The 236,738-nt window shown below is 46.1% G+C and overlaps 5 protein-coding genes across 8 annotated transcripts; 2 read left to right on the top strand and 3 right to left on the bottom strand.

The window, feature by feature from the left end:
• Window positions 1–2,292: 2,292 nt before the first annotated feature.
• Window positions 2,293–11,467, bottom strand: LOC311533225 (uncharacterized protein). The gene is made up of 5 exons (XM_084652465.1): window positions 11,417–11,467; window positions 7,827–8,024; window positions 4,829–4,879; window positions 3,720–3,881; window positions 2,293–2,624 (listed from the first exon to the last, which is right to left on the bottom strand). Exons 2-5 carry the CDS (start codon window positions 8,014–8,016, stop codon window positions 2,539–2,541), a joined length of 489 nt encoding a protein of 162 aa, XP_084508591.1. The 5' UTR covers window positions 8,017–8,024; window positions 11,417–11,467; the 3' UTR covers window positions 2,293–2,538.
• A 24,932-nt stretch (window positions 11,468–36,399) lies between these two features.
• On the bottom strand, window positions 36,400–89,338 carry KIAA0319L (KIAA0319 like). The gene is made up of 21 exons (XM_084652176.1): window positions 89,062–89,338; window positions 86,383–86,528; window positions 68,697–69,421; window positions 62,282–62,576; window positions 59,033–59,134; window positions 57,640–57,737; window positions 56,360–56,447; window positions 54,297–54,389; window positions 53,399–53,531; window positions 52,060–52,288; window positions 51,450–51,573; window positions 51,022–51,154; window positions 49,853–50,001; window positions 48,158–48,309; window positions 47,790–47,928; window positions 46,706–46,865; window positions 44,976–45,118; window positions 43,989–44,111; window positions 43,120–43,210; window positions 42,596–42,687; window positions 36,400–40,222 (listed from the first exon to the last, which is right to left on the bottom strand). The coding sequence occupies exons 2-21, from the start codon at window positions 86,501–86,503 to the stop codon at window positions 40,035–40,037; spliced, it is 3,378 nt and encodes a 1,125-aa protein (XP_084508302.1). The 5' UTR covers window positions 86,504–86,528; window positions 89,062–89,338; the 3' UTR covers window positions 36,400–40,034.
• Window positions 89,339–89,392: 54 nt separating this feature from the next.
• NCDN (neurochondrin) lies at window positions 89,393–100,269 on the top strand. Its single transcript, XM_084652177.1, has 7 exons — window positions 89,393–89,676; window positions 93,018–93,157; window positions 93,642–94,634; window positions 95,524–95,765; window positions 96,969–97,193; window positions 98,062–98,204; window positions 98,527–100,269. The coding sequence occupies exons 2-7, from the start codon at window positions 93,032–93,034 to the stop codon at window positions 98,961–98,963; spliced, it is 2,166 nt and encodes a 721-aa protein (XP_084508303.1). The 5' UTR covers window positions 89,393–89,676; window positions 93,018–93,031; the 3' UTR covers window positions 98,964–100,269.
• A 9,226-nt stretch (window positions 100,270–109,495) lies between these two features.
• On the top strand, window positions 109,496–162,235 carry TFAP2E (transcription factor AP-2 epsilon). Of its 4 annotated transcripts, none has more exons than XM_084652568.1 (8): window positions 109,496–109,580; window positions 114,216–114,662; window positions 116,811–116,862; window positions 148,943–149,041; window positions 150,602–150,830; window positions 152,055–152,173; window positions 157,199–157,340; window positions 158,254–162,235. In XM_084652568.1, the coding sequence occupies exons 1-8, from the start codon at window positions 109,533–109,535 to the stop codon at window positions 158,540–158,542; spliced, it is 1,425 nt and encodes a 474-aa protein (XP_084508694.1). In that variant the 5' UTR covers window positions 109,496–109,532; the 3' UTR covers window positions 158,543–162,235. The 4 variants fall into 4 exon arrangements, with proteins under 4 accessions (XP_084508694.1, XP_084508696.1, XP_084508695.1 ...); XM_084652569.1 differs by lacking the exon at window positions 109,496–109,580 and adding an exon at window positions 113,511–113,757; XM_084652570.1 differs by lacking the exon at window positions 148,943–149,041.
• A 15,219-nt stretch (window positions 162,236–177,454) lies between these two features.
• On the bottom strand, window positions 177,455–201,103 carry PSMB2 (proteasome 20S subunit beta 2). The gene is made up of 6 exons (XM_084609718.1): window positions 200,884–201,103; window positions 196,342–196,464; window positions 193,880–193,950; window positions 181,996–182,158; window positions 180,131–180,180; window positions 177,455–177,692 (listed from the first exon to the last, which is right to left on the bottom strand). Exons 1-6 carry the CDS (start codon window positions 200,972–200,974, stop codon window positions 177,585–177,587), a joined length of 606 nt encoding a protein of 201 aa, XP_084465844.1. The 5' UTR covers window positions 200,975–201,103; the 3' UTR covers window positions 177,455–177,584.
• Between the last annotated feature and the right edge of the window lie 35,635 nt (window positions 201,104–236,738).

Below are 236,738 nucleotides of genomic sequence, written 5' to 3'. Positions count from 1 at the left end.
TTGTTTTGGTGGGGAGGGGGGTTTGAGGTTTTTTGAAATATGAACACACCTACTGACTAGGGCTGGCCAGAAAACATTTCCACTTCATAACTAGCATAAGACCCTTCCTGAGCATGTGTGTGTTCCCGAACAACCCTGGGGTCAGGGCGCTCACCTGTTTGTCTGCTCGGAATGAGGCACGGCAGGACCTGGAAGCCAGGACTCCCACAGCCCAGGGGAGGTGTCAAACCAGCGGGCTATCGGCAATCCCAAGAGCGTTCTCTTTGGCAGAGCAGAAGTTCCCCCCTGAACTGAGTAACCTGCCCAGCAGGAGGTTTGTTTTTGACCAACCGGCATTTTTCAATTGGAAACCATTTTGTTGAAAGTTTCCGGTCCTGCTCTACTGCTCATGGGTCTGCCTGCCTGACAAACGTTATCCAAAGGAGGCCCAGAGCAAACCCCATTCCGGTTCTGCCTCTTTATTTATTTTTGCTGCTTCCTGATGGATAACCAAGGGCCTGAAACCCTTTTCAAAAGATTATTCTATGTTGGTGTGACTCCTCCCCGGCCTCACGGGGAGAGGTTTGATGAGATTTCCTTCGTTGGTTTGCAAGTTGACTGGAGATCCTCAAGAGAAATGCAGCAGAATTAAAACAGAAACTTTCCCGAGTTTCCCTGAATAGTTGTGTTCCCCACCCCCCTTCCCCTGACAGGAAAAGGGGCTCTTTGTAAAAAGGCAGGTTAGTGGCTTGGCAGCTCTGGATTGGAAGCTGTCCTCACATAGCAGGCCCTCTGCCCACAGGGCTGGGCTGGAGGGAGAGGGAAGCTCAGTCTGAGGTCCAGTCAGCCCTTTGTTTCTCTGCTGCAACTACCCCCAAAGGGTAGGGATAGGAGCAAGTTAAACGAGGTTGCGGGATGCAGGGAATTGTCCACTGGGATCTACACTGAAACCAAAACTCACTGTATATTGGGCACTAAAGCCAGCCAAAGGCAAGGCACTAGCATTGAGAGGCTGAGCCAGGCGCTTCTTCCTCGGGAGTTACAGCACAGACAGCTGCTTTACTCGCAGCAACGTGCCAGTGTAGACAGGGCCCCACCAGCGTAACAGCATTCGCTCCTCACCGGCTTTGGATGGGATGCCTTGGGCATCCTCACCAGCAGCTGCTGCCGCGGGCGGCATTCTGCCCTCAGTGGCACTGGGCAGCCGTCTGTCTTCAGCGGGTTTCCTATAGGCAACTGTTTGGAGCTCAGTAAGCAAGCCTGTGGATGATGCACAAGGTGGAAATGGAATCTAGCTCCTTCTCCCATTGCTGCATGGGGCTGTCGGACAAGTGGGAATGAAGCCAAAACGAAGCAAGCGGCGGTGGCTGGTCATTGACACCACTTCCCCGTGTGCAAGGATCCACTTCCACGTCGTTCAGCACTGAACTCATTGTAACTATACCATTTCTTTTGCCAAGTTGGGCAGCTGCAGGAGGGAACCCACAGTTTGTGCTTCCGAGGAAGGGTTCTCTCGTCAGCCAAGATAAACGCAGCTGGCAAGGGCTGCTTACATCGCAGAACTAACTTCTGCCTTCGAATCAGATCTCTTCTCCACGGGGCTAGTGCGTCTCTTCTCTCATGCCAATGCCCAAGAAGCTAGAGGCTTCTGGCTCAGCCAGTTAGGGTGCCCAGACAGCAAGTGTGAAAAATCAGGACGGGGTTGTGGGGTAATAGGTGCCTATATCAGACAAAGCCTCAAATATCGGGACTGTCCCTATAAAATCAGGACATCTACAGCCAGTCCAACAGGGGCTGGGAGCAGGTTTCAGGCACTCAGATTGATTTGATCTTCGCAGGCTACTGACAAGAACAGTGTTATCAGCATTTCAGAAGGAGGGTTAAATAGCTGACTCAATTGCAGCCAGAGAGTAAAATTGATAGCAAGTCCTAAACCCAGGAGGGCGACTGAAGGCCTGGCTGAGAGCGAGGCATAGGGCTAGCTAGAGATTGCGTTGTCACTTAGCCTGGGCAGGTGGGATTGGCAGCATCCACACTCAGGAGCAGACAATGCGTCTGGTGTGAGATTTCTCTATTCAGCCTATTGTGTCTTCTCAAAAACCCCACAGGGGACAGGCATATGTGTGCTTCAGGGAAAAGATACAGGGAGGATCAGCTGATACAGCAACCTGCCACCCAGGCAGGATTGGACACAGAATTCACTCCATAAGCATCTCGCTTGGAGAGGCTTTCACAACCTCTGATGCTCCCAAGGGTTTTGACTCTCCCCACATCAATTTCAAACCAACAAGTCTGTCCATTTAAAACCAGCTTTATTGTTTTCACACCCCCCTCCCGCACCATAATCAGAGCAGCTCAACAACGGTCAAAGAGAAGGCAGAACAAGTGACACCTTTGCAGTAGCTTTTCCCAGGCAACAACAAAGTAACTGCCACACCCCACATGCTGTTCTGGCCCAGCTTTGCAGTTTAAGGGTTTCCAGGACTGGTCAGTGTCTACTTCTGAGGTGGGATTGGGGGTGCAGGGCTTGCACGGCTTTCATTCATTTCATTCATTGGCTCAGAACCAGGAGCCAACAGCTGCACCTACAGATCCGAGTGCAGTGCCCAGCCCAACTTTAGCACCTACTGAGAGTCCTACAGCGCCTGCAAAGAATCAGAGGAACAGCTAGTCAGTATCACTACATTGCACTAGTCCGTTGACTCTCTTAGAGGAGTGACGTCTGCTCTTAGTAGTGTAAATCCAGAGAGACTCCAGAGATCAGTGGAGTCACTCTGGACTTGCACGAGCATAACTGAGAATAGAATCTAGCCCAGAGCCACTAGCTAACCCCTGCCGCTGGCCTCTGCGGATAAGGGATAGACTGCCAGTGAAATCTGAGAATTAACCCTTAATGCTTTCTGCACTGACATAATGGACTCTGCTATTTTAAGGCTGCTGGCTGCAGTCTTCTTTCTTACCAAGAGCTGCAAGACACTTGTGGGTTGAACACCTGTTGATCTGTGCACCTCTGCCTTGGCTCACTTGCATCATCCATTATTGGATGAGTCCCTGATCAGAGGTACGGTGAACCCAGTACTGTATTTATTCCTAACCTGCCAGGGTTTTAGCTCTCATCTCTCCCCCTCACAACTCCTTCCTAGAGGAAATAAATCCTTTGAGCGTCTAAACCCAAACATGTGGGTTAGTTCTTGTTCCTGCAGTGAGCTGAGCATGCACCCCAGTGCAATAGCTCATGTAATGTTGGGACACGTACAGCATCCTTGCCTCAATTTCTGATGGCTTAAGCTGTGGATTCAAGGAAGCACCTCCCTCCCATCCCACCCCCATGGTAATCGGGACCTCCACCTTTAGATGCAAATGCTGGAAGGCACAGAGCACCAGGGACTGGCCTGACAGTTTAACCGAAGTTAAAAAGCTATACTTGGTAAGATACTGAATACACAACATGATTAATGCTACTTATTTCGATGAGGTCAGGCCCAAGCTAGCCAGACCACCACCATCACCAGCATACTGTTGAATGTTTGCAGCGCTGCCCCTGCAGGTCACGTTTGCAAGGTCAGTTAGCAACACATTTGGTCAAACAATATAGAGACATTGCTCTTCCTTCTAAAGGAAAATCAGAGCTTGTCTGGAAGTGGCAGGATCACTTTTCCATGGTGAGTTCTTCGCAAGGCAGGAGAGCACTGGACATGTGTCTGAATGAGGCATCACCTCCTGATGCCCCGTAGGCTTACCAGCTGATTGCAGGGCTGCCACAAGACTCCCAGCAGCCACTCCTCCTCCATTGGCTATGGCCGCTGCTGACATCATATTGGCAGCAAGGGACCCAGCTGCAATGCCTGCTCCAGTAAAGCCTGCTGCCCAGATTGCTACTGGGGCCCCAATGACCGCAACTCCTGCATTAGAGACACTGCAGTGTTAAGCACAGCATCGGCTGTTAGGCCAGGTCTATGCTACATACGCTTACAATCAGTGTAACTACATCCCCTAGGGGTGTGAAAAATTCACACCCTGAGCAACGTAGTTCTACTGACCTAGCCCCCCAGTGTAGACAGCCAGGGCCGCATTAGACTTGCTAGGGCCCCAGGCAGAAGCGAAGGAGCTGAAGCCCGAGTTCTGCCATGTGGGGATGAAGTTACCCGATCACGTAACTTAGCTTTGCGGGGGCCCCTGTGGCGTGGGGCCCCAGGCAACTGCCCTGCTTGCTGCCCCCTAACGCCAGCTCTGCAGACAGCACTATGTCAAGAGGGGAGCGTCTCCCATCGACACAGCTCCTGCCTCTGGCAGAGGCGGATGAACTACGGCGATGGGAGCAGCTCTCCCGTCGGTGTAGTAGCACCTTCACGAAAGTGCTACAGCAGCACCGGTGTACGTGTCGACAAGCCCTTCGACTGGCTCCAGCCAGAAGAACGTCCGTGAACCAGCTCCCACCCACAGCTCCCACAGAGCTGCATGCCTTGACCTAGACTGCCAGGAAGGGCTACAGGGAGAGTCATCCCAGGCAAGGCAGATCATTGGAACAACCAGGGCTAGGACACCCCATGCCTGGAGGGCCGTCCAGTTCTGCAAAATAGGCTCAGCCCCCCATGGGCACACACATGAGTTCAAATGCAGATTTCTGCTCCCCAGGCCAGTGACCCCATTCTTCCTCTGGAGCCGCTGCCGACTCACTGGGACACAGTCAAGCAGCCAATGAGGTGTCCCTGCTCCCTACAGGCCAGCATGTTCACTCATCTGGAGTCTCTTTGCCACCACTCAGCATGACACCTGCACTGTCTGCAGGGGGAGAAGCTGTGCCACAAAAAACTCTGGATGAATTAAGTGCTTTGAATTAGCCCCTTACCTATTCCGACAGTTGCCCCGATTGCTGCTTTCATGGCTTTGCTGCTGGACTCTAGGGAAGGAGAAGATTGGCATCACTACAATGAGATCAGCAAATTTTAAACACATAGACATGGAGGAGGAAGCCAGCTCCTGGTGCAGACACCTCCATGGTCCAGGCTTGTTTCTAAATCGCTGTCTAAATTTGCTGGATTTTGCTCTGCTGCAATGATCAGTAAGTACTTCCACACAAAGGAGGCACTTGCCAACAGGACACATTTACCCAGCAGATCCACTTTCTGAAGGGTTCCTTTGTCCTCTTCGTTCAGGAAGGTCTCTGACCAGCCCAGAGGAGGAGACTGGAGCAGCAGGAGTGAGAAGATTGTACTGCACTGGCATTCCAGAAATGGTGGTCCAGGTAAGAGCAGCAGAGAGAAGAGGCAGAGCGTTTCAGATGCTACAGAAAATACATTACCAGTAGCACTGGATACTAACCCACACTGAGCACACGCTTCATGAACTTCACTCGGAGCGGAGGCCCTCTGTCCTTACACATGTAAAGCAGATTTGCCTCAGTATTGTTTGCCCTGAGGGGTGAAGTAATCATCCACTTAGACCAGCTTAGAATGTTTTTATTTCCAGCTGTCCCAACAAATTTGGGGGGCGGGATAGCTCAGTGGTTTGAGCATTGGCCTGCTAAACCCAGGGTTGTGAGTTCAAGCCTTGAGGGGGCCATTTAGGGATCTGGGTCAAAAATTGGGGATTGGTCCTGCTTTGAGTAGGGGGTTGGACTAGATGACCTCCTGAGGTCCCTTCCAACCCTGATAGTCTATGATTCTATGACATTCACCCCACCACTGGTTTCTGCTGTGGAAGTGTGTCTACTCTACAGAGCTGCCTTGATTGACCCTATCTCAGCAAACTTCTCCTGATTCAGGCTAACATGCGACAGCATGACCTTGCCATAAGTCAACAAGTGTGTGCTGCTGCGGTGGGCTGTGACTCCCTGTGTCCGCACTAACACTGCATCCGGTTGTGTTACACTAAGGCTTCTGGGAACGTGTCCCAGGGTTCACAGCATCACTACAAACTGCACCACTCTCCCTAGGCATCATGGGAGAACTCTGCTCCCTGCCAGGGCGGATCTGAGACTGCAAAGATCTAAAACCTGGAAACTCCCACAGTCCACCTCGTTCCAGGAAGCCAGCAGGTGTGGTGGCATGGAGCCCGCACACAGCAGTGACACACTGTTGCTAGTAGCCGTTTCTATAGAGCTACTGATGTCTTGGCAAGAGAAGCAGGTACAGCAGAAAGCAGCAGTAAGTGTCCCAGCAGCAGCCTTGCCCAGAGAATGGCAAGGTGTGATGTTGACAGGAGAATGTGTCAGCCACATGCAGAGCTTTAGGAGACAACTAAGAAGATAAAGGGGAATGTTTTAGACTGAGTGGTTTCAAGAATCTGAATCTTTACAGGCTACTTTCTACTAGACCTCCAGACCCTGGCAACAAGAGGTGACCTATACTCTCAAATGTTTGCTTTGTATGATGGAGACAATAGTGATTTATAGGTGCTGGGGCAAACGGCTCTGTTTTGGTGCATCTTGTGAACAAACCAGCATAAGAAAGCTCATTAATTGAATACATGCAAAAGCCAATTCCACCCCCCATAAAATGTGAGGTCTTCCCAGAGAGGGATGTTTCAAAACCCTTTCTAGTGAGGATTAGCAGCCGGATTGTCATCATCAGTACGCAACAGCACTTGAAACATGCCAGGTAGTTCAGCATGACCAGATGAAAGGGAAGGAGCAGTTTAAATGTTAGTGGTGGTTACTCACTGACAGCAGCCATACGAATGCTCTTGCTGAATTCTGCAAGTCAAGCTCTAGACAGGCACTGGTGAACTAAATGCAGCTGGCAGACGTTTCAGCCCAAGATTATTTATTTTACAAAATTTTTTAAAAAGCAGCAGATTTGGCATTGCTAAAATGCTGTGCAGATTTGTGTGGCTTTCACAGAATTGTGTGTGTCAAAATTTCAAGAGTCAAAGGTGTTTTGACTTTTTAGTTCCACACAATTTTGTTTGGACATTTCCTTCAAAATTTATTGTTTAAAAATATAAAGAAAACTCAATCAGAACAAAGTGTCCCGTTCACCCCCAAAACAAAAATTTTGCAAATGTTAAATTCACTGATATTTTAAAAACCTCACACTACCTGGATTTTGGCTCAAATCCTTCCCCAAAGCAAAAAAAAAAAAGTTTTTGAATTGCCAGGATACTGAGAAACCCACATGGCTTTCAACACCAAGTGGCATGGAGCATGTAACAGAAACTAGGTGTTTTAATCAGATACAGGTAGTGAAATTGCACATCAGAATAAGTTCTCTCTTTCCCTCCCCTGCACTGGGCTTGAATGCGCAGGGTACCGCTGTTGTGACATTAACACATATGCCTTCCTCATAGCAGAGAGGGGATGTCATAGGTGCAGGAAAAAGGTGTTGTGCACCAGGGAGGTGTTGCCTCATTCCTGACCTTTGGGCATGCTCCCTTCTGCTGCCTGCGTGGCTAACCTTGGATGCCCACAGTGACATGTGGATACATGATGGGTGCCTGGTTTATGAGCAGAGATTAAATAACTAGCTGTGCACTTTTGAACATGCAAAAATCCTGCACTGCTTTGCTTAGTGTGCTATAAAGAGACAACCCAACTGTGTCTTGCTTATGAGGGGGGCTCATTTCACAACAAGGTACTGTGGTTGAACCGGAGCTCCTTTGCCCTCTGCAGTCTGACTGTTAATGGTTTCTCACCGCACCCCACCCTAACCTACTTCAAATCCATCTGGGGACATGCATGGTCTAGGGGGAGAGGGTGAAAGCTGGAAGTTACTGCCCACCAGGGAAGCTGTATCAGTCCTTAGTCATTATTGCCACCTCACTGTTCATAGTGTCGCCCCCCACCCCCACCCCATAACAAGTAATGCCAGTGTACATCACCCATAGGCATGGTCAGCAAGTGGATTTACTGGATTCTGATTCCGGTTTCTCCTCTGTGTCCGTCTCACCCGGTTCCTCTTGGTCCGGCGCCTGGTCAAACAGCTCCTCTGGCTCCTGGGAAGGATCTCCAGCCGGAGGTGACCTCATCTCAGGCCAAGGCAGGGCCAAAGCAGCAGGTGCTAGTTCAGAACATGGTGATTCACCCGCCTTGGCCTCCATCTCTGGATCTGAAATCAGAACTGGCAGCTGAGGGTCGAGGACCTACATGGCCAGCATGACATGGCTGTGAACGTCAGGGCAGGGTCACTGCGTGCAAAAGGGGAGTCAGTGGAAGCCAGTGGGGAGATTCCAGCGGGATTGTGGGAAGGCATGGGAGGACTGCTTTGCATCAATGGTTCAGTTGTGGTGATAACCTTTGGCAACACTCCTGCTCTGCTGGGCCCACGGGCGTCCTGGCCGCCTACAAACTACAGTAATTCCTCGCTTGATGTTGTAGATACCTTCCTGAGAAATGCTACTTTTAGGGAAACAATGTTAAGCGAATCCAATTTCCCCATAAGAATTCATGTAAATAGCAGGGGTTAGGTTCCAGGGAAAATTTTTTCACCAGACAAAAGACATTATATATACACACACACACTGTATATGTTTTAAACAAACAATTGAACACTGTACACAGCAACGATGATTGTGAAGCTCGGTTGAGGTGGTGGAGTCAGAGGGTGGAAGAGGGTGGGATATTTCCCAGGGAATGCCTTCCTGCTAAATGATGAACTAGCATTCAGCTGGGCCCTCAAGGGTTAACACACTGTTGTTACTGTAGCCTCACACTCTACAAGGCAGCACAAATGGAGGGAGGAGACACAACGGACGCATGGCCGTGGCTGCAAACATTCCCTGCGGAAACTGAACGTGATGATGAACCCAGGCTATCCCACTGGAGCGCACCACTCCCTCCACTTTCCAAAGTGACAAGGGGTGCATGTGTGTGTGAGACAGAGACACACACACCGCGTGTGTGTATGTGAGAGAGATGCACATTGCCCCTTTAAGTACGCTGACCCCACTCTAAGTACACTGCCTTTTTAAGTAGATCAGCAAGTTGAGACAGCAGCTGCTGCCAGCAAGCTCCCTCCCTCCTGAGCCCTGTTGTGTCCCCTCTGCTCTGTAGAGATGGAGTCCAGGGGGAGAGGGCACCCTGACATCGGCACCCCTCTTTCCCCCCACTCCCTGCACAGCAAGCAGGAGGATCCAAGGCAGAGGGCAGGAGCAGCAGATGGCAGTGGGCGGAGGGACAGATGAACTGCCGGTAATTGGTAGCCTGCTGGGCGGCTGCCCTCCAGGGAACTTAGGGGAGCGGGGAGCTGAGAGGGGGGCTGCTGGCCCACCCTGGTTCCGAGACCCCCCATCCCAGCCAGCTCGCTCCAGGGGGCTGCTCTTCCTGCAAGCAGTGGGCAAAGCCGGTGGCCGCCAAACAACGTTCTACGGGAGCATTGCGCAACGTTAAACGAGCATGTTCCCGAATGGATCGGCGAGGTAACAACGTTCACCGGGACGCGGTTAAGTGAGGAGTTACCGTACAAACATTCTACAGCTTGCCTCGGAGGCCAGGGGTGGAAGTAGAAATAGGGACTTACCGGTACGGGGCTGAGTTGGGGCTGGCTCTGGCCCCCGGAAGGGGCGGGGATGGGGCGGATCAGAGCCAAGGTAAGTGCCCTTCCCCGTCCCCGCCGGGGTAGCAGCCGGCAGCCACTACCGCCCTGGGCCCTTTAAACCGCTGCCGGAGCCCCGGGCTGCCACTGCGACCCCAGGGCTCTGGGGGCTATTTAAAGGGCCTTGGGCTCCAGCCACTGCTGGGAGCCCCAGGCCCTTTAAGTGGCCACCTGGGGAAGCCGGGCCGCCCCAGTACGGCGCAATGGCTCTTGCTGGTACCCCGTACCGGGGCGCACTGGCTTACTTGCACCTCTGTGTGAGGGTCACAATTCGTGGTGCGCGTTCCCCTTAGCGAAAGGGACGTGGAGACAGTTACGACCCATGGCTGAGGGGGGGTCCTGGATCCACACCAGCTTTCTCAGCCCTGAGCAGGAGGAGACTGACACGCAGCCAGGCCAACTTCTGAGTCCCCCGCTCTCACCTGGGGCCCGAGGGGCAGGGGCAGGGTGTGGGAGAGACGAGGAAAGCCGAGGCTAAGGACTGGCACTCTCAGGATCCAGCTCCGTCAGTTCCCACGGAGCGAGGGCGTGATTTCCGGGGCGCACATGCACGCCAGAGCTATTCTCTCAACAGGGCATCAGCACGGCTACGCTGCCCGCTCGGGCTGCAGGTTGCTAGGGCAGCTCACCTGCACCCCACACCTCCGCCCGCGCGACTCCCTCCCCCAGCTCATTGTCACCATAGTCCTGCCACAAGAGCCATCCGGTTGCAAGGAACCAGGGCTCCATTGGAAGGGGGCTCTGATCACGCCCCCCAGCCCCGCTCCTTTCTGCTCTTTTCTCTCCCCACTAAGCGTAGAAAAACATGCCAGGAGCAACCGACGCCTTACGGTTTGACGCCTCAGCGGGACGGCCCAAGAGGAAGGAATGGGCCCCGCTCCCATCCACGGGCGCAAGCAGCTCCGCCTCTGTAGCAGCAGATCTGGGAACAAGCCGCGTTGCTCGTGAGATCGCAACTGCGCAACCATGGCGGCACTTGGCCCCCTCCCAGCCCTGGGCTCCTGACGCAGCTGGCCTTGGGCCAGGCAGGAACAAGGAGCTTTACGGTGGCTGCAGAATCTTTTCTCTTCTTTTTCTTTTTTTAATTGCATCGGTTTGACTTCTGCTGCCATTGCGGCCACGGGGAGCTCTCAGCCCCTTCGTGGAGTGACTCCATGTAGGCTTCCTAAGATGAAAAGCTGTGGGTAGATGGCTAGAGACAGGACACCTGCTTCTGGCCCTTTAAAGGGACAGCACGAAGCCATGCCTTTAAGATGAAATTTGCTACCTGCCTGCAGTGCAATCCACATGGAGTAGAAATAACCCTAGACAACCCAGTTACCTCAGGGCAAGTGAAACCCGGACAGCCAGTCCACGCCAAACGCCAGAGGTGGACGGGTGGGTGTAGGAGACAGACGTGGTAACAGCACAAGGATCCGCCAGAGATGTCAGGTTTGGCCTCAAGGGTAGACACCTGAGTCTGCTGCAAAACCCAAGCCCACTGGAGAAGTCTGCACAGACCCTACAGCCTTGTGACTGCATTAGCTCCTGCTTCCCAGCCCATCACGGGGGAGAACGCACAGAGGAAGTGGCCCAGCCAGTGCAAGGCAGAACTGGATTCGAACAGCTGTCTCAGGTTTAATAATTAAAGGCAGCATTAGTAGCTTGGGATAAGGAAATCTGCCTGCTTAAAATAAGGGTTAAGAGGTTCCCTTTCACACAAGACAAAAAAAAAACCTCGTACAGATACAGACATAAATTTGTTAGTCTCTAAAGTGCCACAAGTCCTCCTGTTCTTTTTACAAGACAGTTAGTTCTCCTTCCATTTCTGTTTAAAATAGTCTCCCTTCCAAACAGACCTGCTCGGAAGATTCCCCAGCCCCAGACAGAATTAGCTAGGCCACTTGATCATTGCAAATTTCACTTACTCACAGAGCAGCCGGGCAGTAAAGAGAAAACACTCCAGCTATAGACAGGGAGCCCAGCACCCAGCTCCAGGGAGTCGGCTTTTATGTGGTTGTCTATGGATAGAGGAATACGCAACCCATCCCAAAGGCAAAGTAACTCATTAGGGAACCCTGCCCGTTTAACCTCTCCCATACTTTGCACAGAATTAGCAGGACTTATTTATCATTAATGTCCTTAGCACATAAACCCTCCCATACCCACTTCAAACTTCTCCCCCCTGTGACCAGATGGTATAGTCCATATATTTTCTGATCGGGTGTTTAATTCCAAGGCTGGGCACTAGAAAGTGAGTGATTGAGGCGGTAGCTGTCTGCCCCATAAACATGGTGCAAAGGTGGCCTGCAAAGCGAAAAGGACCACGGTGCTTTGTTTTAGTTCTTTATGGTGGATAAAAAGGGCTAAGAGGATTACAAATTCTGCATGGGTTTTTTTAACGTTAGAAATTAAGGTCTTGTTTAGCCTACGTGCAACTGGAGAATGAGTGAAATGGTGACAGTGCAAGAGGGCAACCGTTTAGCAATCAAGAGAGGAAAAGATTTTGAGTCAGAGTGCTTAAGACTTTGTTTGACGTTAATGCTTTATTTAACTCTATTGCCCATCTTTAAAGATCAGCACCCCCACCTCTTCAGTTAAATGTAGGCTCCAACCCAAGGTCCATCTCGTCCAGTATCTCGTCCAACAGTAACCAGCCCCAGATTCCTCAGAGAAAGGGACAAGAAGCCCTGTAGCAGGCTTCTGTGGGATACTCTGCCCCACAGAAAGTTCTCATCCTAACCCCTAATAGTTAGAGACTGGCTTGAGCCCTGAAGCAGGAGGTTTTTTTATCAAAACTCTCTGTTTTAGCATTATCTATGTTAGCTCTGTAGATTTCTGTTATCGATATAAATGTCCAGTCCTCCTTTGTGAGGGTTCTGGTCTCAACAATCTCCTGTGGCAGTGAGTTCCACAGTCCAATTAAGTGTTGAACGAAAGACACGAGGCAGTTGCCAGCATATATCCCTGAGAGCCACGGGGAGTCCTCCAGTGATATCATCACAGCCAATCTTGACACGGCTGATATTTCTAAGGTTAAAAATAAAAAGCGGGCAGACGTGGTACGGGAGAACCCTTTCAGGCCATCTCTATCCACCATCAAGAACTGAAAAAGCGACATAAACCAAACTTTGAAACTCCCTTTGCAGGTCACAATTAAATTCCTTTAGAGCTTTCCCTGTTTGAGATCCTGGGTAGACCAAGCTCCCAGGTCAAAAGCTGAAGCTAGCCACTAACCCTGATCCTGCACATGCCCCTCAACATAGGTTTAGCTTTTGTAAGGAGTCCCAGAGGAGGGGTCCCTGGGCAAAAGGAGAGATCTTACCACAAACCACTGTCCTCCAATGACTCTGGGAACTCCTGTCTTCTTGCCCCAGGGGACGGCGAACAAGCTGGATCCTATTAAAATACCCTGGTGCCTCCAAGCCGCCCCATTCTCCCACGTCTCGTTCTTCCCAAGCATAGCAGGCATATAAGACACACGTACACAGCATGCCGCACAGGTGCTGTCCATCGCCTGGTGAGGCTGGCATATGCGCCACTGCAGCTGGTTGAAGGGGACCAAATCCAGTTCCAAGTTGATCTGGTTCCTTTTTACCAGCCCCAGGGACACACTCTCTCCAGGGCCCAGTCCCACGTCGGGGCTTCCGTCCCCCCAGACAAGTATGAGCCTGTGGTCTTCTTCCAGTGGCTGGGGTGCAGACCCTGTCCTGAGCCAGTGTCTGCAGGACGTGAGGACCCCAGCCCAAAGATACATACTTCTTAACATTCCATAACGCCGGCTGACTCCCTATGGGCATATGAAGAAGTATGTAGGGTTGGGAGGGAGGGGCTGCTCCTCCAGGCCGTGCACCTGGCAGCCCCCATTGGTGCTTGGTTTGTTGCTGTCATCCCCTAAGCTGCGCGAGTCGGGCTTCTAGCTGTGCGGGCAGGATGGGGTGTGTGTATGAAAATAATTTTCTGAGCCCTTGCTGGGGTGCTGAGGCCCTGAGGGGCAAGCCCCCGCATGTACCAGCTCCCTGCAGCATGCACAGGGCTCGCCAGCCAGGATCAGCACCTACCACCATCTCAAGGCTGCCTTCCAGTAATCCTCCTGGACTGGACAAACCCCATCTCCTGGAGACTCCGAGGCAGCTGGTCCCAGTTCCCCCCTGCTCCAGCTCCTTCCCTGGGAGGCCCGTTCTGGACCCTGAAAAGAGAATGCAATGAAACAGCAGCTTTAGAGACTGTGGGGCAGGGGGAGCTCTGTCCCCTTGCCCTGTGTTGAGAGCATCCCCTGGGCAGGAGGGAGGTGGGAGCGCCTGATGGCGGGGCCACCCCCCACCCTGAAATGGCAAGTGCCCTTGGGGAGTTCAGCTCTGGCTCATGCTGGAGGTGGGGGGAGTTGGGGCTGTTGTATCCCCCACTGGAGCGCAAAGCTCTCAGCAAAGCCACATGGGAGACTGAGGGGCAAACCCAGGGCCTGTGCCCCTCAGGTCTGGCTCTTGCACGTCTCTGGCTGCAGGCTGATCATGCTCCAGCCTGTGGTGCTGATTCACTCTGCCAGGCTGCCAGCCTCTGGGCTGCACTAGGGAGGTTGGGTGAGCTGCAGAGGGTCCAGGTCTATGAAACAGTACAAATAACTAAGGGAATCGGCCCTGGAGACCCTGCTCCAAACTCCTCCCAAAGTACTTGTGGTTAGGGAGCCTCGCTGCGCTGATTTTGCCCATCCCTTGTTCCCATTCTCTATCCCATGCTCCTTTCTGTCTGCCCACCGGGCCAGCCCCTTCGCCCCTCTGTGCCTCAGTTTCTCTATCTGTAAAATGAGGCTCACGGGTTTCGCTCTATCTGTCAGGCTTCATTCAATGTTTGCAAAGCACTATGGGATCCTCTGCCAGCAGGTGCTAAACAAATGCAAAGTAATTCTACAGCCCGGCTGCTGTCGTGGGTGTGGGTGTTTCTGTGCACACACACACGTGTGCGTGCATATGTATAAAATGTACACCGCTGTCCTCCGTTGAATCGAATCAGACTGCTGCAGTGTGCTTCATTGTCCCTATAGCGCTAACGCTGAAAGATGTTTAGGCCTGCGGTTGCAGAGCAAGATTGAGTTCTATCCCCAACACGGAGAACGGCTGCAATGCACAGGATGGCGCCAAAGGTCCCGAACCGGTCAGAGATCCGTTGCCGCGTGTATTACCTGCCCCCCACCATCTCCATTAACAGTAACTTCCCCACAGTGATCCGGCTACATTAAAACCCTTCTCCGAACCAGCTTCATTTTTCATGGGACGACGACATGTTTTTACCAACCACGCTAAAAGCTCCACGTCCCCACCTCCTCTCCGCTCAGGAACGTTTTTCATTTGTCAGCTCTAAACGCTATCGATTCCCTCCGTGTAGCAGGGTCGGGGGAGAGGGGGGCAAGTGAGTCGGGCTGTAAAGGCAGAGAAAGAGGGACTGTCTCCTGCGTAACCTCTCCGTGCTGCCAGGGCACCTCTGGCCCGAGCGGCACTGACTGGGACTGGAACTACATCAAGGAGATTACGTTACCCACCTGGGGACAAGGGGGGCAGGATGGGCCTGGCTGAAACAACGGCGGTGAGACGTGCTTGGAGTCTGACATTTGCCTGTGGGTGAGACTGGGGGTGGCTCCTTGTCCTTTATTGAAAGGCTTGGGGGCGGGGAATGACTGGCTCCAGAGACCCTCTCGGTCATGAGTTCAAATGCAGCAGTGGGCTGCAGCTTGGAAAATCGTGCCACTCCAAGGAGCATGAAAAATGAAGCACTTACCGGAGACGGGAGGGTGCTCCTGACTGGGCTCCGGGCAGGTGGCTTATGCTAGTGTTACAAGCGTGCTCCATGTCTGCACAGCTGTAAATCGACATGGTGCCAGCAGATGGTGCTCTGGAACATGCAGTCTGGTCCCCGGGTTTCGGGGGCCAAGCAGACTTGCCGTCGGGTCTATTAGGCGCTGATATAAAGAGCGAGGACTCCCAATAGACACCTGCTTACTGTTTCACTGTCATTGATGCTAATTCTCTGCCTTTCATGGGAGCAGCTCGAAGCACTTTGCCTGTGTCATTAACTAATATAAATCTCCCCACTGTATTTTCCACGGTATGCATCCGATGAAGTGAGCTGTAGCTCACGAAAGCTCATGCTCTAATAAATTGATTAGTCTCGAAGGTGCCACAAGTCCTCCTTTTCTTTTTGCGGATACAGACTAACACGGCTGCTCCTCTGAAACGAATTAAGCTTTGCAGCACACCTGCCAGGGAGATATAGGCCTCACCCAGCACTGCAGTGCAGCCACCTCTGGGGCAGAACACGGCAGCAGCTTGGCAATACAGGGCACCCCCTCTCAGTGGTTTAGAACAGAAGTAAAGAAACGGACTTTCTAAAAACTGCAGGGGAGCGGGGAGCTGTTTGGCTGACTGCAGTGGCTCTGTGAGCTGAGCTGGAGGTGCTGAACCCAGTTTGTAGTGGCCCACCCCACCTGTTGGCTGCCACAGCAGAGAGGCTGTGAATTTACTGAGCCAGAGACTGGACTTCCCGCCAGACATAAAGGGGCTGCCTCCTGGCTCAGGGGCAAGTGGCCTGCACTGTCCCTGCCACGACTGCACCTGCAGGCTGGGGTTGCAGGGCTCATCGGCATGAAAAACAAACCTCGTCCATTTCTGTCCAGCCCCAAATTCCAGGGCCAGGGGCAGCCGAGGGGCCTTGGCTGCGTTTGACTCAAATGGCAGATGAACAGCTTGGGCAGCCAAAAAGACTCCTCATTTTGCAGCTCCCACGAAAGCATGTGTGGGGGCTCGAGGGCTCAGGGTTGCCACTGGGCTGGCTGAGGGTCAAAGCAAATTGTCTCTCCCCACAGCAGGAGAAGGAGCTGCTTCCCCAAGCCAGGGAGAGGAGGGGGAGTCCTGCCCCTGCTGTTAGCTGGGCTCCTCCCGTTCCAGGCCTTGTTCTCTCTTCATGGCTCCTTACAGAATGCAGGGGCAGGCCAGGGTTAAGGGGCAGCAGATATATTCAGGGTAGGATGAGCCAAGGGCTGGCAGCAGCTTGCCGGGAATACTGGAGCAGGGACTAGTGTGACACCCGGGAAAGCAAAGGGGTGAATTCAGTCCTCCCGAAAGCAAGGGATAGAGCCAGCTACAGAGCAGGGGTGTGCTGGCAAGCATCCCACACATGGCTCTGCCGCTGCCCCTCAATCCCAACCCACAGTCCCCGTCTATTCCAGCCCCTGGGCTCCCTTCACCGCCAGTTCTGCCAATGCCCCTCAACCCTGAGCCACAGTGCCCCTGCTACCCCAGTCCTGTGCACCCGCCCAGCTCTGCTGATACCCCTCAGTCCTGACCTACAACCCCCTGCTATTCCAATCCGGAGTAGCACCTCTCAGGGCACCTCTTGAATCCTGCTGAACTTTATAGTTTTGCAGGGGTGGGAGAAACCCACCACTAGGCCTTGGCTAAGTCCAGCAAATGCCATCTGCTATCATACACGGCTGCAGATAACTTTGCCCCCTGCATGGCCTAATCCCCACATGAGACTGCCTTTCCCTGAGGCAAAGGAGAGCAGGATGAAAACGTCTACTCAGCAGAACTGCTCCCTCCTTTCCCTAATGCACAGAGCAAGCGAAATCCATGCCTGCGCTCAGCCCCCGGCTGGGGAGGGTGAGCGAGGGAGCACGGACCTAGAAAGACCTGGCCAGCGCTAAACTTCAGAGAAACAGGCTCTGTTTCAACCAGAAGCCGGAGGTGACTTGGGGGCTCCTGTCACGCAGTGGAGGTGGGGGGTCGGGGCGGGGGAGACTTTTCCCTGGTTCCAGCAATGAGCCAGTTTACACCTGTTTGACTGGACCCCAAATTCTCTCTGAGCCCAGCTCGGAGCTGACAAGCTCCTCCAGGTTCCCCTCCTGGCTCAGGAATCTTTTGTACCACGTGCCAGCCCTGGGCCAGGAACCTTTGACCGAAGCAGAGCTGAGGCTAGACCCTGTAGCGAGATCCCCAGCCTGGTGGCAGGGCCACCACGTTTCTCCTTGATGCTTTCACTCAGGATTCGTCCAGTCTCACTGCTGCTTATTCATAAAGGGGAAGGCCAGTCTGGTGCTTAAAATACAGATCTGGGAGCTAGGACTCCTGGGTTCTTTTTTCAGGCTTAGGGAAGGAGGGAGGTTTAATAGCTGGAGCAGGGAACTGGGTTCTCCTGTGTGGATCAGAGACCTTCGGATAACAAATGGATATAAACTGGCCATCAGGAAGTTTAGACTTGAAATTAGATGAAGGTTTCTAACCATCAGAGGAGTAAAGTTCTGGAACAGCCTTCCAAGGGGAGCAGTGGGGGCAAAAGACATATCTGGCTTCAAGACTAAGCTTGATAAGTTTATGGAGGGGATGGTATGATGGGATAGTCTAATTTTGGCAATTAATTGATCTTTGACTATTAGTGGTAAATATGCCCAATGGCCTGTGATGGGATATTAGATGGGGTGGGATCTGAGTTACTACTGAGAATTATTTCCTGGGTGTCTGGCTGGTGAGTCTTGCCCACATGCTCAGGGTTTAGCTGATCGCCATATTTGGGGTCGGGAAGGAATTTTCCTCCAGGGCAGATTGGCAGAGACCCTGGGGGTTTTCTGCCTTCCTCTGCAGCATGGGGCATGGGTCACTTGCTGGAGGATTCTCTGCACCTTGAAGTCTTTAAACCATGATCTGAGGACTTCAATAGCTCAGTCATAGGTTAGGGGTTCGTTACAGGAGTGGATGTGTGAGATTCTGTGGCCTGCATCGTGCAGGAGGTCAGACTAGACGATCATAATGTTCCCTTCTGACCTTAAAGTCTATGACTCTATATTTAGCACCATAGAGTTACCTAGTTGTAACCCAGAGGTTGAGATGACCAGTGGACAATGTCACACATCAGCCCAGGGGAAGGTTCAGGTGAGCAAATCCCACCCCTCCAGGAGCCACCTCAGTCTTTGTCTCGCTGTCTGCTCAAACATGACAACGATGAAGCCCCCTGGCTGACTCTCTAAGCGTTATAGACAGATTTATGGACTGGATCCTCAGCAGGGGTGAATCAGCCGAGTTCCGTCATGGCCGGTGGAGCTCCGCTGCTTTACGTTAGCTGAGCGTCTCTTCCTCTGGGCCGAGTTTTGACGCCCCCAGCAGCCAGACGCTCCTGTCGTGACGCGTTGGGGCAGATTTTCAGGAGAGCCCCATGCCCGGCGTGAACCCAACGTGCTGGCTCTTTGGGAAATCTGGCCCGCATGCTGCTGCGCTGGGTAGGGTTAGTGTTCCACTGAACAAGGACCCCAGATCTATCCACTGCTTGCATTGCAGACTGAAGAAGGAAAATATGGGTACGCCTAGACTGGGGTCACAGGGTGGGACTGCAGCTCCGGCAGACATACCTGAGCCAGCTTTAATCTAACTAGCTCAGAGCCTGGAGCAGTGATGCTGCAGCAGCAGGAGATTCATCGCCGGCTGTGCAAACCTGCCCGGAACCCTGGCTAATAACTCGTGGGGGCTGGCCCGCGCCGCTGGGGCTTCACTGCTCCAGTACCTGAGCTAGCTGGATTAATGCTAGCACGGGCCTGTCAGCCTGCACTGCAGTCACACCCTGTATCTGCAGTCTAGACACAGCCGAAGGTTTACTCCATGGGCTAGGAGTACCATACTCCTGGCATGTTGCATACCGGAAGGCTTCTATGTTAACTGAAATTTGCACCTCCTTATAAGGTTGTTTCAGATGCATGCATCATACTGGAAAGCAACCCCGCCTCCCCCCCTTTCTGCTCTCAACACCGAGCAGAAGAGTGGTTTCCCAAAACGGCACCAACAACCCAGGTTTATCTCTTGTTGGCTAGGCAGGATGGGCTAGTCGTGAAAGCACCAGAGGAGCCTTCAAGAAATGTGGCCCCAGTTCCTAACTCCGCCACAGACTCTTGTGTGTGACCTTGCGCAAGTCATTTCACCTCTCTGTGCCGTGGTTCCCCGCCTGCAAATGGGGAGGATGCTGCTAGGAGGCTGAAAGCTGGCCATGATTGGGAGGCACTCAGATACTACGGTGGTGAGGGTCAGATCCATTCTCTGGCCTGGGTTATGCAGGAGATTAGATGAGCTCTAATGATCTCTGATGGCCTTAAATCCAAGCCCAGTTAGATAGAAATCTACGGTCTGAGCCGTGCAAATCATCGAGACTCCTGAACAGCTAGAAACCCAAGACTCGTGTGTTAAACCAGCTCTTCTTGCTTCCACAGCCTAGGAAGGTTTGAAATACTGAGCTTGAATTCCCCTTTTGACATCACACTCAGGCGGGACATAGGGAGTGGGGAGAGTCATTTACCTTCTTTCTTTCACTGCTTGAAAGGTTAAAAGTAAAAAAACAAAAACAAGAACCACCCTCCATTCCCCACGATGCTGTTTTATTCAGGATGTGAGTGCAGGAAATATTTCATATTTCTTAAGGCTGCTTTAGTGAGGTGAAAGGCACAAGTTTAACAGGGCTGAGGACCTATTTCTAGCTTCCCCTACCCCTGAGATTATAAAAATCAACCCCCCAATAACTGTGTATTTATTATCCTAACACAGACCTCAGGCCAGGAGAACAGAATTCGAAGCCCAAAACATTTCCTCTTTCTTTGCACAATTAACTCCTAGCGCAGGTCATTTTTTCTGCTGCAGTTTGTAACTGTGTGAGCTCCTGCCTCAGTCTGGCCAAGTACTGTCTGCAGGGAGCACAACAAATGTACTTGTGAGTCACATGGCTCAGACACAGAGCTGTGTTAGCTCAGAGGTTGGGCTTGCGGCTAAGGCACTAGCTGGGGACTCAGCAGATCAAGGCTCACTTCCCAGCCCTGACACTGCCTCTCTGTATCACCCTGGGCCAGTCACTTAGTCTCTCCGTGCCTCAGTTTCTCCCATCATTAAATGGGGATACTAGTTTTTCCTTTGTCTTCTCGGCACTTCAGGGCAGGGGCTGTCTCTGTGTCTGTACAGCACCTGGCACAATGGGGCCCTGATCGCAGCTGTAATACAAACAACAGCTGGAGGCTTTTGCAATCCCTGTGGCTCCCCCCACCACCCCAAAGTGTACAGGCCTTTTCACAAAAATCTGTGCTGAGCCTTGGGAACGAGGCGTGAAACCCACAGCGCCCTGTGACCCTCCAGACAGACAAATCGAGAGACTCGCTGCTCCAGGGGAAACCAGCCGCGCCATTTCCCCCTCACGTTTGTGCCGACCTCCCTGGCTTGCCATAGACTCGACCCCCCAGACCTTGGTGTCACGCTGTCACACCCACTCCTCATTTGTAAAAATCGGCCAGGTTCACAACAGCCTTTTCTAGCTCCATCCCTTGCCTCCGCTCGCTGTGTCCCCCAGCCACTGCCCTGTTCTGTGCCTCAGTTTCCCCAGCTGTAAAATGCAGGGATGGGGTGGAATGGTACTTACACACCTACCTCAGGGATGACTTGAGGCTTCGGTTCCAATGCACTCTGGGATCCTCTTACGGCTGGAGCGAGAGCACAGTGGACCCACTCCCTCAGCCTCTTGAGTGTTCTCCCTGTCAAAGCAACATTTGGAGTTCAGTACTGAGGCTGGGGACGGCACCGGGGGCTCATGTTCCCCCCACATCCCCCTCTAGCTAAGATCCCAATGTGGCGCCCATCACCGTAGTATCTGAGCACCTCACAGCCTTTCACGGACTTAGCCTCCCTGCCCCCCCACTCTCCCCCTGCGAGGCTGGGAAGTGCTATTACCCCATTGTACAGGCCGGAGCAGGGACCTGACTACTGGGCTGCCCCGTGCAGGCTAGAGTCCTAACCACCAGGCCCTCCTGCCTCTGCAGACTCAGTGCTGCGATTTGGGGCTCAGCAGCGAGGACAATCAGGCGCTGGAAGATCCCGGGGATTCACGCAGAGCCTCCTTCTCCCTAAGGGCCAGAACCTCAGTGGGTGTAAATCTGCATTGCTGCACTGATTTACACCAGTCAAGGATCAGGCCCGGGGCCACTTGGTGGATTTGTTTTAGCCCCCACGAGCTCATGAAACTCCTGGAGGGAGAGCTGCCGCCTCGGGGGAAGGGGGAATTCAGAGCCACAGAGCAGGGTCAAGGGGGCAGGGGACTCATGCAACTTGCTGGAAATCACTGCTCCTTGTCTCCAATTCTGTTCCCACCCTGGTGTAAATCAGGAATAACGCTGCTGGAGCCAATGAGGTTGTACTGGTTGCAGGGGAGATTTGGGCCCATTGGGCTGGGAATGTTTGGACCTAGAGAATGGATGGCTGGGATGGACCCCCTACCCCAGTGCTCACTCCTTGCAAGTAATCCCTGGCTCCAAGGCACGATGGGTGATGTTAGCCCCCGCGCAGAGGCTAAGGTGCCATTGACGACGTCACACAGCGCATTGCCCCGAGCCAGTCCCCCAAGGCCCCTGCCGGCGCTGAGCAAAGGGCACAGAGGACTTTGGAGCAAGGGAAAGTCAGAGCAGACTGTACTTGCCTCTGCGGAGCTCTGTGAGTGTCTCTCTGTCTCTGTCTCTCTCTCTCTCTGCAAGGGGTTGCTGTAGCTGGGCCCACTGCCCCCCTGCTTTCCCCTTGGCACCCCATCCCACCTGTGCAAAGTGGGTGCGGAGGGCTCCTGGCTCCGTGGTCCCCGCTCAGGGCAGCGGTTTGCCCTGGCTGGCACAAGGTACAAGGCTGTGCAGTGCGCTCCCTCAAGCCTGGCCCAGAGCTGCCTGCGCTCCCCCCTGCAAGAACCCCCATCCCCCAGCCTGGGCAGGTCAGGGATGGGGGGAGGGGTTGCTGGGGCAGTCCTGCCCCTCCATTATTCCCCACGGGCCAGGAGGGGCTGGATGCCACGGCAGTAAGAGATACACAGGGAATGGGCGGGGGCGGGGGGGGTAAGTGCAGGGGTGAATTTGGCCTGCTGATTGCAGGCCCCACCTGCCCGAACAGAGCCCGTAGCCCTGGTCTGCGGCACTCTGGGGACAGGGATGCTGGAAGGGCCAAAGTTAGCGGAGAGGCTGGGAGAGCTGCGGAGCCATTCTAGGCTGGAGGGACGGCTTGCCACCCTCAGCGCTGGCCATGCGGCCCGAGGGCACTGGGCAAGGGCCGCCTCCCGCCCCACCCCAGTTCCTGCTCTCAGCTGTGGTGCACATTAGCTGAGCAGAAGCTGGCTCTTTGCAGAGGCCAGGCAGAGGGAAGCTCCTGGCAATACCAGCTGCTGGGCCAGGGCCTGGGCCCTCTGTCAGGTGGCAGGTCACCCCAGGCCCCTCTTTGGCCATTGTATCTCCCAAGGATGGGAAGTGACTTGCCCAAGGTCACGTATCAAATTGGTGCTAGAGCTGGGAGTCCGCCCTCCCACCCCCGCCCCGCTCTAACCACTAGACCCCACTCCCTTCCAGAGCCAAGGATAGAACCCAGGCATCCTGATTCCCAGCCCCCACCCTCGGAGCACGAGGAGCTGGGCTCTCCGGCTGCTGCTGAGAGCCCCAGTGGTGGAGTCGGGCCCCTGGGGATTGAAGTCTGAGCCCCAGCCTGGAGGGGCCGAGCAGGGGGTGGTCAGGTCTGGTTGAGGCTGCAGAGGGGGGGTCCAGGGTCAAGGCAGAATTGGGGCGAGAAGAGATTGATTCAATGGCACTAAAACGGGGGAGCTTTCCCCCAAACACCCATTCTCCTGAGCTGCACTGAACCAGAGCTGGAGAACGGACCCTTGGAGCGCTGGGTGCAAGCCAGGGGCCGTCTCGGAGGCTGAAACACAGCCCCCTCCCCTCCCCCTGCAAAAAGGCCTGGCCGTGCCCATGCCCGATGGGGCTGGTTTTCAAGCGGGCCATGAGGAGCAGCAGTGGCTCTGGCTGAGGAAGCTGGGCAGAGCCCCCCGGGCCCAGAGCCAGGGTCGTAGCCCTCTGGGCTCCAGGGACGGGGCAGGCTGGGCCCAGGAGGCACATTCCCCGGAGCAGGCGGTGCGGCCTCAGGCGAGCAGTGACTCAGCACCGGGCGGACAGCGACCACACGTGCTGCCTGTCTCTGCAAGGAGCTGCCGGGTGCCAAATATGCACTTACTGCGCGGCTGACCCGGCTTCTGGGAGCCTGGGAGAGCAGCAGCTTCTGGCAGACGAGATGCTGCTCGGCCTCTGGAGCCAAGGCCATCCCTACAGCGCACCCCGAGCGGCTGGAGTCACCCCAGGGAGGGATCTGGCTCCCTCTGGCTGCAGCCCAGCCTGTGGTCCTTGGGCTCCCGGCTCCCAGGACTGAAATCTGGACCTGGCCCAAGCCCCAGCAGCAGAGGGGTTGGGGCAGCTTCTCCTGCGCCAGGCAAGGGGCCGGTGTGCCCAGCACACTCCGGGGTCCCCCTCTCCTGCCCTCACAGGAGGGTGACCATATTTCCCAAAGGGAAAACAGGACACCATCGTGGGGCTGGCCCGAGCCTCCCCTCCCCCCATGGGGCTGGCCTGAGGCCCCGCCCCGACTCCCATGGAGCTGGCCCGAGCCTTGCCCCACTCCACAGGGCTGGCCCGAGCCCTCCTTCCTGTGCGGGATTGGCGTTGCTGCTCACCAAAGCTCTGCCTGCCTGCCCCCCACGCGAAACAGGGGCTGATATTGCTGCTTGCTGGAGCCCTACGTGCCCCACCCCCCCAAGCCTCGTCTCCCCGCCCCGCACGGGGCTGGCATCGCCGCTCCCTCGCCCCCCACTCCTCAGCCCCACTGTGCTGAGCTCTCAGCCTGCAGCGATCTCCTTGGAGTTTGATACCAGACCCTCCCCTCCACCCAGGGAGCGCCCCCCACCTCACTGCAGCCATTCACACCACCACAGCAAACCGGATCAGGCCCTCAGCTCGCCCCAGAGCTCATCGTCCTTCCCCCAGGAGAGAAGAGCTGCAAAGGCTGAGGAAGAGGAGGGCGTGACCCCAAAACGTCTAGGACAGGGCACGGGCAAGTGAGCAGCAGGTCTCTGCGCTATTATCTCCCCGGATGCGAGTGCGAGGGGAACCAGCCTGGGGCGTTCAAGGGCACTAGTGAATATCCCCGTGGCTAACTGATGCTAGTGGGTGCAGGTGGTCGTGCATTTGAGACACTGCCGTGAGTGGCCAGGTCTGTGTACCCGCGTGCCTGTGACATGGCAGGGAACTCTGTGCATGTCTCTGTGTCTGCAAAATGCCCCTGCGCACAACAGCGCCCCCCACCAGAAACGCTCTGAAATGGCCCAGCCGGCACAGGAAATGGTCCTGGCAGCCCAGAGCTGGTCTGGGGAGCTCTGCTCTTTCTTTGCCTTTGTCTACAGCTCCGTTCCCCCAGCTGATCATGGCTGTTTTGCTAAAGGGATGGCTGCCCCCCCACCCTCCCCCCCGCCCCGGGAGTCTCTGCCATGACCCTGCCCCGAGGGGGCTCTGGCTAGAGAGGTAGCGGGTGCCTAGGGGCACTGCGACACCACAATCAGGTGCCAGGAACAAGGGTTAGGGGCTGAGCTGGGACTTGGGAGCCCTGGATTCAAGGCCCAGTTCTGGCACCGGCTTCCTGCGAGCCTGGGCCCTTCGACCCAGCTCTGTTAGGGGCCTAGGCCTTGCTCTGCTCGGCCCTGCGAAGCCACAGGGACACAGACGCCTGTGTGTCACCGACAGGCACTGGGGCTGAACCCTGTCCCCCGCCTGATTTGTTACATGGGAAGCAGCCAGAGCTGGGGGAGCCAGGCACGCTTTGGGCAGGGCCAGCCTGAGCTTCCTCCCCTCCCTCCTGCCCCACAGCCCTCCCTCCCCACACAGTCTGCAGGCAAGACCTCCATAGCCCCCCTCACTCCTGACCCACAGCATCCCCGCTCATTCCAGTCATGCCCCCCAGCCCCATCTCTGCTAGCACATTTCAGCCCTGACCCACGCCCCGTGGCTCTGCCATTGCCTCTGACCCACAGCCGCCTGCTGCCCCAGCCCTCACACCCCCGCCTTGCCGCTGTCCCTCGGAGCCCAGCACCGGCCATGCAGAGGAATCCTGCTCTGACCTTGGCTGTGGTGGTGCAGGGGTGAGACCTGGTGACCTTGGAGGGGACAGGAGCCCGGCTCCCGGCAGCATGAGCTGAGTGGCTTAGGAGCGCTGGGATGGGAAGCCAGCGCTGCTGAGGAGCAGCCTGGGCTCTTTGCTTCCTTTCAGGGATGTGGCGTCCTTTGCACGGGGCTGGCCCCAAGGCAGGTGTTGCACGGACTTAAGTACAGCACTCACCCACCCTGCAAAGCCAGATGTTTGCATCTGGCAGCCTTCAACTGCCCCTCTAATGCCCCAGCCCCTCCCCTCTCCCTCTGGTCAGGGCTCTTTCCAGAGCCCCTCTGGAGTGGCATTCTGCCCCCAATCCCCCTGCCCGCAGGAGCTGCCATGCTCCCCCATCCCAGCTACACAGCCCGGCATGCTGCAGCAGGCCCCCGGTGAAGCTGAGGTGCCAGGCAGCGTAGGCTGAGCTGGCTACTGGTTCAGATCCCTGGGGTTGTCCGACCCCGCAACTTGTCCAAACCTAACTGGGCCCAGGCCCGAGATTTCTTCTGGGCTGGAGCTGCCCTTGACGGGTGCCGACGAGTGTCTGAGCCAGCAGCTGCTCAGCTCTTGCACTGTGCCAGGGGAGCCGGGGCTGTGGTTGGAAACTCGCAGGAAGCTGGAGAGGAGGGCTGCAGCCCCATGGCAAGATTTCAACCCTCCTCCGATAAACCAGGAGGCCGGGGCCAGGTCCACTGCTCCAAAGTGCCTTTTATTTGACCCTCTGAACATACCTGGCCACTCATTGCAGGGGGAAGCTGGCACGTCTGAGTGCCCAGGCTGTGATTCTGGGCCGGGGGAGCCATCGCCGAGTGACCCCAACCCCCATATGTGGGCCAGATCTTCAGCCCCTGTCAGCTGCTGCCCCTCCATGGAGCTCCACCCATGTGCCCAGCTCACAGCCAGCCCCTGGCGATTCCTGAGGCTTCCATTGCAGAGGGAGAGCAACAACAAGCCCGAGTAATGGAGGGCCCGGGGAGGCTGCCAAGAGAGGCTTTGATGTGGGGATTTGCAGGCATCCAGCCACCCTCCCTGCCAGGCCAGCACAGCCCCAGCCGGCCTATAAAAGGAAGTGTCTTTTTTCTGCTTTCTCCCCAGTGCTGCCCGGTGCTCGGCAAGCGCTCGCTAACACAGCCGTTTCCAAGTTGTACTGTTCACTGCTCCGGCTTGGCCCTGCTCCCTGCCTCCCCCGGCCATTGATCCATTGGAAACCAACTGCATTAGCCACTTCATCAGACCAAGCGGCAGAAAAAAGAGAGACACACAACCAGGCACAGAGCTGGGCGCAGGGTGAGAGGGCTAGCTCCTTTCAGTGCGCCCCCCACACCCCCCTCTGCCCCCTCCCCGAAGAAACCAGCTAGGCTAGGAAATTGTGAAGTGACCTGCCAATGGCAGGAGAAACCCCTCCTCCCCCTGCTTCAAACCAACATGACAATGCAACGGTGGGGCCTGATAGACGGCTAGACCAGAGGAGCCCCATCCTGCCACGCTGATCCTCCGTGGGCATGTGCAGAATATGGGGATCAGGAGCCCAGAAGTTAGAGTTGGGATCCCTTTGCCCCTCCCCGCCCTACACACACACACACACTAATGTAGGGGATGCTCCTCCTTGTCCTGGCCCCCAAAGGATTTGCCCAGCAGCGAGGGAGCCCTGCACCCTATTCTGGGGGACCCCTGCCATGTTGCTGACTGTAGGCAGGTGATTTACAGCTCAGGCTTTCTCCCCCACAGCAGACATAGGGTCTCTAAAGAGAGAGACCCTGCCAGGCTGCTGGCCCCACAGCAGCATCGCCCAGAGCACCGTTATCCCCCGCTCCGTGCAGACACCGGGGGGGGGCCAGCACACATACCCCGAGCACCGGGGTGATGCAGAGCCGGCTTTGTGCTGCCCTGCAGCCCCCCATGCCTGCGGAGAGTTTGCCTATGACCCTGCTTCTTTGCTTTCGCCAATCCCAGGGCACCTCCACTGGGCCCAAGCAAATTAGGGGATAGGGGAGCAAGAGGACCGCAGCCATCCCTAACCCTGCAGGACATTTGCTGAGACTACAAGCCCCTTCTCCTCCCACGCATGGCTGAGACTGAGCCCCCCACCCCCTCCACACACACACTCTGCAAAGCTGCTGCAAAGCCCAAGTAAAATGCTGATTACGGTTCTGATTATCAGTGTCTGGTGCAGAGGCTGCAAATAACAAAAGGCATCTCCGGCGTGGGAGCTGGGAGTGCAGGCACCAGCCTTGTACTAGTGAAGGTTAAACGCTCAGCCCAGGGAAACCCAGCTCCCCCGCCCTGCAGTCCCCAGCATCCCGATTTCTGGCCCCCTCCCCAGTGCTGAGCCACTTACTGTCCTGAAGGTGAGTCCACTTCTGCCTGGGGCTGGAGCGTCGGCACCCGGGGGCGGTGGTGTCGCCTGCCAGTTCCCGGCACTTGCCTGCTCATCTTGACTTTGCCACAGAACTCCTTCAGCTTGTCTGCATCCTGTTCCCGAGGAGCATGCAGCATCCTCACAGCTCAGCTTGAGAAGTTCCTTGCGAGGGAGGGGAGGGGAGAGAGGAGATTTAAAGGCAGACCCTGCCTGGCTTGCAGACACCTTCAGGTGCACGTAGGTAAAGATGCTCCCCTCTTCTTTATAAAGGAGCCTCGTTCATTGCTGGGGCTTCCCCCCTCCCCTGCAGGCAGAATTCACCTCCCCATCCCAAGACGAGTCCCACCCCTTCCACACACACACACAACCATGCCCGGCTGCCAGGCGGACGGCGAGGGAGCCGCACAGATCTATGCGAATGAATCCTCCGGCCTCTGTATTTGCCAGTAAATATTGTCGCGGGTCCGCAAATTGCAAGAGGCCCCGTCTCTCCCCTTTCGCCAGCAGACGCGAAGTCCAGTCTGGACAGTTCTGAGCCACCCCCAGCCCTCGTGCGGCTGCTGCAGCAGTGACTTCGCCCCCCCTCCCACGGGGAGCTGCAAAATGGTGGAAGCAGGCCAGGAAGCAGCTCTAGGAGACCCTGGCCACAAGCAGCCAAAGGGGCCCAGAGATGCTGCCATCAAACCAACCCGAGTCATGAAAGGCAAAAAGCAGCCAGGGCAAGTCAGAGGGCTCCCCAGGCAGGGGAGCCCAGGAGGTCGCTTGCCTTAGGACGTCCAAACCCTTTGGCTGGCTGATCAGTGCTGGGGAGTTTGGGCGTTTGGGGTTTGGGGGACTTGTCCGGGTCCAGCGGTGTAGACGTGCTCTCTGTCAGCACGCTAGCAGGCAAGGCCCAGGAGGGAACCCGCTGGGCGCTGCCGTCTCCTGACCCTGCTGCAAGGAGCATTTCGCCTCTCGCCAGCGGCTCTGGACTTCAGTTTGGCTTTTCCAAGTTGACGTGTGCAGCAATGTGTCGGCAGGTTCGGGTCCCCTGCTGTCCCCTCTGCCGGCGCTCCCAGGGGCTGCCTGCTCGCCTGGGGCTGGGGTGACTTTTGGAGCCCCTGACACCCAGACTCTGGAGATGGGGGGAGGCCAAACACCCCTCATTTGTGACATGCCAAAGCCCCACTGATCAGTGCTCCATCGGCCTTCGGTGGAAGAGCAGTGGGGAGAAGGGGGAGTGGGGAGGGGCTATGGAAAGGACTCGACCCCCCCATCTCAAAGAAGGCCCAGGCAATGCAGGTTGCTCTTAGTATATTGAACCGCTCCCCTCCACCCCCCTTCCTGAAAGCCTCACGCCTGCAAAGTGATGAGAGAGACTTGAAAGCCAAGCTCCTACCTCCCAGCTCTCCCTCCACCGGGTCCTTTCGCCAGCAGCATCCTCTGGGCTTTGAGCCTGGCTCCTCGGAGCTGCAGAACATCCCAAACGCAAGAGGAGGCTTTGCAGTCCCCTGGAGGTGCGAGGTGGAGAATTGGGGCGGTCGGCAGGGAACATACAACTCCTTGTTCTAGTGACCAACTGGAAAAGGAGAAAACCAAGGAGTCCCCCCATGTCTCCCCCTGGCAGAATGCACTTTCTTGGCAGGGCCTTTCACTCCAGTCCCTCAGCACTAATGTCCCTCTTCCCGGCCGGCCGCACAGCGTTTGCCTGCTATTTTTGGCAGGCTCCTCAGAACTCCTCGCAGGCTATTAATAATGAGAGTGAGAAATTCGTTTGGCCTCTGCTATATAAGGAAAGGTAGCAGGCTAGAGGCAGCTAAATATACTGGAGCGTGCGGGAGCCGGGGAAAGCGGGAAAACTTTGGCAGCAAGTGTGGAAAAGAGATTGTTTTCAACAATGGAAAGACGGACTCACAGCTAGCTAGCGCGGGGCCTTGGCACGTGGGAAGGGCACACTGCTCAGGGGCTGTGTAGGCCCTGGTGGGCCCCTGGGCTGCTCACCGTGCTGCGGGCACGCATGTGGCTTGGGAGGGCTTAATGGGAGATTATGCTCAGCCCTGATCTCTGCCTCAAAGCCTCAGAGGCCAGATTTTCCAGATCGCCTGGCTCCCCTTCAGGAACCCAAACAAGGGCTGGATTCCCCTATGTGCGCTCTGCACCCAATGGGCTGCGGAATCAGACCCCAGCTCTGGCCTTAATTCCTAGACCCAAACCTCACCCGCTAATTAACACCCTGTTTGGTTTCCATAGTGGTGGCTGCTAGCCAAGTAGCCAGGGCAAAGGCAGATGTGCACACCCCTGGCAGACTCCCGGATGAGAGCATTCAAAGCAAACAGCAATGTTTACCCATGTCCTGCCTGCACCTGGATGTACAAGGATTCAAGCAGGTGCTCGCTCACACACACACACACACACACACACAGTGCTTGTGTATACAAGCAGTGGGGGAAGCGGGGCCCTGGGCTTGAAAACTAGGCCCTAAACCAGCTAAAGCTGTGGTGTGAAGAACTGTCTTGGAATTGCAAGCTCACTTTAAGACGTATGTGTGTGTTCCTGGTCCTGCTTGCAAACAAGGGGACACTGTAGGGAAATCTGTGATCCGAGTAGTTGGGCCTCTGCCTAGGGAGCAGCCTGCTTTGTCTCTCTCTGTTTTTGGGTTCCTGAGTATAATCATTCTGAATTCTAAGAAATCCAGTGGGGTGCTGCAACCTTCCAGCCAGTGTGTGTAGGCCTTTATCTAATTTCTCTGTGTGTGGGCTGTGAACATAACAAAAGTCACCTGAAACACCAGATTAAACTACAGCAAAGACGCCAGGAAATTAAAAAGCCTTGAAACCTACTATAGGGTTAATTCCAGGGTCCGCATTAGCCCAGGAGATAGGGAAGGTTTCACAGCCCTTGGTCCCCAGCCCCCGTGTGCTATCCCTTGAGCCAGCAGTCCCAGCTCAGGTCTTTAAGGAGTCAGGGGCTCACACAGAATGGGGGACCCAGGGCTGTACTGATCAACAGCGTTATCTGCACCTGCCCAGGCAGCCAGTGAAATGTCCCCAGCAGCAGGATGCCTCCACCCAGCCCCAATGCCCTACTTGGCCTCCCCCTCTGCACGGCAAAGCATCTGCATGTGAAGCATGTCCCACGCTCACAGCCAACCTCATGTTCCCCTAGGACATGACCTGTATTGCACATCACGACTGCTCAGGACATCACAGCAACAGAGAGCAGGGTGGAGAGACCTCAGATCCTCCTGTCCCTAAAGGAGGTGTGACACATCCAGTACGTCTGGGGCTGGGGATGCTGGCAGAGGGGTCCTGGCTTTGAAGCAGCGATGGGAAGGCTTCTTTGAGAAGCAGCAGGCAGAGGGAGGGTCAGAGCTACTGCAAGCCAAGGGGCAGAAGCAGGGGCATGGTGCTGCATTGGTGACACCCCGGGCATGCTCCTGGGAGCAGGGACTGAGCTGTGAGGGTCTCAGCACCTGTCAGGCTGAGTGAGGAGGGGAGCAGATAATGGACAACTTGAGCTGGAGCTCTAATTAATGAATGAATTACAGTTAAATACCAAGATGCACCTTTCCCACCCCCACATTTCTCAGGACCTCTCCCTTCCTGCTACCCTGCTCAGCAGGAATCTAAGGGGAGCCTCTCCCGGCACTGGAATCTGCACCCAGGGGAGCCCTGTGCATGTGAGCCCAGCCCCGCCTCAGTGCAGGCCTCGCTGCTGCAGAACACAGGGCAGGTCATTGAGAGCCATGCTGCCAGGAGGACCCGAGGGGAAAAGCTTCACTGGGCAGCAGAATCTCCCCAAGCAAGGGGTGAATCTCGTGGGTACTGCAGGGGGCATCCTGGCTTGAGCGGGCAGCAACATCCAAATCTCTCCACTTCGGAGCCTTGCTACAAACGCAGACTCCTAGCCAGGGTGGCCAGGAAGGGCTGCAGGGGGTTGGAAGGAGATGGGACCTGGCCTGGCCTGCATTCGTGGCTGGTTGATCGTTTTGCATTGAAACTAGGAGGGACTCATAACTCCAGCCCTGGGCTCCAAGCAGAACCTGGGGCTGGAACTGACAGGGGGGCACTAGCCCCGGGGAAGCTGTGTCTCTCTGGGCCTCGGGTCCCATGCATGCAGTGGGGATAACAGCACTTCCTGTCTCCCACCTTTGCACCATTCAGTTGTACACTCTTTGGAGGATGAGCTGCCTCTTACTAGAGGCCGCTCTGTGCAGGGCCCCACATCTCAGGCAGGGCTGCATGCATGACTGGGGGGCCCCGGTCTCAGCTGCGGACTCTTGTTGCTACCGTAATGCAAACAACAGTAATCGGCCTGAGGTGTCCTGGAGTGACCGGGCAGGCGGCTCTGCCCCTTAAGAGACGGGGTCTCCTTAAATAAAGGCCAATAAAAGCAAGCAGCGTAAAGTCTGACCTTTATCCATGCCGAGTATCTACCCAGCACCTGCCTAGATGCCCTTCCCAGTGGCAAATGGGCTCAGTACAGCCAGATCTGCCGAGCAGCTTCAAGACCCCCATACTCAGCACCCCAGCTGGCCCCACCCTCACAGGCTGCTCCCCCTGCACCAGGCCTGCGTCCCACTCTGCCCCCACCTGCAGAGCCGTGCGTCTCTCAACAGCGCCCTGCGCCTCTCAACAGCACCATCCCTGAGCGTGGCTGTTTCCCACGAATCCTGTGGCCCCTGCAGAACAGACATGGCAGCAACCATCCCCTGGATCTGATGAGCGCGGGAAGCAGCTGGCAGCGCTGGTGTTACCCTGCTGCTAATGTAACATGCAGTGCAACAGGGGCCGTGTCATTCACAGGTATTGGCTACGACAATTGACAATTATTAGAATAAATTTCCCCTTCAAAGCCGTCTTCTCTTGTTAACGAGCAGGTCGTTAACCTTAATGGTGTCAATGCAAACACATTAGCAAGTGCAGCTAAATCACCACCTAGCGTCCAAGGTAATAGCAAGGCAACTCCTGGACTGTGGAAACCAGGGTGAGTCTTAAATGCAGCTGGGCACCCCCAGACTGGGCAGGGGGAGATGGCACATCGAACCCTGCCAATAGGGGGACCACTGCAGCTCCTCTAGGTACAAAGATTATAGACCAAAATTTTAAACTTTCCCTTAGGGAAAAAAAAAATCTTTGGGCCTGCTTCATTGCTAGGCCTTTGGCTTTCTCCTGCCCTGGCCTCCCTGCCAAACTGGAAGGGGCTGCTAGCAGACCTTACCCTAAACACAGGGCTCTCAGCACCACGCACATCCCTAGAGGCAGAGCAAGGGACCCCTGGACTGGCCCCCGACGGACAGGCTGGTTTTTGTTTTGGTGACGGAAGAGTGGTGCAAACCCCCAGGGATATTGTCAGTTTGGGCCTTGTAGAACTCCACCCCCGCCACCCCCCACCTTGGCTGGTACATCAGGAGACGTGGCAGGGTCTCTGGAGGACTTGGTGAGCGGCATCCCCTCTGCCTCCACCTGAGCTGCAGCTGCCTCGCAAGGGAGGGGAGAGCAAGTGCTGAGTTGAATGTCCTGTCTATGATAGGAGGGGGGTTGGGGCCAGTGCAGACCCCTTGTGCAATGGTGCTGCCTTGGGGCAAAAAACCCCCTGCAATTTGCAGCTTACCCCTGTACCGAGGGTTTGCACAGGGTGCAGCTCGATCAATAGGGCCGCACTGGTGCAACAAACAGTCCAGCAGAGAAGGCGTCGGAGCCTCGGAGTTAGTCATTCTTCTTTTGTGTTGAGGTTGCATGTAGGGACCCCCATCGGAGATCCACGCCCCGTTGCGCTAGGCGCTGTACAAACACAGAACAGAGCGTCAGTCCCTGCCCTAACGCACACCACAGGCTAATACTGCTAATACTAGCTCTTCTCATCAGCAGGAGACACCTGCTGTCTCATCGGACGCTTAGATTAGGGAGAGGCAGAGTGGCCTAGTGCACAGAGGACAAGACTGGGACTTGGCCAGCAGGCCAGCACTAAACCCCACCTGTGATCTCACTGATGAATCTCCCCGAGGGGCAGTGCTGGCTGCAAAGCTTTAGCCCCAGAGCTAGGTGGTGGTTTGTTCCCCATCTAAGGTAAAAAGCCAAGACCCCACTTGGGGGTTGAGTAAGAACACGAATTCATAGCCTCGGGGTCACGGCCGTCCCATGGGGCTAAGTGGGTGGGGGATCCTGGCTAGGTGGGCAGGGAGGATCCTGGAGTGGAAAAAGTTGAAATGTGGCCATTTGAGGAAGCTGTAACTTAAAAATGATTAGAAAGTGGTAGGGCCGCTCTCAGGTGGCCAGATCCTGCCCAAAACCAACAGGCACAAGGGGCTAGAAGATGTGGAGAGCGAAGGGGGCCTGGGGCAGATGGTGCCATTTGGAGCCATTAGACCATCTGAGAAATTTAAGGTTGATTTTTTTTTATACTTATTTTTTTTGGAGCCAATTGATAATTGAGCCTAAGGCAGAAAAGGGAGGGAAGAGGCTGCCCTCAGCAGCGGGGGCTGGGCCCAGGTAACAGCGCACAGCCGGGTCATCTCCTGGAGTGACCGCTAGCGGCAGCAGGGGTGTATACTCCAGGGCACCGTTTCTAAGTCGTACAGTAACCTAGACGGCGTGGGCTGGTGAGGGGGAAAGAGGGGCAGCTCTGAAGGTGAATTCCCTCCACTTGTTGAAATAAACCAGCCCCCTAATGTTACACAGGCTCCTTTTGGCCGCTGCAATGCTAATGTGCAATCTCTACAGCAACTTGTTCAACTGACAGCAGGGCAGCCCCTGTTAATCTCTTTCAAGGACTGCACTAATTAATAAACTTTCCTCGGCTTCATCAGGAGGTACAGACAGCGGGGCACGTTGCTGAAGCTCAATCCCTGAAGCTTCATCCCTGAAGCTTCAGCAATTTCGCTTTCCAGTGAAATCAATAGTCCACATTTGCATCTCCTCCTGCTTCCGTAAGAGCAGCCCTCAGCGGATGCACATGAAGCTCCCTCCCTCCACGCCCAGCCTCGGAAATATTAGTTGTCAGGGCTTTTTTGCCAGGGACTGCGGCAGCCTTTGCACTTAGGGCTGGTTCTGCGGCTAAAGCACACGGCTGGAAGTCAGAGACGGGAGTGGGGGGGTTTCCTAGGGCTGGCACCTGTGTGCCACTTGCACCAAGTCCCACGGTATCAGCACAGAGGCTGCCTTTGGGGTATATGTATATCAGGGATGTCCTCCAACAGCCAAGGCACACAGCAGAGGGCCGACCAGTCACAGGGGCTGGAAGGGACCTTGAGAGGTAGGCAAAGTCCAGCCCCCTGCGCTGTGGCAGGACCAAGTAAACCTAGACCAGCCCTGATACGTTTGTCCAGCTTGTTCATAACAACCTGCAATGACAGGGACTCCACAACCTCCCTTGGAAGCCTGTTCCAGAGCCAAACTACCCCTCGAGTTAGAAAGTTTGTCCTAATATCTAACCTAAAGCTCCCTGGCTGCAGATTAAGCCCAATACTTCTTGTCCTACCTCCCATGGACAGGGAGAATGATTAATCACTGTCCTCTTTATAACAGCCCTTAACAGGTCACCCCTCCACCTTCTTTTCTCAAGACCAAACTTTTTCTAAACACTCTCCTCCTAGGTCAAGTTTTATAAACCTTTTATCAGGGCAGTTGCTGTCCTCTGGACTCTTTCCAAATTGTCCACATCCTTCCTAAAAAGCGTAGCACTAGAATTGGACAAAGTACTCCAGCTAGGGCCTCCCCAGTGCCGAGTAGAGCGGGACCATTACCTCCTACGTCTTACCTACAACACTCCCGTTAATACACCGCAGAATAATATTCTTTTTTTTTTGCAGCTGCATCACACTGACAACTCTCACTCCGTTTATGATCCATTATAACCCCCCAGCTCCCTGCCAGCAGTTCTACCACTTAGACAGTTATTCCCCATTTTGTAGCTGTGCATTTGATTTTTCCTTCCTAAGTGAAGTAGCTCGCATTTGTCTTGATTGAATTTCCTCTTCAGTCCTAGCCTGAAAAGCAAGAAGTCAGGCCAAGAGCAGTTAGTGGGGTTGTCTCTCAAGGTAATCACCATGAAACAGACGGAAAGTGAGCACAGGAGGTGGAAGTTGAAGAGATCATTCGCAGCAGCTCTGTCAAGCTCATGACCAGATAATAGCTATTGGCATTAAAGCAAGGGCACCCAGTCAAAGCATCTTTGGTGGGTCTGAAAACCCATGAAGTTTTATATTGCGGACTCTGGGCCATCTCTCAGAGAGCCGTGTCTAGGCAAGATCTACAAGATCCAACCCAGGATGCTCCAGCTAGTCTCGAGCAGCCTCCGAGTTCTAGGTAAAGCATGTTTCAGCCATCTACAAATTTAGAATATTGCACTCCAGCTCCTGACAAGTTGAAAATACAACACTCAGCTAGGCAGGAGAGTGGCCGCACCATTGTTAATGGTACCAAAGTGGCTTGCAGACGTCGAGGATAGGGAAAAGGGAACAAAAGGATATTTGATGGACTGTAGACAGCATATTTTTCAAGTGGAAGAGCCTCACATTTGGGATGCTTGCTTTAGACCCCCCATCAAAGTCTATTTAGAGAGAAAGAGCTGGAAGTAAGATAAGCAGCAACAAAACAACTTCCCCTTTTATTTGAAAGAAATGTGGTTTTAAAAAAATCATTTTCCGGTCTTGATCCAAGTAACGCTGCAATCAAACAAACAGCATGACATTAAATTAAAGTTCAGACAGGTTGGGCCGCCCCAGTGTACAGAACTAGTGAAAAATTAAGAACTAACTAACTATTTAAAACTGGATCTCAACATTGCAAGAGATTCTGGCTTCTGATTCAAACATCTTTACTAAACACAAGTGTGTGTCTGAAGTACATTTACACTGAAGAGTGAGGAAAACAAAATCAAATTGGGCTGATGGTTCATCTAACAGATGTCTCAGCTTTTAACTTCCACACATGGGTAACTTGTAGCCATAGAGTCTCTAATTGTGACATTATAACGCACAGCCATGCAGAAAACTTCTTATTGCAAGGTCAAACTAGGATCAGGGTACTTAGGTAACAAATGAGCAATGATATTAATAATACCCTGGGGAGGAGGAAAGGGAGTTATAGGATTTTAAACTAATGCTTTCATTGTACACACTCCTACATCAGAGGATCTTCTCTAACATGGGCTGTTGTCTTTTTCCAAGCAATCTGCCCACACTGTCTTCCACCCTAACGGAGATTTTTACACCAAGGCACCTAATGCTTCCACCTTCTGTTTGTCAGGGTTTTTCACTGACCTCTTGTCCCTTGATTAAGATTAGATTTTCCTAGATTCCGAATTCATTTACGAAAAGCTTCTCACATTTATCAGTGCATAGGGAGGGCATGTGTATATACATACTTCTTAGTAACCTCTGTCAGGGTGAAACAATTTAGAGGCACAAAGGGTTAATATTTGAAGTGTAGAACAGGGTTTTTTGGGGGTGGCTGAGGGGGTGTTTCATGCAGAGGGGGAATGTTGCACAATAAAAGAATACTAATGGCAAGCAGGAAATCTAACTTTCGGGACTTGTGATCTGCAGTCATAAGCCTGCATTTTGAGATGACAAATGACTAAGGACAGGAAGCTCTCCTACCAAAACTGGTTAGCAAGGAGTCTGTAGCAGGCCTGTCGCCTTCTGCAAAATGCAAGTCGTCTCCATGCCAGGCAGGAAACAACTATTCTATCGACATCGCTGCCGTCAGCCAACTAAAGCACTTCATTGTAAGTGGTCAGGCCCCACGTTGAAATGGGAGGAAGGAAAAAAAAACCTCAGCTAAACAAAGGTGCCATCGAGTAATAGCTGGACAGGTTTTAATGCTTCCCCCTTCCTTAACAGGAAGGCAGAGGGCCAGTGTAAAGGCACGCCACGCATCTCCGGTGAGGGGTACTGATCGCTGCAGCAAAAGAATCCCTGGAAGCTTCGCTGCTGTAAACAGGCTGAGAATTCCCTGCAGGGAGGACCTCCCCAGAAGGAAAGGGGAGTGACAGGCTTTAAGTATGTGCCTAAGGGAGGAGCGGATTAAAGGGATATTTACCATCAGTTTAAAGGAGTTTCATGGATGACACCCTGCCCACAGGTTTCAGTGCTACTCACAAACAACAGTACATTTCAGACAGAAGTGTGATTTTTAACTTGACTGCGTCCCTTTAAATGGACAATTCTGGTGTTCCCTTTACCCTACGTAGTGGGGGAAAGGCAGGAATGGATGTGGGATTCTGGCAACGCATTGGGGGTCCCATCACCTAGGGGGAGAACAGCCAGGCTGAGTCCACCACACGAGTATGGAGAGATGAACAGGAGCACACGCATGCGGGATGGTAGAAGCTACAGAGCACTATCAAGTGAGGTCAAGAACTACAGCTGGCTTAAGCCATTTGGGCAAAATGCCCATGTCTTATTAGCCAAGTAGAAATAAACACAGAATCCAACACTTGTGCCTAAGGAAGACATGTGATTGCACGGAAACATTAAATTAGCAGCAGCCATGACAACATTCAACGGGGGGACACTCCCTCAAATTAAATAGTGTCTTTAATCTTCATCTGGTTCAACACAAGTCAGTAGTGCAGTACTATAAATACAATTTAGGAGTTTAAAGCCTTTTGTCTTTCAGTATCCAAAGAAGAAAGCCAGTGACACAAGTTACCAGTTTAATTAAACACAAAGAAAGGCCAAGAACTAAGTACTCATCCCAGCAGGGCATAGGCATCTGACACCCCAATGAAAAGGGCAAACGCTTGCCAAGGATGGAGCTTTGGCTCAAGAAAGCAGCATGTTGAGACAGAAATGGCATTGGGGAGGGAGTGCCCCACACAATCATTCAACTCCATGTTGTCCTCAACCAAATGGGGCATGTACTTCAGAACCAAGCTCCCCAGCGAGGACACACTCCATACCTCTAGAGCCACCTGCAGGTATTCGGGCAAAGAGGATTTGAATGGTCCCAGTTTCAGTCACTTAATGATTTTGAAGTGTGCATGCCAGCCACCAGTCAAAACAATTCAATGCTAAGAGCATACACAGGGCTCAATGCTACTCAATTACAGCACAAAAAAAAGGCTACCGAAGTGCCAGCTGGAAGGGAATGTCTAGCCATCGGGGAGTGAAGGTATCCACCCATGTTTGTCTTTGACGTGTGTAAGTGTTTGAAGAAAGGACAGCATCATGGCTTCTGACAGTATGGAGGGCAGTACTGATATTCAACAGTGTTACTGAGCATACGCTGAAGTGTTTCAGAATCTACACAGTGTGCCATGGATCTGAATAAACATTGCAGGGCTTTGGAATTAAGCTATTAGTCGCAGATACCAGAAAGGCAGGCACTCTCCTTCCCATTAGCAAACGATCCCCTGGTCTGGTCCAAACCAGGAAGGGCTGGCTGAAGGAATGGGGGCGCCCCATTCAGCTGGCTACCACAGACTCTGGAGCTGGGCCGTTCACTCCAGCTAAGCTTTCGGCATCAGATTAGGTGCCATTTAATCTCCATTCCCAGTGACAAGACTAACAATTTAAAACAATTACAACCTACTCATAGCCGTGCACGGAGGCAGCCCATTCTGAGTGAGCGCGGTATTTTGAATGCCCCCCCACCCCATGTGGTCAGCTGGTGTGAAAGGACAAGGTTAATTTTTTAGAAAATGGTGCTTAATCAGTGGAGGGGTTGGGGTAGAGAAAAAAGCTGTTTCTGCAGCTGAAGTACATGTGAGCTAGGTTTGTTTTTCTTTTTAAAAAACGTCAGTCAGTGTGCCATCACCATGGGAGGCTGCGGTGGTCTGACGGGAGCCCAAAGCCTGGCTCTTACAAGCCCGACCCTGACCCTCCTTCAGAGGGAAGAAACCTCCAGTGGGGAGTAGATTGAAGGTCCATGGGAACTTTGCCTCCATTGCAGTATGAGGTGGGTGCGTCTGTGCTTTCACAGCTGTGGTAAGTGGTTCTGTCCTGTTACATTCCAGATGCCAGGTAGTCTGTATTTCACAGTTTCCTTTTCCTCCCTTTGATTTCCCTTGAAGTCAGGATTCAAGTACAACCAGTTCCCATCGAACGAAAAGAAACCCACAAAAACAAAGGTAGTTTCCGTGAAATAAGTTAGCAGCTTTGTCCTAACACGATCCAGCTGGTCTCCAAGGGCCCCCCCGTGACAGGGGAATGGAGTTGCCCCCCGTTTTTCTCTGTCCCCTAGCTAAAGGTGACCTAGGGCTTGGCTATAAGATCTCTTCTCTCTGGTTCTTCGGTTTGGGAAGCACCTGTCCATTGCGCAGGGAGCCATTCTGACTCCGGAGTAGTTTCCCTTTCTCTCGGTCCGGCCACGTGAAGATGGCTTCGTCGCTGTCCAGTTCAGATTCGGAGTGCATCAGGCTGGTGTTAAGGACCTGAGCTTTCTGTCTGCTGCCTTTAAAAGAAGCCAAAGAGAATCCCACATTAGAAACACTTTCAACGTTCTCAGTAACATACACAAGAGCGAACAGGAGAAGGGATCGCAGGCTCACTCACTGCTGCTATTAGGCGCACATCATCCGTTGAGAACTCAGCTGAGTCTCATGGAGCTATCCCCCAACTCCCTCCAAGAGCCACCAAGCTCGCAGGACAACAAACCACCCCTGAATTTGTTTCAGGCATCGTGACATGATCAGGGTCACACATTCATGTTGAGATGCTCCAGGACACAACCTATAGAGAAACTGGTGAGGTTGTCAGGGTGGATGAGAGGTGTTTGGGGCTTTCACACCTCACTGCCCTTGGGAGAGGGCACTGCCTAGATATAGTTCTATTGGGATTAGAGGCTGTAGTAAAGAGTAGACAGGGGTGTGACAGAATATCACTGCATACTCTTACTATTTTCCCTTCTCTAGCATCACTGCTTCTCCTCTGGCCTGCAAGGGAAGGAAGGTAAATTAACGGGCTGAATTAAGATTAAATTCACAAGGGCAGAGGAGAGACATGTATACTGATGCTGTCAACAGAGGAAATATTTAAATTTCAGCTTTTACTTTATGGTGAAATGCAACATTTGCTCTGAAAGCGGGAACATTCTCATGTGTAACTGGGCAAAGAGACACACTGCTTAGCAGACAACATCTGAAGCATCAAGGAGGGAATTTAGTTACCAGTGAAAAGTGAGAGTTTGAGGTACATTTGCCACAGGGTGATGGTGACACAATAAGCCCTTTGTTTGGTGGTCAGGCTCTTTGGTGCTAGTTGCCAGATGGTCAGACTTAACTGGAGTGGGCATGCTGTGGGAGGGGGAAGCATCCCCTTTCTTCAATGGCATTTGAACTTGAGCTATCAGGATGCACTGCTCCCAAAGGAATTATTTGATCAGCACAGTTATGGCAATGCCCTCCACTGCTGTCATTAGGTACTGTTCACTTTGCTGGAATGCCATTAAGTAGGATAATACTAGGATGAGCAATTATTTTCAGCTAGCGAACAAAGATTAAGGACTATTTTCCATGAACTGTTAACACAACCTCTCCCTTTCATACAAACAGTAGGGGAAGAGTCTCATTAGTAAGAATTATTTTAAGAGCTGAAATATCTCTCACTCTCTGGAGGGTGTGTGTAACTTCTACACATGCTTCGCAACTTCTTCCTCCTACCCTCAGCAGCAATGATTTGGTGCAGGTGTTCTACAGATACAAACATACCATTTCTAGATCACCTGCACAACAAATGCAGCCATCTCTGGGGTGGAGGGTGACAACCAGCACGATGCACCAGGTGAGAGGTGGGGAGGGAAATACTGGCCCAGGACAGAGGGACACACCCTGTCCTGGTGGAAAAGGCCAATGGATTCTGTATTTACACAGAGCATGCACAACCTGGGTTTTTAAAAGGTCTTGTTCCCGAGGGGGACATCAGCCTTCCTAGCCAGCATGGCACGCTTTCAAACTTGTGATCCCAAGGAATCTAGATGTTTCAGAAATCTTTGCTTAGGTTCCTGCCCCCACACCCACTCCAGGTCATACTCACACTACAGTTATGAGAACTTCTCAGCACAAAGCCCCATTGCCTAGTTGTCCCGTGACAAGTGACAGGGCAGTGACAAGAGAGAATAATTAACTTTGACATAGACTCTTGGGATATTTTTATATGGACATTTTAGGCTGGAGGATTTGGGGGGAAGAGAGAAAATCACAGAGCATGTTGACAGAAGAACAGACCAGGCTGTGCAGGAGCATGGTCCCCAGTGCCTTTTGAGAAGTCAAACTCTACTTCTTGCTGTTCATTGGCCAGTCCAAACCCACTATGCCGCTCCATTTCTCAGCTGCAACACGGATATGTCAGGGTCTCAGCTCTGGGATCCAGCCAAGACATTTAATGAGGGCAATGAGTTTTTATCCTGCTAGAGATGAGTAAACATTCAAATAAGGCCCAAGAATTGAGCCCCAAACTTTACAGAAATAGCTTTTGGTTATATTTTTGCGCATCTCTCTCACTGCTTGGATCCAGCTGGGTTCAGAACTGGAAGTACCACAATACAAGGAGTGGCTGTTCATGTATTTTTTGTAATGGGACAGAACCTGGAAATACCAGGACAGAGACTAGTTCTTAGGCAGTTTCCAGCCTCTCTTCTAGACCAAAGAGGTTTCGATGCTTTGACTAAGTGACCAGTCTTTAGATCTGAAGCAAGAGCCCAGGACTTCTTAGCATCGTCATCATCACTCAATACCATGCTAGTTTCACACTGTGATTTTACATCGGCAGGAGAGGGATTTTCTGTGTCAGCATTCTGCAACCGTTAAGCTCTTCTGTCATGTTTTACCTGCTTTGAGGTTTGGTTTTAACTCCAGACTCTCTTGATCCGTGGCATCCAAAATCTTGTATTTGCTCTTCCTTTTGGGTTTTCCTTTCCGCCTGGAGGGGGAGGGGAGAAGGGAAAAAGTTAGGCTGAAGTTCATATTTAGACAAACCCTGACAGGAAAAGATCTAAGCGTAAGAGCTGCGTAACTCGTTTCCAGTTTTATCCATAGGAGAGGACACTATATTAAAAACATTACTTTGGTCACACAATTTTATGCTAATCAACATCTTGCATCCAAATTGAACCTGGAGTTCTAGGCCCTTTGTGTTTCACCTGTACCCCTCTGCCCTACTCTCTCCTCATTACACCATTGTTCACACCCCATTCTTTCTGAATTGGCAACGAATGACACACTTTTAGATATGGGAATAACAGAGGCCTATGTAAGATGACCTGCTTAGACTATCGTTTGGATGACATGTCTCAAGAGGCAGCTACACGTATTGAAGCATTAGAGATGAGGATTTAAAGGCTCAGGTTATTACCTCTTACAACAGCAGACCACAGTCCAGGATAAGATTCCAAAGGCAACCACAATGACAAAGGACGCAATGATCACATACAGCACGCTCCATTCTGTGACCAAAAAAACCCCAAGAGATACACAATTTAGCATCTCGCACAGTTCGTGGCTGGGACTTCAGGTGACCCTCCTGTAGACGGTCAATCATAACAATCACTTAATAGCATTCAAGAGACCAGCACTCTATTGCCAGCTCCACCACTAACTTCTCTAGGGAGCCTACACATTTCAGACCTGATTTTCGAGGCCCTCTCTTTGCTCGGGTCTCTGTTGTCCATGCCACTTGCAAGACACTTTTCACACTATGTATTAACTTATTAAAAAGTTAGTCCTCCATGACAGGGGAGCAACAGTCTGGTTTAACAGTGAATTCCGCTTCTGTAGCATAATCGCACAAAAGGTTAGCATTAGACTTTCTTTAATGGAAGCAGAAGCATGGGCAGCGAGTCCACTTTGCTGTGTGAGCCAGGGAAAGGACCGGGGTGCTAGCCGTATGCTGAAAAGGGACTCAACTCTTTTTTTATCAGAGTTTATCATCTGAGGGCTCTGGAGATCAGTTTCCCTACCAAATATTCACTGACCAGGATAGGGACGCTGCTCCTGCTCCCATTAAAATCAATGAGAGTTTTGCCATTAACCACATTGGGCCCCAAATCCGGGTAACTGGATGTTAGGAAAAACCCAGCTGAATTAACTTTGGCAGACAACAGCTCTTCAGCATGGCAATGAGCTTCATGCACCATCTGTTCAACTAGGCAGCACTCAGCTCCTTCCACGCAGCCCTCTTCAAGAAGGGAAATCACTCTCCCCCGCACCCCAGATTGCACTTACCGCAGTTACTCTCGCCCTCCCCCATCTGCACTTTGATGAAGTTCTCCATCCAGAACGGGTCGCAGATGCAGCGCTTGGTGAAGGAGTCACAGCGCCCATGCTCAGAGCAATTCAGCTGGCATGCTGTGGACAGGAATGGCTGAGAGTGAGGTTAAGTTGAGACTTAAGCAACAGATACCACATGATTTAGAACTGGTACAGTACGAAAGAAAAAAACAGCAAATATAATAAAGTTCCTGAGCTGCCCAATCCCACAGGGATCAAACTTGAATCCACTCACCCAATAAGTATCTTTTTCCTTTTCTCGACGGCCTGTGAAACCAACCTGATTTCTCATTTCTTGGTTTTCGTTTCTTAAGAAAACGGAGCTAAATTTCTCTCTAGATCAGAGAGCTAGAGCTGCAAACAGATCAGCTGTGTCTGAGCTGCTCCAGACCCACTGAGAAAGTTAAGGATAATTAACCTTCTCCGTAGGTGGCTTTAGCGGAGATGGATGCCTAGTGCGTCTTTTTCAAGCACGTTAAGCAGACAGCAAAGCTGACCTGTGGTGGGCAGTGCTCTCCCATAAACAGGACAAAAGGGAAGGGGCAGGTTCCTAGCATAGCTTACCTGTAGTAGGAATGGGGATGCATTTGTGATGATCACCCTCTTGATCAACACTGGGGATTGAACCTGGCAGCTCCAGATCTAAAAGCACCAGTGCCTACAAACTTCAGCTAAAAAGCCAGGCTCTCAAGCTGAGAACTGTAATAGGCTCTGTGGAGCAGACACGTGGGGGGGGGAGGTGAGGGGGGGAATGGAGGTTGGACATAACATTCACTGCCCAGTGGGTTACACTTTGATTTCCTATTGGTGCTAGACCTAGGATATTTTCTTGGGGGAGGGGTGATAGAGGGGCTAACAGCCTGTGCAGGCCCCCTGGTCCCGCAAGCATCCGAAGAGGGAGAGGAACAGATGTTAGCTCCTTCCACCATTATTCCTACTTACTGACTGTATTAATTTCTAGTGCTCGGAAGATGAGGAAGTCCGACTGCTGTTTCCGGAGTTCACTTTTGAGTGTCCACGCTACATGGTGCCCTTTGAAGATCTGATGGGGCGGTTGGTTCTGCACAAAGAACACCATCTTTGTGCTGCAAATCAGACATGAGAAAATGTTACCAAGAGAATCTGGCCAGAATTACATGTCAACTGGTCATCACTACATTCCAGAAAGAGAGAGTAAACAGACATTCCTCTGTGTCACAGAACACAAAGCAAGATCATGCATATCTTGCTCTGGGGAAACTCTCATTTTACCTCAAACTGAATATGATCGATAGCCATGGAGGCAAACACAGGACCTCACAAAGCCATGTTCTGAGTCATCTGGTATAAAAGAACTGCACCTTTTTAGAGTACTTTGCACACTGTCCGTTTACTTAATTAATGATTTACTTGTAACAGCCAAATATAAATTGATTAGAAGAAACTCCTTACTCCCCGGCTCAGAGGAAGAATGGTGGCAACCAGGTTCAAGGCAGAGATGGAAAAAATACTGTTAGAACTAAAAGCATTAGCTTATCCATTTCTTGGCTCATTTAATATTTGTTTAAGTTTGCCAGGGACAATGAATTGCTCTGCTTTTACAGTTGCCACAGGTAAGTGTGGGTGTGCAGGAATTAACAGAAGGCTGGAAGTCAAAAAAGTGCAAAGTCTAATCCTATATCTGACTTGTGGTGTGACCTTGAGTGTTTAACTCTGTCTTAGTCTCCTCTGAGCCTTGAGAGGTGTTTGTAAAGATTAAACATTTGTACAGAACACTGACCATGACAAAGCTTTGTAAACCGCGAAGTGTAACCAGGTGGATCTATAGTTTAGATTCTACTGGTGCTCAGCTTAATGCACTGTCTCATGTTCTTTAAATCACTAATTTAAGAGTGAAAGCTTGTGTCTCTCACCAAAGGAAGTTTGTCCAATAAAGATATTACCTCACCTACCTTCTCCCTCTAATTTAAAAAAAGAGGAGTCATGTCACACACATCCAGGTTAGTTTGAAAACTTGTTGAAATAACCTACTTCTGTTACCACACCCCTTTTTATTCGGTCATCTTTACATATACTTCTAGTAATGACACTGGAATACTGTTATTAGGAATTATTTGGTAGTTCTGGCTTTGATAACAGTATAAAATATTCATTGTAGTCCTCTCTAAAACAATCACCTTCCCCGTGTCTTAGTGCACAGAAGCATCATCTCTATGCTCCAAGGATGGAGTGCTGAAGTCAAGCTGGTATTTTAAGGCCAAGGCAGGTTAGTCAGGTTACACAAGCTGCCAATAAGCTTCAGAGAATTCACCCAGTTAGCGATGTATTGAGCCCAACAGCTTGTGTTCGACCAAAGCATCTCTTTAGAATGTATCTTAGAAATTCTTCCTAACCTTCAAACACATCAAGTTACTTTCCAATCTGCACCTTGTAACAGACTCCCCCATCAATCTGTAGAATGAAGAACCAAACACAGCAGCAAGCAGGAATTGGCTTTTGGAAAGTAACTGGTAATCTCCAGAGCTGCATGAACACTGATACTTATCCGACCACTCACATTCACAAATTCTAGTCAACCAAGAACATACACTTTGAGCAGCATTTCAGCATGCCATCATCATCCATTCTGATTCCCACTGGAGTGTGAATCTTGCTTTAGTACCCCCTCGTGCAGCCCGCTCCATCGCTCCTACCTCTGCTCTGTGTACGGCTGGATCTTTTGTACGGTAATGTCCGAGTCCAGGACCCCCAGCAGAACGCCTATCTGACGGATTAACATACCCTTCTGCCTTTCCGTCAGCTGGCTGACATTAACATCAAGTATCATCTCCACAAGATTGTTTTTCCTTGGATCTAGGGAGAACACAGAACAAGATCATGCAGATCCTTAAGGGCTTCCAAATGACAGTGTGGGTGAAAAAATCTTAATTTTTAGTAGCTTCCTCAAATACTTTTATTTGGGACACAAAGTGCAGCATCTAATAGCGAGAGGATAATAGAGATGACATGATCTCTATACATAATGGCAAGCAGTAAGGCTCTGCAGTGGGGCTCTCCACATGGAGAATGGACCAACACCTTTAAAGACTATAGGAAAACATAATGGTTCTCCCCCCCCCAACAATTTATGACACCTGTACTTTCCCTAGCTGAGTCAAGAGCTCATGTACTAAAACATCAGAAAATCCCATATTCAGAAGGATGAGCATAGAAGACCAGTTAATTTTCCCTCAGATGTCCACTACATTACAGAACGCAATTGAATACAACTCCTCAACGCAGGATAGATGGATGGTTGGATAGATAAGAAAAAAAAAAAGCTGGCTATAGGAGTTTATTTTTAAAAAAGACAACACAGGTCATTCAACTATATGGCAGTAGCAATTATCTACTTCCCGAAAATTACACTTATTTTACAGATTGACAGACTAGAGACTAAGCTGAAATAGCTTGTCTAGAGTCTAATGTTCATCAGGTATAATGTTCCACATCATTTAATCAGCTAGCTCTAATTTCATGTTCTGACTTTTCCTGCTCTTGATGGATTTTGGAGCATTCCAGATACAGAAACACAACTTTCCTGCAGTCGATTCTGTCATATGAGAGCATGCATCAGGGTACAAAGTCCCTAAACACAATCTACAAAGAGAATCCTTCACTTTTACTAAGATCCTGGGTATTGCAACCAGCTTTTGCCATTGCCAGGAAAGGTGCATTCATGGCAGGATACTCCAGTTTAGAAAAAATCTCCAAGGTGCAAAGAGCAAGAGGACTCACCAGCTTTGACTTCCACAGTGGTCCTATCTGCATCACTCTCTCCTTTGGCATCTGTCACTTTCAGATGGAACGTGTATGTCCCTTCCACCAGGTTGGAGAGGAAAAGCACAGGGTGATGGTCTGAATTATTTAACACCTCCTGGGAATTTAAGCAAAACTAATATTAAGAAACAAACAAGGCCCTGCAGATTTGACCCCTATACAACATACTGAGCTGCATCACTCCACACAGCAATCAATGTGCAGGAACCAATGTCGTACTCTCCCAGGAGCTATTTGCCAAAAAGTCTAGCTAAACCTCACTACATTTTTCATACTCGTGCAATGCTGCATATTCCCATTACAGAGACCATGTTTGCAGGACTCACCCCAGCCGCAGGACTCCCCTCGTCCCGGGTCCACAGGTAGCTGACAATTCCCTTATCATCCCAGGATTTGGATCCATCCAGGGCTGCTGTATTTGTAGGCAGGGTGATGACAACATTCCCAGCAATCTTTGCAACTGGTGGCTTGTTCATCTCTAAACAAGTAGATGAAAAACTGTTACAAGAATTTGTAAGAGCTTAAGTATAGCACTGGGGGCTGCGCTGTAGTCTAGGCATCCATAACTTGCAGGGTCTGGTTGGACCCAGGCTTAAATGGGGGTTAACCCAGATACTGCAGGATTCAGTGCAGTTTGTTCTTCCTTCAGTCACATCTGAACCTGTACCCCAGTATGGTGCTGGGAGGGAGCACTGTGCTGCTCAGATGACACACAGGAGTTCCTGAGTATGCTCATATTAAAGATCCCATGGCAATTTTTGTAAGAATAAGTGGTAACTGCAAGGTCCTGGCCAAATTCTGAACCAGATGCAACAATGGACCCTCGCTAGAATGCGCATTTATATAGCGCGAATTTGCATATAACGCGGTCGCGGCCATGGATCCCAAATTTAATTACTTTAATCGCAATTCATTTTAACATGGTCCCCCCCGTTAACACAGTACCGTGCATGGATCCCAAATCCCGCGTTCTAGCGAGGGTCCAGTGTATGTCTTGCGGAAGTGAATTCCGTTAAATAGTAGCAAGAGAAACTGATATTGATTTACAAGAACAGGAATTACCAAACTGGATCAGATCCATGGTCCATTTAGCACAGTATCCTGTCTCTGACTGGTGCCAGTACGAGGTGCTTACGAGGAAGGTGCTGGAAACCCCCCAGTAGACAGGTGACAATCTGCCCCACAAAGGTCTCATCCTAACAAGTACAGACTGGCTTAAGACCAAGCATGAGACTTCATTACCCTTCCAAACCTTTCATTATAGCATTAACTATTATAACGGGATATTCTTGCTATCTGTATAAATCCCTCTTTGACTCTTACTAAGTTTTTGGCCTCAATGACATCCCATGACAATGAATTCCAGTCTCATTATGCCTTGTGTGAAAACAACATTTTATCAGGCTTCAATTCGAGTCCTTTTCATTTCAGTTCAAGTCCCTTCATTCTTGTATTAGGAGACAGGGAGAACAAAAGCTCCTGATCTCCCTTTCTCTAGGCCATTCATTATTTTGTAGGCTTGTATCATGTCCCCTTATAGTCCTCTCTAAACTGAACACTCCCATGGTTTCAATCTCTCTTCAAATGAGAGATTTTCAAGGACCCTAGCCTTTTCTTCTTCTTACTATTTTTATTTATTTGTATCATCATAGTGCCTAAGATGGACCAGGACCCCAGTGTGCTAGGTGCTGTACAAACAGAACAAAAAAAGTTCTTGCCCTTCTCTGAATCCCCTCCAACGCCAAATATCCTTTTTGACATGGGGTAACCATGTATGGCATAACCTACAGTATGCCAGGTGAGGGCAAACCACTGCTTTGTATAATGACATTAGAACAGTTCCCGTATTATTCTCCATCCCGTTCCTTAGGCATTTTGTTTGCGCGCCCCCCCCATCCTTTTTTTTTTTTTTTTTGAAGAACAGCTGCACACTGGGCAGTGGCCTTCACTGATTGCTCTCAGTGATTGCACAGGTCTTTCTTCTCAGACGTTAACTGTAACATCAGCACAACTGGACACACCTTCTTTGACTATGACATTAACTGAGCTTTCGCTTTGCAAGCTCCTTTCATCTTTGACAGTCAGTGTGAATTCGTATGTTCCAACCTGAAGCCCAGTTACAGTAGCAATGCTGCTGTTGACATTCTCCAGTTTTACACCATCCGGGCCCCTAGCCAAAACAAAAGAGCATTAGTCTGTGCCTGTGGACCTGAGATCGGATCTCACACTGATGAACAGGGGAGTTACACTAACAACGGTAAGTGTAGTTACCAGGTAATATCCCTGCTCCTCAGCAGGAGACAAGATACCTGAGCATATAAAGAAAATTTATTTCTTCCAACCTCAGGCAATAAGACACTAAAATGGGTAAATCCTACATACAGTATATTCTGAACAGTCTCTGGGGGTCTAGTGCAAATTAAATGTTGTGCCAAACACTCCCCAGGGCAAAAGTGCTTTATTAGTATTTACCGAATGCAGATGACTGCTAGAAAAAACAGCTTCGTGGTAATTGCACAATGAGCAAATAACAGTGAAAATACTATAGCAATTACAGCTCTTTTTACAGTAGAAACTTCGCACATAGCTTGCGCTGTTGGGCTAACACAAAACCAAAAGTTACATTTAAAAGTTGTCCATAGGCTTTGCCCTAAATTCCAAAAAATAATCAGAGCCTCTTAGGGGAAGCCTGACACAATGATCAAAATTAACAGGGCTGCAGGAGAAGAAGTGCTATCTCTGCTCACGCTTGTGTTGCAAGAGGACCCCATTTAAAACAAAAAGGAGCTTCTGTTATCCCAGATTCTCATTTACACTGTTGGTGTAAAGGGGCTTTTTAAAGTGGGTGAGGTCCCTTTACACTACCAGAACCGTAGTATAAATGAGCTTAGAATGGAATTGGGCTTAAAGAGTTTAATGCTAAGGCCAGGATATTTCCAGCGTTTAAACAAAACTGGGCACAGGCCTTGCTGGAGCCCTTTGGTTCATATGTTACTTATGCTTAGGGCTCCAGCAAGGCCTATATTGGGGCTCTCCTCCAATTAATAGCCAAATCCTGGTTCCACTGTAGTTATTGGCAAAACTCCCATTGAATTCAATGGGACCAAGATTTTGACCCTGGTATTTTTTTAAAACTAAAGTTTAAAGTCACAGATACTCCCAACAGAAGGATCTGGGATGTGATACAGACCGTGTTTTTTCCCAGAGGAAGGAGACTATTTTCTGGTCGTCTGAGCTCTTGCTGCCATCTAGCGTGGTGCTGTCCACAGGGAGGGTCAGTTCTTTATCTGGGCCAGCATCTGCTTTGGGGGGCTTATTATTCTCTGGAAAAGAATTTGGGGACAACAAAAGAAGAGGAGATGGAATTAAACATGCTGCTTGTTCTGTGAGGCAAAGTTTAGGATTGTTTCCCCATAAATACCCAATTGAATAGAAGCCTCAGACAAGATAGCTGGGTAGATTGTATTAATCCCATCTTACACTGCGAGAAAGTGCAGCACAGAGCGGTGGTGAAGTGACAGTCAAATCAGAAGTATGTTGGGAGAAGTGAGAGTTAGCAACAGCAATCTTGCCTGCCATGCCTTGCAACAGCACTGCTTAGTAATAAGGGGAACTTACCAGGCTGGACTATCACAGTGACCTCAGCGGTGGACTGGTGGCCTGCAGAATCAGTCACCATTAGCTGGTAGGTGTAATCACCTTCTTGCATTGCAGAGAGCTGTAATATTGGTGTCCTCACGCCCTTTGAGAAAACAAGCTAATGCATTACAATGGCTCCTTACACTGAAGGGATCAGAGATATGAAGGGCCAGAACCAGTATTAACTATCCTCGGTAGAAACTGGCTGCTTATTATCATTAATCACATATATGGAGCCATAGGTATGCATGGCATCAAACAGATATGTAGTTTCCAAGGAGCTTACAACCCAACTTGCAAGTGAACATAACCTCAACACCTCAGAGCATGATGGGATAGTGGAGCGACATACCGAGAGGAAAGGGAGAAGACTTGATTAAACTTGGCTGTTAGTTCAACCACCGAACCTGACGTGATCTTAAAATGTATTTAGGTTTAGACATATATTAATATTTAATCAACACATAGGCTTGCCCAGATTATGAGAGATATTTCTGCATATAAACTGGACCTTTAAATGACTACTAGCAAACATCACAGCGCAATGGATAAGCATCATGTAGGGTATTAGTGGGAAACCTCTACTTACCTGCATCTCCATCACCTTTCCTTTGCTATTGGGGCTGAGTAACCATTCGTAGCTGACAATGCTATGATCATCAGTGCTCTGGTTCCCGTACAAGGTGATAGAATTTTGGGGAAGCGTGATCACTTGGTTTGGGCCTGCGTTTGCCACTGGAGGATAATCCACTTCTTTATTCACAGTCAAGCTGGCAGTGGTAGAGTTGCTGGCACCATCTGAATCCTCTACTGTTAGGCTAAAGACCAAAAAGGAAAAACGGAAAGGTTAGGGCTATGAGCGAAGAGCTCAAATGCAAAGGGATAAAACAGTCTGGATTTAACTGAGGGGTTAGAAATATAGAACTAGCTTGGTATGGGATTGAAGTGTTTGCCTTTGAGGGGGAGGGGGAGCAAACACAGTTTAAGTCAACTGTGCACTTGCAAAATGAGTATCACAGAAACGTGTAATTATAAGGGCAGAGCAAGGCATTCCACAACCAAATCCACCCCCTCCTAATATCTATCAGCTAGTTACAAATGCAAAGAAATCCCCACGAAACAAGATTTTTCCAACACGCTGTTAAAGTCACACCCATTGTACTGAAAATCCAGAGCTCCTGCCAGTTTTAAAAGCATATGTTCATTTCAGGTATTTATCATTACACCCCACCATTAATCGTGTGGTGATAGCATTCCTTCTTAAGCAGAAAAAAGGCACAAAGTGGAACAGTCTTCTACTAAACCTTCAACCCCAGCGTGTACCAGGTAACACACATTACGCCACCGTATATAAAAGGTATTGTTCTGTTCATGTGTGTATGAGTTATATCAGGTGTCATTTTATTAATTAGATCCACTGCTGTGTTTAGCACTGATGCCACAGCAAATTATAGATCAAAGGAAATAAATATACCCTCCTTTTTCCAAGCAGATGTCAAAATAAAGTCAACTGCTACATAACTATCCAGAGATTTGTATAAATACGTAAGTCTAAAAACAATTTTTCACTAGTGAACACATTACATTTAGAGAGAATACTGTATTTAACTAATCAATTTCCTCCTGAATGTAGAATAATCTATTTTTGTATTTTAAGACATTTTAGTAGCTCTGTTATACTAAATTCTCCTTTTCCTGCCATGGTCTTATATGAATTCTACAAGTTAAAAAAAAAAAGAAAAAAGTCAGCCAGCTATTTTTTAATCTTTACTCAAGTGAAATATAGTATAAACCTCTATTTGCAACTGACCAGAAAGTTCCTGGATTTGTTCTGCTATCTTTTGCAACCCAGACTGATGTAATCAGGTATAAAACTAAAGAGATTCATATGGAACCTGGACTAATGAACTGCTATATGTAAAACTTACCTGAATGTGTAATTCCCAGGTACCAAGTTGGTCAGTTTCAATATGGCAGTGTCAGTCGATACCTTCTCTTCCCGTAGTGGCCCCTTCAATTCTTCCCAATGGAAACTGACAATTTTATCATCATCAGTGCTTTCTAATTCAATTAAAAAAACATGAGTTAGGAATCTGGCTTTATGAGGGCACATTTCAAATAAAGAGCTTTAATTTGTTCTTTACACACAAGTTTGGAGAGTAGAGTTTCTTGTCCCAGTCTCTAGTTGTAGATCTTTCTCTATTATACTGGTTTGGTCAAATTGCATATGCCATACACTGTTTTTGTAGACACACACATCCCACATTTCCCAGGAAAAAGATACTGGTTTTTGGCAGGCAATGAGACAAAACTGAACAAGTTTAAAAGGAAAGCTTGGCAGAGCTTCAACAACAACAACAAAATCAATAGCGCTTATGCTGGTTAATTGATATGCTTGCAGCTTAACACACAAGGCCACCAATTTTGAATAGACTCATTTGATTCTTTGTACTTCAGTTGAAACCAGGAAATATAGTTGGGCTGTAACTCTTCTGCGTCGTCCTGTTTCAGTGGACTCCCCGGGGCAAGTGCCCCCAGGAGGGGGACCTTGTATTTAAGCCAGTGTGTGCAGAATGGAGAGAGAAATTGGCAATAACGACCAGTAGCTGTGCTGTCCTTGCCTCAAGCTAACAGGAATTATAGGGAAAGCCTAAAAAATAATTAGGATGAGTTAACCAAGTCCCCAGGTTACGAACTGGTTCTTTCCACAGAAATGTGGCACAAAGGGACACATCTATTCCATCTTAACGTGACACAGAGTCTGCTCATTGCCAGAGTGGACAGCCAGCCTCAGCTTGCTGGATTACATGTGATTAGGGTACTCACGGCTGCCATCGATGACAGTAGAGGTGGTCGGCAGTGAAATCTCTTGGGATTGTGGTGACACAATAGCCACAGGAGGCTGATTCACACGAGGCTCTGCAACAACAACAGCGCTGTGACAATGTTGTTTACAGGCAGATCAATGGTACAAACATAAAACAAGGAACTCTGCAAAACTGTTCAGATTGTCCACTAGGGGCTGCTAAAGTAAGACATGCAACACACTCCTTCCACTCTTTGCAACCCTATGCCCACTCAGTTTGCTGATAGAATTGCCTCGATGATCCAGCCTCAGAAAGTCCAAGAGAAGAGAGGTCCAAAGTACAGTTGCGAGGCATGGTCACTCCCCTAGACTGCTGATAACAACAACAGGTCTGTGATAATCCTGCAATGATTACAGCTCCCAGCCCTGATCTTCCTTGGGATTGGACACTGCACAATCCAGTTATTTACACATCAACCTGAGGTGGTGTGCTACAGATGGTGGGTTCTAAAATAAAGAAGGGAACAAGCAGGCTATGACATGAAGCCAGGGCTCACATAGGGATTATGATATCGTCTTGTCACGTCACCTCTAGAGCATCCGGCATTCAGAATGTGGTGTTTTCTAACAGGCTGGCACCTGTGATCACTTAAATGAGTTCAGCCACTACTCTGAAAAAGGAGCAATTTAACAAATCTGCTAGGTGAGCTACAGGTTCACTGTTTACACTCAAATTGACCTGAGAAAATACGTAGTCTAAGGCAGTGGTTCTCAACCAGGAGTCCACAAGCAGGTTTCAGGGGGTCCGCCAAGCAGGACCAATGTTAGACTTGCTGGGGCCCAGGGCAGAAAGCTGGAGTCGCACTGAATAGGGCTGGAGCCTGGGGCCCTGAGCCAGCCACCTGGGGCTGAAGCAGAAGCCTGAGCAACTTAGCTTCACGGTGCTCCCTGTGGCATAGGGCCATGGACAATTGCCATGGACAATTGCTTGCTACCCCTTAACGCCAGCTCTGGCTTTTATAGGCAGAAAACCAGTTACTGTGGCATCGGTGGGCCGTGGAGTTTTTAGAGCATGTTTGGGGGGGGTGGTGTCTCCGAAAGAAAAAGGTTGACAACCCCTGGTCTAAGGGGACATCCAATAATATTTTAAAGCCTACATCTACCCTCTTACAAATTTTTGGGGAGGCGAGAATACTGCTTTTTCTTACAAAGTTCAAGGGAAAAAGGTTTCATAGATTTCATAGAATATCAAGGTTAGAAGGGACCTTAGGAGGTCATCTAGTCCAACCCCCTGCTCAAAGCAGGACCAATCCCCAATTTTTGCCCCAGATCCCTAAATGGCCCCCTTAAGGATTGAACTCACAACCCTGGGTTTAGCAGGCCAATGCTCAAACCACTGAGCTAGCTCAAGAAAAGGTTCTCTTGTATAAACAAGGGAGACACAGAATGTTCAATGTACTTGCAAGAACGGGTCAGGGAGTTCAAAACTCTGATCTGCTGAAGCCCAACCTAACATCCCTCAACCTTTTCCCCCTCTGGAAGCAGTCCTTTATCTGGAAACAAAGACTTCGCCAACAATATTTCACAGAGTTTATTGTATACACAACATAAGCCTGCTGCACAAACAAAATCTTTGTAAAGTATCCTGTTGCCTAGAATGAGATTTGATTTAAACTGGCTGCAGATGGGGCTGATACTTATTACTATAAGGGGAAAAACCCAAGGAGCTTCAAAGCACAGGCTTCATCTCCCATCCCTGCTGCCCTAGGTTTTATCCCTGATGCAACTAGTCTCTGTTGGAGTGGTGCTTTTCCCAGGAGCACGAGTTTGCTAAGTATTTCTGCAGCAGTGCTCCAGTCCTTTCATCGTATGATATTAGTTTTCAATAGGTTTGCACTCAGGATAGCATAGCTATGTATACAGGAGGTAGTTTTTCATTTCAGAAAGTAATTTCTTTCTCTCTCATACATCCCCCCCAATGAATTCTTACTATATTAAGACAAAACTAAGCCCAGCAAACAAAATACCATAATACAGCTGCCAAATTAAACTTGTAGGGACACAATCCAGCCACTGAACTTACTTGGGTTAACTGTCACATTCACGTAACCTTCCCCATGTGCTTTTCCCCCATCAACTATTACTTTGAATTCATACAGACCAACGGTGAGCTGGAAAGGAAATGGAAGAAGTTACACAACTTCAAGGCAGTGACAATCTGCCAGGAGCCATTAAGAGGTCAGACTATCATCTTGCATCCTGATACATTGTTAGCAGCACAGAGCAGAGGAAACTATGTTGTGGTCCATATATGCAAGGCAGAGGGTTCTGCTCCAAGGCAACTTGAGGCATCTTTTGTCTCAACAACTCCATCATAAATTAAAAGGCTGATATTTCCCATTGCTACTGATGATATAGGGCTCTCAACCAGGCTAGATTTTCTAGCAATACCTGACGACCAACAGAAGAGGCATTACAGAGCTCAATTCAGGTCTCCTGGCCAAAACACAGGGCCTATTTAAGAGGTGAGAAAAAGTTTACATAGGGGATCCTCCTCCATTCAGCCTTCATGGACAAACGGATTTTGCCCATAATATGGTTCAGCCAAGGGTCCCTTCACTTCTCTAAACCCCCAAAAGTCTGTAATTGCATGTGTGTGCGCAGAAGAAATGGTTAAATGCTGAGGCTATAAGCTGGATGGCAACTGTGGGGCTGAGGGGGGGGAGGGACCCTGTGTGGTGCTACGGCTAAAGCTCTGGTCTTTCTGAGTGCAGTGCTGGAGCAGAATTGATGCTTCTCACAGGAATCTCCCAGTAAAAGCAGCATTACATTTTCATGCACTGTTTAAAATAGCCCTCTTGTTAAAGATTCCCCACATCTCTGTGGAAAAGAATGATCCTTTCAATTTGCTATAAAACACCTTAAAAGCAAAGGCCAGGGAGCTAGTGTCATTAATAACTGTGCAGCACCCCAAATCCTGGCAAGACGGGGGAGTGTGTAAAAGGGAGCTTTAAAAATAATCTAACCACAGACCAGCTTCAGGGGAAAAGCAATCAAGGCATTCTCTTGAATTTTATTGTTAGCTGCCATTTTAGAGTTTTACATTCTGCTCATAGACAGCATTGAGGCTCTTAAATCTGTCCATTCTTTATCACAGGTTTTACTGCACTACATTCAGCTCTTTATAAAACATTTATCTAAAAGTCTTTGGCTGAAACACCGGCAGCCTGCCTGTCATGCAATTTCCTATTCATTCTGAAATAGCGTGCAAGTCCTTGGTGGCTGACAAGGTCTCTGCCTTCTCTGCTAGAGTGTGTCACCCTGCATTACACACAGCAGGATACTAAGCAGTCAGAGCTTCACCTTAGATAACTTGAGGGTCTGGGAGTGTTTGCCTTCCATCTCTCCACTGTAGTCTTTTGGGTGAGTAATCAGCCCCCAGTCATAGGAGTAGCTGGTTCCTAAAGAAAGGAAAATTTCAGAGTCCACACAATTAAAGGAGCGTTTAAAAAAAAAAAAAAAAGAGGCAAGTGCAGGAGCTCAGATTCCCATCAACTGGCATTGAAGACCCACTAACTCCTCACAGAAAATGTTGAGGTGACAATCACTCCCAAACCTGCTCTCTCTGGAGACTACACACCTGCAGTGTCTGTATTTCTGCTCCTTGCTCTTATAGGAGGCAGCAAGGTCTAATGGCTAGGACAAGGGACTCACTGGAAGACGATGGTCAAATTGTATTTTTCTATGCCTCAGCTAATTCCCCTGTAAAAAAACTTCATCACCTTTAGGTAGAACTCAGACTCTCAGCTGAAGCACAATATGTAACTGCAAAGCATTATTATTATTAGGACAAAGGATGTTTATATTTCAGGTGGAGGAAATAAACAAGAACAGCTGAGTTCAAGGAGAAAGTCTCTCATCTGTTTGCAAACACTGTAATGCAATGTCACAGTACAGTTCTGTAAAAGTTATGTTGTCAGAGATGTAGGACTTCAGTTTAGTGGAGAAAGAGTTCTCAAGAAAGCAAGATTCCATTTCCGTGCAAACTTCCATCCCAGTGAACAGCAAAATGCTCTCTGGATTAACGGTTTTCCAGAGTATTCTGTAATATGTCAGCAGTCAGCTAGAGGAAGGTCTACAGTCTGGCAATCCAGGACAACAAAAACTCACTCCAGACCAGTAAAATATTTTCACTGCCCATGGGGTAAACTGCTGACCCGGATTAAAAATTCCTGATCAGTACATCAGATCTTAAGCTGAAAATGAGACGTGGCCTTCTCTTTCTTTTAAACCCTGTCACTTCACTGAATTACTCCTAAGGCTCAGCTCAGCTATTTGTTCCTTCTTGTGCCTAAGTCTGTACGGCTACAAGAGAAAATTGTGACAGGCATGTGTGTGTGTCATTCAGCAAAAACTAACAACCATGTTGTCCTGCGAAGGGGAAAAATATTAATCTAAACCCAGGTTTTCCTCGCTTGCTCAGCAGTTCTTTAAAACAATGGTCTTCTCTCAGAGATTGTCACACACTCACGAGCAAGAAGAATATCCTCATTCTTGCTGAGCGAAAACAAGTCTCAGCAGAACTTACTGCATTCAGCTCCTCATTTCTGACCCAGACCATACTGCCATGTGAACTGTAGAGAAGGACTACATTTAGATGGGAGAGTTTCAAGATTTTCCCTATTTAACAAGGCACTTATCTCTTGTTTGTCACTTCATCATCACCGCGCATTTAGAGCTCCCAATGAAGTCTTACCCGTTGGTGGTTCAGGAAGGACAAATGCATTTAACTGAACTTCATTCTTTGGCAGGGTCACTTGGACATTGTTTCCTGCAGAAACTACCAGCTCCTTCATAACTGTTAAAAGGAACAGGAAAAAAATTACATACATAAAGAGAACTTCGGCTTCTGAGCTTGTGGAATAAAAGCCAGCTACAAAATAGCTGTATTTTGCAAACATCCCATCACTCAGTGCCACTTCAGGTTTCTGTCTAGTAGCTGAATGCAGAAACACTAAGGGGCCTTCACAATTGTGAGGGAAGCCTAGAATTATTCAGTTACACAGTGTCTCCAAAGAGAGGGAGGTAACTGCTGCTGCTTTTCTGAGGAGCTGAAATGGGACCCTCTTGCTCTGTACAGAGACCTCTATTCAACCCGGTCCAACAGGGATGAGAAGGACTCAGCAGATAGGTTTTCAGGAAAGAACCCAGATGCTCTTGTATGGAAGGGGGAAGACAAGAACTGCTATTTACTGAACTGCAATTTCAGATCTTTACAGATATATGAAGAATTCAAAGTATTCTCAGCTGAAAAAAATAAAAGCTTCTTGCAGGCTAACAGATTTTCTAAAACAAGCTGCACACATTCCACTTTCATGCTTTTCTCACCCTAAATACAAGGGTGTTTCACTTTGATTTTTCCTCTCATTTCTTAATCAGGAAGAAAAGATCAGCAGCATTTCTCATCCATTTCTTTACAAAGCTGACTCATAAGAACGGCCATACTGAATCAGACCAAAGGTCCATCTAGCCCAGTATCCTGTCTTCCGACAGTGGCCAATGCCAGATGCCCTACAGGGAATGAACAGAACAGGTCATCATCAAGTGATTCATCCCCTGTCACCCATTCCCAGCTTCTGGCAAACAGAGGCTAGGGACACCATCCCTGCACATCCTGGCTAATAGCCATTGATGGGCCTATCCTCCATTAATTTATCTAGTTCTTTTTTTAATCTGGGCCTATCCTCCATTAATTTATCTAGTTCTTTTTTTAATCCTGTTATAGTTTTCATCTTCACAACATCCTCTGGCAAGGAATTCCTCAGGTTGACTGTGTGTTGTGTGAAAAAATACTTCCTTTTGTTTGTTTTAAACCTGCTGCCTATTAATTTCATTGGGTGACACCCTAGTTCTTGTGTTAAGAGAAGGAAAAATAACACTTCCTTATTTATTTTCTCCACAAAAGTCATGATTTTATAGATCTCTATCATATCCCCCCTTAGTCGTCTCTCTTCCAAGCTGAAAAGTCCCAGTCTTATTAATCGCTCCTCATATGGCAGCCATTCCATACCCCTAACAATTTCTGTTGCCCTTTCCTAAACCTTTCCAATTCCAATATATCTTTTTTGAGATGGGGCAACCACATCTGCATGCAGAATTCAAGATGTGGGCGTACTGTGGATTTATAGAGGCAATATGATATTTTCCGTCTTATTATCTATCCCTTTTTTAATGATTCCCAATGTTCTGTTTGCTTTTTTGACTGTCCATTTTTGGACTTGCACATTGAGTGGATGTTTTCAGAGAACTATCCACAATGACTCCAAGATCTCTCTCAAGGGTTAACAGCTAATTTAGACCCCATCATTTTATATGTACAGAGAGATGAAAAGAGAGGACTAATTTTGTTCTTAAAGGTGACTTGATAAAGGTAGGGGAAAATGGGATTTGTGGCCTTTTCTGGTTCTTTACTATGTACAAAGACCTGAAAGGCAATTACTTTTCTCAGAGTATTTTTTGCTCTCCCCACATTTTTTAAAAAAATCTCGGGGGGGGGGGAAACACATTAAGAAAAAGAAGTCTGTTCTTCCCTGAGACCTTATTGGGATCTCAGAGTGGTACACTGGGAGCTATTTTAAAAAGTTAGGGAGGCTGAATATTTAAACTCTCATCTGTTTATTAGTTAAATAGTTAATGAAAGAAACCCAGAACAAAAGTTCTAAAAGAGTAAAACTTCCTTCTCCTCTCAATTACTTAACCTCTTGCGATGTCACAATTCCACTAGTTCTCCAATCACACAGACTGTCTCCCAGAGGAAAAGGAGATCTGGATTTTTAACAGAAAAAATAATGCCTCCACCCCTTTTTTGAAAATAACTTTTCAGGTTTTCTTTATACTTCATAAAAGAGCAGCAAGACGCCAGTCAAATGTTTGCCTATGAAGGTCACTTTTCAGACATTGAAGAATATATAAACTCCAACACTAGTGGGGGGAGGAATTTATTAAAAAAAGATTAGTAAACCGGTTAGTTCAGATAGCCAATTGGCTTTTTGCCAATTATCGAAGTACATAGCATTTCCTTTCCGCTAAGCCATCTGTTCCATTTTCAGGGGCAAAATACACCCTAAATTTATAAGAATTCAGCTTTGGGTCTTTCCAAGAACTGAATTTAGTGAATTTTGTTGTACTGCAGCTAGTCACACCAGGTGAGCAACACACAATGCCCTGTGTATATGCACAGATCCTCACAGAAGAAGCTAGTGAGTCAAGTTTGGTTTATCCTAGTGTTGTTTGTGGTTCTTTTGTTATTTTACACATTCTGTAATGATCACCCTTAGGAATACCTGTGTAATGATCACCTTTAGGAACACCTGTGTGAATGGAAACATGACACTCTGCTGCACAGTAAGACATGGCTAACGGCCAAGAGTACTGCTTCTGCATGACTGAACTATACGTTGACATTTCCGGGGGGGAAGTCATACCCCATTATGGGCAACCACCTTACCAAATCAAATGAGGGATTTCCACTCAGCTTGATGGAGGGCCATGTACTGTAGATAGTTGCTGAAACAAGGTTTCATGCCACTACATCTTATGTCAGATCTCTATTCCCATTACAGTACCGGAGACATTATCACTCCTTCTGAGCTGCACTTGGAGAAAAGATTCAGTAGACATATAGAGATCTGTAATTCCAAATCAGGATCCCATCCCATAGCCTCACAGTCTCTGCCAGGGGCCCCAATGGGCCGTTCAGGGATTGTCATGGGACTATACCAGAAGCCCTCAGGAGGGCCTATGGTATGGGACCCATGCCAGGACCCCCAGGATGGGTCAAAGGCCCCAACCAACATACATGTTGGAAGAGGACCCCCCAATACTCTCTTGGAGAAACTATTCAGGTACTGCCCCACAGTGGTAGCTTTACTGTGGTTTAATGTCTCATCAGTCTCTCAGTGGGATATTCTGGTTTTGGAAGGTGCTGCGGAGTAAACACACTCACCTGGCACTGGCGTAGGGGTGCTTGATGACATGGCAGAGATAGCCTGGACGGTGGTAACACTGTTGTTGGTGGGGACACCGGTGGGCAGAGTGGTAATGGTCTGCACCTTCATCGTGTTTTTCCCCTGCAGAGCACTGATCGTAGGGAGAGTCTCCTCTAAGGAAAGAGGCTGGATGGAAGTGTCGTTTGACTGCTTGGGTTTCTCAGCTTTGCCAGTGGCAGTCAAACCCAGCGCTATGGGGCTGGAGAACGTAGCCAGCACTGGGAGTTCTGATGTGGATGTTCCTGCATGAGCCTGGAAAGAAGAGAATGTCTCAATCTGAAACTGGATGCCAATTTAGTTTTCAAACTCAAACGGACCCCAAATTCCCCTCATATCTGCACAGTATCAAATGCCTGCAAGATATTCACACGTTCCTCCTAAAATTAGGGAGGAACGAAGCCCCCTATACCTATTCTCCTATTGATATGAAGCTTTTGCAGCTCCCTCCCCTTTCTTCCAACATGGCTACTATCTGTTTTTGCCCACCCTCACTTCCCCCTTGGCTCTTTCTCCAGAATAGCTAGGTTGTTTCCAGCTCAGCTGCACATAGCTTAGTCCCTTTATATCTACATACATCAGCTATTGTGGCATATCAGGTGCTATGGCAGACTCCATAGAAGACGCTGGGGTGTCTGTAAGTTTTAAATGAGCAGAGCGACAGCAGAATAAGCTGAAGACACTAAAGCAGGGAACCAGATTTCCCTCTGGTAATTTGTCCGTCACATAGTCCTATTTCTGAAGCTGCGATGTGGGCAGGTATGAAGGAGGAGGATTCTACCGGCATCTTTTTGATTTAAGAATCACTCATTGCAGCAGAGAGTTATTGATTTTAGACTGCCCCTAAAAGAGGTAATCCGTGCCTTGAACGACCTGCACTCAAACAGCCATGTGAACAACAGAAACTATTTGGGGAAGGGGGATCAGAAAGCTTGTACACATCCCCGCCCCGCATACCATGCGGCATGAGTCAGTTTATGACAAATAATCAAAGCAGACAAAAACAATTTCCTTTCTTTCATTAGAAATTCCTTCTACAGCACCTAGCTCCACTCTGGTTAGTAGCCTGCAAGGTAACTCCCGGACATTTCAACTTTAACTGGGTTTATCTGTAGAGTACCTCTGCATTAGTTGAGCAAATGCGGTTTCAATAATATCTGCTGAACACTTAAAATGCAGCACTTCACCATCTTTGATTTGGAACCAGTTTTGTAACTGAATTACCCCATCATTGACTCAACTGGTACAGTTGGGTCAAAAGGTCAAACCAAAGAAAGGCACTCATGACTTTAATACCACGTTACTGGCATTCAGTCTGGGCAATGGACGCTGCAGAACTGCATTGCCACGCGTCCTAGTAGCTAGATTAGACTAGAGAGAACATTTTAATACCACAGGTAAAAAAAAAAAAAAAAAAGAAAAGGAGGACTTGTGGCACCTTAGCACCTTAACCAATTTATTTGAGCATAAGCTTTTGTGAGCTACAGCTCACTTCATTAATGAGAAGTGATCATTAATGAAGTGAGCTGTAGCTCACGAAAACTTATGCTCAAATAAATTGGTTAGTCTCTAAGGTGCCACAAGTCCTCCTTTTCTTTTTGCGACTACAGACTAACACGGCTGTTACTCTGAAACAGGTAAAAAAGAAGCCCTTGAACATACACTCCGAAACAGCCAGCCAATGCTAATACCAGGGGAGGAAGGTTGGCCTTGTGGTTCAGGCTTTTCTGCAAAACTCCCTCTCCTTGCAGTGTTGGGTAGGTCACTTATACCTGCTCTGTCTCAGTTTCCTCATCCTCAATGCAAGGGTGAAGAACTATATTTGTTCCTGTGTTTAAAGTACTTTCAGCTCCATTGACAGAAGAGACAAGGGTAAAGCACTATTAATATTATGTGCAAAGAAAGATTCTCTCCACTTTCTTACCAGTTAACGGGCTCTCATGCTTCAGTGAAACTACAGATTCTTTGCACTAAAGAAGCTGGCAAATCTTGGGACATGCTACTCTGTAGCAGTCCTCATTCACAGTCTGAACATGGCCAACAGTAGCTTCTGTTAACATGCACAAATGGGCTTCCCTAACTGCGGGGGGGCAATAGCTGGCATGCATATTCCAATTCTGGCACCAGACCACCCAGCCACTAAGTACATTAATCAGAAGGGGTATTTCTGAATGGTTCTCCAGGCACTTGTGGATCACCGTGGGCATTTCACAGACATTAACGCAGGCTGGTCTGGAAAGGTGCACGACGCGTGCATCTTTCGGAACACTGGCCTGTTCAGGAAGCTGCAAGCAGGGACTTTCTTGATCACTGTAGGAGAAGTCGAAATGCCCACTCTGATCCTGGGAGACCCTGCCTACCCCTTAATGCCGTGGCTTATGAAGCCATATACGGGGAACCTTGACAGCAGCAAGGAGCGGTTCAACAACAGGCTGAGCAAATGCAGAATGACTGTTGAGTGTGCTTTTGGCCACTTAAAGGCCTGCTGGCACTGCCTCTATGAGAGGCTGGACCTGGCTGATGACAATATTCCTATGCTTACAGCCACATGCTGTACACTCCATAATGTTTGTGAAGGGAAGGGTGAAAGCTTCACTCAGGGCTGGACTGCTGAGGCTCAGAGCCTGGAGGCTGAATTTGAACAGTCAGAGACCAGGGCTATTAGAGGGGCGCAGTGCAGGGCCATAAGGATCAGGGATGCCTTGAGGCAGCAATCTGAAGCAGAAAGCCACTAACATAATGCTAGGAGGTGATTGGTGCAGACGATGCCCTGTGAAGGTTTAAGAAAATTGCCTGTTGCTTTGCAGGGCTCTGTTTGCTTTCAAACCAAAACAATTCTTTTATTAAAAACAACCACCGGAGGAGAGAGACAAATAAAAAAGCACGTCAGCACTGTGGGAGACAGGGGGAAGGGAGGGTCCCAGTAGGAGGTGGGGTCCTGTGAAAATTTGTATATGTCCAGGTATCATATGCAACCTTGTCCTTTGGAGTACAGTGCAGCGGGTACTGTACTTCAGCAGGGCTAAACTGCAGAAGGAGGGGTGTTGAGTGCAGTGGGTACTGGGACAGTGGACCGTGGACCCTGGACCGTGACAGGGCAGGAGTGGAACGCAGCGGGTACAGACTGGAGCCAGGAGATTGATAAGAGTGTGTTGGCAGTATCTGGAGGAGCATGGGGAAGAGTTTTGCGACAGCAGCTGTAGGGGTGGGCAGGCATGGAGCTGCTCGGTTTGCAGTGTTAGTAGCGCCTGGAGTCTGTCCGCTTGGTGCTCCATAACCTTTAAGAGCCAGTCTGTGGCTTCGTTCTGGCGCACCGAGTTCTCCTTTCAGTTCCTCTTCTCACTGCCCCGCCACTCCTTCAATTCTTGTTTTTCGGCTGCGGAGTTTATCATGACATCACGCAGGAAGTCCTCTTTAGTTCTTCGTGGCCGCTTTCTAATTCTGTGCGGCCGATCAACCAGCGATAAGAAAGAGGGAGGCGAGGCTCCCAAGGTCATATCTGTGAAGCCAAAATGCAGCATTTTACAGAAGCAGTATTGTTTGCAACATACAGGCCACTGATTCAGTGATTTAAAACACAGCCACTACTCACATACCTGTCACTAACTGACTTACCCCAGGCAAGCACACATGAGCCACAAGACCCCCAAAATGGTGAGTAACCACAGGGGCACAGGAAATCAGTGTTCCAGGACCGTACTGTACACTGGGCATGTGACTCTTGGGGAGAGCCAGCACTGTAGAGGGGGCCTTATCATTACTGTCCCCACATTTTCCACAGGCTGTGCTCATTATGGAAGATATCTTGCTGCTGAGGGTGAGCAGGGAATCAAGGGAGGGTCTTCTCCAAGACTGTGGCTTCTGCCCTGGACCTTATGCGCCTTGCCTGTGTGCAGCAATGTTCTCCCTCCCAGTGACGGTAGAGTGGCATGGGAAAGTTACCCTTAATGAGGCAAGAAAAAGCAGGTCTGCCAAAGAACCTGCAGCAGCGGATTGCCCAGTATTTCCATAAGAGTTTCGTGGAGATCTCTGAGGCAGATTCCCGTGAAGTGAGGGAGTCAATCAACACCTGGTTCTGCCTTTCAGACTAGGCATGTGGTGGTATGCGCATCATACGGACACAAGCCTACTTTCTGCAGCCCTCCTGCCCCCAACAACTCGCTTCAGTGATTCCCAAAATCAAAGCCACTTACCAGGCGCCTCCACTCCTGTCTGTGCTTTGCCAAGCTCTAACACTGGCTAGCCTCCTCCGGGGTAGAGAAGAGCTCCTGGCTGCATGCATCTCTGACTTCCGAGTCATCCTCTGCCTCTGGGTCCCCCTCCGCCTCCTCATCCAAGATTTCCTCCTCCTGGCTCGGTCCACTCTCGACTGGCATGCGAGCCACCGAAGCATCCACAGGGGCCTTTGCAGTGGAGGTGGGGTTGCCACCAAGTGTTGCGTCCAGCTCTTTTTAGAACCATGGGTGCAGCACCGGAGCGGCGGTTTGCCTCCCGCACCTTGTGGTAGGTGTTCCACAGCTCCTTCACTTTCACCCTGCACTGCAATGTGTCCGGATCACGGCCCCTTTCCGTCATGCATCGTGACATCTGTCTGTATGTATCATAATTCCTACGGCTGGAGCGCAGCTGAGACTGGACAGCCTCCTCTCCCCAAATGCTGATGAGGTCCAGCAGCTCAACACTGTTCCAAGCAGGAGATTGTCTGGTGCATGGAGCAGGCATAATGACCTGGAAAGATGTGCTGAGACCACTGCATTTGACACCAAGCAAACAGGAAGGGGACTTTCAAAATTCCCAAGGAATTTAAGGGGTGGGGCTCTTGGTTGGTGACCTGAGGGCAGGGCAGTAGAGTTCAAACTGATGACCAGAGAGGCGAGAACAGGTATTGTGGGACACCTCCCGGAGGCCAACTGCAGCGCTGTAATCGACCAGGGTGTCTACACTGGCACTGCGGCGCTGTAGCCCCGGCACAGACAGCTGTACGCCTCTCACAGGGGTAGTTTTTTTACAGTATTGCAACTGCACAATTTCTGAGCACTAAGTGGCTTGGCAGTGTGTACAGAAACTTGCCAGTGTAGACAAGGCCTGAGAGAGACAAGAAAAGTTTAAGGTGAACTGTAGTGAAATCTCCCCAGAAGTCAGGTGCATGTGGCATGGGAGAATGAGATCACTGTTTAAGTCTCAATCTCCTATGAAATGCTAGATGAAGGAAAGGTTTCAGGAAGAACAGAAATACTGCAATATTGCAGGAGAGAGAGAAAACAAAGAGAAACTCATGAGTCACTCTTAAGTAGCATGAGGTTCTGGAAGATCAAACATTTGCAAATGCAAAGCTAAACCACAATGTTGTTTCACACACCTGGCTCTGGAATTTTCAGTGGTGTCCTTTGGCTCCACTCCACATCCTGTTCTGCAAGCTGGTGACGGATATCAGTCACAGCACTACCTAGCACCGTAAGATTTGCATAGCTGGAGTGGAACAGATTCTCTTAAGCCAGAATGTAACAACACGAGAAAGGAGCCCGCTGCAATAATCCCAAATCCTTGAAATACGGCAGGAGATATTCAAGCAATGTAGCTTCCTAACGTATGATTCACTCTGCAACACCACTCCTATTAGGGACTCTACAATGCCTATGATCAGACCCTTTGCACATATAACAAAGAGCACCTAGTATTTCAAACACGTCTATTTCTGTTTAGATCAGACGACATCTGGAAATACTGTACTGACTTCTCATTTTTTTGGAATAGAAGCCCAAATGATCCTCATTTATCCACTGCTAATGTAAACCCTTATGAACTTCTGAGTATGAAAGAATGAGTCTTAAAAAAAAAATTAAGACTTCAGAACAGTTACAGAGTAAAGTTGATCTGAAGACACATGACAAAATAGTAAAGATTTGTAGAGTAATATGCTGAATTGATCCAGAATTCAACACTCTTCTTATAGAAAGCTACTTATTTTATTTTGTGGGTCAACCAGATATATTATGGGTAACTGACTCCAACACACATGCACTTCCCTGCCTTTTGCTGGTTACTTCACACCCACCAGACATCTCTCCTTCTTACCGCTCACTTTTAGGATGTGTATTATATGGGGCAGGAAGCAGTCTGCCTGTCATCTTTTTTCCAAGAGCCAAAGGGCTAATGAAATTAAATCAAATCCTACCCCAATTCAGAGAAACACTACTGCCCCATCTCCCTGCAAAGAGGCTGATAGTACATTTCTGAAGGTGCCTTCTAAGTGTTCTTAATATGAAGCCTGCATAATAAATGACAACCAGAAGGATGCTCAACTCATACCAGTTACGATTGACACTAGCAACAGAGACAGTCCATTCACATTCCCATTTCTTTCCATACACTTACCCTTAGAGAGCTGCTACCAGTTGGATCACTCAGTCCACTCACACTATTGCTCTCAGGAAAGGCAAGGCTTTTGTTTTTCTGTTCTCTTGAGTCTGCTCCATTTTGCAGTGAAGTTTTCTCTCGAGTTGCATGGTCACTGGGAACATACACCTCCCTCAATGAAGGCCTAGATTCTGGGTTATCCTTCAGATCAATTTTACTCAAGCTGCTCTTAGATTTGCTGTCCAAGGTACCGGATGGCAGATTTTCAGCATTCCCCCTGGTGGGTATATCTGTTTTATCCCGTTTCAGCAAGCCCCTCCTGTCATTTGCCAAGTGCTGTTTTTGCGTCAACAGCTCCCAGAAGGACCTTCGCAGTCTCTTTTTCGCTTGGACTGGCATGTGCCAATCCAACAATTTGTGAAGCAGAGTCTCCACCTCACCTTCAGACTGAGAGCTTAAGGAGTGCTCTGTAGTTTTCGATTTCTTTAGAAACACCAAAACGGAATCTGAGGAGTCAGTCCTGTTTGCCTGACACTGATGGGGAATCATGCAGTTCACCTGGATACACATCTTTTCCAACAGCCAAAAGGCATCACAGCTGGGGCTCTGGCAGCAAGCAGCCTGACATGACTGGGCAGTGTGAAATCCCTTCAGAAGCTGTAGCTGGTGATCTTCCCATGATCTCAAATGGCCACCAAACAGGACCTTCTCTGGCTGGCACACGGCTCTGTTCCAGTTTGCATCTGGGAAGGAGGCAGAGTAGAAAAGAAAAGACAATTCAAAATGCTGTAAAGTGACTAACAGTTAATCCTTGGCACTGCCAAAGAGTATTCAGAGTACAGGAGTGAGCTCAGAGCAAGGAACCAGAAGGCAGGACTCCTGGGTTCTAGAACTTGCTCTACTGACTGCATATGACCGTAGGCAAGTCACTACATCTCTCTGTGCCTCAGTTTCCCTCTCTAAATCAAAACAGCAACTTACCCCATTCATAGGGTCATCATGAGGTTAAATTCCTTTAGCTTGTAACTCTCTGGAAGGTATCACAGAAGGGCAAAGTAATACTAGGCAGCACACCTAGTTTCTGATAGGGGCTGGAGTTGCCTCAGTGAACAGTTCGGGCTGGTAAATCCATCTCTCTACACCGAGGCCCCTTTTGGATTAAAAAACTCCCACAGCACAAAGATACAAATGTTATTTGTCATCAGAGGCATCAGAATCAAGCTTTCCACCACCAGCTATGGGCCGCACCAACATAACAGCAACACAAGTAGACTGACCAAATCTGAGTACATCACTTCTGACAGCTGAAGTATAAAAGCAGCTTATATTATTTTAAGGATCCCTGAATTTTTAACCCCCCCCCCTTTGATTTTCTAAATTACCATTTTACTTAAAGTCAGAACTCAAAAGGGGATTTTATAAATCATCATGTCAGGCAACATGGTGGCAAACCAAGCTAGGGGGATAATCTGGCCAGGCCACTACTCTGTGGAAGATGCAGCCACGTTCCAGAGATTCTTGTCAGAATGAGGGAACTTCAACCACAGTAACTAGTGCTGAGTTCTAAGACTTCAGCATAGCATGGGGTAGCAAGAATTTAAATGACCTTCCATTCTCAACCCAGTTGACATCTGCTTTGAGTAAAAATGTGGACAGTTGAGTTATGAGAAGCAGTGTGGTCTAGTGGTTAGATCAAAGTCATGAATCTTGGGTTCCATTCCTGGATCTGCTTTTAAAAAGCTGCACAACCTTGGATTCACTACTCAATCTCAGTGCCTCAATATATGCATCTGCAAAACAGCATTAGAGTTTACCGAGGTCACAGGTGCATTAAGGCTACAATAATGCTTGTAAAGCACCACATAAATATTAATAAGATTAATACTCTTTTCTGCATCTTGAAATGAAGACGTACACACTCATGTCCCTCACCTACTGAGGTGTAGTGACCTGTAGCAAACAGATTCAGTTCTGGCAATAGTACGGTAAACATTTTAAACACACGGGGGCTCTTCCGTATCCAGAGCTGCTTGCCTGCTTATGTATGGTAAGCTCAGTGTATAAGGGCTCTGAAGCCCAAGTCAATGCGGAGTTGCTTTCCTGCTGCAGATACTCTGCATAAAGAATGTTTAGGTTGACTGACTGCAGCACAAGCCTTGGCTAATGAGATGTTCTAACCTTGTACTGAAGAGACTAAACATTTTAAGTTTAAGTTATCAGCTGCGCAGTGCACCTTGGGCCACTGAGTTCTTTCCCCGTTGTCAGTCCCATTGAGTCCATCTGACAAGTACAATAGGTGCAAAATATTCAGTCCACCCACTACACCACTGTGCAGTGTGGTCACATCATCAACCATAAGTAACACAACGAGATACTTCCTAAATTTTTCTAATCAAAATAAGCTTTACTATATAGCTTCATTAAAAAAAAGAGAAGAGAAGAAAAAGTTACAACTATCATGAGAAATAGGTTTAGCTTTACATGCCGTATAAAAATGTATTCAGGAGAGGTCACGTGCTTTAGTGGACTCAGAATGGGACTGGAAGCCAGATTTTCAAAGTCCTAATTCTGGCTGTGCCATGACTCTTTCTGTGGTCCATGGGAAATCGCTTCATTTATCTGTGGCTCAGGTTCCCCACAGGGGAGCTATTACTTGCAGAAATGTTGCAAAGATTTACACTTTCACAGAAGCAAACTTTTTAATTTAGAGAGTAAAAGTCTATTCTGATGAAGAGGTAGAGAAGACATGTTGTATAGAGGTGCTGATTAATGCTCCATTAGACAAGGCCAAGATGGTGAGAAAATTCCCTTTTAGGAAAGGTGATAAAACAGACCATTATGATTTTATTTGGAAGCAGTTTCTGGAGGATTACTGGGAGCAGATGCCTCTGTGGTGATTATTATTCCCACACCTCTGCCCCTCCTTCCAAGCCTCCTCTCCCCCATACACAAGGGGGTCTGGCATTCATACTGCCTTCTTCTAGGATGTGTATTCTCTTGTAATAAGTGGTTGCCGCTTTATTGTAAGTACATTTGTGTGAAATTTCAATTAAATAAAACCACAGGAATCCCAGCTACAAAGTCATGTGAATCAATCACTGCTCCTCATGAGCAAGCGCAGGTTCCACTGTCTAAACAAAGTTGCTTGGTAATCCAAGAACGATGCGGTATGGTTGTGTATCAATTGTTATCAGAGGACGATCACATTTTCCTGTAGGGGGGCGGTAACAATAGTTGAGTCAACAGCTTGAAGTCTGCATCTCTTCATGCAGAACAATGATTAAAACTCAAGATTAAAATATTATAGTAGGATTCAAACATAATATAGTAGCCTGTCTAGAAGGCACTTTCTGTTCTAGTCTATTAGATTTAAACCAGCAAGCTCTACAGTCTACACATACTGAGAAATTTATACACAGACCCCCATATGCCGGCTATTCACTTATGACTGAGGATCATGCACAGTTTGCTGCCATGGGGAAAGGACCAAATACTCTCAGAAAGCCACCAGCAGCTGAAAAGGTTTAGAGAGCATTGTTAGCTGGTAATGTGTATGGATTTCCAGGCTTTGGGACAAGGGTAAATAACCAGTCAACATTCTTTGCTGAACTAGCTCTCTACTGTAGATTGGCATCACATACAGAGGGCCAGAAACTTGTAACGGTCTTGGAACACCAAAGTGCTTCCCTCACTGAGGAGAAAACAGTTTCCTCCTAGTGTACCATTTACATAATATAATATTGCTAAAAATGCAAAGGGGAGCTAGGTTTTTACAAAAATGCATCTCAGGGACTCAACGTGCATGTCAATTAGCAACAGTGTACTTAAGGCATGCAAAGGGAGAGAATGGAGAGGAATTATGTAGGGTAATTCAAGGGAGCATAATGAACAGTAATGAAATGAAATTGAGAAAGGGAAAATCAAGTACATCCAGAACAGTTCCGCACAAGGGAAGGACTAGACTTCTTGTTGGGACATTTAATACTAAAATGGATGATCTACTAGAAAATAGAGGATAGGGAACAACCCCATGTTAGTCCCTCTCAAGTGTCGTGGCAGAACTTAGTACTGAAGAGAACTAAGATTCTGATTTGATATAAAGGAGCTGCAGCAGATACAAAAAAAAACAAAACCATTTATCCAAGTCCTTGCAGACTTTCACTTACCCTGAAACAAACATACTGAGCAAAGATACAAGTTGCTGCAGACACACCAGCTTTTATCAATTCACATCTAAGCCATGTTGGAATATTTCCAACAGACTACAGCTGCAGGTGGATACTTTTACTAAGACTTTTATAGGGAGAACAGAAGACTTGTAAGCAGAACTTTAATGTGAGAAACCTGCATTCAGAAGGTCCGATTTGGAAAAAATTCTAAGCAAAGGTTGAGACCCCTCCTTGACTCAAAGTCATAAAATAAAGAACATGAGTAGCGTGTGAACAGATACTTGGACTTGCTCAAATATGGGTGATTTGAGTCAGACTGAGTCAGGTTAGCAAAGTCACCCATTGTGCTTCCCTGAAAAAGAAAAAGGTGAGAGTGCCTCATGGAAGTTGATTAAAACCACTTTGGCTTTAGGTAGGGAAACAAATGAGCAAGGTGGGGAAATGTCTGAAATCTGGAATTTTCACTTTTTTGGGAGACAAGGCCTCCCCAAACTGATTTCCACCTCTCTCTCTATGTCCTCCTGTTCGGACAACATATGATTTAGGCTGCAAAGGATCCACTTTAATGGGCTACACATTCCCCCTTCCTAACATATTGCTCCTTCCTGACCTGGAACAGCATCAGCACTGTTGTCCCACTCTGTATCAGGCTATTTGTAATACCATGTCTATGCAGAGGCCCCTTGGGAGTGCTGATTCTTCCCTCAATTGGACATCATGCCTGTCACCCCAGTAGCAACATGAAACACTCCTCTTCTCAGCTGGGACAAGGCACTGCCTTCTGCATGCTCCCCACCTCTGTGGGAAACAGAATATTTAGACTAAACCTTTGACCCCATGCCACCACTCAAATTAGCCTTAGGAACAAGTAGCTGTTTAAGTCTCCATTGTCTCTCTGTGCCTGGTCCACTCATCACTTGGGGCAACATCCCTCCCCAGCAGCGTGCCCAGAGAACTTCATAACTTGGTGATCACAAACTGTAAAGCTTGCCTGCCACCAATAGGTCTCTGAGGCTGTCCCTCTCCCCCTTCACACAACTTAAAAAAAACAACAATTATTTATTTTGGTAAGGTGAAAAAATTAATATAAAGAATGCATCTGCCTGAGACCTTGTTTTTCACATTTCGGTCTGAAGCACGTTTTTTTTTTTTTTAAAATGACTAACGAATAACTAGAGGCTTTTGAATGGAAATGACTTGTATCAGCGATGTTTTAATAAGGCCACCTGTTTAAACCTTGAGGACTCTACAATGTTGAAAGCAGCTTCAGAGGGCAATTATTAAAGCAGGTGGGATTTTCTGCTCCAAGTGGAGTAGATTACTACCTTTTCTTGAGGCTAGGCAGCGAGAGGGACAGTCCATCATGGTTTTCATCTCTATTTCACATACTACTCCATTAGTTCATATTAGTTCAAGCCACACCCAAAACTAACATGAGGTCTGCTACTATCACATAGTTCACCCTGCTTGCGTGTTCTAGTCCTTCCCCCAACCTGTGTCTGTCTTGTCTGATTAGACTGGAGGCTCCTCGGGCAAGTACCACTTAATACTCGAATTTGTACAGCACTCAGCACAACGAGGCACCTTTCTTGGTTGTCCCTTAGACACTGCTGTAATAAACATGATTAAGAATAATTTTATTAAAGTCTTTAAAACGTCATTTGTTAAAGAATCTAAACCCCAGGGATTTCAACACAAGATTTTGCCAAAAAACAAAAATTGATTAATTCTAAAATGAGAGGGTACTAGGTATTATACAATATGATGGCTTCTAGTAAGATAGTGGTCTTCGTATAGTACTTTTTAAAAAATAACCCATCAGTATTTATATGTATAAAAGGACACTAATTTATAGCTAAAATTTAGATTTAAACAATACATTCTGAAAAACCTACTTACATCATCTGCATTACATTTTTTAATTCAGTGAAGACAGCTTTCTTGGACATTAACCTCTCTCAAACAGCAACCAGAAACCTAACCACTGAAGCACTGCAAACCACAAAAAGAAAGACTAGAAAGCAAATATGAACAAAAAGTATTTTCATTAACCTACTTGCAGTGAAAACTGTGCATGGTGAAGACATGATATTGATAATGTGCCAAAAAAAATCAACTTTTAAATTAAGTGTTGAATTGTTTTTTGTTTTGTTTTTGTAAATCTTGCAGAGAAGGGAATACAAGGATGATTTAAGAAATCCTAATAAATTATCATCTGTCATCTCTGGCTTTTATTGGGAGTTACCCACTAGCCAAAACTGGTTGTTAGTCTCCCCTTTATAAAGGGCAGATAAAAGCCATAGGTGTACATTATAATTGCACATTACAACTAAAAAGTTTGAGAATGAATGGCTGTAAGACTTGTTGTTTGAAAACAATTTATTTAATGGACCCATTTATAGGACTTTTGGATTAAATGAAGTGGCAGTAAATTGGAATATACAGGAAATAACTCAGAGGGTAACTTGAAGTGTGATTCCAGCAGCTAGAGTCACTATAGTAAAGGTTATGTCAGCTTACCCATTATAAACCTCTCATTTCAGAGTGTTCGGTGTCATAAAAAAAATTTGCCTTAGGCTGAGACCTGACTTATGATGTTTAAACCACTGGAGCATAATTTCATCATCAAATTTTGTAGGGGAGGGGGAGTCAGTTTGACCAATTTGCAGTCTGAGCAGAGAAATAAGCCTCAGTTTTCTAGCTTCAGGGTTTATTTATTGCAGTTATGTGACTTTAATTGTTCAGGTGATTATTCCACAATGTAACTTCAGTAGTTCTTTCAAGTGTTTTTAAAAAGACAAGTTATTTCATACTTAGATCAGGTACAAACGGCTTGCACAACAAACTACTTTGCCTATGGATTTTTTTAGCATGAAAAATTTAAGAGTGCACGCATAGAACAATGAATTAAAGGCTCCCTATACTCAGAGCTCTGCAGATTGAGGACTCCCTAAAATACACTAATGGCCTAAGGGATTGTTACAATACCCCAGAGATAATGGGTCACTGGGAGATTACCTTACAAACCGTGTCACTGTGCAAAGACTGACACAACCCAAAAAGCAGGCTCCTTGCCTCTCTGGCAAGGTCCTCTTGACTGCTGGAAACTTTGTAACTTCTATTTATTTTAATGGATAACAAATACATGACAAATCCTGTGTTTTTCCCTAAAATATGAACACAAGAGTGAGAGTTAAATACTAATAGTCTAATGATTCTGCATATTGTGTATAGCTACTACAGTGATGGACACTTTGGAAATGAGAAACAGTCGTACTGCGTTATACTCAGTGATGCTTGTTATAGTTACAACTTAGACAAGCAGGGAAGTTGCGACAAGCAAAAGGCTACTACTCCATCCTTAACATTGCTTTAAGCTTCCCTTAAAAGGGAACGGTTAGAAAATTTTTCTTCCTCTTCCCCATGTAAAATCTCATTCTCCTTCCTTCTCCACTCCAAAGAAAATAAGGGTTCTACATTTGGCAAAGATTTTTTCAGGTAGAGTGTGTGTGTTTTGAGGCAAGGGAGAAGGAGAGTTCAAGTTTCAATGCCTCAGTTTCCTTAGCTATTAAATGAAAATAATTCTTATCTGCCTTCGTAAAATGCTCTGTGATCCTTGCATGAGAGAGGCAACAAACATGAAGTGTCATATGTTTCTTTGTTCTAACTATAATTCCTTGATGCTTTCTGTTGGCCTGGTTCATGCTCACAGCCACTAGTATAGGGAAACCTAAATTCCACATACTGAACAGCCACCAAAGTTACTCAAGTGTGAGAGAAGGGGATTTTTTTTGGTGCTAAAATTTGAAATTTACCCCTGTCCTGAACTACAGTTTAACTGAGAGGGCAAGTAACCCAGCCTTGCAAAATCACCATGAAAATCTAGCAGCTAGGCACAAAGGCTCCTTGGCAAGCCTTATTCCAATGATAAAGATAATTATATTTTTCTCAGCTGTCCCAGGTAATTGGGTGCATGCAATTTTGCGATGATGCAGCAACTGCGCAGTTATAGTATCAATCATTGAAAGCATCTGGTCACACTGACCTCCACGCAATCTAAACCGGGAATCATAGGTAAACCATTTGCTTAAAACCAAAATGAAGTTAAATTCTGCTCTAAAGATGTTAATGTTTTTATTCAAAGGATGCGTTACTCCAAACGAACAGTCCATTCCCCCCAAATAGTAACTTTAATCGAAAAACAACCCAACTTAAAAGTGATTTTGTTCTCCAAATGTAGGGAGAAACAAAGAGGCTGTTTTATTTCCAACTTATTTTTAATGTTTACCCGGCAAATGCAAATTGAAAATAAACGGGTAACACGACTAGTGAAGGAAATAATCAGACAACAGAATTTGCTCTAAATCTGTTTTGGCAGCAACTCCAGGGTCATCCTCCATTTAGAAGATAGAAAAGGGGAGGTGAAGGTTTCTAACAAAGCAGAGTCCAATTACTATTTTTAAATGAAACACTGAATAAACGCAACTGAAGGCTAAGTTGACAACAGTACCTTTTAAACCAGCATCACTGTTGTCACGCTTTATCAACATGAAGTCCCCGCTCAAAGAGCAAGCAGACCAGTAGCCTGCCTGGGGGAAACATATGACCTCATTACACTTTGAAGTGCTTGGATTGTGATCACACTGACAGGGCTTCATGGAGTCTAGCAGGGGAAATGACCCTGCTGTAACCTGAAGTGTTCGTCATGTTATTAGGGTGGGAGCATAAAAAAAATTATTTTTTAAATGGGGTGGGGGGAAGGAGACGGTGGTGATCGGATGCACATTAAAATCTGAAATCGACAATTCTCAGCTCTCGCAAGTTTATTGCAAGTACAAAGCTTTGGGTCCTTTGATTTGTACTATAGAGATTAAAAACTAACACCATCATTGTGAATATCAAGAGGAATTTTGCCTGTCTCGAGGGTTTTTTTTTTATTTAACTGTGCAAAATACACTTTCTGTTGGAAGCTAAGAACACTCTCTAATTAAGCCAAAGAACTATTAGGTGAATTGAAAGCAGGGCAGCAATGGATTTTAACCTGCCTCTGGAAGACTACACCCCTCCACTACATCCCCTTTCTACACTGCTCACCTGTTCCTACCCTGGAATGATTTTATCCCTAGCTCATTGTGACTTCTGCAGGGGAAGATTTGTGCTTAGGAATTTAAGGCTTCGTCCAAAGCCCACTGAAAAATCCATGGGTATCTGTCCATAGACTCCTGTACATGTCTGATCCAAAGCTGAATGAACAGTAGGTGTTAAAAACAAACAAACAAAAAAAAAGCCACACACAACAAAAATGGCTCCTGAGAAAACATCTCCCCTGGAAAATCACCCTAAAAAAAAAATTACATTCCTCTAAGAACTCATGTCTGAATCCTAATAAACGTCTCCTAGATACACCAGTGCAATCACATCAGCAGAGATGACCCCAGGGCACTGTATACAGAGCATTTCATTTCTCTTTTTAATTGGCTGGCACATGGAAGGTACAGAAATACAAAGCAGAGATTACAACTACATTTGGTCAAGTTTTAATTTTCAGAGCTCTACTAATATACACTTGCACCATATTTTACCTGACGTCAGCATCAGGTTACCCACCACAGCTTCCCAACTATTGCACATGGATAATTAAAAACCCAATTTACTCAGCTCATGGAAAGAGCTTGCATTTATGAAACAGTGCAATTTACAGTACTCTACACAGAGCAATGGGCATATAGAAATATGTTGGGTTTTTAACTATACGATTCTCCTGATCTTTGATGGGACTCACAAAACCCATGCACACAAGCAACACGTTATAAGATGGGGTTTGTAGAATCATAGAAGTGATCTATTAGTTCCTGTCTTAATCCAGCTTCATGTGGCAAATGCAGAATTATTTCTTGCAGGATATTTTCTGGGGGTCTCTCCAAAAAGGTCACCTGGTCCTTTAAAATACAAAACGCATTATCCAACAAAGTAAATTGTACAAGTAAAAGGCTCTCTCATTAACCCATTTTCTTTTTTGTGGGAGCTCCAGGAAAGAAAAGGAGATGCTAGTAATTTAAAGCAAGTTTTAAATGAAATTAGACTCATTACCCATAGTGCAAAGTTTTCACGATATCTCAGTATGACACACAAATGTGCTGGCATCTTTGAGCCAGCTTGGATATTTCTACTGAAAATGGAATTTTAGGGTTTTTTATGGTAACTACAATAAAGCTTTTCCTGAAATGCACTTAAAACAGACAACATTGGTCTTGAATGAAGAGGGCTAATAGCCAGCTTTTACGGTTCATTTAAAAAGATCTCAGTGATTTCTTCAGACAGAGTCTCTTGCACATATTATTAAACCCACATAGCCAATTTAAATGGTGGCATAGCAAGTTTTGTACCGTTATTGGAGTTTGATATTGACAGAGTTCTATGATCATTTTGTTGTGTAAATGAGTAAAGCCTCATTATAGCATCACTCAGCAGGTGATGTAACATTACTGCCAAATTTTGGAAAGCAGAAGAAAGGACAGGAAATGTTGTTTGCATTACCCAGCTGTTTTCAGGCAAAACTGTTCCTGGTAATGCTCTCCTGGCAGTTTCCTTATGCTGATTGCCATGCAAGACTGGGCAGCAGTAGAGGAATACTGGAACATAGGAAGTGCCAGACTGGATCAGACCTGTGTGTGCATCTGCCCAGTATCTTATCTCTGACAGTAGCCAGCACTAGCTGCTTCAGAGAAAGAGAGAAGAAACCCTGCAGCTTTCCTCCTAACCCCCAACAGTTGGAGGTTGATTTATAGCCTCAGCATAAGAAATTACATCTGTCAAGGTTACAAGATGAACTGTGCCTTTGATCACTTTTAGCCCCTCTCAAGTGCACCTCTTAGGTGACAGGCTAAGACTTCCTGCACCTCACTCTGGCAGACCCATGCAGTCCACCCACTCTGGGACTGGGTCTCTGGGCAACAGCCCCAGCTTCCTAACTGTGTTATGCCACCTGCCCAACTGCATTTGGTATCTGTCAGCCCTTTCACTCCAGGGACCTGTTGATTAAAATGATTCAAAAACAGTGCCTTTAAAACAAAGCTTTATTTATTCCTTGCACCAAAGGTACAAAGCTTGTAGAGCAAAGGGTAAAAAACAATAAAAGGCCAATACACCAGTGTCTTCCTTACACCTTAATCTTTCCTTGACAGATTTGTAAATCCCCCTCAGCCCAGCTAACCCCATCTCTGGCTGGGAGAAAGACTGTCGTGCTCGCAGCAGGGGCTCTCGCGGTCTCTGTGGGTACGTGCTCACTGCAGTTAACTTAAGTGACTGGCATCCACATTAGCCTAGCCCAGGTACAAGTGTTTCCCCAGCACAACCCTACACATGTCACTGTGTCCTCACTGTTTCTGCACTTGCTGTGGTGTCTGGAGGCATGTCCCAGGGTCCTTTGTGCTGAGACTCGCTAAGACTCTTCCCAAGTCAACTGTGGGAGAATGTGTTTGACCTTCAGGGGAATTGTGGAAGGGGCACTGGAGGACTACCAGCACTTGAGTGACTTGGCCTGCGTGCTCACTGCAAAATGGGCAGGTTCCAGCCTCAATTAAAGTGAAGCTCAGGCTCTAGTCCCGCTCCTCCCCAGCTGAGAGGGGCTTAACGTACCTGCAAACCCAAGTTAGTGGTTTCTGTGTGGACGGTGGATGGAGTCAGGCTAAACTGGGCTCTTACCTGGGTTTTAACTGAGAGCGAAAAACATAACATGTGTGTTCCTTGGCCCCGCCTGCCTCCAGCTAGACTGGGTGCTTCACAGAAAAGTGCAAGAAAGCCCATAAAATAGCCTTCCCTTAGAGAAGTTTCCTCCTGACCCCTGCCAGTAAGTGCTTTTTAGCCTGTGAATTTTCTTATCCATATACGCTGTCTAATCCTTTCTTGGTCCTATTGAGCTCTTGGTCTCAGCAAGATCATATGGAGGCGAAGTCCATAAACTGCCTATGTGCTATGTGAAAAAATATTCCTTTGTTTCTGTTTTTAAATGTGTTGCCTTCCAAATTCATTAGATGCCCCCTAGTTCTTGTATTATATAAATGGGTGCTTCTGTTTGCCCTGTGTATCTGCTCTATGCCATTCATTATTTGCTATACCTCATTTTTTCCTGCCTCTCTCTGAACAGTCCCAATCTTTCCAATTTCTCCTCAGAGGGAAGTCATGGAGACTATATCCAGCCGAGCAGGAAATACAGAAACAAAAAACAGAAGAAATTTCACGGTGTGGTACATGAAGAGTTTTAATTGGCAGTCTAAAATCGTAGTACATTGTAGAACAACATTCATATGTGTATCTGCAGCAATATGGTTTAGTGGTCAGAACAGAGGACTGGGAATCAGGAGTCCTGGATTCTAATGCTGACTCTGCCACTGGCTTTGGGCAAGTCACAGCTGCTGCTGCCTCAAATAGCCCATCAATTAATTACTCTGAAATAGTGCAATGAAAGACACACTACAGAACTGCAAAGTGTGTATTTTGCTAGCCAAAGGGACAGTCTCAGATTTTAGATTATCTCTAGCAGTGTTTGAGCCCTGACCACAGAACTCTTTTGTTAAACTACTTAAACAGTAGTTTAACAAAACTCAACCTCTTGGAACAATGAGTTACTTTGCACTGCTTACATTACATCTTTGCACACAGCACAAAATTCTGTAGGTCTATGAATATGCAGCATTTGCATGGAACTTCAAGGCCACAAGTTAGAAGTGTACCCTCTGTGCTTTAATTGTTGACATTAGTGAACTCAGTTGAATGCATCCGATTAAGTGAGTTGTAGCTCACGAAAGCTTATGCTCAAATAAATTGGTTAGTCTCTAAGGTGCCACAAGTCCTCCTTTTCTTTTTGCGGATACAGACTAACACGGCTGCTCCTCTGAAACCTGTCAGTTGACAGTCTCTCTCCTGTTTGGGAATACTTGGACCCTAGCCATTTCTTTGTTCGAGACCTCATTTGGAATCCCCTAAAGGAACAGTCAATCTGAATGCAATCAGATTACTGTCAAAGTAAATAAATCAGCAACCAACTAATAGCACTGGTTTAACCAGCAATACCATGGATAGAGTTTCCCGAGATTCTACTCACACAGCCCTGAAATAACTCTGAAACCTGACCTACAGCATTTTCTGCTACTCCAGTCAAGTAACTACACACAACTGCAGCTGCACTATAGTCATGAGCCACAGCACCCGCCTCTACTCCAATCCTGGCTTCTCTTGAATAGGGAATGTCAATCAAGTCCTAACGTGCAGTGGTTTGGAGTAGTGCGTGAACAGGGCAAGCAGAACTAGTGTAAGATTTACTTTTGCTTGCTGGACATTTAATTCAAATGTTCTTGGGATACAATAATGTTAATTGGAACCAATCTGCTGCACATGCACAAAGTTAAGCCCGGAGGGAAACCGTCCAGGTTATCCTGATGTCAACCAAAACCCACCTCTCACACCTTGCTGTAACTGCACAACTACAGCTAGCTAATGTGGCACCACAAAAAGCACCTTACTCAATAATTACATGTTGCAACTGGTGAATCATTTCTTAACAATGAGTTTGTTGCTTTTTTAATTGCAATAAAATGGAGCTGGAAAGCATTTGATTACCTATACGCTAGTGGAGAATGGGAAGTTCTCCCTGATGAACGAGGATTAATTTATTCAAAATTTAAGCTTTCATTCATTAAAAATAATAAAAATAAAAATCTAGTGCTTATGGTTATAAACAAACTTCCAAATGTTAGCCATGGCTGCCCTCCTGAGTCTGCAGGCAGACAGCTTCAGTACCTCTGCTGCTGCTCAGAGCTTTGCCAAGCAGCAATAGAGTAAAATTAATAAGACTGGTCAGTCAGCCTTAGTGTGAAATTATCAAGAACCATATCCATTTCATACTGCTGCTAGGAAGAGCTGTGACTCGCGAAAGAAGGAGGCATTGGATTATTTAATGAGGAGGATAATACACAAAAAATAAGAGGCTAAGGGGTAGGGTAGAGGAGTGAAGACTTCCCCTCACCTCAAACAGGCAGAAAGCTCTGGGATTAGGGAGGTGCAGTGGGGGAGAAGAGACAGAAATTTATTTTCCCTGATCCAGCTGATAGAATAGGGAGAGGAGTCACATTTGTCACACCCCAAATAGCTAAAGGCTGGATTTGAAAGATGGAGTCCCACAAACAGGCTCCAGAGACGGCAGCCTACTAAAAATCCAAGGACGCTCTGCGTCCCCAGTAGCTAAGATGGGCAACAAAACTGGCCTTCTCACCAGGCCATTGCCCTTGGACCTTGCTGGTGGAGCCCCCAACTTCATCTTTCATATCTAGCTGGTGGTTTTAGTCCTCCAGGACCCAATTCAGCAAAGCACAGATACATGTACTTAAAAGCTAAGCATGTGTTTAAGTACTGTGCAGAACTGGGGCCACAGTTAGTAGATTTCTGCTAAAGTTACCAAGCCCTGCAATAAAAATTTCTTAATTGTTTTAGGTACCAATGTATTATTAAAATACCAGATAGTTAAATCTTTTAGACTTTTTTTTTTTTTGGGCCTATTGCCACTAAGTCTGTGAGGGTATTTAGATAATCAACACACTCAGATTTATCTTCTTACGCTGAAGTTCAGATTAATGATTTAGAGCTTGCCTATACGGAAACAGTTTGCCAGTTACACCAGTATAGCTATACCAATAACTCATTGGGTGAACACTCATTCAGGGATGAACGTGGGTTTGTTTGATTTAGCTTAAACCCCTTCCAAAGTGTGTAAATTAAATAAAAACAAAAATGCATTTTTGTTCCTCAGAAAGTGTGTCATAGCAGGCAGTGTTACATTGGTAGAACTGTCAGTTTAAATTCACACCTTAGCTTATACTGGTAAAACTGTCCCATACAGAGACACCCTTATTTACTCCTTAAATGTCGCTATGCTGTACCCGAAGCTCAGTTAGAGCAATACAGAATCAACAGCTTTGGGTTTTGAAACTTTATTAAAAACAGGAAACTCCTAACAGGAAAACCAGTCTACAGGAATCAAGCAAGTGATCTGATAAAAGCCAACAAAATACAGAGAGATTAGAATTCTCAGCTAAAAAGCAGGGATTTAACACATCTTTCAGTTCTCTGACCATGAGATTAATGACACTTACGGCTCATCAGCTTAATCAAACCTACCATTTGGCAAATATCAAGGTAGACACAGTGAAAGTAACAGACAATGGCAGCCTGAGGGTACACTCACACAGGGAAAAAAGTTTACTTATTATGTGGCAACTAACAAATGGGAAGATCCTAGTGAGACAACTCAATCTGTCGTTTTTACATATTAGCAGGAAGAGGTAAACAAAAAGGGAGCCTATCATTGACCCGGACCTGACAACACATGTAAAAGCTGTCTTGTTATCACTTGAATTTCACCTCATGTTAGTTAACGTGGTAAGAACACACTTATTCCTAGTGAAGACAAGGCCTGAAATGCAACAAAATGCTTCGATCTGGAAATCTCAAAGATAAATCTTAAACACAAACAAAAAACCCCATCAAATGAAAAATCCTGCACAAGTAACTAATTTAGTTTTCATTTCCAGGGTTTTGGGAGGCTGAAGTCTGAACAGGAAATAAGAACAAAAACTTTTTAACCACAGCTAGAAAAATATTAGAACAAACTAACAAACAATCAATTTGTAAACATCTAAAGGATAATAGGGTTATAAGGAATAGCCAGCATGGTATTGTCAAACCAACCTAATTTCCTTCTTTGACAGGATTACTGGCTTAGCTCACAGGTCATAAACTGTAGACATGATGTATCTTGATTTCAGCAAGGTTTTTGACAAAGTCCCACATGACGTTCTCATAGGCAGAATAGTGAAACATGATCTAGATAAAATTGCTATAAGATTAGTGCACAACTGATTGAAATACCATACTCAAAGAGTAGTTATCAATGGCTTACTATCAAACTGGGAGGGTGTATCTAATGGGGTCCCCCAGGGATCAGTCCTAGGTCAGGTACTGTTCAATATTTTTATTAATGACTTGGATAATGGAATGGAGAGTATGTCTATAAAATTCACAGATGACACCAAGCTGGGAGGGACTGCAAGTACTTTGGAGGACAGGATTAGTATTCAAAATGACCTTGACAAATTAGAAACTGGTCTGAAATCAACAAAATGAAATTAAATAAAAGTTAAGTGCAAAATACTTCACTTAGGAGGGAAAAAAATCAAATGCAAAACTACAAAATAGGAATAACTGGCCAGGTGACAGAGCTGCAGAAAAGGTTCTTGGGGTTTTCGTGGTTCACAAATTGAACATGAGCCAACAATATGATGCAGTTGCAAAAAAAGCTAATATAATTCTGGGATGTATGATCAGTAGTTTTATATGTAGGACAAAGAAGGTAACTGTCCTGTTCTACTTGGCACATGATGGGACCTCTGCTGGAGTACTGTGTCCAATATCGGGTGCCACGCTTTAGGAAAGATGTGGACAAACTGAAGAGAGTCCACAGGAGAAAAACCAAAATGATAAAAGGGTCCTGCCTTAATACAGGGGGTGGGATCGGATGCCCTCTGGAGGTCCCTTCCAACCTTACATTGCTTTGATTCTATAAGTAAATTCAGATCACTGAACTGATTCACTGTCTTTGTGGAGATTTTAAACATTACAAGGTTAACCAACTTTTTTGGCTTTCAACCCAGAGTCAAATGAAGGGATTCTGCACAGTATCATTTATCCTCTCTTTTGGAAAAGATCCTTCACTCTGAGAAGACTCTCTCTGGAAACTGTCTCCAGGCAAGACAGACGCATCTGAATATGAGCTAGGTGGAGAACATAATTCTTTTTTCAGGTTGAAGGAGAATTTTGTTAGTAGCCTGGGAGCTACAGATTATTTAAAAGATTATCAGGTCAGTAGCACTGTCATCTTAGGCCAGGTCTACACTAGAAAATTAGGTCCTCTTAACTATGAGGGTGAGGAGAGTGAGAAATCCACCCCACTGAGCAGTGCTGTTAAACTGAGATAAGTCCCCATGTAGACAGTGCTAGTCAATGGAAGAATTCTTCCTGTCAACCTGGCTACCACATTCTGGGGAGGTGGATTACCTACGCCAAAAGGGAGAACCCTTCCAGTCGGTATAGGTAGCGTCTACACTGAAGTTCTGCATTGGCACACCTGCAGTGGATCAGCTGTTTTGCTGTAGTGTTTTAACTGCAGACAAGCCCTTAGAGGAGTAAAGTAGTGCTGTAGAAAGGGGTAGTAAAATCACCATTTTACTACAAAATGTGTTGGTCAGCCTATCTTTCTAACAGCTTAGAGGCATACTTTGCTATGGAGACACGTGGTTAACCCCCCTTCCTCACAGGTACTTACGTGTGGGTTGGGTTTTGTTTTAGCTATTTCACTAGCTAGGATGCCTGCCTGGTAATTAACAGATTTCACACACCCCACCCTTCAAACATTTAAAATGAATCAAGGGGCTAAATCTAGACTAAAGCACAGAAATAGCTGAGAGAGAGAACTGAATAGTCACCTGTAGATGAAGAAAGGGCACAGAGGCAGGCACACATGTAGAACAGGTGAAAACTTCCCAGGCAACGTCCTGATAAAATCCAGAAGCTAATGCTGAACTTGGCTTCCAACCTCTTCTCCATGGCCTTCGTAGGCAGAACCAGGGCTCTATAAACACACAAGAAAGAGAAATCATGCAGCAAACAATTTATAGGTGGTTCTTCATGAAGCTGACAAGGTGAAAGGACTGAAGAAATTGTGGGGGGAAAGGAGCGTTCAATCTGATCTATCATGACTCAGACCAACAACAGAGAACTAATTACCAGTATTATGAGAGATTTGAAATTAAACCAACAGTAGCAGAAAAGATCTTCATCATTTCCTGTGTTTGTACTGCAGTAAGTCAGGATATTTGTTTTTCCTTCACAATTCCTTTAGACACCACCACTTGCATCTTTGAAGCATAAAAAACAAAATCCCCAATAGCATCATTATAATCCATTTGATTCTGTGTGCGCACTCTGGAAACTTCCCTTTCAAATCTACAACACTCAGCTGACAACCAGCCAGTGCTGCTTGGATAAGACAAACACCAATAAGCCCAGCACATCTGCTAGGCAGGCAGCAGAAAATGTCCTCACTTGGCTATTTGTGCAGGCTGGTACCAGCCAGAAACAAAGACAAAGGTTCAGCAGCATTGACAAAACAACCAATTAAAAGCCAATTTTGCTTCTAAGGACACTGATGATGGCACTAATGGTCAAATCAGAAGTTCAATCTTTTTGAATTTCCAGGTCTCACCTGTGCCAAGATTGAGGGCAGCATCAAAAACAAAAAATAAGTTATAACTGGAGTTTAATCAGTTTTCCTTCCAATCCCTGACTAGTCGCATTCTCAGACTGAGAATAAGAGTCCAGATGTAACATTAACTAGCTCTGAAGAGATCTGTCACTCAAGTCCTTTCATAACATCATATGTTACCAAAGCCCAGTCAGTGGAAGGAGCTATCAGATGTATTGCTCAGAAATGTGAATGACACAAAAAGTTAACCATCTAAAATATAAAATCAAATAGCAACCTTACAAGGCAGAATGTGGGCACTGTGATGCTTACGTAGTTTATGTCTGTAAGCCACCTCAAGTTCCTCAGATGAGATTCAGCAGTATTATCATTATTATTATTAGAGTTGAGTATCAGTTTATTCTTAAGGAAATTTCCATAGAATTAGGGAGAGAATTTTGGCCAACAGCAGTAGACAAGAATATGGACAGTAGATAATTCTTGTTGATGCCAACATAGTTTATGACAACAAGAAAATTTCACAAGGTAACAAATGGGAAAAGGAGTTGGAGGGGAGGATTTAACCAATAGAAAGCTAAGAAAGTTTGCAATACTTCTGTCCTGCGTGTTACAAGCACACCCAAAAACAAAAATTCCATGTCTGCGGCTGTAGCTTTCTGCACGGATCACAGGACAATGTTTACTTAAAACGTCTTTAGATCGATGAAGACCTATCATAGTCTGGTCTGCCAGCTATGCAGAAGTCTGTTGGTGTACACAGCGATAAACTGTGTTTGATCAGCACCTTAACAGCTATGAAATGAGACATTCAATTTGAGTAATCAAGACTTTTTTTTTTTAAACTTACAACTCAGACAACCTAGTAAACCTACTGAATAGATGACCTTTTAAAGTATATATTTTGCTTGTAATCATATATATTGCCTTGCATACGTATTTAAAATTTTATGTTTCAGGGAGACATAAGACTGCAACTTATCCTTAACAGATGAAAGAGGAGCATAAAATAAAACAAAACCCTTTACAAAACATTATAAGGTGAGCTTTGGCTGGGCAGTCACACTGGTAAACACAGACACTGAGTTTAATAATGAAAATACCTACAGTGTCTACTTTCACTTGACAAAGTTTTTATTCCACTACTATGTCTCTTGATTTCTTTTTTCCTTCTATTATGCAATTGTATACAATTTAGGAACACCACATCCTAAAGTTGCTGTACAAAATAAAGTAACACACACATTGAATAAAATAGCACACTCCTCCAAATAAGCCTGAAATTATCTCACTTGCTTCCCTGCCCCACTCCAAACTGAGAAGGGAAACAAATGTTTGCTCTCTTTCCCCCTCTTCCCTGCATGAAGCTCTAGATAGCATACCTTATTCTTCCCAGTGCAAAAGCCAGACTGGCTTTGCACAGGAGAAAGTAATTTCCTGGAAAAAAACGGGGAGTCAAATGAGAGTCAGGGGGAGCTGATCAGTTGACAGAGACGCTATTGCTGTTCCCTGGAAAGAGTCCATCTCCGGCACATCCCTTTAACCGTTTTATTTTGAAGAACACGGATTTTTTTATTTATTTATTTTTTAAAGTCAGCGTTACGACGGGCAGCAGATACGCGGGGCGAGCACCACAGGCAGCCCAGACCCGGCTCGGGCTCCGGAGCCGAGGCTCCCATTACAAGAAGCCCCCGAGCCGCTTGGAGGTTGCTAACCCGGGTCCAGCAGGGCTTCCCCCACGCTCAAGCGCCAACGGCCCCCAGCCCCCACCCGTGCCGGCCGGGGGGCGGGAGCGCAGCGGTGCCGGAGCGGAGGGAGCCCAGCAGCCGCTGCCTGCGGAACTCCCGGCCACTGGCTCTGCGCAGCGCCGAGCACGCGGCTCGCCGAACAAGCGGGTACCTACCACGGGCACATGACCGGGGGGGCTGCGCTCTCGCTGGGGCCCGGGGGTGTCGCGCGGGGCTCCGAGAGCGCCCCCCGCCACCTCACCCGCGCCGCTCCCCGCAGGGCAGGGGGGGCTCAGGCCTCCAGCGCCTCTCGCCGGGGGGGCGCGCAGCCTCCTCCCCCGCTTCCATGGGGCCGGGTCTGCCCCCGCAGTGAGGGGAGGTCCCCGAGGAGCCGGCCCTGGGCGTGCGCCGGCTCGGAGGCTCCTTCTCTCAGCGGCAGGCTGGGGGCGGCACCCGTTCACCTCTGACCCGGAAACACAACCGCACCTCCCCCCCCGCCCACCCAGGCACCCGGAAGCGGAAACCAAGGCGGCTGCGCCGGAGAGCGGTGGTTTCTGTGTCTCTAGCGGGGCCTGGCCGCGTCTGCCCCCAGGAGCCGTCCGGGTCGGGAAGGGGCTCGCGGGGTCATCGGGCCTGCGGAGAGCCGCGAGGAAGTCCTGCCGCCGGACGTTGCCCATTTCCGGCATGGCGGCGGCGGCATCACCCGCTGCCTAACAATCCGGCACGCGATTGGCTGGAGCGGGGGCGTGGGGCTCGCTGACTGGCTGGGAGGAGAGGCTGAAGGGTGTGAGGTGAGGACCCTGGGGGCCGGCGGCTGACGTGAGGGCAGCATGTTCAGGCTCTCATAGCTGTGAATGAGGGGAACTTTGCGGGGGGTGGAGGAAGCCTCTGTGTCAGCCCCCTCTGAGACCAGATCCCCTAGGAGGGGGAGGCTGCCCGACCAGGGTTCCATGGGGGGCAATGGCCTGGGGGGGGGTCTGCCCGACCAGGGTTCCATGGGGGGCAATGGCCTGGGGGGGGGTCTGCCCGACCAGGGTTCCATGGGGGGCAATGGCCTGGGGGGGGGTCTGCCCGACCAGGGTTCCATGAGGGGCAATGGCCTGGGGGGGGGGTCTGCCCGACCAGGGTTCCATGGGGGGCAATGGCCGGGGGGGGGGCTGCCCGACCAGGGTTCCATGGGGGGCAATGGCCGGGGGGGGGGGCTGCCCGACCAGGGTTCCATGGGGGGCAATGGCCGGGGGGGGGCTGCCCGACCAGGGTTCCATGGGGGGCAATGGCCGGGGGGGGGGGCTGCCCGACCAGGGGTCCATGGGGGGCAATGGTCTGGGGGGGGTCTGCCCGACCAGGGTTCCATGGGGGCCAATGGCCTGGCGGGGGGGCTGCCCGACCAGGGTTCCATGGGGGGCAATGGCCGGGGGGGGGGCTGCCCGACCAGGGTTCCATGGGGGGCAATGGTCTGGGGGGGGGGTCTGCCCGACCAGGGTTCCATGGGGGGCAATGGCCGGGGGGGGGGTCTGCCCGACCAGGGTTCCATGGGGGGCAATGGCCGGGGGGGGGGGGTCTGCCCGACCAGGGTTCCATGGGGGGCAATGGCCGGGGGGGGGTCTGCCCGACCAGGGTTCCATGGGGGGCAATGGCCTGGGGGGGCTGCCCAACCAGGGTTCCATGGGGGGCAATGGCCTGGGGGGTCTGCCCGACCAGGGTTCCATGGGGGGCAATGGCCTGGGGGGTCTGCCCGACCAGGGTTCCATGGGGGGCAATGGCCTGGGGGGTCTGCCCGACCAGGGTTCCATGGGGGGCAATGGCCTGGGGTTGGGGGGGGGCTGCCCGACCAGGGTTCCATGGGGGGCAATGGCCGGGGGGGGAGCATGGTATGTGGCGAGTTGAAGGGCACGTCGGGGGCGGGGGAGGATGTGTTCAGGGGGAGGAGGGCAGGCAGGATACCCCCAGGGACAGGAGCCCATCTCACCACACAGTCAGGCCTGGTCACTGTTTCTACCCACCCCTAAAGTTTTTTTGTGGGGGGTCATGCCCCCGTCTTAACAGGGCAACTGACTCCCAGAAGCCCATTAACAGGGCCCTGGGAAACGCCGCCGCTTGGCGACGCGTAAAGCCATGGATCGTGATGCCCAAACTTGCAGGGTGCAGCAGATCCCGGGGCTGCAGGACGTGGGGTTGGGGTGTCACTAGGCACTGCCTTCCCCTCTGAGTCCGTGCTGGATGGGGCTGGGGACTCTGTGCTGCTGGGAGCGCCACCATTCTGGGAGGACACGAAGCGGAGGCCTGGGGCCGCTTGTGCTTATTAAGATCCTTAGAGCTGGTCTAATTTCAACACGGGCAACTGGTTTATGACCTCTCACAATCTCACCCCCTTGGTCTGGAGTCTTCTCCTGCTACTACTATGAACTAGTTCTGTAGCATTGCTGTGTGCTGTGAAACACTGGCTGCCTACCATCCCAGAGGTGGTGGACGAAGGGATCCTTGTCTATATAATAGATTATAAAGTGATGTGCATTGTTCCAAAAGAAAAGGAGCTCTGGACGTGTAACTGCTAAAACTAGAAAAGGAGGACTTGTGGCACCTTAGAGACTAACCAATTTATTTGAGCATGAGCTTTCGCGAGCTACAGCTCACTTCATCGGATGCATACCGTGGAAACTGCAGAAGACCCACAGTATGCATCCGGTGAAGTGAGCTGTAGCTCGCGAAAGCTTATGCTCAAATAAATTGGTTAGTCTCTAAGGTGCCACAAGTCCTCCTTTTCTTTTCGCGGATACAGACTAACACGGCTGCTACTCTGAAACCTGCTAAAACTAACACATTCTCCCCATCCACACGTTTTAATTTAGTCGGGCTTCCTCTAATAGGTAGTTTCAGGACTCTTTCATGTAGTCTAATAGGCAGATTTATGACTCAGGAAGCACATTTGTAATATGCAAATACACATTCATGTTAGTACGTGCTGTATTTACATATTGTGGCACCATAATACCAAATGGCTATTCAAAAAGCTTTATGCAGAGTGACTAGGGTACAGTCACAGATTTGGCTGTTTTGATGTGAAATGCCCAAAAGAATCCAACTCTGCAAAATATCCTTGTGAAAACACAAAGTTTGTTGTTGAGCAGTAGAAGCACGCCTACAAAATATCCACACTCCTGTTTTCTATTTGTCTAATGCTTCTGTAATTTTAAAATAGCCTCAACACTTTAAACCAAATTTGGTTTAAAAATTTTTTTCACGTGTGGGTTTGGATGTACTGTACCATGTATGAGCCTGGAACAAATGTTTATAGCGGAGTAATAAACTTCTCTGAAACTGTGGTTTGTAATGGAAATGCTGATGACAGATTCTGAGCCCAGCCACACGAATACGTAGTTATAATTAAGGAAGCTTTCTGCTATGTAATTATCCAAACAAAAGAAAGCTGCCAGCAGCCTGTGTGGAATACGCATTTGAGAAAGGCGTGACCCCAAAGTTTAAGCTAGAAATAAATATGGCTCTAAATGAGCAAAAGTTGGCATCCCTTAGATTGAAATGGTTTTTAATAATTTCTTCTCTCTTCATTTAAATAAGAATAGACCATGTAGTCCAAATCAGTCCATTGATCCGGCAGTGATCAATATTTGATACTTCAAATATAAATGCACAAAGCAACAACCATAAAACCTGGCCAACTTTACCATGCTGCAGATTCCTTCCTGATTCCTGCATTCATCCGTTTATGCCCTGAAGCCTGATGTTTGATTACCCTTATAGTAGCTTACATGACTACAGATTTTATTATGAGCCATAAAATAACCCAGCTCCTTTTAAAATCCAGCCACTGTATTTGAGATGCTGACCATCTGCAGTGGGGAATTCTACAGGCTGAGCACATAGGCAGGAACGTTTTTCTTTTCTTTTAGATTTTCTTGTGATTAATTTAATCCTTGTTCTCTGATTACGGGGCAGGGTAATGACGGGGCTCTGATTAGTTCTCAATGATCTTAAACATCTCTGTCACGTTCCCCTCTGTCTCTTCTCAGTTAGAGCATCTCTCCATCATACCTGATTTCTCCATTGGAACTGGCAGCCCCACCGCATCCCAGTGCTTGCTGGTTTGGTAAACGCTGCCTTTCTTTGTTCACAGGTGGACTTAGCATCATGACTTCCCATTCAGGAGCTACTCCCGAGGCCAGTGAAAGCACAAGGAATGCAATGCTGGAGCGGTGCCTGAGTGTGCTCAGAGATGCAAAACATGACAGTGAGCAGTTTGCAGCCCTGCTCTTGGTAAGAATCCATTTTCAACTGGCACAATAGAGTGCAACCACTTCAGAAACAAACATAGGAACAGCCACCATCGGTTAGATGTCCCTGCAGGGAGAATTGTTAGTGCAGGGGGAAGTACGGATTCCTGGGTTCTGTTTCCAGTTCTACCACTGACATGCGATGAGACTTTGGGCAACTTCCTCCAAATCTCTATACCTAGGCCTTCCTGTTTGTAAAATGGGGGTAAAACACATCTCCATGGGGTTGTTGTGAGAGTTAATTGGTGTTAGCGGAGCACTCTGAGGTTCACAGCTGTACCTTTTGTCCAGGTGCCCAGGCTGCTATGCAGATCTGGGGGCAGCTGGATGGCTGGGGGTCCACTTCGCTGTATAAATGAATGAGTTCCTCTGGCCTCTTTTTGAACTACTCAGCCCTGTAAAGACCCTCTAGCAAGGCCTCTGTCCATGTGTTTGTGCTCCTCACTGATCCTTGGTTTGTCTGGCAGGTGACCAAAGCGGTCAGAGCAGGAGACGTTGACTCCAGAACCCGTCGTCGGATCTTTGATGCAGTTGGATTCACGTTCCCAAACCGGCTTCTTGCTTCCAGGGAGTCCCCAACTGGCTGTCCAGAGCACATGTTCCGAGCACTTGGCCTCACCCTCCTGGCATGTTTCTGCACTGATCCGGAGTTAGCCAGCCATTCCCAGATCCTTAACAAAATCCCGACCTTTAACAACATCCTGGCTTCTCCATCTGATCCAGATGATATGTCCACCAGCTCCATGATTGATGATGTTTACCAGTGTCTGGGCGCAGTCGTGGGCACTCCCAGGGGCCCCAAAGAGTTGGTGTCCCAGGGAACCGTGTCAGCTCTGTGCCAGGCCTATGTGAATCGCAGTTACGGCTGTGACCGCGCCCTTGAGCTGCTCATGGGGCTTCTAGCCACAGCAGAGACTAAGTGCTGGCAGAGAGCCACCCCTGATCTTAGGGCTGTGCTGAGCAGGCTCAGTGAGGAATTCCACCAGGCTGAAGACATGACCAAATTCCAGCTGTGTGATATTCTGCCTCACTTTGTATCTCCATCGCTGCTGCTCACCCGGGACCAACAACTTTCTGAGTGCCTCTGCAACCTTTACAGAGGCCTGGTTAGCATCCTGAGCAGCAAACTGAGCCAGTCCCAGCGTGACCCTGCACTGAAGCTTGCTGCCTGCCTCACACAGGCCTGTGGCTCAGAATGGATCCCAACGGAGAGGGCCGGGAGCAAGTTCCTGGCCCTGCTGGTGAACCTGGCTTGTGTGGAGGTCCGTCTGTCCCTGGAGGAGCTGGACCCAGCAGACGTGGATGGGAAGCAGGAGGTAGTAACAGGCTGTTACACCCTTATTGAGCTGGGGATCCTGGAGTGCATGAAAGAGAAACCACGGCTGAAGGAGGCGCAGAAAATGCAACTCGTGAGGATAATGGAGGAGGCGTTTGGGGCTGTAATATACTACTTGAGACAGGTAAAGCTATGACTGGAAATAGCCCCCCTCCTTGGTGTGATGCCTGCCTTCTGCGAGCAGTCACTGGGAGATCTCTCTGTTGCTGGGTTTTGGGAGATCCCAAATGCACATAGGCTTATGCCTGCATCCATGGAAATCAGGGAGAGTTTGCTTTGGCCTCTCTGTTTTTGTTTTCTTCTGTGTCATTTAAAAGCTATAGCCCCAGACTGACACTCTCCCCTCCCCAAGTGTTCCTTTCTGCTCCTTGTTCCCATCACCAGACACTTGGAATAGTTCTCGCTGATTCCAAAAACATCTGTACTGGTCTTCTCAAAGATTTTTCAGATCTGACCAATCACGAGACATTCAGAATCGTGAACACTGTGATTATCCTCATGTTGGTGACACCGTGTTCCCTGCAAAGAAAAAAGATATTTGGCAGCTGCTATCTAGAGACCAGCCAGAATCAGGAATCAATGCTTTCTAGCATCAGAAACCCCAGGAGGTTGTAAACCTGTCCCTGGTGCATTGGCCTAGCCTTGCTGACTCAGCTCTGGTCCAGGACTGAATACAGCAAGTCCTGGACCTAGGACCAGTGTAATTTTCATTCCCCGTGTAGCTGAAGGGCAAGGTGGCCCCGTTCACTTAGCTTTCGGGGGAGTGTCAAGACTTAAAGCTGAAAGGAAGTATATCACAACAGAAATGTGTTTATCAGTTTACCTCACTGCAGTGAGGTGCAGAGCCCAGCTTTTCCTGTCCTTTACGAATTGCTCAGCACCGAGGGGAAGGGCCATCCAGGGATTCCTGCCTTTGGCCTCACCTCACTGGGGAGGCTGAAATGGGAAAAAGCCTCTGCTCGCAGAGCTCTCCTCTGCTGTGTCATCTCATGCCTGGTTTGTTCCCTGGGCAGGTGGGAAAGCAGAAGCTGAAGGATCCTTTCATATTTGCCTCTGTTCGAATCCTCAGTGCCTGGCTGGCTGAAGAGACCTCCTCCCTCAAGCAGGAAATCTGCGACCTCCTGCCTTTCCTCATTCATTATGCAAAGGCACTTTTCCAAGAGGGGGACAAAGCCAGGAGCGCGTCCCAGCATGCGGCGGAGCTGTCTGGACCAGGCAGCCCTCAGGGCTCCGAGTGGCCCAGAGATGCTCTAAGGTGAGTATCTCAAGCATAGGATAGACACAATTATGCTGTTCCGACATCTTGGCACAGAAACATAGATCATATCAGACTGTGGGGCCATCAAGTCTGTATCCTGCTTCCAATAGCAGTCCACAGCTGATGTCTCAGAGGAAGGAAAAAACCCATAATACATCTACGTACTTGAGCAACTTTGCATGAGGTGGCTGGAGAAATCCCTTCTTGAGCCTCATGGCAATAGCCAATGTCTTGTAACATGAGAGCTGGCACTTCTTGTCTTAGCAGAACTGCAGTAGTTCATTATTCATATGTTTTTAGGAGTCCTGCCACAAAATTTTATTTCGTCCCCTCCTGCAACATAGAGTTCCACGGGTTGACTGCATTCAGTGGGAAGTAGCATTCCTTTTGTTCTAAACTTACCAGCCATTCATTTCAAATGTCCCTGTGTTCGCAGTATAGGGGGCCGATCTGATTTTGTATTTTTCACTCTTGTTAACCCCCGTCTTTCGATCATAGGGTTTGTACAGAACATGCCACTGTAGCCTCAAAGCACCTTTTCTTTCTGAGCTGAATAATTCTGCTGGTGTGATCCTAGCACTTGGAGCTCACCTAGCACACAGGGATGGGGATCTTCTGCTGTGTTCTGGCACAATGCTGTAAACTCGACAGTATTTCCAGCCAGTCTGCGATTGCTAGGAGCCAGGACGGGGAATTGAACCTTGGTCTCCTGGCTGGCAGTGCAGCTCACACACCAGGCTTCTAGCCTTGTGTTTCACAGCTTGACTGTTGTTCAGCGGTATATATGGATTTCTCGTTTGCTGTTCAAGAGGTAGTTGGAACTCCCTTTGTAAGATTCCGGGAGGGATTGATTATGGCGATAATGAGACTAGCCAGAGTTGCAACAGTTAGTGCAGCAAAGAGTTCTGGAAGGGTTACAGAATCTCCTGCATCAGATCTTAGCTATTAGGATTTAGGGTGAGACCTTCCTGGGAGCAGATTTCCCACATCTGCCTGCTCTGAGGTTTCTTGCCTGTTATTCTGAAGCATCCGATTGGAGACAGGACAGTGGACTAGATAGCCTGTGGGTTGATCCAGTCTGACAATTCCTATGTTCCATTCTCCCATGCATTCATTTTGTTTTTAACAGATTGAAATGTCAGCCTGCAACCAGCTAACTGCATCTCCTTTACTGTATTTCCCATCCCATCCCCTCTGCAGATTTCTGCTACCTGGCTTGTGCCATTTGACGGCAGAGGACCGACCTCGGGAAATCCTTATCTCAGAGGGGGCTCCAGCATTGCTGTGTCAATATTTCCTGCACCAGTGGGAGTTGTTGGCCTCTAACCCCCAGACCTCTGCTCCTCCAAACAGCATAGATATCAGTTTGCAAACCACCTGTGGAGTTTTCCTTAACCTTGTGGTGACCGCCCCAGACTTGGTCAGGTAACAAACCCGGAACTGCAGGAAGGCACTTGTTTTAAGATCTTCAGTAAGAATAAAGAAGGTGGTAGGAGAGAGGAGTTTGTTGGGTTTCAGGCTAGTTCCCAGCATGTCACTAATTGGCTCCCCACTGGCAGGCTCAGAAGAGAGGCCAGAACTGCATGTGCCATGGCACTGAACTTCCCTCTCAGCCTAGACACTCTCAGGGCAGACTGGAGGCATGTTGGCAGAGCTAGGATTTCCCTTAGGCTGCTCTAGAGTGACACTGCCCAGTGCTTTGAGCTGCATTAGAGAAAACTGAATCCAGCCCTTCTGTGCAAGGAGTTGGGTCCTCAAAGTGCAGATCTGGTCCCAAAGGGATTTTTTAGAAGGGTGCCTCATTACTCAGGTTTCTAATCCCTGCATGTCTGAATCAGGTCCGGCACCTCTGCTGAGACAAACAGGCGTGGTTTCGTGTTACCCCTGTAGACCAGACCCAGCCACTGGGACCAAGCCAGAGTCAGTTCTTCCTTACACATCACTGACAGAATGATCAGGGCGTTGCTGAGGCAGAAAGAGCTCTGATGGCACTTCGGGTCCCAGGTGCAGTTTGTGGTGCCAGGATGGAGAGAAATTGCCTTCTGTAACAGGAGTGTGATCATTTGGGACATCACCGAGAGAAGAACTAGAGTTGTCACCATGCTCTGAGGTCCTGATTACAGCCACTCGCTCACTCCAGCTTTGCTGTAAAATGTGCATCCAGTTTGCCCAGGACTCCAGGGTTTAGGATTGGGACTTTCCCACTGTGACAGTGTTGCTTCCCTGCCATGGGGTTAAGCCTGGCACCTCTGGGTGCTTCCAGCTCCACTCAGCACACATTGGTTTTCTCTAGGCAAGACAGATGCTTTTCCTCCCTGATGGATGCGCTGCTGAAGTCTCTCCCCGCTCTGCTTCCCCAGAGGGACCGCCTTGTTCTAGCAGCCAACGTTACCACACTGGGCTTGATGATAGCCAGGATCCTTAACGTTTCTCCAGGTAAGAAGCGATCCTGGCGACGTAGCTGAGCACTTCTGTTGTCAATGGGACGGGACTGGGACCGGGGGAGATTGCACAGCAGGGGTGACCTGCCCAGTTTGTGGTCAGGAGCCCTGTTACCGGAAAGGTGTGTTTAGTGAACAAACCAAAACCTTGTGGAGCAAGAGCATGTGGTACGCTTGTGGGGGGCTGGAAAGACGTGGATTAAGGAACTCCCCTATCACCTATTGTGCACCTGCTGAAGAAAGCCCTGCAGCAAGCTGACTCTTGGGAGCGTGCCAAGGCCAGCCCAGTGAATTAATTCATTTCCCGTTTCTTTCAGCTCTCCACGGAATACCACCAGCCAAGGACTTCTTCGAAGCCGCTATCTGCTTCCTTTCTCAGGCCCACGTGGCCCAGGTGGATCCCGCCAGCCAGTGCTTGGCCATGGCTGTGTCACCAGCCTACAAGGCAGCCTGGGCAGACCTCAGTGAGCTGTGGTTCCTGGGGATGCAGGCCTTTGCCAGCTGCGTACCGCTCTTTCCCTGGCTGCCCCAAATGGTCCTCCGGTCACATTGGCTAGACGACCTCTTGCGGTTATTGGGTCAAGCTACCCCGGTCTCGGTGGACTTTGAGCTCCTGACGGCATTGCAGGGTGTCTTGCTGGAGCTGGCCAGAGCCAGCCAGCAATGCAGGGAGGTGATCATCTTACAGCAGGGCAAGGAGCTGGCCAACCTTTATGGCCTGGCAGCTTTAGAACAGTGCCTTTGTGAGCGGTGAAGGACCCCTCCTCCCACAGCCGCGTGCTGCGGGGAATAAAGCCAGGCATTTGAGAGAGGTTTTCCTAGCTCCTCACACACCTTTCAACCGTTTACTTCCAGGACGTGGGCACGAGGCGTTTAAGTAGCCAAACACCTCGTAAAATTAGAGAGGTGCAGTCAGAGCTCAGCAGGGCCCGGAGGAGCAGGGTTTGCTCTGCCTGGCACCTGCTGTTCAGAATAATTGCTGCTTGGCTGCGTCTGGCTCTCTGCATTCACAGATTCGGGTGAGGGGAGTTGGGTCCCAACGGGGGAGAGGGCCGGCGTGAGGGTGCCCCTTCGAAATGCATTCTCTTCAGGACTAATGAAGCTCTGGCGTTGCTGGGAAAGTGGCCCGATGACCAACTCTTCCTGGATTCCGTGTTCTGGGGGTGGTTTCCAAGGAGGTTTGTGTATAAGGCTAACGAAAGCAGAGGCACTCGCTTCTCTCAAGCCTGAGCCAGGCGTACAGCTTTCCAGTCCTGGGCCACCCCACGGCTTTACCCCTCCTGTGAGCAGCAGCACCCCCTGCTGGTCAAATCTGGGCTCTCACACAGCTCTCTTAGACCTCCATCCTGAACTGCAGCCCTCCCCTGCTCTGCCACTCTGGGCTCCCCTACCAATGCACCTCATCCCTAAAATGAAGCCCCCCACCAGCTTTATGAATGGATCTTGGTCCTGATCTGCAGCACCCCCTGCTATTCTAGTCCTGCGGTCTCAGCTGAGCAACAAGGACAACCCTGTGTCAAATGGTCTGGTGGTTCCATGATGCAGTGTGAGCAAAATGCCACTAGGGCCTTGATCCAAGATGGCCACAAGTTCCCTTGTGACCTGAGCCTGCCTTGCCCTGGCAGCTAGTGAACTGGAGGTGAAATGACTGCACGCTCTCCGATCAAGCAGCGTGATTGTACAGGGTGCAGCTGAGCTTTTGTTTCAAAAGGGTCAAAGCTGCAGTTAATTTTGGTCTGTCGTTGTTGGCAGGTCTCTTTCATTGTCATAAGAATGGAAGTTTATCTCCCCGTTAAACCAGGCACTGCACTGGAGAGCACCCCCAGGCCATGTGTAGATGGAATCCTGGGATTTAAACTGCCCAGGACGTTGATTTTATATTTTTTCATCTTGACCAAAGGATTTTTATTTGTCTCTCCCTGGGCTCTTGAATGCAGCCTATAAATCCTGTGTTCCCATGTGCGGGATGGGCTTTGCCATTTCCAAAAGAACCAAGGAAAACCTTGACCTTCTCTCCTTCTGTTGGGATTTCAAATATTAAATAAAGTGTTTTAATAAAAGCCCAGTTGCGATAGAAGAATTTGTGTGTTGCTTCAGTTTGCAAATCCCTTTCTTAATGAGATTTAATTCTACGAAAGTGCATGAGCGTCTCTCGTCCTTTCTCCTTTGTACTCGCTTTGCTGGATATTCTAAAGTCACCATGCTTGCAATTCAAGCAGCAGCTCAGAAAGAGGACTGCAGAGCTCCAAAGGTGAGTAAGGCTAGGGGGCCCCAAAGATCGCCTACCATTTACCCCAAACATTTCCAAGGCTCTCATGATCACACCAGGCCACCTAACCAAGTATGGGCCCAATCCTGCAAGGGCCATTACGCTGATGGACTCCTATGCCACACAGAGCTTCTTACTGCATTGGGACCTGTAAAAGGAGCATTTTTTAAACCCTGAGGATAATTAGTCATTGGAACAACTTATCTAGGACATTTGGTGGATTCTCCATCATGTGGCATCTTTAAATCAAGAGCTGGATGACTTTCTAAAAGACGCACTCTAGCTCAGCCAGAAGCTGTAGGCCGGATGCAGGAATCACCAGGTGAAATTCTCTGACCTGTGTTCTGTGGGTGGCCAGACGAGATGATTGGAATGGTCTTCTGGCCTTAAGATCCATTTATCCCCAGAAACCCTTGACACAATCTAGCCGTATATCCACAGCTGAGCGTAGCTGCTTTTCTGAACTAATAAATAATGTCTGTTACTGCACATTTCATTTTCTGCTGTGTGTAACAGATAGTACTGTGAGTCTCTCTTAGTTTCACCTATTCCTTGGGTCGTCATTGAAATAAGCAGCTGCTCTATTTATCCACTAGGGTGCAGAGCACAACTTCATAGCGACAAGACTGCTACCAACAGCATGAATAGCCCAGTGCGCAGGTGGGTTTTCACTAACATGAAGCTCCCTGGGTATCTTCCTTCTGCCTCATGCGGTGTATTGGCCCCTGAGTAATGACAGGCCTGGTAGTAACTGACTGATCCAACAATGCTGTTCCAAGCCATCAAGGTGAAGCGTGGGAGTGGTGTGACTGTTAGTTCAAATGATTTGGTTCCTGGCTGTTTGATAAAATTAGATCAAATTTACTCAAGGTTGAATTAAGAGGTGGAAGGCGCGCGTGTGTGTGAGTTTTATGTCACCCACGTGATGATGATACTCGTGGGACAAATGCTTGTACGATGTTTCTGCAGCCATGAGATAAGCTCTATTTGTTTTGCTGTCTCGCGCGCTCTGATCCATCTCTGCAAGTGCTGCTTTTGCCATCCTGGTCCTATTTCTGGTAACTGCACTTGTGATACCCCAGAAAAGTTTCCTGCCCCACCAAATATTGAAACTTCCCCCCCACAAGCACCCCCTATTAGGTGCGGGACCAGTGACTTTTAAAGGCTGATATGATAAAACCACCTGCTCTAGCCGTATGGAAAATGGGGCTTCCTAGGGGTGTGTTATTTGTAACTAGTAAAGCTCAATAGCAGACCTCACACTCAAAAACATTCAGCCCACCTAAAATAGCTTCCCACATTGAGAAGTATGTTTAAACATGCGTCCTCAGGTTTCTGTATCTCCAGGACCTGTACATGTTACTGAGGTGATTTGACCTTTGGGGCAGAAGGAGATGAAAACTAGGAACGACAAATGTTTTTTAAAACTCAAAAATCCCCATAACTTTTCTCTCTAATGTGACACAAACCAAATCCCTGCTGCTGTGAGGCAGGACAAAGGGTTTATAGACACCCTGTGAGGTGACTTGCATAATTCACAGCTCATGGTTCGTGACTAATGTTGTCCCAAACTCCTGCCAATAAAATGTTTATTGCACCCTGTGCCATCATGTAGGCTTTCCCTATAAAACCCCAGTGCTACTCACAGGCAGGAGACTGTGCTATTTGTTTGGCTCTACCTAAATATCTGTGATGATGCGATCTTTTCTATACATGCTCAGGGAGGGGCTCTTGGACCAACAAGTCCTTTATCCTTGTGTTGCTCTCCCTGGGTACAGATTTCAAAGAACTTTATAGATGTCAGTGAATTTAGCCTCAGGGCTTCCCTCTGAGGTGAGGAATGTATTGTACCTATTTTACAGAAGGGGAAACTAAGGTGCACAGAGGCAAGGCAAGGTAAGGCTATGGAAGAGCCAGGAGTACAGCACAACTCTCCTGGTGCTTGGTTCTATGCTGTTACTGTTAGACTAGCCCAGGTTTCTGCTTAACCTGATATAACCATATCAGTCTAGGGATAAAAAATCTCCAGCCTAGATGGACCAGTTAAAACCAATTTTATCCAAAGAAAATTCACTGGAGAAGATGAGCTCTCTGTTCAGGAGCCAGCCAGCTACTCTGAGGCATGACCACCAGGGGTCACCCTAAGAGCTTTTAAAGCTAGAGTTTGCCACTTCTCAAAGAGGAGAGAACAAACCCTTCAGGGTGGCTGTGCCCTGAAAACCCCTGGTGAAGGGGCACTGTCGGCTTCCTGGGGCACAGGACCAGGAGAGAGGAGCTTCCTTGGACGAAGGCCTTGGTTGGATGGGTTTTTGTTTTTTTTTTCAAACTCCCAGTCTTATGTAAGGCATTTGCTTTCATAATCAGAGCAGTGGCGTCTGCTGTCTGGAGTCACCTGTCGTTCAGAGGCATATCTTTCTGAGCTCCCTAGCCTGAACCGAATGCAAGTCAAAAGAAAAGCAAGTGGCACCAAGAATGATCATCCAAGCCAAGCAAGCGGATGAACCTGCCAGGGTTAAAGGCTGTACATCACTGTGTTAACACGGGCCTGTCAGCACCCTTTCTGCTGATTGGGGGCAGCTCCCCATCCTCCCAAGAAAGCTTGGCCCTCAGCAAACAAGGGGACAGGCAAAAGGAATTGGAATATTTTAAAATGCATTTCAGATCATCAAAACCTGCCAAATGATTTAATAAAGGTGGCTCCTGCTCCAGATTCCATGTGCGATTCCACCTCTGGTCACGAGGCCTGGATCGCCCATTAGCAGAGGATATCGTCAATAGGAGATACGTGCCTGCACCCACAGCAGACTAGACCCCTTGGCTCAGCACTAGGATTCTCCACCTCCCTGCTCATGAGCAGTGCCAACCTGATGACCCCAGAGACTGGAAACTTCCCACGCACAGTGCCTGGACAGAGACCTAACTGGGTGCTAGTGGGACTCCCTTCTAAGAGGGGGAGGGAATCCAGTCCCTGTGACCCATTTGATCCGTGACCTTTCATGCCAATCAGGGCAGTAGCTAATGGCAATGGTGATGTCTATGATATGGATGCTTGTGCCACCTGGAAAAATACTTAAGAGCAACAGTCTCCATTCAGACCAGCCCTTTAACTGCTCCATCCAAGGGCAATGGCTTTGGGGAACTATCAGTCCAGTTAGAGTAGAAGTAGTCCCCTAAACTCCTGATTCCTGTACTCCGCAGCTCAGGGAAGGCACACTCTTGCTCTAGCAGGATGTGGGAATGAATGTCCATTGCAGGGCAGAAGTGGGTGGTAGCTTGAGCCATTGGCCATCCCCAGTTTGCTCAACAGTTACGTGTTTCTTCACATATGCGTAAGAGTGAATATACCCCCCTGGCTTTCCATGAGCTGCCAGCTAGTCATTGGGGGGTTAGAGGGAGATGGGGCTAAATGCCTGACAGTGACTTATTTCACAGGGCAAACACATTGCATAAGCAACTGGACTGCATGGGAAATGCTAGTACAGCCTCCCCCGAGGATCTGGCTTTCTAAAACACGGGCTTGGATGCAATACAGCTTTAAAGGCCGCTCTTTTCTTCCCCGGCCCAGTGTGCTCTGATGATGCAAAGGGAGTGTTTGCTAGTGGTTAGAGCACAGGGGGTGGAGTCAGGAATCTTGGTGTGATTGGAGCACTCTAAAGGCCCCATCACAGGGAGCACAGCACAGCCACAGAAGGAGAGCCGGTCCCCGCCCCCGCCCCAAAGCGCTCACAGTCTAAATAGACCAGACAGACAAAGGAAGGAGTCACATAAAAATTATGTGACTTGCCAAAGGCCACGCAGCAGGCCAGTATCTGAGCCAGGGCTAGGACCCACATCTTCGAAAGACCATGCTGCCGACTAGGGTCTACGGCAGCTTCTACTGGTGATTCGGTGACTGCCCTTAGGCAAGTCATGGCACTTTCTGGGCATCACTTTCTCCATCTGTAAAATGGGAAAGATAGCACCTGCTGCCTAGTGGTGGTCTGAGTCCTAACTCGTTCATGCCGGCCAAGTGCTTTGAGGTCCCGGAATGGCAGGCGCGGGCATCGGTGTTATAGCTGATCACACACGCACAAAGTTGTGCATTTATCTCACAACGTGTACTTGACACCAGTGCAGGCTCTGCAGGAGCGAGCAGACTTACCCCACGATCGTGTGGGTGGGATGGATAAGGTCTCAAGTGAGCTGATGCATATTTTGTTTTGTTTTATGTTTATAGCTTAAGGTGCAGCGCCCATTCTGCAGTAACATGTGTTATCCGACGGTGCTTTCTCATATCGCATCATCGCACCCTAAAAGCCCTGGTGATTAAACTAAACGTTTCATAAGGTTGCTATTTGGTGGCTGCACTGCCTCAGAAATCATCCAGGGCATTTGTTCAAACGGCTTGCTGCAAAATGGGATGAAGTTGGTTAGTCTTGCTAGGCGACGTGGTGCCAGAAGTTGCACCGATTCCAGCTCACCTCTAGGGGTAGCTCGCAGGTTAAGTAAGTACCTCTCTTCTGAACTCTTTTCAGTCCTCTCAAGCCCCATATGAACTTTGTCATTATGTAGCTTTGTTTGTTCTCTATATTTCTTTTAAATGGACACTGTGAATGATGGGAACAGTCCATGACTCACTCAAGTATTTGATGAGAGCTGGGACAGGATTCCTAATGGCAGAGAATCAATGTGGGGCTGAATCAGCTCATTGTTTTGGAGGAAAAGCCAAGTGACCATATGGTCTTATTTATGTGCCCCTAACACCCCATTTCAGCCAGTTATTTTCACTGGTGATATGTCTAAGCTTAGGCTGCAAAGGCCCCGTAGCAGAGACTGCAAAAAGCACCACACACATGCATGGGGCTCTATAAATGGTGATACATGATCAAGGGGTAAACAGACCTGGCTGGGGATAAACTTCTGCCATCTCCACTATGTGACCAGTTTTTCAGGGATTGCTAATTTGGATGTCAATATTCACAAGTGAACAAGTTTCCAGTTGACTTCAGGGGAGCCAGGATTTCACCCTTGTTTATAGCTTAAGGTGCAGGGTAAATGGTGGTCTGAGCAGAGGGTGACACAGTTTGTACTCATGTATCCATGAATCCATTTGTACAGTGAATTTGAAACTGGTAGGATCAAAGTCCCAACTGGTTCAATGTATCACATCGTGCACATTGCAGTTTTGTTTAATAGTGAACCTTTGCTTATAGGAAAATTTTCCAATGCAAAAATGACTACAGGTTGGTTCTCTGTGTGTGTGTGCTCTTTGTGGCACACATGTGACTCTTTGTTGTGTAACTGAAATGTATACGCCCACAGTTAGATTACGCAGAGATTGTAAATGATACTGTCCTATTGCTTTTGGCAGTCTGAACCAGTTATAGAATTAAGCATATTCAATTGTAATCTCGTTGGGGCGAGGCCTGTGTTTGTTTGTGCAGCGCTCAGCACAATGGGGCCGTAATCCTGATTGGGGTTTCTGGACTCCACAATAATATGAGTAATAAATAATAATCTCCAGCAACATTTTGAAATCTGGCTGTTGCCTGTGGGGCAGGAAACTGTTTCTAAGGTTCGGTTTAAATGATGCTCTTCAATAGCTGTTGGAAAATGCTCTAAATAAATCTGGTTTCAGAGTAACAGCCGTGTTAGTCTGTATTCGCAAAAAGAAAAGGAGGACTTGTGGCACCTTAGAGACTAACCAATTTATTTGAGCATGAGCTTTCGTGAGCTACAGCTCACTTCATCAGATGTATGCCGTGGAAACTGCAGCAGACTTTATATATACACAGAGAATATGAAAAAATACCTCCTCCCACCCCATTGTCCAGCTGGTAATAGCTTAAATAAATAAATCTGCAGTACTGATGGGCAGATGGGAAATCTTACAAGTCTTGCCCGTTGTGTTAGTTCTGTCTAACCTGCTCGTAGTGACCTGGGATGTGGTGGAACTCCAGTTCAGCAATGGAAGTGCCTGGACAGTGCAGTAGGATGGAAGGGAAGGGAATGTGCAGCTTGCAATTCCAGTGATAGGGAAACTCCAGCCAGAGGGAGGTTGCACAGGGAGAAAAGCATAAGAGGGTTCCCTGGTGCTTCCATATGCAGTGGCTTCTCAGAGCTGCCAGTGAGGTGCTGGACAAAGCCAGGTGAGCTGCTCACCTAGGCACAGCAGATGAGGAAGAGGTAACTCTGCATGTTCCTGCTTTGGCAGTCCTAACCTGGAAGGAAGGTATGAATGAAATTATGTGTCCTGTCCCTTCATCTTGCGTCTGTCTTGTCTAGTTAGACAATGCTGTCTCGTTGTTTCCTGGAACTCCCCATCTGGCTGTATCTCCTACTTAGATTGTAAGCTGGTTCGGGCAGGGACTGTGTTTTTGTTCTGTTTGTACAGCACCTAGCACAGCGGGGTCCTGGTCCATGACTGGAACTTGCAGGTGCTTGTGATAAAGCAAACTCCTAGATTGACCCTATCACTGCAGCAAGGAACCAAGGGCCTCATCTTAGCCCTATCAAAGTCAATGGCAAAATTCCTCTTGGCTTCGATGGGGGCTGGCGTGGGCCCTGGTTATGAGGTGAGAACAAGTGAAGGAGAGTTGAATACCCAGCAAAAGGGGGTTGGGGAGAGGAAGAACCCCTCATCTTAGAGAGCTGGGCCCAGCAGTGGTGGGTTCCTACACTGAGGCAGACACACTCAGTCTCACAAACACACAAGCCCCAAAGCACCAACATACACTCACACTTTCAAAATGTATTGCACCTTCCTCTGAAGCAGCTGGTGCTGGCCAGTGGCAGAGACAGGATCCTGTGCTGGATGGTCCCTGGGTCTCATCCATCCCAGCAATTCCTACCATCCTACACCTCCATGCAGAGGAGAGCTGAGAGCCGCTCTGCTGCGACTCATTCTCCCAGGTGCCCAAAGGGATTTGTCACGAAGCAAGTTCACGAGGACTATTTGGTAACAAAGTGGTACCTTTCTGCTTTTTTGTTTTGTTTTGTTTTTTCCCAGTGGAATCACAGCTTCCTCTCTGATACTCCCAGCTTAGATCCCAGCCTCCCCCATTGTGCTGCGATCCTGTGGGCAAGCGAGTTAGCTGTGTTTACCACCAGCATTTTGCACAGTTGCACCTCTTTCAGATGAATAAAGAATCAACATAAGAAGGACTAGATGGGCAAGGGGCTTTAAGAATGAACTGGAACATAACTGCAAAATACAGCGTGGCCAATCCAATTTTTCTTAGCAAATGAAACGGATCTGGTGGAAAATAAATACAGCCCCAAAGAACTTTCAGGGGCAGCATCCTTGAAAAGAATTTTTGGAAGGAGGGCGGGGAGAGGAATTGAAGAGCATCTGCAGAGATCAGCCCTTTTCACCGCTGCATATCCCTCCTCCCTCCCTTAAATGACATCTTTAATAGGAATAAATTAGAATAAATGATCAGCCTTTGCCTCCTAAAGACAGGTGGCAGAGTAATATTAAAAGAAAGGAATAAAAATTCACTTAATGAGCATTGTTAATTAAACCTGGAAATCAAAGAGAACTGAGTTGTGGGAATTCAGAGGGAAAATGAAAATGAAGGGAGCTGTAGCTCCGGGCGGGAAGAGTGGAATTAAATTAAATGTAGTGTGGGATTCTGTTTGTTAATGTCTCTCACACATCACAGTGTATTACAGTTTAGGCTAAAGTGTTTCTTCTCTGCTCCTGCACAAATTACACCCTGCCAGGAATGGAAACTTCTGCACAACAGTGGACAGTCTGGTCCTAGCAAAGACTTTGTTGCTGTTTATTATGCATATTACAGTCAGACCAAAGGAGATCAAAGCCTCATTGTGCCGGGTGCTGACCAAACACAGACCAGGAGACAGTCTGTGACCATCTAAAAAGACAAAGGGTGGGAGAGGAAACTGAGGCACAGAGCAGGGAAGTAGCTTGCCCAAGGTCAGTGACAGAGCTGGGAATAGAACCCAGGTGTCCTGGGCTCTAACCACAGGTCTAGGGTGGCTTGGAGGGAAGGGAAATAAAAAGAATCTTTAGTGTGGGGTGTGGGGAAGAGGTTGCTCAGCTCCCAAACCATTCAGCAGAGCAGGGGGGAAGGTTGACACCGAGCTGGAGGAGGGAGAGCCCTGTACCTCCAACTGTCTGCCACTAAAGCCTTCCTCTGCCTCATCCTCCTCCTCTCCGCGCAGGCTGGGCTCTGTAAGGCAGAAGGGAAAGTGAAGACGGTGCTAACAAGCGAACAAATAGAAGACAGCAGGAGAAGGGGAAGGATTTGGTCAAGAAAGCGGCTGGATGCGCCCCATCCACCCTGCTGCAGGCATGTCCACACGGGAAGGACCTCACACCTCTTTCTAGGGACTGGGTTGGTTTACATGATGCGCTGGTAGCATCTTAGAATTGAGTTCTCCCCTTACACCCCCCCCCCCGACATACCCCAACACACCCTCACGCCCCCTCCCCCCCAAAGAATGGAATGAAAGTTTTGTCAAACTAATTCTGCCCTCGCCTGGGTCCAGACGCGGTCGATTCCCGCTGCCCGAAGGCACCGGCCCATCGCAGGCGGGAGGGTCCCCTGCCTCCGCGGAGCGCGGATCTACCTGACACACGATTCGAGCCAGCAAGAAACCCGAGAGGGGGGTATTCGCCTTTAGCTCGGTTCCTGACACGGCTGCTCCCGCTCCCTCCGGGGGCTCAGCCCGGGCGCGTCTCTGGAAAGTTTCAAATGAACTCGGGATTCCGGATTCAATTATTCTAATGCGGAGCAGCGCGCCCTGCAGCGCAATATTCAAATCCACCCCACTGCGCCTGCCCCAGAATTGGGTTAGGGCTGGAAATTAAACGTGCGCCGGGCCAGGGGTCACGGGCTCCTCCGAGGGGCGGCGGGTTTCCTGGAACCTGCCCTTCGCTGGCCGGTTCCTGGAGCTTGGATCCTGCGGCCCCGAACGCGAGCCCAGCCGGCTGGAGAGGAAAGGCGGCCTCGGGAGAAGGGAGGGAGCCGGAGAAGAATTTGGCTTGTCCGATTCGATTGTTTGTTCCATGTCTTTACAAAGGCGCTTTTAGTTCCCTTCTGCCCCAAAATGCATTGGAAAGCCGAGAACGTGAAAGAAGAACATTTGTACCTGCAGGTGAGGAGCTGGGTCGGGGGGGGGATGCTGGTGATTAGAATGATTATTCTCGGGGCTGGGGCTTGATGATGTATTAAGCTGATTTAAAATGCAGCAGGATCCCCTTTGCTACAGGCTGGCCAGGCTCTGGAGTTCAAGCCTTTCAGTGCGATATCCTCGCAGCTGTAAAGGGTGGCGTGACGCTCCTTTCTCCTCGTTTTATTTCCTATCCGGAAGGACGTGTGATTTGCCCCCGGTACAGGGAACCTGCTTTGGAAATGCCACATGGCTTTGTCCTAAGGCTGGGAAATGATTTATTGGACCGGTAGAATAAGGCTTTGTATTGTGGGACTAGCCCCAGCAGGGAGGGAGAAAGAACCCGAAATAGTCTGGGTTTCTGGATGTCCCTTCAAGTCTCTTGTGTCACAACACAGTCCTCATTCTTGTTCCTCCAAGGGCGAATAGTGTGTGAATCTCAGCATTTCAGGAGCGACTGGGGCGAGACGTTTGCTAACGCGCAAACAGGAAAGTGAGGGATCAAACTTTGTTTAAAATCCGACTTTGCCCCCCGGCTCTCTGCCCCTCTCTTGGGGGCGCACTGTGGTGGAGTGGGGCGCGGGGCCCTGCCTGCCTCCGGAGCGCCCACAGGAGAGGGGCGATCAGCCAGTCAGTTCCCTGCGCGTCGTGGCTGTGAAGGGTGAGAAGTACCCGGCGCATCTGTGTCTATGATCAATTCATTTCACCAGCAATCTAAGGAACTTGATTTTCCCCTGCAGTGTTTCACTTTTCTTTTTTTTAAACAAATCCGTAATACCTTTATTGTCAGGGAAATACGTCGATTCCTTTAATATTATGATTTTCCACTCCGAAATAAACAGCTTAATTCGCCACTTTCCGACTCGGTGCCTGAGGGACAATGTTTGTACGTCTCCTGTGTGTTGTTCTCTCGTCTGCTCGGACCACGTCCCTGCATCTGCGAGGTCCCGCAGGAGGTGGGAGAATTGCACATGTCGGGTTTGCGACGGGAGCCCCGTGAAGCGGGGTGACAGGGGAAGGGGGCCGGCTGCCTGGGGCTGGCTCAAGGGGGTTAAGCAAAGTTGATCCGGTTTCTCTAAACACAGCAGACTGGGAGCAATCTCCGCGGTGCCCAGGGTTGTGTTATTTCAGACTGGGAGCAATCTCCGCGGTGCCCAGGGTTGTGTTATTTCGGAGGGATGCGGGCGCACGCCCCGGCGGACCCCCAGATGTTCATTTCCCGGTGTTTGGTTGTGCACTCCCGGGAGATGTTTGTGCCTGTCTGTAGGTAGGGATCGAGGCGTGGCGCTGAGCGCCTCTGCGATGCAGACAATGTTTGCTTAGGGCAGCTTACGGCTCGCTGTGTGTGCAGCCCGCCATGGACAATGGCACGTGGCTCTAGATTTGTGTCTGTGTGTGACGCCGGTGTTAAGAGGCGTCTGTGCATTGCTACAGGGGGGGTGTAATTGTCTCTCGGTGGGTGGATAATTCTAGAGACAGAAGCGTACTTGTGTGGCCGGCCCCAGAGAGAGATGTGTGTGTCTATGGACACTTAACGAGATCTTGGGGTGTGTCGCTATGTAGACTTCTGAGTAGTTGTAAAAGTCCGTGGGGAGCTATGGAGATCTATTTGTTCGTGTGTGTGTGTGTGCAGATCCGTTGGTGTGTTTTTGCACAGATACGTTTGCGTGTGTTTGTGTGCAGATCCGTTTATATGGTTTTGTACAGATACACGTGTGTGTGTAGATCCGTGTGTGTGTGTGCAAATACTTTTGTGTGTTTTGTACAGATACTTCTGCGTGTGTGTGCAGATCCGTTGGGGTGTTTGTGTGCAGATCCGTTTATGTGGTTTTGTACAGATACACGTGTGTGTGTGTGTGTGTAGATCCGTGTGTGTGTGTGTGTGTGCAGATCCGTTGGTGTGTTTTTGCACAGATGCGCGCGTGTGTGTGCGCGCGCGTGCACGCGGGTGCTGATACGTGTGTGTGCACGCCCGTTGCTGTGGTTTTTGTCCAGATGCGCTTGTGGGTGCCTGCGCTAAACTGGTGCCTACCCGAGATTCAAACTCCAAGTCTCCAGACTTCAGCACTCAGCGTTTGCTGACGGACTTTCCAGCGCAGGGGCCGCCAGCTCTGGGGTGGGGGGGGGATCACATCTTAGCGTTGCAGATGCATCCGATGAAGTGGGCTGTAGCTCACGAAAGCTTCTGCTCAAATAAATGTGTTAGTCTCTGAGGTGCCACAAGGCCTCCTGTTCTTTTTGCATGGGGGGGGGGGTTCACACAGTTATTTCGTTGTTTTTAATTCACACAGACGCTCACCCCCGCCCCATCCCCACCCCCACCTCCCCCTCCCCCCAGTCCTCGCTGTGGCCGGGGCTGCAAAAATACGGGCTCTGAACCACAAAACACCTGCGGAGCGGGCTGAGGGCAGGCGGCAGCGGGCCGGCCTCCACCCTCGCCCGGAGCCCCGGGCAGAGACCCCGCTCACCTGGTGAAACCTGCCCCGGGCAGGCTCCCCCCTGCCTGGGCCCGCCCATCCGGACGATCGGGATCCAGAGAGGCTGGGGGATTTACACACAACCATGTATCGATGAGCCTGGAGATTGTTGTCTAAAGAATACCAGGGATTTGTTCGCGACCGGCGCCCCCGGCCGGGCTCCTTCCCCCGGGCGGGGAGAGGCTGGGGGTGCTGGACAGTGGGCGGGTTTCAGCGGGGGGCGCAAGGAGCTGGCGTCTGCGGCTGCTGCTCTGAAGTTTCCTGCCTATTTTTATTCTTGCAATTTCCAGAGTGAATTCGTAAAGTTCAGAATAACCCCCGCGGGTCGGTGCGGGACGCAGAGGGAGCCGCTTTGCTCCGCGTTGGGGGGTGAAGGGGGGGGGGGGAATCGATTGATTTCCGAGGCTGCTACTGGGAATTTCGCTTTTCGTACAAGAGAAAAATTAACACCTTGCTCAGGCTAATAAACTGAAACCTTAGAGCCACACAAACGTTTCCTTGAAACCATCCACCTCCACAAGCATCTTCCCTCCCCCAGCCCAGCCACGACTCAGCCATTTGAAATTGTTCTTTGCTCCAGCAACCGCCCCCCCCCCCAAGCCCGCGGGACACAGCGTCGACATCAGTGGACTTGAGGGACTGGGGCGGGGGCGGCAGGGGGGGGGGGAGAACCGGAATTTCCAAAGATTTTTGCAGCCTGCTTGGAGGCTGCGGTGGTTGGGATTCACCGGCTCCCACCCCAACAGGCGGGGGTGGGGGGAAGGGGAGGACTTTTCTTTTTAAATGAGTCTGTGCTCAACACAAAAATGCAAGAATGAAACAAAAAAAAAATGCAAGTAATGGACCCCATGGAAAGCGGTGCACGCCCGGAAGAAAGGCACAAAAATCCAGCAAAGCAAAGCAGGAGAAAACACAGTTCTTCCAAATCCAGATTAGGCGAATAGTTAATGAGATCTCGCGAGTTAAAATTCCCTCTGAATTTTCCGTGGGAGCGGAATCAACCCCCCCCCCCTTTGATGCCTCATCCGTATTCAACGGAAAAGAGACAAACCTGGTCTTAAAAGAACCACTAAGAAAAATTCTAAGAACCAATTTGATTTTTGCTAAACGGTTTCTCTCTCTCTCTCTCTTAATATTTGTGTGGTGTTTTTTTTTTAAATCCAGAGTCCTTTCAGTGTAAACGGATTCACACGGATATGTTTTGTTTAAGATTCTTCCCCTGAATGTAGTGGTTGTTTAAAAAGAAAAACAAAAAAGAAAAAGAACCCTCCTCAGAAAGAGACACAAACCTCCCCCCCCCCCGCCCATTAAAATAATAATACAAAAAGGCGAGACTCGGGCTCTGTCTCTTTAACGCGCGCTCCCGGCGCTGCCGGCGCGCCCCCGGCTCTATAACTGGAGTGCATGGCGTTGGTTTGGGCTCAGAGGGAGAGGGAGAGGGAGGTGGGAACCATCTGAAACACTTCGGAACTGAACGGTTTTGTAATCGAAGGGACAAAGCCATCCGCGTAACTCCCCCCCGCTGGATCTGGGATTTTTCCTGCATGGAGCTGCTGGGCCGTACCCGATTTTGAAGGATTGTTATTGGGGTTTCTTTTATTCCTCCACGTCTCTGCTTTGACACCTTCCTCTAGGCCTCCCCCCCCGCCCCCGCACAGATGCTAGTTCACACTTATTCAGCCATGGTAAGTTGGTGGGGGGGGGAGAGACTCATAGGGGGCCACCCCAGAGATATTTAATGGAGGCAGCCTCGTCCCTCCCAACGAGAAGGGATTTCACCCTCTGATGCTGGCCAGATGTCGGAGCTCGGGGGTCCCGAGCGGACGCTTTGTTTTCTCCTGGGGAGGCTCGGGGGGGTCCAAGCGGAGGAGGGAAGTGCAGGTAGGAAGGTGTGTGCAGGCTGGAGCGGGGACCTGTCCCTGCCAAGGGGACGCGGAGCCAGGGGGCAAAGCGGATTCCTAGCCCCGTGGCGGGGGAGGTGGCCAGGCGGTGTCAGGAGCTGGGGGCTTTGCCCAGGGCTTGGTGACCTTCTCTGCGCCGCTGGGAAGCCAGGTGGCCCTGGAGCCGGGCGCCCACGGGGGAGGCCAGGGAGCCGGGGCCCCAGCTCCGCCTGACCAGCGTCTTTCTTCTCTTCTCCCCGCAGGACCGTCCCGATGGGCTGAACGGGGCCTCGACCGGCGGCCGCCTCTCCCAGCTCTCCTCCCTGAACCAGGCGGCTTACTCCTCGGCTCCCCCGCTCTGCCACACGCCGGCCTCGGACTTCCAGCCCCCCTACTTCCCGCCGCCCTACCCGCAGCCCCCCATGCCCTACTCGCAGAGCCAGGAGGCCGGCTACCCGCACCTGGGGGATCCGTACAGCACCATCAACCCCATCCACCAGCACCAGCAGCCCGGCTGGCACTCGCAGCGGGCCCGGCAGGAGGAAGCGGGGCTGCTCTCGCAGACCCACCGGGCGCTGAGCCTGGATCCCCGCCGGGAATATCCGGGGGTCCCCCGCCTGCTGCACGGGCTGGCCGATGCGGGCCACGGGCTAGGAGACGGGCCGCTGGGCCTCCATGGACTCGGACATCCCAGCCTCGAGGACATCCAGGTACATCCCGTGGCTGTGGAACGACCCAAGGCCCGCCAGGCGGGGGGTGGCGGGGGTACCCCAGGAGGCCGGGCTGGTGGGGAGTTAGCAGCCTTTCTCCGGCCGAAGGGCTCGGCTCCGCCGGTGCCCAGATCCCAGCTGGCTGCCCTGGGGGCGCAAAGCCCGGAGCCCCTGGCCCGGTTTGCATTTCTGGAGGGGTTCCCCGCGCTGTGTCCAGTCTTTTGGAACGGACTTTCCCGGGCAGCCCAAGGGGGGAAAGCGGGTGGAACAAAGCGATTCAAGGGGAAAGGGGGTTAATTTAAAGTGTGGGGGGGACTAAAGGGGGAGCCCCTTTGTTTGAGAGAAGCTGTTCAATGGGGTCAATTAATCATAAAACAGCCCCTCGCTGCTCCATCAGATGCTCCATCCCGGGAGTGAAACCAAAAAGTGATCCCGAAAATGCCCGGCTGGTCTCTCGGAGCCGAAAAGACCCTCTGTTCCGCTGTAACAGGCAGGCTCTGCCCAGGCAGGGGGAGGTTTGGGACCTTCACACTCAGGCTGTGGAGATGGCTCATTTTCCGAAGGGAGGGTTCGCTTCTAAAAGTACAACTCTCCTTTTTCGCTTTCACCCCTTCGTTTTCGATGATGCTTCGTTAAAAAAGAAAGAAAGGAAAGAAAATGACAAGGATGGGGGGGAGGTTGCGCTTGGAACTGGTGTTTTGCCTCGTTGGTTGTTTTGGGGAGGATCGAGGGGGACATTTCCATTGCAAAACGGTCCGGTAGATATATTCATTTTCTTATTTTACAATTCTATTGGTTGGATCTTTGCGGTAAATTCTGGATTTGCTGCAAATTCAAGACTCTCCTTCCCATTCGCTTTTCCCGAATTTGCGCCTCCGCTCAGATCCTTTCCTCTCTTGTCCTGTCAAGAAACTAGATTTCCTTTGCCATCCAAATCGCCCCGAATGTGAAATGTTTTATAACTTTCTAGCCACACGATGTCTCCTCTCCTGTTTTCATTTTATATCGTGATATTAGCCGCAGACGGACTCGGGGGAATGGCTGCGCAGAGATATTTACAAAACATCATTTCACTGTTTTAAAAGATGGAGCAAAATACTATCCTCGTTCTAAAGGACAGAAATCGAGACGTTCCCTTTAGTTTGATCCAATTCTATTCCAGCGATGCTTTTATCCGAGCCATCAAAGACACAAACTGCTAACAAAGAGCCCAGGGAGAGAATTTGTGTCGGTGTTTTGTTCGCACTCCCAAGTGTACCGAAGTAATTCGAGTTCTATTTGTATTTTCGTATCATTTTATTTATTTACCACGCGAAGACAGTAGCTAGCAGAGGGGCAGGAGTTTTGTAGAGAACTTCAATTACTTTAACAAAACACGACACGGTTTGGTTTGGTTTTTTTATGTGCGTGTGCTTTTTATTCCGGATTTGTCAACTCTCTAGCAAAGGAAATATGGAGAAAGAAACATTATGCGCAAAGAATACAAAAGCACCCAGAACGATATTTAATCCCTAGCTCAAACAATTTTTTTTTCCATTTTGAGGAAAAATCTATTCCATTCACACAAGTTGGTCCAATAAAAAACATTTCTTCGCCTCTCTGGTCTCTCTCCATATCCTGGGACCAACGGCTAGAATCACACTGCGAACAGCCTAGTCCTCTGTCCTCTCAAATCTCGGAATATTTTTGTTTGTCTGCCGCTTGGAGGCAATTGCAAACTATCTGCGTCCCCCTCTTAAACAGGAATTAGCTCCGGAGTTACCTGGAACGACCCCCCGGTCCCCCTAAGCGACCGAGGCAGTATACTCGCACAGGGAAGTCTGCGCGTTGCTAACAAGAAAGAACAACTCTAGATTCTTGCTCTCTGTAAAAATTTAATCATAAAGTAGGTTTAAAAGTATCTGATGAAATAACTGGGGGTGACTGTTCACAGGAGCTGCACGAATCCATTTGCAAGCCCAATATTTGTAGGGTCTAATTTATCTCATTCGATCTTTGAAGAAAAGCCCCGGGAAGCCTAGATCTCCGCTGTTGGTGTGTGTTGATGATGTGGCCCGTTTGAAAACGGAGAGATCTCCACGGCTCCCCACCCCTCAGTTCTGCATTAGGAAAGCAGCACCCTAATATTTGTGCCTTGCGTGCTTTCAGGCTGTGGATGATGCTGGGCTGAATTTACTGGATCAGTCGGTGATCAAGAAAGGTAAGGAGATCTCCTCTGGAAACAGGGGCTGCAAGGAAAGTCTTTTTTAGTAGCCCACCCACCTCTGGGGACCGGGCCGGCGCTGCAATGGGACCCCAGTTCCCACTGGGAAGGGGGAGAGAGCCCCAATCTCTGGCGCTGCCTAGGGTTTGAAGCCGCAGGGTTTGCTCCAAACACCAGTTCCGGGTCCCTCGCCTCTTTATGGGGTCCGGCCCCGCATTTCTTCCTTTTAAATAATCCCTTAAACACATTTCACACCAGCTCAGAGACGAGCTGCCAATCCGGGCTGCCTGCTCCAATTTCCGGACTTAGGGCCTGATCCAATCTCCGGTTTCTCGCAGAGACCCTCGGTTTTTTTCCCTATTAAAAGTAATTACTTAGGGGCCTGCCCGGCGTTCAAATGCATCCTCCCTGCCTCTGGATATTTACTGCCTCATAAAGCACTAACAATGTCAGAGTCAGAGGGGCCGGAGAAACACAGATGGGGGGGGGGCAGGGCACTGATTAACGGGAATCCCCCCCACCCCACCAAATCCGTAGGGCCCAAGGATGGACTCTACTGCTCAGACCTGGCGCTGGGGCTATTTCGCACCAGTCCGCAGCTGCTCCAGATCCGGGGGAAGGAGGTTGGCTGGGGCTTACACGTTGGGGGCGCCCGGGGACTGCCTGGGTCTCTTGCTTCCTACGCAAGGGTGCTGGGGTCGGGTGGGGGGACTTCTCTACAGCCCTCTCCGAACAGGCTCCAAGCTAGTGGACACGGGGCCTGATCCAAAGCCGAAGGAAGCCAATGGAAAGACTTCCATGGATTTTAGTTGGCTTTGGATCGGCGCCTTCAGCAGCCGGGAACAGGAGTGGTACAATAAACCACTGTGGAGCAGGGATGGGTGGTGGTGGTGGTTTTTTTTTAAACTGCACCAATCCCAGCTCCTGGTAAGAGCAGTCGCGATCTTGCAGAAAGCGGGAGAGTTCGGGGGTGATTATCTACTATTGATTATTTACTGTCCTGGCCGGCAGCTCCCGATCGATTGCACTTCGCCCGATTGATTGGCTAAGTGAAATCGTTGCGAATTCCCGAAGCTGGCGGGGGGGAGGGGGCGGGGAGTGTCTCTTCGGCCCCCTCCCCAGGAGAGTAAATATAATTAGGAAAATATTTTTAAAAATAGAATCTGACTTTGGTTGGGATCCCATCCGGGCTCGCTGATCAGCATTGGAAAGACCTTGGGTTCACGGCGGGGCTGGGGCTCTTACAGTCTGTGCTCATCGCAGACAAAGTTACAGTTGCCTTTTTGTTTTTTAAAAAAAGTCACCCATTAGAATCAAAATGTCCCGTTTGAGGTGGGTCAGTAAAATAACATTAGCAAAGTCAAATATAGTTTTTAAAAAACGAGACCTGCTGGGTTGAAAGCGCCTGGGGAAAAAGGAGAGCGGAATAAGAAATAAAAGGCCCCGCAGTTGTGGCGGAGCCATTCAGCCAGCTCCATATGAAACCGGCCCGTGGGCATCTCGGCGGATGTGGCCAAGGCAACCATCCTACAGGGTGACACGCCGGGAATGGCCCGGGAGCCAGAGCAGTCAAACTCCAGGGAAAGCCCAGCAAAACGCGCACAAACAGTCGGAAGAAGGAGAAACGCGTCTCCGGGGGCCAGAGGGCTTTGACCAGCGACGTTATGTCTAATTGTCCGTCTCGTGCCCCAAACCTTCTTCCATAATGATGAATAACACCCAGCGCCCCCCTCCGCCCCCCCCGGTGAATAGTATCCCTGCCTTACAGGGGCCGATGGAAAGAATCTAGCTGCTGGCCCCTGTGCGCTTTGGATCTGGGTCTTACCCTAGGCCAAGTAGCCCGTCATTGGCACAGCCAGGATGGGACCCAGACACCGGAGCAAGTCACTGCACTCCCGCCTCCCCCAGTAAATTCCCCCCCCCCATACAACTCCCCAGCTAACTCTCTGCACAGGAATCCGGGCAGGCTCCGGCCCATCGAAACTTGTCTGTTCAGATTTAGGGCAACACTCCCGGGCCAATCCGAGCGGGATGCTGCGGGTGGCAGGTCGGCTGCCGCTCAGCCACGCTCGGGCTCAGGGATTCTGGGCAAGGTATGGCCCCATCCAAGTCGCCCACAGGGGTTGAGGGCGGTACGGCCAAAGTTACTACATCCCCCTCCCTGAGCTGGCTGGGGACCGAGGGGAACCAGCCCTGAGCCTGGAATTCCAGCCCGGGGGTGGGTGGCAAAACCTCCTGGTTATACGAGACAGAAAATCAAAGCGGAGCCGTTTTCTCCAGGGGCCTGCAGGCTGGCTGGCTCTGCTATTGAACCGGCAGACCTGGGGCTCTCAATTAGACAATTTAAAAACAAAGCCCGGCCTAGGAGAGCCTGCCTCAGGAGCCACCTGTGCAAAGGTGCTAGCCAATCCCGCCTCGTTCAGGCACCCCCGGGTTTGGGTGGCCGGGGAACGCAGGCTCAGGCCGGCCCGGTACAGACTTGCTCGCTTGGGTAAAGATATGCAGGACGGGGCGCGTAGTTTGCAAACTCTTCCAGGAACTTGTCCCGCCTCTTGAGCCCCGACACGCGGCTGGTGCTGCCGAGAGCAGCCGAGCGGTGATCTCACAGGTTATTTATCCCTGGACTAGAATATCTCCAGAGCAGCATTTCTAAATAGGAGAGCTCGGAATGTGTTCCCGGTTTGGAAACTGCATTTACCCAACGGACCGTAACAGCTCCCAGGGGTTATGGAGAAATGGGCAAACCTGGTTAGCACTTTTAAAAATAAATTTCCGCGTCCACATCCCTCGCTCTCCCCCAAACAGCGACAACCCCCCCAAAAGTCACTGCGCAGTAATAGGCAGAAAAATGCTGGTTCCTTCCAGCAGCGACTCGGGGACCTTCAGGGGTTGGCTTCATAATCGCTGGGCAGGTTCCTAAAAAGTCCGTGCAAAGGTTCAAGCATTCACTGCGCGCTGATGGCGCTGCGCCGCCAGGGCGAAGTTTGCTGTCAAAAGTTACCCCCGAACGCAGAGCAATTGGTTTCGAGACCACAGCATCTGGGTCACACTCCACACAGCCCCCCTCTCCCCCCGCGCACCCCCATCAAGCCGGATTAAAGTCGGGACAAAAGCGGGAGGAATTCCCGGGAAGCCATTTGAATACAAAACAAACAAAGACCAGGGACAATTAATTACCGCGCTGTATTTTGGAACGAGACTTTCTCGACTAACGCAACATAAAAGGCATCTGCAACCGTGACTGCAAACTGCCCTGCCTTGCGTTTGGCCTGCAGACTTCTTCGGTCGGCGCCGAAACCTTGGATCCCTTCTGAGCAAGCCAGTGAATTGGCTTCCTTCTTTTGTTTGTTGTTGTTGTTGTTGTAAATCTACTTTTTAAAAATCGGACCTCGGTATGCCAAGTCTCAGTCTGGGCCAAAACAATGGTACGGGCGAGTTTATATTGATTTCGGACTAAACTAGGGGTTTAGACTAGAGAGGCGTCTGGGGTCGCATTAATGCAGAGAGAGAAAGTGGCCCCTGGCCCCGGAGAGTGAAGGTGTCACAGGAAGACCCGCATGCGGTTTTCTTTTCTTTTTCAAGACTAGTTTCTCTTGTTCATGAAATGGTCCGTGCTTTGCACCAGAGCAAGGCACCACAAAGAGAGAGGGTCTTTGGGCTCTTGGCAGCAACATTGCTTTGGATGAGACCGGGTCATTTTTAAAAAATAAAGAGATAAGAAAGCGAGAGAAACCCAAACAGGGTAACAGGCTGAGAATGCCACAGCAAAAAGGGCTCCTCGGGAAATGAGACGAATATCAGGGGGCAGGAGAGGATGAGATTTCATCTCGGTGTGAAGGATCAGCCCTCCCAGCTGCGTTGGAGTCGCTGTCAGTCCTCCCTCTCCATGAGCCCCTGCTGACTGGGGGGGCGCGCGGGGGGCAGCCTCTGCCGGTCTGCGGGGGGGGGTGTAAAACCCGGGGAGTTCCCGCTAGTTCACCCCCTTGAACTCGAACCGGGGGCGCAGCCAGTCGCAGGGACTTGATCAGCCATAAGCCAAGCCCGTCCCGCGGCCGGCGCAGGTCTCCCCGGGCCCGGGAGCCGAGCCGAGAAGGTTCCCGAGGAAGTTCCCCGGGCGGGCAGGAGCCGCCGGTCCCACTCGGCCGGGCCGGCTGTTTTGAGGAGTCCCGGGCAGTTGCATGGTGCGCCTCAAAGGGCTCGGGTCACGCTTTGCTTTGCGGCCCCCCGCCCCCCACAACGCTCAGCAGAAGAAGATAGCGAGGAAGAAACGTGTCGACGGGATGTTCTTCTCCCAGGGCGCTGGGGCGGGCAGCGGACGGAGGGGAGGGATGCCCCCCGTAAAGGGCTCTAATGAAATGCAGCTTCGAGACTATTTTCTCATCTTGTTTTGCAAAACAACAAAGCCCAAGAGGCCGCGCAAGGCCGTTGTGCCTCTGGCCGGCCGGGGAAGAGCTCGCCAGGCGAGTTACAATCCCCGGGAACAGTTCAAAGGAAAAACAAACCCTCCCTAATGGGGTGACTGGTGTCGTTTAGCTCATCTGCGAATTAACTGCACTTCCGTACATCTAGCCGGACTGCCAAAGCGGGGGGGGGGGGGGGAAGGTTTCAAATAGAAAGCCCACGGATCTCGATGGGCCCAGAGATATTTATCCATTGACACTCTTACGTTAGACTCGATGTTTAAACGATGTCAAGGCGCTTTGTAAACCCCGGGTTATTTCCAGAGCCTGGGATTAAAGACCAGGTCGGGGAAACTGAGTCTTGTAGGCATGTCACTGCTGCTCCCCTCGGCGGGGGACTCCTAGGCGCTTACAACCCATTCCCGCTGCTTTATCGCAGGGGCTCTCGTTTCTGATCTCAGCCATTTCGCAGCTTCTCTCACCCCCTTGATTCGGATCCTGACCTCGTTTCCCCGCCATCGGTTCTCACTGAGTCTGATGCTGCTGTCCCATGACAGAGTCCATTTATTTCTAACCTTACAAAAGCCAAGGGCCAGATCCTGCCCTGATTTCAATTTTGTTTTGTTTTTAATTCGACAAAGGGTTGAGGATCGGACCCGCCATCCGAATGAATACTAGTCAAAGCAAATGCAGAATTTGCCTCCCTGTCCCAGACTCCAGTCGCTCCCTGACCGTGTAAAACAAAATCCTTGTTGGGGAGAAATTGGAAAAGCGAAGCGAGCTGATGTTAGGGAAATGGAGTTGACTTCAGCTGAGCGCAGTTGATCCTAACGCCAACTGAAGATAATTTGGGAGCCCCACCTGAGCGGATTATTTGGGATTAATTTGGGAGCCCCACTTGAGCGGATTATTTTTAACCTTCCCAAATTAAATTCGACTCCAAATCAAACAGGCCGAGCATTCAGCGGGAGGTTAATAGTGGGTTGTTTCAAACGTTAAACAGTCACTTTGTGAAGTATGCCCCGAGACCCGGGAGATAAAACAGCGTCTGAACGCTCTGGAGGTTTTGCTGAGAACTCGGTGTATTTACTGATCGTCCCGGGGTCTCTTTCTCGCTCTCTCTGAAAACACTTTTTTATGAAACAGGGGAAGTCGCATTCATCTCATTCTGTGCAAAATATTTCTACTTTGCACCTATTCAGCCCGCTTCTACTCAAGAGCCCTCTGTTTCCCTAAATTTGTAAAGATAAGCCTTGACTACCTTCCCCCAGTTAAAGCAAAGAATCGAAACCAGCCTCCCACCTGAACCCCAAACACTTCCTCCCTGTCCAAAGATGCAGCCAAATTACTCTTCCTTGCACCAGCGCAAATCAAGGCCACTGATTTTCAACACTATTTCACCAGCGTAAACCCTAATGACCGACAGCAGAATGTAACCCGCACATTAATAACGCCTGCCATGGTAACGCGATATTTTTTCTTTAGTTTATTCCCTATTTCTGATGGTCAGGAAAACGGATTGCAATAATAAGAAGAGGAGGACTTGTGGCCCCTTAGAGACTAACCCATTTATTTGAGCCTAAGCTTTCCTGACCTACAGCTCACTTCATCGGATGCATTCATCTCCCCACTGTATTTTCCACTGAATGCATCCGATGAAGTGGGCTGTAGCTCACGAAAGCTTAGGCTCAAATAAACGGGTTAGTCTCTAAGGTGCCACACGTCCTCCTTTTCTTTTTGGGGATACAGACTAACACGGCTGCTCCTCTGAAACCGGATTGCAATAATGACAGTCAGAGAAACTTGAGCCATAAATACAGCCCCGCACAAAGTGTACACACACGTAGCTGACGGTCTCTGGTGTCACTGAGAGTGTCTTTCCTAATTTACGACTGATTCGCCTCTACCTGTTAAACGCCCCCATCTGCTTGAAAACAAAGACCCGTGGTTAAAATAGCTCAACTCTGTGAAATATTTTTCTAATAAAAACTTCATCGGAGTATTGTCGAGAGCGTTAAGACCATGATCGATTTATGCGGCTCCCTGGGATAATAACTTGTATGAAATAGTCAAACCCTGCTCTTGGCTTCCCTTCACATTTTGAAGAGAGCAAACATGTAGATAGAAAGCGCTGTTTAACCACTGATACGTGTAGCCATTAAACACAAGCACAGGGACAAAACCACAGCCCTCTTTAAAGGTTTAGTGGTGACAGTTAATATGGGCAGTTTCAGGTTTCTGAAGTTCAGAGGGATGCAAAGGTTCCTGAGATAACTATATCTGATAATATCTGAGTGACACCTGAACTGGGTTAATAATGAGAGACCCGGGGCTGCAGTCCTCCTGCTCAAGCAAAACACCAGTAAAGTCAATGGGAGTTTTGCCTGAGTAAAGATTGTAGAATTGGGGCCTGCTTCACTATTGCCCTCCAATTTGTACAATCATTTGCACTAGTGCAAAGTGGGTGTGTAAACCCCTATGAAATCAGAGTGGTAGTATCTTACACTAACTTTGCACTGGTGTAAATGATTATATTCTACAAAGTATAGAGCAATAGAGAAATCAGGCCTCTCTATTATTTATACTGTGTTTTAAGAAGAAAGGGTGTGAGGGGTGGGGGTAAACCTTTTGAACCCAACTTCTGATCTTAATTTCACCAGTTGGAACCTAGAGTAAATCACTGAGATTAGCAGAGATCAGAATCCTTTCTTACTGGGTCTAATCTTGCAAATCTTTATTCAGGCAAAGCTCCAATCGACATTAATGGTGCACTGATGGTAGTCATTACATAGTAAAAAAAAGAAAAGAAAAAACCATCGTACATTACAGTACCCTTTACAGGAAAATTGTTATTCCAAGAATAAAATTTCATTACAGAAGGCATTTCAGTGAAGCATTAACAACCATAATTATTTTAGCTTTAATTAGAACATATAAGAGGCATTTCATTAAATACCATTGCATGAGAAATCATTACAACAGGCTCCAGTGTGTGTTTGCGCTCTCATTACACATAAGTGTTTGCTGTACATTTGCTTTTTTGTGTGTGCCAAAAGCATCAGAGATAACAGTTTTAAAATATGCTTCAATGCGAATACAAGTCTGGAAAGTTTGGGTGTAATTACAGTGTGTGAAGGGAGGGTGTTCCCCTCTTCACTTGTCAAAATTTATGATTATTTAGAAAATCTCTGTCTCCCAAATTGGAATTATCATTATTGTTACAAAGTCAGGCCTGCATCCTGAAGATTTTGCAGTGTCTCAAGGGGGGAAAAAAAGTCTGAAAAGAAAAGGCAAGTAGATACAAGTCTTCTGCAACTTCAGTGCCCATGAATAATTTCCAATCAGGTTTCTTTTCGAGCAAACTGCTACGTTTACAATAAAGACGTACAATATGTTTTGGAGAGTAATCAGATTTTTGTTTTTGTTTTCCCCAGTATAGTGTCTTTAAAGCCTTGCACACAATTTCCAGATCTCTCTGTATGTACATGCAGAAACTGATTGTGAAGTTCGTAAATGAGAGTGCAGAGTGTGCAAACTAAACAGATAATCTCTAATCATGTATTCCAAAACATTTTGGTGGCTCAGCAATAACACAGTCCGAATTGTTGTGTTATGATGCAAGGAGGCAGTTGGGGAAACTTTTACATGAGCAATAGCTGCAAATGTGTATCTGAAAAAGATCTACTTTGCAAAAAACCAAAAGAATCCCCAGCTCTCCTCCATGTCCCTAATGTAACAGGGAGCTTTACTTCTGCCCAGGAACCATATCTTTCCACGGAGAAAGAAAGACAACCAGCCTTCTAAACCTGGGGCCCAATCCTGCCTTCCTTAGCAAAACAGAGTTCTGCCAGAATAAGAGCCCCAGGATTGGGCCCATGGCATGTTTCATGGGCAAGTTTTTAAACCACAGAAAGGTGTCCCTCATTTTTAAGGTAGTGAGAGTGGAATTCCCTCTGGTGCAGGTGGCCAGCAAGAGGCCTATGGGCCTTAAACAGTGCCCGTGCATCCTGCTCTGGGGTGGAGGTGACCGTGTGGGCCAGATCTTGAAAACCCTCACTAGAGGGTGCAGTACTTTACCATGCCTAGCCAGTGGGGTTTCTGACAGCACTACATATTCTGCTCCCTAGTTAATGCTTGCAGGATCAGACCCTGTACTTTTCTCTTGGTACTCAGTCCCGTTACACTCGGCAGTTTGGGCTCAGTAACTCCTGTCTGTTTCCCCTTTTTGATTAACAACTCCGCAACACCTACAAGAGTGGGCATATTTTGACTCAAAAAGAAACGGGGGCCTGATCCTTCTCTGACTGAAGTCAGTGGCCAAGATCTCATTCACATCAGTGGGAGCCGATCAGGCCCTTAACGTTGTCCAGAGTTTATATCTATAGCCATGGTTAATGGTATGTTAATCCTCAAATAACTGCCCATTCTGCTTTGCATGTCTGAAGGGAAGATATGTTTTTGCATTGTAAGCCAGGAGTTGCTAGTCAATAGTAAATAAACAGTGGAGCCGTTAACTGGAAGTAGGCAGAACTAATTACCTTGCAGCCTTATTTATTTTGAGGTGATATTGCATCATTCTTTCTTCACTCACCTCTGCTTACTTCAGGGTCAAATCTGGAAGCCCTTGCTCCAGGTAACTGGGAATTTTACCTGCGTAAACACTAAGGGAGAAGCGAATAAGGACCCTCAGGATTTGCTCCAGTCTGGGGTTGCTATTTTTATTCGCTAGACACCAAAGCACATATTGTTGCATTTTCTCTGCGGGATCCACCCTTCCCTGCCCTGGCAGCACTGAAAGAATGAATTTCAATTTTTTTTAATTTTAAAAAACCTGCATAGACAAATTCTAAGCAATTTACAGTCAGGGAATAAAAGTTATGAGATGAACACATTTATAGTGGGGATTTCTGAGTATATTTCTCTCTACTAGATGTTATGGATAAATGTAAAGAGCACCCAGTATTGCAAGAATTGCACTTTAATCTTACTGCATCAGGCAAGTTTAATCCATAACTTCCCCACAATGGATCTCCCTGACACAAATCTAATATAAATCGTTGCAGGGGAAAAGGGGAAAAAACTCCTTTCTAAGTGCTGAGATAAGGCTAACTCACTTGGTCAACAAAACTTCCATCATCCACTCCATAAACTTTAAACTGACCTTTTCCCATCTTTATCTGAAAGATTCTCATGTCCCAAGCTATGAAATCATTTTACAGAAAACTTGAGCCGAAAAATGGCAGCAAAATATTAAGAGACCGCTCTAACTTTCCCAACAAAGATCTCTGATGCCTGTAAACAGTAGCTCTGCCTGTATAGTCTGTCACCTTGGGAGTCCCTAGGGTGCATTATGCCTCATCTCTTTAGTACAGCGACCATAATTATAGATCTGGCTGGAGCAGATCCATATTCCCTTTGCACAAATTGATACTAACCTTGAGTGACTGAGATTTAATGCAATCTGTTTGGCAATGGAGTAAAGCTGCAGCAGAGGGCGGTTATTCAATATTGCAGACATCTCGTTCAGATACTTGCAACAGCAGGTAGGGTCACAACTGAGGAGATTTCATTTAGTTTGAGGGTTTATTGCCAAAATATTTGGTTGGGTTTTTTTAACGTCAGTAGTTTTGGTAGCTAGTGTCATCATAGACCATTTCTATGTAGCTTTAAGAGATGAAGTAAGTGGTTTGATATGGATCTGTTGTGTTTTCTCAGACTCGCAGAGCTAAACATGGCTCCTTCTGTCTAAGTTGCTTTTATTTAAGATTGAGAAAAGCAGCAAAGAACGAACAAATATTAAGTATCAGGGGGGAGGAAGGGAATGTGAGCCCCAATAGCCCTGCACCTTGTGTAGTCATTTACCCCTGTGCATGGCAGGTATAAAACACTGCTGGTTGATTTGCTGGCATTTCCTACACCCAACTGCACACACTTTGCACAGATTCAGTGGATTGCACAGAGTGGAAGTTAGGGGGGATCAGTCCAGAGTGTGTGACTCACTCCCAACATTCTGCATCTGAAAGGAAAGACAAAATGACAGCTCCCAAGCAGCAGACAGGGAGACTCCTCGACATTTAAAGGTGAGGTACGCATAAAGCATAACAACACTATTTCTCTCAATGATATAGCCATGCGCACCACAGTTTGTAGCACGGACAGTTAGGGCTAGAGAATTTAGGGCCAGATTTTGTTCTTATCCAGCTCCTTAAGCATGGCAGCAGGCTGGGGATTTGCGCCTGCAAGAAGGTTCCATGGTTTGTGGAGATATCATTGCAGACTGAACAATTTATTCAGGGAATGGAGGAGCCTCTTTGTTTTTCACAAATCATCTCTGAGCAAATTTACAATGTTCTCAGATTTATCCTTTATTTGTTATTATTTCCTGGGTAATTTCTATGGATAATTCTTGGTCTGTAGATTGTTCAAGAGCACTTTGTTGTTGTGACTATTCAGAAGTTGCTGTGTAGGTTAGTTTTGATGGGTCCTACACGATCATATAGGATTGTTTCTATTCCCTGATTGGATGTGCAGACCTTTTAGCCAGATTTTGGTTGCAAATATGCATTCATAATTCACTTTCCACAAATATTCTTATAATTGTCTTAAATTCACTGTTTCCATGAACATTTATCCCAGTAAACACATTTGCTAGAATCTTTGTGGGATGGAGGATGAACATAGGCTAACAAAACCCTGTGTTTCAGTCAAGTGAATATCCAGAGAACATTGTGAGGCATTTGCTGAATCCTAATATAGGTGCTGGTATAGCCTGACTTCAATGGGCTTTAGCTCAGACACAGAGAGATTAGAGGTACATCAACACTGCAGACGAAGGGGTCATTGCAGCATACCCATTTAGCTAGCATGGGTAACAATACCAATGAGGATACAGCAGCACAGACCCCGATGTGGGCCAGCAACCTGGGTACGTATGCACAGTCCCCAGCAGGCTTGTACTATGGTGGCTAGCTTGTGCCAAAGCTGCATCCACCACTGTTCCGTACACCAGCTAGATTGAAGTATGCTGTAGTCACACCTTGAGTTGCAGTGTAGACATAACCTAAGTGACTTGCCCAAGGTCACACAGGGAGCCTGTGACGGGAATTAAAGCTGGATCTTTTGAGTCGCAGGCTATTGACCTAACCACTGGACCATCCGTCCCCCCATTACTAACAATGGTAAGTGATAAGAAATTTTTAGTTTCAGAAGAAAATATGTAAAATCTTAAATAGCTAAAGCAGGGTGATACAGATATTGTGACTATCCCACACGTGCACACACCCACTCACCCGCCACACAAACCTGTTTATTCATTCTCTTGTTGGAAAGTGGTTTAGAAATGCCTCTTTTCCATAACCATTTTTCAGATCAAGCCTTAACTGAGAAGGGGAATATATTTTTCTCAACACCATAATTTAACCAGAACAATCAAACAATGCCTCTGAGCTCACAGTGCAAATTCAGTGCAGGCCTTGGCTGTCCTGATAGATTCAGCTAAATGGCATTTTCTGCTCTCTTTCACCTGCTGTCGTAGTGTCTTTGAGGCGTGAGACAGCTGCTCACACTCTGACATTAAAAAGCATCTTCAGACAAACAGCAACACATGTCCAAAAACAATCAGCTGGAGCTCAAAATGGGGTAGCTTAAAGAGTCCTCACTTTGCTGGCTTTTAGAAGGTGGAGGGAAGTTTTCTTCCGTATGTCAAATTGAGCACGGTGCCATTGAGTTTTACACTGAACGGCTGCAGTTTGATCTCAGAAATAAGGAGGTTTATTTGGTTGTCACATTCACGCCCTTTCTGGAATGTTTGAAACTTTCTGATAAAGTCTTTTTGTTCAAAAGAAAACAAAAATCTCTTAGGTACCTTTGTGCCTTTAAGACACATATTCATTGTGAGAGCAGCAGAGGGCATGTCTGCCCAAAAAGCTCTTGCATCGTCATGATGGTATGGCAATGGGTGCTTAGATGCAACAGTCAGGAGAATCAGATGAGTACCTAGAAAGAGAGTGATGGATTAGATGTCTACAATGAAGCCCTATAAATAAATAAATGGCTTTGGTGCGTCATAATTCTTAAGTATCAGCAAAATAAAACATGCACCAAACGTAAATAGCTATTTGCATCCAATGCACTTGCAGGTTTAGGGCCCAATCCTGCTTGCTCTGAAAGAAGTGGCAAATCTTCCTTTGATTTCAGAGGCAGCAGTATCAGGGTCTTGCTGTCTTTATTTTGATTTGTTTGATTTGTCAGCTGAGGATATTTTGCTGTTGATAGTGGAAGTGTCATAGCTCCAATCAGGATCAGGACCCCATTGTGCTGTGCAGACCCATAGTAACAAAGAGTTCCTACCCCAGAGAGCTTAGCGTCTAAATGCAACAAGTGATGTAACAAACTAATGGATGGAATGAAGGAGGGAGAATGAGAAATAGGTAGTTACACAGACTAATCCTGCGCACAATTTTCAGGTTTCAAGATAAAAAATAATCCTCCTGCAAAATTAAAAGCCCTGATTCACACGTAGAATTTTCAGGGGGAGCTTCCTGTGTAGGCCAGTGGTAGGATGGGCCTTGGTAGAGTTTGATGGTGGTGGTGGTAGGGGAGTGATTTTATTTTTTGTTAATTTCAGTATGTGTTGTAGAATTCAGATTAATTAATACAACATGAAGCCTGATATGGCAAGGGTAAAAAACAGTTAATGAATTAAGTATATTCATAAGAGATTAGTGTAACGTCATATCCTGCCATGAGAAAGGGAAGATGTGGTGTCATTCTGTAAAATACAAGGCCACAAAGACCTGTAGTTGTAAGACTGTATCCAGTATTTGGGTGAGGTGTTGTTTCCCTCCAGTGTATACACCCCCTACCCCCCAATAATCACAGACAAAAAGATTAAAAGAAAGTTTTTTACTCTGACCCGTGCCTGCATAAGCACCCCTTCATTAAAATGATATTTTAATGTCTTATAACTGCAGCAGGATACAACAAGGTGTGTGTTAATGTGAGATAACATACGGCAAGCACAGTGGAAGGCCTTGTTTTTTGTCTCAGCCTTCAGAATGCCTCCCAGGCATGTGTTATCTCTGAGTTTCACGAACCTTGTCATGACTTACTGCTTAATTAGATGTTTTTAAATGAATTCTTTCCCCTTTGTTGGAAGTGGAAAAGCCTTTTTTAAAAGCCAGGTTCAGAGAAGGTGGCTGGGCTGCTCCTTGGGTGCGTTCTTTAAAAGTTACACTGACATGGCCTTTCCTTTGGGGAGATGTGAATTTGGAACGTGGATTGTTCCTCATGAGTTGATGCCTCGAGGGTGTGTGCGTGACCCACTGGCAGTGTATGTTAGATGTGCCCCCCTGAGCCCAACCGGCTTTTTACTTCAAGCTGTTGGGATTCATGCTTTTAGCTCAGGAAGTCTCCAGTTCTGTCTCTGGTATTGGCCAAGACAGCGGCCATCACACATGATCTCAGGATTAGAGTAGATTTGGCATCAGGTCCCCTGGGTTTTTGGTTCAGGTTCCGTCACTGTCTACTGCCTTGGTCAAGTCACTGCACTTTCTGGAGCTGTCACTCAAGCTACTACATAACAGATCACATACAAATGCTCTTTAAAGGAGAGGAGATGTGTGTGGGAGACTCTATGGGACAGGAGTGTGAAACAGGGCTTGAGAGGAGGATGGGAGGCTGTTTCAAGGATGACAGAAGGCACCAACCCAGGAATGGGAGATGGAGAGAGGATAAGGTGGTAGATCAGATCGGGGGCAGGGGAGGTCAGGACCCATTCATAGATTCTAAAGGAACCTCCAATTTCCCTTCTTTTGCTCTGAGTTGTCCCATTGCACACAGCTTAGCCAGAGCACCAGCCGACAGAGCCCAGGGTGCCACTCTCCTGCATATCTCGATAGACGCCCTTTTTTTCTACACTGGTTTGTTGCAAAGTTGGGTGATTTGAGCTTTTGCATGGCCTAGCTGGCTACTGCTGAATTCTATTGAATTGTGCTGTTGCCCCGGCGTTCTGTTTGGGCATTTGTGATGTCGGATTGGAGTTATACCTAGAGCTGGTCCAAAAAGACTAATTATGCTTTGCAAATATTTAAAAAAAGTCATTTTCTTGAAGATTCTTATGACTACGTTCAGATTTTAACACCCCTGTCAACTCCGAAAACCTGAAAATGTTTGGATTTTGGTTTTCCTTCCCCCCTTCTCCTTTTTATCATTTTGTCCCTGAAGAGGAGTATGTGTGTGTGTGGGGTGGGGGGCAGCGAGACTGGAAATTGGAGCAAAAGGAGGGACAATTGAAAACTCAAAAGTTTTCTGATTTAGTTTTTTCCATCCAAAAATTGGAAAAAAAATTAAAAAAAAACCCAAACAATTTTTCGGGTTTTTTTTTAAACAAAGGCCATTTTTCATCAAAAACAATTTTTGACTGAAAGATTGCAGTTCTAGTTACGTCAAGGGGCTCCCACAGCCCATGGAGCGGGGACTGTGTGTGTGCGTGTGTGTGAATAAATCTAAACAAACCAATAAAGCCACCAGGCAAACTCAGTTCACAGCAGCAACATGAACCTGACACCAGCTTTTAAAAAAATTAATTAACACATTTATGCTGTTAATTGACTATTCTTACTAATGAAAAACTCTTCTTTAAGTGCCTTGCATGGAGCTAACAAGCTTAGTGGGCAAAACTTCATTGCTTGCGGGGCACAGATCCTCCTTCTGAGTAACTGAGCTTGGTAGGGATAAGATAGGGTACAGAATGTCCCTGATGAGGTCAGTGTGGGCTACTGCCACCTTATTCTTACACTATCCTCCAGCACAGATGCACATCCCTTTGTCAAGGGAGAATGATTGACAGATCTTTATAGCCAAGAGCCCACAAGCTTTTCCTCTGACCACAAGATCCCCGCTATGGTCCCGCAGTGCTGGTTAGGAAGGTGCCCCAAGGAACTGAGTTTGGTGGCATGCAGGAGCTCCCTGCCTCCCCCCGGTCCTGCCTCTGCTCCTGGTGCAGTTCAGCCATACAAGTCCTACAGTGTCCAAGACCCGCTCTTGTCATGGAGGAGAGGGCAGGATTTGAGGTTAGTTTATTAGAGTTGCCTGAACATGCTGCCAGTCTGCACCCAGCCCATCTGTTGACTCCACTGTGAATTCTGCCTGTGAAGTGCTGGCAGCAGTGGGATCTGCTTAGACGGGTTTAAATTAAGTGCAGTTTTAGTAACAGACTCATTGATAAACTGCATCAGCCCTCCACAAACATATCCACATGCCAACGGGACAAGAGCACGAACAAAACCTGAAATTACTAGAGTGGTGTCCTGGGCAACTCCATGGAAACCTCTATGAACATGACAGCAGCAGCCCCCAAAGAAGCCAACTATTTTGATGCACGAGGAATGGGGTGGAGCATAGAGCTGAGAATATTCTAACACCTTTCTGGGACTCAGCTGGATGTTTTCACCTGGAGTCCAGGCCTGGTCGCTCCATCTCCAAAAAAGGATACAGCCAAAATAGAGGTGGTGCAGAGATGGGTTGGGAAAATTATTAGAGACATGGAAAGACTCCCTTACGAGGAGAGAGTGAAGAGACTGGGACTGGTCAGAGAGGAGACAAATAAGAGCAGATGTGAGAGAACTTTACAAACTAATGGATGGTATAGAGAACATAAATCAGGCTGTATTTACCCTTTCTCAAGGGGACTAATAGTTAGCAAATTTTAAACCAGTTAAAAGCTTTTTTATTTTAAACATAGCACACAATCAACCTGTGGATTTCATTGCTATTAGATAGCTTTGATTCCAAGAGTTTATCAGGATTCAAAAAAGGAATAGATGCTTACATGGCTAATGAGAGCAACCAGAGAGTTACATTAGACAGGATAGAAACAGGTTATAAACACTCTTACACTTCAGGGCATAAACCAACTGTTACCTGCCTGGGTTGAGGAGGAAACTTCCCCTATAGGCAACTTATTTTATTGTGAGGTGTCTTGCACTTTCCTCTGAAGTAACCAGTTTTGGTCACTGCTGGAGACAGGATACTGGACTACCAAGAGCACTGATCTGATCCAGTCTGGCAATTCCTATATTCCTATTAATGAGTAAGACACCCAAAATAAACATAAGCAGGGGACTCTCAAGTAGGAGCAAGGAGGTTATTTTCCCTCTATATTTAGCACTGGTGCAACCACTGCTGGAATCCTGTGTCCAGTTCTGGTGCCCACAATTCAAGAAGGATGTTGATAAATTGGAGAAGGTTCAGAGAAGAGTCACAGAATGATTACAGGATTAGAAAACCTGCTTTATAGTGATAGACTCAAGGAGCTCAATCTATTTACCTTAATAAAGAGAAGGTTAAGGGATGATATGAGTACAATGTATAAGTATCTACATGGAGAACAAATACAGTATTTAATAAAGGGCTCTTCAGTCTAGCAGAGAAAGGCACAACAGGATCCAATGGCTTCAAGTTGAAGCTAGACAAATTCAGAGTGGAAATAAGGCACACATTTTTAACAGAGAGAGTAATTACCAATTGGAACAATTTACCAAAGGTCCTAGTGGATTCTCCATCACTGACCATTTTTAAATCAATATTGGCTGTTTTTCTAAAAGATCTGCTCTGGGAAATAATTTGGGAAGTTCTCTGGCCTGTGTGGTACAGGAGAGCTAACTAGATGATCACAGTGGTCCCTTGGAATCTATGAAAATACTTAAGTACAGCCATTCAAACCCACACGCTCTGCAGAACCAACTTCTGCATCACAGTTTTCTGTATATATGTCTCACCCTCCATACACGCCCAGAGGCTAAATGCAGGAGAGCTCCCCACGCTGCTGGCTTGGAAAGTACTTGGAGTGCCCATGAACCCAGCCCAGCGCTTGCAACCTATTCCCAGCAGAGCTCAGACTCCAGCAGCCAGGAACTGGCAGAGTGTGCTGAGTACTGAAATGCCGTTTAACAAACCCCAGCATCCCATGTCGCGCCGGAATTTTGCTGCATGGTGTTGTAGGCAGCAGGCTGGGTGCTCTCAGGTCCAGCATGGCCTCACTGCCAGGAGCACTTGTTTCATTTAGCAAACGCTCTTGCCACGGTATATTTCTGGTGTAATATCCCCTTGCTATGTGCTCTAAGAAGCTGCCGCCCCAACTGGAACTTAATGAGATTAGCCGCATATCGGCAAAGTCATAAACCTGGGGAGCTCAGCAGCGTCCTTGTGCTGTGAACCCAGGATGCTGGCACTCAGCTCAGAAATGATATTCATCTGGAAATACACATGCCTGGGACACTTCCTCAGCTGCAACAGGCTGCATTTGCCTCCTCCAAGCGTCACCTTGCTCTGCATGTTTGGCTTTGATTCACAACGAGTCATTTAACCTCCCCAAACCGCCCAGCTCTACTGACATTAGCACTCAGAGCCGGGAAGCAAAATATTGCTCTTTGTTCTGCCTCAGCGGACAGGCAGCTATGTCTCACAGAGGGAGCCAGGAAATCCCGGGTTCTATTCCTGGCTCAGCTACTGGCTCGCTTTCGATCTAGGTACTGAGCTGGCCCGCTTGCTGTAGTATCTGAGCGCCTCATGATATTTAATGTCTTCTCTTCATACTGTCCAGGTATTGCTGTTATCCTCATTGTACAGATGGAGAACTGAGGCACAGTGAGGCTATGTGACTTACCTAAGGTCACACAGGACGTCTTTGGCAGAGCTGGGAATCAAACCCAGGTCTTCACAGCCCAAATCTCCGTAATCACTAGACCGTCCTTCCTCCTTCATCGCTTGCTTGCTAACTGATAATCCAAGATCCCTAGTCTCAGATGAAAATGTACAAAGCCTTAATTACCTAAAGATCCCAGGTCTCTGAGTCAGAGATTGTTCCCTAACCGCTGGCCCATCCCTCCTCTTCCTCTGTGACCTTTGGCAGGTCACTTAGGCCCAGATCCTCAAAGGTATTTAGACTCCTAACTCCCACTGAAATCAATGGACATCAGTGGAAGTTAGGAGCCTAAATGCCATTGAGGACATGGGCCTTGATCTCTCTGTGCCTCAGGGTTTTTTTTCTCTTTAAAATAGGGATTCATTAGCCAAAGTGGGTAAAATGCTTTGGAGATGCTCTGTGCTAAATTCTACTCTAGTCAGATTATTTTACCACCCCAATCCCTGCAGCATCTGGTTACCATTGTTGGCTCAAATGGATCAAATAAAGGCTCTGAGTCACAGAGAGAGTTCCTGCTGGAAAAAGAATCCACATGCTTGAGTAGATTTGCAAAGGTTCTTTCCTCTCAACATCCGGCTTCATGCCCTACTGCGCAGAGCGGACCAAACCAATGCCTTGATGCCAGACACTCTTGATCTTTGGGGACAGGAAGCCATCTCTAATACCTAATGATTTGAATAGGACCAGGTCTACATTTACCCAGAAGGTTCAGTTCAGTGAAACTCCCAAAAGTCAGGATACCCCTCTGCATTGCCAGGACCTGCACAGCTGGGCTGGAGGGCTCTTGAGAAAACATCTGGGCTCAGCTGGTCATATTTTAAAGAGCTTCTCCCAGGCTTTTTGGGCTTTGCAGCCCCAAGACAAAACCAGCACACGTAGGCAGAGCTGACACTTGCAGGGTCCTGGACTCAGGCAGAGGCTTGGGAACCGGCAGAGCAAGGGAGAAGTTGGCAGCTGAGCAGGTTTAGGGGTGTGTGGGGAGGGGGATCAGTCACTGGAGGTCTGGGTTGGTTTGAGCCCTAGGTTCACTCTCCATGGTGGACGTCTGAGGGGGTCACACATGCCCACTGGAAAGAGGCTTTGACCAAGCAGCTGCCAGTTGACATGTCCCTGTTGCTAGAGATGAACCCAAATGAAATCCCTGTAACTGACGGCAAGTTTAGAGCAGGATGTCAGAGTTCCTGGGGGGTCAGGTCTCTTGCTGGATGGCGGGGTGCCTGGGGAGTCAGCCCTGGAGCTGAACTCCGCAGCTTCAGTTCATTGGCAGAAGTATCCAACATGCTTGAAATTTTGGCTTAGGTTGAATCCTCCCTGCTCTGTCTCAGCTATTTATCTAGCCTGAGTCACCAAAGTACTTCGGGGCTGGGTTATGAAGGATCCGGTCAGTCCTTGTTCCATCTGGACCGGCTGGACGAGTCCTGAGCTGCATGAGCTCCGTCTCTACATGGGAGATGACTAGATGAAGACACAACCTCCCAGACAATTCTCATCTCTCCGGTGCTTCCTGTTCCACAGTCTCCACTGGCTGTGATCAGACACTCCCCCACAACTCCGATACATTTTCTCTTGGCTTGTGCTGGACCCCTTCAGTATTGGACTGAACTGATTTCCTTTCTGAGCATTGACCAGAGGGATCTTTTCATGTCTGGCTAAAAGCTCACACTGGCTTTATTTAGCACAATGTCCTCTAAAAACAAAAGCAAAAATTGCTTATGATGAACTGCGTATAACTGAGAACAACACATGACAGCCAAAGATCTTGTCTCATCCAGTGAGCTCCATCAGGTTGGCAAAAGATCAGAAAGTCCCACCTTTACTGATGGGAAAACAGAGGCACAGAGAGGACAGGTTAGGGACTAGCCTGGGACTTGGGAGGTGTGCATTTAATTCACAGTTCTGCCACATATTTACTCTCTGACCTTGAGCAAGTCACTTAGGGCCAGATCTTCAAGGGTATTTAGGTCTCTAACTCCCACTGAAATCAATGGAAACTAGGGGCCTAAATACCTTTGTGGATCTGGCCCCTAGTCTCTCTGTGCCTCAGTTTCCCATCTGTGCAATGGGAATAATAACACTTCCCAGCCTTAGAGGAATGTTGTGAGGATAAATCCATTAAAGACTGGGAGGCTCTCAGATACTGTATTGATGGGGCCACATAAGTAGCATAGATGGAGAGTAAAGTAGCTGGTTAAGAGAATTGCTCAAAACTGTTCAGTGAGCCAATGACAGCTGGCAACAGAACCCAGGTCTCCTGATATGCAGTCCCCTCCTCTAACCACGAGACATCATTGACTCCATGCAGACTCATTACAGATAGACAGAAATCAGATGCTGCAAGCAACAGGTGAGAGAAAGTGGAACTTTGTTTGTTGTATTTGATGTGGTATTAGCAGGAGACACTTCCTGTCTTTTCCCAAAAATATTCAGGAGCACACAACTTGTCGCCACAAACAGGAAGGGCCGTTCAAATCAAGAAGTGATCAGAACAATTATAAAAGTAACAAGAATGTATAGATACATTAACAGCTGCAATTAAAATAATTCTTTCATAATGATTACTCCCAGTTCCATGCAGATTATTGGACTCAATTTGACACTTATTATTAGAGCTGGTTGGGATTTTGTTTCTCCTGTAAAAAATGTTGATGAAAATGAATTTTTTCTATGAACATTCCTGTTTTGCTCAAAAGCCATTTTATATTGAAAAAACACGTGGAGGACCATTTTTCGACCAGCTCTAACTGATTAATAATTTCCACCAAAAATACCAGGAGGAATCAATTTCTTGAGATTGGTTGTTTGGCAAAACAATTTATCTTAACTCATGTCGGTATTACACCCAGATCTGCCAACTCCCCCCTTGTCTGGAGCAAGACCCCAGTTCAACAAGGACCCATGTGGGCAAATCCCCTGCGTCTGTGCAGAGCCCCACTGATGTTAACGGGGAGTTCTGCATGGGCGCAGAGTTCCAGAATCAGAATCTTATAAGGGATTCATCTTAAAGCAGTTTCTAAAGCATGGTGGACCTGTGATGAAAGATTTTTGCAGTGTGTACATTTCCATGAGATGTCTAGAATCCCACCCATGAACACGGCGGCAGCTTCACAGACCTGTAGAGAATGCTCCCATTGCTCTTTTAAGTAAGGTTTCAATTATACTGAAAAATGCCTGGCATCCCATGTGATTTTGCCCGTGTGCAGGCTTTTGAACTAGAAAAAAAAAACAGGGCTCTTTCCACTGTGACACTGGTGTCTGATGGAGATCAGTGGTACTGGTGTCTTTTCCCTAGAGCAATCTCCAAGCTACCCACCAACTCCAAAATGGCAGGTGGACTGGCATATCTACATGACTGTGGTTTGAAGCTCAAATTAAAGCCCTCCCCAAATGTTCTGTGGATTGGCAGCAAGTTCTACATGAAGAGAAGTCTTTTTTTGTATGACTATTCCAGTCTAATCTTTGCTGAAGGGTCTTTCACCCTTCTATACTCTAAATACATTTTAACAAATTGATAGCAACATTAACATGGCTTGTATAGGATCCATAGCCATTTTCTAAAAGACACTGCATCTTTGTTCTCTCCTTTTAGATTATGTAGATCCAAGCCACACAAATTCAGGCGCTTCTGTAGGAAATTACAGTGAAAACCTCTCAAGCATATTACTGTAAAATGGATTATACTGTTTAAACACATAAAGATCCCATATACCCGTTGCCAAAAAGTAATGGGAGTTTGTGCTGCTAAATGAATAAACCTGTGATGCTTAATGCTACAGGGCAGAATGGTGTGTGTGCGCGCATGTGTGTGAAAGACTTTGCTACTGTGTTACACATCTGAAGCTGGGCTGATCTAGTTTGACATTAAGAAAATTCCTTTGTCATCGGCACCGAACTCCAGTATCAAATTCCTTTCATTTAAACTTTAGGAAACTCTCAAACCTTCATTTATCTTTTCATTCTTTTCTACTCTCCATTTTATTTTCCTTTGCACACCCTTCCAAATATCTATATATTTTTCTAAATTAATGTGAAGCAAAAACATTATTTATGAAAAGGGGCAGTAGCTATTGAATTATAGCGAGCTGGTAATCATTGAATTAAGGATTTCATTTATTGTTATATTTTATTTTATTTTTGCTAATATAGGCATGAAGAAGGGGTTCAGTTTCATGACTTAAAGGAAGATTATATTTAATTAGGAAGGAAAAATTGAAGGAGCTAAATTGTAATAAACCCTACCTTTTCAACAGAGATATAAAGGTGAAAATAAAAATTGCAACATTGTTCACTATAGACAGCAGACAGCATTGTGGAGAGCATTACTTGGATAGTTATTTCTAGAGCTGAGTGAATGGTGGAAAAAATTATCGGAAATATTAATTGAAATTCAAAAGCACATTTCTAAGGGACTGTGTCTGTGACCCTTTTGTATTCACTTTCTGTGATCATTTGAGTTTCAGTAGCAAAGAGTGAATTTTAACCTTGAATATTTGCTAATTTTGAATTGCAAAATTTGCAGTTCAGGCTGTTACCTAAGTCATCCAATCAGAGAACTGAAACAATTCCATGTGACTTATGAAATTAACCATGACGGTGCATACTGTGAATATTCACAATGAATTGTTTGTGAATTAGCTGCAGAAATGCATGAATGATTCTGAATAACAAATACATTTGAGCATTTTGTGATTCTTTTGTAGACAATTCATGAACACTAAAGAAGGCAAAAATAATTAAATACAATTATTAGTTGCCAATTACTTGCTCACCTCTATTTCCCAAACCTGAAGATGAAAGGACTTTATGCTCATATGTTTGAATAGTTTTTGTTATCCGATTGATTGTCTGTTTCCTTAAGGAGATAATACAGTGTTCAGGTTTCATCTTTAACTTAACTAGCACCTTTCAGTCCAAAGAATACTTAGCTGCTCTCATAAATGTTACAAGCTGATCATGAAACCCACCACAGACATTCAGCTACCTCTGGGATTAAACACAGGATATGTTTAATAGGGCACAGCAACAGTAGACAACAGTTTGAGCGGGAAGTAAAAAAGAATCTGTATTCTACTGAAATCACAGGGGAAATTTAAGCAGGTAGAATGTAGAATTGCATAGAAATATAGGGCTGGCAGGGTCTTTGCAAGGTCATGTAGTCCAGCCCCTTGGGCTGAGGTAAGACTAAGTGTACCTACACCATCCCTAACAGGTGTTGTCTAACCCCTTCTTAAAAATCTCCAGTGAGAGGGATTCCACAACTCCCTTCAGACTACTCCAATATGACTTTGGTCAAACATATTTACCTGGTCAGCTTTGGGGGCATAATCTACTGTATTGATTTGCATTTGGAAAGAAAATTTTAGTATAAAGATCTTGGCTAAGCACTGGGTCTCTTCGTGTTAGCGATCTCGTGGGAACAGTTTGGAGGCTTCTGCCCTGTACTCCATTTTCCCTTTGAGATTCTAAGTTCCATTTACCGATCATCACCCAGGAATCTTGAAAGCTGAAAGATAAAAAACAAGATTCTTTCGATCCTTCCATTTGAAAAGGCCTGCAAGCAGAGTGTGGCATTTCCTAGAGAGGGTCTTTGACATGGGGACTTGGTTCAGGTCGTGCATTCAAGATAAAGAAAATACCTGTATAATCCCCTCTGGGAAGAAAGGATAATTACAGACTGCAGGTTTGAAATATAGCTGATGGCACTGACCTCCTTCTCAGGACCATCAATAAATACCTCCCTGCTGAAACACCAGGAAATTGAACAATCTGAACTCTGAAGTACCGTCTGATTGAAAATAAGAGCTTTCAACAGTACAATAGGAGCTACTCTCACTCACACCCACATGCAGACACTTCTTGTATATCTGTGTATCTACAGTATGTAATTTACAACTGGAGACATTCAAACTGAGGTTAGATTAGTCCTCCTTGATGGATGCTGATAATCCTTTGCCCTTCTTAATGTTTACAAACATTAATTAACTAAAGCCTCTCAACCCTGTCTACATAAATACATCTTACCAGTGGGCAAAATGAGGCAGAGAGAGCTTAAGTGACATAGACAACGTCCCACTTTGTGCCAAGGAATGGAATCCAGGAATCTTGATTCCCTGTCTGCTGCTCTAATCGCTAGCCATTGTTGTTTCTAATGCAAGGGGCTGGACTAGCTTACACAGAAGGTTCCTTTGTGCTAGCATCTAGAATTCTATCACACACAGTGAAACTTCTCTTAAGCAACCTCTCAAAGGACTGATAAAAATAGATTACTCAGTGCAGGTGTCCTTTTAAAGGTGGAGCAGAACTTTACTCTCACGGTTGTAAATCTATAGTAACTCCATTAAACTCAGTGGAGTTGACACCAGTGAGAGGAGAAAGAACCAGGACCAATGTGTCTAAGGATATTTCTGGGGGCTGAGTCTTAAGACTAGAGGCTGTTTTGTAGGGTTGGTCTCCTGTACAGGTTTCACTGAATACCTCTTTAAAACACCCATCCAAGTGTTAACATTCTGAGTTTCTGAAGAGATGTGGCTATAACAGCTGCATTACACAGAGGTTTGATGTAGCTGGGGTCTAGGGTTCGATAGGCATGTGCCAGAGAGAAGGGGAAAACAGGCTGGTAGGAAGGGTGACGTTTATTGATCTACGTACTCCCTGTTTCCTCTTCACCGTGCCCAGTGACTGAGTTGGAAATCAAGCTGAGCAAGTAATTTGCAGTAAACAATTTAGTTGTCAAATGTTGCCACTTTTTCTGCCCACAAATTGTTTTCAAGAAGGACAAACATTTCTCAAATGAAAAAGCACGTGCCCGCTTTTGTTGTAAAATATTTTCTCCTGTAAGAACAATTCGCTGTGAAGACCCAATATCTGAACCTCAAACTGTGTCCATCATTCTCCTCATCCTGGTGTCTGAGTGGCTGGTGGCTAGCTAGAGAAATCATGTGGTACTTTCCCTGTAATTTGATTGGATGCCATATGTACACTACCTGACCACCACTGTGCATACTACTAATTTGTCAATTAAATAGAAGCTTCAAAATTTGCTTGTGGTGAATATTCCTGGTTAAACATTGCTGTTTACAAGTTGCCTACTGAAGCTTGAAGGCTCAGATGTTTGTGGGAAGCAAACGTGAGCGTACTGCAGACACAGCAGAATTGAAATTCACTTTTGAATTCAAATGAAGATTTGCAGAAGGCTCTTTCCTGATTTACACCCAGATCTTGTTTGAAACTTCTTTGAGCAAAATTCAGTGATTCATAACCCCTCCTCATCAGGATGGCATGTCAGTGGGAATAAAGCCAGCTATAGGGAACAAGATGAAAAATTTAAACCTAAGAAATACCAAAGCCAAGGCTGCAAGACTCCCTCCATCCAGTCCAATTTCCTTGTAAAGCTCTCTTTGCTACATACTGGTGTGTGCCAGGGGCTAAGAATGCAATTTTCTAATGAAAGAACAGGGAAGAGAGCCATTTTCAAATGTACATCAGGAGTTTAACTGACTAGTCTCTAAGGACAGTATCTGGTTCGACAATAGGGTTTTGAGATCCAAGCACTGCAAGGAGTTTTTATATATTCACAAGCTCAAATATCCACTTGTTGCAAAGACAGACAGCACCATGGATGCCTGGAGGTGGAATGTCATTGCCACCAAAGCACCATGCACTCAGAAAAAGGATGGAGGTTATCTCCAGAGGCAACAGCACCACAGGGTTACAGATCTGTCAGTGCTGCAATCCTAACCCATCCCTGACAGATGAAAGCTTATTCTGCTTGATGTACAATGGGAGCTGGGGATAGAGAGATGTCTGCTTTCTAACAGACACTGAGGTTGGTGTGGGATGGGACAAACCAGAAAGGGAAAAATAAGAAACTTTCCAAGCCCTCACTTTTCTCACTTTTTGAGAGGAACCTCTTGGATACATTTCCTCTTTCCTTTCTGGTTTCTCTCTGCACCTGGAACCTGAATCCAAAACAAAGGCTTCTGTACATAGGGGACTCTTAGCTGGGACCAGGAGCAAACATGCTAGAAACCTCATGCTTACGCTTCCTAGCCTTGGAAGCTCTCCAGCCCAATTCTACAGAAACAAGCCTTACTCCGTTCTCCCTGGCACTGGTTTCACACCCATCTAGTTCCATTGGCTCAGTGGAGTGACTCCTGATTTACACTGGTGTCAATTGTCAGTGAGAACCAGTCCCAAGACATTCAGATAAATGACCAGGAGTTTGGATGCTTCCCCAAACCAGAACCAAACCCAAACTCCAAGCTTCCTTTCTTTCTGCTACATTTTGTAAACACCAATCTGTACATTTTACAAACCTTGGCCCTGCTCTCATGCACTCTGAGCACATCAGAGGGGACTGCAGTGAAGCCCATGAAGTTCCCTAGATAAGCGAGATCAGAATCAGGGCCAATTGTTAGCGGCCAACACATTATTCTTCCAATGGAGCAGAAGAGAAACCCTCCTCTAGCCATGCTCCTGGTGCTGCAGGGAATGATCAGTTTACAGATTGTAAAGTGACAATTAAAGCTCTCAGTTGCAGGGAGTGTGATGTACCATTTATTGCGGGGGGCTGAGGCAGCTGCTTAGGGAAAGTGAAGTGCTGGGTCCAGATGCTTTGCAAGGAAGGATTCTGATACCGGAGTAAATGTGTAAAGATTTTTTTTCCCCCAGCAAACTGTAGGCAAAAGTGGATCTAGTGTAGCTCTCATTTCCCTCCGCTCTTGCTGGGGCTGTGTTTGTAATATGAGCCCTGTGTCCCTCACATCCCCTGGCCCATCTTCACCCTGCAGTGGGCCCAGCCAGGCACAGGTCACAAAGAGACCCTCACCTGAGTCTCCATTACAATCCACTCAGCAATAGAAGGGGGTAGGTAGCAGGCAAAGATGGCCTTGGGTGAATGCCCTCAGAGCAGGGGGCCTCCTCAGCCAGCGCAGAGCTGGCAAAAGGACTCTGTGCAGTCTCCCTGCACAGCCCCTGGCACCAGGGCATCCTGATGGGAGGAGAGGATGTGGCCAGGGAGCTCTGCACTCCAGTTATTCTGGGCTGTAGAATGGCCACAAGTTAGAACAGCCCCTCGGACCTAACTTCAACAGGAGGCTATGCAGCCCCCGCTGAACCCAGAATCCAGGAGGTACAGAGATGGCTTAAAGCCACCTTTCCCTTCACCACCCTGGGCTATATTGCCTGAGGCACAGCACAGAACCCAGGCTCCTGGCCTCCCATTACATTTTGAGAAAACTGCAGCATCCCACTGGAGATGCCAGGTCCTTCACAGGTTGGTCTTTCAGCTCCCTTCTGTCTATCTACAAAGCATCAACCAGTCTCATATCTTGGCACTGTATCTACTCCCCCTGGCTACATCTACGATCCCAGCACTTTCACCTACAGGATCTTTCATCCAAGGATCTCAAAGCACCTGACAAGCTTTAATTAAACAGCACAACATTCCTCCAAGGTATCTTTATCCCCATTCTGCAGACAGTGAAACCCAGGCACACAGAGAAGAAATGACACAATGCATGTCCAGGGCAGAGCTGGAATAGCACCCAGAGTCCTGACTTCCAGTCTCTCAGCTCTTACCACCAGGCCACTCTGCAGCATTTGTGGGTTTATAGCAGCTCCACGGCATGGTGCAGCATGATGAGCATGGGGTGATAAAACCCTGTTGAAAGCAGTGAGGGAAGGTACACAGAACGGCCACGTGGCTGTCTGTTCTTAGAAACTGGGACACATTTTGAAATCTCTCTCGGCCCTTGTTATGAAAGTCCCTGTCTCAGATTAATTGAGTTCTGCCTCAGCGTGTGAGTTTCACCATCTCAGAAAGCTATGCCCAAGGTGTGTGCAGAGGACAAAAGAGAGGCAAATCAGCATGCACACACGCACGCACACACACACACGACATTTCTGGTTGGAAATCACAAGTTTCTCTCATTCTAAGGGAAGACAAAACAGCATGTACCCTCTAGAACCATGGCTGGACGCTCACATAGGATTTTAGGTCACCATTTACCCTGCTGTTCAGCACACACAAAATGTGTAATGTGTAGCAACCAGTGCCTCCCCTGGGAGAGTAAACCAGACAGTCATATCCTGAGCTCTGCCTGATGGAAATGCACCTGGCAACACGAACAAGAAACACAGAGGCAAATTTCCTTCCAATATCTGCCCACTGCTTGCACATTTATTACTGACACTGCAGTATTTTTAATGGCTAAATTTATTATACGAGAGAGGATAATAGATCAGAGACTATGTGAGAAAATCCCCCCTGATATTTCAGGACAACGTCATTTCAAAGCAAGTTCAAAGCTTTTCAAACCTTGGGCAAGTCTGTAGGGCTAGATTCACCTAACTCCCATTTATTTCAGTAGGAGCTAGATGTCTAAGTACCTTTGTGAATCTGGGCCTCGGTTCTCCATCTATAAAATGGAGATGATAATACTCCTTGTCTTCACCCTTGTCTATTTACGCTGTAAGTTTCTTGGGGCAGGGACTGCTTCTCGCTATGTGTCTGTTCAGCACTCAGTACTATGGGTCCCTTTTCTCAACCGGAGCCTTTTTGCACAAACAGAATACACCAGTTGTGCCAAATAAATGCTATTCATTAATGTCACGCTGCCATTTATAGTCTTAAAGCCCCGGGTTTAACTTGGGATTTCTAAAGGGACACAACTAAAGATAGGTGGCCCCAAAACACAATCTATCCATCTGCCTAAAACTGTCTGCAGACTCCATGAGTTTTCCCCCCAGAATGGGAACTTAATGTTCCTTGCTTAAAAATAAATCCGTGCTGGTCACCCAGCACACAAGCCACATCTTTTAAATCCCTCCTTAAATCCCACCTTTGCTTTGCAGAACACTGTCTTCTAGCACTGCCTGGGCTGTAGGCTCCCTGCAACTGCGGACCTCTGGGAACACGCCCCCAGCCCCATCTCTAACGCTACCAGGTCCTCCCTTGTCTGAGCGCATTATTTAGCTGTTGCATAGTCTGTAAGCTCACTGGGGCAGGGGCTGTCTTTCAACATTGGAGCTAAATGGGGTACTAATCTGGGTAACTGTTTCTATAGAAATAATTAAGTAATAATAATTGTTGTAGTGAAGCAGAAAGCATCAGGAAAGAAAGAGGTTTCAAGTTTTCCAGGCAATTACTAAAAATACACAATAAAAGTATCACCGGTGAGTCAAGAGGGCAAAGGCTTAAATCCATAGAAGCTAAACTATGCAGACAGTGCCACCTAGCCATATTTTATCAGCTTCCCCATTCTCCCTATCCCATTGATTTCTGTAACTTTGAAAGCTCTGGCAGGTAGAGGTGATGCTCACTAACTTAAATCAGATCCATTGCCAGTCCCCTAGCCCAGCTCAACACACACACTCACACAGAGAAACCCACCACTGCTGCATCCCTTTGTCCTCCTGGAGTAATTCCCTTCAGCTGAGCCCTATCCAATTACCTCTCCTCCCCAGCCTGGCTGTCTGGCAATCCCTGCAGTGAGGAGACAAACACCTGTGGTGAGTTCTGTGTCCAGGAGAGCATTTTAACTCCTTCCTTGCCACCCAGTGGCTGGGTTTATATTCACCCTGTTACACAGATGAGCAGAGCCTTGGGCGTGTCCCTGTAACATTCATGGTGGAAATACAGTCTTTGTATAATACAAGGACAGATGGCTCAGCTCACCAAAGTTCCTAATTTGGGTCCTATATTTCTAGGGTTATCCATCTGCAGTGGGGTCAATTCCTCCCTTGCATAATGACAGGTTTCAGAGTAACAGCCGTGTTAGTCTGTATTCGCAAAAAGAAAAGGAGGACTTGTGGCACCTTAGAGACTAACCAATTTATTTGACCACTGATGTCCATCTGTTTGCATTTGGAGAGGAAGATGATGTCTGTCTGTATCTGCATGAGTTTTTTCATGAAGTTGATAGATACATTTGTTAGTCTCTAAGGTGCCACAAGTACTCCTTTTCTTTTTGCGAATTCCTCCCTTGATATACACACCTATTTCTCATGGAGTCTAATGGAAGAATAAGCCTACTGATGGGAAGGCAATACCCGCAGTGTTCCAAGGTGGATCAAACCCCAGACAGGACATCTCAGGTGGTCTAAACCAAGCAGACTTTAAAGGAGAAAGCCCAGTACAATGCAGCCTGCTTAATTTGTATATCAGAGCCTTAAGGCTGGAGGCAAACACCCCTGAACACTGGGAATGTTCCGATTTAGATTTGTATCCAAACCGTACAACACAGTGCCGCCTCTGCTTAGCACACAGAGTAGCAGAACGCTTCCTGGGGAGAACCATCCAATGGCCCGAAGCCCAGCTAGTTTGCCTTGAAAACCTTGTCCCCGTAATGTAATTTTAAATCTTGCTACAGTGGTTCCTCCTGCTGCACTGGGGCCCAGGTCTAAATCTCAGAAATGTTCTTTGCTTAGTGCAACGCAGCACTTCCCAGATGGTCAGTCATCTGGAAGCACCAACATGGTTTGGAAAGTGAGATTCTGCTTGCATCGGAAACAAAGCAAACCCAGAGCTAGTGCAGGCAGGGCTTCGTGTTGCCTGCTGAGTACTGGGCAAACCTCTGATAGTCTTGTGCTTCCTTCTTGTCTGCAGGCTGACTGGTGTTCCGATCACCTGAGTCTTGAGGCAACAGGAAAGCAGCTTTCTGCAGATCAGGGGGACATTTTGGTTTGCTCATGACAAGAGCCAATTTTGGTTCCAAAAAGGCCAAGGAAACCAAACTCCCAGTCTCTGATGGTAGTTTTGTCTCTCATCTGCAGCAGGTTTATTGGTAAAAAAGCTGGAGATCGGACCAGGCAAACAGAAAGCGACACCAAAACAAAAATATTTCATGTAGTTATGTTTGATTGTCTGATTGGATTAAGGAAGCCTGGTCTAGTGGATAGGGTAGTGATCTTGGAGTCTATTCCCAGCACTAGCAATGGCCTATTCTGTGACCTTGGACAAGTTACTTCCCCTCTCTTTGCCTCTGTTTCCCCTTCCACCTTTTTGTCTGTCTTGTCTATTTAGAGTGCAAACACTTTGGGACGGGACTCTCTCCTTCTGTGTATGTACAGCACCTAGCAAAATGGGGCCCTGGTCTCAGTTGGGGTTTCTAAGCACTACTGAAATACAGATCATTATTCAAATTAATTGTCTGCTATGGGTTCTCCTTGTCACAGCACCTATAACATTCAGAAAGTCATTGCATGTAACAGAGACTGCCTAACTGGTTCTGGACTGTGGCTCTGGGAGTGGCAGGGACTAGCTTAGTCTTCTCTAGGTGGATTGGTTTTCTGCAGTGTGCATATTCCTAAAAAAAAGTCAGCACGTTTTAAAACTGTCATAGTGACACACCATGTGTCAATGCCTCATCATGTTCTGTTCATCCGCCCGTCACCGTGCTGCCATGGACCGTAGTGCCTGGCCTTGCTGCCCTGCACTCTGTCACGGCATGGAATGCCTCCCAAACACATGTCTGCATTTTACCTTTTTGCTCTGCAAGGTGAGCTTTCCAATAGCTTCCAGCATTATACCGCACCAAGTCCAAGATTCGCTCTCTCATCCAGGACCAGGGGAAAACAAATGCTGTGACATGTGGATGAGTCGCGTTGCATGGTTGTACCGTCCTGCATGGATATGTAGCCAGACACACAGATACGTAGGTGCCCAGTGGTGCACGGAAGCATGAATACACATTGATGCATGAATCCACAGGGATGAAGTATGAACCTACAAGTAATGCACAACTCTTCACTGACACATGAATGCATGGAAACACGTGGACACACTGTGATGCACAAAACACATGAAACCACAAGACATACACAGCTCTCCAGGGATGCATGGGGCTGCATGGATGCATGTTGATTCATGTCTCAATGAAGTCCAAAAACTTAGAAATGCATGGACCTGCAGCGAGACACATCTTTGCAGTGATACGTGGACATTTTTAAAACATGCTCTGGCTTTTTATTTTAGGAATGTGCCAAGGGATAAATATTAACCATCCGGGGAATGTGAAAGAAAGCCCTGACGTCGCTGCTGTCTGGAAGCAGCTCTGCTTTCCTAGCCCATACGGTGATGTTCTTGAATCTTTTAGCCTCTGTTCTTCCCTTAGAACCTCTCCATCAGCCACAATCCCAAGTGTCACAACTGTCAGAACTTTACCCTTTGCTAGTCAGTTCCGAAGGGAAACCCATGCAACCTGTCCTTCAGTCCCCCGACGTTGTCAGAGTTTCACACTGAGAGGGAACTTAATAGACCATAGCTTATTTCCATTAATCTTTTAGCCCTAAAACATTAGCCATTTTTATGTAACATGTGCTGCTCTTTTATTGCCATGCTAACAAGTTGTTGAGCTGTATTTACAATATGCTGATTGTAAGGCCCCCTTAATGGGCTCAGTATACTTGCCCTTTCCGATTAAATTTCAGGTTTGCTGTTTCATTTTGGGCATGTGTATTTCCTTTATAAAACCTGGATCTCACCCTGTTATTTGTTGCTCTAAGTATTAGGCATGTGTACTGTTTGAATGTACATCATGGAGTGACCATTACTCAGTAACCACAAAGAATGCCAGGGTTTAAACAATCTGGAGTGATTGCATTTGCAGTTAGCTATGGCGTCTTTGAAAACCGTGGATTCAGAGTTAAATTGGGTATTAATTTCAAAATATAAAACCCAAAGTCACTTGGCACAAGCCTCTGCCATGGCTCTAATCAAGAAACCTTTATTGTGTCTAAAGAGGTTTCTTACTGAAGTGATGTCTGGGGAAAATAGGCCAGTTTCACTCTCCGTGTAAGGCCATGGGCTCTGTGTGAGCTTGCTGTTCACCATCATCCGTCTGCCTTTCTGCTTTTAATTGGCATTTTCCCCATTAAGTATAAGGCAGTTTGTTCTGGGTTGTTTGGTGAACTGATCTTTTCAGTTAACTTTAGACCAGGGTGACCCAAGTGTGGGGTTCCCGCTTGCTGTGTGCCTGATCCAAAGCCAGATGAAGTCAATATGAGCCTTCCCATGTCCACACACATCTCCCTTAGCTCCCCTGGGGTTTGCTGAGTCTCAGATAACGGAGGCGCTAGGAACAGAGTCCAGGTCTGTTGTTCCTCCCTAATGGTGCTGTGTGACCATGGGCCTCAATGAAAATCCCAAATCCAAAACCCCTCCAAAAATCAGCAGTGCTGGAAATCTTGAAACAGGATCCAGATCTGAGTTTTGCAAATGGCCCCTTTCTCTATGACAGGCCAAACCAAAATCTTGGATCCTAAGCACCCCTAAGACAGACAGGGGAAGGCGGGATTGGGGATCTGGTCAAAATTATGCACCTGGTCCTTTCCTAGAGGCCAAACAAGAACCCCGGGTCCTAGCACCCCTGAATTTGGAGGGATAAGTTACGGATCTGCATTTTGCCTGGTTTTCAAACCCACCCCTCAGGCAGTTTCTCTTTCTCCATTAAGAAACATACAAGACCAAGGAAAACACCTTGGTCATGTCTGTTTACTTCTTACGACGGAAATGCCTGTACATTGAGCTCTTGGAATGCTGCCAGAGTGGCCCCAAGCATCACCAAGTTTCTGTTTCCTCTGCTTTAGATCCTTTCCAGTGACATTCTTTCTCTTTTGCTGCTTTTCCTTCCAGTGCCCATCCCCTCAAAGGCAAACGGCACCACCATCTCTGCCCTATCGATGAACAAAGACAGTTTGATTGGAGGGGTGACAAATCCCAACGAGGTCTTCTGCTCCGTGCCTGGCCGGCTCTCCCTTCTCAGTTCCACCTCTAAGTACAAAGTGACTGTCGGGGAGGTGCAGAGAAGGCTCTCCCCACCAGAGTGTCTCAATGCCTCTCTTCTCGGGGGAGTCCTAAGGAGGTAAGTACCACACCTTACTTATCTTCCTCTGATTTTGTCTCTCCTCTGCTTCCTTCAGGTCAAAGTGTCTGAGCTATTTCCAGTGATGAACCCTTGCCGGTCATTTTTAATTATTTGCATTGCAGTAGAGCCTAGGAGCCTCAGTCAAACACAGAACAAAAAGATAAACCCTGCCCCAAAGAGCTTACAGTCTAGGGAATGCCCTTGAGACTGTCCCACTGACTTCAGATGGCATCTGCGGGTCCTTCCGATTTGGTATGATGTACAGGTCTGGTTACAATTTCAAACCCCGAGATCTGAATCTGGGAAAGTTCACATTCTGATCCAAATTGTGCAGCTGCCCCCTAGGTCTATAAAAGGCCAAGCCAAAGCCCTATCCCAAACACCTTGCCAAACTTCAGGGGTGTTCAATATCTGAACCCAAGTACGAATTTTGCAGCTTGTGCCCTAGTTCTGGGATCCATTGCAAGTGCTTTGTTCAGCTCTACCACGTGGTTATTCTTATATCTTGTCATCGGATAGAGAAGTCCCAGTCCAGGGCTCTTTTTATCTCAGAACAGCAAAGGCTGCAGAGTTGTTGAATTAAATTATTCCAGTAACAGGCCACATGTTTTGCTGCTGCTTTGGGGGATAGTCAATTTTATTGCCTTTTGCGGAGATGCAGCCCCAAACCTGCAATGAGCTCACTGGTTGGCTGTTGCTGTTGTCACTCCAGTAAGACCCACCTTTTGGAACAATATTAAAGCCCAGCAGGTCTCTGTGCACTTCTGGGCACATGGGTATTTTTGAAATACAGCGCATCACCTTGCAAGTTCCTACAAGTTTGCAGCCCAAATGCTTCTTTGTTAATGAATCTGTGAGTCTCCTGCACAAACTTAGATGAGCTGCTGTTTGTTGGAACAAAGGCATCACAGAGGATTGCTATTGTTGAGAATTTGAAACAATAAAACTAGTGATTGGATGAAGGTTCTTTTTAGTCTCATATCTGTTTCATTCTCTCCAGGGCTATAAAAGAATCCAGGACTACTGTGTCATTTGGAATATAGAAACTGATTTTAACAAACTTTATATTCTGTTATCAGTAGTTCTTACAATTGAGATTCATGAAGCTTATTGTATATTTTATGCCAGATCAAGAGACTACTCAGTTACAACAGCAATTTGTGTGTTGCTTTTTCTTTCCTTTCAACTAAAATCTTTTCCCTCCTTGTTTCCCTCTTGCAGGGCAAAATCAAAAAATGGTGGAAGGTGTTTAAGGGAAAGATTAGAGAAAATAGGCTTAAATCTACCTGCAGGAAGGCGTAAAGCTGCCAATGTCACTTTGCTGACGTCGTTGGTGGAAGGTAAGAGTTGTTCTGTGGTTTAACATCAGACTGGGGTGCCCAACCTTTGCCCATTCTAAGTCCTCCATTTGCAATTTGACAGAAGGCCTAAAACAGAACAGATTATGCAGCAGCCATCATTAAGCCAAAGTGGGGTCTGCATGTAATTCTCCATCTTGACCCAAGCACATCTTCTGAACTAACTGATTTCTGCTGGGCTAACAAGAGCACAGTCTGGAGAAAGCACTCACAATCGGAACGAGGTAGGACTCTGCAGACCTGTCAGGGCAAATGTTGCAGCGCTTACACATGGCAACCAATGCTTTTGGGGTCCTTTAGAACATCACGGGATCTAGAATTTAGAACCACTGAAATCTGAAACCCAACCTGTGTTGCTTAGCTATGACTGGTTCACATAAGTCAAATGTTATTCTTTCTGCTCCCTCATTGTATGAGCTTAACTCTTCAAATCAAATTTTCAGCACTAGTTTGAAATGTGCTATAAATGACTATTGGAGCTTAAAATTCACTTTTGTGAATTATTACAAGTAAAACTCAGTTGCATGAAGATTCACAGAAAGCAAACACAAAAGGAGCAGGAACGCGGCCAAAGCAAACTCATTAAGAAATTATCACGAATATTCACCAACCTATTCACAAATATGCACTCACTTCTATTGCAAAGTTACTGCACTACTGAAAATGTTGTGTCCTTGGCCCAAACAGACCTGTTTGTTGGGACTCAGACTTGTGTAGATCTCCACATGTTCCCTTGACTTGCCTTTGAAATAGGTCAAATGCATTTCCAAGCGTAGCTGCCCCTATTTCTGGATTCATGATACACTAGTGCTCCGCACACTCCTTAAAAATATGCTTGAGGTTGGCTCAATGGCTCTGCTGTGTGAGACAGCAGGGTTCAATTCCCAAAAGAGAACAGTGAGGGAACCACAGCCTTCTAGGGTGTGTAGAGGGAGACAGTCTGTAGTGGCTGATCTGTGAGTATGGTGGGTGCTGAGTGAGGCTACGGGAAATATGCTATGTAGGGCCTCCATAGTCAACATATAACTTGCCCTTTAAACATGAAGTCCCCTTGCTTAAAGCTGCACGTTTAGTAGTTCTCCTCCCAGCCTTCACACTATGGAAATGATGATGTTGCTACCGCATCTATGGACCAAAGGACACAGGAAGGAGACAAATGAAATGGTAGCTCCAACTCCCTTCCAGCTTTGGAATCCATTGTATTTGCGCCCAGCGTGTTGGAGGCAGCTGCCTGCAGTTTTTGAATAGAAAATTGTCTCCATTGTTGCCAGCAAATTAAATGACCCGCTTCATTAGGTGGAGGTTGTTACCAAGGGCAGTCAGTGCGCGCTGAGTGACAGGCTGATTTCCATTCAAAGAAAAGAACGAAAAGAACGAAAGAAAGGAAGAAATATACATTTTGATTTCACGAGGCTGCTGGCTTTTTGGTTACTGCTTAACGGCTCATAGTAAATAAAAGAGTGGGGCCATGTGTGCTTGATGGATCTGATTTCCTCTTGCAACTCAGCGTTCTGGTATTGGAAGATGGTTCACCCAGGGGAAGGTGCTAATGCTTTGCCATTTTTCAGCAGATAGAAACTAGGTTGCCCTGCTATGCCCCAGGCCCCTTTTTTCTTGGACATTTGCCGTCTTATTTTAATCTGTTTGCTCCCCTCTGCCTCTTCAACCTCTGTACTTTTTATTTATTCATTTTTTTATTTATTACTGGGTGTTTCTGAGCATTAATTATATTTTTATATCGATGCAGAGCTGTTCATAACTATAGATGGAGGGTTGATGTCATTTATTTGTGCATAAGCTTTCGTGAGCTACAGCTCACTTCATTGGATGCATACTGTGGAAAGTGCAGAAGATCTTTTTATACACACAAAGCATGAAAAAATGGGTGTTTACCACTGCAAAAGTTTACCACTGCAAAAGGGGGGAGAAAAAACCTTTTGCAGTGGTAAACACCCATTTTTTCATGCTTTGTGTGTATAAAAAGATCTTCTACACTTTCCACAGTATGCATCCGATGAAGTGAGCTGTAGCTCACGAAAGCTTATGCTCAGATAAATTGGTTAGTCTCTAAGGTGCCACAAGTACTCCTTTTCTTTTTATAGATGTAGGGAGAATTGGTGGCCATGGGTAAATGAGACAGGGGAATAAAAATCATCACCTAAAATAGCAAAAGAAGAACATTAGACACATAAGGCTGTACTCGAGGGATGTGCTTAATGGACAGTTTGCTTGCTTCCAGAGCTTTGCTTCAAGTAGAACTCACACGCTGTTTCTCCTGTGCTAAGGTTCAGCCAGTTTGGAGTCTAAGATTTGTCTCTTTTGATTCTCAAGTGCCAATCTCATCATCTTATAAAGAGGAAGCATGGCATGCTAGAACCAGGGGGAAGGGAAGAGCAGAAGCCATCCTGATGTCCTCCATGAATGTACTATGCAAAACTCAAGGACAGTATTTAGCACTTAGATACTGCAATGCTAGACATGTTAGAAATATTTAAGAGAGCCACATGGGCAAATCAGTAGAAATAGAAATGTGTGTTTGGAATTTTTCATGGGATTTTCGGCCGTCTGCTCTCTGGCATTTTGGGTGCAGGCTTCACTGGAGTTACACCAGGGATGAAGTTGGCCTTAATTCTACACAAGATACCAGGTTACGTTCCAACTTTCAAAACACTCTCAAACACTCCAGAAAAGAGTTTGAAAAGAACGTGGCTAACGTAGGCATCTGGCCCGAAAACTTTACTGAGACTGCCCAGGCGCTGAAAGAAACACGTGGGATGAAATGTTGGCTGAATTAGGGCATTACCTGTGTAAAGTCACTTGACAACTCTCCTTCATGGCCATCTCTGCCATGTGCCCTCCTGCGCCACACTGGCCTGAAGGTGTCCCAATCTATTTCATTACAGCAGGTAAGGAAGCCCCTGCTCCACCAGGCCCTGATTCAGCAAAGCACTTTAAGAACATGTACTGACCCTCGGATCAAGCCCCTTTACAGTGTCTCAAGTTGGGCTCCCAAATCACTAGTCACCTTCAAAACACTTAGCTTTAGCCACTAGCACATGCTTCCACCAAGCACCAAGGACAGAGCCAAGAAGTCCCAACTTCCAGTGCTTTGCTTTAACCCCTCTGTTATAGCTTTGGTTCCACAGAAGTGACTGTATTTTCATGCATATTGTGCACACGCACATGCGCCCACACACACAAAATTGCCCCCACTCTGATCTTCTAGTATTTCATGATATAGTGATGGCTGAGGGAGCGAGGAGGGAAAGGAAATTGAGACGCTTCAGATGGGGAAGCGCAAACACTCTGCCCAAACGAGGCTTCACGCACCATTCTCAGAGCTGGGGTGGCAGCGATGGGAACTAGGTTAATGCTATTAGGATGGATGGCCTAATACGTATGAACAGCGGGGGGCAAGTCAAATTAGCTCTGTCTGCCTAACCGGGGGTTTGGGCATGATCAATTGCCATCAGCTCTGATTATTTCCATGGGGATGCCTGAAGATGGATCAATTTCATCAATGAGAGGGCAGTTCCATGGAATGATGGATACCTAGGCTGAGCACTCTCCCCTTAGGCCTTTCTGTTCAGTGAGGAAGGATACAAACAAGAACCTATCTTCCTTCTATTCCTCCTGTGCTTCCCCCCTTCCCCTGTTCTTGAGTAATCACAATATTAGGGTGTCCCCTCCCCCGCAAAAAAGGAGTCAGTCCCCTTTGATAGTCCGGGTTTGTGGTAAGGCAGCATGGTTGCCTAACACAATGGGATCATACTCTGATTCTGAAATAGGAGGGCCAGTATGAAAAGATAGAAGGAGAAAACCGGTGCGAGAAAGAGAGAGATGATGCGGGAGGTGGGAGGGACAGAGTTGTCTCTGTTATGCTTCCTCCTGTAAGAACACAGCACAATGGGCCAAATTCCACCCAGATGTAACTTCAGCCACATTGACTTTGGTGTGTTACTTTATCAGCCAGCAAAGGAGAGAGGGAGGGATTTTGTTCTTAGAGCCGGTGACTGTCAATCAGGACTCCTGGGGCATGATTCTCCCACAGCAGGGCACAAGAAACTCCCATTGCTTTCGGTGGGAGCTTGACATAGTGCAGCACCTCCAGAAGGGCCCCCCTGTGGCAGGTGCAACACAACAGGCCTGTCTGCCTCAGTTTCCCTCCAAAGCATCTTCCCAAGTATAAATATAGCCCTTGTGCATTCCATTTATTACAGAAGTCCCATGCATGTAAATTTTAACAAAGTGCCACAACCTTTGTCTAGAACTTCCCTAGCATAATCCAAAACAGTATGCACAGCATACCGTCCTAGGATCCCTCCTCATGCTCCAGCTATCCAGCCCAGTCCTCTCCTGTCCTTGTACCAAGGCAGCCAGCCCAGCCCTTCCACATCCAGAGAACAGCTCCACTCTTCCCAGCAGGAACCCCACAGCCTCTCTGCTGGGAGATCATAGAATCATAGAATATCAGGGTTGGAAGGAACCTCAGGAGGTCATCTAGTCCAACCCCCTGCTCAAAGCAGGACCAATCCCCAATTTTTGCCCCAGATCCCTAAATGGACCCCTCAAGGACTGAACTCACAACCCTGGGTTTAGCAGGCCATTGCTCAAACCACGGAGCTATCCCTCCCCCCATCCCTTTACCAGGGGAGCATCCCTCACTCCCCTCCCTGCCTCTGATCCTCTCTGGTTCTTTATAGCCCCCACTGGCGCCCTGCCCTCTTAATTGGCCAAATGGGAGCACTTGTCTTTGCACAGGAGAGCTGGACCTACTTCTTCACAGGGGCTAGCCACCCTGTGACGCAGCTAGTCCCAGAATGCTAGAGCCAATCCTGGAGAGTCCAGAGTTTTTCTCCCCTTGGCTAGAGATCTGAGGAAAAGGGCATCCAGCCCCAACAGAAATGAGCAAGGCATCCCAATAAGATATGTGGAGACTTCTGCACAAAATGCTCCCTCGTTGTTACACAAGTACAGACCCAGCTCATTAATTTGTCCTTCTTCTAGGCGAAGCGGTTCACCTCGCCCGGGATTTTGGATACGTGTGTGAAACAGAGTTCCCAGCGAAGGCAGCAGCGGAATACCTGTGCCGTCAGCACTCCGATCCCAGCGAACTCCACACCCGGAAAAACATGCTCCTGGCTACCAAGTGAGTATGCATCCCCAGCAGCATCGAGGCCCCCTTGTGCTAGGCACTGTACATACATATCACGGAAAGACAGTCCTTGCCCCAAGGAGGACACACTCACGGTAATGGGCTGCACACACTCATAACCAACGGATACACAACACAGAGAAATGCATCATTCACTCACATTGGAAGGACGAACATGAACATTCAAAGGACATGCTCATTGACACTGCACGCATTTGGCTTATGTTTGCCTTTCATGACATCTCCCCTGGGGATAACGCATCACTTCACCAAACACTTTCCTCTTATTTTTTGTTGTTGGATTGTTTTAAGCTAACTGTTTTCAAATGGTGTTCTGCTCCAAACAGTGACTCATTAAAATAGCTTCATGGGGTTCCTTGCTTTTTGGGCCTCAGAGACTTTCAGATCATTTCACTTAGTTTACAAGTAAAAGGATTTTATTTAACTGCCAGTTCTGCAAACTCATCCTGGGACCTGAACTTCAAGCCAGGTTCTTTCCTTCTTGGACATCATCACCAATCATAAAGATTCTGCAAGCTAAATCATGCCCTAAGTAATACCTGTGCAACCCCATTGCCTTCAAATCATGCCCTCAGTGACACCTGTGCAAACATGATTCTTACTGGGGCTTCATAATGATGCACAGGGAATTGAATCGGAGACCCATTAAACTCATCTCGTCCAGGCTAGCAAGCAGCTAGCCAATGGAAATGACCTTCAATCCCTACCAGCTCAGGGCTGAATTCAGACCAGTGTCCTGGAAGGGAAACACTTGGAGTCTCTTGGCTCAGTCAGTCTCCCCAGTGATAACAGATTAAATGAATTACAGAAACAGAGCACAAACAGAAACTTAAGACCATAGGTTTCCAGCCTCTTTAAAAACGTAATGGCTTCCTTTCTCTTGTAGGCAAATTTGTAAAGAGTTTGCAGACTTGATGGCCCAGGATCGTTCTCCGCTTGGGAACAGCCGCCCGTCTCTCATCTTAGAGCCAGGTGTCCAAAGCTGCTTGACTCACTTCAGCTTGATAACCCACGGCTTCGGGGGTCCAGCTATCTGTGCAGCACTCACAGCCTTCCAGAACTACCTGGTGGAGTCCCTCAAGGGTTTGGATAAAATGTTCATGAACAGCACAGGGAATGGGCATGCAGCTGGAGACTCTAAAGCATCAGAGAAAGAAGTGAAACATCGGAAATAACATGCTGTCTCCCTCCCCCTCCCCACTGGGGGGAGTTCTTCCCAGCTCATGATAGGAGGTCTGATCTTATTGGTGTTAGAAAAAAAATATGTTTTCCGAACTACGATGTTTGAACTTGAGACGCAACTCTTAAAGCAAACAAATAAACAAGAAGATTTAAAGAATTTAAGAAAAAAGAAGAAGAAGAAAAAGAAGAAAAGAACCTTAATGGACATCACTGAGATCAAGAGAATAAGACAGGTTGATGGCTTTTGTTTATTTTAATGGTGGATGCAGGAAGCCAAGTCATGTGCAATTTTATTTTGTTTTGTTTTTTAACCCACAACAAAATACTGAAGTGCCCCAGGAGTCTGTTCAAACTGAAACACCGAAAAATCACCAGAGAGGAAAGGCCTCAGCCACTCAAGATGCTTTTGAAACTGAGGCAGAAGTAAGTCAGGTGGGATTTTTTTGCATTGCAGGCAGATCTGGATGTATAACCTGCCTTCAACAGGCAGACAGGGAATCTTCCAATAATGCCACCTACACAATCGTCCTATGCCCAAGACAAGAGGAAAATCACCAGCGTTGCTGCCTTGATTTTCAAGCGGTTTTAAGACTTTGTTTACAGTTTGCAACAAACTGACACTCTCTACAGATTTTCTCCAGGGCCTATGGAACCCTGAACCATGTCAGGAGAACAGTCTTACACTCAGACTTCTTTCCAAGATGGGAATTGATCAACGAGAACCTTCTGGAATGTTACATGCAAGCCAATGGGGTCAAGCAGGTTAAGTTACACCTGGGACTAAATAAAACTCCACAATCTACAAATAACAGCACACAGGTTTCTAAAATTAATAATAATAATAATAATAATTAATAAAGCACAAGGAGCAGAACTTGAACCAGGCCAAATTGAACTGAACTGTTCTAAATCTGTACATATTTATTTATGTGTAATTAAATCTGAAAGTTTTAAAATGTCCAGTGCAAGTTATTTATATCTAATTGAGTTGGGATTTTTTTTTTTTTGAAAGAGGAAAGTCTTTGGATTTTCTGCCATTAGAAATGGGAATGAAGTTTTGGAGTCACAGGCCTGTAGCATGGACAACAGGCTGTGATGATAATGGCTATCGAAGTTCTGCAGGGTTTTGTACTTGCTGTTGTTTCTCTGAGAGCTGCAATCGATGTACAACACACCACAGTGTCATTCTCATTATCTTAATAAACCTCTTTTTATTTGAAGAAAACACCTTCATGTTCTCTGGGACACTTGGTTTCTTCTGTTTCTGTGGCTGCCAGAAGGAAAAGTTCTATAAATCCAAGGGAGGGGAAGTCCCCTTTTGTTTTGTTTGTGTAGCTGACATTTGACTGAAATAAACTATGGATTAATAGAAATGAGCTGAGAGTTACTGGAGCTAGGATTCGCGCCCTGATCCTGCAAACAGCTGTACTTTGGGCAGGCCCCCTGCAAGAGCACAGAGCCAGTGGCAGGATTGAAGTCTTTGATTTTACTGAAGACAATACAGCAGAGATGGGTTTACAAAATGAGGATCTGGATCCCCACAAAGTTCTGGGGTGTTTGGATCCATGTTTTGGATTCAGGAGACAAAGACCATTGTGAAATTCAGACTGGAATTGGGGTTCAGATTTTACACACACACTTGCCAAGTTCTAGGGTGTTCAGATCTGGAGTTTTGGCTCAGGTGTCTTGGTTCGGGCCTTTGTCTGCTTTATAGATATAGTTTTCCCTTAGGAATATAGCAGAGGCTGATGGAAAGTGTAGAGAAACCCTCAAATGATCGCAACATAAACATCCTTAAAAGGGAGACGTTTGGCAATTTAAAAGGAAACGTGAATTTTTTTATATTGAAATCCTCTAGGGATGGGCCCAAACTGGAGCCATTTTTCCAAATCATCATCCCTCCAAAACGTTCAGCATTCACATCAAATGGAAACTGGTGGAGAAACAGCACTGAGTTTGTAGTTTGCAAAACTAATCCCTAAACGACAATGCTCTGCAAAACCAAAAGAGTCCTGACTTTGCTACATTGGTGGCATCATCTTGCCCACATTAAGAGAGAGACTTCAGAACAGGGAATATACAAGAACTGGTTGGGGATATGGGAGGCACATCTGCTCCATGGCATCAGAACAATATGACATGGATGCTGATATATAATTATAATCTATAAACATGCAAAGGTGAGTATAGGGGGATTGAGAAGTCATTTCATAGTCATAGTCATACAGGTGTTGCTTGCGTGAATAGGCCACTCTGCATATACCAACTAATTCTGGTGAGTGTTCTTGAAATGCAACAGAGAGAGACATGAGACAGCATGAACATCAGGTTATAACGTACAGTAATTATTCAATTTGTCAAGGAGAAAAACTACCTCCTCTACTGTTTTCCCCTTTGGGCTGCTGCTAAGTCCCTTGAAAGTTTCATGAGCCAAAGCCTAGCTCCCTAATGTCTCGGCTGGGAACTGCTTCTTTGTAAAGTGTGTGGGAGGTTGTGGGCTCTGCCCCAGACTTCCTGGCTGCTTTTGCATAAATCACATAAAGTCTGGTTGTCAGAAGCACCCAGACCTACATTTTCAAAAGGGACTAGTGATTTTGGGTGCCCAGCTTGATACCTAAAAAGAGCCTAGTTTATAGAAGGCAGGTGTAGGCACAGTCTTCACATACGGCTCCTAAGATGGCCTCAAGTTGGGCACACAGAAATGGAGGCACCTAAAATCAGTAACCACTTGTGAAAAGTCAGGCCTGAGTCCCGCAACTGCAGCAGAAATCAATGGGAGAGGCAGGCGCTCAACGCCTCTGAAAAATCTGATTTCTAATATTGCTGTGCTTTAGTGGCACAGCAGGAACCTGGGTGTAATAATACCTCTCAGCCTCTTCGGGGCTGAAGATAAGCCCATAAATACTTGGTGATGGGGCCATATAAATATCTAGATATACAGAAAATACTGTTTTAACTCATTGATCTCCACAGAACAGAGAAAGATTAGTCACATGCCTCTCCCTTATGCTATTAAACCTTAAACAAAAATCAAGGTATTCACCCCAAAACATGTGACAGTTAGGTGCTTATTGTTGGCTTCTCTCTTTCTGCTTCACACCATCTGCATGTCTTTCCCAGGCAAGTGCAGCAAATCAGAGCAATCCAAAAGATCAGTGTTGGCCAGGAGGGTGCTTTTTATTCAGTATCTCATTAGTGCTAGAATTCACCTGCCAGGACCCCTGTCCTGTAGGGACCCCCAGTTATTTTCTCCACCTTCCCATCCTCAGAAGCCATGAGGGTCCTTTCCACAATCCAGGACCTCCCCTTGTATAAATTCCCACACTGACTACATATATCATCGTGGGGAAATATGTGACATTACTGTTGGCAAAGTATATTTCAAAACAGATTGTCTCATGATTTCTACCCGTTATGGGACACTGGAATTTCAATCTAAAATGTTGTTTGAATTAATTTTGTACAAACAACAAATCTAGAGAAACCACAAGACAGTCCCTGACATGAAACGCAAAAGTGACCTGTAGACTAAGACTCTAAGTTCCCTAATACTGAGATATCTCACGGGTTAACTATGGTTAACACTGAACTGCAACTCTGTATTTTATCATTAACATAAAGAAGAGGCTGTAGTTATGTGCTGCTATTCTGCATGCCTTTGAACAGAATGAATAATTCACCTTAATAGGATACCTTAAAAATGACAGGATGGTAATCTCTCTCTGTAGTACACCAACACAATAAATAGACTTTTGCAAGTTGCTGACTTGTGTCTGGTGCGTCCTTTCATTTATGACAGAGTCTTTGAAGTTCCAATGTAACAGAGCATAAAGGAGTCAGACAATCAATAATCAATGGGAGTGTTTCTGTTGACTTTAATGGGATTTGAATCAGATGAGGGTGAGGGGAAGGGAATCCATGTAGTGAAATTGCAGGACCAAAATCTCCTTCCAGTGGTAACAAAATAATCAAATATAACCAATATGCTCAGGGGAAAAGTAAGTGGAGGAAGTAGCCTAGACAGCATAATGTCCTAGACAGAGTCCCACCCCAATTTTATTTGTTCCTGACCCAGATTTTCGGAGAACCAAACTTGAAGAATTCATCCTTTACAATACAGGATCAGAACTCTTTGCGGGAGTTTAGTTAGATTTAATAGATTTTAAGGCCAGGATGGACCATTATGATCATCTAGTTTGACTTCCTATATAACACAAACATTATCACTTGGGCCACCAGGGACTCTTGGTGCTGTAACTGAGAATAATATCTTTAAACCAACCGTTAGACTTTATCCCTCACTATTAGGGCATCCCCCACATTTGAACCGACAGCCTCTAGCACAGAAAGAGCCAGTGAGCCACTTAGTGGTACACAGACATCCAACCAGAGTGGAGGTGTTCAATGAAGCTGATAGCTCCTTACCGTAAACTGAGCCTAAGCATATTTATTCTGATGCTTCCAGGATATGTTTCTGTTTGATCTTTCCTTGCAAGCAGGAGTTTGAAGACATATCCTGGAATATAGAAGTGTTCCCTTAAAAATGACGTTCAGTTTAGCAGCATAGGGCATAGCAGACATCATATAAAAAGGCCGGTTTGAATGCAGATAACTATCCACTCCCTTTTGATGGTAGGACTGAGGTCAGATGAGATCAAAGTATTGCTCCAAATCAAACACTGGAGTGTGCCAAGATGTGTTTTGATCTCGTGTCCCTCTTACTAAAACCCTATAGGATGGATCTGTGTAGATGGGATTTTCTTGGGTATCTAGTCCTATTTTGTTAGCATACCGTCTACTGCACAGTCTGAAACTGACTTGGGAATCTTCAAGAGGCAAAGTTTTCTTGTCAAGACTCAGTGGTCTAGTGACCCATATTCTGCAAACTAATAGAATGGCTTCTCTCCCAATTTTTTCCCATGTCCAAAATTCCAGCTGCTGTGTGTGCTCCTGCTCATTATTCCATGCATATTAGATTAGACTTCAGCCAATTCTATTGCAGCACCTCCACTTAATTTAAAACTTCCCCTTCTCAAATTTATGCCTTAAAAGGTGAATCACCCCCACTGCTAATGGCTTGCCAATGGCCAAATTCCTCACCTAAGTCCCATGTTATGGACATCATTAAGGTTCAGTGACGCGTTATGCCTTCCGCTGGTTCTCTGCATAGGGGTGAATTTCAACCTAACTCAGGAAGAAGCATTTCTAAAAAGTTGCAGTGGACTTTCATCATGTTGAGAAGTAGTCAGCTTTAGTTTCTTTATGGGCTGCTTTGTGCCAAGTGTCTCAAGCAACTTTGATAAATGTCAATACAGCTATGCTGATTTACACCAGGGGAGAAAATGGCCCACCGTATCTTCATGTTTTCTTGACCAAAATGCAAAAATCATGCATGGATCTCCAAAGGGTCAGGAAGCAAAAGTTTCAACAAGATTCATTAATATTTTTAAATGGCTTTTGTAGGAGATTACACTCAGAGAAGACTGTCAGGTGAAAACTGATGGCTTCCAGTACTTAACTCTCTCTTGGGGGTGTCCAGATAAAATAGTCTTGGTTTATTTGAGGATGCTTTCTCTATTAGCTGGTGCTGGAGACTGAATCTGGGCTCTGAAAAATCCTGTTGTCCCATCTATCTCCATCCTCCAAGGCAAAGAAAATTCTGCAGCCAGAACTCAGCTCGCAACTTGATGATGGACAAGAAGGACCAGGATCCAGCTCACTCTCAAGTAGTCACGTGAATGTTTCCAGGGCTAGCAGTATGACTACTAGGCCAGTCTGAGCTAGAGGCACAGGGAGCAGATTCTGTACGTTGAATAAGAAAATGTCTATTATGGCCATATCAGCCCTTCATAATGCTTAGTGGTCGTGGTGTGGGAGCAGACTAGCCATGGTGTAACCCACACCCTGCTATCCCCTTTAAATACAAGTTTTATGTGAAGTATTCCACAAACACTTTTTTGAGATGCCTAGGACATTTCTGGCTGTACTTTCTTGTTTTCGCATGGTGGAAGGTGCCAGGTTGCTTAACAGGAAGAGCTGCCACTAGAAATCTTGGAGGCCTTATTAATTCTGAAAGCTAAGTGGAACTGCAAACAGAAGTCATTGCTGTATTTCCTGGGCAGATTATATCATCCTCAGATGACTTCTCTCTTTTTATTTATTTGGCTATGTTTGCATCTGAGCATGCAGAAAATATCTAATATAGATATATAAACCACACAAAAGGAGCATTTCCTCTTTGCATTTGAAATATGTTCAGCTAAGCTGTCAATATGGTCAATTTCTCTGCAGAGCAACTTATTTTTTAGTGATTATTTATTCATACTCCAGTAGTACCTAGAGGTCTCAGCTGAGATTGGGGCCCCATTGTGTTAGGTGCTGTACAAGTACACAATAAGAGATAGTCCTTCCCTGAAAACTTGTAGTCTAAATAGACAACACAAAGGAAGGATTATTATCCACATATTACAGCTGGAAGCACTAGTTCCTGTTAAGATAGAATGTTTCAATTCATTGCTGATCCCTAATCATCAAAGAAATATTTATGCTTTTAAACCGTCTAATTCTGATAATCTGTACATGGGCAAATGACGAGTCTGATGAGTTGGCTGACAGCAGAGGCTGTTTCAGGAGAATGAGTTATAGCCCTGTGTAACTGAACTTGGAACCTTTGTGTTCCAATAAAATACTTGCTAACAGATACTATTTATCCACAAGAAATATTTTAATTTAGGCTGATTTTCACCTTCACTGTCAGTATAAAACTCAAAACCCTGCTGTTGTGACAAATAACACTGTAGAGCAGAGATTCTCAAACTGTGATGCATGGATCACTAGTGAAACAGGCTTCAAGCAGGTGATAAATGGGTTGGTTTAAGAATAATATCAAAATAAGAATCTATTGTATTGACACTGGCTCAAATTATGAAGGTGATACACTCAGTCCTTCTGAGCTGCTGGTGTAGTATGCTAGGCCTTAAATATGAGAAATACTGCTATAGCTGATTCAAGTGGAAGGGATAGTTACACAGCTCATTTAATTTTCTTGGCTTTTTTTTGCATTTTGGACAATGAACACAGAATGGGCACTTTTATTTCCCATTTCTGCTCAGTATCATTGTTTTGGTTCTCCCAGGGCTGCTGCTGTGATGGAGTTTCCAGCAGCAGAAGGGAATGTTTTAATTCAAGCCTACCCCTCCATCCAGGTTTCCATTTCATTCCCCTTCCACACCTCCCCAAAAAACATCCCCATAATGAACACAGACCTCACTGCTTCTTGCGAACTCTTCCATCATAGGTTGCCTTTAGCAGGACATAGGAATTGCCAGAGTAGATCAGACCAGCCATCCATCTAGCTCAGTAAACTCTCTCTGACCAGTGCTGCCAGAGTTTCTTAAGCCAGAAGCCCATCTGAGATTTACAGTACCCTCCCTGACTCCAGGGCAGCCTCTGGACAGTGTGGCTAGCCCCATTATGTTTGAGGCTCGAACCCTCTTATGAGAGCAGGGTGGGTAAGTTCCAAATCACAGAATGAGTAGCCAGCTTCCCCTGCAGGCAGGTAGGGTGGGGGTGGGGGGAGAGGAGGCATGGAAAGGGGAAAATGTCACAGAAATCACAATCCATCTGCTACCCCCACAGCAGGAATCCCATGTATATTACTCCTGGTAGATCTTCTATAATGCATTGGGGATGAGAAAAAAAAAGAAAAGAAAATGTTTCCTGCATGGGCATGGAGATGTCCATTCTTATTTAAGAGAAGTCACCAATCACACCCTCTTTGAATCTGCTGAGCTACAGAAGCATTTGAGCTTCAGACCAGCAAGGAAAATAGTGCAGTTTGATTTTGTCCAATTTTTCCCCCTGTTAACACCATGCACCTTGTTTAATAAGCGAGTACTGCTCTGGGATAGAAGAAAGCCATCTTTTTCACAACTTTTGAACATAAAGGGCCTTTTGGTTTCGCTCTCTGAAGTTTTTAGAACCAACCTAGAAACCAAAAAAGAAAACCATATAGCTTTATAGTTCCTAAATACACGAGAAGAGGTTAAACTCAAGTCTTTCACCAGCTTACATAAACATTTCAGAGCTGAAGCCAAGCTGACCCCTGGCAGCGTTCTCACAGCCAGCTTTCTTGGTGTTCCAATGAAGCATGGACAACAAATACAAAGGTAAATACTAATAGAAAAATGTAAGTATCAGATGCACTCAGACCAAAACTCTAAGTGAGATGGTTTGGATAAACTTCTTTATGTTTTTCTTGCATGGAGAGTGTAAAACACATGTGATTTACAAAGAAAACAATTGTAACTGGATTTTTAAAGGGGCAAAATCATATATATATTTTAAAAAGGATGAATTGTAAAGCAAAATTTAAGAAAATAGATTTTGAACTTTATTAATTCTTTATGAGGAACAAATAAATGGATCAGACTCCTGGTCCAACTTGTCCTGTATCCTAACTTTGACTGTGCTCACTACCAGAAGCTTCAGAAAATGGTGCAAGAAACCCCACCCTTGACAAGTGTGGAATTATTTACCATATGAGAAGTTTCTTCCTAACATCCATGAGTTAGAGGTTCATTTAAGCTAACTGGGGATAGTCTCATTACACACATAAATGTCCAATCCTTTTTTTTTTGACAAAAACTTTGTTATAATGATTTCTTCTGGAAAGGACCTTCATAGAGGTGCTAGATCTTCTTAATGAAGCAGCTGCAAAACATTTGTTAATATTAGCAAGACACTGTTTTTCCTAACCAGGTTCTCAGAAAGAGCTGAACCATTTTAGCTGAAAGTTTCCCCCCATCTCCCATTCTCCTTCCCCCAAAATTTAGCCTGAGGCAGATACCCAGGATGGAAAATTTCATCCCAAACCCTTAAAGCCCAGCAACGTTGCAAGCAACTGAAAACAGGGTCTAAGAGCGAAAAGAAGGGGATAGCACTGCCTAGCATTAAGATTACCAGCTCCACCTATAATTAGGACCCTACCAAATTCACAGTCCATTTTGGTCAATTTCACAGTCATAGGATTTTAAAATAATAAATATCATGATTTCAGCTCTTTAAATCTGAAATTGCACGGTGTTGTAATTGTCGCATCCTGCCCCAAAAAACAGTGGTGGGGCGGGGGTGGGGGGTGTCCCCACAAGCTGATTTTAGGAGGGTCGGAGTACTGCTACCCTTTACTTCTGTGCTGCTGCTGGCAGGACACTGCCTTCAGCACTGCGCACCTGCCCAACCTAGCTCTTAAGGCAGCGCAGAAGGATGGCAATACCGCAACCCCCCTAAAATAACCCTGCGACCCCCCTGCAACTCCCTTTTGGATCAGGACCCCCAATTTGAGGAACGCTGGTCTCCCCCGTGAAGTCTGTATCGTACAGGGTAAAAAGCACATCAGAAACCAGATTTTACGGTCGGTGACACGTTTTTCACAGCCGTGAATTTGGTAGGGCCCTACCTCTAATCATCACCGACTTGGCTTGGTAATTTTTCACTGTAGCTGAGCTAGCTGGTGCAGAAGCTGCCACTGAGTACATGAGACACATCATGTTGGAATTCTTGATTCAGAAATCCTTTTACCATTCATCTTTACCAGAGTGGTTACATTTGACGCCTGCCAATGCCACCCAGCCTTCTCTGAGATCATTAAGGTTGGCTCCCTTTTTATTGCTTTACTGCCAACGTTTGTATATTAATTTTGAATTTTCCAATTAGGTCACTAATTCTTCAACAGTTCCTGGGGTTTCTTGCCATATGCTGCTGCTCACTTACCTCCTGTTCAGCACATAGGCCCTGCAACCTTCTCCCTGAAATCCATTGCAAGGGAGTGATTATTGCAGCAAATGACCCAGGCCACAGGGCTACAGCCCAACTCTAGAATCTCTATCCTAGTCAGATCCATAGAGCGATGTCAGCGTTCCCCCATGGCCTTGTCCCTTTGTTTGCAATGTGGAGTATATCCTCAAAAAAAACAAACTCTTCTCCTTTCTGTCTTCGTCTCAAACCTTGATGCTGTCATTTCTGAGATGCTTCCAGATACACTGTGTACAATTGTACGAGCAGCCTTACCTGGAAAAACATAAATCACCACATTCCACACTTTCCGTAGCACCAAAAACTCCATCCGCTTGTTTTACATCCACAAGACAAAAAGAAAAGGAGTACTTGTGGCATCTTAGAGACTAACAAATTTATTTGAGCATAAGCTTTCGTGAGCTATAGCTCACTTCATCGGATGCACGCAGTGGAAAATACAGTAGGGGGATTTTATATACACAGAGAACATGAAACAACGGGTGTTACCATACATACTGTAACGAAAGCACCATTACACATTCACACAGGAGTTCTCTACTTGGTCAAATGAAGGCTTTAATTTGGTTATGAAACAGAGCTGAGGTCCAGTTTACAGCACAAAACTGTAGCTATGGTCCTGCTCCTGCAATGGGACTCCATAAGGTTCTGCTTATGTGGATCCACCAGCATTTGTAACCATGTTGCAATCAGGTTCCCTGATATGGTTGAATTTGCCATGTAGGCAGGGCTACATCAAAGGTTCAGTTCCAGAAGTGACCAAGTTCTAGACGTGTCTTCCTTTCCTCACGCCTCTTTCGACCACCACAATTTAAGTCCTATGTAAATCCCCCCATCCCCAACTCTATTACGCACAAAATCTGTAGGTTTAGCATCATCTGAGATATTTTAGGATTAAGGCCATTCTTCACTGCTGTCTGGCCATTACTTCTATATAATAGCCTGATGCTATTCAGAGGTTCCCTTCCAGTAGCTCTGTAACAGGGTGGGGCATGGATCCTCGATCTCTTCTGGTTGGAATATAGGAGATCTGTTTGGAATCGTGACATCGTACTTAAGATAATTCTACTGACTGTTCCTGCTTTTAGAGGCTTGGGTTAGGGGCTTTGTTTTGAGCCAGTTGCATCTGTGTAATGAGACGGCCGTTTTGGTCCAGTGGTCTAAGTACAGGCCTGGTAGCCAGGAACTCTTGATCTCAGCTCTGAAAATGACTCCCTTTGTTGAATCACTTAGGGAAACTGAGGCTGAGAAACTCGCTGTAAAATGAGGATAATTCTTACCCACCTCACGGGCCAACTTAATGTTTGCAAAAAATCAAGAGAATTACTTGAGAATTACTGACGAGAAAAAACATTAATTCCCAACTATTATTTGGCAATAGATTATTACAGACAGGGCCTTGGATGTCAGACTGAATTCCTGAGAACCACAGATCATCTGTACAAGGTCTTCTATAGATGGAGAGGCAAGTGCAAGTGGCTAGGTGGGGCATGTGTCTGATATCACCACCTCCTGTGGAACGCAACAGGCTTGCTTGCACACAGGTTCTTCTTGCAGGCTGAGCTAGTGAAGCCAAAGTCAAAAGCTCTGACAGAATGGAAGTGGCATATGTTAAATTTCAAGTGAAACACCTTTAGCAACAGGAGACCAAAGCATCAGTCAAGCCCACCAGTGCTTAATGCTGCTGTGATATCATACTGTCCATATCCCTGTTAAAACCCTAATAAGAGATGGCAGATGACAAACGATAGGGCAGGATTTTTTTTTAAATTTGACTAGTTATAGAAATAATATCCGGATATCTTATATAAATGAGACCATTACATAGTTACAACTGATATTCAACTTGTATGTTAAACATGGACTGCTGATTTTACTTCTGTTTGAAAGTCTCTGCTCTATTTGTCAATCAGAATAGCAAAGTGCACACTGTAAGGGTCCTGATTGTGATCTTCCTTGCACTTGTTTTACAACAGTGTAATGCTACTGCCTGCAACGAGTTACTCCTGTTTGACACCAGAGGGACAGCAGAATCAGGACTTAAATTCCATAACATAAATCAGATCTCACATTTTATTTCCATTTAATAAAGCGTGCCAGCTACAGAGGAAGGTTCTTTGCTCAATATTTATTACCATTGAGGCTGCTTTGGGAAGGGTGCTACAGGATCGCCAGTCAGCAATCTGAAACGTTTTATCTCGTTTCACTGACCTTTCTAGAAACATCTCTGCATCCTCCCCCAAAACATCATTTAATTACTGTACTTTTTGCAGCATTAATCCAGTGATATATAGGGAATACCCCACCACCTCCCGCAGCAAACATGCAGTAGGAGAGGAGCTGTTTTTCTTCTCAGACCACCGCGGTCACAAAAGTCTGCGCTACATCAGGATGCCAGCCCTCCCACAGCCAATTACTCGCTGGAGACCTCAAGACCAGTGCAGAACTAGTGCTTCCCCCAAGTGACTCTCCCTGCCTCCCCTAGCAAGAGTCTGGAGATGCCACCTCTGCCATTGGACTCAAGCCTGCCACATGGCAGCCTGTTCTGTGCTCCGGGGCAGGGAGAAATGTGACTGAAAAAAATAACGCAAAGGAAATTTTCAAAGTACAAAACTGCATTTTTCTATTTAAAACCAATTAAGAGGCAAACCTGAATCACTTCCATTTGTAACTTTTCATTTTCCATTCCAATAGGATGGTGCCTGTGCTTTCTCCAGGAACCAATGCTGCCCATGCCTTTCCTTCTTTATCAAAGTGTCCAATCCTGCAAAATGCTACGCATTCCTAACACTGGCTGGGTACTCATCAGAATCAAACCCTAACCTATTCCTAACCATTTAATTATGCACCCACCATTATGGTGTTCATGTGCCAGATTTATAATACAAAACTACATCTGATCAGAGGGAACATTAGGACAGCAGCACAATTTGGCAATGGCCAAACGAGGCCTTTAAAACTATAGATTTTTGCAGATCTGAGTTGTTTAGTTGGGTTGCAAAACAGGAGAAGAGGAAGATACAGGACCCAAACAAATGAACCTACAACAGCCTTCATCCAGAAACTAAGAGGAGTTTCTTCCAGACCACCTCATAGATGGACCCAAGTTGTAATGTTCAGTATGTCTGGACCATCCCATTATAGTTAAGAATCAGCCCAATCTCCCACCACGTTTAGGGTTGCTCAGAGTCAGGGTGTATTTTAGTTCCACCGCTATGCAGAAATAGATTTAGCACAGTGTGCTTTTTAAACTGATGCTAATCTTTAATGGTATAATACTTTACTGAAGGAAAAGTACCTACTCATAATTCCAAAACAGATCCTTCTAAAACACTCCTTTCCCCTCACCCTTCATAAACAGTAAAGGGTTTTCTATGCTACTTCCACAGCTGTCTTGAGTTAGACTACATGAATAAGCTTATTGGATAACTACCTAATGGCACATTAGCACGGAACCAAAACCCTTAAAATGTCACTTTACATTTTCAAGATGACTAACTGTTTTAATTGTTAACACAGTCCACAGAGGGTCATCAGGATGCAGTGATTCAAACCCAAACTAGTCAGGAGAACAGAGCAGAAAGAGGAATAGGATTTTCTTTATTTCATCATTCACTTTTCCATTAAAAAAAAAAAGGTCTGCTGAAGTGACTAAAGCCTCAGTTTAGTTTGACTGGTGCTCATATGTGAATTTCCTGAGCTTAGTTACTGTTGATTACACTGACTGATAAGGACACATGGAACCTCAGTGTACGGTTAAACCCTTGTAGAAAGAGGGAATTAAGGATGACATTTTGAAAATTAAACTTATTTTTACGACTATATTGAAATGTACTCCCCAGCCACACACCAGGCATCACGTGTAATAATACGACTGCACTGATGTAGCACTTTTCACTCCCTACATCTCAAAACATTTTACAAAGGGGAGTTTTATCTCCATGCTGCAGCTAGGGAAACTGCTGCACAGAGAGCTGGAGCATCTTGCCCCAAGTCACAAAGTCTGTGGCAAAACAAGCAGCAGAACACACCTGCCCTAGCTCCAGATCCTACCTAGCAGCATATTGCACTGCCTTCTGTTAGCACTTTACCGAAAGTAGTCTTCACTTTGTTTTCAAGAAACTGAAGTGACCGAACAAACCTAGCTGTGTGCATTTGAGAGATGCTATTGCCATTCTTTACCCTTGTTTTCTACACCTTTGAAACTAATTGCTGATGGTTCCATTGTGTACCAGACATTCTGGGATCTCTCAGTATACATTCCAGTATTTTACTAGGGATCCAAGTTGGACAGTAATTACCAGGATCACTCTTTTCCTTTCATGAGGACTGGCACCAAAATCACTTTATTACAATACCTCCCAAATTCTCTTGGACTTTGATCAGATTGTTCCAGATTCCCTTATACAGGTCAGCTGATTTGTATACAGTAAACCTCAGAGTTACTAACAGAGTTACAAGCTGACTGGTCAACCACACACCTCATTTGGAACTGGAAATATACAATCAGGCAGCAGCAGAGACAAAAAAAGCAAATATAGTACAGTGCTGTGTTAAATGTAAACTACTAAAAAATAAAGGGAAAGTTTAAAAAAGAAAATGTGACAAGATCAGGAAACTGTTTCTGTGCTTGTTTCATTTAAATTAAGATGGTTAAAAGCAGCATTTTTCTTCTGCATAGTGAAGCTTCAAAGCTGTATTAAGTCAATGTTCAGTTGTAAACTTTTAAAAAAAAAATTAAAAAAAAAGTTTAGTTCAGAGTTCTGAACATTTCAGAGTTGCAAACAACCTCCTTTCCCGAAGTGTTCGGAACTCTGAGGTCCTATTGTATATGCTGCTGTTGATAGTGGATCCTTGTCTACTCTTAATGTGCAGCTAAAAAGCATGTTCTCACTACCTGCAGGCACGGGTGTTTGAACTGTGAACCCACCGTATTTAACAAGCTAGACGGAGTAAACACTTGGATAGGACAGGCCGACAGAAAACTTGCATGAAGTGCCTTGGTGACGCCTTTAGTGGTGCTCTCGCCTCGGCATCAGTAATCAGCTTGATGGCTGTGCACAGAAGACTGAGCAGCCACATTATTTTCAATGATAATGTACAGCTAGCTCTATTATTTACCCTAGTTTTGCTTAGGTAAGAATCTTCTTTATCGCATGTCCTAAGCTATTGTGTGTTCACTGGGCACTGAGCAACTGCCATACCCCATTCCACATGCACAAATCTATTACCCAGGAAGGGCTCCCAATGATTTTCCAGGCAGTAAAATGGTCCTAAGGCCATATCAACATTACAGACTTCCTCTACATGTGTCAGGGTGTAATCTCTGACTCGCATAACTGTGCTAGAAGCAGCTCCTAGAGTGGATACAGTTTACACTGGCAAAGCTACACTTTTGCAAGTACATCTTATTCCCATCCCCTTGAGTGAAATAAACGATATGATCAAAAGCAGCTTTGGCAGTATAATCTGTATCCACACTAGGAGCGCTCTGCTGGAATAGCGTATCTGTATACATATCCCAAGCACTCAGTGTAGACATGGCCTGAGGCACAGATTCAGTTCCCTTGTAAACTGATCTTAAGGCAAACTCTAGCCCCACAAAGAGATGAGCTGGTGCACTGATCTGTTACATGCACACAGTCCTCAGGAAAAGACCATCTTTAAACAGGAAATCTAAAATGAGAAGAGTGCCTTGTTAACTCTTTAGGCCCTGAGGCTTTGGTAATAAAACATATGGTCAGGATTATTAGCCAAAGCAAAGCAAACAGCTCAATGTAGATGTTCCAATAACTTAGAAATACTTTAACCTGGGTCACAGCATTATAATTTCTCTTTATATCAAACTTTTTGTTTTTAATGGAAACCATTTTATTCTGCAATAGTTTAATTCCTTCAAAGAATATATCTGATGAAAATTAGACCTGTGTTGTTAGATTTAGATCTCTCAGCAGGATTTCTGAAGTTTAGGATCGAGGACATTTTTTATAAATGAAGTTTCATGGGCTTTGGAGTAAAGTTGACACAATATTTATATTCAAAAAGACAAAGTTCTCCCCCACCCCCTTCAGCACACAACTGGGGTGGGAAATCTGACTTCCATCTACTCTGACCAATTTGCAACTCGAAATTTGCTAAGCCCATCAAGAGATTTACAGCTGCAGCATTCATATAAATCTAAAAACAATCCAGCAGATCTTTAAAAAGACCTTTGGATACATTATTTTAATGAAAGAAATTTCAATTTGCTTTAGAAATCGAGTCATACGTATGGAAACTGGAAATAAGTGTAGGTAAAATCAGCTGCTTAAATTTACTTGGTGCAATTCTCCTTGGAACATTGAACACAGGGCTTGTTCAATGAGAGGTTTATTATAATAGGACTTGGTTATCACTTGGTTCTAGGAGATTAAATATTAGGGCTGGCCTTCAGTTAGGTGGCAATGACTTGTTAAATGCTACATCACTGTACGAAAAATATCCAGCAAAAAGTAGGACTCTTCCTCTCCTTCAAAGTACGAGTCCTTAAAAAAAATGTAAAACTAAGATCCCCCCAAGAAGGACAAAATGCTTTATTACAGAGTCGAAGGAGCATTTTAAAAATTTCTGCAGATTCTTTGTTCAATTGCTTTGTGGGTAATGGAAGTCCGTATTTATTCCTGGAGGTTGCTGCTCTGTTGGCTCTTGATGCAACTCCTTGTATCCCTCAGTCAGTGGGGATTCAAAGCTTGGTCCCTGCCCTCAGGCGAAACATATGTTCCACTCTAACCTGACTCCACCAAGGCTGTTTGGAATGGAATAATAGTTTTATGTTTATTAATCACCTGCGTGCAGATGGGTGCCAGTAATAAATAAAAAACAAAAAGAAAAAAACCCCAACAAAACACAAGGCAGATCCTTTGCCAGGACGTAACCGGGGTTTAATGGCACAACCATCACACCCATATGTTGGTGTCTGTTAAAATAGTGAGCCTCCTATCAGGGGATAGTTAAACACTTTTTCTATTTGGTATGCAGCGAAGAAAACATCATACCAGCTCAGCCAATCTGTAATGAGCTCTTCTAAAACAAACAGGAAACATGCAAAAACATTCAAGATTGGTGGTAAAATAAATTAGAGATGCTGCTTACAAAAAGCTAAAAAAGACAGTAATGCAACACAGTGAGGGTGAGATTTCAACCACCAAAAAGTCAGGACATTCCAAGTTAAGGATCCTCCTATCACGTTAAATGTGACCTGCCAAGAGAAAATAATTTGGTTGAAATCTTGTTGCTTTACAATGTACAAAGTCTGAAAAGTTTTTTAAAAATCTGAGTTAAGTTCAGCCCAAGATTGTTTCAGAAAGGTTTAAAAATAAAAGCCACTGTTGCCACAACTATAATAAAAACAGCTGATAAATAAAGGCAGACTAGCAAAGCCTGATGGTAACAGAGGTCAAAATTAGATACAACTAAGGATGGCCTAGAAAGGAAGAATTGTTTCCTAGTTAAGGCACTGAACTCGGACCCACGCTCTGCCACAGACTTCCTGTATACCTTGGGCAAGTCTCAAGTTCCCTTTCTGTAAGATGGGGATTTAGTACTCTGTTATCTATTTAGACTGAACTCTTTGAAACCCCGCCCCAATGTGAAATCCTAGCCCCACTGAAGTCAATGGGAGTTTTGCCACTGACTTCAATAGAGTCAGAATTTCACCCAAAGCATATGCGGAGCACCCACAATAAGGCCCAATCTCAGGTAGGGCCTCTGGGTCATACTGGAAATACAAATATGTTCATAAAAGGATGTTTGTGTAGGGGATCAAGAATGCTTTGGAGGTTAAGGTTGCCAAGTCTAAGCCACTCATCTTCCTATCTGTCAGAAGGATCAAATATCTGTACTTGGGAACTAGACCATGATGGGTACAGTGCTGAAAATACTATCCACTGTAAACAGTTTTTCACATGGCCACCTTTATTTCTGAGCAAAAAAGCACAAGTCACATGTACCATCTGAAGATTTTAATCAAATGTGTAATTATCCAAGCACAAAACAAGCATCTGAACAGAACATTTGAAATGGTTGAAAACCGCTTCAGCCCCAGATTCAGGTAACTCACATTTCTGTGTGAAGTTTGAGCCTTTATAAATGTTCAATTCTAGGCCAAGATTAAACAAATGTCAGCCACTATATGGCAATTATTTGAGGAAGTTACATGACAGATAATAGAATGGATAATTTAGAATGGAAGCACCATCTTAACCCTGGACAGGTTAGTGATTGTTCTCATGGAATGAAAAAGGCTCTCTTTATTTAGCGCGGAATAGTTCACAGAAGCTCCATGAGAGGCACAAGTAACATTTAAAAGTTCCCTACTGTGCATATTATAGTTAAGCCCAATTCAAAACAAGTGTTAAAAATGGATTCAGTTTAGCACACATTCTTTTGGACATGCTGACTCGTGGTGCTCTCCTAATTCACATGATTCATACTAAAATAATTATACTGTTAAATTTAGAGTGGCTAAGATCCAACTGGCAAGCAAAACATTACTTTCCAGAAACTGGATTTCTTCCCCAACCACTAAGCCATAAAGGGTACCAGTTTCTCCGGACACTCATTTTCTATCCCTACATATACTCTTTCCCAGAAAAACCTCTTCCCTCAACTTCAAGATGGTCTAAATAACAAAATCTAAGAGACCAAGAGAACTCTATTAAGATGTTCTGATAGTTGACCCCTTTACTATAAAATAAAATTGGATAAATTCTTGTAACTATTCTATAGATCAAGTTAAGCTGTTTAAGACAAGTGGAACGTTATACCAGCTGCTTGCTGGACTGCACCACGTACTGACAGGATGGATGATGGATACTTAACTGCTAAAAGGGAAAATTAATATTTGATCAAGAATTTAAGAGGGAAGACATTTGGAGCAGCAAAACTGGAACAAGCTGAGAAAGCACAGAGACACACTGATAAGGGCGCAGAACAGCAAGGAAGGAAGTTGCTATCTGCACAGTCAAGGATTGGCAATCCCAGAACCCATCTGCAGAGCGATGATGATTTAATTTACTTTGGGAGAAAAGGGTTAATGGAATAAAGTGATAAGATTGATATAGCCAATGTCAATCTTTATTTGAAGTCCCCAAGTGCAGTACATTAATTGTGTAGTACATCAAACAAGTAGAAAAAAACCCCAAAAGTGAACTGAAAGAAAAATCCCAGGAAAGATCCCACGGGTTAGGATGACACTTTCGGAAAGGGTATGTTGTCCACTTCGTGGATGCCGTCTTTGTCAATGAACCGGACGCTGAAAGAAGGCAGGTTCAGGATGAAGCGTTTCTGAAGCTGTTTAACAGACAGAGAGAGGGGAAAGATTTGTTCAATGCTTAAATAAAAAACATTTCTTTGAGAGAGACATCGTTGCATGTCCTAAAAGCATTAGTTTCTCTCCTCCAATTTCTCCTGCTTCCACTTTGTTTCTGCAACATCTCTGGACACCAAAACTGAGAAGTGCCTTTTATATTCAGAAATCCTGGAGAGCTAGAATTGACTGTGATCTCTGTGGAAGTCAGTTTGGAAATTAAATAGAAATCGGAGGGTTGGCATAGTCACCTTAAAGAATTACATGGATTTTACAAGTAGAAAAAAGCCACTAGCAGCAACGTTTTAAGCCTACGAACTTGCATAAGCAAATAAATATATTTTAATTCTGCTCTTATGTGAGTTTTAGTTTACCTAAAATTCCTTTTGAACAAATCTGAAGCAGGACTTGGGATCTGAATAAGGAGCTTGCACACCCAGTAATGTAGTATGTTAGACTTGATAAGAGAATAAACTTGTCATGCCCAAATTTATCTTGATGTACATCTTAAAGAATCTGTCTTAAACTAGTGCCTAACAAGAGAACAACTCTGTTGAAAAAATTCACTTGACTATGTGCCAGGGCTAAGTATTTAACAGGTCCCCACAGTACACACTGCTTGGGATATAAACTTCAGTCAATCGTGCATGAGACGTTGGCAGCATGAGCTCCCTCTCCCACATGCCTGTTATTTCAGCATGAATTATCTCAGTTCTCTAACAAGATTTTTCATTCAAGTGAAAGTGGAGAAGATTACAATCATTTTCTACCATTACACTTAGATACAAACAGGCAAACATTTTAGAGGGGCCTGAGCTCCTCTGCTTGTGATGTATTTACATTTTTAAACTTCTCCACCCAATAACCAACACATATGAGTTAAGGTCAAACCCTTTCTTAGGCAAATGCTGAAGTCACCTTTAGGGTAAGACACTTATGAGCTCATAATAAATGGTCAGTTTGATATATGGAGGATAACGCCACTTCTTACCTTGCTTGAGAGCAGGATGCCTTGATTATATAAAATACAATGTGGTATTGTTTGTTCCTTGTATTAGGATGAACTGCATTGAGTAAAGAGGCTCTGCTGTCACATTATTTTCTTTTGTAGCTTATTTGTACATTCTGAATTTTTGGGTTAGGGTGCATTGATTACTGAGGGTGCACCAATATAGTGAGCATTTGTGACATTCTTGGTTTTAATTTTTTTTAGCAGTAGTGATAATTATCTATCTTAGACACGGTAAGCATAGATATGAACTAGACTGCTGAGGCAAGACATGGAGGGCAAAATGTCAGCAGGTCCTCCATGTAGCACTGTATGGTAATATACTAGTCTTCTTTTAAGATGATTCTTCACATGCTCCAAGTGTGTTCTTGGTTTATACATAGTTACCTAGTAGGCCAACTTCTAGAAGAACTGGTCCCGCAGTTCTTGAGGCATATTCAAGGCAGGATCCCTAGATTTATGCACATTTCTAAAGTACATTTACAGTGGCATCCAAAGTTAAGCAAATTAGTGGAACTTGGTAGTTCTTGCTGTGTCCCAGAAACCATGAGCTCAATAGCATATGACAACAGCAAAGCTGCCATGTACTTATCTAGCTACTGAGTTACCATGCGAGACTATCCTTTCAACTCACTAGCTGTAAGACAGGTAATGGTCAGAGAACTATACAACACAACTTCTTTCAGGATAGGGTTGGGCAGCACCCACCAAAGTAATTTGTAAAGTACTTTGCTAACTATCAGACACCATGATTGACAGGAAAGCTAATCTACTAAAAACCTTACACATCACCAAAATGCTTGTAAGGCCCTTTGCAGAAGACTTCTCCCCAGTAACACCAGTTCACCTCTTTAACCTCCAAGAGACAATGACACCGAATACTGCTCTGATAAAGATTTATGATGTGAAAAGGATATTTTTGCTAAAGCTGCTGATCAACTGCTTCAGTGCCTGAGGTCAAGTCATTATTGGAGTTAGACTTGGTTATTCAACTTATGAACTAAGGGGAGAAAGCAGTTTAAAAATGTCTAGTAGAAAAATAAACTTACCACAAGCACAGGAGGATAAGTATCAGAAGGATAAAAACATTTTAGGCAGAAATAACATAAAAAGACAAAGTCAAGGGCTGTCTACATCAATATTATGTTAAGTATGGAAGGACCAGAAGTAAAGAAAAGCAATTAATCTTAAAGTTTACATTCTGGAGGACATGAACCATACTAAGACAACGTAAGTACGCACAAATCCTTTTCCTCAGTAGCTGGTTCCACATCTGGCCAATGTATATTTATTACCCCTTCTGGCAAAGGCAGGGAAAAAATGTGACAGAGGAACAGGAAAAATATCAGTAAATGAAGGCAAACAAACATTCCTTTCTCAAGATCACACAGGCCCAAGTCTTTGGTGACTCACCTCCTCTAGACATTTCTTTAGGAGCTCCATTGCCTCCTCGCGTGTGATACCTGAAGGAGAAAACACCCACAGATTGCTTTAGTTAGAGGCCATCTCTCTCAAGTCAATCTTTTTATTAAATTTAAACAACTTTTCAGCTGAGCACCAAAAAAAACCCTCCTTCCCAGTTCACAGAAAACACATTCCATATGTACTGAGGATGCCCTGCACTGAAGCACTCGCGCTGCAACAAGCCATTGAGAATCGATTTGTTATACCAATAGGAAGCATGACGGAATTTTGCCTCCCATGGCCAGGGACTGGGCTTCGGAGAAGTCCAGCCGTCTCTCTTTCCTTGAGTTTATTACAGCTTTAAATCAGCTCCATCTGTCCAAAGCCGGCTGCAAGTCAGTGAACGTGGGCGGGGATTGGTTTTAGTGCTACATTCCCTGCTGGGTATGAGCTTTAATAATGGGAAAGGCACGTGTGTGATGCCCCTGCTAGTCTCACACATTAGGATTAAAAAAAAAAAAAAAAATCAGCATTCAGTGGGGATGGCCAACTGTGACAACATATTGTACTTAATTTTTTTCCTTTTGGAAGGGGTGGGGAAAGAGAAGAAAGGCAGCATCGCTTCCAGAAGACGCAAGTAATGAAAAAATTACAGAGATGCATGCTTAGCATGCAGCCTACTTGGTTCAAGGGCTTTTGTTCCCAACTCACACCTGCTGCTCAGGTGGAATAAGCTCCAATTAGAAGAGAACTGCCAGATTCCTGCTGCACTGGTTGCAGGAGGCAGATAGAAATACTGCTAAAGGAAGGTCTCTGCTATGAGTCAGTAAATTAAACCTTGCACGCAAAATATTGCTGCCAATGGGAAAGGTGCTTTTGTGGCTAAAGTACAAGGGAGTCAGAAAAAGCTTAACTCTATTCCCAGCTCTGCAGATTTCCAATGCGGACAAGTCATTTCAGTTGTGTTTCAAGTTTCCTCATCTGTAAAATGGGGATAATGCTGCCCTGTCTTTTGGCAATCAGAGAGGCTAAGTTTGAATGCTTTAAAAACATTGAGAGCTACAGATGTGCAAAGAATTATTCTGATGTAAACATTAAACACAAGGAAAAGGTTGCAAAGCAGCCAAAACAAAGCATCCCCATACACCAGATCTGCAAAAGGATGAGATAAACATATTAGAAAAGAGTGCAGTTTTATTTTTCTGGTTTTTTAATATGCTATGAACTGAGCGGATGCAGTTATGGAGAAATGGGAAACTAGACTGCACTCTGAAGAGGGACACGTCAGGAGATAATTGTATGCACATCATAGCCAGCAAACTAGGTAACATACAGCAGCAGCAGAGGTATTTGAACTATAGCTTGTAGAGGCAGATGCTAGTTGAAGACATCTTCCTGCCTCACGGTTTAGTTTCGAACAGCATGATTTAACTACCATTTGTTAGTCTCTTGGTACAGGATGATAGAAATGCTAAGTAGTAAATTATCAGTGCAACACCTGGGGCAAAAAGTCAGTAGTACCCAAAATACTACAGTAAAGCCATCAAAACATTATTTATTAGATGAAGATGGCCAGGAACTAACAGGTCAGTTTAAAAAAAAACAACAAAACTTCTTAACTTTACAACAGGAACAGCAAGCACTTGGAAAAAAGTCTAGTTTCACTGCAGCCTCCATTTCTGCTGAAAAGCTAGTCTATAGATTTTTAGATCTTTACTCCTCAATGAATATCTAATCTCTGTGCCTACTACAGCAACAGAACTGGCTAGAGTGACTCAACAGGATTCACAAACGTGAGATCCCACTTTATTAAGCCTTTGATTTACTAGTCAGTAGAAAGAGAATGGTTTCTTTGCCACAGGCTTCATACTTACTTGGCTTGTAATAGCGGTCAAGAATGCTCAGGGTTAGGAATGCACCATATCCATGTGCTGCAAAGGGAGCTTTAGCCAGGGCTGCAAGGTAATCCATATAATAAAGGGCAGGGCCTTCGTGTTCATCGTAGCCGGCCAAAAGAAGATTGACATGGTAAGGGGTCTGCAAGCAGAAACACAGAATTTTGATTAATGCAGCAATACTAACCACCCTCCCCTCTACTGTCCCCCATAACATGTAGAGACTGGTAATCCAGCCCGTTTCAACATGCTCCTTTGGACACAAAATGTCTCTAGTAACTGTGCAAATTGCTTCTGAGGAACACATTTGAATTCAAAACCCCGGAGTGGCTGAAGTTTTTTGTTGTTGGGAAGCAAACTTCTTTGCCCACTGCATTCCTTTAAAACGTGTAAGACTTTTACTTTCCCTTCAATCTGCTCCTTAGGACCCTTTCACAGTTAGTGTTTCAATCTTATGGGGACAAATCATAATTAAAAATACTTTCCCACCACTGTCCATCTCAGAAAAATGCTTAGATTTTTGACTGTCAGCATGCAAGCAAAATGTGGACTTTTTTGGCAGGTACAAAGTTTCTGTTAATTTAATATGCTGTTTATTTAGTTACACTGAGTTAACCACGCAGCATTTTAAGCCAGTATGAAAACAGAACACAGTGTGAACAGTTTTATATATAATGTTGCATTGTAACATTAATTGCCAATTAGACTTTTATTCCACCTACCAGATTTAACCTAAAAAATCACTAAGCTTATGTGAATAAATTTGCTTCCATCTAAGACTGAAGACTCTGGCCCACTTTCTTGTTATCATAAGATCAAGATAATCCAAGTCCCCCCCGCATCACAAACATTTAAGAATTAAATATTTTCACGTGTGTCTTTTAGGTTTCAGAAATGGTTTGACAGATGCAGAGAATTAAGTGTTAGTCTGCTCCAGTTTAATTCTTTCCTCCCTATTCTTGTTTAAGACTTTAAACACAACCCATTAAATAAAGATGTTTTCATGTTTATTCTTTAGCCAAGAGAGACCACCCATTTCCACTAATACAACCATGCCTTTTACTGGGTTATAAATACAGATCTAGTAATTCTGCAAAGCCCCAGGAGTTTGCATCATGTTTTATATGGGTTATCATTTGCTTTAAAAACCCATGTATTCTTATTGCATTTTCCACAGTGGGAAAGTGGTTGTGTAAGCACATAGCTATAGATATTCCAAACACATGTGAACACATTATATGTGATTCCATACCCACCCCCACACACACACGATTACCAATTTGTGAAGCATAGGCTCATACAAGAAGTACATGGAATCACCATATGCCTGCTCAACACTTTTACACTTTTAGTAGTTCCATACTGATTTTAGTACTTAGCATTAATAAGAAACGGTCATTGAAAACAGCATGTTCATTAGATTTTCAGAAAACGTAGATCAACAAACCAGCCAGCCAGAGTAGGGAAGATTTCAGAGTAGCAGCCGTGTTAGTCTGTATTCGCAAAAAGAAAAGGAGGAACTTGTGGCACCTTAGAGACTAACCAATTTATTTGAGCATAAGCTTTCGTGAGCTACAGCTCACTTCATCTGATGCATAAGTCAGGAAGAATGACACCTACTACTAGTGCCAGAGCAGAGAGCAAACTCATTTTGAAAGTCTGGGATATGTGCTGTTGGTAGGAGCTTGTTTCTTATATACTTGAGAATGTAAGAAAGTGGTTAAATCCTTAGGAGCAAAACTGATTCCTTCCTTCCCAGAGTGCTATCTGCAGTTATTCTGTCACACTGATTCCTTCAATGAGAAGTTATTAAAAATCTTAAAATAATAGATTGGTATTACATGGTTGGGATAACATTAAGTTGAGACCAAAAAACCATGACAGTAAAGGACATCACTGGATACAAGTGTTACAAAGAACCTTGAGTTGAAAGAGTTTTTAAAATGAAATGACAGTGCTATAGTTTGAATGCCCTCCTCACAAAAGGAACTGAACAGGCTGCTGATCTTTCCCACTTCATGAATCAACATATCCTTATAAAACGGGTTAGCAAATTAATTCACGCAATGGTTTTGGATATTCTATTTCACTACACTGTTTTTATTATATACATTTTAAGGGTCCACCAAACTTTTAAAAAGCGTTATTGAAAGATATTCCATGAAAGATTGTTTCAGTCATTCCAGAATCAAGTTGCTACACAAATGTATTAGTTTAATTAGCCTGTGTATTATCATTTATTTATGCTTAAACATCTCACATGCACACCAAAGTTGTCATTTAAAAGCCATGACGCGCACAGAAGACAACTCACAAATTATTGTGCTACTTCAAATTACCAACTTTTGCATGTGTGAGAAGCTTAAGCATAAATAAGTGGTGTCACAGACTAATTAAATCAATACAGCTGGGTAACAACTTGCAGTTTCCGAAATTCTTCTGCAGAAGCTCCATGAGCTTTTAAAAAAATCTTTTGTTTGTGCTTTTTAAAAAATTTCAAATGTAAATAAATCTTATGCTATTTTACTACTAGAGCAAGGTGAGGCTCAAACATTAGATAATTATTTTCACATTTTATTTACTATTTCTACATCTTTTCTAACTGATTAACACCCTTTGGGATGCACATAGTTCCTGATCTGTTTCAGAGCCTATGCTTACAAAGAAATGCAATATTAAAAGGGCATTTTCATACATCATTTTGGGGAGTAAAATTCATGTCTTCCACGGAAGAGGTTTCTTTTCAAGGTACGTCTTTTCTTGATATCTAAAGTCATCTTCGCTTCCTGCTGCAGCGCCCACAACACTCACCTACTGCTAGAATTTTAAAGTATGCCAAGATTTGTTTCAAATCTAGCAGTTCAGGACTTGAATCCAAGGTCCCACAAGACTACATTTTGGAATGTGGCATTTTAATGGGGAATTGTTTTGGGTTTTGCCATGACATTTTACCGGTTTTAAAAAAATATGTATTTTCATAGGTGAAAGTTAAAATGGTTTAACTTGATTAACCTTAAAACATTTAAACTGCAATGGTATTTGGAGCAAAAGGTAAAACACTAACCCAAGTGTTGTGCCTTTAATGCCAGGTGCTGCAATTTTTCCTGTTGTGAAGGCTTAAGGAACCAACTTCTAAAAGACACTGGACCACAAGGAAATACTAAACTCTACACTTGTTGAATTATGTGCTCCTGACCCATCAACCCCACAATATTAAAATCAAAATTTGTCCTACTCTGCTTTTTTTAGTTTTGCTGCAAATATCATGTGAAATATGAGCCTTCCAGTATCCAACGACCTGACACTCCCATTTACCAGACATGCCAGCCAAACAAATAAAATCAAATTTTGCAAATGAACCACCTCAAATAGCTTTTACCCCCAAAAGGGAGGAGGATCCAGAGACTCTAGAAGTCCACTAGGAACTTTGCACTTTCTCTGTAAAAATTAAGACCACAGATACTATGGTGACTGGCAGCATTACAAAACCCCAAGAAAACCTTCATATGAGCATTAATGTTACGCTTTTTAAAATGCCTGGTTCTAATCTTTCATAGCATGGGTAGGCATGGTGGAAGTTTCCCCTACTATAGATCACTGCACCTTAACATGGACCGACAACAACCTTGCTAGTCTAGTACTGGGGTCCTCTTGCACCCTCAATTCTTCTATGCCTAGTCTTCCAACTCTGAGGTTTTGAGCAGAAAAGCACCAAGTCAGACATTTGTTAAATACTCTCTACACTGAACTTTAGTTTAGTAGCAGGATGTTTATCAATTTCAAACTAGGCATGGAATTTTGTTGCTAATTAACATGAGCAAGAGCTTTGAACTTTTTAGAATGTTACTGTGATTACAAAGGTTTAACATGAGAGATGATGGGCTAACACTTTGGGACGGAGTCAAAACAATCCATTTTTTCGTCTCTCAAGAAATGCAAGCTTTCCCTTCAGTTAAAGGAAGTATTTTCCATCCCCATCTAGCTTTGCACTCTATGCCATTGGATTTAAAATAACTGCAGTGATTAAGAAGAGCGTGAAATTCTTCAGAATTTACAGCTGAAGAGAACAGTTGTGAGAAATACACTGAAACAACAAGATCAGCGATGGGAGGCTGGGCGGTGACAAGCAGCGGTGTGACATCTGGCGGAAGCCAAAGTCACAGCAAGGGGGAGAGAGGTGGGCGTTAGGAAGCATCCTGCCAAGCGTGGACAGCAAGGGAGGAATTGACAGTCTTCCTTTGGACTCAGTCCAGACCCTGTCACCTATAATTAAACAAAACAACACAATAAGAAGCTGCACTTTAGAATTTGGGTTTTTTTTATTTAACAATGTGCTGCAACTTAGTAAATATACAACCTTGGCACTGGCATTCCCAGCAGGTAAGTCACCTGGGAGATTGGGGAAGGCAGTAGGTCGAGAAAGGAAACAGCAATAGTTTCTGCACCAATAAAAAATGGTACCAGAGAAGTATGCATGTAGATTTGTGCTGCAGCAGCCAAATAGGCACTGACAAAAGGTCTTTTCAGAGAGACACACGCTCACACAAATACACTGATTATGGCAAAGTGTGTCCTCATCTGCGAGGGTGTATACCCAGTATGAGGAGCACAGCACATCAGAAGTGATCAGTCAGAATTAAAAACACTTCCTTAACCAGTACAGTGTCAACAGTTTGACCTGGGAGACATTTACAATAAAGCCCTTTGACTCCTCCCTGGGAGTGTAAAGGGGCCTTCAAGTGAGTGAACACTGCCAGAGTAGCGTGAAGAGCCCTTCCCGTAAATAAGAATCAGGTTCTATGATCCCAAAGGAAAGTGTGACTTCTACTCTGAGCTTAGGCAGGGTTCCACCAGAAATAAATCATGGACCCCCTCCCGTAAGCTAAGGGTATGTCTACATGCGGGGGGTGGGGTGGTGAGTGGTGGGGGGAAAAGCTATACAATTCAACTTGAGTTAGTAACCTGACTTGCCATGTCTTCACTGCTATACTAACCTGACTTAAGAACACACTTTCTATTTTTGCAGGGTAGATACACTATATTTGGCTTCATTTTCACAATCCATACAGAAAACTAAGGTCTTGTCTAGACACAGTTTTACACTGTTTAGTTAAACTAGTGTAAACCCAGGTGGAGGTTCTTATTTTGGTTTAAAAATGGCTTACTTTAATTCAGCTGTTTCTAACAGAATTAAGCTAAATCAAAAGAAGCCTGGTTTAAAAACAAAATAAGAGCATCTACACAGCATTAACCCAATTGAAACTGGTTTAAAAAAAAAAAAAGAAAATCACACCTGAAACTAAAAGAGCACAAATGCACATGCAGACAAGCCCCAAGTCCAACTGCCAATGAATTAAGTGTCAGAGTGTAAAGTTTAAAGAGTTGGAAAGCTACCAGTTACAGCTATTGCTGTGCATCTTCAGGACTGCAGTGAAACACTACAAACTTGACAAATTAATATTAGCTATTGTCCATCAGCAAAGAGGTGGGCCATTTTCTTGTTGCTACACATGATGTTATACTCCGGCAGCAGCTCCAAATTTGCGTGCTTTCTTGTTAAAGGTGCAGCCATGTTGTAATTAGAGAGGTTTCAAAATTTAATGACTTAAAATGCAACATGGCACAGATGCCTTATTATACCAGCTAGTTAACACAGTATTTGTTTTCTCCATTCATTTCACTTGCTAATCCAAAACGCTGTCTCTACCCAACAAATAAAGCTCACAGATAAAATCACTGACTGTCCAATGGCAAAATGTAACCCCTGTGTTTATTAATCGGTAGTGTTTTTAAGGGGAATTCAGGCAAAATTCAATATTTTGGGGCAGACTCCACATGTTGAAGCAGAATTACATGCTGCAAGGTAAATGTAGCAAGTTATGAATGCTAAACACTCAGCAAGTGCTAGAAATATGAATAACTATGATTGCAAAGCATTACATTAATGCTAGTTCATCCATAGAGATAGACAAATGAATTCAAACTAGCTGAAGTGGTGAGGGACACAGATGGTGGTTAATAGCGTAGAACATGCCTCAGTTTGGGTTGGGCTGTAACACTCTAATACCCTGCAGAATATTGTTTCAATATAACACACAGAGACTCAAAATAATCTATTTCAGTTGGTGACATTTCACTGAAGTAGACCCAGTGCAAAACACCAATGTCCCTGTGTTGCCTTCACTGCATAATGTGGACAGCCATAAAACCAGGAAAAAGCTATGAAGGGAAAAGATTATATAAGATGTCCCCTCTCTCCTCCGCATCTGGCACTTTTGTAAACACACAGTCAGCAAAAAAAGGGGAGGGGCCAATAAGGAGGACAACTACCCAACCAGCAAGCTCCACCCCCTCCATACACTAAAGGACACAAAAACAAAGATTCCTTCATGCAGCTTCTCTGATCTGCAACCCCCACCGAAGAGGTCAGAGCACAAAAGCTGCCCAATGCCAATTGCCATGGGGGAGCGAGTTGGGAACAACAACTGAATGGCGCACACAGGAAGAGTTCCTATGGCCAGGGCACCTTGGGACTGAGGCATTCCGCAGGTGAATGACCTTCTGGAAATTTTCTGGTCTTACCCCTGCTTGCAAAAGAACACTTACGGGTCCCTCAAAGTAAGGAGTAGGAGAGTACAGCCCAGCCACATAGCTAGTCCCATGGTATTATTCTGTCCCTCACTGTGAGTTTTACCCCCCCAACTCCTTTACTTTTCACGTGAAGGAATGTCGATTACTAATTATAAACAGGAAATTCGGAGTTGGACCCCTGGGTTGCATTTCTGACCGACCTTGGGCAAGTTGCTTCACCTCAGTTTGCTCATTTGTAAAATGGAGATATTATTTATTCACCTTCCTAAAGTGATCGGAAACCCCTGAGTGGACGCAAAGCATTGGCATGAAGTTAGACCAAGACGTCAATAACAAAGCAGCACCGAGTGAGTGCAATGCTCAAGCTCAGATTATAGCAAGCTCTTCTACATTTTGTAACCCACTAAAATGATTTAAAGACTCCTGCATGTTAATGACCAAGAGTCCTGCTCATACTCAACTTGCTTCCTGTTCAGACTTGTACCTTGTAACATAATTAGCTAGAATAAACCCAATAATTGGAGGTATCCCAGATACATGTGAATGGAGCCCAAGCACCTTTTGGCATGGAGCCATTTCACAACCTATTTGGAAAGAAGAGGGTAGTGTTGAGAAATGTTCTGGATTTAAGTCACCAATTTCAAATCGTAAGTATTAAGACAAACAGTTTCCAATACCACATTCTCAATAGCTGAAGACAATTTTTATTCTGAAGACAATTTTTCTAATCAGTTTATCTATTGGTTTTAGAGTTAAAAGTTACAGATTTAAGACAGTTGTGTGGGATTAGTGTGCAACTCCTTAACGAGTAGAGATTCAGAAAAATTAGGGTTGGAGTAGACCTACAGAGGCTTTTTACAAAGCCAAAATCTTTGATATAATAATCACTACACTTCCAATGGGACTATTTAGCACAGAAACAGGGATTTCTGATCTCAGCAGGCACCTAACTGGGTAGCACACACACTCTAGGAGTGAGAAAGCAACACCTTCTCACATACAGTCCTCCTGAGAGAGGGGATTTACACCTGAAAACTCATAACTGTATCAGCACTGTGATGGGCAAAACAGCAAGTTAAAAAAAAATTCTAGTTAATTTAAACCAGTATAGCTCAGAGTATAACCTCCAAAAGCATTACTGAGACAGAACAGTGATTCTATAGCCTGGCTCTTCATAAAGGCCAGCCCAACATAAAAGGTAGGACTTTTGAGGGTACAAGTAAAGGAAAAAACAGAAGGGATCATGGATGAACTACACCCAAAAGCTGGAGAAAGGCAATATCAAAATACAAATTAGGGGATGTTTTCTAACTTGCCTGCTCTCCTGCCCCCAAAATTAGGGAAATAATCACAGTTTGGTAGGGTCATCATCTTTTATAAAACTCCAGTATCAGGTATTCAACCCACTAAGGTAACATTTCCCATTGCCAGACCTAGACAATCCCTGCCAATACATGATCCCACGTTTAAAATGCTCCCTTGTGTCAGCACAGAGCAGAAGACACACGCAACTCAGGTTCAGTCATAAGTGACTTTCCAAAATATTAAGAAATAAACTGGATTTGGGCAAGGCAAATTGTTTTACATAGCCAAGAATGGAATATCTTAAAAAACCTCTTCATATTGGCCTGGCCAAGTATTAGCTGCTATTAGCCAAGGGTCTAGGCTCAACTCAGCTTGCAGGGAACTTTCCACACCTTGCTGTGCATCAAGATGAAAATATATATTTAAACATGTAGGTAAACAACCTAGTCCCCTCCTCTTCCCTTCCCCATAAAGTATAATTTAGCTTGGCACATATATTCTGTTTTATGGCTATAACCAACAGTATTAGATTAATAGACTTCCAGAGTCTTATGTGAATGATTTCTTTGTACAAAGCACTATTGGCTATATTTTTATTGATTCTAACTGGGTCACAACAGGCACAGAAATAACAAATATCTGACAAGTGATTGAGCAAAGAATACAACTTTCTGATGCCAATGTTCGTAACTTCGTGTTGAAAGCTCCGCACTTTCATACGAGCACTAAGTGCAAAGTTTCAAAAGATGATAGTGTTCTCCCTACAGCACAGAGATCCCTGTAGTGTGACAGCGGTGTCAAAGTGCGCCATTTGCTCAGGGGCATTGCCATCTGCAACAGCACAACATTTTGTCTCCGGTAAATAAACACATCTGCCTTTGCCAGTGTCCTCCCCACTGTGTCGCCCATCTGGAGCAGGTGAGCTGGAAGGCAAGCCTGGGCACAGGGAGGAGGGGGGGTGCAGAGAGGATCAGGCCTCAAGGGACATGGCACATAGAGGAAGAAGACAGTGCCGCATCATGTCACATCCTGCTAACCGCATTTGCCAAAAAGCATGTTAAATTATTACCCTCGTTAGTGATATTTTTATCATATGTAACAAATGGCTGTCTGTGCTTAAGTAGGCAGGACATTCAAAGACAATTTCACCTATGCCATCTGCTCTGAGGGTCCTGTGACATTGAGACAAATAATCAGCCTCTTATGCAACTGATAGACAAGTCTGTGTATGCACAACAGAGGGAGGAGAATTACAATACTGTTTCTCATGGCACTCATGGAAACTCAGAACAGCTCCATGCAAACATACAAGCCTTTCAAAATGTGAACACTTGAATGAAAGTTAAAATAAATATAATTTTTATAGGACTAACATCTACAGTCCAATTTGTATCCATTTAATTTGCAAGAGGTATATTACACTGATTTCTAAATAGAATGAGGTGTGGTTTAAACAGAGGACTAGGAGTCAGGACTCCTGTATTTTATTCCCAGCTCTGTATGAACTTGGGCTAGTCAGAGCCTCAGGTCTCCCCTTCTTCCACCCCTTTTTTGTCCTGTTCATTTAGACTGAAAGCTCTTCAGGGCAGGCTCTATGTACATATGAGGCCCAACAATAGGGCTCTGATCTGGGTTGGGGCCCACGGGTACTACTCTACTACAAATAAGAAGACTGACGGCAAGCCTGAAAAAGGTTCCCTGGGAAATTTCTATAAAATGTCCTAGCAATAAACAAATCTCATCCCTGTTCCTCCCCATACTAACATATTTGCTCAACTTAATTCACAGCATCATCAAGTCCTCTTATTTTCCCTGCTCTTCTTTTGTGTGGAGAATATACATGTGCCAGGCAGAGGACTCTTGAAATCCCAAAACTTGTATATTTAGATACCACTTTGCCTTTCTGTAACAACTTCCAGCAAAGAACTTTATAGCACTTTACAAGCAGTGAATTAAGCCTCCTCTCCCTGTGAGGTACCCAAGGATTACGTATTTATATCCAATACTTTCCCCCAGTTGTAAAATGGGTGAGGCACAGAAGTGGATATTTGACCTTGAACATGTCGCATGGCAAGCCAACAGCAAGTGTAGAACCCTGAAGTCCCGACTTCCTAACTATAATTGCCAAGCATCAAAGGGCACTTATAGGAGGCATCTGAATGATGAATGAGGAGACAGCATTTATTAGCAATGCTTTGAAATATTACCTTAAGTTAGTCCGTCATTACACTCTGCTAATTCGAAAAAAACAGCTTCCACTTGGTTTTGATATTTACTGAAAGCTTCATGTCTGTTTACAAAAGGGGCTTGTTTTGCTAAGTACATCAAATAGTTTCGCTCTATTAAATCATTTTGGGAGAAGATTAAATGGATTCAATGCATTTGCATGAGAAGTGTTGGCCTTATCTCTATTTTAAAGGGGCTTAATTCACTTAGCTGTCTGGTATTTATGGCAAAATGTTTACTGGGCCCAAAGCTGGAATCTTAACACTGTAGTTGTATTAGTTTCTGATAAGTGAGGTGATAGGCAATTTAACGAGAAGAAAAAAAAAAGCAAACCATAGCTTACAATTTCCATAAAACAGACCATTTTGAGGAGGAAAAGCCATAGGTGAAGAAAGAAGAGACCTCTTGATTAGAGTTCATCCATCTGCAAGTGAAAGTTATTCCCTAGTAATTCATAGTGGGTAGTTAGCGGACATTTGGTCTTCACCAAGACCCTGGATTCTGGGCCATATCCCAACTGCTATGCCACACTCTGAAGACAATTAATCAGATCGTGATCAAAACAAAATCTGAAGTTTTTCACAGGTTGAAAACTTCCCCCCTCTTATATTGCTTCTATCCATTTTTCATTTGGAAATACACAGATATAGATCATTTAAATGAACAGTAGCAGTGCTAACAGGGTAGCCATTTGGGGAAAGATATTAAATGATACTTCAAGTTTTTCGTGTCCTTAACATGAAAACACAAGCAAGCCTATTATAAAAATTGGTAAAAATTCCTTTCACAGGTAACATTTTACAGAAAATAGAATAGTTGTCAATGTCATCTCCTTAAAGCTGAACACAATGTTATTGTAGCTATTTAACTAGTAATACAGGAGAACCTTAATTTGCCAAATGTCTCCAGGGTCCCCGAACCAATAGGGGTTTGTTAAAAAGAGAACATGAAACAACGAACACAAGCAGACAAAGTGGGACAACAGGAGGCACTACTGTGGTACAGTAATACTTTATTCATACCACTGAAATTATTTAGGGCGTAATATAGCACGTAGTATAATTAAGACACAGGAACCACAAGGGTGGATCTTAACACATGTATCTCATAATGGCAGCAGTTTTTAAGGTACTTTGTGAGGTTTATATTTTTCAAATAAGGCATTTCAGAAATGTGGGTTTAGGGAAAAAAAAATCACATTTTACTGTACACAAGTTACATCAAACAACTGAAGTAAAAATCTAGTTATGCTAAATGAGAAATTGCTAAAATTATCTGCAGCAAGCGTAAGAAGAGAGCATGGAATTATGAAGTGAAAATGAACTATATAAAACTGACACAAAAGGGAAATGTCTTCTCCACCCCTTTTGTAGCAACAAAACCTGATCGCTCTCAAGGGTCTCAGTTCCACGCGACTCACTGTGGGGAGCCTATGGCTTCACTAACTCAGACCATACTCAAATCATTTGCTTATTTCAGAAGGAGAGAGAGAAACTTGGCCAGTCACATGTTATTTTCATTTTTATTTTGTGTTTGCTGCCCTGGAGCATTCAGTCATGTGTAAGCACATGTTTAAATTGTGAGCCTGAGGGAAAAGAATGAAACAAAAACATTGCTGAGAAGAAAAACGCTGTTGCAGCAGGAAGGGATGTAGGGAGGGAAAAGGGCAAACAGTGTTTGATTTTTGCGAGAAGCCCTTAGTAACTTCAGCCATTGCTGGTATGCCTCAGTTATTACTTACCCGACTGCGCAGGTAGTCTGCCAAGTTTCTGCGTGTAAAGTTTGCTGCTGCAGTAGGAGACAATTCATACCCTGATATAAGAAACAAATGCATTGATGAGGAAACTGGAGTGCAAAATGCATTCTTCTTACTGCTTTGCTTTCACTATTTGTTTCATAATAAAACAGAAAGGCAACATGATCGAGGGCAATTCCAAGTTCCTATTCTGACTCTGACAACTCATTTATTATGTTCCCTTTACCTCTGTCTCCATTTTCCCTTTGTTAACTGGGAATAATTATACTGACCTATATCAACAGGGTGCTAAGCATTCAAATTACTCATATCTATACAGGGATTCAAAATACAAAGCCCTAGAAAATTGCAGAATATTACACATCTGTATTCTGAAAATTTTTTCATACAAACTGTAACCCAAAAAATGGCGTGGAGTTAAATAGGAGAGACACAAAGAGGGACAGAGAAGATGTTTTTCACCCAGGATTTGAAGACCAATGGAAAGTTCCTACATTTCTCTAAATCACAGGGTATGCCTACATAGCAATTAAACACTCGCAGCTGACCCAGGTCAGCTGACTCGGACTGTGGGGCTATAAAATTGCTGTGTAGATGTTCGGGCTTGAGCTGAAGCCTGAGTTCTGGGATCTCTCAATTTTTAGCCCTGCAGTCCAAGCCCTGCAAGCCCAAGTCAGCTGACCCAGGCCAGCCACAGGTCTTTTATTCCAGTGGAGATATACCTTCAAAGATATACCTGGACTGCAGAAAGAGAAGGCTGTTGCCCCACAGGCAAGACTGTGGACAGGAGAGAATTCTGAAACTAATGCTGAATCTTTTTTTGGGGGTAAAAACCAATCCTTTAGATGTGTAATTCCATTTTAGTGTGTGTACAGGAAAGAGACTTAGTAAAAAAGCATGTGAAATGTTCTACAACCTGTGACAATGAATAAAGAACCAAACGACTGACGGCTTCTATAAATAATACAAGACACTTGATCAAAAAGCCTAATGCTAAGGAGAGCAGAGCAAGTTATTACATGATATCCTACTGTCATTAGAACCTTTACCCTGCCCTAAAGGATAAAAGTTTTTTCTAGTAGTCTTTGCTTTTTTCTTTTTTCTTTTTTTTTTAAAGTGATGACATAAGGTGCTCAATCTATTGCTTCATAGAGATATAAACAGTGGATTTCACCAAAATACACAAATACTTTTACAATTCAGTAACGCCTCATCTATATACTGAGTATAGGTGAACCAAAGATTATTTAATTAAGAGTTCAAACATTTGCAGTCACTCTAGAAATCCAGAAAGCTGAAAGACCATAAGGCCAAACTGTCTGCTCTTTTCGACTAGGTCAGTACAAATCTGATTAGAGATCTGAACACACCACAGGAGATGATCAGTGCTTGCAAAGGCAGGAGGAAAGATTTTACAATGAATTGTATATAGCATATTTCACTAGATGATCTCAGAAGTGCTCTGCAAACTAATTGCAAGTACTCTCATAAGTGAAGTATTTTCTTCTCCTTTTGCAGATGGAGACACTGAGGAAGAGAGGTCAGATGACTTGCTCAAAAATCAACCCACATCAGAACTAGCAACAGATACAAGAGTCCTGATTTCCTGCCTTCCCCTTTCTAACAGCTAGGCTATCTTCCCTGTTTTGTACAGACCCAAGCGTACCAATTCTGATGTGTAGTTATACTGGGACATATTGTTGATAGGGAAGGGAAAAAACTTTTTTTTAAAACTCATTTAAGAAATGAATTATTGAAATCAAAATGGAGACGTTCATATACATATTACATACACACACACACACACAGAGCAGGAATTAACTTTTTATGAATATATAAATCTGGGTGGATTCAATGCCAAGTATTCAAGCCGCTAACTACCTATCCTGCCCTCATCACCATATTTACTTGAGCCCCTAAAAGGCAGAAATCCACAAACTAGACAGACTAAGAAAATGAAGTGTCTCTCCCCTCCCCAACCCCACGACACCAACCTGAAATAATCTAATAGTCATCTTTAAAGGAACAACAACTTTATTAAGAATCACCCCCTATGTCTGAATGTTTTTGAACTACTTGTTAGAAATAACTCCTAACATTACGAAAACTAAAAAAATTAGTACATTTCACAGTACTTTTTATATAAGTTTTATTGTTTCCCTTGTAGAGAATCTGTTTATTAATTTTTCCTGTTTGTGCCAGTTCTTCACTCAGCAACAGGAAAGGTCTTTTTAAAAAAGATTAGCAGTAAACTGTAAATCCACAAAAACTGGCATGGTCACTAAGGGCCACTGTAATACTCACAAATATATTTTATTTAAAAAAAACCCAAAAACTAGATTTCTAGCTGTCCTTTAAACTCTCAGTACCTCTAACAACATGCAGCCATATTAGCTCTCATTCATATAATTATAAAACATGACCTCTTGTTCTGGTGTTGTACTTACCATTTCTCATTTTATAGAGCTGAACATTTTTCTGGATGTACTCTGCAAACTGCACAGTGTCTCCAGCTTCCCCCACACACAACAGCAAGATCTTCTCACTCATTTTAAACATCTTATCATGGTCTAGGCAATGAGACAATTACAAACACGACAGTCATGCTATTTTGCCAATACCATAGCAGTTTCACAATTTATTTAATAAGTACCAAATTAAAGGATTTTAATCACTCAATTATGCTAATCAAAGCATCCCAACTAAATTACAATATTCAGCTTCTCTCAGTCTCCCAAATTAATCTGTTGCATAGTGTTCCTATGTGCCGTTAAAAGCTGTCACACTTCAGAGAGGTGACTGCATTTCAGTGATTAATGTAGCGCCCTACATCTACTCTGTGAATCAGTGTATGATCCCAGTTGTGCAACTGGATCCATGCTGACAGCCTCTGCACCTGCAGGGAGCATTCATGGAGACAACTGAGCTCAACAAAAGGGTCCACATGTGCAGATCCAAGAGCAGAAGCTGGAACTAAATTTTGAAGTGCTTTGATATTCTTCAGGAGGGAAGATGCTACAGAAATGCAAGCTGTTACTCATGTACCAACGTTGGTTAAAACTGCACAAATACAGAACAATACATTTTAAAAAATTAAGTATTAGCTCTTTCATTCTATTATTTACTCACCTATAAAATATTCAAGAATTTTGCTTGATAAGCTGTTAGGTTTTGCTTTATATAAATACATGATAGTTTAGGGCAAGTGTAATTCTGGGTAAGTTGAAACATGTGAATACATTAAGCAAAGAGAAATTATGAAAAATGTAGGATCAAAGTGTACGTCAAAGAGACTTCCGTTTCCTAGGATATCCAAATCCACTAGTAGCTGTTTCAGAAGGGAGTAATTTGGATAGACAACCCTTGACAAACAAAACCACTTATTTTAAATACGGGGTAGTCAATAGCATGACTGAACTGTATTAGAACACTGGTAATAGGAAAAAATAATAAATATTGATTACAAATTGCAAAAATAGCCCATTGAAAAGCAACAAAATCATTAAACTCTAAAACAGAATTCTTTCCTTGAAATCAAAACTTTAAAACTGTAATTTTCTGAGGTATTTTTCAAATCTCAGCTATAACAACAAAACTATAGGAACACAATTTTGTACTACTCCTAATACTGTAATCTTATCTGACCACCAGTCTGCTTTAACTAGATAAGATAGATAAATATTCAAGCAGCTGTTAGTGCCTAGGGAAAACTGCTTCTCCACATTCAGGCTAGGTCTACAGAAAACAGTCTAAATCTCCATATCTGAATCTCACTTTCACTTTCAATTTACTAAATACTGCTGAATAATCTTCCCTGGAAGACATTTTTGAAAGCTTCTGAAATGTCACAATCCTTTAATAGGATTTGGAGAGTATTATGCAGTTGTTAAATACTTTAAAAGTTGCTTTTGAGTGTTTAGGGATTGCTATTCAGATTGATAATTCTCTGCAATCTGTTTACAATTTGAAGGAAAAGACTACCAAATACCAATATGACTACTACCTACAGCTTACTATTTTTCAAACTAGGATTAATAAATCCCACATCACTATGTTTGCCTAAATAGATTAAATAAATTCCAACAGGAATTAAACACCATTAGTTTACAAACCAAACTTTTTAAAAAAGTTGACTGTATTTGGTAATATTTAGAGTACAAACTGCAATTTATTACAGAGATTTCTCCCTAACTTGGTGTCCTGCTTATGAAACAAGATCACCACCTCTGTTCATTTCTGTAGCCATGAAGTAAGATATAGTGGTCAGATTCATCTAGCAGCATAGCCAACGTTTGCAATTTTATTGAAATACTCCCAATATTTGCGGGGAAGGCATGGTGTTTAGTTTGCTTTATTTTTGAAGCCCCAACTGCTGCATTCATGTGATTATGTGAGAATATACATTTTTAAAGAAAGGAAGTTTAACTCTCCATGTTGAAGAAAAACACTTGGAAGTGGAACTGCATTAACATAAAGGCTCAAATGTGAACATGAAGGCTGAAACCCAAAGTCAAATTAAAAACTTTTTTTTAATCTCATGGTTTTGGGGGCCTGACTCATGACTTCTCCATGCTTGTGGCTGACAACACAGATCTAGTACAACTTTTTAAGAGGAAAAAATTATATGTGGAACTTGAACATTTGACTGCACTTGTTTTACTTTGCTAACATAAAACTCAGTCCCACAAACATATGTGTAGCTTTGTGCGTGCGAGCAGTTCCACTGACTACATGTAAGTGCTTGCAGGGTCAGGCCCTGAAACCTGATGTGCAGTGGGGAAATTTTAAAGTGTCTCCACCACCAGCTCTAACACCAGTTCAACCGAACCCCAGTGAAAGTTGGTCGGAACCCTAATGTTGATAAGACTTTTGTGTCTGGACCCATGTTTTCTACCCTTTCAATTAGGCTTACTTTTAAATAGGGTTAACTAAAACAGGTCCAGCCAAGGAAGCCTTGGGTCCCACTAGTTCAAATGAAACTGTGTTAAAATTGCTGGGGGAAATATTTTATATATTTTTCTAGTGAAGACATAGTCAATTGCCTTTGGATGAAGGCTCAGAAAGGATGTAAAACCTGGGAACATGTAGTATCTGTACTCATCTCCAACACTCGAGCAGATAAAAGGTACACATAGATTCATAGAATATCAGGATTGGAAGGGACCTCAGGAGGTCATCTAGTCCAACCCCCTGCTCAAAGCAGGACCAATCCCCAATTTTTGCCCCAGATCCCTAAATGGCTCCCTCAAGGATTGAACTCACAACCCTGGGTTTAGCAGGCCAATGCTCAAACCACTGAGCTATCCCACCCCCCGTTCATGTTCAGGTAACTGTTATTGTTCAGATGGCTCAGCATTCTAAATTTTTTCATTATTTAAAAACTGTTGCTAGAAGTGAAAAAAACAAATAATGGGTGCTTTATAAATCCTAAAGATCAGCAACAGCTCCCCATAATATCTTTTCATGTTCAGTTGTTACATGTGCACAATCTGAGACACAAAGTTACCTCTTTTGGTCTTGCTCAGCTCTCTCACATGAGCAGTTATGGATATTTTTCTATTTGAAGTAACTTAGAAATGGGTGGACAACTTGGCTCTTACATCTTCCAAAAACTAACTAACACCGAACACTTTACAGATGTTCATTTGATTAATTTCTGCTGAATAACCCTCAACTACCTTTTCACTTCTATGCCGCTTCTCATGTAAGGGAGAAGAGCCAATAAAAGTCAGAAAAAAACACTACACTGTCAGCCATGAAATCTCTCCTCAAAACTCACCTTTGCTGTGATGCCTACGCATTGCTCAACAATGGTATACTGTGACTACTGCTTATTATACCAACCATAATCATTTCACCGATACCTTGACCTCCCTGCTGATTCTTTTTCTCCACCCGTTGCCTCTCATCTTATATTTAAATACACTATGGGGCTGGGATAGAGTTTTCTTTTATAAAGGTGTGCAGTGCCAAGCACAAGGGAACCCTAACCTGGGCCTCTAAACTCTACCGCAAGAGATTGAGGCGACAAATACATGAATTCACTGTAGAACCAATACAGAATAAATAAAAATATCTAAAGTCACAGCAGAGAGACTAGGAGATCAATTGCTTTTTGAAAACTTTTCCCCTCTGCCAAGTTTGCTACATCGTGAAAATACCTTTCCAGTGGGAAGTTAGCAGCTACACAACACATTCTTTGGGGCAGGGGCCAGGCCTTCCTAGGTGGCTGCACTGCATGCAGCCTAATGGAACCCGGATTCTCAGCAGGGCCCCGGGGTGGTGTCACAACACGCCACCACAGATCTTGGTGAATATCTTGGGTTTTTGTTTGTTTGTTTTTAAATAAGAAAAGCAAGTTCCTTCGGAGTCTTCAAGGTAACCTGCTTCCCAGTGCAAAGGTGCATAAATAGTAAATGGTGACACAGCAGCAGGTGCACCAAGAAAACCGCCATCAAGGGGGCAGGGATCTCCCGGACGTGTACCAGTCCCCTGGGCTCTGCAGCAGGGGGGAGGGTAAAGAGATCTTTACCCCCCCCGAGCAGCTGGCCCCCCCCATCACCTCCCCCCCCCCGAGCAGCTGGCCCCCCCATCACCTCCCCCCCCCCGAGCAGCTGGCCCCCCCCATCACCTCCCCCCCCCGAGCAGCTGGCCCCCCCCATCACCTCCCCCCCCCCGAGCAGCTGGCCCCCCCCATCACCTCCCCCCCCCCGAGCAGCTGGCCCCCCCCATCACCTCCCCCCCCCCGAGCAGCTGGCCCCCCCCATCACCTCCCCCCCCCGAGCAGCTGGCCCCCCCCATCACCTCCCCCCCCATCACCTCCCCCCGAGCAGCTGGCCCCCCCATCACCCACCACCCCCCTCCCCGAGCAGCTGGCCCCCCCATCACCTCCCCCCGAGCAGCTGGCCCCCCCATCACCCCCCTCCCCGAGCAGCTGCCCCGCGACTTTCGTATCCCCCCCGCCCCCGGGCCCCACCGACGCCTCCCACCGTGCTTCATCTGGACGATGCTGGAGGCCGCCACCGTGTCGGACGCCACCAGGATGTAGTCGGGGCCCTGGATGCCGATCAGGTACTCCATGGCGGGGGCGCGCGCGCGGTTCTTCCTCAGGCCCGGGCCGGCGGCAGCTCCCCTCCCCTCCGCGGCGCGACGTGACACAGCGAGGCCGCACGGCGGGCGCAGGGGGGATGACGCGGCCGCCCGCTCTCGCGAGAGCCCCGCCCGCCACGTGACCAGGCCCGCTCCAGCCCAGCGACCTCTGACCTCTGACCCCCGCCCCTTCCCCCGGGTCCGGGGACTCCGCCCGTCTTCCGCCCTCCCCTCCCCCGCGCCGCGGCCTTGGCTTTTCCGTTGCCGTGTCTCCGCCTCCGCCCCTTCCCCTCCCCGCGGGGGAGACTGAGGGCTCTGGGTCCCCTGCCCGGTGGGGCCCCCTGGACTCCCCGAAGCCCGGGGTTTCCTGCCGTGCCCCCCGCGGTGTCTGAGCACCTGGCCCGGCTGTAGGCTGGCCGCGGAGCGGGAGCGGCCCGGCTCGCCTCCGCTCCCGGCCGCCTCCGGGCGTGCCTTGGCGGCGGGCCCTCGGCGGGTTCCTGGCGGGCCGGGAGGAGCCCGCCCCCGAGCGGGTGTCCCTGGGGCAGCCTCCTGGCTGCGGGAGGAGGACGGGCCTCGCCAGGCTGAGCAGCTCACCCACAGAATCATAGACTGTCAGGGCTGGAAGGGACCTCAGGAGGTCATCTCCTCCAACCCCCTGCTCAAAGCAGGACCAATCCCCAATTTTTGCCCCAGATCCCTAAATGGCCCCCTCAAGGATTGAACTCGCAACCCTGGGGTTAGCGGGCCCATGCTCAAACCCCTGAGCTCTCCGTCCCCCAAACGTGTCGCCGTCCCCCCCGAATCACACCCCGTCACCGCCTCATGCACCGTACCGAGCGGGTCATAGCGTCACCCTCTGTTACAGTCAGCCCCCCGGTCAGCCACTAGACCAGACTGTTGTTGATCTGACAATAAGAAGGTCAGAATGGGTAGACTGGGTCAGGCCAATGGTCCATCTCGCCCAGTATTCTGTCTTCCTACGGCGGCCAGTGCCAGGTTTTTCATAAGGAGTGTACAGAAGAGGGAATTTATTGCGTGATCCATCCCCTGTTGTCCAGTTCCATTTTCTTGTAAGTTGGAGGTGTAGAGCACCCAGAGCACGTGGTTGTGTCCTTGACCGTCTTGGCTAATAGCCATTGATGGACCTATGCTCCATGAACTTATCCGAACGATACGCTTCCTGCAGTGGTTGTATGCCAGTCAGGAGTACTCCGTGCAGGCCAAGAAAGTATTCAGCAATCACAGCCTGAAGGGAGAAATAGCCACTCTATAATCTTTTTCTACATCAAACTAATCTGGTGAGTGTGACACCCTGGCACCCCAGAATTCACCACTGTCATGTAATTAGCATATGTTTTGTACAAAGTATGCCTTGTGAGGTATTGTTCTAAAAGTCTTGATCTGCTAGACATTAATATCTCGTTGGATTGTATGTGCTATCATCATATGTGAAGTTATGAAGTTTAGCTATATATGTGTTACTAAAACATGTTAGGTTGAAAACACCCACAAGCAGCCTTTCAGGTACAACAGTAAAAAGGCCAAACAACATTCATGGTTTATTGAGGAAATGCACACAAGCACAAGGATTACCCCAGAAACTGTGTACAATAGAAACCTCTCAGAGATAGCACTACACAATGGGAACCGTTTGATCCAGGTCACAGCAAAAGAGCTTTCCAGCAAGTGGTAAGAAGATATAAAAGGGGAACAATGACATCATGATGATACCTCACTCCCCCTACAACAACACACCTGGAAACACCTGAGGAACAAAGACAGAACTGGGGGAAGTGATGGTCCCAGGCTAGAGGGATTTCTAGCCTGCGTATGAAAACCTGGGAAACCCAAGCTTGAAAAGCCAAGGCAGCTTGTGCCTTAAGAATCTGCCAGCTTGTTGATCACTCAGGGTGAGAATTTGCTAATCCATATCCTACCTGTCTAGTATGTTAAACTCAGTTTGTGGTTTTATTTACTAAGGTAATCTTTGACCTATTTGCTATCACTTAAAATCACTTAAAATCTATCTTTTGTAGTTAATAAACTTGTTTTTGTTTTGTCTAAAACCAGTGTGTGCAAATCCTAACTGGGGACAGAAAGCTGTTGCATATCTTCCTCCACATTGAGGGAGAGGGCGAATTTCATGATCTTACGCTGTACAGTTCCCTGTGCAGTGCAAGATGGTATAATTTTGGGTTTACCCTTCAAAGGAGGGTGTGCACTTGAGTAACTGGGCAGTTCCTTAGCTGAGCCTTCCCATGCAGAGCTGATCTCAGGATCTGTGTGAAGCTGCAGCTGGGTGTGTCCCTAACTGTATGTGTGCTGGAAGGAGCTTGAGAGCCTGTCACAGCAGTACAGTGAAAAAGTAGCCCAGGTTGGTGGGTTAGGCAGGCTTACTGGTATTCCAGTTCCAGGTGGCACCCCAAAGGGGTGAAGGGCCCATAACCGTGAGGACACTAAATAAAGTTAGACACAACTTCCAAGCGATCCTAAACACCGTTATGTATGCAGGTATGCAACTGTCTTTTCATGCCATCATCAAGTGCTAGTCCCTGATGTGGCAAAATCTATGTCACACTGAGGTGCAGTTATACTCCAAAATGTATAAAATCACACTGTGAGGTTCCCTGTTGATTCCTTTGGTGATTCCAGATCAAATGTGCAATGGTTACAGATCAAAAGGTTTTTCCCACTGGGAAAAAAAAACCAGCAAAAAACTGGGATCTGAGTCGGTCTTTAGTTTGTCTCCTACATCATCCTGAGAAACGAAGACTGCAATTAAAATTTAGCAGGCAATTTTTGTGATGATGTGTGAGACAGGATAGCCCCCAGCTTGTTTTTTGGTCTCTAGCTGTCAGCTCAGTAGGATTGCAGGCAGGAGATAGAATTACTTTGTCAAAAATCAAGATAATCCTGGAAAAAAAATTAGCGATGGTGACCCCAATTATAGAAGAGCTCAGGTCAGGAAAGCATTTTCCACAATAATGACACACATCTTAACTTTAATAAAATATCTTATTTACACAATACTTAGAACTGGTTGGGGGAAAAAGTGATTTTCCCCCCTCCCTCACACCATTTTTCATGGAAATTTTACTTTTTTTATCACTTCTGTTATTATTTGTATCAGTGTAGCAGCTCGAGGCCCCACCATGCTAGGAATTGTACGTATACATAGTGAGAGACAGCCCCTGTCTCAAAGAGTTTACAATCTAGAAAGACAAGGTAGACAAAGGGAGTAGAATTATACCTCTTTTACAGATGGGGAACAGACACAGAGAATAAGTGACTTACCCAAGGTGTCTGTGGCAGAACCAAGAACCGAGCCCAGATCTCTTGAATCACAGTCTAAAGCCACAAGACTTTAGTCATTCCTCACTAATCACACTTTTCACCCCAAAGGCCTGGGATGGGAGGATGGCAACTAATAGGTGCACAGTTTGCTGTAGAGCAAAGAGATTTTGTCCAAGGACCACTTTGGTGAATGTGTTGATCAACATGTGGATTGTGTGATATGTTGAGGAGTGTGTCTAAATGCCTGAATAGTAAATTTGCCTCAATATCTCCCTGATCTCTTTTCCTGTCTTTGAGTTCAGGCCCCCAGGCACACTGAAATTCTAAGATGTTCAAAGGTTTTCTTTTAGAGTAGCAGCCGTGTTAGTCTGTATTCGCAAAAAGAAAAGGAGTACTTGTGGCACCCTAGAGACTAACCAATTTATTTGAGCATAAGCTTTCGTGAGCTACAGCTCGCTTCATCAGATGCATTCAGTGGAAAATACAGTGGGGAGATTATAAATCTCCCCTCTGTATTTTCCACTGATAATCTCCCCACTGTATTTTCCACTGAATGCATCCGATGAAGCGAGCTGTAGCTCACGAAAGCTTATGCTCAAATAAATTGGTTAGTCTCTAAGGTGCCACAAGTACTCCTTTTCTTTTTGCAAAGGTTTTCTGAGGGTGGTGTAGTGTAGAAGGAAATGTTTTTGCGTCAGGAGCAGAACTGTGTGAACGAAATAGAAAACCAGTTAATTCCCCTAGTTTCTGGTTTTGTTGTGGACCTGAAACTTGGTCCAGGATAATTGATATATTCCCTGAAGTTGATGCACCTTTCAGGCAAATTTGGGTTTAGTACCAGGAGAATCCCAAGGATTTAATGACAGGTGTAAATCTTGTTGTTTTGGCACCAAGCATTTTGGGATATAAATGTACAAACCTCAAAGCAAAACTCAGAAGGAGAAGGAAGGGTGATTGAATTTGTGCTGTCTAAACATCACCGCTCTCTAAGAATATAGAGTTGCCAGCCCTTCTAGCAACATAAAACTGAAAAGGTTTGGTCAGCTCTACCAGAAACAATTAACGAGAGTGATTAACCTACTTTCTAGTGAAGCTTTTTGACGCTCCAAATAGAAAGGAAAATTATGAACCCTGTTTGTAAGGTAAAAGTTCTTTGGGCATGAATTCTTTCTGAAAGAAATGACTGTTGCTTCCACAGCCTCCAGTCGTTGTAGTCAAAAGGAACTGAACTGAGAAGAGAGCCAGTGAAATCATTCCAGGAGTGAGGGAGTAATTTATCTATTGCCCAACTTTGGGTCTGAAATAGCCAGCAATGCCAGCTGCACTAGAGGTGTCTGCCCATGTCTCTTAGTGACTCTCAGCATACTTAGTAGTGAGAATGCTGAATGAGCTAGAGCAAGCAATTGAAAACGTAGATTCAGACATTCAGCCACTGTCTCCGTCTGACCCCAGTAACACACCTCCCCCCCGCCCCATCTTTCAGAGCAGCCCATATTATACACTTCATATAATAATGATCCTGCTCTCATTTAAGTCAATGATAACATTCCCTTTGGATTGAATGGAGCAGGCCCTAAATTTTGACCCATCTGGTTGTTCATCAAAACTTTGTTTTCCTGCAGAATTAGTCTGTCAGAGTCAGAAATGGGACATCAGGGGAAAGCTCCTGAACTCAAGATGTCAAAAGCAGCGGGTCTTCTACTTGAACAGTTTACTGATGGAGCCAAGGACATTTCCTACTGTGACAGTTATTTGTCGATTTCACTCCATTGGCTTGAGCTTGAGTTTCCGTAAGTAAACACACAGCTGATGTTCAGCAAGTGGTGATTTCCATTGTACCCCGCATAATATTTCCAGCGTTTCTCCCACTCTTCATCTGTTTAAATTGTAAACTCCTCAGGCCAAAAACTGTCTCTTATTATGTGGATGTACAACACCCAGCACGTGGGAGGCTCTAGGTGCTACTGTGATATAAATAATAACAACAACAACCAATGTTCTAACTGTCTGGCCACTGAAAAGCAGTCACTGACTTGAGGTGCAGAATAACCCCAACTGGCACTTAGTTTATTAATTGCACTCCACCATAAGTTAGGACCTCATCTATTATGCTCACTGAGGCTATGGCTACACTACAAGGCTTTAAGCAACACGGCTGTGCCGCAAAAAGGCATGCAGTGTAGCTGCTGTTTGTCGGCAGGAGAGAGCAGTCCTGCCAACAAAAAGCTTCCCCTCGCACAAGCGGCAGCAGCTTTGTCGGCAGGAGAGTGCTTTTTGTCTGGCGCTTTTCGTCTGTAAATCTTTCGTCGTTCAGGGGGGTGTTTTTTTTAATACCCCGAACGACAAAAGTTTTGTCGATGAAGTGCCAGTGTAGACAAAGCCTAAGAGTGGTTCCATAAAGATTTAGCCGTCCGTTAACAAAAGGGCCCATTGAAGCTTTAAAAACCCCATCACTAGTCACCATACCAGTCACCGTAAGGAAAACTGTCCCAGGAAATAATATACTGGACGCTGTGCTGCATGGCATATACCCGACTGCAGCTAGGCCAACACATTCACCATTCAGTGGTGAGAAGTGGACATTGTCCTTGTGGGTTAAAAAAATTCCAACCATGCCAAAAAGCTACAGCAAATTGTCTTTAGGAAACAGTTTCAATGAAAGTAAGCAGCAAATTCACCATTTTGACTGTTTTCCAATTGCCCATAGCTACACTTGTTAAATTGAGTGCTGCGTGCATAAATCAAAACAGGATGTTTTCTTTTACCTAACAATGGCAAAGCTCTGTGCCAGTTTTTAAGTGTGTTTTCCTGTGTGGATCCAATTTGAAGTTTTAAACATATTTTTCCCTATAGGTTTCTGTGCATATTGCACATATACACACAGCCAGCCGGTCTAACTTAGCAGGTTTGGGGGTTTTTTAAGAGAAGGTTAACAAAAAATCAACAACTACCATCCTTGTTGATTTTTATTGTGCCCTTGGGTGCAATTAAATGTTGAGATGGTTATTGAATTTTCATGACAGATTGAATTTTCCTGTTTAGAAAGCACATACATACACTACATACCTACATCCCTTTCTGGGGCTAAGGCAGTTCAGAAACAATTGTACTGTTGTGATAAAGACAATGGTGCATCTGTGCCAAGGAATACTCAGGAAATGGAGACATCCAATAATTAAATGGACACTATCAGGGCAGCTGTGTGTTTTAAGATTCGAATGGCTGGAATTTTTTCCTTATACTTGTTTGCAAATGTTATTTATTTCTAGCCAAATATTTTAGGATTTTTTGTTTTTTTTAAATTTTATTATAGGGGGTGTTGTAAATAGCCCAAAATTTATATGCAACGATCTATTTAGATATCTTAGGTACTTATATGGCTTCCCACTGCTCTAGTATCTGAGCATATCACATTCTTTTAATGTATTTCGCCTCCCAGCATCCCTGTGAGGTAGGGAATAGCTACCTCACAGGGATGAAAAGGGCAGAAAAGGTGGGGGAGTTACACTGTGTATGTAAGGGAGCAGTATGACTGCTCAGAGCTCAAGTATGAAACTGCAGAAAAACCTGAGTGTCTCTGGATTAAGTTGAGAAGTGTGAGCAACAAGGGTGATGTCGTGGTTGGAGTCTGCCATAGACCACCAGACCAGGGGGATGAGGTGGACGAGGCTTTCTTCCTGCAACTCACGGAAGTTACTAGATTGCAGGCCCTGGTTCTCATGGGAGACTTCAATCACCTTGATATCTGCTGGGAGAGCAATACAGCGGTGCATAGACAATCCAGGAAGTTTTTGGAAAGGGTAGGGGACAATTTCCCGGTGCAAGTGCTGGAGGAACCAACTAGGGGCAGAGCTCTTCTTGACCTGCTGCTCACAAACCGGGAAGAATTAGTAGGGGAAGCTAAAGTGGATGGGAACCTGGGAGGCAGTGACCATCAGATGGTTGAGTTCAGGATCCTGACACAGGGAAGAAAGGAGAGCAGAAGAATACGGACCCTGGACTTCAGAAAAGCAGACTTTGACTCCCTCAGGGAACTGATGGGCAGGATCCCCTGGGAGAATAACATGAGGGGGAAAGGAGTCCAGGAGAGCTGGCTGTATTTTAAAGAAACCTTATTGAGGTTACAGGGACAAACCATCCCGATGTGTAGAAAGAATAGTAAATATGGCAGGCGACCAGCTTGGGTTAACAGTGAAATCATTGCTGATCTTGAACACAAAAAAGAAGCTTACAAGAAGTGGAAGATTGGACAAATGACCAGGGAAGAGTATAAAAATATTGCTCAGGGATGCAGGAGTGAAATTAGGAAGGCCAAATCACACCTAGAGTTGCAGCTAGCAAGAGATGTTAAGAGTAACAAGAAGGGTTTCTTCAGGTATGTTAGCAACAAGAAGAAAGTCAAGGAAAGTGTGGGCCCCTTACTGAATGAGGGAGGCAACCTAGTGACAGAGGATGTGGAAAAAGCTAATGTACTCAATGCTTTTTTTGCCTCTGTCTTAACGAACAAGGTCAGCTCCCAGACTACTGCACTGGGCAGCACAGCATGGGGAGGAGGTGACCAGCCCGCTGTGGAGAAAGAAGAGGTTCGGGACTATTTAGAAAAGCTGGACGAGCACAAGTCCATGGGGCTGGATGCGTTGCATCCGAGAGTGCTAAAGGAGTTGGCGGATGTGATTGCAGAGCCATTGGCCATTATCTTTGAAAACTCATGGCGATCCGGAGAAGTCCCGGATGACTGGAAAAAGGCTAATGTAGTGCCCATCTTTAAAAAGGGGAAGAAGGAGGATCCTGGGAACTACACGCCAGTCAGCCTCACCTCAGTCCCTGGAAAAATCATGGAGCAGGCCCTCAAGGAATCAATTCTGAAGCACTTAGAGGAGAGGAAAGTGATCAGGAACAGTCAGCATGGATTCACCAAGGGCAAGTCATGCCTGGCTAATCTAATTGCCTTCTATGACGAGATAACTGGCTCTGTGGATGAGGGGAAGGTGGTGGACGTGTTGTTCCTTGACTTTAGCAAAGCTTTTGACACGGTCTCCCACAGTATTCTTGCCAGCAAGTTAAAGAAGTATGGGCTGGATGAATGGATTATAAGGTGGATAGAAAGTTGACTAGATTGTCGGGCTCAATGGGTAGTGATCAATGGCTCCATGTCTAGTTAGCAGCCGGTATCAAGTGGAGTGCCCCAAGGGTCGGTCCTCGGGCCGGTTTTGTTCAATATCTTCATAAATGATCTGGAGGATGGTGTGGATTGGACCCTCAGCAAGTTTGCAGATGACACTAAACTGGGAAGAGAGGTAGATACGCTGGAGGGTAGGGATAGGATACAGAGGGACCTAGACAAATTAGAGGATCGGGCCAAAAGAAATCTGATAAGGTTCAACAAGGACAAGTGCAGAGTCCTGCACTTAGGATGGAAGAACCCCATGCACCGCTACAGACTAGGGACCGAATGGCTCGGCAGCAGTTCTGCAGAAAAGGACCTAGGGGTTACAGTGGATGAGAAGCTGGATATGAGTCAACAGTGTGCCCTTGTTGCCAAGAAGGCCAATGGCATTTTGGGCTGTATATGTAGGGGCATTGCCAGCAGATCAAGGGACGTGATCGTTCCCCTCTATTCGACATTGGTGAGGCCTCATCTGGAGTACTGTGTCCAGTTTTGGGCCCCACACTACAAGAAGGATGTGGAAAAATTGGAAAGAGACCAGCGGAGGGCAACAAAAATGATTAGAGGACTGGGACACATGACTTATGAGGAGAGGCTGAGGGAACTGGGATTGTTTAGTCTGCGGAAGAGAAGAATGAGGGGGGATTTGTTAGCTGCTTTCAACTACCTGAAAGGGGGTTCCAAAGAGGATGGCTCTAGACTGTTCTCAGTGGTAGCAGATGACAGAACAAGGAGTAATGGTCTCAAGTTGCAGTGGGGGAGGTTTAGGTTGGATATTAGGAAAAACTTTTTCACTAGGAGGGTGGTGAAACACTGGAATGTGTTACCTAGGGAGGTGGTGGAATCTCCTTCCTTAGAAGTTTTTAAGGTCAGGCTTGACAAAGCCCTGGCTGGGATGATTTAATTGGGGATTGGTCCTGCTTTTGAGGGGTTGGACTAGATGACCTCCTGAGGTTCCTTCCAACCCTGATATTCTATGATTATCTCCATGGTAGAGATGGGGAACTGAGACACAAAGAGGTTAAATGACTTATCCTATGTCACACAGGGAGTCTTTGGCAGAGGAGGGAATTTAATCTTGTCTCTCCCAGGTCCAGGCTAGCACCAATAAGAAGCAGTGCATGTGGCTCTGCTCTTATAAGGAATCCAACAATTAAAAAAACCCCTGTGTGGGTGTGACTGACTTAGCGATCATGAACGACTCAGCAACCCTGTGTGTGTATCCAGCCCTCCCAAGTAATTGCATGATAACAGATCAGCTTGGTCTTATGATCTATCCTGCAATTACAAACCAAGCCCATCTCTCCAGGGCAACCCTACAATAACATTGACAAGGAACTTTACAATAATAAATCAGTGTAATGTGTGAAAAGTGAGTAGAAAGACAGGCTAGGATGAAAAGTTGAAGTGTTGTCTTCTACACCAAGGTGGATAGGATATTTGACAATACTGGAAAAGCTATAAACCAGTAAATGTCAGTAAAAAGAACACTAACACAGGTCCACAATCTCTCCTTTTTATATGAGTAGGGGTCCCGCAGAACAATGCTGATTTACACCAGCTGAGGATCTGGCCCAGAGAGTGCCCTTTTGTCCTCTTCCACTGACATGGACAAAACCCCCTATTTACTAATTTAAGATGGCATTTGCAGGGAAAAGGAGAGGAATAAATATCTGTTTACTAGGTGCTGATTGCCCCAGCCGAGAGCCAAAAGTGAACAAGTCATTCCACCAACAATTGGAAAAAGATAGAGTCCATGGAGTCGTACACTGTTTTTTCAAACCTTTCAGCAGCTCTTTTTTTATCCCTTCACAAGTTGTCCACCCAATATTACAGTTGTTATTGTTACACTTACCCAACAAGCAAACAGTTAACCTGATCAGATTGCAGTCTTTCCCAGAGTATCTGTCCATCAGCTGTCTAGCTATCCTGGAAGATGTCTGTGAGCAATAGCGCACATCAGGATGTGTGGTTGTAATAGTAATACTGAATACTTCAAAAGCACTTTTTACATTTGTAGCTCACAAAGCATTTAACAAAGGCCACCCCAAAGGATCCTTCCCAGATTTTACACAGAATCTAGTGCCCACCAGGACAGGCAGTATCGTGTGAAAAGTCATGCAATACAGACATGACCAGTTTTTGTAGTTGTGGAAACTGAGGCTCAGAGCAGTTGTGTGTCACTCAAGGTCACACAGCCAGTCTACATTAGAGCCAGGTATAGAATTCAGGCCTTTACACTCTTGGGTCTGATCAAAAACTCCCCCACAAACATATTAGTTTATCAGGCATAGTATAGGGTTAGAAACAGTGTTATCTCTTGGCTGGAGCAGGGGATTGGGAATTAAAACGTCTGGGTTTGATTCCTGGTTCTGTCACTGATATATCATTTGACCCATGGCTATCAATTAATCTAGCCGTGCTTCAGTTTATTCAGTAGTAAATGGGGTGCCACTGTTTTACCTATCTTACAGCAGTGCTGTGTGGTTTAATCCATGATTATGGAATGCTGTAGGAACACTGAGCAAGGGATGTTTTGGAAGAGCAAAGCACAAGGATTAGAGTTTTTATTTTCTAGATGATTTAATTAGTATTTCTGTTATGCTGCTGCCCCTCGCTGTTGTATGTTTCAGCATTGCATTTGTAGAGATAGTTTTATAATGGTCATAACTCTTGGCACTTACACCTCATTTTCTAATGAGAATCCCAAAGCCCTTCCCAGAAGTGGGAAAGTATTGTTATCCCCATGTTACAAATGGGTGAAATGAAGGCACAGAGAGGGGAAGTGACTTATCAAAGGTGACACAGTAAATTACGGGCAGAGCTAGGAATAGAACCCAGGTTCACAGGTCCCAGCTGAGCTGCTGGACCAGGCTACCTTCCCATCATGTAACACATGAATGACGCTTTATGAAGCTGAGATGATTCTTTGTTCTTATTTAGCCTGTCAGCCCGAGCTCCACAGATGCAACTTTCAGCCTCACTCCTTCATCTTGCTGTGGGCTTAAATAAAAATAAAATTAAAAATGGAGCTTTTCTCTAATCAAACGGGAAAGGACTCCTGCAGCAAGAAACCTCAGGCTCCTCCTCCACCCAGGGGAGGCGAGGATGGTGAGATCCCTTTGTCATGCAAGTAAACTGATTTTGCCCAAGCTTACTTGAGTCTAGCTCACCTGTGGTGAACTGTGCTTGTCGAGGTTTCAACTGGCAAGGTTTCCATTGCTGAGCATTTGTTTCATGTGTTGTTTGTTTTGACAGATGGGTGTTAAACACTACCGAGGTGAAGGGGTTTTGTCAGTTTATATTTAAATCATGAGTTTGGTTCTCCTGGGATGCAGAGTGAACTATTAGCAGGATGAAAGGCAGCTCACTGCAGTGCTCGCTTTCATGCACACAGCAGCTTTGAATTGGGTGTCCTATGAATATGGAAAATCTCCTGTTCATCTGACCCGCGCATCCTGAAGCAGTGGTGATTATTGTTAATATGGAAAGAATGTGCCTTCCCCATATAGAGACGGTAAAGCTCCTTGCTGAGGGCCCGCTCTCACACTGAAATTGAAGGAGAAGCTAAATGGGAACTGGATGCTCCAATAATGCAAGATGTTGAGCACCCAGAGCTATCACTGACTGGCATGCAGTGGGTTAACTGGCTCCTCTGCTTGGAGCTATAACCGTTTCCTGATCTCCAGTCATCTGTAGAGTGTTTACTCTACACCTGTGATGGCAAGAATGGAGAATCGATTGGAGTTTGCAGGTGAAAATGGATTGTAACCTGCTGTCCATAGTGTCAATGGAGCTGATTAGCACGTGCGTCTATCTCTAATGGATTGTTCTCACAGGTGAGAATCATTCAGAGACCAGCTGGGGCCATGGCTCACCTGTAGGGTGTTCATTCAGTGCAGCACTCACTGTATCATTGTTCACTCTGTGTCGACAAGGGGATGTTCACTGCAACAAAGCAGCAGAATGAGTGTAATTTGGACTTAATATAGCCAACGATCACTGGGACATGGGAAATGTCAGTGCTACTGTACAGGATTACTTTAAAAGACTCCCCAATAGCATAGCAGGATGCATTCCCTTCCTGCTGTATTACAGCTCAAAAAGAGAGCAAACGTTAGGGAGAGTAATAGGATGCCCGTCTCATATTACTGACAGGGGTTAGAATTGTATTTGCTTTTACCTAGGACCTTTCAGGCCCCAGGTGTCTCAAAGCACTATAGAAAGCAATTTATTAGCTAGTGATGCTGTTATTATTTATATTCCATGGAACATGTAGAGGCCCTAATTAAGGTTCAGGGCCCCATTGTGCTAGGCACTGTACAAACATGTAGTAAAGAGTAAAGACTCTCTGCCGTAGAGAGCTGAGAGTCTTGTGCAGTGGCTCTGCTGCAACTTGTGGCTGCCCTTGCATGCTTCTTGGCAAGAGAAGGAATTTAGATGGAGGCACCAGGGGTGATATCTTAGGCCCATTGAAGTCAATGGCAAAACTCCCATTGATTTCAATGGGGCCAAAATTTCAGCTCTAGATTCTGTGTCATGGGATTTTTAACGGCTGCTATGGATAACCCACTGGTGTTGGACAAGAAAGGGCTTTGCTTTAGTGTAATCTCCGTTGACACAATGTAGTAAAATTGGAGCAATATTACATCAATACTTGCATCAGCAAGGTTAGTGATTGTGATTAAGGAATCCCTTCACCCACAAGTGCAATGCAGCCACATCTTGGGTGGAGCCTGTCAGCTATTAAACAGCATTTAGTAACTCTACACAACAGGTAAAGACAGGAATAGACAAAGAATCCCGTATCCAGTTGAAACAGCAAGGAGGATTTAAATGGGCAGAATCAGTGACCCAAAATGGAATTCAGTCAGGAGACTGGGGTTAACATCCTTGCTCTTGGAGAAGTTGCCATGGTGTGATTGTTCAATAGGGACAAGCGCTCAGTGAGACTACAGGATAAATCAGGAATGTCCAGGTACTTTAGTGAGATAGCTGCTCGTAACTAAGGTAACCCCAGGAATGCCTGAAGTACTTGGAGATCAGGAACCACTTCATCCCTGGTATGAATCCACTAAATCAACACCATATTAGTACCTTCACTCAACTGAGGCCCCAGGACTGGAGTAACAAGAGCAGGTGTAGGTCATAACTGGAATGTATCCACAGAGCTGTCTGGGGGCTCAAGTCAACTGGGGGCAGATCAGGACTGCAATGCATTGATAGAGCTGCAGGTGGGCTCAGAACTAGAATGGAGGTGGCAGGAATGCTGTGGGCCAGGAGCAAGGTATTTTAGGAAAGGTTTGGGGGAAAGTCTGCCTGCGCTGTACTTCTTTCTAGCCAATGATCTCAACTGTTCACTTTCCTGAATGCCAAGTACACAGAAATGTTAAAAAGAAAAAAGCCCACATCACAATATGGGTCAAAGGATCCCTTTCTTTTAACAGGAAGAAGCTTTGCAAGTTGGTACATAGACTGCTTACTTTATAATGATATTCAGAAACATAGAAGTCATCTCTACTCTCAAGAATAAGAGCCAAGAATAATCTAGTTTCATTGCACATTGCAGGAGAATTGCCACAGTACAATCCACTCCTATAGATAGATGCTTCTACTGTGGCCGCTTGCTAATTCCAGAAAGACAGCTACTTCCACACATGGATGCTGCAATAGACGAGGTGGTGGGACACACACTCTGGACCATCATGTACCAAGATGTAGCAGGACAATCTCAACACTCAAGAGATAAAACATGCAGTGGGAAAGGTCATTTAAAATGGCCATTTGCTTAGTGCTGCTACAGCCTTGAAAGAAAGAAATCTGCAAATGAGAGTTGGGGAACTGTTGGGGTTCAGAGCTTTGATTTGGTTCATTATATAGACAGGGGAGAACTGTAGCATTCAGATCTGGATTCAGACTTTCCCAGAGTTTTGGGATGTTCCGATCTGGGATTTTGCCACGAAACCGCTTCACACTTTTCTACTGCACTCTCCAGAGATCTTCCCTCGTAGAACTTTTTTCATGCAGGTCCTAGTCTTATGCCATGTAGGGGCCAGGCAAGGAACTGAAATGTGTTCATTAAATCAAAGAAGTGGTGTGAAGCATATCATCTGGGTTGTCGTGTTTCACTCATTTTCATTGTATCCCCCAGCTTGGTGCTCCTGTTTGATCTTTTTGGGGAGCCTGAGAGGTACAATGCAGAGCACACTTGTACTCCAAGAGCTGCATGAGGTGAAATAGTTCAGTGTGTCCAAAAATGATTTCCAGTTTCGAGCAGCATGAGCCGTAACTGTGGAGGTCTGGGGAGACCAGTGTAATGATCAGATTTCACAATCAGTTGCTAAGCTTGAAATCAAGCCATGAGAGAGAAAAAAAGCTGCTTCCCGTTATTTGATACTTTTTCCCCATTGAGAACAGACCAGACAGGAAATCAAGACTCAATGAGCTTTTAACAAAACAAATGGAGACTTCTTTAATGCTCTGGATGTTTCATAGACAGCAGCATCAATTCAAACCTTCCTCTCCAATTTCTCTCTAACTCTGTCCTTCTGTTTGAATTCCTGCAGGTCACTGAAATGTCTGTCTTCTCACCATTTCCTGTGTTTCAAAATTGGGGAAAGCACAATCAAAACGTCATCATGCTTATTTGGTTAACTACTCGCTTAGTTACTTATTCAGCTAATTAAAAAGACTGGCCACTTCCAATTCTAAGGAAATTCAGAGACGCAGTTCGGAGACAGGATACAGGGTGAAATGGACCATTACTCCAATCCAACGTGTAGCAATTCTTTATATTCCTTCATTTCCACTGTGTCACTTCTATACGTAGTTCATTAAGGATTCTGGACAACCACAAGAGAAAAATAAATCTTTGGCTAGAGATTCTTATTATTTGTTAGGATCCATTTAGCATTAATCCAAAGCGGCATAGAAGACCAGACCACATACTTTAGGGTTCCTTTTTTTGCTGAGAGAAATGCACTGCTCCACAGGTCATAAGATGTCTGTAATTATGACCCTGAATAGATAGAAATGTTGTTTCTTGAGACAAATTCTATCTGACAGTTTTTACAGAACGTTCGTTCAGAGCAAAATGCCCTGTCCCCTGTCACCCGGATTGAAATTATTAAGAAAGACAGACATTTCACTGACAACTCTAGCCTCAGGGGGGAAAATATTCCTTCTGTTCCCCTCTGAAGGTCAGAGCTCACATAATGCAAAACACTTACAACACACACACACATACACACACACAAAATAAAACTTTCTCTTCACTGGAGCTCTATAGCAAACAGGAACCCATTTCACACACATTTAATAGGAAATTCAATAAAAAGGGATGATCCTTATAATTTTTTACCATAAAGCTGTTTTTCCAATGTAATTTCTATCTATTTATCTATTATGTATGAACACACATATAAACACACACATAAATATATAGTCATACATGCATACAGACACACACACATATATATACCCATATACACATTACAGAGAGAGAGATTAAGTAGCTGAGCAAATAATTCAATGTGATTGTTTTTCTCTGACAAATTTCACCAGGGAGAAGATCACAATTTCTTTGTATTTCTTTGTTATTTGAAAACAAATTATGATTTTCTTTTTTTTGCCATTTTAAAAAAATATCTGTGATCGAATTATATTCGCCGTTCACTAGCCAAGTTATGATGCTGACTTTTTATTGGCCAGATAAGTCACATGGCATTGTTTCCATGCCAGGATTGGATGAGCACACATGTGCTTTCCATCTGAACACTTACTCATGTGTCTCTATATTTGAGAGGCTGTTTGTGCTGTGGAAGACACAAGGCATGGATGGCTCCTTTCTCTATCCACAGGTCTGATTGCATGTGTTAATATGAAGGTACACGGCAGCATATGAGCTGTCATTCACTAAGACTTGTGTGGGCAGCACTCAGCTCACTTAATTTAGGGCTGAAAATTGGACTTGAGCCAAGGTTGCTAAAGGTGAGAAACTGGAGTTCAGTTCATTAAACTCCTTCCATTGCAACAGTTAAAGCAATATCCCCATCTTCCAGCTCAAACCAGCTCCTCACCACGCTGACCGCAAGTGTGTCCTCTTGGCCTTGTATCATTTGTACTAACTATCTTTGAGCCTGAACAAAACTGGGTGTATGTGTTAGCCCTTCCTTTGTGAATGCTTTCTGGATGAGGGCATAACAGCCTGGCTTTATGTTCAGAATTCTGAAGTCAGTTTTGCTTGGGAGCTTGGGGCCACCCTTTGTGATTTAACCATGCTATGCTATGGTCTTCATGCCCTTTTAGTCAGTAATCCTCTGCTTGTCTCCTGAGCTCTTTTAAATGTTAGTGAATTCAGATGACACCCCTGTGAAGTAGGTCAGTATCATTATCCCCACTTTATCAATGTCAAAAGTGAGGCACAGCAAGGTTTAATGGAATACCCAAAATCAGCAAGCGAGTCAATGGTAGAGATGGAAATAGAACCCAGGATTCTTGGCTCCCAGTTCACATCACTGGACCATACTTGCTCTCAGCCACAGGGGAGTCCTGATCCTTAATCCCCTATTCTAGGCACCACACCGTACTCCCACCTAGCATTAAAGACAGAAACCAGGAGTCTGGTCTCCCAGTTTCCTGCTGTAACCACCAGATCATGTTTCCTCTCTGAAAGCTGCATATAAATTTTGTTGTGGAGAGCAAAATAATTTCTAGTTGTGCCTCAGTTATTCCACTTCAGACATATCCAGGCCCTCTGTCCTCCTAACATCCTACAATCCCCTCTTAGAGCTGGTGTCTTGACATTTCTTACATTGGTGGATGCTCTTGAAGAGAACAGAGGTGATGTTAAATGGGATTCAAGGTGCCAGATCCAGAGCTTTGGGCCTATGCTGGGGATAAACCTCTCCAGATGCATGGCTTTTGCATTTGTTTACATGCTGTTGTTATTCTTCACTGAGTGCCATATGGACACAGGGTGCTCTGGAAACATGACAAAGGTCCTCCCCTGAAGAACTTACAGTCCCTTAAGTATTCAGTCCTCCAGGCTGCTGAGTGCTTCCTCGAAGGCGCTGCTCCCATTCAGCTTCTTGTGTTGAAGTCAATGGGAGTTGAAGATGCACAGCTCTTCCACAGGTTCAAGCCCTAACTCAGACTGATACAATGCACTGGACGCCAGCTGAGATGCAAGACTATGAGGAACTATTACCGATGAGAGAAGCAAGGGCAAGTTGTAGAGTGGCTTGAAAGAGGAATTGGAAGGTGCTTCTCACATGAGGAATGGGACGTTCTGCCAGGCATGGGGAGGTGGAATGGAAGAAGGAAAGAAGCTAAGAGTGGGAGAAGGGCAGAGAGGGATAAAGGTGGCAGCAGTTACAGAAGAACATCTGGGAGAGCATAAGAGCTCTGGGATCTGACCTTCAACACCAGCGATCTAGCCCTTGTGGCCTGGCTTCCCCTCTCTCAAGGAAACCCCAGCCCCTGGACAGCATCATCTTTTCAAATTTGTAAGAAACTTAAACTTTTCTTTCTTCTTCTTCTCTCTATTTATTTATTTATTTAAGTTTAATTCTGAACAGCCGGCTGTGTTCAGCCTGACTGGTTTGTTATGGCTTATAATTTGTGTTAGGATTAATTAACTAATTACCGACAAATGTCCGTTGGCAAGATTCTGCTTCTGCTTGTCAACTTGAAGTATTTAATTATTTTAATCATTTACTTTCATCTTCAGAATTTATGCTCTTCCAAGACCGTTTCTAGGCATCTTTTAATTATTATTCTGGGTTTTTTGTTCTGGGGTGGTGTGTGTGTATAGGGCTCGGGGATGGTATAATTTCTCATTAACTATTTCAGCAAGTCAATGTGCACTGCTACATCCTAGAAACTTGTCCCTGATTCTTAAACCGTGGCTCAGAGGGAGACAGGCTGAGATCAGAGTTGTGTGGGTGCATAAGAAGGGATGGGTGTATGTTACATAAGCACTAAGCAGGGGCTAGCTTACCAAACCTGTTTCAAAAGAGTCATCCCTTTCCTGGAAAAAGATTTTTACAGGGATTCTTGGGAACAGACCTTTGTCACACCACTATATTCAGCTTCTTATTCTATGAACCCAGTCCTACATAGATATATGCACATGATTGACTTTATTCACTCTGAGTGGTCACACTGCCTAAAGTTAAGCACATAAGTAAGTCGGTTCCTAATTGTCTTTGGATTCCAAACCAAGACCCTCCTCTCCACTAGTAATAAAGTAATAAAATAAAATAATGGGGAAATATCCATTGATACAGCATCTTTCATCCTTAAAGGATCCCCCCCCCCTTTTTTTTTAATACGGTACAAGCCAAATTGCATGCTCACTTACACTCCATTGACTTTAATGGGGGTGCAGGGGGGCATATCAGTGAAGAATTTAGCAATATAGACATACTCCTATAGCAAATGCTACTCCTCTGAAATGCAGCCAGCTCTGCGGTGGGAGGGAAGCAGACAGCTAGCTGAATGACAGCGCGGCGAGGGGAAATCTCAGCAAAGAGCAGATCCCTCTGTTCTTATTGAAAGCGCTATGGGATCATCAGTGTCATGGGCCCTTCCTAGGAATCCCTGTATTAAAGGGTGATTTGCTATTTTTAATACATCTAGTAGGAGAAGGACATCCATTTAAACATATATGCAATTTACTCAGTGAATTCTGTGTCCTTCAGAACATATTGAACCCTTAATGTTCCTTCCTGTCTTTCGGGTTAAATTCACAACAAGGCACCTACTTACATCATAGATTTCACTTGCCATTCAGTTTGTACACAAAACACATGCTCATATACAATACACCGATATATACACAATATGTGTACTGGTACCACATATAGACATGCTGGGTGTCCGATCAATATGCATGTATAAGGTACTCATGTATAAGGTGTACACACAATATGCTGGTATACATACAATGCATTTGCAATATACCGTACCCAAGTCTGCATGCACAGATATGTGTACAATATCCCACTATATATACACAAATGCATATGGTCTATGGAAGCATATACACAAGCACAGGTATACATAAGTATATATACACAGGGGCACATAGAGTTTGCAGATACACCTACTGCATAGCAGCAGTGTTGTCCAGTTACTAGTGCTAAGCACTCACAGCTGCCATTCTCTTCAGTGGGTATAATGGATACTCAGCACCTTTAAAAAAATATAGATAGATAGATGATAGATACACCCATACGCACATACACAGTGCCTAGGTATATATAAACAGAAACATAAAATCAAATAAGCATAAACACGTAAAGCTAAACACCAAAAAACATCCGATGAAGTGAGCTGTAGCTCACAAAAGCTTATGCGCAAATAAATTTGTTAGTCTCTAAGGTGCCACAAATCCTCCTTTTCTTTTTACCAAAAAGATCCAATCTCTCTCTGCCTGTCCCTTTCTCTGTCTTTCACATATCAGGCAGAGGGCACTTCTAAAGGGTTAAAAAATGAAAAAGGAAAACAGGATGAGCTGATAAAAGAAATAGAAAGTCACTAATGTTTTCATTATTATGGTTCATCTGATTTTCCCCCCAAAATACTTTATACTGCCGATGCCCCAAATCCTGAGGTCCATTCCGAATTTTTACTCTGTGAGCAAATCGTCAGCTGGTGTAATTCAGCATAGCTCCATTGAAGCTGATTTGCACCTGCTAAGGATCTGGCTCACTGAATTCAGGAGGAGTTTTTCCCAAATAAGGATTGATGAAGGATTTGGCCCCAAGAATTTTTCTTTTAGGAAACAAATGAGTCCCTTGGACCAGAGCGCTGATGAGACCGTGCTATTTAAAAGGTTTCTTCAGGGTACATAATTATATGGAAAATAATTAGGGACAATGCAGCAGTATTATTACTACGTATCATATCACTTGAAAGTTAATCGAGAGTGATCTGCAGAAAGGCCCCAGAAGAACTGAAAATGGAACTTCCTTAACTAAGGTTACTCCATAATGCTGCCAGCTTGCCAGACCGATGTTGGTGACACTGGGCCAAGTTTATCATAGGCATAACTCCACTGAAGTCAATGGGCTTACACCAAGGATGAATTTGCTCCCGTATTTCTAAGGCCCTAATACTAGATTGTGCTCAGCACCCTCACCCCTAACCCCCAGTGGAAATTGAAGATGCTCCATTCCTTGTAGGTGAGACTCTAAGCATTGTTCCATCCTGGGATCAGAAACATGCTAGTTACAATGGTCTTTGAATGTAGTTGGCACTAGATGAGTCCTAGAATAACTTCCCCAAGCAAGGGTTTTACTAGCCATTGTTGTCAGTTGAACGACATGGATTTATACCAATTAAAGAGCTGCAAATGAGGTAGTTACACATCTAATGCTCTCATTTCTACCCACAAAATTGCAGTCACAAAATGAAATGCTGGTTTGAGAACCCTTTAAAATGTGGGACTAATTGTCTCCACCATGACACTCTATTGATGAACGCTTTAGAAATACAGATAAGATAAATAGGTGGTTGACATTTGGCCTGTTCATTTTGTGTTATTTTTTAAATGTGCCCAAATGCCCAAAGACTTAGTCATGAGCTAATTTTGTCAAATTAGTAAATCAGTGCATCAATCTCAGAGCAGGACTTATGCTACAATATAGCTCCATGAAGCCTCCACAAATATACCATGATACACATTGTAATTGACATACCTTTTCCTATACAGTACTATTTCCTTAGATCTGCATTTCAGAAAGAACAACATCCACTACACCAAGAGACTTGCCTATTGACTCACAGCCAGATTCTGTCTGGGAAACTCTCTACAGTCCATCAGTCCTATTGCCCCAGTTTAGTCTGATGCTAAATTTGCATTGAAGCACTTTTTCCAATCCCAGATAAAGGTGTGGACATGGTGCCTGATGGGGCTACCTGTTGAGGAGTTTGTTCGACTAGGAAGCCTATTCTAAATGCCAATGTTATTACAACCCCTTGGCTAGAGCCCCTGATTCCTAGGGACAGTGCAGTGAAAAGCTGAAATGCAATACTGGACATGCTGGGGTATTAGACATACTATGCATTGTTATCCCTTCAGACGAGCATACGTTTGTGGATCTGTCAATCTTTTCAGATGACATTCCAGTGCCTTGACTTGAAACATGACAGATCCTGCAGTGTGTACTTGGAGGGCTAATAAGGGCTCCGTAGCAGCTCACCGAAAGCGACATTGCCCTGGTAAACTGTAAAGGAGAGATCTAAATGAGATTAGAAAGATTGTCTTAATTAACTTCAAAATCCCATTAATTAGAAGCCTCACTGCATTAAAAATTGCTTCAATGACCTGGCCAAACCACAGCTATAAATGAAGGCTGATACAAAAATGGCACTGGGGCACAGGCAGGAGCTGGATTGCATCCAGCTCTGGGGCTTTTTCAGTTTGACTGTTGTATTCCGGACAGTAACTTTGGACTCTTTCATGCAAAGTGATGTCTATAATGCATGTGAGAGAGGGGAATCTGCACACAGACACTATTGTTTTCTCCTCTTTCCCAGCCCAGAAACCCACTCAGTACACCCTTCCCCAAACAGACAAAGAAGCTCAGACATACATACATGCAGAGCTCCCACCTCCTGCGCAAACTCAAACCTGTGAAGACACCCACACACATATACACATACGCAGAGGCATAGAAACACACAGAGAGAAATGCACATTCAGAGACTGACACATAAATGCAAGTCCACACACACAATCCCTTTCCATCGCCCACCATCACACGCATGTGCACAAACACACAGCACACACACAGGGCCCTGCACACGCACACACACAGAAGAATCACTCCTGCTCACACTTCCACCTGGGCCATCCACCCACACAGACAACCGCGCTCACAGTGTGGGTGTCCTCCACACAAAGGACTCTACACTAATTTTGTCTCTTTGCAGTGTATCTGGAGACCTGGACATTTCGGCACTACCCCTTTAGTTATTTATACATATTGGACCAGATTTTCAAAAGTGCCCAGTACTCCGCAGCTCTCAGTGTGACAGTCATTTAGGTGCCTAAATGGGATATGGGCTTTTATTGAAAATCTGGTCCACTGTTTTATCCCTTACAAAATATTTCCATCCTGGTCTTTCTACCTGCCTATCTGCCTGGTCTTGTGTTATAAGAGAAGATGAATAAAAGGCCCAATTTACCTTCTCTATCCCATTCACTGTATACCTGTACCATGCCCCCTCTTATTTAACTCCTCTCTAAAGTAAAGAGTCCTGAGGAATCAAAGACAAGAGAGAACAAATATGATTTCCCCTGATGGGACAGCAAAATACAGGGTGGCTGTTGCAAACAGCAGCAAGGGAGAAGGCTCTTGAATCCATAATGACGATGGGTGTGAGGGAAGGGGAGGTAGAGAAGTGCCGGATGAGCAATGGGTGGGAGGAACAGAGTGGAGATCATGATACAGGCCTTGAGGTTGCTGGTGGGAATTGTTGGATGCAGGAGACCGAGGCTCAATTTCCACCTCGGCTGCAGATTTGCTGTGTGACCTAGGACAAATCACTCAATCAACCTGGGCCTTGATTCCCCATCTGTAAAGTGAGATAATAATGCTTCTTTTCCCCCATCCTTTGTCTGTCTACACTGTAAGCTCTTCGTGGCAGGGACTGTCTCTCACTAGGTATCTGAAGAGTGCCTGGCACAATGAGGCCCCAGACTCTGTTGAAGGCTGCTACGTGCTACTGTAATGTAAACAGTAACAATAATGGAAAGATTTAAAAAGAAAACAGGATATGCTGCGCTGGGAATAGATGGATGTGAGTTTATGTGACACCCTGTCTGGTTCACTCTCTGGCACTGCTAAATGTCATACCGTTCAAAATCAATTCGAACCACGCCTCCTCCGAAAACAGCGCTCCTGCATGTGAACATGGGCCTGACTCAAACTCCATGGACTCCTGTCCATGTAGTGTGGAAGAGCAGAGCTGAGTTCACAGGGCTGCAGCAGAGTGTAAATACAGCAGAGTGAGCGGAGGTGGAAGGAAGCAGCATGCTTTTGAACATCAAGAGGAAGAAACCACTGCAAAGCACAATGTCAAATGCAGCTAAAGGAGCAGAGAACACCTCATCTGACCTAGTTTTAATGCTGCTGAGGAAGGAATCTTCCAGCCATGCTTCAGCAGAGCTCTGAGTCGTGCCTATGTGCTATCTACCAGGAAGAAAAGAAAAGTGTAGGAAATAAAATAACTGAGTGTGTCAAAGGGGGAAGATAATTCACAAGTCCAATAATTAGCTAGAACAGAATCAAAAAGCTACACCCATCTTCTATATATGCCAACCAAAAGACCTCTTCTTAGGTATTTATCTATTTATAGGCATTTCTGTGGCATTCATCCATATAGGCAAGAATGAATGAATGTAGCCTCCCAGTCCCTCAGTGAGGTAGCTCATCACGATCCCCATTCATCAGATAAGGAAACTGAGGCACAGAGAGAGGAGGAGGTGACCTGGCCAAGGTGACACAGTGTATCAATTGCGGCACTAAGAATAGAATCTTAGTCTCTGGGCTCCCAGTCCTGTATTTTAACTATCCCTCCCTTACACCTGAAACCAGCCGTATAGAGAGCATGATGGGTTTGCAGAAATCGCCATAGGAATCTATTCTCTCTCCCATATAGAACTTGAAAAATCACTGCCGCTCACTGAGGTGCAAGGCTAACATTGGCTCTGAAGGGTATATATGTGATTCCTTATAGGAAGGAATGCCTTGCCCTACTGCAAGCTGACAGAATGAACTTCAGTTTTTGCCCCTGGCATTTTTTTACAGCTCAGCTATTCCATTTAGGACTTCAGAGCCAGTGGAAGGAAGCTCAGATCGCTTCACTGACCAGCCATAACATCTAGCCAGTACATTAACTGCCCTGTTGCCCTGATCTGATGTGGTTTTACAGACAATAGCTACTGGCTATTTAGGCAATGTATAAATTAACATATTCTGCACAAACTAGGAACATATTTAAATTAGGGGAGAGTGCCCTTTATTTGTCAATCACTCAACATCCACATGCAAATGTTCGTTCAAAAAGACAATTCCAGCCTTTTAAATTATATCTACAACTATTTGTTTTAACAAGGGGAAAACATTGTTTGATTGTTCAACTGTTTCTTCTGCCTCTCCTCCCCATTCCTGCCCCCCCTTTAATTAAAACAATAGCAATCTGCCCCCCTGGAATTTCGTTCCCAGTTTCGCTCAGTAACTTATGACCTTCGAGTCAGAACACGCTTATTTCTGATCGTGCTGAAGTTTGCCTGGCGTTTCAGGGTCACAGATGCAGAGATAAGGAAGTCAGATAACAGATTAGCAGACAGAATATGGATACCCAGTAGAGTCTATGGGACACTATAGTTGAATGTTATGTAGATGAGATCTCTAAGGCTGTTTCGGTCCCAAACCTTCCCTGTCTTCAGCCATTCTGCTTGTTGCTTGTTGGTGTTATGTAGATGAGATCTCTAAGGCTGTTTCGGTCCCAAACTTTCCCTGTCTTCAGCCATTCTGCTTGTTGCTTGTTGGTGTTATGTAGATGAGATCTCTAAGGCTGTTTCGGTCCCAAACTTTCCCTGTCTTCAGCCATTCTGCTTGTTGCTTGTTGGTGTCTGATGCTGCAGAGAAGCTAGAAATGGGCCAAGACTGAAGTTGTGCATTTGGACAAAATGGAACTCAGTCCTGAAAGCAAAACCCAAACATGACCCACAATATTTTGCAAATCTCAAAACAGGCAGGATTTTGCCCTTCTCTGAAGTGCTATTGCAAATCAGGAAGCTGTTTTAGTTTGGTGCAAAATTCAAAATAGCATCTGTGGGGACAGCCCTGGAGCCCCAGCTCACAGCCAAACTCCTACTGAAATCAAGGGGAAGTTAGCATGAAAAAGGACAAGGTAGTGTGTACTGAAAAACATAAACTATCTGTAATGATGAGGTGCAAGGGAAGGTTCTGAGCTGTCTATCCCTGCCATCTACCCAAATGAACATGGTGTCCAGTGTGATGACTAAAATGAAACCTTTGCTCACCTTTCTCCCAAAATGGAAGTGAGCAGCAGAAAGAATTCCATTCAGATGGGAACCTTGCGCCTGCCTGTCCTCATATATCAATCTACCTTCACTTGGACCAGCCAGGCAGGCTACGGACAGGATGCTGTCTCACTGTTCTAAGAACTATATCAAGGTTCTAGAACGCCCAGCCACCCATGTCATTGCAGAACTCACAACACTGCCTCAGGGTTCTGGAGCACAAAATACTGTGCTGCTTTTTAAGGGACAATAGGCATTTTTGAGAACACACCTTGGTTCCAAGGAGCAGCATTCACTCTGTGTTCCAAGTGCCCTCAGCATGCTAGAAACATGTGCCCATGTTTACAGATGCATCAGACTTCAGGAACATAAAGATGCACTGCGTTCAAAGGGGAATGGCTATTCTCGGACAGACATGCAGACAACACATTCTAGGTGTCATCCGCATTCTAGAACACACAGTTACTCTGTGTCCTAGAGAGGACATTGACAGTCTAGACATCACAGGCTCTCAGTGTTCTGGAACACAATTATTCAGAATTCTGCATGTCATTTCCTGGGGTTTCTATCATTTCCCTGAGAACTGTAAATCCAGTAGAAGTAAATTTCTACATCTTAACAAATTATCTAAAGGTCTTTCCTTCCACAGCAGCTGTCATAGGGCACCTGCTCTGTCTGGCTAATCTGACCAATCAACAACAAAATACCTGAGAATGCTCAGTGGGAAAATAACACTAGATACCAGTTTCCCCTGCAATTATTTCTCTTTGTAAAGAAAACACAATTTAGCTGGGAAGATCCAGATCACCCATGTCTCCAAACCTTTACAACTGTCACATCCTGGCTTTTCCAGATCTTTCCCCAGCATCTATGCAGTAATGCTGTTATGGGTGGGTGGGGGGTGGGAAAGGAAAAAATAGCTCTCTGTTGAAGAAAGAGAAAATAAATGTATATTTTGCAAAGCTTGCCCCATCTTGTTCTCTCTAAACCAAATACTGACACCTCGCGCTTCCCCAGGAAACAGAGGCCATTGTGTTTATGTAAGATCAAAATCAGCATCGATCAGGATCTTTCAGTCATTACCCTGGAATAAACTGCTTAGGATGCCAGCAGCAGGTTTTGTAAAACAGGGAGACAGTAATGGACGCACGCTTGAATGAGCTTCCAGCCATTCGACTGATAGCCCCAAGGCTGGGATTTTTATTATTATTATTATTATTTAGAAAATAAACTTTTGTTTGTTAAGAAAATAGATTTAAAGGAGCTGAAATGGAGTGTCTCTTTAATACCAAGAGGCCTCTCTCATAAACAGCCTTGGAAAGAGAGACCCTCATCCAGGCATCCTTGGAGGTTATAATGTGAAAAGCACATTAGAGCCACATCGTGAATTACCTTCCCCTTTCATAAAACAGTAACCCTTCCAAACGTGCTTTTAAGCTAATGGTTTGCTTTGTGTAAAGTGATCTCCGTCCCTGATGGGTTCGTGGTACCATAGCCATTTCGGACACACAACACTGATCAGTACAAGAGAGGGGAAGCAAATGCCTTTCTTTTTATTGCATGTGAAAGGCACCAGATTGACACCCCCAGAGATTGAAGTCTGGTGTTTATCCACAGAGCACAGACAGTGTGGACAGTATCAGTACAGGCTTCCTTCTTGTTCTGTCGATGCACCTCAACCCAGACCTAAATGCAGTCACATTGCATGGTCCATTCAGCCTTTTGCCAGGATTGCTGACAAGGGGGTCAATTAATGTCGGCCACAGAGGTATTTTTTTGTAATGTGAGCACTGGGAATGGCCTGAGACCCTGCCAAACTTATTTCACAGGCTGCTTCTTGGTAGCAGCTATGTGGATCTATCAGCTGTTTCCCCACTCATTCACCACAGATATCAAGCAAGATATTGTGGCGATTACCCCAGCCCTGAATTTGGAGTGACCTCTGTGGTAGAATTCCTGGGATCTCCCCAGCACACATAATGACTGCTCAGGCTGTGGGTTCAGAATTTGGCCTGAAGACCATCTATGCTTGCAGATATTTCTCAGTGAATCATATCCTGATAATGTTGGCCAATGCTGGGTGCCAACTCCCAGACTAAAGCAATGCAGGCTAGGTAAGTACCTAGACCAGAAGCTAGAACCGCTGGGATCCAACCACTGAGCAGCTTCAGCAGAGTGGGGAGAGGAGAGCTCTTCCTTTAGAAGGACAGCAAAGATCCCTTAAAGTTTTGCAGGGCTCCCAGATCCCACAGGGATGGGCATGTTTGAAAGGCACAGTAATAATGAATGATCACTCAGGGACAATTACTCGTTAATAACCTGTCCAAGAGGTTTTAACACTGGAGCCTTTGGGAGACAGCAAATTACTAATAAACAAGTAAAAACAACAACAGAAAAAGCCCAACTGATTTCAAAATGGTGCCTTTCTCCTCCCTGCTTCCTCCCACACTCCCCCCCCCCACTTCCCCAACACCCACCTGCCTTTCATTTCTCTCATGCATGGAAGGTATTAATTACTAAACTTGCTTTAATAGCTCACAGGAAGTTCCCTGCGGCAATTCCAGTGCAGAGTCAGCTCTGTCCTGCGCTGCTTCCTAGCCTGTACGGCTGGCACAGCTCTTTGTGACTTTTGCTTCCTAGCGGGCAGGGGGAAGGAATAGCCCGGTCTGCCCATTGGCCTGCCCATTGGCCTGCCCTGTTCTGTTGTAGCTTCCAAGTTGCACATGCAGAAGGCTGAGTGAGTTTGGTAGGAATTTTTTTGTGTCTTAAAGAACAGCTCCCTCCATGTCCGGCTCAGTGACTTTTCACAAGAGAGTTTAGCGTGGTCACGGCCTCACTCTTACAACCACTTCTTTAGGCAACAAAACAGTAACTCTTGTGAAACATACTCGAACAATTGGACCAAACACACAGCTGGATCCTAAACAGGAAGAGTGATCTTCTGCTTAAGGCATCAGACTAGGACTCAGAAAATCTGAGTTCCAGCCGTCGCTCCGCCACGGACTCCTTGTGTGTCATTGAGCAAGACAGTTAGACTCTCTGTGCTTCAGTTCCCCATCTGTAAAGGGGAGGTAATAATCCTTGCTTTCTCCCACCTTTTGTCTGTTTTGTCCATTTAGACTGTAAGCTATTTGGGGCAGAGGAGCAGCGTGGTGGCTCCAAATGTCCACCAGAGACAGCATGTTGTGTGCCAAGGAAAAAGGTAGAGAAAACAGAGTAGACAGGCAGCTGTCACCTGCCTGCAGTGTGAGCACTGACATCCTGAGAGGGCCTCTGACAGTCACACCAAGCTGTCTCAAAGTGATCTGGATGCAAATGATCCTCCAGTAGAGGGTGGATGATGCATATTGCTCAGGGTCTGCAGATCGGGAAATCTATACAAGAATGTTCCAGGTACTGTTCTCATTGCCCTGTGCTGGGTGCATGGGAGGGAAGCAGAGAGAAGGAGGGAGGAGAGGTTATTTTGAGGATGGAGATTTCCCTGTGAGCTTATTGAAGATGGTAGAAAAATGAAAACCTATTTGTGCAAAAAAGAAGTGAAATTTCTAAGTTGTCTTCACTTCCAAGTGTTTGTAATGGACCCATTTTTCATACTTTCAAAATAATTTTTGTAGACTCTTTGCAATTTCTTCTATCAAACACATTGAAATCTTTCCTGTATCACAAACCTGGGTTTTGGTCAATAAAAAATATGTTAACATTTTGGTTTGTTTTTTTTTTAAAAAAAGCATGAAATTTTTCTTGAAAAATCAATTTTTTGACAATGTTGAGAGAATTTTTTACAAAAAAATTAATTTAAGGAAATGACTCCATGAATGAAAAAAAATTTCCCCCCAAAACTTTCAACTAGCTCAGAGATTATGCCACTTTCTTATATTTATTCTTAATTCCATCCCATTATCAGATCCTACCCTGTCCCATGTTAAATAATTCCTCTCCCTTCTTGATGCTTACTCTTTTACACCCTGTAATGGACATCTAGATACCACAGTGATGGGCTTGCTGGCAATACATGAAAGCAAGCAAGCAAGAAGTTAGCTTGATGCCAGAGATGTATGTCAGGCAAAACTCCTACTGCCTTCAATGGGAGTTTTGGCTGAATAAGGACTGCAGGTTTGGGCCCAATACTGAAATGTTTATTCCCCCAGGAGTAACACTCGCTAATATGCCAACTGATTTTCTCAGTGATATGGTCAACATGCCTGCTCTCATTAAAGAGATCCTAATGTCCAAGGCTTTGTGTGAGTTATTGGTGAGTACAGAGGGGCTAGCTCACACAGGCTCTGCAATAGCAGTATCCAACTCCCTCCCCAGCCAACACATATAGACACACTTTGAGGCCTCTTGTTCTTTGTTTTGTGTTTCTACAGCACCTGGCACAAGAGGGTCCCAATCTATGGCTAGGGCTCCTAGGCACTACGGTAATAAATAACTAATAAAAATCTAATTACATTCTTACGGTCGTCCTTAGTGCGTATGCAGTCATACCGGTATACAGGTGCCTTTTACTGCTATAGTTTATTCCCTTTCCCATACTGGAATAGCTATACCATTATAAGCACCTTTGTAGCCATATATCCGCCCTAGGGAGTCTAACTGATTTATCTGTTCTGTTCAAGTTAAAGTGGTAGAACTTTGGAGTATAGATGAGCCCTAGGGCTCTGTTTTATTCTAGTAGCCTTCTCTGCTACCTAACTTTGTCAGATGTTGATGGCTCTTGTGTGTGGTTAGTTGGTTAACCTTGTTGACATGACAATGCGTTAACCTTTTACCTCCTCAGTAATAAGCATTGCAGCTTGGTCCCATTGACTAATTTATTATTCCCCAGCACTCATCTGTGCCTAACCTTGTTAAGCTTATCAGCTAGAGCAGTGTTTCCCAAACTTGTTCCACCACTTCTGCAGGGAAAGCCCCTGGTGGGCCAGGCCGGTTTGTTTACCTGCCGCGTCCGCAGGTTCGGCCGATCGCGGCTCCCACTGGCCACGGTTCGCCACTGCAGGCCAATGGGGGCTGCGGGAAGGGCGGCCAGCATGTCCCTCGGCCCACACCACTTCCCGCAGCCCCCATTGGCCTGCAGTGGTGAACCGTGGCCAAAGGGAGCCGCAATCGACCGAACGTGCGGACGTGGCAGGTAAACAAACAGGCCTGGCCCGCCAGGGGCTTTCCCTGCACAAGCGGTGGAACAAGTTTGGGAAACACTGGTCTAATCCAAAGTTTGTCCTAACGCTCGGACCCAAAGCAGATTCCAGGCAGATCCAGCGCATGGCAAGCTGGGCTGTCCATTCTGCCTTCCCCCTGCTTCTCCCTTCACAGTCTCTCCATCCCTCTTGCTCTGTCGTCCCCAATGACTCTCGGCTGTCCAATGGCAGCCATATCTGGTCAGTAACTCAGCAAGGCAATCAGAGGGACAGACAGAATGACTATAATAGTACCTAGCTCTTACACAATGCTTTCAATCTGTAGAGCTCAAAGCACTTTACCAAGAAGGCAAGGATCATTATACCCATTTTTACAGGTGGGGAAACTGAGGCACAGAGGAGTGATATGACTTCCCCAAGGTCGCTAAGAAGGCCAGTGGCAGAGCTGGGAATAGAGCTCTCCTGATTCCAAGTCCAGTGCTCTATCCAGTACGCCAGACACACCAGTGAAGGGGGTGGAAGAGAGTGATGGGAAAACACCTATAAAGTTCCCTGCTTTACACCAGCAATTTTGCAATTTAATAAGAAGGGAGTAAGAGAATAAACAGGCAGAGCAGCAATGAGAGAAAGGGAGGGGGGCAGAGAAAAACAGGTGCTCCATCCCCAGTATCTGCTGTCTGCATAGACACCGCACTTGTTAAATTCTCTGGAGATGTAACTAACCCACAGCCTTTGATCCAGGTGCTCACCGTGCAAGGGCATTTAGAGGAAATTACCACATGTAAAATGATTAAGCAGTGAATGTCCATAAGATAGGCACAAGAGATGCACCATGGGAAAGGCATCATTTCCAACAGTGCAGGTCCCTTGGCACTGTCCTGCATGCGACCATCACTGGCAGTGGGTGTTATTTACTCCTGATTAGTATATCATGCTTTGTCCTGCTCTTTACAGTAGAGAAAGCCAAATGTGGAAGCCATTGTTCCCATTGGCAACATCTGGGTCAGTAACATGGGGCAATGGTGCTGTTGGCAGTTGCTCAGACACCTGGAGGACGGTCGAGTAGTTTGGCTGCCTGTTTGTGTTTGGGCTGCCCCCGGGCGCCACTTTATTTATACCAGCCTACAACAGTGGGTAATGTCTCATTGTATTGACATGTGTCTGTAATATCTAATGAATGTTATGCAAAGCTTCCCACTCCCATGCGACCCTGCAGCTGACTCTTCCGGGGCAAGCAGTGAAATAGTCCCAGATCCCAATAGAAAGCTATGATAGAGGAAGGATTTTTCCAGCCCTTAGAAAAGCTGCAAGTTACAAGTCCTGGAGGGGATGGTTTTGGGTCTAAATTTCAGGTCTGGAACTCGTTGCCTACCTTCAAAACATCCCATACAGCACTAAGTTATTGTAGAAGGTAACGCTGCAGTCTTGTAATCTTGCCTATGCTCTGTGCAAGATACTACTTGGCTAGGAAACTTTCAAGGAGCACTTAGATGCTAGAGGACTTGGTGTTTGTGATTCAGCAGGGGTTGCTCTTCCCTATGAGTCACACTGAACCTGAGCACCCTTTTCCCAAGGGAAGATGTTTTAGTGTGGGAGCCCGTGCCAATTTCTTAGTTAATTACATCCTGCCTCACCATTTGGATACAAGAGTCTCAAAGATTCACTTGATGTCCAAAACCACCCTTACTGATATGGCAGGCTCCATTCCAAGGGGCCTTTATTTCCAGTCCTGGGTAAAGTGTGTTGGGATCCTTCAGGTCTATAAAACATAATAAGAAATCTGCTCTCCCTTGAAAGCCTTTTAATTTGTAGACTCTATTCCATGCTTAGAGGCAAGGCCCTCGGTTTGGGTCCTGACTTGCCTCTCTTTTCCTGCTCAGTCTACTCTGTCCCTGCTCCCTGCACCAGGGAAACTGAGCACTATCAACTGAAAAGCCAATTTGCTTCATGCACACACATATGGCACCTGCAGAGACAGCATTACAGAATGTTGGGGAGAAAGGCAAAAGAACATAACAGTGAAGCACAGGACCAGAAGGACATTAATCACCTCACCACGATTAGGGGCTCACTGAACACAGGTTGCCTCAGGGCCTTTCTGCTCCTGTACCTCCGAGTGCCCCAGTTTGCAGCACTGTGAAACAAATGCAGCCCAGACGCATGCATGAACTTTAAGTCTTGGAAACACTGGCTGGTTTATAATTCAGCTCTCAGATTCTGGTTGCTTTTTCTTCCTGTGCCTCCTTCTCCCCATCGGTTCCTAAAGGCTGATGTGTCCCCATGGTGTAAATGACCATTTCTTACTGTTTTTGGTGCTTTGCCATGTGACTGATCAGTAAAATAAGGAACATTTCTACAGAGATGGTTATTCCTTGGGCAAGTCTAGACTGGGACCCTACATGGCTCCAGCACCTCTTTCCATTATCCTCCAGTGGCTTGAAGCTTTAGCACAGGCCATGAGATTGGTGTCTTGCTGACAGCCTGAGGACTTGTAGGTTGGGCTTTTCCCCACCCTTACCCGTGTCTGTTTAGCAGAGAGCCAATTCCTGGGGCCCAACGCATCTCCCACTGAAGTCAATACAAGTGTTTCCCTTGACTTGCATGGGAAGTGGTTTGGGCCCTGGGATAGGAAAGCAATTAGGGCCCACTCAAACACAAAACTCCTGTTGATTTCCATGAGAGCAGGAGCAGGTCTTTGCCTGGTGGGGCTAGTGCTTTCAGAACAATAACCTTTTAATTAAAGAACAAGCTCAAAGGGTGAAATCCTGGCTCCCCCTGAAGCCCGCAAGAAAACTTACATTGACTTCAGTGGGCCAGGATTTCACCGTGGGGTTTAGTTTAGTTATGTCAGTGCTGAAATCTCACAAGAACAGGTCTACCAGTTTCAGTGGTGTCACTCCAGCCCTAGTGGCAACGCATCCTTAAGTCTAGAAGCCTAGTCTGAGATTGCATCCCAATGCTTCCGCTTCAGCCCTTGTGTAGGAAGCAGTCTAGGCATGCTAGGAACGATGCATATCTGGACTGCAGTGTTATACAAGGAATAGCCGGGGGTGCAGTTCTGTTTGCTTAATGCTCTGTGTAGGGCTCTGAGGATGGATGGGTTGCTTGAAGGACAATCTAAGGATGTGCCAAGCCATCAGAAGGTTGGAGCATGGGGGGTAGGGACTTGCAGATGGCTCATAGGGAATCTCTCTGGCACTTTTCTCACAATGAAGGCCAAGGACAGCTGGAATAGGGGTTGCTGGAGCAGGAATACTTGAGGCAATCAGCTTGACCATGGCAAAGAGCCAGGAGCCAATACACATTCTAAACCACAAGTTAGAAGAGATGGTCCCCTGTTCCAGGAGTGGACCTGATGAAAGAGAGGGGGCTTGGAAGGAGACAGAATAACAGAGGGAGGGAAAGAGAGACAAAGCTGTAGAAAGCGAAAGGAAGAGGGTTGGGAAAGAGAGACAGGATGCTGGAGACCAAGAGAGAGGGAGACCCAGAAGAAAAAACACCATGACATATATCCCTGGGAGCACATCCAATCCTGCAAGGCCATGTGTCAAAAAATGCATCAATGTTTTTCCATGATGAAAGATGCAAACTCATTTATTTAGTTCCATCCATTTATTGCATGGAAATGGATGTATATGCACATATTATTTTAACTTAATGGTTCTCCCATCTGTACATAAAACAGCCCAGGGAGTTGAGGTTGATTCATCTGTTTGCCACAGAAGATGGATCAGTTAGCAAATTATTTTATTGACCCGCAGCTCTGCTCAAGGTCATTTGTTTCAGCGGACAAGGCAACCTGCCTGGCATGGCAAACAGGGACTGGGGAGGAAACCACCTTATATTAAAACCTCAGCATGGCTAGGTCTGTAGGATTTAAGCAGGAGCCTTGCCTCATTACAAAGCATATCCAGTGTTGTGCTGGACCATTCACAAATCCTGTTTGTTCTTCTCGGTATAAATTCAGTGCTCCGACTTTAATGCTGTGGATATCTAAGATCATCTGGGGCTTGCATTCATTATTGCCTTGCTGGGATATAAAAATCTCTTTTCTTTATAAAAAATATGCTTTCCAATTTTTGGTGTTTTAAAAGCAAAACATAATTTGGATTTGGGAGGGTCAAATAATGAAAGGGACGTAACCCTCCATCCCAAACTCAAACCAGATTCATAGCTCCATAGATGTTGAGGCCAGAAAGGACCATTGTGATCATCTAGTCTTACCTCCTGTATAACATAGGCCACAGAACCTCGCCCAGTGCAATACCAGTCTGAACCCAGAGAAAAATTCAGTTAACAACCTTGAAAATTCCACCCTAAAAAGCAATGCTTCCAACTCCCATTGAATTTCAATGGGCCTAACTCCCTTGGGCACCTTTGAAAACCCGTGCTTTAGATGTCAGTTTTGTAGATGGGCTGATGCACTCAGCCTGAATGGAAGATGTATTCATGAGCTTTGAATAGCTGCTTGGTTTGGGGCTGGCTGATGTCTTTAGTCTGCTGGAAGGTGCAGCTTGGTCCTCTCCATCAAAGATGGATATAGTCCCCTATTGATTTTCAGTTTAACATTGCCCTTCATTGTGCAACACAAGGAGTCAATGGTCAGCAAGGCTGGGATAAGGGTGATATTCATTAAAAACAATGTAATGCAAGAGATACACCACAAAACCAAACTTAAAACAAAGCAAAACCTCTCTGTCATCATCTTAACCATACCTCCTGGATCGATCTAGCTATCTATTCCCATACACCCCCTCTATCTATCTATCTATCTATCTATCTATCTATCTATCTATCTATCTCTCTCTCTCTCTCCATCCACCCGCTCTATCTATCTAATCTATCCCCATACACCCCATCAATCAATCCCCATACACTCCTCTATCTATCTGTCTATCTATCTAGGCTGATGGCTTAGTGGCCTTTGTGAAATTAACTGCAGGGTCTCAGTTTGCTTCTTAGGGCACGTGTGTCCACATCATCAAATCTCCCCGCCGCCTAAAGGAAGAAATTGGCTGACACAAAAGAAAAACCTGGAACTGAACGGATCATGGACAAAGCCAGCACTGCACCCATTCGTGGACAGGATGAGCA

The sequence above is a fragment of the Lepidochelys olivacea genome, assembly GCF_965140295.1.
Source record: "Lepidochelys olivacea isolate rLepOli2 genome assembly, chromosome: 19".
Taxonomy (NCBI): domain Eukaryota; kingdom Metazoa; phylum Chordata; order Testudines; family Cheloniidae; genus Lepidochelys; species Lepidochelys olivacea.
Note: the sequence above shows the minus strand (reverse complement) of the source record. Positions and strands in the feature narration are given on the sequence as shown.

Excerpts from the sequence above, each read along its gene's own strand:
- LOC311533225 (XM_084652465.1), bottom strand. The coding sequence starts at position 8,016 with ATGGAGGCCAAGGCGGGTGAATCACCATGTTCTGAACTAGCACCTGCT. Across the intron at positions 4,880-7,826 it reads GAAACCGGAATCAGAATCCA|AGTCCAGCAGCAAAGCCATG; the intron begins GTAAATCCACTT and ends CTCCTTCCCTAG. Across the intron at positions 2,625-3,719 it reads GGCAGCCCTGCAATCAGCTG|GCGCTGTAGGACTCTCAGTA; the intron begins GTAAGCCTACGG and ends GATTCTTTGCAG.
- NCDN (XM_084652177.1), top strand. The coding sequence starts at position 93,032 with ATGACTTCCCATTCAGGAGCTACTCCCGAGGCCAGTGAAAGCACAAGG. Across the intron at positions 94,635-95,523 it reads TAATATACTACTTGAGACAG|GTGGGAAAGCAGAAGCTGAA; the intron begins GTAAAGCTATGA and ends TTCCCTGGGCAG. Across the intron at positions 95,766-96,968 it reads TGGCCCAGAGATGCTCTAAG|ATTTCTGCTACCTGGCTTGT; the intron begins GTGAGTATCTCA and ends TCCCCTCTGCAG.
- PSMB2 (XM_084609718.1), bottom strand. The coding sequence starts at position 200,974 with ATGGAGTACCTGATCGGCATCCAGGGCCCCGACTACATCCTGGTGGCG. Across the intron at positions 193,951-196,341 it reads GCTCTATAAAATGAGAAATG|GGTATGAATTGTCTCCTACT; the intron begins GTAAGTACAACA and ends TTCTTATATCAG. Across the intron at positions 177,693-180,130 it reads TAAAGAAATGTCTAGAGGAG|CTTCAGAAACGCTTCATCCT; the intron begins GTGAGTCACCAA and ends TCTGTTAAACAG.
- KIAA0319L (XM_084652176.1), bottom strand. The coding sequence starts at position 86,503 with ATGGAGAAGAGGTTGGAAGCCAAGTTCAGCATTAGCTTCTGGATTTTA. Across the intron at positions 56,448-57,639 it reads AGACCCTCAAGTTATCTAAG|CTCACCGTTGGTCTGTATGA; the intron begins GTGAAGCTCTGA and ends TTTCCTTTCCAG. Across the intron at positions 46,866-47,789 it reads CACTGTGGAAGTCAAAGCTG|ATCCAAGGAAAAACAATCTT; the intron begins GTGAGTCCTCTT and ends TGTTCTCCCTAG.
- TFAP2E (XM_084652568.1), top strand. The coding sequence starts at position 109,533 with ATGCATTGGAAAGCCGAGAACGTGAAAGAAGAACATTTGTACCTGCAG. Across the intron at positions 116,863-148,942 it reads TCAGTCGGTGATCAAGAAAG|GAATGTGCCAAGGGATAAAT; the intron begins GTAAGGAGATCT and ends TTTTTATTTTAG. Across the intron at positions 152,174-157,198 it reads GCTGACGTCGTTGGTGGAAG|GCGAAGCGGTTCACCTCGCC; the intron begins GTAAGAGTTGTT and ends TCCTTCTTCTAG.